Consider the following 246,203-nt stretch of genomic DNA (forward strand, 5'->3'; position numbering starts at 1 on the left):
CAGAGAGATAAATACTCCTCACTTCACAACCGTGCCTTATTTGTGTCATTGCTTTTTGGCAGTATATGCATTTTTGAACAACTATTGTGAAGGATGCAATACAGGAAGAGTAAAATTTCATAAAAAATCTCTAACACTTTGCAAATGCACTAAGAATCACAGCCACTGCCATTGAGCCAGGCTGAGGCATTAGTTTCAAAAAAACAGAGTCAAATATCCCACAACTTTTATGGGTTTGCCCCTTTCTTTCTTATTAATTTAAAAATAAAAATAAAAATAAAAATAAGTTTTGTTACTTTACATTAACTATAAATATATTAACAATATTTTATACTTTATGAAGGCTGCCTCAAAAGTAATTATCCTTGTTTTATTATGTTGGACCACAACATCAAATGTGGATGTTGATAGGATGGCAGTAGAGGTTAAACCTTCCCACCAATATTGGATTACATTTTCTTGTTGTGCAACAGATGGCAGCAGAGCTACCTATGCTGGTAAATCTTCACAAGTATGGAATGTAGGCTCTTATTCATCACTGGCAAAAATGCATAGCTAATGATGGCGGCTGTATGGAAAAGTAGTGTTTTGTAGCTCAGCATTTGCTCTATCAAGCAGTGTTATTGTGCTTTTTGTATCTACTGTAGTTTCCACAGAAATAAATGGGAAGCATTACTTTTGGAGTGGCCTATGAAGCCCAAGACAATTCACAGAACTATAGAATCACAATGTTGGAAAAGACCTGCAAGACCTTCTAGTCCAACCACTCTCCCATTACCATTGCTAACACAAGCTACTAAACCATATCTTGTAACTCCTCTTTCATTCAATGTGGCCAAAGATACCATGACATAGGATAATCCAGCTGTTCGCCAACAACACAGAGCATCTCTCTTTTCCTGCTTTGCACTGCAAATGCCTCTTAGATGTGCTCATGCTCCTCATCTTAAGTGCTAACTTGCTATAAGGATAGGAATCTCAGTTGTTACTTTAGTCTGCTATGGCACCTCGCATCTGCCTTTGCTAAAACATTTGAAATAAGAATGCTTTTGCTTAAGGTTGCATCATCTAATCCCATTCACTTCAGAAGTGAGGGTGAAATCACACTGATTTCCAGCATTCCTCAAATGTGCTATCCCAGACCATTCTTGACAAATTTTTCAGTCTCAGTCATTGCCTATGTGCAATTTTGGTGTCCTGCCTTCTGTGATCCATAGTCTGCAGTGAAGAAAAGTTGGTATTCTGCCTCATTAACTGGAATATTAATATTTGGAATGTTTCTTCAAATCATTTCTGTGCTAGTGTCACAACAAAATTTCTACTTCTGTTTGGTTTACAAGTGGCTGCCCGTTTGTATCATTACACCCTACAGCAATGATGCTGTATGCAAACATATTTCCTTTATAAAGTTATGAGTGGCTGGCCCAAACTGATGAGCTGTTTTCCACTGCATTGCATTTCAACAGAAATTCAAGCAGGATGGACACTTATCTATCTTATTAAGTTAACAAATTAAATTTTTTCATGGCGAAATTAACTCACACTAAAACTAAATTTTCTTTTTAGTTTAAAAGTTGATTAGCAATAAGAAATATTAACTTTTGAGTCTGTTAGTGTTTTTCACTGTACGAATAAACTTTTCTTTCAAATAGAGATCCCCAATCCACTGTTGTCAGCACCTTAATCCGGTACATTCCAGCCTAAGGATGGATAGTATATGGACACACTCTTCATATTTCCATTCAATAAATTAAGAAACCCACAATATTTCTAAATTTTCTGATTCTTGTGTCCAAAAGAAGTTAAAAACAATTCTACTTCCCATAAGGAAATCACCTCAGGATAGCAGGAAAGAAACAGCCATCTGAGAATTATTTTACAGCGCTTTAGTGTATCTTGACATGTTTTTAAAGTAGCCTTAAATGTTTGTAGAAAGCATTGCATGAACAAAGGAAGGAAATGGAAATACAGCAAAAAGATGTTTTCCTTACAAACAGAGAACTGAGTGCAATCTAGTTTTTTAAAAGCTTGAAAAACAACATATCAGAAATGCAAATGTATACAATATGTTTAAAGACAAATATAATGCAATTGGATTGGGTAGTAGCTAAATCAGGAAATTGACTGTAATTATAGTTTATTTTATGAGAATATAATATAATTGTAAGGCTGTTGAAAGAGTAGCTTATATATATCAATATTACTAGATTAAGACATTATGTTCTTTACATGGAATTCTGCTCTCAGGCCCTGAGGCAAAGCGGAAGGGAGGGAGATAATAGTAAAATAGCCCTACAGAGCACAAGAGCAAGCAATACTGCCAGCACAGTTTGGGTCCCGGAAACAGAATGAAGAAACCAGAGTATCATTTCAAAATGGAGTGCCATGACAGTATGGAATAAAGGGGCTGCTTGGGACCCACTACACTTCCTTTCTTTTAACAGGCTGAATAAGAGTGTATACAGACATTCATGTTCATCCTGGGCTGGAAGATGAAGTTACATAAAGATCTCTGAGTATACTTGGAGCTCAGAGAAGCAAAAGTAGGGCTATTTCCTTAGCGCTCATCTATTGCAGAGAATAGGATTAGGCACCATGAATTAACAGAATGCTAATACCAATCCCTGAAAGCAAGAAAAATGATACTTGTAGTCTCACCTGGACATTAAAATGGACTGGATTAGTACACAAGTCCCAAGAATTTCAATTAAATTTGTGGTAAATAAGTAAATAAAGTACATGAGATAAAAATTCTCTCTCAACTAAGAAAACTTGTGAAATACAATGGTGGTGATAAGCTACGGAGTTAGTGTTTTCTTGTATGGCCTACTGAATAGTAGAAGGAAACTATTTTGGATATAGTCCAAGTAGCATGCCAAGCAGAACAAAAAAGATACGAGCTGAAGGAATGTTAGGAGATGAGTGATTGTGGTAGCATCAGTTATAAGATATGTACAGAATGCATGTTGCAAGAAGAGTTAGTGTGATTTCAAGAAGTGGATTAGAACTAGGTCTTGGGAAGATGTAAATGCAGTGGCTGATCTATTCTAATGACAAAAATTCTGTCACTGGATAAAATAAGAATGAGAAATTGGGCCACAGAGATATAAAGTATTCTTGTAACAGAATAGGAATCAAATAGGTTTTATATACATTCTCTTAAATTAGGTTTTCCAAATCAACTAGAGTGTGATTACAGATCTGATATTAATAGACCACTGAAACATTTCTTAGAATGCTAACAAACACTTTGTAAAGGTGGCAGCCCACAGCAGAATTACATTTAAAACATCTGCAGAACCCTCTAAGAAGTACAACCCAGAAGTAAAAAAACAAACAAACAAACAAACAAACAAAACAAATAATTATTGCACAGGTATTTTTGTGGTGCTGTATCCATCCATTTACTTATGTTTAGCTGAACTTTACCACTTCTAGATAACAGATATGCAGGCAAAGGTTCTAGAATACCTTTCCAATTCTGCATTAGACTAAGCCAAGAGATAGCCAGGCATCAACTCTGTGAGTTATCAGACAACTAAAACACTTACTTTTACCAGCAGTTGAAAATGCATTCTCTTTTTCACTTCAGGATTTCTAGCATATTAGAAATTTTTCAATAAATATAAAGTGCACTGTGTGGTATATTTAAGACCTCTGATGTATACATTTTCCTTAAACAACAAAAATGTTGAGTGTTACAGATTCATACATTCTAAAGAGCTGTGTGATCCTTACTCAAACCCTAAATGTTTAGCTTGTCATTTAAGTTATAATATAGCATGGACTATGTAGTCTTGACAAAGATACAGGTGATCAGTTTGCTTGGATTAGCCTTTGTTTTACCCAGTTCTGCCACAGAGACACACGCTGATACTTGCAATAGAAATACAAAGAAAAAACAAAACAAACAAACCCAATTCAATAAGAAAAAGCCTAAAAATTCAGAAGCTTTCAGGCAACACCTCCATAAGTAACCATTTTTGCCTACCTAGCAAGGTGCGTAGATGCTCATTCTACAGTATGGAGGAAACAAGCCAGCTGGTAGGAATGTGCTCGGCCTTCACAGGTGTAATTATTACTGAGTAAAAACCTAATCTCTGCCCTGTTCTCTGTCTTCCCTCTCTCCAGCTGGCAGCATAAGCTTTTGTCTTCACAGTAAACAGTCATACCAACAGTTTCTCAAACTATCTTACAAATACTTTATTTTACAGCCTTAACCTAAATATAAACCATTATGAATATTTTAATATTTAATTATTTCATGTAATTACCAAGTCCTTATGGCTCTCCTTTTTGTGATGTGATCATTGCATTCACTCATTTGCTTATTTATGTTGAAATGATGGCAGAAATGAACAGCAGTACTCATTGTTCTGTAATCTCATCACCTCATACAAACTAATTCAGGTCAGGCTGCAACACGTTTGTATGCTCTTTCAAAACACAAAGAGGGGCTGCTCTAGGTTAAGTTGGTGATGTGCAGCTTGATAATTCATCTAATGTAACTGAACTTCGCACAGACTGGAAGACGTTAGATTGCTACAGAAACTGCTCATGAAATTAAGTGGATTCCACCTCCTGACCAAATTCTACTTCCTCAGAATGTTTTTTTTTTTTTTTTTTTTTTTTTTTTTTTTTTTTTTCCAGGTAATATCATTATCATAGAATGGTCTGGGTTGAAGAGGACCAAAGTGATAATCTAGTTTCAGCCCCCTGCTATGTGCAGGGTTGCCAGCCACCAAACCAGGCTGCCCAGAGCCACATCCAGCCTGGCCTTGATGCCTCCAGGGATGGGGCATCCACAGCCTCCTTGGGCAACCTGTTCCAGTGCATCACCACCCTCTGAGTGAAAAACTTCCCCGTAATATCTAACCTAAACCTCCCCTGTCTTAGTTTAAAACCATTCCCCCTTGTCCTATCACTATCCACCCTCATAAACAGCCATTCACCCTCCTGTTTATATGCTCCCTTCAAGTATTGGAAGGCCACAATGAGGTCTCCCCAGAGCCGCCTTTTCTCAAAGCTAAACAAGCCCAGTTCCCTCAACCTTTCTTCACAGGAGAGGTTCTCCAGCCCTCTGATCACCTTAGTGGTCCTCCTCTGGACCCATTCCATAAACTCCATGTCCTTCCTGTGCTGGGAGCCCCAGGCCTGGATACAGTACTGCAGATGGGGCCTCACAAGAGCTGAATACAGGGGAACAATCTCCCTGCTTGTCACACCTTCTTTTAATGCAGCCCAGAACACAGTTGGCCTTCCTGGCTGTAAGCACACATTGCAGGCTCATGTCCAGCTTCTAGGGCCCCTACATCCTTCTCCACAGGGATGCTCTCACAGAGATCTTCCCCAGTCTGTATGAATACCTGGAATTGCCCTGACCCAAGTGCAGCACCCTGCACTTGGCCTTATTGAACCTCATTAGGTTTTCATGGGCCTTCTCCAGCCTGTCCAGGTCCCTCTGCATGGCCTTAATAAATGTATCAAAACTTGCCACTCCCACAAAGATCCAAAATACCTGTGGAAGTAGGTGCTGTCTGAAATGAGAAAGGGTAGCAGAATGTGTTCCAAAGCCTGAATGAGATCACTCTTTTAACCACATACTCAAAATACTGGCTGGAAGGTGTATAAAACCTCTTAAGGTCTTCAAGTTGCACTTCACTGCAGTCTTAAATACGGAGAACTAGCCCCTCTAGTCTGCTCTGTTAAGGTGGAAGTATGTTCCAGAAGCTAAAAGCAAGGGAGAAGGAAGAACAGGGAGATCCGCTTCTCTCCCAAATCCTCAGCTCAACCATCTATTCCTGTAATGTCTCAAATTTTCTATTCCATTGAAATTTTTGAACTGCTCTAATCTCTGGACCTTTTTCATTTGGTGTTTTCCAGCCTTTCTTTCACTTAGCAATTTTTTTGCCAACTGTTTTTAAATGATCTTAAAAAACAGTTCATTTGTTTGGTTGTTCTAAGAGACAGTTGTTTGTTTTCTAAAGAATAGATTGCAGCCCCCTAGCTGCAGCAGTACTCCATATTCATAAATATGTATGGAATGAACGTGGTGTCACAACTAGGAAGGAGTATGTTTTATAATGGAATTGCAGTCCATCTGTAAGACATGCAGCTCTAGATTGTGGAAACATTGTTGATGAACAGTTTAAAAGAATGTGATTGCTATTAGATATTTTAAGACTATGGCAGAGAACACAATGTAAACTTTTCAGCAATACAAGGACCAGCAAATGAGCTTGGGTGGATGTTATTGTTTATATCCAACCCAAATCTACCCTCTTTGAGCTTGAAACCTCTGCTATATAGCCATGCCAAACAAATGCTACAAGCTGAGGGAAAGTAACACTTAGAAGAGTAAAATCACAGAACACAGTGAAACATATTTGTAGGTGAGAGAAAAATCGGTATTTGGAAGTTGTGAAGATGACTGGAACAATTTTCATGTTCAGAGATTTACTGCAAGATTCAGCACAGCTAGAAACTCCTAGACAGAGAGGGACAAGCCATTAAGGCACACAGGTAGGAACTGCACACTGCAATTCATTGTGAATCTGCAAAACAGAAAAACATGCTGTGTAAGGATTCCTGATATCTAATAAGGGAACCAGGAACAGTAGGAGCACACAGGCAATTAGGTTAGCCTTGTTATAACAGGAATCATAGAACCTACAAGATCAATTAGAAGCAGTAGCCACATTTTAAATTTAGGTGGCTTAAGACAGCTGAGTTCATGTTCCTGAAAGCACATATACAGAAGTACTTTATTTAATTATTCAGCTTATATTTAATAATTTCATAAGCATAGATTCAAGAGGACCTGAGGAGTCTGAGGCTCAGAAAACATGGGACCAGTTCACAGAGGAAGGTAATTTGGAAAGCCAGGCAAATATAAACAAAAAGAGAACATGTATTCACACGTATGCACACATATAAATACATTGTATATATAGACATATATACTAATGCACAAGAAACAGAGGCAAAAAGAAAGTACAAGTTATATGTGCCTTGAAAAAATAACACAAAAGTGCAGTTCATTTTAAAACTGTCCTTATTCCATAGGCTATAGGCGAAACATCATGAATGCTTGCAATAGAGCACAGGATATTCTTTCCAGTTCCGTTTGCTCCTGATTCCATTTGACTCCTGATCCCAAAACCAATGGCAATGAACAATTTTTACTTCTCTAATTTACTTCTCTAAACCCAATTTTGGAGCGAAAAGCTTACAAGTAGAAGCAGACAGCAATGGTTTAGTTGATTTCAATAATACAATTTTGATTTATACCAGCTGAAAGTGTTCATCTTCACGCTTAACTTCTGTTTTGCATAACTTTATATTAACACAAAGCAACTTAGCTCAAGTCTGAAATAGAAATTTTATGGTAATGGTTGTTTTTGAAGTAGTTTCATGTTTGTTCTAAATGACCAGATACTAGCAGTTCCCAAATGTAACTTTGAACATTCAAAGTAAAGAAAGAGCTATTATCTACTGATGCCAGCAGATGTGCAAAACCACAAGTGATTCGCAATGAACATTGACTGGGTTTCATTATCAGCCTATGGGTCAGGGAAAGCTCAGCTTCACAGTAGAACATAATTAAAGAATTGCCAAATAAGGCTGGAAACAATTTTGAGAAGGCTTTTATGCCACCCTTTGTCCAAAGGCAAAATCAACCATATCATTTGTGACACAGATTTGTCAAATATATTATCATTAAAGACCTGCAGTGTGAGAGACTGCACACATTACAGTAAAAAGCATTTCCTAATTTCCCCTTGTTTTTTCCCCTGCTGTTTGAGATCACTCATGTGAAAGACACGGAGAGGAAAAAGATCCGCATCCTCTCTGCAGCAGCCTTCAATATAGGTAAAAATCAGTTCAAGTTAAGGGGGGGAAAAAAAAAAAAAAAGAGCTTGTTTTCTGGTTAAAAATATCCGTTAGAAAAGATTTATCATAAAAAAACAACTGTTGAGTAAACCAATATTTCCCTTACAAAATGTAAGTTTTGTGTAGAAAACCCAGATAGATAAGCTCATAGAAAAATAAACTGCTATTTCATTCAAGAAAAGCAAAACTTCACTTTTTACCTTTTTTCCTCTAATGATTCTCGGTTTTCTCTATCTCATTGAATCAGTGTGCTGTTCCCACTTGCTACATTGCAGGGATGAAAGCGTGTATCCTTAATCATCACTACCTCTGCATCCTCTCATTAATTTTTCAATAGGTAACCAAGACCATTCCAAAAAGGGAGGAAACAATCATCCAGTCTTCATGAGGGGGCTGTATATTAGCCTGATTTCCATCTCTAGTTTATAATTCCTTTGAGAGATCCCATCCACTGATTTTGTTGGCAGCAAAGAAAACAAAGTATTTCTCCTTTTTATATTAATATGCATATACTATCTTTTTAAAGCTCTATTTTAGGACTGTGTTCTATCTCACATCCAGACCCTAAAACTTGAAAGATCAAGTCAGACCTTTTTTTTTAATATATGTTCATAAATTTAATTTTTATTAAAGAATGTTTTGAGATCTTAATTTTTATTAAAGGATGTTTTGAGATCTTAATTAAAATAAAAATCATGTTATATTCATAGTTTACTTTAAATGACTACTACAGGTGTTTCGTAGCACTGACTGTGGTTAGCAGTCTGAAACTTCTCGCTCCTCCTACTTTTGGTCTTTGAAATGCTTATTTTAAGTCATTTTACCACAGGAAATGAAATCTCTTAACTCCCATGCAGATGTCCAGAGCTATATAACTGAAAAAGGTGTTCGTACTTTGAAGATGGCATTCACCTTCTTGCTGTTATTCTTCTTTGAATAGTTTTATCCAGAAGTGATGAGGCATTCAGTCTTTCTGCTTTGCCTTTCATTTCACACTCTAGTACAGTTGTTGACACACCCATCACACATTTGAAGTGAAAAGTTATGATCAGGTAAGTGGTATGCAATTGTGTTTTTGGCACATGAAAAAACAAAAGTAAAGGTGTGTCTCTGTTATCTTTGAGATCTATAAAAGGGAGAAAACCTTGCCATTAGAACTACTGTGCATTCATTCTGGGTCAAACTCTAAGCTAATGTTTCCTTGAGCATACTGACTTCATGCTGCAGCATAGCTGGAGGGCAGCTTGGCACAGCACTTACCTTGCATCTCTTCCTACCCGCACAGAAGTTTCTCTTGTGTGACACTTACTGAAATTTCATGCCATAGATATAATCAGAGGTATTTACTTCTGCTTCAGTTCAGCAGTAATTGCCACCTCTTGTTTCTCCTCCATGAATCTCTGCCAGCTGAAGTGCATCTGGCTTTTCTTATCCTCTCAAATTGCATAACATGAGCCACTGCTATGCAGATAGTCTAAGTATCTGCAAAAACTGGAGTTGGAAACTGGCAGTATTTCTGTCCAGATCAATGCCATTTGGTAAGGGCACTTGGTTCAACACTCCTGGCATGACCAGGCAGCCTGTCCACAATTTCCAGAGGCAGACAACCATATTATATCTGGCTCACCACACCTAGCATCTTCAGGAAGGCTTCTGAGCCTACAGCCCTTGGTTTGTACCTCTCAGCTGGCAGCCAGCCTGGGCTCAGCATGCTGGTGGTTGAGACATTCAGCTGGTGGCTGCTTGATTCAGCAGTCTGAGTAATTTAGGTCAGAAGGGACCTGAAAGCCATGCTCACTTCAAAGTTAGATCAGATTGCTCAGGCTGTTTTCCAACTGAGCACTGAAAATCTCCAAGGATGAGAATGGATGCCACAGCCTGCCTGGGCAATCTGTCCCAGTGCTTATTAAGCTGAAGTAAAAAAAGTTTTTTTCCCTCAGTGCTGGTCATGATGCATTTCCCTTATTTTAACTTGTGACCATCACATCTTGTGCTTCAACCGTACGCTTCTGAGAAGAATATTGTTTTGTTTCTGAAACTCTTTTTTTTCCTGGCCAAGCAAGGTCAGACCATGTGTGCAGGGTTGTGGCCCCTTGCATTCTCTATACTGTGCTCTTCATACTTTTTAGACATTTATGTTGGGTGGTGTGAGGGTTTGAACCTGGGCAGAGTACTCCAAGTGTGGTCTTCTGAATGCTATGTAGTGGGATTACTCACTTCCCTTGATTTTCTGGTTATGTCCTAGGACAGCACTGTTTCATTGCAGCTAGACATCTTTGCTAACATTTACACTGCAAACAGCATGAGAGGAAGACCAGCAGAAGGATGGCTTTTATATCTTGGAACCACTAGAACAGAAAATTTCTAGTCTACTGAAGCTCCAAATGAACTGTTTTCTTTTTTTTCCAAAGACAGTAAGACCAGTCATAGTCATGTGCACACACCTTTCTCAGCTGCAATAAGCAGAGCTCTAGTTTTTACTAACCAATGTTTATCTCTAGAAGACACTCACAGATGGAGTCTTAAAACTGGAACAACTTGCAGCTTAATGCAGCTGCTAAGCAGGTCTTCTCAAGTGATGAGTCAACAAGATTTTCCCATCATTCACAGCTTACAAAATGCCAGACCCCAGCTGTTTCTGAGATAGGTAGCAAGAAACTTCAGCTGGTGCCGCTTGAACATGGTTCCCTCCAAACTGCTCCACAGGGGAGATGACATCTCAGTTGCTTCCCTTGAAATTACTTCCTTTTGCAACCACTGAAATGGGAAAGGAAAGGAAAGGAAAGGAAAGGAAAGGAAAGGAAAGGAAAGGAAAGGAAAGGAAAGGAAAGGAAAGGAAAGGAAAGGAAAGGAAAGGAAAGGAAAGGAAAGGAAAGGAAAGGAAAGGAAAGGAAGAGGAAGGAAGGGAGGTAGGGAGGGAGGGAGGAGATGTGATGTTCTCTACTTATTCATTCTTTTCAATTTAAGCTACAGTTTTAAGGTTTGAGTTCTGAAACTTTCTTCAGAAAGTAGAATCTATTGGAGCCAGCATGTCTGAAGATCTGTTACTTTGTAAATCAATTCTTTTAGTAGTTAACAGACCTTCTATACTAAGGAGATTCTTCATGTATTATTTATCTTAAATAAATAAATAAATAAATCATGGTTTAATTTTTCCACTTGAGATAAATCTATTTGGTGTCAATTCAACACCAGTAGGAAAAGAAAAAAAAAAACAAAAAACAGTTTCAGTAAAGCAGAGTCCCCTTGCTCCTGGAATTAAAGTTTCGGTCTGTACACAGTGTTTCTATGGTGCTCAGTTCTGCTTGTTGTAGTTGAACCATATAGATTTTGTTACCTAAGTGTTGAGGGAGTGTTCTTTTGTTATGTTTTGTTGAAGTTTTACAAATGCATTGTTTCAGTGTTCTTCTGCCATACTTTTCTCATTGCAAATTCTGAAGAATTAATGGACAAATTTTTGGATACCAGACAGTCACATCAAGGAAATTCAGGAGGAATGAATGTAAACAGTCCAAAGAACATCACATTTAGATTCTCTGGATTTTTATTATTTTTATTTATTTTTTAATTAATTTTAGAAATTCTGCACATAACTAATGTAAGTAGTGCATTAACAAGTTTTCCTCTAAGCTTTCCCAGTATGTATTCTGTTGTGTCATAGAAACAAATGCTTGTTGGCAATATTGTTTTTTTACTGATCCCTATCCTGAACGACCTCTCTTTGAGACACAAAATGAAACAATTTTTCCAGTTTCACAACTTCTATAAGCATACAGTTGCACCAAGAGCTCTCTAAATGACTGAACAGTAGAAACTGTTGTTGTTGTTGTTCCTGGTACACATACCAGAGACCTATTTATCCAAGAAAATTAAAGCAATCGTGCACTTCAGGGCTTAGTCAAATCTGAGTGCAAACTACCATCAGCTTGGCTGCTGAGCCTGCAGAATGCTTCTGCACACTGAACATCCTCAAGGGCTCTTAATAACGTTCTCCAGCAACAACAACAAAAAAGGCAGATATTCTGAAACGCATTTTCTTTTCCTAGTATTTTATGGGAAAACTTGCTCCCAGAAAGCCCTTCAGCATAAGCAACAGTATAAGAAACACTTCGGCAGTTAAGTCTATTGAATATAGCTCCTAAGCAATATAAATAGCCATAATCATAATATACTTCTTTGCAGAATTACAAAACTGCAGCTTATACAACTTAGCCCAGGTCATAATAAAACTACAAAGTTGTTATATCACCATTTGACTGAATTTCATGAAGAGAAAGAAAAAAAAACAACCCTACAAATGTGTTAAGGGTACATGCGAGTCAAATCAGTTGTTTCAATTCTTTTATAATATTTGTTTCCTTCATGTGAAAAAATAATGTCAGACAACACAGACTCTGTTTTTCCTGAACGTACATTGTTCTCTATTCTTTTCTGTCATCCAGATCCATCTGCTCTGAAAACAGAACTTTGGAAAATGTTATACTATCACTCATTTCTTTTTGTTTCACCTTTAGAAGTGTGAGAGCTTTCCCTGCATCTTCTGAGTCAAATGAAGGCTCCTCCAAATCCACCTGAGGCCAGAAAGAGATTTTACCATTAATGTTACTGGGTTATAAGTGTTGCCTCTGTGTATAGAGCTTACCCACCTTATCAGCTTATTTACTTCCCTGTCCTCCTTAGCTGCTTTTTTCTCCCTCATCAGTGTAGGCAAATGCAAGGCACTCTACTATGCCCAAAGAATGAGGACACACTAAATAATGAATACTTTAATGTAAAATTTCACTTGTTTACACTGTGTAGGCAGAATACAGAAATATCATTGAATATGTTTTGTTGCAGATAACCCATTTGTTAAAACGTTTAGGGCAAAACAGAGTCCAGCAGAATTATAGTCTCAGCGAACTGCATAGCTTCTCTTTTGATAGCTTTAGAATAAATACCATCCTAACAGTTAGCCTGAACACTATTGATAAGGACCTGTCTTGGCTTGCCTGGTCCATGTAAACCTTTATTATAGGAACAAGTTATAGTAGTATGTTGAAGTAGGGCTCAGCTCTTCATTGAAGCCTGTTAAAAAAACAATTAAATCAGTGCACCCAACTTACTCAGCTGATACTTCTGAAAAGGCATCCCATCCTCCAGAAAGTCCAGAGGTTGAGGATCTTCCAGGTAACTCTGTGCAGTGCTTTACTGCTGATCACATCAGTCAGTGCAGCAGTGATAGACAGCCTTCCCACCAGCTGGTTATGCCACCTCACTATGAATGATTCCTCAGCACAAGAAAGATATGGAAGTACTGGAGCAGGTCCAGAGAAGGGCAACGAGGCTCGTGAAGGGCTTGGAGAATCAGCCCTATGAGGAGAGGCTAAGGAAGCTGGGGCTGTTTAGTCTGCGGAAGAGGAGGCTGAGGGGAGACCTTATTGCCGTCTTCCAGTACCTGAAAGGTTCTTACAGTGAGAGTGGGGCAGGTCTCTTCTCACTAGTGACAAGTGACAGGACAAGGGGAAATGGCCTTAAGTTGCGCCAGGGCAAGTTCAGGTTGGATATTAGGAAGAATTTCTTTACCGAAAGGGTGGTTAGGTACTGGAATAGGCTCCCCAGGGAGGTGGTTGAATCGCCATCCCTGGATGTGTTTAAGAGCCGTTTGGATGTGGTACTCAGGGATATGATTTAGCAGAGGTTTTTTTAGAGATGGGGTACTGGTTAGGCTGCGTTTGGACTTGATGATCTTCATTTTCTTTTCCAACCTGGGTAATTCTATGATTCTATGATTCTATGATTCCATTCATTACCTTGAGTAAATACTTCATTGCTCTGATGTGGCTGCAAACAGATCCTAGGCTTCTCAGTTTCTTGTCATGGACACAAACTGTGCTTCTTCCCTAACACAGTTACGATCCCGCAGCAGGACAGAACAGCTATACACAACATTTCCACTTGAGTCTCAGAACAATGTAATACACAGAGGACTGAAAAGGTTGACAAACAACTATATAGCAATCCTTGAAGAAATTATGGTAGCTGACAGTATCGTTAGGGGACACTTGCTAGGGATTATTCATGACTGTGTGATTTCAGCAGAAACACTGATTTACTCAAGTTTCAGATTGTGCACATCTTTTTAAATCTTTGGATATCTGAGATACCTGAGAGCCAATGGTGGAACAAAGACAACCTGAATCCTAAGGTTAGCGGTAGGTGGGAGCCTCCTGAGAGTCTGCCAAGAGATGGTGAGCTGACACATTTATGTGTTCAAGGACATTTGTAAAGAAGGTTAAAGAAAAAGCTCTGAATAAAAGCCAGGATTTCTGAATAACTGATCATTTTGCCAGCAAGGATGTAAATATAACTTGCCATACACCGGAACTGGCAGTTAAAGGAAAAGGTCACTACAGTAGTGACTTCATACAAATTAGACAAGTGGTGAATTGAACTGCAAGTGAAAGGCTCTTGCTCTGGTGACATTAAATACTGGAACACCATGTGAGTATGTGTGGAAAATCAGAAATGAAAGATCAGGTTTGTTTACAGGAACTTATATTTCACTTCTGTTTACAATTTATCGCTCTGAAAATTATCTTCTTCTCTTGCAACCTCACTCCAGACTACCCTGGGTAACATTCAGTGGTCAAAAAGGTTTCAGATTCCCCCTTGTGTTATGTTCTAACACACCTTCAAAAGAGAGAGAGAAAGATAAAGATAGAAAAGGGAGTCACCACCATTGGATCCAGTGATGTCAAGATAGATCAGTGTTGTTCTTCTGGTGGAGGGCATGCACTCCAACTGGCAGTCCTTTGCCTTTTATGTGCTCACAGCTCTCCTGAAAAGGGAAGCTCACTCCTTCTTTAGAATAATCCAGAAACGAGTCTAGGGCCTTGAGCGGTCCTCAGGCTCCTGCAAACATTGTGACTAAGGTCTGGCCCTACCCCTGCACAAACACAGTTTGAGACTTAGAATATTCTGGAAAAAGTTGATTGGGTCAGAGGGGCTTCAGGGGGTTTCATTCTTTCCCTACCAAAATCTCCACTTAGATGACTCTCCTTGGTGCACAGGCTTAGTTTATGAGATTCTCCCTCCTCCACTAAATCTGCCTGTTGTAATTCAGCAGGTCTGCATAGACTTCACAAGATCAGCCAAGAGGAAAATCTCGCCTTTACAAGGCACTATATCTCATTAAAAGGAGATCACTACAGTAGTCTTCTACCAAGTGTTGGGGACATTAACCCAACACTTGATTTTCCTTCTCAGTCTCTTACATCTTCATCTTATTTTTTATGTGCATCTAGAGGAGATTCTTAAAGCTACTTCATTAAAAATGGCACAGATAGCCTAATGGGGCTACCAAAAGCATTTTGATTCCTAACTGCCATGGGAATGGCAGGACTAGGCTTCAGAAAGCTTGACAAGTAGTTGTCTTCATGATTAGTGTCTAGATGTTTCTCATCCTCAGGTGACACTGATTACTAAGATGTGTTTTCAGAAGTGTCTCATAAAAGGAATTTCAGGCTTTTTTGCCATGTCAGAAGTACTTGAATGTTGTAAAGTTATGAGAGCTGGCAAAGGGAATAGGAGCATCAGTTCTATGCTCAAAAGTGATTAAAATACCTGGACACTCAGGACTTGTTGCCAACAGTGACTAAATGAACAGAAACTCTTTTGCACATTGGAATATAATTTGAATTATTTCCTCTGATCTTAATCACCCAGTTACATACTCCAAATGGCTCATGAGTTTGCCTTTACGTAACTGTAGCAGCACTGTGGGTATGCTAGAAGAGACAGACAGATACCTTTGTGCCTCACTCTCATCTAAATCCCTCTAGGATCTGAACACAAAGCATGCCTGATTCCAGGTGCATACATTTTTAACATCTAGCACATGCAAGGCTGGGCCCCCTGCTGAAGCTCTTAGAGTTTTTGGCCTAGAAATCTGAGGTTTTTAGTCCAAACATCTGCTTGAAAACAGTTGAAGGCAGCTGTCCCACAGCCACCCCAAGTGCCTGGAGAGAGCTCTAGGAGAAGAGCCTGGAGTGCTCTAGGAGAAGAATGCTTCCCTGTGCCTCCTGATAAAGCCACACACAAGACACTGGGCTAAGAGGTGCAACCAGAGGAACGCTGTCATCATCTCTGATCTGTCCTCCCACATCATTTTGCTACTACCAGTAACCAAAACACTACACACTATTGCTTAAGGCTGCAGACAGTAGAATATTTTTCTTATTTCCCTAAATAGCATAACTGAATAGCCCTGTATGTGATCCCAACACCAAATTTCACCAAAAGGGAAAGAACATTTCTTCCATTTTATCTCATCTCATTCAGGGTAGACCCACCTCCATGTATCACAGCTTTGAACTGATCTGGCAGAACTTATGTTACTGCACCAACAGCCCCACTCAGTGAAATATATCAGACCAATGCAGCATGAAACACAGCATGGCTGTGGCTTGACACATCCGAAAGTTCTTTGACATCTGTGATTTTCTTCCCTTTGAACACAAGCACAGTCCATTTTCCATGCTGTTTTATTCTTTGGCCTCCCCTCTGAGTCTGCCGTGAGGTACATTCACAGGGATTAGGGGCATTTGGAAGTAGGGAAATGGAGAGCGAAAGGACAGTAGAATGAGTTCCCCACTTAGATCAAATTTTGTATTTCTTTGTTGGAACTGTTCTGAACCTTATCGAAACTTTGGTTACAATCAGGGATAAATCTCATTCTTTTGATCTAATGTGACCTAAAGCAATTTTAAATATTGAGGAAGAACTTGGAATTTCTGCTTTTTTTCTGCTCTTCTCATTAAAAACTGGATTACTATCCTAGTGTCTGATATAAGCAGTTGCTCCACTTTTATTCTAACCAGTACTTGAGGTCTGTTCCCTATTTTTGTAGGGAACAGATACATAATGCCATTGGCAAGGATGATATTCTAGCTCCATTATACCAACTAACTCTTCCAATCGTAGCTGAATTCCAACAGAAAGAGAGCGCATTTTTATACTACAATATTTGTGAAAAGCTGTTTCTCCATCTTCAGGGTCCTCTGCCTGACTGTTCATCAGGTCAGGACCCCACATGAAGCTGCACATGAAAGAAAACACAAAGAAAGGAAAAAGTCTTGGACTCCGCTGTAACACTGTGTCACTGACAAAAGTAGAGACACAGATTACTCCCCATGTTAGAAATGAAAATAGGAGCTATGACTAGATATGGAATTTGTGTTTCTTTAAAGATAAGGCTCAAAGTTAAAACATACTTTTCTTTCTCCCCATGATTGTTGTGTGATGAGCATCCACACAACGTAGATTAGTCCCATCCTGCAGTTTCAAATATTAACACTTTTCTCAAAGTCATGGGAGGTAGTCCAGAAATGAAAACCCACTGTCTGTTCTATTTGCATCAGACCCACAAATGTCCTTTAAAACTGACACATTTATACTGTGTCTCCCGAGCTACCAGTTTGCCAGGGTGTGCTGACAAAACTCCAAACACCTACGCTATTTTTTAATGTATAAAACCTTTACATATTTGAGAACAGCATCTCATACATTGCTAAACATTCATTCAGTCTTCACTTTGTCTTGAAATTGAATTCAGCTGTCCTCAGTGTATTCTGAAATGTATTATATCCAATACAAAGAAGTAGCACTGATCAAGATCAGACATAATTTCTCTCTCAGTCTGGTTGATACTGTCATTAACTATTGCAATGATGCACTGACTTCAGTTAATGCAATACTGACGTTCATTTGCCTGTAATCATGCCCTGTATTAGTTTGATTAGGCCTACTGAATGTCTGGTTGATGACAAAACCCCACTGATTACACATGGTCTGCTTCTCATTTCCAGTCAAGCTTTCTGCCTTGAGACATGAATAGTTTCATTAATTAGGTGATCCAAGCACGTTGACAAGCATTCAGGATAGTCAGGTTCTGGCATAATACTCCAAGTATTATAGATTCATTCTCCACAGTCAATGAAAATTTGGTTATTCATTTAAATGAAAGCAGAATCAAATTCGCTTGGCATTCCTTATATTTGATTATGGTCCCAGAATATATACAGCATAAATTCCACCTACGCTTAGATGCGGCAGTTAGGCTTCACAAGGAAAGACACCAATTATTTATCTGGAATATGAAGAAATACAGTACGTAAGAAAAATCCCTAAAGAAATCTAAACAATAAGACCAAAACACGACAAGCTAAAAAGGTAGATCTTCCTTCATAAAAAGTTGTGGCTCTACGTCATGATGGTAAGTTGGATTTTCTAATACTTGGAGAAGGACTAAAGTAAATTTTTTAGAACAGTTCCTTCCTATGTTGGCATCGCTCAGCAAGTATCTTATCTTGCATTCCTCCTCTTTCCTGTCAGGCTGTAGAGATCATTTTCAAGTATTTTCACCAAATTAGGGCTGTGGGGCATTTCTGGATGCTACTCTTTGTCCTAAGAGTAAAATCAATGGAAGAGGCCTCCCACCTGTTTTGTAATTCAAAATGGGCAATTTTGTTTTTCTCAATCTAATTCCCAAATCCACAGCGGTGCGTTAAATATGGCAGAGCCTGAGCCAGCAGTAAATGTTCTTCTCAGGAAGCACCAGAAGTGGAGCTGTTCCCCAAGGCAAAAGAAGACAGGAGCTGGGGCTGACTATAGTCTGATGGCAGGGCCAGGGTGATGATGGGCTCTGCCAACAGCCCAGGCCCATCAAAGCAAAACACAGGATCAGGTTTATTATCCAAAAAGTCCAGACAAAAACAGTGTATGGGACTTGAGGCTACCTATAACACAGGTTTCAGGAATCATTTAATAACGTGTATACAGAAATGAAAAAGGAAAAAGATCAATCAGTATCGAGAAAGCACTTGTAGAAGTTAAACCATACCACACATGCATCCCAGAAACTGGCTGCACTGGATGTTATGGAGGCAGTGATAGAACAGAAAAGTATTTTTCACGCCTGTCTACTTTCTTCCAGCCTTCTGAAAATACAGTGCCCTACTGCTCATGAAGGATTCACTTTGTTTAGTTACGAAGATACACTTCAGTGGCCAGCAATGAACCTAGGCTGGACCTGAATTCTCATTTCTAGCAGTTGGATTTCTGTTCTCCTGCAACAGAATCCTGAGAGCAGTCACACCAAAGGTGCTGAAGACTACCAACCCCAGAAACACTTCTTAATTGCTCAAAAATAAAGAGATTAGCAGTGGCTGTAGTATGAATGGTTTTATTGCTGTCTGACATTTTGTAATACATTGTTACCATTCCGGTCCTTAATATGTAGACTAAAAAAATAAACCATAGATCTAAAAGTACACAGTTATTAGTTTAACCCATAATCAACACAGAAGTCGACTCAAAGTCTGCTACATAGGCACTTCACAAAAATGGAAAAGAGTGATTTAAATCCATTTTTCAAGGACATTTAACACTAAATTCTGAAAGTTACTTCCAATAAACTCAACTATAAACAAGATCTGCTACCTGGTCACTGAGAGATTATGTGGACGGATGAACTTAGATACATCAAAGCAGTAATACTCTTCTGTGCTTATCAAGATGTTGCAAACTATGTGTGTGAAAAATTGTTCAATACCCAATGCAAAAGTTAAATCAGTATTTTTCTGTTTGTTTGTTTGTTTTAAATGTAACACAACTATAACCAAAAACATACACTATTTACAGGGTGTTAATAAGGCTGCTTAGTTTTTAAAATCTGAAACATTTTACAAATAGGACAGACACACATTAAAGAATGTTGTAGATATTTCCATGAAAGTTACACGCCAAGTATTTTGCAAAAATGTCCCAGCTACTTTGAACACTCCGTAAGACATTTAAACTCAAGCAGAAGTTACTTCTAAAGCAGTTCCACTCTGGCACAGAGCTATGGTTTCTGGAGAAGAAACAAGCGCTTGATGGCCCACCCCTTGGGCAATCTAAATTTCCCACCAGTGTTAACATCTGTGTGACTTCGCACACTGCGTATTCATTCACACAAACATAACAAGAAAACAAATCCAATTCTTTCAGGAAAAAAAAAAAAAAAAAAAAAAAAAAGGAAATGTTCCTAATAATGCATTTTCTTCAGGAAAACTTAATGATATATACAGTATATATATATATATAAATATATATATATAAACAACAACAAAACACAACTGTCAGTATACAAAAATATGAATTCAGTATCTTATAGCTCAAGCCTAATGATGAAAAATCCCTGTATCCTGAGACAGGTACGTACTGTGCCTCTAACTTACTAATGCCAGTGTACTGCTAGAGTACAGTTAGGAACTACCTGCATTTAACAGCCATTAGAGAGATAAAATACAGAAAGCAACGCATTAGCTTGGGAAACTCTCCTGTTTTCATAACATTAAACAAGAACAGTGCAAAGTATGCGTACAATGCTGGCTGACATAACCATGCAGTAAGGTAAGAAGTATGGAGCAACATGTATATACGCTAAAGTTACCAATTTCACAATTTAAATGGAAATAAATGAAAGATACTTTCCTTTCTTGAGCATCATGCTTAATCATGATGTGTATACTCACATTCAAGCAACTGTCTTAAATACGTTCATACTGCATCCAACAATCAATTAATACAAAAAAAAAAATAATAATCAGTTTGCTCTCTTCCTAAAAGCAGATCAATAAAAACTTTTTTTCCCCCATTAGAGTATTATAACAGATGAAATATGATTACTATAAATCCTCATAAACTTAATTGTTTTTCCTCCAAAGGAGCAGGAAGGAAATTCTGATACCATTGACTGCCTTGAAAACAAACACTCGATACAATCTCAGAACTCAATGCATTTGCTTAAACCCATGAAAGCTGTCTAAAGAGGCACTGAAGGTGGCAGCTTTCTCAGTGGTCACGCTGTTAGATGGCTGCTTCAGCTGGAAGCAGGAGAATTTGTTTTAAAATGGACCCCTGCCAAAAAAATATTGTCATTTTTTTTGTGTTCATTTACTTTTACAAACTGCAGGGACATAACAAGCATTATGAAATAAGTAATTTGGGAAACAAGACTGAATCAATACTCATTTCTCAGAATCAAGATTGTTTCGCATCCTATTATTTAGCAGTAGTGCTCAAAAAAAAAAAAAAAAAAAAAAAAAAAAAAAAAAAAAAAAAAAAAGCCAAAGATCTTCAAGTCTATCTGAAAAGGCAGATTTTCTCCAAGCATGAACCCAAGGAAAGATAACTCTTACTTTGCCCTTAACAATCCTTTCCCAGTTGTTAAATCTCTTAGAGACAACCAGTGACTTACAGCAGTATTTGGTAACCATCTCCACAGATCCTTGAGTTTATTCCCAGAAGGATTACACTTGTCTTGGATGAAAAAGTAAAAACTCCATACCAAATCCTTCCCCTAAGTCAGTACGACACATTATCATAAAAATAGGCTGCATAATCTGCTGCAATAGAAGTAAAGATTTCACAAGCTCTGGGTGTTACAGTTCTTGTAAATCATCATTCTTGGTCATCTCTTCTTGTCATCTGGATGTCTAAAAATTCAGGAGGGGATAAACATTCTGTGTGGAGAATTGAATATTTTTTATTCTGTACACTGCATAAGGAATAGACATATTCTATGCTTTCCAAACAAGAGAAATAGCTTTAGTCATGAACATATGTGCATTTATAATTAAAAGAATGAGCTCCCTGTATGTCCATCGATGTTATTAGAAGTCAGATGTGCCAGCTGTGTGTTCTGAGATCAGAAGGCCAAAACAGTAGTTAGAAACAATGCAAAATACAGACTTTGGGAAGACATTTTGAGACATTAGGCACATACATTCCATAGGCAGTCAATGCTTCACGTGCCTCATCTCCTCTGGAAGTCCCCTCTCTACATGTCGCCTCACCACCCAAGAAAACAGGGCTTAAGTCAGCTAGCACCTCTGCCACACAGGCACATTATTTGCAGTCACCAGGGAAGCTCACAGTGCCAAACAAGTTTTTGAAAACTCCTTCTGGAGAAAAAAACAATGGAATAAGGAATGAAAATTAGATACAGAAGGGAGAGGCCCAATATTTTTGATGCACGCTCCTGAAACAACAGCTGCAGAATTTGGTCCAGGGACTGGCTCATAACTGTTTGTCCCTCAGCATTTGCCAATGTCTATTACCCTTTGCTTTCAAGTGCAAAACAAAGCAGATAATTACCATATTGTACAAGAGACTGTCTGGGCATATTTGCATTCATAACAGAGTCAATGAGAAAAAGGGGATGCAACCAATTACAATGTGCAGCAGAGACTGTCTTTTAGGTTGTGTAATTTGTCCTATTACAAGAACCAGTAGCTCTATTCAGCTAAGAGCTGACTTGCTTTATAGCAAAAAATATATACAATAAAAAACATTAAATATGCACGTGGGTAGATCTCGTTGCAAGATCTGAGCATGGACTGACAGCCCCATTTGGAGCATGCCACCATCACATGGCCTGTGGCACCATCCCAGGCAGGTGTGCACTGTGGCTTCTGTGTACTTCTGGTGTCTGAGCAAGCAGAAACTAAAGCATTTGGGGCACTTTTGCATAGAGCAGAGTTTACCCCAGCCAACACTGCCTCACTGAATAAAACACATCCAAAAGTATGAGATGCTGACTGGAATAGCAATTCTGTAGATCATGACTCATGTACAAGCATGAAGTTGTTTTAGACAAAAAAAAAAAAAAAAAAAGAGTTACTAAAAGTAATACTTCCTTTTTAATCAAGAAGATTAAAGTCACAAACTTCCAACTGGTATTAAAGAGTGAAGACTTCAAAATGCAAAGGATAAATTGTTACTGAAGTGTTTGTTATTGCATGATATCATCACAGTTTAAAGAAAACATCCTACACTGAAGGTTGGACTGGTGATGGATATGACTACTTATACACAGATAGAAACTAAAATATATGTGCAGACATATTTATCTGTGGATATACAAAAATATTTATTTTCTTAGCAAAGTTAAAGTCTGTGTAAGAACAATAAGAAAAAGGTAGGAGTCCTAATTCCTCCTTTGGAGAAAAGTAACAAGTCCCCCATAAATCCTGTGTAAAGAACACTCTTTGCAAGAGTACATCTTTTGAATTCTCACTTCATTATGGATTAATGTATGTTGATTTTTTTTAAGATTTCATAAATAATCAGGTAAAATTTGGTCAAGAAGTGATAACTACAGTGTAACTACAGGCAGCTGCTGCACAAAAAATACACTTTCTTCAAGCACTGTATCAGTATCTGTCTGGCTCTAATAGAATACGCAGCAACTGCTAAACGGAGAACTATTGCAGAATATACTTTTTGCTTTAATATATTCTCAGTCAAAAACTTCATTTAGGGGCATTTTCTCTGAAAATACAATGGCTAAAAGAGCAGCCAAATCCAAATCTATTTTCCCAGGGCCCTCCAAATACTCAGCACAGTCTTCAAAATAAATCTGTCACAACTATAAAGAGTCAACAAGTAAGAACTCAAATGCTATATAAAACAATACTGACAAAACAAGGGAAATGGTGCACAAAACATCAAAACCCAAACCATGCGTTCATGTAAAACACAGACATTTCCAGTTAAACATAACAATACCATCTCACTGTTAATACCTCACTGTCGATTCACTTGTCTAATGCTGTACAAGAATATACACAGCTCTGAAAAACTCTGAAAAGCAGAGGCAAAATAATGTAAAACATCCACTAGACAGAGTCTGAGATCCAGTCTAATTATAATGGCAACAAAAAAATGGGGAAAACATCAATTTCATATGCCATGTAGATATTCCTTCTAAAAGGGTACGGCAATGGGTTACTTAAGATGTGGCAGAGTTTACGGCGGTTACACGGGGATGTTTATAGAAGTAGTCAGTCTGTAGCCATTAAGCACAAGTTCTGAGATGAGTTTTTAATCTTGCTATCTCATTTACATGATATCCTTGAAACACTGATGTCACTGTTTTCAGAAGTTATGATGCTGACAGGAAAAATAAAAAGGGATTATCAGTGCAAAGGGCCAAATATGAGGTGTATGCTCATTACCAGGCCTAGTTTATCTAGGCTTTTATTCCTTCCGCAAGAACACATCCTGGGGAGCGTGAAAGAGAAGCCATTTTCTCTGAACAAGATATTTGTTTTGAATCTGCTGGCTATGCCTACTGTGTGGCTGAACAAAACACATCAAAATGAACCTGATTCCAGTGTAAAATTCCTAAGGAAGACTCCAGTTCTACTGGCATATGGATGGAGGGCACAAATTCCAGAAACGCTTCTAGAAAGTCATTTTTTCAATGCCAATAGAGAATATATATATGGTATTTCTTTCTTTATCCTGAGTAAAGGTTGCTTGTTCTTTATTTATTTATCAAAGGCCCAGGCACATACTGCTATAGTGCAGTTAGCTTTTGTCATACAGTTCCAGTGTCCTAAATGCCACTATTTGATTGTTTTCTTCATTCTTCTCCAACTGGTGGTGGTGGCTGGCACAGCTTGTATAATCTGACAACAACAAGGAAAACAACATCAGCAATTGTTACTATGAGTGCTTAAACATTAATAAAATAGATAAATTTAGATACAAACTAAATCTAAGTCTTGTACCGCAAAACAACAGATACTGAATTCAGTTGAATAACATTGATATAAATCCAGTAAAACTCTATTCATGAGCATGATGCTTAAACTGACCAACCATATTGTTATTCAAATGCACACATCTCTGAGCACTTTTTTAATAAAGACATCTCTGTTTAGTCAAATTTTCATACTTCTGTATCAAAGTTCCCTTTCAGGGCAAAGCGAGTTTCACTAATCCAGTTACCAGCTGTTGCTCTGAATCTCTAAATACTTTTGGAAAAGTTGCTTGGTGATTCCAGTTGCCTCGGTTTTGGTGTCCTGGCATAGAATCTGACCTCACTGTAACAGTTCCCTATAAAACTGAAGCCATTTGGTTTTGACATCCAAGAACCCAAACAGATCAGACCCACAATATATAGGTACAAACTCTTCACCATTTCTACATTTATAAAGGATTCTGAATTTCCATTAATGCCTTTTGTATGGACTTCATAGCACTTGCTAACACTTATTAGCAAGTACTAACGAGTGTTAGAAAAGTTAAGCTTATGTTAGGAATATTGAAAATAAATGGCAGTCATTCTGACCTCAGGCTCATTAAGGGAAACAGATATTTCTTTCTGTAAGCATAACCTGCATCCAGCATCTCCACTAAAACAATAGCAAATAGAAACAGCAATAGACATGATCTCATGTGCAGATGACATATTTTCCTTGGGGAAAGGAATAACTAAGAAAAGAGCCCAAGTATGGTGTGGCAAAGCGAAAAACTGTTAGAAACCAAAATGAAGAGACAATGAAAAGACAATGGCACAGCATGTGCATCAGTACTTAACACAAAGGGTATATGACATTGAAGTACCAAAGCAGAGTAAATAACAACTGGCTTGGTAGGTCAGGATGCAAGAAGGTAATGAATCATACACTGTTTTTGGTACTACAGATCTTTACGATGCTCATAGTATTGGAGTTTTCCAAGACTATTTTGCAAATTTGCTTCTTAAAAATCACGTTCATTTATGTGACCACATTTTAACTGATCAGGAAGTTCAAAATCATACTACAAATCAAGACAGAACACAAAAGTCTGAACATGTGGTTGAGACTCCTCAGTTTGGAGAAAACAAGGCTGAGAGGGGATGTCATCTATGTTTATGAATACATTAAAGAGACAAGTCAGTGAGGATGGACTCTTCAGTGGTGAGCAACAGCAACAATAGACCAAGAGGCAACAGTCATAAACTGGAACATGGGAAGTTCCATACAAACAGAAGGAAGAACCTTCTTATTGTCAGTGACAGCACTGGAGCAGGCGGCCCAGAGAGGTTGTGGAATCTCCTTCTCTGGAGATACTCAAAACCTGCCTGGACCTACCTGTGCAGCCTGCTGTAGGGAACCTGCTTTAGCAGGGGGTTGGGCTGGATGACTTCTAGAGATCTCTTTCAACCCCTACAGTTCTGTGACTCCAGAAGCAATTCCAGATCTACGGGCTACCGCTTTCTTGACATGATGCTTTGCCGCTGATGTTATTTGAGGCACTTTCTGCATGGCTGCTACTGTAAGTACTGCAAGCCTCTACAATATCTGGGCACATCCTGTCAGACAAAGCATCCTGCAAAAGCAGGGCAGGATAGATGCTGTTTCATGACTTCCCTTTCCATACAAGTTAAGATCCATGGGATACCTACACCATATAGTTGTGGTGGGCCAAATAAGAATTTCACTTCAGTGAAAACTAATTGGAAGTAATCAGAAGGCAGCATTGCTTCTGGACAGTAAGAATGAGAAGCACCAGTTCTCCAAGCCAAAGAGCAAAAGCAAACCTGCTCAGACTCAGAAATGTGGTTATTTAAGGTCACATAAGCATTTGCCCAGATGCCAATTAATTTGATAGAAGCTGTATATAAGCCAAAACACATACACCTCCTATTTGTATACCAACAAGACAATGAGATGATCTGATCTTTATAGACACAGGTGTGTGGATATAGATGAAGCAAGACTTCTTTGAGTTACTTGATTCTACTGATGTAATGAAGTAGTAAAACTCAAAGCTAACAAAAGATAGGTAGAATGAATGTCAGAATCTCATCTAAGTCAGTAACTGTAACAGGGTTAGTTCAGGGTAAAGTCTTAGCAAAATCCTATTTCTATGGAACAACGTGCAGAAAAGTTCAGCACAAAAGTTCTACGTATTCTTCAGGTAAAAATGGTCCTTCTTAAGGTTATTTATCTTCAGAGCAGATGAAGTAAAGAAATTCTGAGACAAACTGGCAATGAGGCCCTAAGATGGTATAGATGAGAAATAGGCTGTTCTGAGTCAGTACACACAGAGGAACTGTCTGAGTTGGTTCAAACAGATCAGCTGAGAAATGATGAAACTTTAATGGCCAGCCTTTGGAGTGCCGAAGAACTGAAAACCACATCAAGAATATCACTTATGCTGATGATTTATCTGATATATGTGACTTCTCTCTAACACTACACAACTTCTTTCTAATAGTATACCAAATGCACAAAATCACAAAGCCAATGAGATATTCCTGTGACATATCTGTTGCTGCATATTTGCAAGTGTGTTGGATGTACCTGTTCTGTTCTGGTCAAATTCATACTGCTCAAAAGACTCCAAGCAGCTTGAAATATTATTTTATGCCTTAGGTTCTGTTAATACGAGACAGTTGTTCAGGCAGGCTTGGTCCCAGATTTCCTCTAAGTTAATCACTATTATGAGAAGAGATGCCCTCATGCTCTGGTAAAGTCAGTGACTTCATTGCTGATGGGTTTTCCCTTGAGCCAGTAATTTTGTTGTATCTTATTTAATCTACATGCCTGTAGATTTCGATAGAGAACTTTGTCTTTGGAAGATGCATAGTTGCAAATGCCTTTTTTCAGTAATATGATTGATGCATGACACTATTTCTGAACTTTCTTAATGGCACAAATGGACAAAAAGTGGTGGTACTGCTGCTAAGGTTATTTGCTGGCTCAGCCAAACATTAGTGGTGTTCTTGGTACTTACTAATATTGAGTTTTGGATGCCAGTGTGACTGGTTGGCTTGGTCTACCTTCTTTAGTTTGCACAGAAGCAGAGAATTGCTTCTGTTTGAGTAAGCAACTACAATATTTGGGGGTGATTTTTTTCTAGCCCTAGCTAATTAGTCACCCAAGCACAAGATAACCTGTGCTGCCATTACATGTTTTCATTTTCTCAGCATGGATTATTTATCCTCTTTGAGGATTAAATATAAATTGGACCTATATAGAAGAAGCCTGTAAACAAATAGATAGATCTTGAATACGTAGGTTTTATATTAGAATTAGACTTCTGTCAATGTTTGTTCAATTTTCTACCTAGGAAACAAATATGCAAGGCTCAAACTTCTCAGAAAGCAGCTAAAATGCCAATAAATATTTTCTAGAAGACTACTGAGCCACTCAGTTGCCAGTTCTGTCTCACTGCCATAAGTGGTAGCGGAAGTTGAAGGAATACATCTACTCTATTCTTCACAGAGCAAGCAAGATGCTTGTATATCCCCATCAAAAGCTGCTATGCAGATTCACTCATACGTTATACACTTCAGATTCACACCCCTTCTATCATCAGATTCTGCACAAACGAGGCGCAATGTGCAGTTACTTGTTATAAACAAATTATGTGCAGTAGTCTGATTCCCTACTGAAAGAAACTGGGATATCTTGAGAAAAGGGAACAAATTGCATAGGGAGAAAAAGTTCCTGAGTACTACTGGTCAAAATCCTGTCAGAAGTCCTTCTTTGAGGCTCTGGATAGTATATATGTTCCTTCACGTGGTTATCTCCAACAGATATTATTAATTCATCCTTTCCTTAATTAATTTTCACATTACAATGAGTCTGTTGTTTATTCCATATGTCTGTTTAGTTCATTCAATGTGTTTTGATTAGTTGGCAGTAACAACAAGTTTTGAATTGGTAGAAAGAAAAAGTTTTAATTGGACCTTAATTAATAAAACCACCAAGATAGAATTCAGAAATGTTTTGTTATTTTCATTCGTAAATATCATGCTTGTTAAGAAACATTTCAGGTACCTGCAATCCATCACAGCATTAAAGTGCTCAATAAATATACAACACTCACATTTTTCTTGCTAATGGACATTTCAGAAAGAGACAAAGAGAGACTACATCATCTCTAAAAGTAACAAGATTACAATTTTTCTGAGCTATTGTAGTACAGTATTTCATTAAAATAGGCTAATGGATTTAGTTTGAATATTTCCCCCAAACCACTAAACATCACAAGTGATGAAGGACTTACCCCAGTGCTTTCATATCTAACAAGAACTATATTTCATTTTCCAAGAATGTTGAATGTTCAAACAGGTTTCAAGATGCCACACAGCCTAAACTTCTGCAACTAATTACTTTAATTAAAACGGTACAACTAAGAATGTAATTGACTCTATGCGCATTGAAAACTAAGTCTTACAATTTAGTATGCAGCACAGTCAGTGTTTATTGTTAACTTTTGAGCTACTAGGCAGAATTTGGCACAAAGTAGACAAATCGTGATCTAGGATACAATCAGTTACCTTGGAACAGACTGTGGTGTTCGATCCCTCACTCCCAAGTTCTTGGCTGTATTTTGCACTCTTGCACCCTTTAAAAGAAAAATGAAACAATTTGCTTCATTAACTGTAGCTCACGTGGAAAGATTTCCGGGCTTTCTAGATGAATATAACAATTAACTGTAACTAATCAATGCATATGGTTGATGTCCCAGAAGAACCCTGCTCCCTGTAAGTGAGAAATAAGTTACTTCCTAACATTAATTCTCAACTTAAGGGGCACATGGCTACAGAGCAAGGCAAGCCTATGGCTTTCCCCAGAAATTCCCCCAGAACTTGATCACCAGTTACTTGAAATTCTGTGTGTTCAGCAGAAAGCACGTATTTAATCATTTTCAGTGATTCTCAGCTTTTCTTTCCCATCTCATCTCGAATCCATGAATAACTTTGCATCCGTAACATCCCTGTGGAAGTAAATCCACATCTTATGTACAAGGTTAGCTTATTATGTTCAGTTGTTTTGAACCTGCTGGTTTCACGTGACACCTTTCGTCCTCTACTGGAGGAGACAACAGTCAGCCCCTATTCATCACATAGATGCCACATGTTTTTTAGACCTTTGTCATAACCTCTTTCCCTCATGAAGGTGAACAGTCCCAGATTATTTTGCCTGCCCTTCTGTCCTACCTACAAACTATTCCCTACCTTTGATATTATTATTATTATTATTATTATTATTATTATTATTATTATTATTATTATTATTATTATTATTATTATTTGGCTCTTTCTGGCCCTTTCCCATTACCGTATATCCTTAGGGGTTAGATTCTGTGATCATACAGTCCAAAATGAAGAGTCATTACAACAGGATTCTAAATCCCTGCTTTGTTTCCTATCCTTTCCTAGACCCATTTCATTTCTGCCCAGCTTTATTGACAGCTACAGAGAACAGAGCTGATGGTTTTTATCCTGAGGTCTTAATCAGGAGATGTAAAGGCCAGTTCACAGTCAGTTATTTTGGGTGTGAATTTAATTTAGGGCTTAGATTTTTTCCTCTCTGTGCATTACTGTGTAGTTACAGACACTCATTTACATTTGTCAAGAAGAAGCAAACAAAGTGCTAAGTAAAATATTTTAATGAAAAGAATAAGAAAACTCTGGAACAGCATCCTTGGGAGTCTCTATTATGTGAGATTTAACAACAGATAAGACACGTGTCTGTCCTGAATTATCTAAGAATAACTGATCTGTGTTGGCTAAAAGGTTGCAAATGTAGAATTCAGATCCTCATGACGTTTTCTCAGAAAAATCTGTAACATTTAATTAATGTAAAAGAATACCATGACAGACTGTCAGTGGCTGAGATTGGTATATTATTAATGTAACTGAGAGACATAATATACATATACATAGGAAAACTATCAAAATTAATTACAAGTAAATCCTGAACTTTGGTGCTGTGACTACCTCTGAGAACAAAAAGAGACTATTTTTACTTGCATCAGTCACTAGACAAATTAATTTCAGTATCTTGCTCACATAAAAATAAAATCTGTTGATTTAAAAGAAGACCAGCTTTAAACAAAAGTGTAATTTATAGTTTGGCAGGAGGACAAATCAGAACTTAGAACCACCAGATTCATAATTCTTTTGAAGAAAAGCCTGCAAGAATTTCTGTCAACTTGCTACACGCCATCTCTTAGTATCTATTCAGCACCATTGTTATTTTTTTCTTTTCAAAAAATGATATGATCATTTCTACTTTTCCAGTATTGTTCCTATAACAATGTAGTCCTATAATAATGCAAATATTGGCACTATTTGTCTCATGTACGTGTAACAGATAGCTCAATTTTGCACTTCCAGAATAGTTTTCTCTCTGTACCAGGACTGCCAGTGCACACATGAAAGATGCTGCTAGCTCTGAGGAAACTTCACCATCAATCTGAACACTTTTATAAGAACTAGTATTCTTATTATCATGAGGAACAACGATAGGTTTACTTTCAAGCTACACATTAATATAAGGATGGCAAAATCTAGTCACATAAAGAAAATAGATTTTCTTTATGGCCCCACTCAAAGAGCTCTCTAGATCAGCATCATTCTTAGGAGAATATTCAAAATGTGGTACTATTATTATACTTCTGGAAAGGCATGAGAAAATGATTTATCACTTATAAGACAACAGAAATTCTCTCTTAACCTTTTCTGTTCATCAGCTTCTTAGTTGTCTTTCTTCTTGTAGCCCTGTGCCCTCCTGCATTTTCACCCCTTTTTGGTGCAAGCTTTAGGTCATATTTTGTGGGTACATGTGTTTATGTGAATATACATTTATGAGTAAATAGTTATTAAAAGACAATTGTCATGATTTGTCAATATCCATATTTCTGACATCAATCTAGACCAGATTAGCAATTGAAAAACAGTAGCCACTTAACTAAAATCATCCCAAAGACCCAAGTCCATACCAACTTACAGAAGTTGGTCTATTTCTTTAGGTCTCCCAGAACAGGTGCTTGGGAATACCTAATTACAACTGACAAGAGCAATTACTTTGAAAATTGCTCCAACATTTTTTGCTATTTATGAGTCTTGATAATGACTTCATCTAATTAAGAAGAACATCCTGAGGTCATCCATTCAACTGAGTGTCTCCAGTTACCCAGTACTGTTGCCCCAAACTGGAGAAAAACAAGAAATAATATGCCTGCATGGAAAGCTGATGCTGCCAGGAGCTAACATTTCCAGTTCCTCCAGAATAACAAAGAATAATTGTCCTTCCATTTACTATTCCTTCTGGTTAATCTCTCCTTATTCAACCTCACACTGACGGTGTACGTATGAAAGAGCTTTGTTTTTCTCAAATGAAGGCCTTTAATGCATACATAAATATCAAGGCAGGGAAAAGATACATGTACTGTCCTTACCTAAGTGCCCTGTAACAAATTCCAACAAGCTTTTTTATTCCCTTGCAAGTTTTATGACCTGCATTATGCTCCTGTCAGTTAAATCCTACAAATGCTTGAAGCATTAAATCCAGAAAATGTTTCCAGAAAGCAATATAGAACATTGCTGGAATTAATCCCGAACATTCAGGATTTAATGGAGGGTTATATATCTACAACAAAAATCTGCGACTGATTTAAAGTTAGAACAGAAGATTACTACTCTATCAAATGCCAAAGTGGCTTCTCACAAGAAGAAGAATATGTGAACAAAGTCTGGCTTGATATACTAGCAGACTTTCACAGTGTCTGTGGGTGGTATTGAGATATTGGTATCTTTAACAGCTATTGATCACCTGCTGTTTTACTACAGAGGAGGCAGGCCCACAGCAGGCTTTTTCCTACATCTTTCTGAGCAAGTCCCAGTACAATTACAGCTGATCAGGTCCGTTAGCAAGTTATGTTCTGTCTTCCATTTTCATTTAATGGACTGCAGAAGACCTAAAAATGAATCAGCATCTTTGAAAACTTTCTAGAACTGTGCATGAAAATGTGCTGCTTGACTGAATGAAAGATGGCATACAGGCAGAACAAAATGTCCAGGCTTTTCTATTGTTAAATAAATACCAAAATACAAGTTTATCCTTTTACAGACGTAGATTGCTTTTAATATAAAGTTAAAGCTGTAATTCTAAGCAGATCTTCATGACATGATTCTAGAATCTGGAGGGTATTCATTCACTACAGAAATATAATTTATACATTGAATAAAGTGAAGATCAGATATGAAAAGGAATGATGCTAATTATTCAGATGCATCCTTTTTTTGTCTGCATATCTTACATATCACTGATCAAAATCTATGGCTTGAGAATACTTATATGACCGCTTTAATAGCCCAAAAGTTTGACATAGAATACATGAACTTCTTTGTATATTGACCTAGAAATACAGTGCAGTCACTTACTCATTTCTGTAATTAAACTGTGATTTCTGCACAGAATAAGAAGTGAAACTTATGAAAATAATAAGGTAGATGTATATTAAAAGTCATAAATAATGAATTTTGTCTTATCTGTGATTAATGATTCCAGTATTAAAGTCCCTTTTTTTTTTTTTTAATTTTATTTTTTAAATTCACTTGAAGGCTGAATTTGTCCATCTTGGAATTTTGCATTCTGTTCCTTGTTTACACCTTTGTCAGGAGGTTAAAAGTTACCACACACTGGGATATATGTTCCATATGCACAATAGTGATTAAGTCTCCACTCAGCTTCTCTTTGATCAAATGAATAGGTTGAGCTCTTTAATCTTCACTTCACAAGGCTTGTCTAACAAACTCTGGATATTCATGCTCCTCCTTTGAAGTTCTTCCAAGTCTCCAAACATGCTTTTGAAACCACATATCTGATAAGAGGATATTCTAGAAGTTGTGCCATTACAGGGTAGATTGTATTTCCCATTTTCAGCCAATTCTGCCTTTTAATACAGCAATTTTTTGTCATACATTTGCACCAAGTGTTCATGTTGTGGTGATTATCTATTCACAACAGTCTCTAAATTCTAATATTTTACTATGACAAGATCAAAATACACAGTGTGAAATAAGCACAATCTCCTCAGGAATCTTGCCTGCAAAGTTAAGAATCACAGTGCCATTTCCCACTTCCCTCCTGGGCTTCCACTACACTCAGTGCATGAGTCACTACTTATTAACTATTGTTAATGAACTTAAACTATTTTTATGGATGATAATTATTAGAATAAATTTTTTCAAACTCATTAGACTATGCTTAATTAAGATGATGCCACAGTAGTTTCTATACAGAAACCAATAAGTGAAATAGTAACCCTGTAAAAATGATGACCCCTTTACACACTCACAGATAGTAAGCATCTGGTTAAAAACAGCCCGTCCCACTACTAAAATCAAACAAACAAACAAGAAACAGAAAAGCTTTCAGTCAACATTATAAGAAGATAATTCTAAAAACAACAAAAACACAACAAAACCAAACACCAAACTAAGAAAATTCACAAAGATGTTAACAGGGCAGTCAGATGGGGATTAAAATGTTGGGTCAGGTCTTGCTAGGGAAAAACAAGTTCTTCCCCATAAAGCACCTTACCTGCTTGCGCATGACATCTGTAGCTTGCATGATATAGCGAGGTGGCAGCCCGTGGCTCCGAGCCAGAATGATTGCCTGCTCCAGGGTAACACTCAGGGTGCAGCTGCAAAAGAAGACTGAGGTCATCAATCTGCTAGCAGTGGTTTGCTTTAAGTAAGTCCTGTACACTAACATACTATTTTAAGTTTTTTCTTTTTAACAAAGGTACATGTAGAGTGACTATGTAGGAGATCTGTCTCCTAACACCTCCAAACCATGCAGGTATTAGCTTGGGCACAAAACGTTTCTCAAGTGGAAAGATTTTGAGCATAACCAAAGATACAAGCGCGTGTATGTGCCTTTTATGCTTGTTAAAAATTAACAACAACAACAACAAAACGGTAATCCACAGTGTTGTCTATGGCTTGGTTAGTGCATGAGAAAGTGACTATGTAAAGAGGAGAATGTTTTCTAATTGCAGAAATCTCTTTCCAAGTGACTTCCATGACAGTTATCTCTTGCCCTTCATCACTAATGCAGACCCCAGCTTAGTTTGGGTATTCTACAGTTTCCAAACAAAATTAAGAGATATTACTCATCTTTAAATTAAAGAGAAAAGAAAGAAAGGCATTCCCTCAAATAAACTATCTTTCTTTGCCATCCTTTTCAAGTAAATGTGTGAGGACAAAACTTCTGCAAGTACCATATCTCAGTAAAAAGGTTTTAACTGCTTTGTCAGAGCAACCAGGAAGTCTCTGGAGCCAAAGAACTTGGCTGTAGGAAAACCCATCATCATAGCAGACAAGAAGGACCAGAGAAAGTCATTCTGGACATGCCAACTGACTCATGGTGAGGTCAAGGATGGATAGGTAGCTTCTCATACAATCAAGACCAAAGCTACAGAAGACTTCCAGAAAAGGCAACGAAACTACATAGGAATGGGCGGGTGCATTTTAGACAACACGTGTGAGGGCTGCTATCATCCAAGAGGTGACAGCATCTGCATTCTGCACCACTAATAACCCCCACTGCAATAATGCAATAATCAAATCTCTTCAAACAGAAATATGACGTGCATAGAATGATCCTACCTCAGCAGAACCTGACAAAAACTCTGTATTACAAGTTCAAATAATAAAGCTCAGACACATGGTTAAAATGTACTTTTGAGTAGCCTTTTGGCAAAATCCTGACCAGACGATTCTGCATAGCTTATATTATGCCCACAGAACAGACAGTATGTTTCAATCAAACTTTCATCTAGCTGAGCAGAAGATCTGTAGGAGGAAAAATGTGTCTGCACTTATTTTCTTACTGAAAACAAAAACAAAAAAAAAACAAAAAACAAAAAAAAAAAAAAAAACACAACACCCTGACATGTTTGAAGCACTGCCAAGTAAATTTATGGACTGTAAAAAATTTCACAAGTAGTTAGTGTAAAAGATATTAAATTTGATCCATATCTTTATTAATGGCCCTTTGTTAAAAATGTATAAGCTAAGAGAGTTTCGTTGCTAATGAAACCATTTTTATTCCCCCACTTCTAGCTCACACTGACCTCAGCTAAATTGAACCAAAAGTACATTGATCTTTTGTGTTGTATGTTTGATTCAGGTGAAAAACAGTCAAACATTAGACTAGAAATTCTCAATGCTACATTTTTATCTTGTCTTTGAAAGGTTAACTATCACTCAAAAAAAGTACACGCTCATAATATTTGCCAGCACTAAAATCTAAATTTCTAACCCTCAAGAACAGCCAAAGAAGCTTTGTCCTGTTCAAAACTGGAAAAAGCAGAAGTAGATAACCATAATTTGATAGATGTTTATCTGTAGGTATAATGGATGTTAATTGGTTAAAAGTGCAGCTTTCAACCAACCAGTTGTTAAGCCAGCTTTCCCAAAAATCCCATCTTTTTGGAACCCAAACAACTGAAAGAAATAATATTCTCCATGAGTGAATCAAAGCTGACAAATGAATATTGTAAATGAGGTTCAGCTTGAAGAATTACATGCAAATACTAATTCCTTAATTGGAAAAGACTGTCAGATTTCTCCCTGTCCAAAATCTGATGAAGTGGGCACTGGTGATGGACATTCTGAGCCATTTATATTTTTACAATGCCAAGAACAATTCAGAAATAAGGTTACCAAGGATGTAGACATAATCAAAGTGGGAAAAACACAGACAGGGTAAAATAGCACAATGAAGATTTCTTTAATGAGCTACTACAGAGATACAGAGTCTGTTTATATGTTTCCTGATTATACTGTAGTAATTGCCAAAAATTGAAGAGATCACCTCAAGGCAAAAATTGACTATATTAATTCTAAGGATAATATTATTAAAATGTCCTTGAAAATCAATAGTGAAGACACCCAAGATTTAACAGCCACGACGATGATGTTGACTACGAGTACAGAACTTTGATAAAATACTTTATATTCAAGATTAAGTAATACTGGTTAGATACATCCACTGCTTCTTTTAAAACACGTTCTGACTTTTTAAAGTATGTTAAAAAATGTTAAAACAGGACCAGTGGCATTATTTCATTTCATATTTCATTAGAAGTACAATTATAATATTGCTAGATTTTGTTTCTCTTAAGTCAAGCAAAAGGTCTGATGAATGGCAGTCCTAAAATCAGAATTAAAATAAAAATGATTGCTTGTGGCTTTTGTTGTGTGATTTCTGCTTTTTAAATACAGCAAACAACAACAATGAAAGAACTTCATTTTAGTTGCATCAGTGAACCAATCAGTTAGATGGTATCCTCCTTTAAAACTGATCATAAACCTTTCCAGGAGGGTAGGCTGAACTGACTCACAAGTAGACCTGTATTTACATCCTGGTGCTTTCTCCCAGATTTTTAAGTACAGTTCTGGAATCACTACATATTCACTATTACAGATCAAAATGTTCTGGAAACCAGCTGTAGAAGAAACTAATCCACACACAAAACAGATGGTATTAGAGCTTACAAAGCAATTTAGAAGCAGTTCTGACCAGTCATCCTGGTCATTGGGATGCAATCAGTCCTTCAACCCAAACAAGGAAAATACCAGGGGAAGAAAAGCAACACCTTCTAATGCTGTCACAACATTATGCTATGGGAAGCATAAATTCCAAATCCATACATTTTAATTTTACTCTGTAAACAAATCCAAATCTGTTTTCACTCCCTCTCTCTTCTTCTTATACCTTCTTTTGTGACAGAAAAACAAAAGACCCAAGCTCATCATCTCGGAATTCGTTATCAGCCAGTTAGAATCACAGATTTCTCCCCTTGACAGATTACAGCAGCATTCAGCACAGGCATTTGGCTTTCCCAGCACCACTGGGCTGAGAATTCCTCATCCATTCATTTGGTTTCCAAGGGGGAACAGAAAGGGCTGCACCTGCTCCCATCCCCTGCCTGCTATCTCCTGTCTCCCATCAGTCATGGCAATACTGATAAGAAGACTGTATACAAACTTTTGATTATCTGATGTTTGAGACCATCCTGAATAAAAGAGGCTAAATCATTTTCTGTCACCAGTGTCCCCAGCAGAATTCATTTGTGGTATTTTAGTCTTTTATTTTTTGCTTCTTACTTTTCTTTTGTGTCTGAATATGATATTTACTAAATGTTTGCAAATCTAGCAGACAGACATAAATACACACACTGAAAACCAGATTTGTAACAGAAGAAAAGATTGAAAATTTCTGAGAAACTGATTATTTCACAGCATCTTATTTAATAGCACCAGAAAGGAAAACTAATCTGAGCTGATGTACAGCACAGCACCTACAGAGCTGCACTGAGCAAACTGCATTATCTGTTACCAGAGTTAAAAGAATCTAAATTGTTCAGGTCAGTAGCAGGTTTCAGTCAGGATTCCAGGCATCCTGCATCCAAAAAGGCAACAAAATATCTCCCAGAAAAAATGCCCTGAATAAAAAAGATGAGGTGAAACAAGTTGGTTTAGTAGCTACCATATCAGTTCCCATAGTCAGAGATGTTCAGATGGATTCTGGTTACATGAAGAGAAAAATAAATATGAAAAGGATGTGTGTATGCTTAGGCTAATTAAAATCTAAAGCTGCTACACAAAATGTAATTGAATGCTCTTGTTATACTTTCAACAACTTTTCTCTCTGTACACTGTAAATTATTAGCAAATTTGACCACCTTTTAAGCCAATTACATTATTATTTTCTTGTTTCTGCCGCCATTTAAAGTAATGCAGGTATTACATTGGGGATAATTCTCTGCAATTACTAGTGATGACTGGATAATATATACTGATTTTGATGGAAAACCCAAAGAATAACCCATAATAAACTAAAAATAAGAGAAAATGTTGTTTGGTGCTATAAGAAATAAACACAAAAACTGCACATATGAAATGCTGAAGAGCCTCTTACATTTTCTAAGCTACTGACATTATGGGTATATGGATCCAGGCAGACAAATACTGAAGTTTTTGTTCTCTATGACCGTACACTGAAGCTTTACAGAATAGAATTTTTGTTTTTCTTACAAGGAGAAGGAATTTCAGCCATCCAGCAGGTATTAGAAATAAAATGCAGCTGAGGTTTGTGCAATAAAATTCAATACTGTAATTTACAATTACAATAAAATTCTACTGGAGTTCACAACTTATGTTCAGTCTCTTTAAGGCCTTATATTGAAGCTGAGATGTTCTCAGAGAGGAAATATCACTGCCTCAAAATCAGCCTTGGATTGAACACAAGCAATAAGATTTGTTGTGGTTTACCCCAGCAGGCAGCTGAGCACCCCATGGCTCTTCACTCACTTCCCCTGCAGTGGGATTGGGGAGAGAACTGGAAAACAGTAAAACTCATGGGCTGAGATAATAGGAGTCTAGTAGGACAGAAAAGGAAGGGATAATAATAATAAGAAGAAGAATAAAAGAATAAACAAAACCATTGCTGTACACCTGCTGACACCACACTGCTGTCCAGCCACACAGTGTGCACCCTCTGTAACCCATTCCCCCAGTTTTACACATCTGCATGATGCCATATGTTATGGGACATAACATACATATACTGTAGGTCAGCTGTCCTGGTTCTGCCCCCTCCCAGCTCCCTGTGCATTCCCAGCTCCTCACTGGCAGGGCAGTGTGAGAAGCTGAAATGTCTTTCACCCAGTGTAAGCACTGCTCGGCAACAAGAAAAACATCAGTGTGTCATCAGTATCATTCTCATCCTAAATCCAAAACATAGCACCATAACATCTATTAGAAAGGAAATTAACCCTACCCCAGATGAAATCAAGCCATTTGTCTGATACTTATATTATTGCACAAACATATAGCAAACAATACTCTGTATGTAAAATCTATTTAATTATGGTGACTCAGTAATCATAAACAATGCTTCAAAAAGTGACTGAGAATATTACTACATCACAAAGAAATGGACAGTTTGTAAGCAAGGGCACTTCTGCCTCTTTTAAGATCTATGAAGCATCAGCAAGCACAACGTTTTTTTCACAAGAGGCACCACTGCAAACATGCAATTGGGCAAAACTCAAAACAAATATACCCCCAAATCCCTTAGTGGACACAAATCCCCATCCCACAACAAGATCCAAAGCTGCGCTTTGATACACTGATACCAACAAAGTCACAGAATCATTAAGGTTGGAAAATATCACTAAGATCATCTAAAACCATCAAGCCCAGCCCATCATGCCCACCAACCCATGTCCCTTAATGTCTGATTTGCTGAAATAGAGGACGTGGAAAATCAGTTTTAAGTAGGTAAGGGAATCAGTTTTAAGTAGGTAAGTATACATTCACCACATTTCAGTGCTAACCTTAGCTAGTGAATTTTGTAGTTTAGAAATATTGTTTTAAACAGGTTTATAAAATTCAACGTTAGTTATTTTTGATCCTAAACACGCGGTAAGTAATGATGACTTTTTTTCTGTAGCTTATTAGGAAGTTCATTATTTTCCCATATATTTCTGACAGAACATGAGACTGTTCTATCCTTTTTCAGACAGAGAGCTTTCTGAAGAATAAAGAAAAAAGCACTTATTTTTCAACAAACATATGCCAGTCTTTAAAAGCTGCACAGAACACCTTCTCAGAAATATTCATCCTCAAGATCTTGCCACCTTTAATCAGCAAAAAGTATTGCAAGGGGTCACTTCAACCATACATTATTACTTTCTATTTTATGAAAGAACATTTCCGAAAGATTCAAGATTTGCCTTTTGGTTGCTGTCCTACTTGCAAAAACAAACAAGAAACATCTAAAGGGAAAAAAAGCCAACGTCAGACACTATCTCATCTGTTCTGTACAGAACATCTTTTACACTGAAGGCTTCTTTACTAAGCTGGAAATTAAACCTGTTTGCTGGAAAACTGCAATTTACTTCTTGTCTGCTAAGATCTCAGGTTACGCTTCACCTCAGAATTTAAAGATTTGGAAAAGTTTTTAATGTTAGATTGCTCCTGAGGATTTGCTGTATTTTTGATATAACAGCAGTATTTGTGAGGAAAAATCAGATTCTCCTCAAGACCTGGATTATAGGTAAGACAATACTGCAGCAACTGAAGAGCGAGAAGATATTTCTATAGAGCCAAGCAATTGAATCATCTATCAGCTCTGTTGTCAAGTGTCTATTCTAGTCCGTAATGTTACAATGCATCCACAAAGGAAAAAAAGAGCACACTGAAATTCACGCTGGGAGGAAGTTAGATCCACCCATCTGTCTCACTGCATTTCTCTGCATTTTCAGATTGCATTTTAAACAAAATAGTACCTCAGACTTTAAAATGTGTAAGCAAACTCAATGACCACAGTCCTTCACACATACACAGCTGAAATTAACAAAGCAAAAATGTGTCAGGTTGACAGGGAAAGGCAAATCTTAAAGTAAAATTACCACTGCTGTGGAGATAACTGGTCTGTGTGCAAAGCCTTGTTTGTATTGTCTTAAGACAAATGCCTGCATATTTATAATGTAACTATTTCAAATATTACATCGCACAGAATAAAATACTCCACAACCCAAAATAATTTTAGGAAAACAGAAGTTTTGCTCATGCTTCGGTAGGCTGATAGCACATACAGAGAAACATAATTAAACCACAATTAAAATAGGGAATCTTCACTGAAAGGTGGGGAGTAGCCAGGTTCTCCTGGCATAGTTCCTCAGCTCATGCTGACCTGCCCCCCAAAATTAGTCCCATCAACCCCAGAAATTCATTCTACAATGGAGTTTGTGAGTTACATCTGCAAAATGTTGAGATTTTATTTTTTTGTAGCACAGACTCATTGAGCTCAGAAATAAATTCCTACCAAAAAAAAACACCAAACAAACCAAAGATATTAAAAGGAAGTATTCGTATGTTAGAGCATCAGAAAAATAAAAACCAGGTTCCTGTTTTTCAGCTTGTTTTATCTGATTCACTAAAAGGCAGCTGGCCATGGTGGACAGCTTATGGCATCCCTCTGCTTCACTGTGTGGAAGATGGAGCCGGTTTAGCTGGATTTCAGGAGCTGTGCCAGCTGCAGGAGACAGCATAATCAACCCTTGGCAAAACCTGCCTCATCATTCAGCTTAGTGCTGCCAGCCAGAACCCCACCGGTTGAAGGATGGTACTGCTAAGGAGAGACTTTCTGGAGGGGAAATTAAAACTCAGAAACGAAAATAAGACAGTGACTTTTTTTCTGGGATGCATCAAGATTATAAAAGACTTCTCTCAATCCTCCAGGAAATGCAAAATTTTAAATAAACTTGGGATTTGTTTCGTTTGGATGCTTTAAATGATTCCTTTGAGCTTGTAAGTCTGATGGTCCCTGAATAGGCTTCTGCAGCTGCTGCACCTAATTTCATTTTGGCATGGAAAGAGGCGAGGGCATGTCTGTGCAGCCGAATCTGTTCTTCCCCCTCCAGCAGGAGCTAGCATCATGATTCAATAAAATTTAAAAGTGCCTTTCATCACCTACATTTGTGCAGAGTGATTACAACTTCAAACAGATCGAATACAAGTAAAGAAAGCAGAGCATTGTTTACAGGGTGACAGTAGATTGGCAGGCAGGAATATAATTATGGATGATAGAAAAGGGCGAAATAGAAATACAAATGATCGATTTTTCAGGCTAATTTAGAGATCTGTTCTCAAAGTTGATCAACAAGGCATGTTCACTTAGGATAATCCAAGGGCAGTCTGCACTATTCATATGTCACTGAGGACAGTGAAGGTTAAAGGGACTTATTTTTTCCCATCCTTGTTTTACTTGTGACTGTAATATATTTGGAAAGAACTGCTGCTTGAAGTAGATATAGGATTTCAGGCTCTAATGTAAATTGGTAAACATATTGTCATAATAAAAATCAAAGCAAAGCAATCACCAGCAATTCAAAATCCCAAGTATTATCTCGGATATAGGGATGAAACCATGAACTCTGTCAAGCTGTTTTAGCCTAGTGCAGTGCAAAAAGTAATTTAATATGGATCACAGAGAAGTCAGAAACCAAGACACTGCTGATCCACAGATCAGCAATCACTGTCAAAACAGACCAAGCTGTTCTTGGCTGTTCTGCATTGAGACTGCCATCCAGCACCTCCCTCCAAAGCTATCTGGGATTTGCTTCCCATTAGGAGACAGAAACCTCTAGTGTCAGTGCATGACACCTAAGTCAAGACAACACAGCAAAGACACTCCAATCATTTTAGTAAGACATAATAAGTGGGGGAAGGTTGGGGTTTAAAGTACACTAAATTGACAGATTCATGCTTGGCTAAGATCCCACTCACCAGGAAAAAAAGGAAAGGTGCTGACCAACCAAGAGCACCCTGAACTCTTCCACAGACTAAAAGATTCTCTTTCATTAGAGAACAAGCACTGAAATTAGGCCAAAATGAGGATTTTTTTTGTTTGTTTTTTAAGAAAACACATAAGAAATTTGCTCTCAGTTCATATTCTTCAATAGATAACACCACTTTTCAACTCATTTAGTATACGTATCTTTTGGTCTGGGCCTACAAAATGTGGATTTCTGCAAGCAACTGGTTTCATTCAACAGCTTCACAGTATTTAGTTTCTAAGAATACAGAAGGCCAAACAAATTGCCAAATAAAACCAGGAATGAATATCCTCTCTCTGAAAAATCAGTAACTAACTAACAATTTAAAAAGCATTATTTTGTATGTTTATCTGCACTGATTAAATAATATTCCACCAAACAAGCACAAGAGTACAGCCCTTGGGGCTACAGGGAAGAAGCAAAGTCTTCTTTGTCTATGGGACACGATCACATCCCACCTATTATTCAACTTTCTGTCCTTCTCGCAGGATTTCATGATGCTGCAAGAGTTTCACACTACAAAGCATCAAGAGGACCATGTTCACAAAAAATACAGCAGAATTTAGCAGCAGAAATTTCAGGAACACCCAGTGAGCCTGCCAACTGGAGATGAAACAAGCTTTCCACCCAGACAAAGGCAGTTTCAGAATGCCAAAAAGCAGTGTTTATTTAGTGCAGGACTGGAGAGATCTGGCCTGGGGAGGCCAGAAGGAAAACAGTATGTGATGTTATATGACTTCAAATTCTAAGGACAGACCTCTTCATCCATCCAACTCGTATGCACAAGAGTATCTTCAGGTGACTCTTGCCTCTTGAGAAGAATAAAAAAGCTTCTTAAACTTCTGTCACTTCAAATAATAGCACAGAAATTCCTTGCAATCTCTAAATATATCGGTTTTTATCTGAAGTTTCAGAAATTCAGGACAAAAACTCAGACTACCAATAAAATCTCAAGTAATGCATTCCTCACTCCTGGAGGGGTCTATCTTAAAATGTCTGTGATAATGCCAAGAGTTGATTTTGTTTTTTTCTCTGAACAGATGGTGGCCACAAAGGCAGTATTACTGCGCAACTGAAGTAACACTACCTTGTACAAAAGCTGAAATGGGCTCTTCTGTAAAGCAGAACTAGTCATGCTTTACAGAACTTCAACACAACAAAAGTGTTTTGCGATTTTATATAAAAAGGCCATCTTCAATCCCTTAACATCTAGATGGAAACCCACATGTTAAACGATTAAACTCCATTATACTCCATTACTTGTAACAATATTTTGAAATCCAATGTGTGCTGGCTTTATAGCATTTTGTTTTTTAAATATACTTAACTGGGCATTTAAGAGTTTTTACCTTTGAATTAGTCTTAGTTTTGAGCAGGGATCTCATTAAGAATTCATTTTCATTTAAGAGCAATCGTTTATTTGGGCTATTGAAGTTGCTCTGACTTCATTCTTAACAATAAGAATTTTTGGCACAATATTTGCATATTCAGAACCTGAGTCCTGAAATCATGAAGAAATTCAGAGTTTTATATAAAACAGCAGAATCAAGCCCAAAGTCTCTTCTGATCACATAGGAAATGAAATTTGTCTTATTCAACAAAGAAGTATCTTCAGAAGGGTACTCTGGAATAAAGAATCTGTCCATAAGAGCACAGGGCTTTGAAGAAGTAACTAACAGCAACTAATTGGCATGAGGTCAGTCTGAGAATTATTATATTTTTCACTGTTCTTCAGAGCCAATATCACTTCATTCTGTGGGCCCTACACAAGGCTGATTTCCCACTCCCTATCCTCAGTCTTGTTCGCTCTTTCTCAGAGCAATGTTTATAAGCAAAAATCATTTTAAGAAGTAGGAGCTCTGACACATAAAGAACGTCTCTGTAAGAAAAACTTCTTGTTAAACGATTTTAAATCAAGGGTAGAGACAGCTTTTCTCTGTCTCATCTTCACATTCTTCTGAAATGCCAATCCATGCTATATAGTATTCTCATCTTCTTGTATGGTGACTAATGTTAAATAGTAGTCTTATTTAACAATTATCTAAAACCAAGTACTGTATACAAAGTGACGTTCCCCTGTACCAGCAATGAAGACCAACACAGTCTGTTGCAAACTCTGATAAGAGAAATGGCTGCCACTGTTTTTATGCAACTTAATTGTGTTGGCTATATACAAAGCTTTTCATATTTTTCATACCTAATAACCTGCATTGCAGTTATCATGCATTTTTTTTCCCCTAACCCTCTTTTAAAGAAATGACATTACTTAAAATTAGGATAAAGTAATGCCCATCTTAGTACAATATACTGATAATCAAGCCTGCTTAAAATAAGGCTTTGAATAGGTCATAAAATCACAGAATATCCCACAGGGATCCACAAGGAGCATCAAGTCCAAACCCTAATGAGTGTATTTTTAACATCACTTCCTGTAATCCATAGTTAGGAATTTTTAGAAAGGGAGCAGGTAATTAGTATCACGTTCTTGGCTATAGCTTGGACTTCTGCTCTTGTTCCCCCTTCCTCCCTTCCAATGGCAGTCTCATCTTTTTTGGTATAATAAAGACAAAATTTTAGTCTGCTAATCTGGAATTACAAACACATTGCTGCCTTTGACTATTGCCATCAAATACTAGAGAGCTCAATTATGTCACTGTTGCATTTTTTAATATACATAAATAAATGTGTCTGTATTAAATTTTCAGGCTTAATGACAACAAAGTTCAGCTGGCTATAGTTCATTTTCTGGTATTGTGTTAATACAGACAGAACTTCTAGCTACAATACCATACACCTGCAGAAATGCATCTTGCTTACTACTATTTCACCTTGCTTACTACTATTTCACCAGCATATAAAGCAGATATGAATGTCAGCATTTCCAGCCTGTATAAAGATACAGCGTGTTTTATTCACCTAGGAAACATTTCTTCTGCTTTAGCAATTAAAGTTTCTGTCTTTTCCTGACTTGAATAAGGAACAACCCATAACAACTGCACAGAACAAAACCATACTGCTCATTTCTGTCAATCACTACAAGTACAGTTATACAATTACACCACAGAACTTTAAGGTATATTAGATGCTTAGTCACATACATGGAAACACAGTGTAAGAACTCCATTTAAAAAGAAAATTCTCCAAACTGCAATGTCTGAATGACTGACTGAAACAAAGGGAAGAAAATAAATTGCCATACCGGTGAACTCCACTGTTGCACATAATGATGTGACAAGCTCCAAGCCTGTTACAGAGTTCAGAAGAAACTGATAGCAATCCAACTCCAGAAGCACTGCAAGCAGTGTACGCACAGGCAGCAGTGCGCTTAGATCGGATAAAGGACCCTATGAGTCGGTAAAGCTCATCCAAGCAATTAAGTGGTCTCATCAGCTGAAAAAGAGAAAAAAGAAATGTTAATAGTTCCTACTGAGAGCATGTGAAATGATTCTTTTTGAGTAAGTCTTCACAGATGCATGTTGGAAAAGCAGGGTAAGCTGGGACCAAAGTGAGATTCTGTAATGTATGTAGAGAACATGTAGACTTTTGCTATGTGACTCAGGGCAACGTTTTCTCACTCCCAGAACAGCTTCATAAGCTGATTTTCAGTTCAATAAACTGAACAGATCCATGAGAGCCATTTTCATCAGTGGTATTTTCAGAAACCGGAAACCACAAAGAAGCAACCTATAACCATAAAGCACGCAGAGGAGGGATGCCAAGGCTGGTTAATTGACTCATGGACAAAATCAGATTATAACTAAGCAACACTATCCCCCATTTATGCAAACAGCTGTTTTCTAATCTTGACTAACAATACGGAAAGAGAAAAATGATCAAGAGTGACAAAATACACTGCAAAAACCAGTACTACCATATGGAAAATGGATGATTCCCCTAAGAAAGCACCTTCAAGTGGAAGGCTACCGTCTGAAGAGAAACCCTCAAAAGTAGTCTAGTAATGAAAAGCAGCATCCATTGTTCTTTGTGTACAGAAAAGGTTCACAGCACAGTTTTGTAGATTCCATAATCCAAATTCCAATTCACTTTCAACCAGAAATACTTGAAGACTCTAACAAAATCCTACTACCCAAAGGATGGATGTTTTGAAGGACAGATTAATACCCCAAAGACATCCTTAACTAATTAGAGAAATGTCAGCCTCACTTGCTCATTTATGAAGGTAACCTTACTAAAAAGCATACAGGTCAGGTAAAAAAAAAAAATAAATAAAATTAAAAAAAAAAAAAATTATATCTGGGCAAAAATAGATTTAACTTGGTTTAACTCCTATTGATTTAACTTGCATCCATTTGAAATGATTTTAACTGGTGCCATTTACGAATGCAGAGCTATTGGAGAACAGAAGGCACAGCTACAGCTACAAATCGAGATCATGCATTCACTCTTAGCTTGCTCCAGCTGCAAAATAAATGCATTAGCTTAACTTAGCTTGGTTAGATCTGTATTGTGAGTTGCTTTTATCTCGCCCTTTACCTTTTTACTGAAATAGCAGGTTTGGGGGTAACAAGCACTCCATATGTAGTTAAATTCCTCCTGCTGCGGCTATGACATTTTAAAAAAATTAAGTTCTTGACATCATAGTAGGAGAAGCACAGGTATATGTCCTCCTCCCCTTCCATGTAGCTCAGCACAGACAAGAAACAGGAACAAGAAACAGAGCAGGGTTCTCTTCTCACTGGTGACTGGATGGGAGGAAATGGCCTCAAGTTGCACCAGAGTAAGTTTATGTTGGATATCAGGAAACACTTCTTCACAGAAAGGGTTGTTAAACACTGGAATAGGTTGAGTCATAGTATCATAGTATCATAGTATCGTGCAAGTTGAAAGGGACCTTAGAGATCATCGAGTCCAACTCCCGGGTTTTGAGCCCTCTGTGTAGCGAAGCGGCACTTCTACCCCCTGCGCCACAGGGGGGGATTCGAACCCGGGCCCTTCGGTGCCGCAAGCAGCACTTTATACCACTGCGCCACCGGGGGCACATCGGGAGTCACCATCCCTGGATGTGTTGCTCAGAGATAGGATTTAGTGGAGGGTTGTTAGGGTAGTATGGTTAGGCTGCGTTTGGACTCAATGATCTTTAAGGTCTCTTCCAACCTGAGCAACTCTATGTTTCTAAGATTCTAAATACCAATCTTCTAATGATCATACTTCATGATACAGTCATAAATTTCAGTCTGTCACAAAGCTCAGTGACAATCATTGCATTTCTCAAGACACAGTAATTCAATCACTTTTGTTTTTAATTCAGTACAGACAAGATCCTAGAATTTTATTTTTTTTCCTTATTGAGCTGCAATAAATAGCTATTAACTCTCCAACAATATGGGAGCATTAAATGATTTTTCCTAGCCCCTGGGATCTCTCACTCACAGAGATGTGAAGACAGATGAAAGTATTTGAAGAAAGTCTAAAAGAGCAGGTTCAGAAGGAAGCATAAGGTGCTGAAGTAGCACATAATTTTCAACAGCAATTCCAATTTTCAGAACTAAAGATTTCTGCCTGCATCTACTCCCCCATTACCCAAGCTTGTGCACGCTCCTGGTGGGACTGCATTACTCTGAGAAAACAGTGAAAAGGAAAAGTTACGGTTCTCTTTCTCAGATACATGCATGCCCTCCAGCCTCATCTGCTGATGCAGTGTGTAGCATACAAAGTTTAATTAGGTACTTAGCATTTTTATTTACCTTATCTATGTAAGCTGCTTTAGATGTTGAATTTGGAGGCAGGTTTGACTTGTCCAGGTAGAATGCCCTAAGAAAACAAACAAAATACAGCAAAAACTGTTAACTGTTTGAACTCCTGAACAAAATGCATGAAGTCTATTATGAAACATCATCCTAAGGTTGGATTATTATCTTGTTATTACTACTATCATAACAAGAAAGGACCAAGAATTTACAAAGGTGAACGGGTACTAACACTCTTCCTTTAAAATAATGAGGAATGCTTTTCTTGCTTTGAAGAGAAATCCTCCCTCTGCCCTTTGATGGCTCACTGCAAGATTTTAACCTCTACTTAGAAGAAAAATGGGTTCTGAAAATGATTTTAATCAAAACACATTTTCATCAGTGAAAGGTGTGGGGCAGCTGTCAGATTTTAATAACAACTTTGGGAAACTTGGCATCGTGTCATATGAACAGTGCCTGCATCTTATGCACTGCAAGCTTTGTTTGTATGTTTGTTTGAATATCAGTTATAAATAACTACAATATCAGAACAGAATCGCAAACATAAAAGGCAGTACTGGCTCTGAGGAAAGCATATTCAAGCGGAAAGTCATAAAACACCCACTGGGATTCCCTGACAGATGAGGCCTCCAGTTAGGACCACACAACACCTGCCACTGCAGCAAGGTTAAAAAGGAAAAAGTACCTAAAATACACACAAAATGAAACAAAAAACACAGAGTTATGGGAAGAACTGGGTTTTCAATGGAATTCTTGAGCAATTATACAGCTCCAAGACCTGAGCACAAGCAGCAGGCCTCTACAGAACACGACAACCAAATTTCAGCATATTCTCCCCCAACTTATTTAATACTTTTGTATTTTTAAAACAATTTTATCTTCATGGCTGCAGTTATTCACATGGTTATACATTTGCAGAGCAGAGATGCGGAGTACAGATTTGAATTGTCTTCTATTCTTCAGTCTGGAAACACCATGCTGTTTAACAAATGCAGGCACCTTTCCGTCTAGTGGATTTTTCTGCCCATAGTTTTATAGTTTTGAGAAGCATCTTCTCCCACATTTGAGGTTTGAACTTATAGAGCTCAGCAATGAAAACTGATCTCATTCTGTTATTCCATTAAGCCCTTGTGCGATCCAGAATTTACTCTGTGGTGGAGACTATTGGAAGGAAAAGAGGTTTGCAGAGAAAATTACTCATAAATCACTGTGAGTGGCCACTGCACATAAAAGCTACCTCAGCAGCATCAGGCCAGCCTACCTCTTTGTTAGCAAAGCTAAAGACCAAAGCATCACCCTGCCATCCACCGAATATTATCAGACTAAAAGCCTTTACTGTTTTTTTCCTGCTATGCTACATGAAAATCTGCTTCGTTTTCAGTATGTTCAGCACTCCCATTCTCTTTGTGCTATTATTTCAGTAATTCAACTGCATTAAATGAGAACAGAAACCAAATATAGCATAGTACACACATTAGTGGAGTACATGGAAAATAATCAACTCGGGGTACAAAATGAAGTAACGTGAACACTGGAATGGGATATACAATTATAAGAATTACTATATTAATTCAGTCAGTTATTCATTAACTTAACAAAACAAAACAAAAAATCAACTATACACAACATGAATTTTAAATATCAAAATATCCTGCTGTCACTGAAGCAATTCCCCCTCCACCACAATCAGATAACACTCCCAGATGTTTCTCTAATGCTTTATTTTTATTGCTTTTCATAAAAACTGACTTCAGTATTTTACAGAACATGACAAACTGTGGACAGCATATAAATTTCCAAAGCACTTCGCTTAATTACTAAATGCTTGTTAAGGTCCTTCATCATATTTTATGGGAAAAGTTAATGGCTATCTTGGCACAGTGCCCTGTTCAGACAATATTTTCTAATCAATTTGAAATGAACAAGAATGAAATCATGGTTCTTTGTCTGCAATTGTGATGCTGTTTTTTGCTACTAAAAGCCTTACAATTTCTATAAATTGTTGTAGAAAAGTCTTCCTTTAAAGAGGAAAAAAAAAGGTAGAAAAACCAGTAGATATTAAAAATACAGGAGATGATTGCTATATTCCACCTTTTAAAGACATTACCTGTGTCAAAACATCAGATACCTCAAAGAAAGCCTACTATGGGTTGAAGAAACAAATACATTAGGGTTCAAAAAGAAAAACCTATCACAAAATAAATTTTCCCAGAACTTGTGAATTAGATGCAGAAAAACTGATAAGATTTTGCAGGATACCCTACAATGATTTAGACATTGTAAAAACCTGAAAAAAATGAAACACTGAAAGCTTATAGGAGACAGGCATTTCTGAGAAACACTCTGTAAATGCATGTAGATGCATAACCAAGCTTTTAGATTTTCAAATTGCTGTTCTAGGAAGTCTATATACTTATTCTGGATGTTGACCGTCCATTCTCTGACTGGGCAAAGTGGAAAGATAAGTGGATTAAACAGCATTACATAAAGGCTAACTGGGGGTTCTGCTCTGGAAAGGCTCAACAATGGAAGCCATTTGAACTGACAGTTATTGCAGCAACACAGCACAATTATTACACATTTTATTAGCACTATTTCTATATCTCTATTCATGCTCCAAGTCTAGAAGAAAGAAAACTGTAATTTTCTATCTATTTGGGTACACAAGAAAGGAACAGTTTTCATATAGGCATAATACATTAAGATAACTACCCACTGAAGCCTCAGCATACTGAGTACTTCAGAGAAGTTTACACACATGAGCCATCAGACACACAAGGACTTCCCACCTTGCATCATTTACATGCCTAGAAAAGTACACATTTCAGCAATAAGGGCAATGTGTAGAAGCTCTGTAGTTTCATCATAAAGCAATTATGGACATTAAGGAGATTTCATCCCTAACATCCATGACGGTGATACAGTCCTGTATACAATATTGTTAGAGAAAAGTTTAATTATAACAGGAAAACACCTTCATGACAATTTCACAATTTTATATCCTTAAACAGTTTAGATTGTAATGTTATGACCATTCAGAAGCACTGCTATGCAACTCAAAGCACAGAATAGAAAATCCAAACACTATGTGGCTTTGAACTTACCTTGGATAATTCAAATTTCATGTGTAAGTCCTTCCTGGCTAACTCTAGGCATTGTGACACACCAGCTTTGCCAGTGTTTATTCTAACTGTAACCAAACAGAGCTGTGGAAAATAGTTTGTGGGGATAAGGATGTGAATGTAAGGTGAAATTACCAAATATATACACAGAGAGAAGAGAAGAATCTTTGGATTTAAATATATTCAAGAAATGCCAACCTGCACATCACAGCCTCACTTCTAAACATGTATAAATATGTATAAATGCACAAGCAAGGAGAATCATAGAAACATCAATACAGAAGCGTGAGGACAGAAAGTTCTGGATGGCAGAAAAAAGAAAAAATAATTAAAAAAAAAAAAAAGTATTTGCTCTATGTTCCTCTACGTAACTCTGCTTTTCATATGTTGCATTTTATGCTCTATTTTTCCAGGGATCCAGATGAGATCTTTGTTCCCATGTTCCCAGCATGCTAAGCCTTCAGTCATCTATATTTACTTCCTAGATCATTTGAAATCACCCTGTTTTATTAACTGGAAGGAAAGACCTTGAGCCACAACCACTTCCAGGTGCCTTACTGCTTCCCCTGGTATACCAACAGCCAAATCCACACTGAACCCATTGGTACCAAGAGCTTCCCACTTCCTTATCACAAATAGATTTCCCTTTTTGATTTATAATATTCCAGACATGGAATATCCTGTTAATGTGATAATATGCTGAACAGTCACAGAGTAGCAAGCATTTCTACTGCACCTAGAAGCTGTACAAGCTACAGGCTTAGATTGAATTCATATCAAGTGACCAGAAGTGAAAGAAAAAGTCTCTAATCATTGCAGACTCATTTTCTCTTCATTTTCCAGGTACTAAGAAAACAGAATGAACCAGGTGTCATTTTGAGGTGTTTTGTTTGTTTGTTTGTTTGTTTTTTTAGTGTATTCTATCAAGAAGAATAATTTTCAATTTCTGAACATTCTCTGTAATTAATTCTGATCATACTTTGTCACAAGTCTAAAGAGGGTAAAGAATTTACACTCATAGAGAGTACATAACTGGAAGAGAGAAGAAGAAAAAACAAAAAACACAAAAAATCCTAAATCCAATCCAGATGGAGATATCTTTTAGACCAGCTAGACAATTTAATTTACTTTATCCAGTATCTCTCTATTCACTCTGGTCGTGCTTCACTTTAGATATAATGAATCCCAACTGCTGTTCTACCTAGAATGTTTCTCATTAAGTTTGTCAGGAGACAAATCTGGCAATTATTTCCTTGTTATGTCCTTCAGAGTGTATGCTTAATTCTCAATCTCTCCTTCATAACAATTTTGCATTATAGAGATTTCATCTAGAAGTATCCACTTCATTTGGAACCACATCTTAAAATTCTATAAGGCATCAGATTTCCATTTTTTATAGGCACATAAACTACTTGATAAATTGGTATATGTAGCATTGCAGTTCAGTTTTGCTGCTGTATTTTTAAACACAATGCAATATATCAAATACCTGTCACTAAAAATAGGAAAATAGCTTTTGCCTACTTCATAAATATTCCACTTTAGTGAAAAGAAAAGGTTTTCATAGAATTACCACCCGAAATTTGGAAATCTCCTCAGATTACCATGTTCTGAATTTGATGGCAATAACAAAGACTAGTTAGACATGAAGGAAAGTATGGCCACAGTCACAGGACAAGAGTGGAACAAGAACAAACAGCACAAGCTTCTTAATCTCATGACCAATTTTATTCAGAAAGGCTTTCTACAGGAAACAGTGGGAGAAGAAGTCTGTCAGTTTTAAGATGGGTTTTAATGCATTAATTATGGGATTTGATGTATGATTTTGGCTTTGTGACAATGCAGGTATGGTCTTGAGGACTCATAAGCTTGTTCCAGAGACAAATTCTTTCTTTTATCGTAATGAAATCTAAGTGGATAGATCTTTTATGCTGTTGTGTCATCTTTACCAAAGTAACCATTAGAGAATTTTAGTTCAACCTGAAGCCATGAATGCCATCACATCTATTTTCTGCCTTGACACAGTATAGAAAATCTCAGCCTGCCAAGGAGCCTGCAGCTTGAGAAGCAGATGAGTATGTATACATGTTTGTGTAAATAAAAAGTTGTTATATTACACAGGCATATTTTTGTTCCATGCTTATATAAATTCTAGGGGCAGAAATTCTTTCTTCATAATTCTTTTTTAAAATAAAAAATAAAAAACTATATTAAAATCTCACAAATTATAGCAAGATTAAATTAAATTTGCCAGCATTCTGATGAAGGCTTATTATGTCATCAGACAGATGCAGGAGGCTTTAGAAAGAAAAACAGTTTGAAGTTATATTGTAAATTAAACATTTAAAATGACAAATATTGCATTTAACGTAATCAGATGCTCAGCGTAATGGGGACAGTTAGCTAAATCATTTGTCATTAGATTTACTGATTATAATTGCTTCCTTAGACTAACAGACTTGAATTTACCTCCTAAAATGATATCAAAGAAAGCAGCAACACAGGAGAAATGAAAAGCAAAAAGAAAAATAAAGGCCTTTTCCCTTTAGTGTCAGCTTGCTTCAAAGAATAGATCCAAATCACACAAAACGTGTGTGTGCACAAAGAACATTTTCTTCAGGCCTTCTATGTTGATGCACAGGCAAGTTAATTACTACATAGTAGTAATTAGCATTCACACCACTGGTGGGAATAGATAGCAATCCTCAACTACCTTTCCCACAGCAAGAACTTTGGCGTAAAGAACTAAGTCATCATATTGTCAGGATGTCAGCAGGAATAAAGATAAGTCACTTGGAAGTAGAGCTCTCCTAAGCTCAACTTCATTTACTCCTTTACTTATTCCCCTCTGAATCTTCCCAGTTCAAACTGCCATATAATTGGGAATCAATTTTTAAAGGTGTTTAGATACCTAAATGCAAGGAAAGGTGCTCAAGAGGCATTAAAAATGTTCATTAATCTAACGGCGAATGAGGGCACTGATTTCTCATCAGCTAAAAATTAGTTGCACAGACAATTTCAGAACACAGGTATAGGCAGCTCAATTCCACAAATGTTTATTCTTGGTGTCAACAACATGCAGTTGAGCAAATTGCAGACATCTCACATAAACATAGCCCTGCGTGACACTGTGGTCCTAACATCTTTTCCACCTTTAAGACATTATTCATATGCTCCAGAGAAAATTTCTTAGAAACAGATGGTCCTGGACTTTTTTGATTAAGAAGAGAACAAAGAGCACCCGTGGAAAAGCAGATTTTAATAGAATGTTGAACGAGGGGCCCACTTCCTCCCCAAAAAGATAATTCATATATGAAAAAGGTACAATCAGAACTGCCTGACATATGTCAAAATGTCAAATATTCATGGAGAAATAAAGACTGGAAAAGCAAGCTTCCTTATTACTGCAGACTGGAAGGCCCATTCTATTCCATCAAGCCTAAACCTCTGACAAATCAACACAAGCATTCCCATACTCTTCAAGGTCCATTCTAAAACAATCTTTCTTACTGCAGGAAGCTAACCCAAAACCGGATTCTTTTGAGGGAAAATGTGCTTATATTCAGCTAGAGGTTTTATCTTAAAAGTCACCATTCAGATCAAGGATTGCCTGAGTAATGGCCATTCAGCTGACCTGAATCAGGGTTTTTCTCAGCTTCTAAGTGGCCTGAAAGCATAACCAAACTTTTGGTCTCAGTAATGGCCATACAATTTAATTTTAAGCAATGTAGTAATAAATATCATAATGAATCATATCATGCAGGAAATAAACCTTAAGCAAGTATAAAAATTATAAGACAGAGTTTGTTTTAAAAAAATAACTCTTAAAACATTAACAGTTCAAAAATAATAAAGTTTTCCCTCCTGCTTTTACAATCATGTATGATTCAAGATGTGCAAGAAAAGATTTAACACAACAGTTCAAGTGATCATACTGCATCCATGAATTATCACTATTTCTATCACCATTTGTTGTAGATATGAATTCAAATACCACTGTGCCTTGCTGAAGAAAAACTGACTCACATCTATAAAAGCAAAACAACTGATTCCAGATGGAACAAGGAAATTTGAATAGCAAGAAGTAGCAAAGGAGGAAGACATAGAAAAGTGAGGAGGTAGGAGAATGTAGAATTATTTAATATCAGAATCTGTACAGGTCAGATGCACTGGTCCTCCTGCATGTCAGAAGACAACTGTAGGGATATCAAACACATAGTAACAAATATATTTAAAAACCTCTACTGACCTAATTGTTTTCACTTGGCTATATTACACGTTTCCCCCTAGCAAACCATTTGATTAGGTTAAATTTATGGTGCTGGCAACTTGCACCAGAGCAACTTGCAAATACAATTTCAGAACAGCTCTTTTTTCCTTATACATGTTAGAGAAGCAAATTCTGTAACTAGTTTTCTACTGTCTTTAATGTGATATCCTACAAATGATAATCTTATGATTAATACTCTGTAGTTGAGGTGGCATTTTCAAAAGCCCCAAAGCAAGGACCATGAAAGAGAGGAGCTTTTATGACTGCTCAAATCGATGAGGAGGAGGATTTGGATGGATTATAACCCTTCCGATACAGTGGAAAAGCTGATCATATTGATTAGTAATGAGTGAATGAATTCTGCAATATAAGCAAGGATTCCATTTCTCATGTTACTTGATTGATAATCCACTATAAATTTACTAATATATCTCTTGATTCATCCACGTAAACAATTTGTAAATGAATTCTGTAAGGCACATGCCAGTATCAATCTCCTCTCTCAAAAGACATTGCATTCCTCAAAAGTGTTCTATACATTCATTCTTTAACAGAACTTTACTACAGAAAATTAAGGAGTAGCTGAGCATGTACCAAACATTTTTAATTTTATTTTCCTGCTTGATTTCATCACAATTCCTTTGTAAGTGAGATCATCCACAACTCAAATGGCTCCATTGGGTTTACATTATTAGAACACTATTATTCAAATGTGTCAGGAATCAGAGAAGCTGAACTTGCTTCAAAAGTCCTGTTGCTCTACTTTGCTTTCTGCTGCTGTAGCAATGGAAAAATTTCAAAGTGGTCATCAAATAGTCATTTCAGGAGCAGCAAGTTATTCCTTTTTGTACAAAGAAAGGATGGTTTACTGACTGTCTCGAATGACATTTTATTACTGATTAGGTGGTGCTACACAGAGGATTTCTTCCACATGAAGAGTTTAAGACAGTGTAATTGCATTTGTGTATGTTTCCAGGGACTACTCAATTTCACTTTTATGTTTTCCTTTGGAGCAATTATCCAAATGTTAATAGCTTTTGCTGCTGTTCTTAGTTTACTAGATTCTCCTGTCCAAACACCTACACAGCCTAGCAAAGAGCAGAACAAGAACAAAGCATCTGCTTTTCTTTTTTTCCTCTTCTTTTCACATTGTGTCAGTGAATTCCTCAATCTGTTTGTGCTTCATTTACAAAATGGGTTAAGTTCATCAGAAAACAAATGCATAGATCAATTATTGAATGTCCTCATCGGACTTGAAATGGCTGGGAGAAAAAACCCCACGTAATTTACCTACTCTTCAAACTGGACAGAGCTACCATTGGTAAGTTTTGTTGAATTATAAGTTTTTCACAGCATCTTCTTGCAAAACCAGGCATTGATCGTTAGCAGCCAATCAGATCCATGAATCAAAACACCATAAGAGTGAGTGGTGAGTGGATATATGAGTGGATCTCATATATCTCATGAGATCCAAAGCATGAATGAAGATCCTACCTAGAATGCATGATATAGGCAAGCCCAAGCAACGTTAGACCATTAAGATGGGAAGAACTTGTTTTAAGGATTATTATGTGGGCTAAATCAGATCTATTCATAGAAAATAACATGACAAAAAAAAAAAATTGCTTTGTCCAACTGATAGAAAATGCTTTCCAATAGTAGCTAAGTTTGTCTGAGTTAAATATTGCTATGACCAAAGCTTTCTATAAAACTGAATGGTCAACACTATTTCTTAAATACAAAGGATGAACTTTCTTTTCCTCCTCCAAACAGTGACTTTGGAAAAAAAAAAAAAAAATAAAAAAAACAACAATGTGGAAAACAGAATAAGTAAATAAATACTATACTTGCCACTAGGACAGATTTCTACTGACACAGATGGAACAAAGAAATGACATCTACAGCATTCACAGAGTACAACTGGATTTATAATTGCTTTTGCTGTAATAGCACTTGAATTAAAGCAGAGTTTAGATAATGTACTTCTTTGATAAAATATTTCAGAGATAAGAGATAAGAAAAAAGATGTCCCAACCATGGGAGTGAGTCAGCTGGTGAAATAACTGGCAAAATATTGAGACCTTCACTTATCTACTTCTTCCCATATAAATACTCATGGGATAATCAAACAATCTTCTTTCTCTTTGCTCTTCTCAGCTGTGCTTAATCTCTTTTCTACCTTCTGTTATCTATTGTTTTTTAAAAGCTTCCTAACATGGTACAGCTTCCATCCAATTAAAAGATTTAAAAAGTGAATAGATGTGATTTTACTTCAGTCCTTTGCACTTTTTCGTCTTCAACTCATGTAAATAAGTACATTTAAAAGGTGTTTTCCACAGATACGCTGTGCTGCAAGAGGGGTCTAGGTACATACCTTCACTATTCTATCAATAATATATTAGTACACCAGAAATTCTGTCTTTACACGCAGCTTCCTATTTATCAAAACACATAATCTTTACATACAACGCATACGTGCTGTTATCCATAACTGAAGCTGATGCAAATGCCTAGGGATGTTTTTATTCCCATTAGTAATGGAAAAAAAACAAACAACAAATAGATTTAGCTTTGAGGAAAACAGCATTATCTTTAAGTCCTACCCTACAGAAGTATGATCTGCAAAATCAGACTATGATGTTCAGCAAGTGATACACCAGATCAGCATTTGTGATCAAGCGGATATTTCTTCTTGTATATACATTAGCAAAACAATCATGAGACAACTACAGCTGTAATTTTCATGGGAAAACAATTTAGTAAAAAATATTATTCCACTTCTCTTTAAATGTAAACTTAACTGTGCAGAAATAAGAAAAGTCAGAATCACGAGTCTTAGATCTTTTTCAATCAAGCAACAAAAACAGCTATTACACAACGCACTTTAGTTTAAAGATGTATCATAGAAACTGGGTGAAAAAGCAAAACTTGCATGGCATCATTACCCACCGTAGTTTCTGGTTATACTGCTTGACTTTCTCTAGCGATGCTGCATTAATCTGAGCTTGAAATTCTTCTACTGAAACACTGTCTCTGTAATAGTATCCTTCCATGCTCTCCAATGCTATAAAAAGAGAAAGTACAATGGAGAAGGGAAAAAAATCAGTATTAAATATTTAATATTCACCTTCTTTGTAGCTTTGTTCACAGACTAGTGAATTACTTTCTAACCTTCAGTTGTGACCCCTGTGGATTGCTGAGCTGTTTCTGTATGTCATCAAATTCATACAGATCTCTTTAAGATTTCATTTACAAGAAAAATTATATTTCTGGCCCTGTAGAAAATACATTTCTGTTGCTCTAATTGAAGTACTGCTAACCCTGCATGCAAAAGCACTCTTTTAATTTCTGATATGTCATGGAAAAGCAGTAAAATGAACTGAGGCAGAAGAAAAAAAGGATAAAAGTACCAGCTACTTTCACACAGGGAGACCTAACTTTGTGTGAAGCCTCATTTGGGGAAATGTGGAGTTCTTGAACCTGTAGATATTTACACTGAAAATCTGAAAGCCTTCTTCTGCAACAAGTAAAATAAACTTCTTTGGATCTTTAAAAATGTCACATAAGCTATATAAGCTCCTTTTTAGGTATTAGGTACATCTCTGTGTTCAAATACTCCACTTTACAAACACAAGGTCAAATATTGCTACAAGAATTCGGGAACTAAACAAAGACTTCCAGTAAAAGACACTGTCCTCATATGGTCATCAAAGAGAAATCAGAAGGAAGGGAAAAAAAAAAAAAGTGAATGAATGAAAAAAACAACCTACCAATCCTTACATTTAAATACTCAGGGATGCTCACTCTTTTCTTTGACTAAGCTACATTAAATGTTCAAGTGTTTGAAGCATCTCAAGCAAATATAGTCCAAAAAAATCAAGATCTTTACTTAGTGAGAAGTTGTTAAGAGATTAACCTCTTTATAACATAAAACACAGGCTCTTGGCAAAACAGGCTTTTTAGGGAGGAACATTAAAGATTTTACAGTTAAGAACATTGCTACTTTAGTAATCCATGCACACTAAAGGAATTCATCACCCTATCAGAAAATGCATGCAGTAGCAGAGTTCTGACGGAAACATGCTGCACTCTTTACAGCTTCAGCTGTACACAGAATATTAATTCTGTATTAAGCAGTAATTGTACTGCTTATTATGACCAGTTAATGAATAATTCATTCAGTGTGAAAGAACATGCAAATTGCACTCCCCTTTGGTGCTTTCAAAGTTTGCAGTTCTGCTTCTGTGCAAAAAATATTAGACTTCAACATTTAGGTTTGCCTCTTACTTGGTTCAAGATCACACCAGAAAGCCCATACAGAAATATCCACAGAACTGAATTTATTATACGAGGTTAGTAGAAACATAGAGCTGATTAACTGTACTTCTTGTTTCATTGGCATAAAGTTGGTTTTACTCTGGTTATATCACCCACCAGGAAACTCAGTCACCTGTCAGGACTGATTGGGGCACACAGTTCTGTTTCTACGGGCACCATGGGGGTCATTCTCATGGTTGCTAGCTGGGAATCCAATACTGTATGCTTTGTCTCCCTTCTTAATTTGTAGAATTTAATATATTTCTACCTAGTATACTGGAAAACTCCTTTGTAAGGCCAGCTTTCCTTACACACTGAAACATATCTTCCATGGTACTCTTCCGTCAATATTAGAACATTATGACCTGGACACATAGACAACAGGAAATAAATGGAATGGGTGCATGAGGGGGAGCTTAAAGGATATTTGCTATTGGAACATTGTCTACATCTAGAGGCTCATTACAAGCAGAATACTACAGAGATCAACATTGTTCAAAATCTGACCCAGAGGAGGTGATGCTTCCTGACAAGTTTGCAGCTGCAACCAAACTGTGGAAATCACTGTATACACTTAGGCACAGGGCCACCTAGAGGGGAACCTGGACAGGCTGGAGGAATTGGGCAGCAGGAACAATGTGACGCTGAACAAGTCAAATGTCAAGTCCTGCACCTGGGAAGATGGAGTCTGGGGAACAGCTGCGCTGGGAAGAACCTGAAAACTCCACAAAGCAAAACTCCCAGCAAAAAGAAAAAAAAAAAAAAAGGTGGTCAACAACATTCTAAATGGTGCTAACAGGAGCGTAGCTCCTAGATTGACAGCAATACTAGTCCTTACTTTCTTTAGTATTCATTAGATCGCTTCTGGAAGCCGTGCCCATTTTTTGTCCCCGTGGTATCAGAAAGCTGTTGATCAACTCAAGACAAGTGTAGTAGAGGGCCACCAAGATGGTCACAGCCTGAAGTCCCATGCCTGTACGGCCTGTACTTGATGGCATTTGGGGGCATCTACTAGTCACCTGCCATTAGCTAACAGAAGGTCAAGTAGATGTCAGAGCCAAGCTCTTTACAATGACACAGGGGGACAGAACAAGAGGCAACAGACGTGAACCTGGAAAAGAGAGGTTGCAACTGGATGTAAAGAAAACACTTTTCCATAATAAAAGCAGTAAAACAAAGGAATAGGCCATCCAAGAGGTTGCTTGGCTTCTTTTCACATTTCTTGTTCTTGCTCAAGATCCTACTTGAAAAATCTTAGAACAATCTGGCTTGATCTCATAGCTGACTACTACTCCAGGACTTCATGACCTCATGAGGTCCCTTCCAATCTGAATTATTCTATTCTTCTATGAAAAACTAAAACATAGAAAAGAGCGCCTAATTAAGACTAAAGAGCAATTTTAATTTGAATTTTAGAGATCATATATTTTAATTAAGTATATTAATTGCTGAGAAATCTGAATACCAAGAGTATCTCAACATTCTTAAACCTCAATACTGCAAATCAAGATATTTTGAACGTATAAACTTAAGCATATGTTCTTAAACTTAAGCAATTGTTCAAACAAGAGGAAAAATACATAATCAAGACTCGATATATGTTCTAAAACTACCAAAAAAAAAGTTCACAATCCTAATCCTGCAAATATAGAGACATCTAAACTTAGGAATGGAGCTATGCAACACAGATAGAACAATATGGAGATAAGTAAACTGATATATTCTGACTTGTTCCTTTGAAAAGCTATTGCATAAGTATGATTTTCTGAATGTTTAACTGGAAAACATTAGAAACCACTGTATTTTCTGGCAGGAAAAAGCCTAGCTGTGTTAAGGTTAGAAAGCAAGAAGTAACTTCACAAAGGAACTCACAGAAGATTTATACATTCCTAGCTACTCAATTTCAATTAAAGACGGGGATCTACTGAGTTAGTTTGATTGCAGTTCATTCAAATCTCACGGTAAAAAGGTAAAAAATAGAATCTCAGTACACTCTTTAATGAGAGGAAAAAAAAAAAAAAAAGGAATAATTCAAAAACCAGTATGTAATTTCTTATTTCTTGGAGTCTAATATAATATTTTGAAGAACTCTCAGAAATTAAAGAAATTCTGTATGCAAAATGTAGGAGAAAACTTGTAAATTACTGGAAATTAATGAAGAGATGTGATTTTTCAATGAATCCTAACCCTTTTGTTTCAGCTCATTACAAAGACACTATTATAAAGATTCAAAATATTTGGGGCCTCTGAAACAGCAAGGGGAAAATTTCTGCAAAATAAATTCTGCAGCACACTGAATCCTTGCCCCCCTTCTCTGAATCTAAGTGAACAGGTATTTCCAAGATTTCATCTGAATGAAGGCAATTTTCCATTCTCTTTCATGTGCTTTTTTGTCTGCTCTACTGAAATGTGTCTGACACTCATTGTTCTCCTTTCTCCATATGACTGAACTCAATCTATTAAAAGAAATCCACTGAAGTCTATTCTCTTTAGCTTATTTAAAAATCAGACTCCAGGGATCTTACTTAAGAAAAAATCATATTTTATATGTACAGTAAATTCTTCTATCTCTTCAGGTATCTTACTGTTCATTATTTCCTTTTAAATTCTTCTTACCAGAAACCAAACCCTCCATGAAATCCTCATTTGTGTATCTGACTTCTTCCTGTTCTACACAGACCCTGGAAGCCTTTCCAAGGTAATGCCAGCTCCTTCTGAAATGAAAAGGCAGCTCAAGGCAATCAGCACCTTGCATTTACCATTTCACTGAATCAAATTCCATGCTCCTGATGACTGCAATGACACTGCAGCTAATGCAGGCTGCCTGCAATTTATGAACAGCATGAGCATCAGTGCCTCCGTTCATCACTTCAGTAATGTCTGCAGTGTCATAAATACAAAAGCCTGAAAAGGTTATTTAAGTCTTCATAACATTTTAAATAGAGAGAATTTTCAGAGGATAATAATTTAGTCCTTGTATATGAAGTAATATGAAAAGCCTACTGTAACATTTGGAATGCAAAACACTGAACAGCAAGTTTCATGATCTACCATCCACTAACATCCACATAGAACGAAACAATATTGAAGAAAGAACATTCATGTTTGGTGTTGGAATAATATTAGAATTATAAGATTAGAAACTCATATTTACACATTTATTTTTCACCACAAATTTCAGCAGTTCTTAAATGCACATTTTAATTCTTTACATAAAAGATTTAAGCACAAGAACTATGCCCTTACAGTTACAAAAGATTTACGTTATGGTAAATAGGGTTTTAAAGAGACCTAAGTATTATTTGTAAGAGTTGGAAAAAAAGCAACAAATCAAGTTACCTTGTGAAAAAAGTACCGGGTGGATTTTAAATCCTCCTCCATTCTTCAGTCTTTGAGGAAGCTGTTCAAAATGGTAACTATCAAGGTAGAAGTAAACCTTCAAAGTTTGGCGGCTTCCTTCTGCTTGGTATGTGATTGGGACATCTGAAAATACAGTCAGTGTCAGTGCTTCATTGAAAACAATCACACATCCTTTTCCAGAAACTTTTGCACCCCCAATTCACATGGTAAGATCAAAATCACTACAGACAAAATGAGTATGCACAGTATTTTACATCAAACTTAATTCTGCTCTGGTCACTTTTGGCCCATCCATTTTCAGAAAGTAGAAAAACAGCATAAGTCCATCTTTGCTCTGCAGCCAAAGGCAGCAGAAATACTAAGCAAATACAGATGGCAGCAGTCTACATTGAATTCTCTGAAAATCGGATGAAATGTGTATGTACAGCACATGGTTTGAAACCACTAGAAGGATAGTTTGATTTGTTTGAGCCATATTTCATGCGCACAGTGAATAAATATTCACTATTTTTGGTAATAAAATACATTTTTATTGATCATATAGAATTGTAGTAGAAAAAAAAATCGTCATTGAAAGTTCCTTGTTTTCTGAAACCACAGTAAATTGTGGTTTTGATTGTGGTGGCAGCACTAAAGCTAAAAGGAAATACAGTTCGTTACACTCCTAGAGCACATGTACTTTGTGTTCCTCTGTATTTTAGTGCAGACACTTTAGTCAGAAGACACAGCAAAAGAAGGTTATCAGGAGTAATCAGCATCAATTCACCAAGGGGAAAATCGTGCTTGATCAATCTGGTAGCCTTCTGTGATATTATGACTGGCTGGGAAGATAAAAGGAGAGCAGTGGATGTTATCTACCCTGCCTTCAGCAAGGCTTTTAAACTGTCTCCTATAACATCCTCATAGGTAAGCTTATGAAGTGTAGGACAGATGAGCAGTCAGTGAAGTGAAGTGAGAACCAACTGACTGGTAGAGCCCAGAGGGTTGTGATCAGTCCAACTGTGGGCCTGCAGAGTCAGTGCTAGGTCTGGTCCTGTTTAACATATACATCAATGACCTAGATGGAGGGATAGAATGCACCTCAGCAAATTTGCCGAAGATAAAAAACTGCAAAGCATTGGGTGGAAAAGAATCTTATGAGGTTCAACAGTGCCAAGTGTAGAGTCCTACACCCAGGAAGGAATAACTGCATGCATCAGTACAGATTAGAGGCTGACCTGCTGGAAAGAAACTCTGTAGAGAAGGACCTAGGTGTTCTGGTAGACAACAGGTTGGTTGTGAGCCAGGAATTTGCCCTTGAGGCCAAGAAGGCCAATGGAATCCTGGGGTTCACTAAAAAGAGCGTAGCCAGCAGGTTGAGGGAGGTGATCCTGCCCCTCTACTCTGCCCTGGTCAGACCACATCTGAAGTACTCTGTCAAGTTCTGTGGTCCTCAATTCAAAAAGGACAGCTAATTTCTACCAAGAGACCAGTGGAGGGCCACAAAGTTGATGAGGGTCCTGGAGCATCTCCCTTCTGATGAAATACTGAAAGACCTGAGACTGCTTAGCATGCAGAAGAGACAACTGGGAGTTGTCTTATCAACACTTATAATTATCTAATGGGTGAGTGTCAAGTGGATGGGGTCATGCTATCTTCAGTGGAATGCAACAACACAACAAGGAGGAATGGGCACAAACTGGAACACAGGAAATTACATCTGAACAGGAAGAACTCCTTTTCTTTCAGGGGGACAGAAACACTGGAATAGACTTCCCAGAGTGGTTGCAAAGTCTCCTCTGGAGATACTGAAAACCAGCCTGGATGCTTTCCTGCGTGACCGATTGTAGGTAACCTGCTTCAGCAGAGGGTTTGGACTAGATCTCCTGAGGTACCTTATAACCCCTGCAATTCAGTAACTCTGTGAACAGTTTATGGTTAACTCCCCATCAGAAAGCCCTCTCAAAACACCAGTTCCATGTTGTTATCCAACTTGGCAAGGCTTTGTTTAAAAACAAACAAACATCAACAACAACAAAAAAACACAAAACAAACAAACAAACAAACAAAACACAAAAAAGCAACCACCAAAAAATCTCTAAGCAGGACCCTTACTTGACTTACAGAGAGGTAAAAATGGTCTTATGTTATCCAGCTCCTACCTGGCCACTAGAGTTGCAACTCATAGGTATGGGTGTATTTAGGAAATCATCAAAGCACAGGATCCTCTCACCAGTTTTGTGGAGGAGCTCTGTTTCTTCTGGTTTTGTATATTGCAGAAGATCTCTTATGTGTGGTCTCAATCCAGTAAGGGAAATGTTTCAGAAAAGTTTGAAGTTAGGCAGACATTCTTTCCTCCCTTCCCAGGGGAGTTTGTTTTTTTGTTGTGTTACTGTTTTTTTAACTCACTACATAAAATTCACTGTAGAAAAATCTCTACTTACTGGAAAAATAAAAAGTAGTGGCTGAAAATGAGTGAAGGGTATAATAAGAACAGCAGTCTCTGAAGACAGTTCCTTCCAACTAGTTGAGTGAGTATTGGAAGGAAGAGTCCAAGTATCTGACTGTCTCCATCATGTGGTCTCAGAGGAAGCTTCTTGTAAGATTTAAAGCTACTCTGACAGTATTTGTTGTCTCTTAAGGAACTCTTTCTTCTGAGATCCATCCACTTTGTCTATCAGAGGAGCTGAGTGACATTAAAATGAAATGCTTTTAATGCTTCTCCATCTTATCTTAATTGCATTTGTTTATTAAGGCCTTCAAGTTTCTTTTAAACACAACTCCTGAAAAACATTATTTTTTTTTTTATTATTTTTCCAGGGACTTTCCTTATGTGGTTATATGCTCCCAATGGAAACTTCAATTAAACAGATACTTCCTCCCTCCAGGTTACTGATATTACCATTTAATGATTCTCTGTCATGATTGATGCTAGCTGCATTTCAGGAATTCTTGGACTATTAGGAGGGCTAATTGTCTATAACTCCAAGTTATACAACAGTTTCTATGGGAGAGAATGCTCTAGAAGATAAAAATATTAGAAATACAGATAATATTTCTGAATAGCAATACCCAGATATTAATTATAATTACTCACTTGCAACTAGTGGTTCTGGCTCTGACTGCCTGAAGTAAAATGTAACTTTTTCCAAGTCAAAGAGTGCAACCAGTGTATCCTCCAGCATGGCTTGTTCATCAGCCTAAAAAGGCAAAAGAATGGTCAGTTTGGACAGATGCTTTCTCTACCAGAAATAGAATGAGAGCAACAGATAAGAATATAAAAAAGGCTACAGAATGTTGCACAACATTTTACTCAACATTTTACTGATGCAGTGTATGAAGTAATTAACTCCTAGATAATGTAAACATAGCTGCCTCTACTGGCATTTTCCCTTTCATTACTAGTCCATAATTAATAAAATATCACTATCATTTCACAATAGTAAATTAATAGGCAATTTACAGCTACCATTAGTCCTTATGGCATTTAATCAAACATTATTATAATTATTCTTCGTGTAAGACTTCAGCATCTTGTCCGTGATATGAAGCCCATCTTGTAAACCAGTACAGAGCAAATCTGACAAACAAATTCCACTTTTTTGGCAATTTGCTTTTAACATTGCCCTTACTTCAGTATGTCATTTATGAAAACTAGACAGCAGTTCGTTGTCTCCACTCTAGCAACCAATATTTGAACCAATAGCTCCAAATGAGTACAGCTCAGTGATCTGCACCTACACCTACAAAAACCTAGATGCAAATCAAGTAAAAAGGTGCATCGGTGTTGTGTTTTGCACAACACTGAAATATCCAGCCTCACTTACCAAAAAGCTTTAGGAAATAAATTACTAACTTCTCAGAACAGCTTGTTGTATCTTTAAAAATAGAAACAGTCACCTGCAAGTATGGCTACCTTGAGTTAAATATGCAGAACAATTATTGCAGGAATCAATAATCACTTAAAGTAACCCTCTCCTAGCACATTGAGCTCCAAGAGCTAAATATAAATCAGAGAAGTTAAATTAGATGCCTACAAGAACAGAAACTGTAGGAAGACAAAGAATAATCAACTAGCTGCCTGAAAAAAAACAACAAAAGCTTGCAGAATTGTAGAAAGAAAAAACATATATATATTTCCCCTTGTATTTATGAAAATGCATCTCTGCTCAAAATATTTTGTTTCTTGGTTCAATTTATGAAGTCACTGTGGAGAAAGCAATGTTTTATCAACATAATAGTCCAAAAAACACTCAGTGACTTGGGAAATCTCTGCACAACTGTTCAGTCTTTACTGAACTCTGGCCATAACAAGAGTAATTTCCTTCAAATACCATTGTTTAAAATAACATGGAACATTTGCAAGCAAAACAGTTTTGAGAAAGTATTGAAAATATTGCCTATAGATTTCCCTTAATTAAGAACAGTTATAACTGAAATTCAGAATTTCTATGCAAATGCTTACACAGAAGAGATTAAATGTAGGCTTGGGTTTTGTTTTTTTTCTAATTCAGCAATGGATATTGCTGGTATCACACTACACTTAAAGAGCTAAGGAGCATAACTTCATTACAAAAGAAGTTTCTACTTCTTCTTGAATGAAAAAACAGAAGCATTCAGGGATACAAAGACAAAAGCTATTTACTGAAGACACAACCAAGCACATGTTAAATCATAAGCATCAGATGAATTTACTCTTGTACACTGAGGACATAAGCACCAGGACAGTCTGGTGCTGAATGGTGCTAAGAAAGCATCCAAGAGTAGACATAAAAAGGAAATCCCCTGACCATGCTTTCTTCACATACTTCTCATGTACAGAACTGCCCTTCTGTTTTTTTCATAGGCAATGATACAGCTGTTTTTAAGCCAGAACAACTCATCCTAACACCCTGTCCCAAATAAGAATATGCATGTAGCTTGACTGCCTGCAAGAATGTTGCTTATACTAGCTCAGGTCAGTCCTCTTCATCAATACCACAGATTTCATGATTGTAATTTAGAAATATCTTTATTTTTATACAAGGGCTGCTCTGGCTATACTTTATTATTTTGTCCTACAACATCAAAGGTGGGATGTTGTTGGTAGTATGGCTGTAGAAACTGAACCTTCCCACCAATATCCCAATACATGTTGTTGCCATGTGACAGATGTGGCAGAGGGGCAGTCTGACAAAATGGCATCTGACATGGAAGTATGTAGGATGCAAAGGGATGGAACTGAATTCCTCCATACCCAGAAAAAGGCACCCACTGACATTCTTCCACATTTGCTGAACATTTATGTTATGCTTTGGTACCAGTGGACGTGAACACAGTGAAGAGGGATGGTGCGTTTCAGTAGTGGCAACAGCGGATCACCTCTGCTGGCACAGACTTTTTCAAGTGTGGCATGCAGGCTCTTGTTCATTGCTAGTGAAAATGCACAGCTAAGAAGGACAGGGATGAAAAGAGTGTTTTGTAGCTGAGAATTTGCTCTATCAAATAGTGTCACTGTGCTCTTGTATCTGTTACAGTGTCCATGGAAATAGACAGGAGGCATTACTTTTGGAGTAACCTAAGTAAAACTCCTCTGTTTTGAAAATTTATAGGCATATCTCATTAGCAACTTGATGCTGAGACAGAGAAGGAAAAATAACTTTTGATTACAAACATTGTTTGCCATTTTTGTGGACTTCTATGCAGTAAGATGTTGCAAATCTGAAACTGGTTTGTGAAGTTTGATCCCACATCCAATGTTGGTCAATTAATGAAATGTTGATGGTCACATTACTAACAGATCTTAAAACTTAACAGTAAGAATAAACACTAGCACAAGAAAATCACGTGACAACTACAAAAAAAAAAGCAGTTTATTTTATGGAGTTAAACAAGAGTTTGAGAAGATGGATACAGACAAGATTCTGCAAACTGCTTTAGAGTTCCTGAGGTTAGCAGGAACAAGTCTAGTGTGAGAGTTAGCTTAAACAGCTGAAGAAGCACTTTGTTTAGCTGGGGATTACAGAACTGTAAAGCTCTGTCCTTTTTAAAATTGTGTTGTAAGCCATGGCTCTTTGCCAAGCCTGTGAAGAAATAGCAGACTTTCAGTTATCCCAAGAGGCTAAGAGAATCTGCCCCGTGCCAGGGGCAACACAGACTAGCATATCCATTCAAAGGTATCCAAAAGAAGTATTTCATTTCTGCTGCATTGCTACTTATTGCAAGCTCAGATTCTGGTTATCACCTAATACTGCATTCACTGCTAAGGAACAGTGATGACAGCAGTGGGGAATCGTGGGTACATTCACTATCCGCTTAATTAAAACAAACGTAACACTGTCTTTATGAATAACATATTTCCCATATCACAAACAAACATTTCCCATATCTGCAATTATCTGAATCACAAGCTTCCCCAATAGCACCTAATTTAGTGACAAGCAAATCACAAAGGACACAGGGAAACACAGTTATAACAAAGAGTGCTTAAGTGCTTGGGGAACAAACATCGGCTGTTTGCAAGTACTTTCTGTGAGGGTTCTTACCAGATTAGGTGACAGCAGTGACTGGAAATGAAGGAGAACACCCGCACTAGCTATCTGTTCCAACCACCTTCTGCTGGCCTCCAGTGTCTCCATTTCATATTCTTTGTTGTTGTCAAACATCTGATTTAAGGCCACCATGAGCTGCTCCGAAAAAGCACAGACTGTGGCCACTAGACTCTGACAGAAGACCATGTCTCGCCTGAGTTGAATCTCACTGTCTGTAACGGATAAAAGACAAAAGAGGAAAAGCAAAGCAGAGATGGAGCAGAAGATTAATTAATAGGAAAGTAACTGGACTTTTTTTCTTTAAAATAACTTGTTTTTTAGTCCAAGATAATGACAACTTTACAGCCTAATGTTATTCAAACAAGTTGTACTTCATGACCAGTACTATCATCTTCCACTTCAGATTTCCACGTATTTCCATCAATTTCATGCACTTTAAAAGTTAGTAGGTGATGGATGTGAGTCACATCTCTTAGCTGCTGTGGGAGAGCCAGCAGGACACAAAAACATTTACTTGATACAGGAAAGTAAAAACAGGCAGAAACTCTTAACACAACTCTATCATCTCATCAACTTTATAGCATCCAGCTGTGTGGGGCAGGTGAAGCCTGTCTGCCATAATTAGCAGACAAGGGGTATAGAAGTAATGCTAGCAGGACACAATCATATGAATATGAAATCTGTAAAGGAAGCACAAAGCAGCATCATGTATCTAGGGAGCAGTAGAGATTTATGCAGTCAGGAAAGTCCGTCTAAGACAGGTCCCTAGGTAGAGGTCTACAGAATCCTTAGCAGCAGATTTAAAATAGGGTCTAGCTAATCTATCAATTTATTCTGGAGGGCACAGACATCAGGTTAGCTAGAGGTGAAAACAGTTAGAAAAAGAAACACGTTCTCAATAAAGCACAAAATCCTGTTGTTAAATATTCAGTACTTCCTCCTTATTCAAATTCCTCAAAATCTTTAAGTACTTTTATCATTCTAAGCTGCTAGGCAAACCTCAATCACAGAAGGTACAGATAGACTTCATGTTTCTCATAGGAAGAGAGGAAGATTGGATGACAGAGGTCTTTCCAAAGCCTAAGACCTTTCCCCACTATTTAGGTTCCTCTGACTCTAAGAGATTTACCTCTTCCAGATTTCTTCGGGGCTGGCAATTTATTTGCATAAGTCACAAAATCAATTTTGACCTTAAAAATACACTTTTCTTGGACTCCATGTATTTCTGAAAGTTATTCTGTCCCTTTTTCTACCTTTCAATTTTGATTATTAAAATATAACTCTATCATCTGTCTCTCAAGTTGTGCAGAATCCAGTGCAAACAGACTTTTCACCTTTAAAACCTCTACTCTCCTCCAGCTTCACAAATCCCACTGGCTTCTACATAATCTAAACCTTTCCAATGTCATCACAGTGCTTAGGGATTTGGGGCCAAAGCGCATTCTCTCACCTTGCCTCACTCAGTGTTATCACTATTTGTCTAACAGCAGCTGACTTTCAGGGCCTTCCTCCATACTGTCTCCTTCTGAAGCAGCCCTCTTGTTCCTCTGACACCTCATTTACAAATCTTATCTAATGCTACTTGAATATAGATTCTGCATACAAGAGCCCTTCGGGATTTTTATAAAAAAAAAAAAAAAAAAAAACAGATACAAAATAAATTACAGAATTTAGGAACTTCAGTAATCATGTAAATAGGAAAAACAGCTTATGGGGGGGGGGGGAGGAAATCAAGCTTGGGGGATTTTTCAGGTCACTTCTTATTTTAACTGAGCTAAAAAATATTTTAAACCTCTTATGCAATCTGGAAGAAATATGAAAAAGGAATATTATATTCTCCTTTATAAAATCAAACGTCATGAAATCATGAAATACTAACACATTCACATGATGCTGATGTTACAACCATCAGCTTTCTACACTGACTGCTTTTTAGTCACTTATGCACCTACAAATCACACACAGAATCTTCTGTTGTAAGTATTATTTTCTAAACACTAATTTAGTTCATGTATTTTTGCAGACAAATATACATACTCTGTGCACTTGAACCTGTATGAGTTGAAGTTACAGTAAATCACAGAATTCTGAGATCCCTTCCAGAAAGCAAGGATATTAAAACAAACAAAAAAAAAAAAAACAAAAAACAAAAAACAAACACAACTGAACAACTATTCTGCACTCCATTATGGTGTCTCAGGTACACAGTATGAGAATGACAGAAGGAAAGGCACAGTTTGTAATAGCAAGGCAAGTCTGGAAAGAGTTGGGAATGAAGTGGGGGAAAAAATGATGGTAAAAAGGGAAGAGCACAAAAGAAGGAAGATAGCAAAAGTACTTTGCACAAGCTTAGTAATTTGGCAGCTATTTCATCTATCAACTGTATAGGCAGAGAATATGTTCTGCTTAAACACTGGATGTTCAGTGTTTTTGACAGGATGATCTTGGGAATTGTATCCTTCAGGAATCTTTACTGTACACACAGGAGTAATACTGGTTACTATCAGGTTATCATATGTTATATTCTACCCCTTTCTCTATTCTGATAAAACAAACACACACATAAAAATAGTCAATGTCACTCCCCAAAAATCAGTAAAATTACCTGTATACTCAAGAAGTGCCAAGAGTATCCGTGCCTTCACCTCTTAAAAGAAAAAAAGAGAAAGGAAATATATTGAAATCATTACATTTAAAAGGATTTTCACCAACATAATTATGCATTTGAAGTTCTTCCATATAAAAGTAGCTTCTAGGTTCTCGTGTATGCCATCCTATCCTATACCTCCATAGCAGTATTAAGTTTCAATTTCACTAAGTTTACCTTTGACTTGATAAAACCAATAAGCATCAAAAGCACCGACAAAGAGAAAAAAAACACACAAAGAAGCAACTCCTGCCTTAGAGCACATATGTACCAGCTGGCCAATGAAAGTCCACATATGAAGAATTTCTGTCTTACGACTTTGAAAAACAAGACCTGTTTTCATTAACTCCCACACTACTCTGGTTTTCCCCCTTGCTCTCTGGTTACATACTTCAACATGAGGATAACTTGACATTTTCATCTATATCAAAGTATCCAGGAAAAATTAGAAACCACATTTTCACTTAATTCTCAGTCTTCAAGATTTGGTTTTGCTTGACGATTTATGAATCAAAAGGTACAAATTTAACAAACATCATACTGACAAAAACTTTTTATAGATTATTTATACTGTCCTAATGAAAGGAAAAAATCCAGTATATGGAAAGCAAAATAACCCTTTTCTTTCCCATTTTATTTTTGATTTGTCAAAGTTTTCATTTTGAAGGAAGTGATTCCTCCCATCTATCTGGTACCACAGTTACCATAACCTCAGAGAGTGTCAAACTTCCAACACATGGGTTTTTCTGCAGTAACTGCCTGAGGAACACGTCATTATTTCACATACTTTCTTTCACATCTTGCCAGTCTTTCTTTCACATGCCAATTTCCTATGCAGTTCTATTCCAAGAATAGGAATGCAAACAGTTGTTATGGGGTATACTTATATCTCAAGTGATGGAATTGACAGTATCAACAGCACAGTCTGGATTCTGTGTCTGACCATACCTATTCAAAGCTCGAATCTTCCCTAAAGGTGGCACTTAATATTTGGTGACTAAGCTTAAAAATACCAAAACCTTTCAAGCCTCATCTTCAGCCATACTGTACACGCACTAAGGAACTAACAATGCCTATGCTTCCAAAATGCCTGCCCACAGAATCTCAAATACAAGAATCAACATTAATGAATAGTCTTGAAAATTGCATGGTGAAAAATCTTTGCCTTTGCTTTCTGTCAAGTGAGAAATAATTATAGAAACTAATAACTTCAAATCACAGGCGGCTGAGGTGTTCTCCACTGAACATTTAGCTTAGTAACTGAAAATACAATACAGGAAAAAGTATTTTCTTTCTGAAGAATTTAGACACATTGAAGCTATTATTTGCTGCTTGTTTTATATGAGAGTTGTTAAATCCCCAAATTCAAAAGCATTTGAGGTATCTACAAATAATTTCTTCCTTACAGGAAAACTACAAGACACATCAACTTGCCTTTATCATTGCTAGAAGTCTTCTCCATTTCAAAATATACCCTCAAGCAAGAGAGTATTTTTAGATTATTTGTTTAAGTGGAGACTTACCTGGGGTTTAGAAGAGAACCTTGGATGTCTGTCAGTCATCTGTTTTTCAATAAATTCCAAATGCTACAGAAGTTTTCAGCCCTTCTTTCTATGTGGCATGTGGAAAAGAATAACTTTCCAGCAATTTCTCTTTAGATTGTGTGTTACACAATAAAAGATGCTTTCTACTTTCTTTTCCCCCATCAGGCTATTTTGGTATTTTGCTAGAAAATCTTTTGTCTCAAAGGCTAGATTTCAGTTTCATTTAGTTTCTCACATATTAAGATATTTTTGAAGTAACACACAGACTTGTACTTCATGTTTTGTTATTTCATTTGAAATATATTTTTATGATTTCAGTGACTACAAGGCTCCTTCACTCCATGTTAAAATATATGTGACCCTTCTCAAAAGAACAGTATTCCCTACTTAACCTTAAAATTAATTAGTTAGCAAAAAACTTGCACTTTCTCATCAGGCTGCCTAGAAATTAGACTTCCTCTAGAACATCACTTTTAAATATGCTATTTTTATTTAGCAGGGTGGAAAGAGGGAGAGCAAAGGGAAGCATTTACAAAAGCTTGAAAGTTCCCTTTCTTCTCATCCATCAGGCTGATTTTCCTGGTTCCTACTCTACTCATCCCTCATTTTGTTTTTCCTGTGCTCCGTGATTTCCATGTCACATATCTCATGTACTTTCAAAATCTCGTACCTATGTTATTTTCTCGCTATTCATCAGTGACTGAATTCCTGCTGAGACTACTGCTCACTCCTGCACAAATAAAAATGAAGTACTCCATCTTCCAAGATCTGCCTCAGCCAAGAATTTGTCTTCACCTTCTTTGGTATAACAATTTAGTAGGCCCAGTCACTCTAGGTGAGAACTTTCATTATTCCTTAAGTTACTTACCTGCAGATAAATCCTCCTAGAATCTGTATGCTATTTAATCACAAGACTCTTCAAGTCGAGCACCTTGATTAGCCTTCCAAGGGCCCACTTCTACTGCAACCATAGTAAACTCTCCTTCTCTAATTATATGATAGTACAGCTGACAAGAGAGAAAGCAATCCCCAAGAGTTTTAAAGTTACTCTGAAGAAAGGTTTACTTGTTTTTGTTTTTGTTTTGTTGGGGTTTTTTTGTTTTGTTTTTGTTTTTTGTCTTTTTTTGTGTGTGTGTTCCAGAACTAATAAAAAGAAAATTAACAGGTCAAAACAATCATTCCCTCATTCTCAAGGTATTCTTACATTTTCCCATTTCTTCATACATATTAAGCAAATTAAATGAGTCATTTAATACCTAGATCTTGGGACTCTTTTTCATAAGGATCCCATGTTTCCTTCTGCATTAATTTACTAATCGGTCTAATCTAATTCAACATGTTCTACAAGGCAACAGAAAAGTAAAAATATATATAACACAATAGTAGGTGACATATTTCTGAAAATAAAAATGAGTTGGTTACCAGTACGGGGATGTATTTATTGAATGCATACATCTTTGCTTTACTTTAATACTCATCAGTAGTGATTAAGCTCATTATTTACAACTATTTTTCCCCATGGTTTTCTATCTGTGATTTCCTCTGCTTACTTTCGCTAGAACCTGATATAAGAGACAAATACATCTTTTTGATTATTGAAATATCACCCTTTTCTTAGGAACAAACATGACAATACTTCAGACAGCTTTGAATATCCTAAGACTTTGTTCAACTTGCTCAAAAGAGGCTTAAGCCCAATCAAGCAGTCAAATAAGGCACATACTTTGTTTCTTCTGAGATAAGAGGGAAGAAGGAAAAAAAGGCAAATAAGAGAGGAAAAAAGAAAGTGAATTGTTGTACCATGTGTTAAGCTTCCAGCCAGAAACAGCTCAGAGCAGAAATCTTCTGAGTATCCTAAACCTATGTGAGCATGAAACATAATGGCAAAAGTAGAAAGAAGAAAAATGCAGATATGAGGGGGAAATTTAGCTGCTATAGCATTTTTAACCTTGCTTTCTGCTCATCTGATTTTAGTTAGATGAAGCCATTGGTTTTGTCTCACATTTAATTTATACAAGCCTAAACCTGTCTAAATGACAGCAGCCTCCAAAACTGCCTGAGGGCCACGTTTCTGCTCTGAATCTTTTCAGCACTGAATTAAATATACCTGTCCAGTCATGCCTTGTAAACTAAGCAATTATTCACTTCCACTCTCCTATTTCTCCTTCACACTATTTGTGCCAGGGAACCCACAGGAAACTTTTGCTTTCAGGTATCCTTCTCATTACTTGAAGGCCTTGGTCCCACAGATAGATCAAAATGATGATGAAGATTTGGATAACATTCCTCTAGATTCTCAGGACCGAGTATGAGTGCATAAGCAGGGGGAGGAATAAGAATTAACTTAGAAAAAACAACACAATACAGCAGAAAGCTTTGAAGATTATTAATGGTGAATGAACAGCTTCAGATGATAACTTATACATAAAACAACTTATTTAGTTAAAAAAGATGGCACAGAACTGGTGTTACAAATCTCTGACAAATGCCTAGGTGACATGGATGAAACGGAAGAGCCAAGAATATTTAAAATTGGCAGATAACTTCCAAGACACGGTGATGAGTAAAGATAAAGCAGATTGCATGCTGTCCTTGAACACCAGAAGAATAATGCCTTTTCATGTTCTGATCTCTGAGCCATGCTCCATTTACAAGCACAACAATTGCAATAAAGTTACCTACTATAAATTATTAACAGAGAAAATCTATTTTTCATCCTAGTTTCTGAAACACAAGAAAAATGTTCAGTACATTTCAAGACACTTTCCGATAAATGTCTCTATTACATTATAGTAGCATTTGAAAAAAAAGAAAATCCTGTATAATGGAGAGGTGGTGATTCATTTGGACCCTGCTGAACCCCTCCCCCTCCCCCCCATTCTGTACTAGGCTTAAAACCAAATTCATTTGAATAATCTCTGATCAATATTAAGGGTACAACACCAATGTTGAAATTGGTTATTAATGCTATTAACCAGCAAACAATGTATAAAAAAGATTGTCAGACTTCAGAAAATCTTTAGAAGCTGGGCAGTGAAAGACTGTTAAAGATATTTCCTTTACTCCCAAACTCTGAAAGAAACCACAATTAATATTTGATTATGCTCTGATAGAAACTAGAAACAGTTCAGAAAAAAAAAGTACCAAAATTACTTATTCATTTTTCACTCTGTGGCAACCATAATTAAATTAAAATAAGTATTCTTAGTATCAGACAGTCAGCCCATTGTAATTGACCCTATGAACAGGAGACATTCTTGTAGTTCTTCTTATAATTTTTTATCCCACAATCTGAAAATATGATTGTTTCTGATCTGAGAAAAAAAAGAAAAAATTGGATGAGGAGGAATTCGTTTTGGTGGGTTGGTTTCTGGAGGTTTATCTTAGTAAAACTTATCAGAAAGTTCTTTTCCAGTGATCCAACTTTTCACTGTTTCTTAATGGGGCACCATGGAAATTAGCCAAGAAAATGAAAGACAAATGATTTGTGCGTATGTTTAAAGTTAGACCTGACACAATTCTTTGTTCCCATATAGACTAGTAGTGCAAATAGTTCAATAAAGATCATTTGGCTCATTATTTGTGTTTCACTGTCAAACATTACAAGAAATAAAGGAAAAGCTACAGGTAAGATTTTTTGGTGAGATAATCCATGTTTCTTTGTTATGAAGCCAGGAGACTGTAGGAAACTACAGATCACATTGTCAGTTAGTGGCAAGGAAGAGCAGAGCACTAAATAACTATTAGACAGCGGTGGGAGGGTGGTAAAGGAAGAACAATAATGGTACCGGACATGATCAACTGAGCAAGTGATAATGATTCCAGAACAAAGACAGATATCAGGAAGAAACAGGCCAAAAGTTATTCTGCAGAGTCTTCATCTTTCCATTTAAGACGGGAAAAAAAAAAAAAAAAAAAAAAAAAAAGGATTATAATTTCAAGGAAAGCACCATCTGTCCCATGAAGATGACAAATCAGCCTAATTCCCTGTACTTATCTGAAAGCTCTCTTCCTTCCAGTATCCAGTATCAGTAGGGTAAGCATCAGACAACTGAGATGTACTCCACTAATCTTGTTAATATAAGCACAAAAAAAGTCCTCAACCTCAGATGTTTAAACAAGCAATTGTATCTTTCCCCTTCCCTTTTCCAGATATATATCATAAAGTGAGTGTTCATTTATGGCCATGCTCTTCCTACTGACCTTCAACAAATTTTCTGATACTCTGGGCAAGACTCCGGACACTGCTGGGAAGGTTCCAAGGGTCTTGCTTGATGTGAAGTCGTAGCCTCTTTGGACAGCTAAGCTTCGGTTCCATTTCCTGCTGGAACTCTATGCAAAAATAAAAACAATATTTTTCTCTGTATAAATCTCTTGACAAAATCACAGGAAGGCATTATTTCTTCCTAAATGCTTTCACAGCACATGAAGGGGTCTTCTTATTTAACTCTTGTTACAGTCAGACTGACAACTGTCTAACAGTTGACTAACAATTGTCTAAGCTCCCCACTTAGTCAAAGGAGAAAGAAAGCAGCAATCAAAAAAAAAGACTCCTGTGAACCAGGTACTTAAGACATAAAATGACTGTCTTCATGGAGCAAGAGAGAGCCTGGATCTTTAGGAGGCAAGTATAAGCAAAATTAATCCAATCAGAAAATTAAATTTTAATTAAGACAAAGTTACTTATTCTTCGACCTAGTCTCTTAAATCATACAAGTGTCCCTTGTACTGTTCCAGAAGTTCACGGATAACAAGAATAAAACATTCAGCTTGTCCATACCTTGTGACTAATTGAACATTTATTATATCACTGAAAGGTTAATGTTTTGTTAGTCTGTCACATGCTTAGGCTGAAGCACTGAGAAACTTAAGTAAGAACAAATGCACTAGGTTCACTCTCATAGTCTTGGTCCCAGAATTGGAAATGGAAAAAGAGAAGGTAAGTAAGAGGAAGATTTTATTTGACTTCCAAACAAACTCACTGAGTACTTGAGGTTCCAAAAGACCCAGTAATTGGTAATTATGTTCTGCTGACTTCAGTGGGAGTTTGGTGATATACAGAAGTCAGAGATCTGCTCTCTGGCCATTTACAATTAGCTTTCTTTGTGAAAAGACATATGGCAGGGCCAAACCAAACCTACAGCACAGTTATACACTGCAATGCAACATTCTGCCTCCCAATGAACTTTCTTTTTAGTTACTCTTTGCTAAAAAAAGTCCATAGTGTTTTTCATCATAATCTTATGGCTATCACCACTTGCCTACTAACACATTCAGGCTTAGCAATTATGTAAGAAGTATAAATGGTATAGATGTTATGGTGATTATAAATTTACATTTGCAAATTGTACGTCAACTTCATCAATAAAATTTGCACAAAAGTGCCTACAAAACAGATTAAAATAGATAAAAAACTGCTTCAAAAGTTGAGACAAGTAAATAATAAAGACACCTGCAAGACACAAAATCAACCTCTTACTTCAAAAAACTCCAATTTTATAGTCAGTTCAGAATCTACAATTTAAAGGTGAGCTTCCAAAACTGATGAAATATGTTGTGCAACAGAAGTGTTAGAAACAGGTTTTCCACTAAGTATGAATTTTCCAAAATCAATTATCAATGAATATGGCAAGAATAAGCAAAACTGTTTTTTAGCATCCTGCTCAAGGAGTACATAGCCACATCCATATACTTTTCAATCTGCCTTTTGATTCAGATAGACAGAATTGTTACCTTGTAGGCCTCGGCCAGGTGTAAAGTGTTTTGTCTGTTCAAAGGCCCTCATCACAGCTGGTCCTTTCAGAAGACTGACAATTGAATCAACCTGTTGCGAACAAAGTTCTGTGAGACAGGTGTTATCTATAGCACAGATGTGAAATTCTCTATTTGAGAAACAGACTAGTAGAAAACAGCTTTGGAGGCTTTCTTACCTAATTGCTGTAGTTAAAGCTCAGGGCTAGAGAATGTTACTAAATACAAGGGCCTGTTTAATCTGCAGTTTTGAACTATTTTCAGAAAAACAGAAGGAGAAGGAGTAAATACATACCATCCCATAAACAGTGGAAAGCAAAAGTAAAATAAATAAATAAATAAATAATAGCTAAAGACATTTTAGCTCAAATATGGATGTTATTATTAAAGCCAAAAAAAATAATCTCATACTTGACCAAAAAGATGTTCCAAACAGCTATGGAGTTTGTCTTGTTTATCATGAGAGATTCGAACACTTATGGGAAGTTCATCACCTGAAAAAATATTTTAAAATTTAAAATTGTTTAGAAGGTTTAGCATATTTTCCAAAATATTTATAGCCTGAGTAATCTTTGCACATATACTGATACACAGGCCTTCAGGACTATACCTACTATAGTTCTAGGCAGTGAAACACAGTGCATTACTCAGAATCACGGGATGGAATTATTGAATCACCAAGGTTAGAGAAAAGACCTCCATGATCATCCAATCCACCTACCACCACCATTTCCCCACTAAACCATGTTCCTCAGTACATCTACAAGTTACTTGAACACAATCCCACAGCATGCAATTGTTTTCCCCACATAATTTGGATTAGGAACACAGATTAATATAAAAATAGCACTTAGAGAAAGGATCATATTTAAAATCCAAATGGACATGGATTTAGGCAATGTGGTCTAGATGACTGCTTGAACAGGAGATTAGACTGGATGATCTTAAGAAGTCCCTTCCAACCCCAGTGATCCTATGATCAGAACACAAGATTCTTCTGTGCTGGACAACACAGACCCAGCAAAGTAGTGGGAACCCATAATAGAGCAGACCACAGAGTCACCAAAAATCATGACATTTTTATAGGGACTGACTCTTCGCAATCTTAAAGTTCTTACTATTGAAATCATAGAAGCATAGAGTGGCCTGGGTTGAAAAGGACCATAGTGATCATCTAGTTTCAACCTCCCTGCCATATGCAGGTTCTTATAGTTTGGCACTTAAACAACAATACAGTAACCAAACCCTGCATTTGATACAAAGCTTTTAGTGGTATGCAGGAAATTGTTTTCTAAGACAACGCAAAGGAGGAGTCTCCTAGGTCACTGCCCTCAGTCACTTGCACTCTCAGAAGGCAGGTGATGCAAGCCGAACTCTTTCAAAAACCATGAAAAATTGAGCTACAACTGGTTTTCCCCCTTGCTGTTATAGTGACAGGTAACAAGTAGCCACTTGATAATTTATAATCCAAATTTATTCATGGTCAATCTAGTCTCATTTTTCTTATGTCAGTGAAACACTTAAACAGCAGTTTTGTCTCCTTGAATTTCTTTTCAGCTCTTTTAGATGTCCTTATAGCCAGCAACCTTTCACAAGATTTTATTTGTAACAAATGGAGCACCGTGCCAAAGAACTCCAATCTGAAGTAAGGCATGCTAGCTTTGGAAGTAAAAGAAAGTTAAGTCACTCAGAGTGAGAGTTCACTGAGTGGCAGTACCTACCATCATTAACACTGTATCTGCACTTGACACCTATACTTTCAGGTAGCTAAAAGCAGTACCTCAGAGTGTTGCTTCACTAGGTCATATCAGTTTGTCAGTATACTAGGTTGAAGATAAAGACCCTGCATTTTCTTCATCCCTTTTCTCTGTATCTGATCTCCACTCTTCAAATTTCTTGAAAGTAGCTGACTAGAATGACATTATTCATAAGGTATCTCAAATACCTTGCATAATGTCATAATACTTTCCTAAAAAAAAAAACAAAAAAAAAAACACCTCTCCTGAGATGACCAGCACTAAAGTTTTCTTTCCTTATGGCCAAGTCTCAGCGTTGGCTCACATTCAACTAATGTGCCCAGTTCTTTCTGTTTCTAAATCACTCCCAAATGATAAACTAACAGCTTAGAGCAAATATTTTTATTATTAGTCCCTGAGTATATGACCTTGTACTCCATGCAGTTAAATCCCATCTCATTCCTATTAGCAGCTGAATTTATTTAAATTCAATTTGTCATGGCATAAACAAAAATGTTCTCCTATGTGGTCTCACATTCCTTCCTACAAACATACACAGCCATATCCTGCATTCTGGATGCTGACACAAGCTGGGCAAGCATTCTGTACTCACCTAAAATGATCCTTTTTCTGTGTAACAAACCTCCCTGACAAGGACAGGGAATGAAAGCGGTTAAAAGTAGTCACTCTAAGAGCTCTAATTAATTCTATCTACAGAGGTGCTGGAATGCAGTCTCCCTTTCACAGAAGGACTATTTAAGTGCATTTCTAGCTAGGTAGAAACAAAACAACACACTTCTATTACCATGGAGGAGGGAATTTTTATAATGGCAACAAAACTGCCGGGTAAATGAAAAGAATAAACCTGAGTAAAAGGAACCAACGACAGATTCTTAGCTGACTTTTTTAAACATACCTGAATCCATTTCATCACTGTGAAAGTAAGAACTGCATTGACTGCTACAAATGCTGGTGAATGATGCAATGGAGTTTCTGTTGCTGTTGCAATCGCTTGGAAAATAAAACAAAGCAGAATTAAATAAAGCCATGTCCTTTTATACCGTCATTATATCAAAGTTACGGATATTTTTTCCCTTTTCTGCTTTTGATCTTAATGATGAGACAGTCCTTAAAATTTTTTATGAACAGCAAAGATCTCTGTACTTAGGCTATCATAATTTACAGTCATGGTACAATGCAGACAACTAGATTCTCTAACTCAGTGATACCATTTTCACTCTTCACTTTGCATTGCAAGCATTTGCAGAGTTAAAATGTATACTTTCAACACGAAACAACTAAATTTTCTTACATGAGTGACAGTGTTTCAATCTATTTCCTCAAACAATTCAGTAACTCTGCATTTAAATTCTGTGCTCAGTCCATAACTATTACAATATTATCAAGTACTCTGGTTTATGGCTTCCAAACTAGAACTCATATTGGGCTTAAAACAGATTTAATCCATTTCACTAGCAAAGAAATTCAAATTACAAACTACTTAACTCTACCAGGCTGTCTTAGTTTCAAGCTGGGACAGAACTGCTTTCTTCAGAGTGTCTGGTATGACGCTACATTTTGATTCCAGAAGACCAGTGTTGATAACACACTGATGTTTATAGCTGCTGCTAAGCAGTGTTGTACAGAGCCAAGGCCATTTACAGCAAATGGCCCAAGGAGCTGGGAGGTGACAGTATCAAGACAGCTGACTTAAACTGTCCAAAGGGATATTTCATGCTATACGACATTATGCAGATGGAGTTTTTGAAGGGGGTTCATCTCATCTATTCCACTCACTAAAAAGGTGACTAGTTGGGCATTGGTCAGGGGTGGTGAGCAATTGCTTGTGCATCACTTGTTATATTCATTCACATATACATTTTTTTTTCACAGCTATTATCATTTTTCTTTTAGTAAACAGTTTTGTACCAGCACAAGAGATCTGCTTTGTTTATTTTCAATTATTTCCCTCATCCCACCAGGATGTGGTCTGGGGGGGGGTGAGCAAAGGGCTGTGTGGTGTTAAACCACAACACAGACAAAATATATCTTATTAGCCCATCTTTTCCAAATGTTCATATATATTGACATATATAACTTCAGTGCAAATTTTTATGCATAAAAATTTTAACCCATATTGGTCTAGTAAGGAGATTTGATGATTCCAATTTGAGCGTTTTTTTTCCGCTGTTTTCTCTGCCCTAGATACTACACTCATTCACCTCATCCTTTCTCTCAATAATAAATTATTCCATACTGAAAATAGACACAGAACAGATCTACTTTTGCAGCGTAGAGTAAAACTTGACCTTTTGTACTGAAAAAACTATGAAGAAAAAATTGAATTCTAAGCCTTCAACACTAAATGATTTATTCGCTTCAAGACGATAGTCCAGATTCAGGAAACAATCAAGTAATTATCCAGTAGAGGGAGTCTTAAAAGCCCCAGAGAATACAAGATAAAGTACAAATGTACCTAAAGCACACTTAAATGTAAGGAATTAGGTCTGGTTCCATGAATTGGGTGTACCATAAATCAAGACATAAATAGATATATTTTACATATTTTGCTACAATTACTCATTCATTCATAAGCTTCCTATTTGTTTTGTTTGTTTTTGTAAAAATAGAAGTTACCGTTAATATTTTTGGCATGGTATCTTACCTACCCAGCTACAAGCGAGCAGGGAAAATGTTAAATTGAACCAATGTGGAATAATTACAATCAAATCTACTAAATAGTATAGACATCAGTAACATGTCCCTACAGTGGATGAACAGACCAAGGAGTATTAAGAATTTCTGGCCGGATATTAAGAATGTTTTCTAACTCATTTTGTTCACATACAAAAGTCCCCAAAGGGAAGATGAAGGTTATTTAAAACAGGATTGTGCTAAGTATGAGAAAATGAAACATGGGAAAATGAGAAACAGATTACACATAACAACTATATGCCATACCAGTCTGCATTTATTTATTTTTTTGAGTGTGTGTGTTAGAAAGAGGCTCTACAACATAAAATTAGGGCACTCTAACAGTTGAAATTAGCATACTAATTATAATAATGTCACAATGGGGTCTGAAAATTTCATGTTTTGCCTAATGTAATTATTTAAGCAAACTAAAAAAAAAAAAGTCTAAAAAGGGAAAAAAAAAAGGATTCTACTTTCTAGTTACAATAATGAACCATGATAATGAACATACATAGCCATGGAAATAAACAGGAGGCATTAGTTTCAGATTAATCTATGTGTGTTCAGTATCACGGTTCACTGCTCTGAAAGTAATGCCTTCCATTTATTTCCACAGAAACTAGAACTGATACAAAGAACACAGTAACACCAGATGATAAAGTAAAAACTCAGCGACAGAACACTATTTTCCAACACAGTCACCACCATTTGCTATGCATATTCACCAGAAATGAAGAAAAGCCTGCATGCCATGCTCTTAAAAATCTGCACCAGGAAAGGTGACCCACTGTTGCTGTTACCACTGCTGAAGCGCACCACTCACTACCTCACTGAGTTCCCTTTCACACTGATGAACATCAGTGCTGTTTTTTCCCATAAGGAGGAATTTAGTGACACACTTTTGCTTCATACACACCATTTTTGTCAGACTGCCCCTCTGCTGCCGTCTGTCACACGGCAACAAAATGTAACAGAATACTGGTGGTAAGGTTCAACCTCTAGTCTGTCATACCACCAACATCCACCTTGTTGTGGGCAAACATAATAAATTATGCATTAAATTAAATTAAGCATTTCTTTTGGAGAAAATGTTGTATAATAAAGCCTTATTTCACTTCTGCTAAAATTTAATTTAGATTTTACATCAAGTGTAATTAATCAATTCTTTCTAAGCATCAGACCTTTATAAAGACCTGTGCTTGCTATAATTACTTCTTCCTTTTCAAATTTCTTTGCATTTTCATTCCCAGTAATGGTGGTGCATTATGAATTCTAGATGTACAATGCTGCTACAATATTGACTGGAAAAAGAAACAGAATATGTCTTGAAAATCAGACTTTTTTTCTCCCTGAGATCAGCAATAATGGTAGCTGTGGCTTTTGCTTTCCATGGTAAAGATTCAGATTTTTCTGGGGAGCATCATAATGTAAACTTTCTATTGCTTACGAGTAATCTATAGAAAAGCCTTGTAGCTCTGTCTGTAATATCCTATTAAGTTTAAGGATACTGAAGATCTAATAGCTAATCTACAAGCAAACAAGTTTATTTTACATGTCTTGTAACGTATTTTGATGCCAGTCATTCTAGAAATGTCAGAATCACTTATATTTATATTCTTCTTGATTTTATACAAACATAGAGGCTTGATTCATTTGACAGACAAATAAAAATATTATTAGTAAAAGTACCTGTAAGAATCTCTATTGCTGATAGTATCATGACCAGAATCTTCTTGTTCATCACCTGTCACACTGAAGCAGACTTTCTTTCCATTCCTTTCCCCCTTTTCATTGTCACTGTCTGCTGGTATTAAAGGCTCAGGTGTTTTACGTTCTGATTTTGGGGAATATGTTATTGAAGAAAGAAGGCTGAGAGACAAAAAATAAAAATAAAGATTTTCAATGATTTCAAAAACAATCCACCAACAGACATTTGTCATCAACATCTTCCAGATATTATCATATAATATGTCATGAGGTTACCTTAATTCAGTCCATGTCTGTTTGAAACAAAAGATAAAAGTGGTATATTCTCCTATTAAAAAGTGTTACAGTTGACTTGATGATGTTTTAATCAATGAAACTAATTAACTACTCAATCCTCTATGAAAGCAAGATTCCATTTGGGGATGAAATACAGCCTATTCTTGGAGACATTCTATATTAATGGAACTACCTTTAGGCATGAATCAGGTGCTTCTCAGCACAAAACAAGGCAACAAATGAAACGAACTATTTCTCTGTGAGAAACATTTATTTTCTCAAGTACTACTGTAGCAGATATAGCAGCCTGCATCACAAACTCTTTCAAAACATTTTAAGAATTCTTATTAACATGCCTGTGTTATTTCCTCACATTCCAAGTGCCTAAGTCACTATCACTAGTAAAACTGATGATTAATCTACAAGCTTCTGTGAAGAGCACAAAATGACATCCAGTCAAGAACAGAGAACAGTACAAACTGCTGTATTTGGAAATTGCACAGATATTGGAAGCAAAAAGAATGATATTCCTGAGTGATTAATTCATATTGAGAATGAGATGTTCTCATTTACTTTCAAGATCAGAACAGATAATACAGACTACTCTTTTTTAATTTCTTTTTTTCAAATACTCAAATACTCAAATTAATTAAAACGATGTTATCAAACTTGTGTTTGGATTTGAAAGGCAGCATTTTTCTTGCAAAAATTTCTTTCTAAATTGTAATTTTTCACTTACATCAGATGACATTGAGTTCTTAAGAAACGAAGAAATGGGACTCTTCAGAAATGCAATAGCATAAACTATCCCCACAATGCTGTTTGCTTACTGTAAAGTAGTGAACACAAAGCTCAAACAATGGCTCTGTCTTACTGAAATCAGAACCTGACTGATGTTAACACAGGGTTTGACATTAACTTGAAGAAAGCAATGAATGTAAACAAAGCTTTTTAACAATTTATTTTACCATTTCTGCATGGGTTTCTCCTACTAAAAACTAATGAGACAGACTGACAAATCTATGTATCAGATATGTGCATCCTGCATACAGGAAAAGGTACTGATCCTAACTGCAACTGAAATGTAGATAAATTATGTATACAAAAAAATTCTACTGGATCTTAAACTCATTCATCCTCTAGAAAGACATAAGTGGGCTACACGATGTCTTAATGCTATCAGTGTTAAATCATCACTCAATTCTTTCCTATCACTTAAGCAATCTCCTAGCAGGATTTCACAAAGATGGGAAGGAAGATGGAGAGTGCACTTTACAGAGGTGTTCAGTTTGATCTGTCTCCTCCTTTTGTGTTATGAAAACGTAAATATTAAAAAATCAGTTCTTTGTATCTGTAAGACTGCTAAGTACAGAATGCTCTGAACATCAAAATACAAAAAAGGAATTAGACAAACACGTCGCAGGTGATTCTAACTTTTCCAGAAAGATCAATTTCAAGAAGACCCAATAGCACTGTCCACTGGAAGATGAGGTAAATAATAATTAATATATACTTCTCTTATTTTCTTGTGCTCCCATTATCATCTCCTTTCAGGATAAAAAAAGAAAAGGCCTTTGGACAGATACATTCTGGTAATTTCTTGTGGATTTTGTTCTTGCAAGAAAGTAATCGAGAGTAAGAAACAAACAAGCATAATGAATTGCTATTTCAGCTCCTGAAAATATCTTCCCCTGAGTAATTATTTGTCAAGAAACAGACAGACTATTATATCCTGTTCTTTTATGCGACTGTTTAGTCACTGTTGCCAAGATCTTGGAAAAAGACTGATGAAGGTAGCTGGAGCTTTTCCTAAGGGAGCTTTTCGTTTTCTCCCAGCATGCAGGCTCTTTTTCTAAGGAATTTTTTTGTTTTTTGCTGAACTACTGTGAACGAAAGCTGGAACCCTGGATAACAGAGCTCTGGAGATGGAGCTCCTGAGGTCACTGAAGTGCTTTTAGAAACCCAATTCAGGGAGTCTAAAACACACAAAACCAGACCTGGACTCAGAAAAACACATCAATCGTGTTTAAACAGACTTATTTTCTCAAGTGTTACTTCTTTTTAAATATAGTACATGCACACTGTATTTTCTTTGGAGATGGTCTACCACAAACAAAACTGTATTAGACATCCATCTGTCACAGGAGAAATATGTGTATGAATAGTAACTAATAGCCAGAAAGTCCCTTTAACTGCAGAAAAGGAAATAAATAAATAAATAAATAAATAAATAAATGAAATCCAATAAACAGAAATTTAAAACTTGACCAAAATCCTCATGGATGGAACTAATCTGATATGGAACCCAAATAAGCACAATTCTGTAAGTATGTCAGAAGCAAAAGATGTAATGGTCAGTCAGAGCATTAAGAATGGATAGCCAGTCCCTTTCCTCTAGAAAGAAAAAAGAAAAGGAAAAAAAAACAACAAAAAACACCACCAATGCAACTTGTAAGTTGCTCTGACTTTTCCTCAACCCATTCAGAACAGGAAGTGTTCAAGCCCCCCAACAGATATCTTTCAAAAAACACCTGGGATCATGGGAGCATGTTGATTGCATGTGAAACAAGAATATAAAGTCACTGTGTAAGAAAACAACTGGAGGCACTTACTCTTGTGTTAATGCTGGGCAACTGGCAACAGTACTAAAGAAATACTGTGATACTATTAAAACTACTTGAACAAGGAGTCAATGGTGCTTTGAGAGGCTGTGGGAAGGGAATAAATGCCTTTTTGTTTGTACCTTTCTTTTCCCATTCATACTTCCTATTGAGGAGCCATAATGAAAGTTATTATGGAGATAATGCTAGGAATATACAATCTTCTCTTACTCATCCCCTACCCATAATTCACAAGTTCTTTCAGGTGAAACACAGATCTTTTTCAGTTCTCTTTCATTCACTAACAGGAGAGGTTGGGCAGATATCACTGCCTCTGGATTTTGAGGTCAGGGACAAAGATCTTAGCACAGAGCAGAGAGATCTGTAACACAACAGAGCAACAGCTTTTCAATGCCACTATTACAAAGGGTATCAAACAGTTATTTCATAGCCCAAACAGTAGCTTTTAGATTTAAAACTGTGCTACTGTGGTTGTACTTTCTTTTCTGATAGAATCATAGTAATGAGGGTCAGGTTTTTCTTATACAGAAAAAGTTAATTCAATAAATAAAGTCATGAATGTTATTGTTGCTCATGTCAAAATGAAAAAGCATCCTGTACAGACTTTGTAAAGTTCAAGGATCTACATGTTTAAGTATGTTTGAGCTGTTTGAATATTCTATCTCATTATTCTTTTTCTTAGTAATCCTAATATTACCTCAGGAGGTAGTTAGCTGTAACTGAGTTCTGATGCAGTACAGTATGTGATCCTCAACTGCTCTTATCCACCCTCTTTCCTATTCAGCACTTCTAAGCAGGTCCCTTGCATATCCCATTTCCTGTATGGAACTGCTTTGCTCTACAATAATTAATATATACTCTGTCTGTTGGGAACAAAGAAGGAAAAAGCTGAGTTTTACAAATAGTAAAAGATGTATTACCCTTGTGTTTACTTCCACAACTGTGGGACTCTAAATTAATACAGGCAGATATGTGATATACACATACAAACAATGTATGTATCTGCAGATACATGTGTCTGTAAATATGCACTTGTATGAACAAAAGGCTCAGAAGTTGCTGCACTCTTACATCACAGAATCACAGAGCCATCATGAGGGTGGAAAGAAAAGGTGTGATATTCTGGTAATTGGAGCTTCCTGAAATATTGACTGAACTTCCACATATGATTTCCTGACTTCCTTGTGCATCATTTACAATACAGGCACCACAGATAGTCATTTTTTTTAGCATATCCAAGCACTGAAATAATATTAAATTTAAATTCCTTCATCATGATAATTAGTAGAACAACTTAAAGACAATGAAAATTCTTTCTTAAAAAATAAAAAAATTTAAAAAAAAAAAAGATAAATCAGTCTATACCTACGTTCATTCCTATGCATTACAGTACATTACAATTACTTTTTTACTGTGTAACTATTACTTTTCCACCCCAACAACACAAAAAGATTCCTACTCAGAAACAACTATGACAGGATAAAGCATTTTTTTAGTCTACAAAATATCAGAAGGATGTACCACCTTTCTAAACTGAAAGGAATCACTTTTAATTTGATTTGAATTAACATATCTTTTAAATTAAAATAATTATGTAATTTGTATTTTCAAAAAGAATCATTCATATCACACATGGAATCTCTCAGAACAGAATCACCTATCATTCTTCACCCTCAACTCAAACAGTCAGCTCACTTACCTTGCAACTGGAAAAGTACATTTTAAATCCTCATCCTAAATTAGGACAGACTCTGATGTGACACTGAGCTTCCCACATTCTAATCAAGTGTCCTAATCACTCAAGCACAGCTCTAAACCTAGAATCCTTCATTAAGGCTAATTTGTTTTTTAAAAATGTCTAATAAGCTAATAATCTTCCTATCAGTAAAAAATACCAGTATTTTATATCAGTAAATAAATATCAGTAAAAAAATTCATCTTCAGGACTATTTGGCCATCACTGATGAGTTATAAAGAAGCTAATTATGTAGCTCTGTCTCTTGCTTCTGATCCTAGTGAAAGCCTTGTCGACATATGTATTTCGTATTTCTCTCACCTCAAAATTATTGTTCCATACCACAAAAAAGCTACAAACAAATGGGTAAAAAATAGGTACAGAGAAAAAATGGAAAGAAAAATTCTGCAATTCTTACAACTTCATCTGCAGTCAATATTGATTTATTGATTCCACTATACATATGGTCAGATTCATTAATACTGTCAATTGAAAAATTTAAAGCAAATCTAGACAGCAGCATTCACTTACTCATCTATCTGGCAGACACATGTTTCCATCTCTTTCAATGCAGTTTGTAATTTGAACAGCAATTTCTGGTAGACATCTTGTGTTTCTAAATCTTCTTCTTTTAAGAGGTACCTCAGACCATGACCCTCTTGGTGGCTGAGAGACTGTCCTGAAGGAGCAGCCATAGTAGTAATGCTATGTTGAACATAAATCATAGGATTCAGTTTACCTAGGAAAAATGCAAAGCAGTTAGACTTATACATGCTAATATAAATTTTTGAGTAAGTAAAATAAGTAATAAAGTTTGAAATATTTACCCACTTGAAGCTTCATGTAATTATTTAATTTTGCATGTTATTTTCCACATGCAAGCCTAAATACTTAAGTAAAAAGTTGGCACGAAACTACAATTAGCTTTTATTATGTTTTAAAGCAAATGAATATTGAAAACAGAGGATTTCAGAAAGGTTTGATTTAACATCTTATGATTCTGTAACAGAACTGCTGGACTTAGTTTCTTTGCACTCTACTGGCCTACCTTGGTCAGTGTTTTTATTTCCTTTTTCATGTGAAGAATGCTTTCTGCTGTCTAACTGCACACCAAAAGCACTTCCAACAGAAGTTGAGGTTTTAGGGTAAGAGACTTCCATTACATTGATATGGCAATTGGTTGGACAGAAATCGCTGCTGTGAAGAGGTGATATCTTTGATTTGGCTTGCTTGAAGGTAGGCCAAGCTCTGTTTTTTAATACTCTTGAAAACTAGAAGTGGGGAAAAAAACCAAAATTTTGATTAGCAGCTTTTGTTGTAACAGCAGTCATCTGACAAACCTTAACTACAAGACTAGAAAACAAAAGCTATAATACTGGCTATACTTCAATTCTTAAATCCCATTTTTCTGAAAAAAGCAAAGTTGTTTTATATATATATATTTTTTTTTTTTTTATTATTTTTTTTTTTAAATAAATGATACTTTTAATGAATATAAAAAGCTTTGTACCAAGAAGACAATTTATTTTCCTTGGAATACATAAAATACTAAACAGTGTTCCAGGAGAGGAAGTCTAAACGTACACTCTATGATCCAGTGCTGTATTTCACATGACATTTATAACATTTCCTGACACAAACACAGTTCAATGAATTTCTAAAAAGAAAAATTCTAAAATTCTAGTTTGACAAAGAATATAGAAAATAAAGAATTTGCAACTATAAATTATGAATTTCATAGAGAGAAATGGCTCTCCCTAGTGGTAAGCATGGGTGCACTAGTACTACTGACAGCAGGTTGGTGAATGGGATTGTTCCCTTCTGCTCAGAACTGGTGAGGTTGCACTTCGAGTGCTGTGCCCAGTTCTGGTCTCCCTGGTACAAGAGAGACCTGGACAAACTGGAAAGTGTCTAACAAAGGGCCACAAAGATGATGAAGGAACTGGAGAACCCGTGAAGACAGTCTCAGTCAGTTGGGCCCTGCCTACAGAAAGATAAGGGAATCTTATCAACATGAGCAAATAGTCAAAGGGAAGTTGCACAGACTGTAGAGCCAGGCTCTTTTCGGTTGTATCCAAAGAAAGATAATATTGCACAGACCTTCAATAATAAGTCACTTAAGGAATATAACTCAAGCATAAGAATATTTTGAAGTCAGTACCAATTCAATCAATTAGGTTTTGACTAGCACTTTAGCTGCACCAAGATATATCCCCTCTGACAAGCAGCAGCTTTTTTGTGCTGGTATTTAAATTTCTGTTTATTTTGGTGAGATTTTACTTCAGCTTAGTAAACTCTTGATTGATAAATCATATTTAAATCTTCATATTAGAACATGATCTGGAAGGTTAGAAGAAATCCAATTATGGAATTGTTCAAAGGCGAAAAATGTACAAATAGTTAAGAAGGGCACTAAGGACATTCAATGATGAAAATGTTTCTGCAAGCAGTACATATTTCTCATCTCAGTCTCCCACACATCATTCTCCAGAGAGACCAAATGCCTGGCTAAGATTTAATCAGGTCATAAGTCAGGCCTGAAATTATTTTCATGTATGTGTTGAGAAACATCTGGGACTCATGGTACTAGATTCCAAGTTTATAATGAGCAAAATGTTCTGATAAAAATAATAATAGTAGGAACTGCAGAAGTCTATGGGGTTTCTATTTATAGAATTCGAACTTTCACAGTGAAACCAGGAGCCAAGCCAAGCTCAGGCATTCTGAAAGTCTTCTGTAACTATGGTTACCTTTACCTTGCCAAGAAAACGACCTATCTGTTCCTGAAATTCACTGCATTATTAATTGTTATTAAAAGCTCTAACTGTGAAACTAACAATCTTTCAATGGATGAGCTTTAAAGTGCAGTTGGTATCAAGTATATTTTTCTAGACACTACAAGCATGATGAAAACCTCCCCATGGCTTATTCACATCCAGCATAATACAATAGAATTTCACTTATTGTCTTGGCCTCCTACAAAGAAACTGTACATCATTCTCTCTCTCTTTCTCTCTCTCTCTCTCTCTCTCTATATATATATATATATATAGTTTTACTAGAGGAAAGGTATAAAATATCTCATGCTACTCAAACTCTACATATGCTATTATTAATATTACAACTAAGACATTTGCTTTCAAAAGAATATATTGATTTTAAATTGTTTTTAGAAACATGGAAATCTGTAGTCCAGGCAAACAGCTGAGAGCCTGGATGTTAAATAATGCAGTATCAGTACCACTTTAATCTCTCCTTCTGGGATTCAGCTCCTGAGTTTATTCCATTTTTTGTCTGAGACTACCCTATCCAAGTCTTTGGAAGCCATTTTTTTGGGTCTTTATCCCACACTGAACTATCCTTACAAGTTTCACTCCTCTTCCTTTAGAAAACATGCAACTTATTGAACAGTATAAAGTGTCTACACTAAACCTCTCACTCTCTATCAGCATATAAAGTATCAGAACAGACAAATTTTTAAGTGTCACAACTGAGATTGCTTAAAACTAGTCCCTAATTCCTAATAAGCAGGATGTTTTGTAAAAGTCATACTAATTTGAAGGGCATAAGAGATTAATTAAAAAATAACAATTTGATATTTAAAATTAAGACGTACTAGAAGGAAAAACAATTCTGCTGTTATCACTTCATCTTTGGTTAAAATCTGCCAGTTCAAAATATTGATCAAGAACAATAGCCCTTTTGTAGGAAATATGTAGCTGATTCTATTTGCAGCTGAACACAGCAAACAAGAAAGGATATGAACTACCCAGTGTCTAAAAAAGGGATGATAAAGAGCACAGCTTAAAAACTATTCTTTTAATAACTCAGTTTAGGCATTCAAGGCTAATCTTTCAGCCATATTTTTTTCACCATAAGAAACATTCAGAAGAATTATTCAAATGATACAATTTTGCTTGTTTGTTTTCCCTTAAAAGACAATTATCACAAAACTTAAGACATGCAGGCCATACCTTTTTATAACTAGAAATTCTTCGGTAGATATGTTCAATTTTCTCACTGCAAATAACACTGAATTTACTTTGAAGCTCAGTAGAGATTACTTCACTTAAGGAACTGAGACTGTTGCAGTTCTGCACAAACTGCTCATCACTTTTAGCCAACGCTTCCAGAATCTGAGAGATTAAAAACAAGATCATCACATTATGAAATAACATGACTAAAAGAACCCTTTACTTATCATCTCCTATAGTCTAGGCTGAAAAAGCCAGATACTCAGTTGCCTTCTAACATTATAGGCGTTAAATTCACAGAACTAAATCACAAGCAACAATGGAAATCTGGAAAGCAAGAAAGGTTTCTCTAAATTTGTCACTGTCACTGTCATAAATTATACCTGTAACAAGTAGTTTCACTTGCCTTCTCATAATGGAGTTCTCATAATGGATTTACTACTAATTTCCTACTAATGCAACCAACATGGCTCACCTGAAATTCAGCATTTGCTGTAATTACTTTAGCAGCACATATTACAAAGAGCTTATAAACCAATTCATTAGTTGTAGCAAACATACACCTGCCCAAGTAATGAATATTTTCTAAAAAATAAACAAGCATATAATAAATCTGAGTGATTTCATTTTTTTCATTCTTTGCGTAGAAAACATGAAATAGTGAACAGAGTAAGCTATACTGGGCAGAAAAAACTGAAGTCTTGCTATGATGAAAATAGTCCCAGCAAGCGATGATAGAAAACTGAAAGAAAGGAACCTTAAGCAGTTGAAGGTAGTATACAGCCCTTTTTTGAGTAAAATATTTATTTCAGGTACTGAAATTCACTGCATGATGGAGCATGAAAGATGCCTATTGCAGCTGCATCCAAACTCTGACAAATGTGTTTGAAAAGCACACATTTAAAGCTTAACAAAGGTCTAATAAATGTACCCCAAATCCAGATTAACACATATAAACAGAAGTGGCTTGAATTGTCCCTAGGAGGATAGAGGAAAAACTAACTCTTTTGCAAAAATGAGTACTTACTGCATTAAAATATTCCAATAATTTTGGTTACGCTTGCAATTTTTTGGTTTAATTAGTAATATTATTTCAATAATTTAATGGACAGATGAAAAAATGTCTTAACTGCATTAAAATTAAGTAGCTTTTGCAATACAACTTTGGTTACTTGTCACCAAAACACAGTAAAACTTTGTATAGGATCAGAAAGCAATCCAGGATTACTTCACTATACTATATATGATGCAGAATAGAGATGTTTACAAATGCAAAGCAACAACAAATACATGGCAAGATGACAGAGAAGGAAATGAAGAGAAGCATAATACCTAACTGTAAGTGCAGAGTTTACATACAGAGCACCAAGAACCATTTGCAGACAACTGTGATAGTTAAATGCTGCTACAGCTATTATTATTGCCACTGAGAAGAGACGTATGCTCATTTTGTCATTGTTTTTAAATCACTGGACATCTTCTGATCACTATCACTTTTCTAACAGTCATATTATTAAAAAACAATATTTAAGTGTAATTTTTGAATAATTAGCCAGCCTAAATAATAAGGGTTATGACACAGCATTAATTATGGCCAGAATCAGAGTACTGAAAGTCCTGAATGCAACAGTGGAAAAGTATTTCTTAAGCAGTTAGTAATTATTACCTCATTTCATATGTTGTTATGAATATAGGAAGAACTAACAATTTTCAGGCCAGTGACTTTTAGCATTAACTAGACCATTTCCAGTCTATGGGGCTGGACAACATGCACCCCAGGGTCTTGAAGGAATGTACCAGTGTGACTGTCAAACCTAAGCTAGTGGGTGGCAACCCTGACTACAGTAGGAGAGCTGGAACTAGACGACCTTTAAAGGTCTCTTTCAACTCCAGCCATTCTATGAACTATCAACAAAAAATCTTCACAATCCCTTTCATTACCTGCATGTTTTAATATCTGGAAATATTCACTGAGAAAAAACTTCAGTGTAAACTCTTAAGTTGCACTTGTTTTGCATTTTGCCATTGCTAGTCCCCACTATACACACAGCTTTATTTTATTTTAAAACATAAAAAGACAGATGCTGTGCTACTTCTATTACTGAAACAAATTTAAATTGTATATGCTATTTTATTTCATCAAAACCATATTTGGAAACTACTGCCTATCTTCACAAAGTTTTGATGTTTCACTGAACCTTCAACTTTATTTGAAGTTTTATTTGATAATTAAGAAGATAGGAAAAGACGTAGGAAGAATGGAAGACTGAAACTCTCATGTTTGTTCTATTTAGAGGCTCAATTTATAACCACATCATAACTTATTTTATTTCCTGAGTACACAATCATCCTTCTAAATGTAACAGGAACAAAGGTTACAAGATATTAAATAAAAAGCATACAACCCTAAGCAGAAAAGAAAACATATTGCTGCACTGGTATTAAGCTTAGCAATAATAAACACATAGAAAAATTGCTTCATACCTTTGCAGTCAAACTGAAAAATCCCTTTGGTTCAATCATTTTTTCTAACACATGGCACTTGATTCCAGCTGTGCTGTCATACTCGTAAACGACTCCATACTCCAGATGAACATTATCAACAGTCAGGCTTACGTGATCTTTCTTCCCATCTATTATTGCCATAGTATTAAACTTGTCAATTACCTCTAGAATAAAGAAACGCAAATCAGCAGAGGAGCACTGGCCATTGAAAAATGTATAATAAAAAGGACAGAGGAAAACCTTCTAGGAATAGGTATGGTTCGATGATTCTACTTGGAAATGTACTAATATCCCAACTAGGAGATGAGTGATTTAAAAATCAGAATGCCAAGAGGTTTATAAATGTTAAAATACTGCTACTGCACGAACAGACATGTCACTACAGACTCTTCACTGAAAGAGTCATTGCTGAAGGGGACTAATTCAATTTCACTTAAAATTTAGAGCTATACAATGCACCAAAAATAAATCGGAAATCTGAATAACTCTAAATAAGCCACAGTAAAATGTCCAGAAATGAAACCACTATGTCAGCATTTAGTCAGACAATACAAAATTCTCCTTAGCCACCTCTTTAATTATCATCCTTATACATGCATATGAATCCAGACTTATCTAAATGTCAATTGCCTGAAAATAATCTGAAGGAAAGCTGATTTGTTATTTCTCACACAGTAGTCACTAACTCATCTAATTTAACCTTCAGTGATTACTAGTGGTGACAATTCAGATAATTCCCAGCATTACAAATGAAAATTGAACAGCTTTTTCCTAAAGTGTTCACAGAAACCTTTTTTTTTTTTTTAATGAGACATAACAATTTTCAAAGAACAGCATGTTAAATTTACCTTTTTAGAATACAGAAAAAAGCAAACCCTTATGTAAAGCACATCCTACTGTCTGACTGTTTCATCTCTGAAAAAAAAAATAAATGAACTACTGCCTGTATTTTCCTTGCTACTTACACCAACATTCTGAGCAAAAACAAAATCAAGCCAGTACCATATACCTTCCACTTTGCAGTCAAAGGCATCTCCTCCATCATCACCAGGGGGTTTGGCATTTGTTTTCTGAAGATCTTCCTGTGCACTTTCAATGCTGTTGTAAATCCATTGTATAGAGTCTTGCTAAAAAAGCAAACAAACAAACAAAAAAGCTTTTACAATTGTAATTGGTAACAAATTGTCTAACTGCTCTCAAAGATGGAATAGTTGATTTACTGCCCTGATTATTATAATCTCTACTACCTTCTGAACACAGTTAAAAATAGAACTTTGAAAATACAGAGAATTTTGGCTTTGGTTAAAGCATTTCAATTCACTTAATTATTTCAAAATATACTGTCATGAAGCAGTAGCAAATCTGTGACAGTTTCATGTCTCTGCCAAAAATAATCTAAGACATTTCAAATCCAACTGCAGATTGAGAAATATTTGAGATAAGAAATAGTAAAAATAAAGAGAAAAATTTTTTGCTTTGCAAAATCTGCAGTTCCTCCACAAGACTGACAAAGATTATAAAAGGCCAACCAAACATACTGCACGTCCACCTAATCTATCACCCATGTATTGCTGGCAAGAAGATTACACACAACAGCTTTCATTCTTTTTTTCCTTTTTGACAGTTACTCTGTTAGATGTTTTACTTTACCACCCAGTTATCAAAACAGTAAAAGGACAGAATCTCAGGCTCCAGAAGTTCATCATCTTATGTAATCGAGGTGCATGTGAACACAAGAACAATGGCTTGGTCACACAGCCTATGAAAGCCATCTGCAAGCCTTTTATCTTGTTTTCTCCCCTCTCTTGTGTAGACACATGCCCACCACATCCATATGGATGGGCCTATCAAACATGGCATCTACAGAATGATTCCCTTACACTTCAAAAGAAATTTGACTGTCAGTTAATCATTGCATCTAAACAGCTACAGCAGAATAAGCGACACAATTATGACTAATCTGAATTCACTGAATTTAAAAAGAAGTTTGAGTCAAGAATTCAACGTTAAGCCTGAACTGAAAGTTGAATGTTGAAATGTTCAGGCAAAATGCAAAATACATCAGATTATGGGTTGATAATATACAATATTCTGCCACTGTCTTTAACCCATTAGTCCCAGACAACAACATTTCCACACAATGAAGGTACCCTCTCTGTATAGGTTCTATAGATTCATTCATGCCTTACTTCTCACTGAAAGGCACTAAAATATTTTAATAAGGGCCCCTGACTTTCAGAGCCCTCTGAGAGTTTTTGGAAGATACCTATGCATAAGATGAACAACATAAATGGTTTTGAAGCCCATTCGTCTTTGTAGGTACACCTGGAAGTTTGATAAGCATCTAAGTGAAGACTAAAAGGTTTCCTTGGCTCAAACACATGGGCATCACTAAGACTGACGTGCCAATATCTAACAAGTGATGTACATTGTGCCTAAGATTTCCTTTATTTCAGAATAACCTACTTCAATAGGAAGTCAACCCTTCAAAAGCTAACACAAGATACATTATTATATAATTTGGAAACGTGTTCTATAAATGCAGCACAGGGGTAATAAATCAGGCATAAATCTGTCACAACATGATTAGTATCACTGCAAATAATTGTTTGGAATTTCAAAAAGCAAAGTCAGTATTCTTTCTCTAGGCAAGACCAATAATATAAACACTGTCCAACAGAAGTTACAGTTATTCACACGGCAGTGATCTGAAATGAAGCTTCATGAACAAGGCAGCTTGGAAAACTCCTCACACTGAGAAGTGGAATATTCAGAACACAGAAAAAGATTCATTTTCAATTATGATACTGCCAACCACAGGAGAGAGTTCAATATTCATGTTAATTAAATGATAGAGTAATTACTTACAAAATAGGACAAATCCATAGTCATCTTCCAAATAATTAAAAATCCACATTTCTGATTAGTAAATTATAGTTTAGCTGTCTTGGTACCAGTAGGAATACTGCCGTCTAGACATTTGATAGCAGCAAATTCTAAACAACGATTTTCTTACAGATTCTCATGAATCTGGGGGATTTTAGTTATTAGTGATTTGCTAAAGATACATTTTTTTAGATTGAAATAAATACTCTCAATAGAAAAAATAGGTATGTATTCCAACATATTACACAAGTGGATGAAAAAAATAAAACAGCAGTGACATTGCATATAAATTCATTCCAGCCAACAGTAATTACTCCTTTTTCAATGTCATTAACTTCTGGAGGAACTCCACAGATAGACAAGAGAGAAAATGCACCTGGTACAAAAAAAGTAAAAACCTTTAATCATAGCCAGCTTTACTATCTGTGCAGATGGGCTCTTTACCATAGCCCGTATTCCCTTGAAGAATAGGTGAACTCTATATTGCTACGTGTTCAACAACTTCAATTTTATACTGCAGTTAAAAAAGCACAAACATTCAGACATTTTCATGAAGACAGTATTTTCATGACACAGTTCCAATTCTTACTTAGAATTCTTATCTCATTTCTATGCAGTAGGTTTGAGAGAAGGATTTCACTCCTGATTTTAATTGGATTTTTCTTCCCAGTTACCATGCTCTGAAAGAATCTGTGACGTTAATTAATGATACCAGCTCACAGTTTATGAAAAATTTGCAGGAACTTGGAAAGATTACATTATACAATCAGAGTGGTTTTGATTTTCCTCCCTACAATTTGTATCTTGGAAGGCAGGTTTTCTCCTACATTTATGTGAAAAAGATAACAATACAATGTGTATATTTAAAAAAGGGAACTTCTGTGCCCTTGAACTTCCATTTATTTCCTGTATTGGACTGCAGTGGGACCACAAAGGGACCTTCATAGACAAAATGTGGGCTCACTGCTCTCTATTTGGTGAAGCGTTTCAAAATTTTAGAAGATCAGCTTTCTGCATTACATTCTCGGGCTGATGAACAGGCACCTAACTGCATAAATCTCTCTTCATAATGATAGAAGTATACCTCCTACTGCTTTCAAGAAAAACCTGAAGCAAGCCTTTTAAAATCCAGTATTAAAAGTTAGTTGTAAGTTTGTATTTTTCAATGCAGAGATTAATCACATCTTGAACATATGTAATATACTGAGCAGTCTTCAGCTTTCATAATTCATCCGGCTTCCTTCCATTTCTATTTACCACTCCTTTCCCTTCATCATACTCAAACACAATAGATGCATGGATAGAGAACCACACCACGCTGTTTACTTTGGTTGCAGGGATTATTTCGGGAGAAAAAACAAGTAGAAAATTTGCAAGATTAACAAGTGCAATGTACCTGCATTGGACGCCGATACTTCCTGCATGCTGTGACATGAGCAATAACACTTGCATGAGTCTCCTTGCTGACATTAATTCCATTCACCTTTATTATGCATTGGCCAGGGTGGAGACCTGCTGCAGCTGCCACTGTTCCTATTAAAAAACAACAACAACACAAAACATGTAGTTGACAGACTTCCTTTCCTAAACATCTCTTTTAAAGCATTTAAAACATTTCCTTTACATTCCAAAAGCCCCTGACTTCAGAGTACTTCTGAAATCAGCTGGACTTAAACAAAACAGAATTCCACTGACATTTCCAAGGATCCTGTCTGTGTTTTTGTCTTTTTACCAATTCATTTATAATAGTCCTTACAATTTTAAGCAAAACACAAAAAGACAGCAGAAAAGAAGTTCTAAGAAACATCAGTAACTTCCAACAAATTCTATTTGTTTGAGCAATGCAAAATACATAGTTCAGCAATAATATGCTGGATTATGATGCTGGATTATGACCACCCACCCATTTACTTCCTTATGTTAGTAATATTGCTATTACTAGAAAGGTGTAAGTAAAGTCAAAACCTATTGGCTAGAGAATGCAAAACGGAACTGAATTTGCATGGCTGACAAGTAGAAAACCACATTACAATCTGTCAGTTAAGCATATCCAACAAAAAATAATAGAAACAATACATCTGTATTTCTATTATTTTTAGGTATTATGTGGTCATGGCACTGACCAGAAAAAATAAAAGCTGCAGGAATAGATAATAGTTGCATTTTAAATCTAATATCAATTAAAGTCTTTGGAAAGAATATTATTCCTAGCTATTGTAATCTACAAAAGTCTTGTAAATAAATTATTAAATGTCTCTCAAAAAGCAGATATTTTGTTCTTCAAAACAGACAACAACAACAAATACTATGATCCCAATTCAGCAAAGCACTTAAACATATGCTCAAAGTCTTCCAGGCTTAGCAAACCACACAAGCAAGACCTAGGTACAATTGAGGCTAATTGGAATAATGTACGTGCTTAATGAATAAGGACAGGCAGTTGAATTGAGTACCAGGTGCAGATATAATTACCACATCAACTCAACAGTCTGTAGTTTATTACTTTCTCTCAAAAATCTAATTTCTGGCACCACAGCCTAGGAAAAATAGAAAAAGAAGTCATCGAGCTCTGTTCAAATCTGGATGCTTTGCTGATCAATTCATTTTAAATTCCTCAACTGCAAAGGTAGTAGGAGGTGAAAGGACACAACTGCCCAATAATAGCTGAAAATACAGAGGTAGCTGGCTTCACCATTAACTATGTGCAATAGCAACAACAACAAAAATGCTTTACTTCTTTTATTACCAAGGCACCAATCCAAAATTTATCAAGTTACGGACAGCATTCACAGGATAATGAGTTTTTGGATTTGTCAGCTATTCATCAATCTGTAAGGAAATCACAACCTTAATATACCTCACCCTAATTACTCGGTGGATCTTATTTTGATTCATCTCATCCAGACCAGTTACATATAAAATGTATAATTATTTTTTGTACTGACAGCTCTTATAACTTACCTCTCCCAACAGCGTGGACGACTGAAGGGCCAAAGCCTCGGATTTGGAACCCAAGTCCATCTGCAGAGTCAGGAATCTTCACTGTCCTGATACATGCAAAAATCCAATATGAATATAGTAAAAGGTAGCATTTTGTTAATTAACATAAAAGTGGACAGCAATAAGTAGGATGTTTTTAACACCAGGGTGTAAAATCCATGCTTTCAGTCAGTTCACAGTTTCAGATTCAATATCATTCATTTTCTTGATCACTTGCATCACTCACATCAGAACTAAGAGCAAGCAGATACTGATACCAACCAGAGGAAGGCAATATTATTTCACGCAGAATTTCAGTATGCCAATTAAGACCAAAGCAGCCTGCAGATTTAAAATTCCTCCCAAAGGACCGCAATTTGAGTAAGTTGTCATAAAACAGCAAAATTGAAAGCCCTGGGAAGGCAAGCAATCTATCAGCCAACAGCACAGAGCCTGGAGACCTCAGATCATGGCAGGCCTCATCAGACGAGCTGCAGAGGACTATGGAGACTATGTTTGTGTCAGAACTTGTTAATTTTTATTGAAAAAAAAAAAATAATTAAATTCTTCCCACAGCCTTTCTATATGAAGCACTGAGCTTTTTGAAATAAGAGTTGCCTGCTACTGTTAATGTGTATACACATTGTGTTACACTCTTGCTTAGTGTATGTGCAGCAGCAATAAAAAAATCTTAGAATTATAACCAACAAAACAGGTTAGTTCTGAGAATTAAAATTCACATCTACTCCTTAAAATGAAACCCGAATTCACCCAAAGAAAGCTGATGTGATATTAGCTCAGATTCCATAAAAAGCAACACAGCTGCTTTAGCCCTTATCTGAGCTCGTTAGGTCACACATAACACTGCACTGATCCAACTCTGCAGTCTTTACTTCCAGAGCTAGCTCTGTTAATATTTAAGGGGTCTTTGCCCTGGACTCCATTTGCCAGTGCAAAAGAAAACTGATGGTGATGAGTGAATGTAAAATGCATATGAACTATAGGAATTCTGATATTCAAATAGATTTGAATAATATCATTGCATTATTTCTTGTTCTTTTGGGTTTTTTTTCTGGTATATATAACATCTGGTGTTTGGAGCCTATTACAAGCAGACACGAGATCCAAATCCCATTGCAGCCCACAAATTTGTACAAAATATTTGTTCAAAAATACACTTTGTGAACGTATTAATGAATAAACTAAGAAAGAACATTGCTAGAAGTTTCAGCTAAGAATTTGTCAGAGAATCATCTCTCTTGCCAACACAGTTGTGCTAGAAGCAGCCTCTGACAAATGCAGGCAGTACAGGAAATAAATTCTTAAACTCATCCGAACTCCTTATTCACCAGATCGTCTCTGTCAGCCCTGAAATTCACTCACATTTTCACTGTGTCAGAAATTGACCCAAGATCAGCATTAAAGAAACGCTAACATAAGCTTTTTATGTTTGCCATAGAACATTCATCTACAGTGCTGTTGTTGTTGCTGCTGCTTGGTTGCTGTTGTTTTTGTACTATCAGTCCAAATTATTGACTTCATGCCATGTTTCTTTCTTTGCTCTTTTTCCTGTTCTGGTTACCACTGTATTTCTCAAGACATCTTTCTTATTAACAGAAGAAACACATCTAAATTCTGCTGCTCAAATCGAGCTATTTTCAAGGCTCACTATGTGTTCTCTGACAACAGAACATGACTTCCTCTTTACTTTGCAGAAGCTGATGGGAACTTCTCCCAAATGCTGTTTCTTACTCTCCTATTTCACTATTCTTATTTATTGCTATTAGGTAGAAACCACTAACAACTGCATTAACCTTACTAGCAGGTCTATGCTCGTTTACATACCAAATGAAGCCAGGCATTAGGCCTCACTTAGAATTTCTTCTACATAACAAATTCCACTCAGGTAGGAAGGTTCAAAAAACTTTGTATAAAACTTCATCTGTCGCAGGAAGATTGGAATTTGTTTACTTGCCAAGGTTGCTTACACAACCAGCACACATACCAAAGAGGCCCATCAGATCAGAAAGTCCAGCTTCTGGCAAACTAGGAACTAATCCTCAGACAGAGGAACTTGTTTAATAAACATAGTAAGAGACAGGCGATTGAAACTGCCCGTGTATTCCAAACTTTATTCATACACTTGTGGTTTCTGCATACACATAGAGTGCCAGACCTGATGAGGTAAGCTCATTTCTCTTGTCTTTGCTGATGACAAACATAATAAAACAAAGTCAAAGCAGATCAAATTGCTTGGCTTTATGAAGTTAAGATTACTAATAACTTTAGAGTGGTGCTTTTTGAAGTTCTTCTTGCCTTTTAAAATTTGCTTCATTTGTAATTTCTAAAAATCTCCCCAAAGGAATGACAACTTACTCCCGTGGTTTAGTGCTCACAAGAACCCGCAGGGGCTTTCTGCTGTTTAAACACATTTTCAGGAAGCAATCCACTTCACTGAAGGGTCGCAGAAAAACCAGGTCACCATTAATGGCAAAGATTTTTTTTCCAACTTCCAAGCCTGCCATCTAGAAAACAATAACAGTTGTGTACACATTTCCCTTTTACAACCAACAACGCTGTATTTTCTTCTGCTTGCATGCAACCCCCAAATAAATAATGACCACATATTTAAAGAAAATTACTTATGCCCCCTTCATAAAGTACACAAGACATCAAAAGACACCCAAAGTGTTCGGGGACTGGTCACAGTAACCTATAAAGGGATCTAAAGACAAGCCCTAGTCTCATTCAGGAGGTTATGAAAGCATTACTACACTAGTTAATATTGGTAAATTAACAAAACCATCATCACTAATCCAGTTGGTTTCAATGTTGTGTGGTTTTGTTTTTTGTTTTTGTTTTTTTTTTTTGTGGTGATGTCACCTAGTCTGTCTTTCTCAAAAGGAATTAAAGCTGCTTTTGTAAAGATAAACACATACTAAGATTCAAAATAAAATGTATCCTTAGAACTTTTATGGCCATACCTTTGAGCAACAAATTTATGTACAAGCTTTAGATTGTGGTTTAACAAGAAAGAAACCATTCCTTCACATATCCCTATGGCTATTAGTGATCTGCTGCATCTATTTCTACTAAAAAAAAAAAAAAAAATTCTACTAAAACTCCAGTTCCACAATGAGATGTAGAAGGGCTTGAAATTCAGGTCTGAACGTTTCTTCCCATGTAAGTCTTGTTCTGTATATTTATACGTAAGACTCCCATGCTGTTCACTAGATAATATCAAATTACTCAAATTGCAACTAAAGCAATACTAACAAACTGAAAGGCTGTAATTTATTCATTCAGATATCTGAATTCTAGACTTTGCTTAACATATCCTTTGTTATGAAATACATCAAATGCAAGCTACAGACCACATTCTACATTCATTTAATATGCTATTGAAGGATACTTACTCCACTCATGAGCAAAGTCATAACTGAATATTTTAATAAGCATAAAAATAAATCTATTATTTTTGTAACAGAACTCGTCCTATGTAGAAAACAAGTGTTGGTAATCCTCACAGTTCTATTTTGTTTCAAACTAAACAAAGCAAGATTCATAACCACAGATTTCTCAGAATATTCTCACATACTGCATTATCATCTACTACACATTTTCTTAAGTGATGTAAAATAAAACAGGGAAGTTAATTTATAATATTTAATACCTCAGCATTTGATGCTTTCTCCACCACCTTAATAATTGGCACCTTATTTTTATCTTCTAAACTGAAACCATAGGTACCTTCATTAGATTTAATCTGAAAAATACAATTGTTCAATACATTGTTCAGAAAGGCATTTAGTAAAGTATAGCTCAACTGATAAATGAACACACAGTGCTCATTTATTGTCACTACAACCAATTTATGTTCTCATCCAAGTATATAATCGTTTGGTTTAACTCACCAATAACGACTTTGCTATGACATTTTCCACTACTTTCAAATCATGTTTCATCAACCTGTGTTTCATATTTGACCCTTCCATTTCTTCATCCGCATAAAAACGGAACAGCAGTGGTTCATCTTTAAATTCACTTTTCTCCAGCACTGTAAGAAACAGAAACACGGACATGAGTACTTGTACTACTGAACATCAGAGTTAAGCACTAGCTAATTATTTTGTGTGTGAACCTAGTGAAATCTTAATTTTTATTCTAACAAAAACTTTTTTTTTTTTTTTTTTCCCCTGGATCCATTATATATACGTAACACTGTGTTCCTTTTCAGCTACAGAATCTGAATTTCACCAAGCTTAGGAATACACATTAGCCTGAAAAGCTTTTAGTGAAAATGCACTGCACAAAATTTCTTCTTAAAATAAATTTAAATATACAGTTTTCAAAAGTTCTGCTGGACAACTGACGGAAATGTTCACAACCAAGACCTGGCAATCTCCAAATGGTGAAGTATGCCAGGTTCAGTATTAGAAATGGGTTTGCTGGGACTATAGAAGCAACTAAAACAGCAGGCAGATACAGTCTGCATGTTCAAAGACCAAAGGGCAAAAGAATGAACAGCGTCTGAAAGGACATTAATCCTCCATCCTTATCTATACCAGCTGATGAGAAAATCATTTCCTCCTCATTTTATTTCAGAGAATGACCCATTGCTTCACTTGTTTCACTGAAATTTTCCCTCTGATGATATTAAATGCAACCTCATTCACCTCATTTTTGGCTTTCTCTTCTTTGTTCTCTGCTATCATTAGCATTTTCCTTTTTTTTATTTTTTTTTTAATTTTTTATCTCTACAGTCCACATTCTACATCTGCCACCACTTCACATTTTTGGAAGTCAATCTCCTCCACTCATTTCATTCCTCCAAAAATGCTTCCTTCCTTTCCAACATATTACCTCAATTACCATCTTCAGTCTCATCTGGGTAAACAAGTATTACCTACTTAAGAATATTCTGTCAAAGTACAAAACCCTCAGTATATGCTTTGACTGAAAACAATTTTCAGAGTATAAAATGGCTTGTTTTTTTCTTCCTGAGGATTATAGCAGTGGAATAATGAACCACCTTGCAATTCCTTCTTTAAATCTTCGAGAGCCCCAGCATTTCCCTTTGACTATGTAGATGGCATTAGAACAAGCATAGCTTGTAGAGAATGCATTTACTTACCATGGTGCATAAAGCCATTATCGCAAAGAGCTACACCAAAGATCATAGCTTCTTCCCTGGTCCGGCAATCTCCCTGTTAAACCATAACATGTATTTATTAACATCCCTTAAAATATCAGAAAAATGCTTTCTTTTTGCAATGGCATAATCTCACAGGGCCAGCAATGGCTGTAGATTTCATTTACCATCATTACCTTCCGATCTTCACAGTGAGCATATGAAATATTATATAACATCAATATTATACCTCGTTATAGTTAAAAATGGAAATACTTTAAATAACAGTGCATTCTCAATTAAAACTGGACATAATCTAAAAATATCAGCACTTTTCACTTTTATTTTATGAAGCTGGTACATGTTGACTGAGTGAACAGGTTATCCCATTCCTGGTTTGCATAAAATAAAATGGAACCATTACAGCAAATTGATGCTCACTTTTATCCTCCCCCTAGTTAATAATTTAGTTTTCATAGCCTATCCATTTCATTTTAAGCCTCAAACAATGTTACATGCTGAATCACAAAGCTAAGTCTCATTAAAACATTTAAAGTTCAATTGCAAATAAGGAAGATAAGTACTAAAGGAATGAATAGTATAGCTACTGGCAGCTGATTTCTGCTATTAAGAGGATTACACTTACACACACACACTGTTCTAATAACCCTCACAGTGTTTGGATGTTATTTTACTTATTCCATCACAACCTTTCAAATCAGAGATGAAATACAATATTTAGACAAGTACATAAATCCAAAGGTATAAACTTGCCTGTGCAATCAACCAGTCTATGAGTTTGTTAGCCATGACAACAGATTTGTAGGTACGGAGATGATAATCTTTATCCCTGCTCAAAATAAAATAAATACATATGTCAACCAAAACATCAAAAGAGTCTAAAATCAAAGACAAACAAGCAAACAAAAAAAACCCAACCCTTTTTCTTTCTACACAAGGTAATACAAGCATGAATTGAGCATTTTGTAATGGTTCAGAAATAGAGTTTCTAAAGTTGCCTATGGAGTAAAGCAAGTCTAACCTTTCAGTACAGACAGAAAGGAGGAGGCTGAACAAATCTTATACATATCATTGCCAATTACGTCACTGAAGTGGAAAGACAGGTACCTTGTTATAGCTGGGACTCTACAAATGAAGTAATGGAGAGTTAGTAAAGAAACGAGTATATTAATAAATACAGTAAGCATCTAAGCATATATATCTGGATCTAGAAAGAGCTTAAAGTCTGGAGAAAAAAGTGGTCATCCTGAACATTGTTTGTAGCCATTTTATGCAGTAATACTTTTTTATCTTCATAGTCCCTCCATCTTTTTTACTTCTCCCAAGAGACCAATCTTAAGGTATGGATTAGGTTTCCTACGTTTAAACACAAGATTTTCATCTTCAGAATATACATACTTCTTTTGAATAAATCTAGGGATTTTGCATTTGGACTCACCTAATTACTGGGGTAAAGAGACTGTGAAGGCGACAGTACAGTCGTACACCCTGTTAAAGAGAAAGATGAGTTTAGTTACTCATTCACACCCCAGAGAACATAAGGGGAATGGACACAGAAAGTTCCAATGCACTTCATTTAGCTAACAAAACAAAGCTATTCAGATGCCTATACGTGACAGAAGTTAAAAATTCCAGATAACAATATTGATGATTAAATAATGAGAAATAAAATATTTCAAACCAAGCTTCACTGACATACATGTAAAAAAAAAAAATATATCCTTAAGGCAGCATTAACATTCTTCTAAAACACAGTATTTGGAAAAAAAAACAAAACACAAAATCGGAATGAGAAAGCAATGTTCCTGCATATTAAGGTTTCCCCAATCACTGCTCACTGTTCTACACACAAAGCAAAGAAAGTTAAATATATATATATACATATATACTTATATTGAAATTGCAAATAACTAGGAAACTTAAAAAATAAACCAACTCAGATATGTGAAATGTTCTCAATATTTCAATTGAAATAAATAAATAAATAGAACATTTGCAGGAACTTAAAATACTACCACCAGAAAATAGCACTGAAAAAAAACCAAAACCAAGCCACCACATAAGTAATCCTTTGTAAATTATTAAAAAAATAATAATAAAAAAATAAAAAAAAAATCATGTTTATAACATGCAAGGTGAAACTTGAATAACAATAAGAAAATTGTGCCAAAGTAGACCTCATCCTACACTGTTGTTTCTGGGAGCTCATTACTGAAGATTACTATAGATACAGCTAGCATTAACAAATGCCAGCAGAAAAGTTGTAATGAAAAAAGCAGAAATGTTGCAACGAAGTGCCCAAGGATGCTGCCATTTTCTACAACCTCAAAATTATGGGAATGTTAAATATTAATAAATTTGGAGGCAAATTTGTTGCGCCCACTATTGCAGATGGACGGTACTACCCAATTCCTCACATACTACCTTGATAAGGGACAAATAAAAGACGCTCAGACATAAGTTATATATGCACAGTTTCATATCTATTAAAATGAATTTAAAAATACAATGTTAAAAAAAAAAAAAAGCAAAAAATCTTTCCTTACAAATGGAAAACAAAATCCAGTTCACATGAATATAGAGACAGGCAAGTGTGAGGGGATGTTGTGTATTCTTGCATAATGTTTTACTTCATTCCTCAAGTAGAATCTCCATCTTGAATGCATTTTTCTTAGTAATAGCAACTACTTCATTTTTTACCTTAGAAATCACTTCCTGCATCTCACTCCTTGGATAGTATGTTCCGTCATCGTATCTGAATCTGTACAGCATGTGTTCAGGTTTGAACTGATGCTTATCAGTGACTAAATTAAAAAACAAAAAACAAAACAAAAACAAAAAAAAAAGTACACTGTCAGGTTATACTTTCTACAGGACAGTAAAGAAGAAGGACAAAGTCATTGACTCTAATAACAACCCATTACAAAATAGATTTCTGACACAGGGAAATGAGTAGATCATCTGCCACAACTTGCTCTATGACAGTGACAGTATTTTTCAAAACATTCAAGTAACCCACAGGAAACTAATGAATTTTAAGTAACGGGGTAAAGAATATGGTAAAAAAACAGCTTGGGAACAATCTAGAAAATCAGGCTCTTGCATGTGTTGTAGTCTCCAGCACTTTTGCAAAGTTTAACAATCAAATAGTCAAGAATACAGCTTCTTTTTCCAATCGTCAATCTATTTCTCCACAGTATCCTCTATTCTAATTCTTGCTGAAGCCCATCTCAGATGAGTCAATAAAGAATCCTCCAGAAATACCTGACCAGTCCTGCACTGGGGAGGGTAGAGGGCATGTCTTCTACTATACAGAGCCAGCTGAAGGTCTTCGGTGCAAGAGACTTGCAATTCTTACAAGGCTCTTGAATGGCCTGGGTTGGAAGGGACCTCATGGATCATGAATCCCCAACCACAGTCAGAGCCACCAGCTTCCACATTTAATACTAGACCAGGCTGCCCAGGGCCCCATCCAACCCGGCCTAGAACACCTCCAGGGATGGGGCACCCACAACCTCTCTGAGCAGACTGTTCCAGCACCTTACCACTCTCATAGTAAAGAACTTACTCCTGGCATCCAACCTAAATCTTCTCCTCCTTCAACTTAAAACCATTTCTACTTGTCCTGCTGTTATCTACCCTTTCAAAGAGTTGAATCCCTTCCTGTTTATATGCTCCCTTTAGGTACGGAAAAGCTACAATTAGGCCACTCCTCAGCCTTTGTTCTCCAGTCTGAACAAGCCCAGCTCCTTCAGTATGTCTTTGTAGGGGACGTGCTCCAGCCTTCTGATCATCTTTGTGGCCCTTCTCTGGACCCTCTCCAACATCACTCTGTCCTTCTTGCACTGGGGGCTCCAGACCTGAACACAGATGGGGTATCACACACACTGACTGGAGAGGGACAATCACCTCCCTGTCCCTTTTGGCCACCCCTCTTCTGATGGAGCCAAGGATACCGTGTGCTTTCTGAGCTGCAAGAGCACACTGCTGGCTTATATTAAGTTTTTCATCCACCAAGACTCCCAGGTCCTTCTCTGCCAGGCTACTCTCAAGAACTGCTCCTCCCAGTCTGTATAGATGTCTGTGATTCCTCTGGCCCAAATACAAAACCTTGCACTTTGCTGTGTTGAATGTCATTAGATTCACCCAGGTCCACCTTTCAAGTCTGTTGAGGTCCCTCTGAATGGCATCCCTTCCTTCCACTGTGGAAGTTAATATAAACCATTAATTTTGCCAAAGATCCACAAAAAGGGATCTTATCAGGTGGATTTCCATTCAGCAGAGTTTCACGAGATTTTGAGAACAAAACCTCACAACATCAAATGTTCTGTCAAAACATTTTCATGCTGTCAAGCTCCTCAGTATCTCCACACATCATCAAATTTGTGGACTCAGCATTTGAACATGATATATACAGTGGTTTCACCGATGTCATATGCAAAGGAAAATAACTTTTCTACCCGCATTTGACATATCTACAGATAGCAAAGTTCAAGACATTATTCTGATTGTCTTGAACTACAAAGTTCCTTACTGCCTTGAGAGGAAGATTCCACCTATAATCATCAGTAATTGACTGGACAAAATATCTCACTACAACAATGAATAAACATATTTTATCTTTTGCAAAACTTGAAAAAAAAAAAAAAAAAAAAAAAAAAAAAAGAGCTTAGCTTCTAAGAGTTCACATACAAGGAAGCAAAACAGTGTCCATCACAACATGGGTCTGGCATGGCTGGAATCAAGCATATGCTAGAAAATGTTAGGTCTAACAAAGCCCCCTACAACATTTGTAATGTGAATAACAGCCAAACTCCCTTGCTCCCTCTGTGAAAACAGATGGTTCATTCAACTTTATTTTAAGAGTTCTATTTTCACTGAACTACAGCTGTATCCACTATTCAAAGTAACATGTCTGGCTCAGATTTCAGTACTGTAATATAATTACCCATTTATCTCATGAAATTATACAATATTCATTTAATTCTCTATTGAGAAAGTCTGTCAGTGTATTTGGGATATAAATTACAAGATCAAGTACCAGTATCTAAAGGGGAGCTATAGGAAAGAAAGGAATAGACTCTTTAGCAGAGTCTGTTGTGATTGGACATGGGAAAAAGGTTAAAAACTAAAAGAGAGGAGATTTAGATTAAAGGAAAAACTTTTCTTACAATAAATGTGGTGAGGAACTGAAACAGTCTGCCCAGAGAGGTGATGGATGTCCCATTTCTGGTGACATTCAAGGTAAGGTCAGGCTGGATAGAGCTCTGAGCAACCTGATCTAGCTGTAGGTGTCCCTGTTCACTGCAGGGGAGTCAGACTAGATGACTTTTAATGGTCCCTTCCAACTCAAACAATTCCATGATTCTAAGAGAAGAATCTTTAGCAAAAGAGTCATTCAGTTGGAAACAATCATGCACTTAGGAAACAATAGCATCTGACATCTGAATTATAATGGAAGAAAATAACATAGACTGACATTAAAGAATTTAATACTACATTACTACTGATGAATAACTTCAGTGTTTTTCCTCGTACTCTGTGTATGTCTAAAATGCATACAGCTAAGTATACTCTGTTGCTCCCACATTCCAGCCAACCATGTGAAAACATGGTGGCAAAGTATTAAATTAATTAGTGGTTGAAGTATTTAAACATTACAATGAAAATTAAAAAAAAAAATAATTCCACCTAAATTTATGCCTTGAATCTACACTAGAACAGTATCTCACTTCACAGCTCTTTCACTAACTGCTTTTTATTTTTTTAAAGTGACTGCAATTACTGTAAGCCAGATATGTCCTCAAAAGCAGAAGTTTCACTGGTTTGCTTATTTGGTCCTGCTGGATCATACCTTCTAAAAGCAACAGAGACAAGGACCAGCTCTGATAAGAATGTTTGACAGGTAGAATGTTGCCAGTGGAAATTATCCTGAAGAAATCAAACCTTATCAGCTCAAAAAGGAACCATTTCAGGGATACATCTCTTCAGAATGAACTTACTACAGATAGTTGACTGAAAACTCCAAAATAAAAATATGAATTTTAGTAACTCTACAACCTAGTGAAAACAGGGCCTTAAAATTCAGAACTTTAAACTTTTGGGTTCTTGGCTGGACTTAGCAACTAAACTTACAATTCCCAGAAGAGGATCAGGTATTTTTACCAGCTGTGACAGTTTTTGCCCTCTCCTAACTAACAACTCTCAGTCCAATGCATGTGCCTGAAAAGCCTCACCTACATTCAAGGCTTAAATCCTTAAAAGCAGTCTCTCCTTCTGTCTTATTCCAAGAGTTATTTTTTCATGGAACAGAACAACAATGTTTCTATAGGTCCCGTTCGCAATGTTGTAACAGTACAGGTCTAATCTAATAAAACCAGGGGAAGATCTCCATTTCTGTGCGTGGGCAACGATCTCATAGGCCCCGACAAAGACATAATGAAGATGCAACATACAACCATCTTTTTGTTAAACAAAATTAAGTCCACTCCAATTACAATGACAACCTTGAAAACAAGCAAGTTAAAAGTAATTATATTTACCATGGTGGATAATGCCATTCTCTAATAAAGCTTGGCCAAGATGAACACCTTCTTCAGATCTGTGTATCTCTCCAATTTCTAACAACCAGGACACAAATTCACTGAAGGAAAACAGATATTAAAAAAAAAATGTCATGCCACCATACCTACTGTATTTTCTTCTCCGTTACAAGCCTAGCAAGATTCTTATTAACTTAGTAGGAACTTCTTAAATCAAATAACCACTAGAATGCCATATCACCTTCAGAAAAATAATTTCTGCTTGTTGTTATTTAGATATAATACATAGGTCGTTCCAAAAGTAATGCCTCCTATTTATGACACTGCACTTCAAAATCTGTATGGCCATCCAGAACACAGCTTATCTTTGACATCGCTGACATTACTGCTGAAATGCACCACTCACTGCCCCTCTGGTGTGGAATGTCAGTGGGTGCCATTTTTTCATGCATTTTTTCAAGACTGCCCCTTTGTTGCCATCTGTCAAACAAAACAAAATACCACAAATATCTGCCTCTGATGTCATAGGCCAACAAAAAAAAGTAGGAGGCACTATTTTCTGATGAGCCCTACTACATGAACGTTTCCCTTGATATGCCTTGCTCATATGCTTCACCTTGTAACATGGTGAATATTTTCCTTCTTTTCCATATATATATATATATATATATATAGGGAAATATATATATTTTCCATATATATATATATATATATATATATATATATATAATTTATTTAAAGTAAAATAGGGAAAACTGATCCGGCTCTCCAATTCAAGGAAATCCCCAGAGTACTACTGCACCTGCACTGGGTGGATATGACATGAGGGTAGGATGTAATGGCAGTATGATAGGTCTGTTATTTCTGAGGCATTCTGAACACAAAAAGAAAGTATATGGAGCACAATGAGGAAATACTCTGGTTATGTCACCATAAATCTGATGCAGTCCAGAGATAGCAATCTTACGGCACATCAGATATTTGCACATCTGTTACAAATCAAAATGTTGCACAGAATGGCAGTGCAATATTCATGCGTTTTAACTGGTGACCCAGAGAACAGCATACTTCAAAAGGGTCAATTTCAAAGATAGAACAGAAAAGCCACCTTTCATTTAAAGGTTAAAATGTTTTACACAACTCTATATGACAAATGTATTCTTCACCTTCTTCCAGCAGTCCCTCTGAGGAAATGATTCACAACTCAATAATTAATCTTAATTCCAGTTTCAACTCTAACCAGCTACAAGATATTGGATAGTACCTGAAAATCTCCTATTTCATTTCCTCTTTTGAACACAGTGGTGAGAATCTTCACCAGAACACACAGTTATATAAAACAGTGACTATACTTTTATAAAAACATATTCCATATTCATCTGTCTTATGGTCAGATGAAATAAGGATAAGCTCTCTGCCTACAGAAATGTTTTTGTTTTTTTGTTTTTTTTTTTTTGTAATAAACAGTACCTATTGCTTTCTCTTCCTCATGCATGCATGAGTATAATGGCATTCTAAACATCATCCACAAAATAGGGGTAAATTTTTAAGTATGTATGCTGCCTTTAGTAATTCCATATCTGACATTCAGGTAAGAGGAGAAGGGAAATAGTTTTAGAGAAATATTTGTTTTAGGTGGATTAAAGCAAATTTGACATTCTAAACTAGGTATTTTGGAAACAAAAATGCATTAAACAAGTAGGAAATTATTTCTCAAAAGAAATTGTATTATTGGATGCATTTTCATAGTTTCAGCCTTTGCAGCCTTGGCCCTTTAAAAGCTACACATCCAGATTCAGGCAGGCCATTTTACATTTTGACTAAATTCTGAGAGACAAATAGTTCTAACAGACAATGTGTGGTTTTCATAAAATCCCAAAGGTTTAAAATGTGTTTTTAGAGAGTTAAAATTCATGGTCTTGAATGTATATAATACCTTCCAAGAAAGCATTTGGGGAACGTGGTTAATTTCCTCTTCCTGTCTTTGATGAGACTCCCTTGCTTGCACATCATTTTGTACAGCCTTTCTCCTTGCTCAGAGATCATCACCCAAGTGTCTTGTTCCATGCCCAATTTTAAACCTGTTAAAAATACAACAAAGTTTTATGAAACACCATTGCCTTTACATTTCAAAATCTTCACCAAAATGGAGAAGCGATATCAATATTTTACATATTAACAAGCAAAAGGAATTGGTTTTCATTTTACTCCAAATCAAGACTTATCTATGAACAACTAATCTCCACAAAGCATAATCAAACAAGAGTTACAAATTACAGTGAAGTCAAATTGTTACTGAAAACATACACCTTTACCAACAACACCATTGATATTGCAATAATATTAATCCTGTAATTTTCATAGACACCAGTATTTGAACATTTACAAGGGAAACTAAAAAAAATGACTTTGTTCATACTCTAACCATATTACGAGAAAAGTATTTTTACATGTTCTTTTTTTTTTTTTTTTTCAGATTTCCAAGGAACAGTCACTAATTATCTGTTATAAACTTGTTAATTGCATAAACAGTCTTTTCTACAGAAGCACTTCTAAAACTAGATTTTTATTTGTTTCAGTATTTTCCCAAAAGCCAAAAGCTTTCAAGGAGTTTAATTCAACATTCATTATTTCCATATTTCCCCTCTTGAGAAAGTCACTACATTTTCAGAATTACAGATGATCAAAACCAGTTCTTGTTGAATTATGCATCACATTGGCCATTGACAGAAGTTTGCCCTCCCAAGGAGTAACGCAGACCTTTAAACATGGTATTTTCTCTACAGCAGTTCTTAATTCAGAATAAACCACACAATTCTGGAATATCTTCTTCATGTTTTCTGTTTCTCTTTCCAAATTTGCACATTTTTAGAAATTATAACTGTACATGCTCGACATGAGAAGTACTCTGCCACTTCCTTAATTCAGAAAAATAGACACAAAAATTATAAGAAAAAGCTAACAAATGTGTTGGTCACAGATACAGAAGTGTCTCTTATTCCCAAACCAGCTAGCAGACAGTGCCACACAGTCATAAAACTTGACTTACTCAGAGAAAAAGAACAACTAACCAGTATACTGCTTTAGGAGCTTATTTATTTGTATTGACTGCTTGAAACAGGTCACCACAGCACCATCAGCCTTAAAACTGATGACCATTCAAATAGATTTCTAACTTTCAGAATGCCTAAGATGGTTGCACAGAAATCTAATATCTCACAGAAGTATTTCCAAACAAAAGTTTCCAATTCAGCTTTATTTTTCCTAGAAAGAAAGTACATCTAAAAATGTAGTCCTAGCTCTGAGTGAATCCAATAACCACTGAAAACTCTGCTGAACTATTTCACTTGGGACATTCTCTCCCCTTTGTTCAGCCTCTGCCATATGGACTGAAAATAACAGTGTAGGCTGAGCTTCTCTTGGTACACTGAATCCCCAAGTCTCCCCCATTCAATGGTCTAGAAAGCCCCAAGACATGGCATACCAAGTTGCATTTCCATGTTCCACATTCTGTATCTACCTATTTTAGAGATCACTGCAATCTAAGGATTTGTGTGAGATGAGGGGTACACAGCATCACTAAGAAGGAATGTATGGGCAAGCTCTGCCAAACAGTGTAGTAAAGGAGGCAGTTAATCCATGTGAGCTTCACTCGCAGCTCAGGAGATTTACTAAGTGCGCTTATTTAATTTAGTTGGTATCTGCCTCACAAAGGAGACAAAACACTGTTCTCACATGTGCAGTCACACTTCAGTGTAACTGTACATAAATATATAATGCATGAACAGGCTCTACATATTATTAAGTAAATACACAATTAAAGCAAAGAGTGTGAAACTGGAAAAAACTGGAAAAGTGTTTATAGCCATGTTTAGATAATATTTGAATTCTAAAAACATTTCTGAGTGATTTGAGAACCTTTTAGCAATTAAGTTGATGTATCCTGCTTTTTAATAGGAAAGTATATAGATATTTTGGAAAAAATAAAAATAAAACAAACCTGTGCTGGAGGGGATGGATACATTGGATGAAATAAATGAGACATTCAAGAAATACTTGTGAAGATTCTGTGTTACAAACTGAGTGTGTACCAAATCCTCTCATGCTCTAGCCTCTTGTTCCTTTCATTTTTCTCAGTGGCAAAAGCCTTATGACCTCCAGAAGCTGAGTAATTCCCTAAATAATATGATGCTAAAATCCTTTTCTGACTTTGAGAAGGCAACTTTTGACCTCAGGACCTGGAAGGTTTACATCAAACCCAACTCTAATAGCAGTATAATGTGAAATAATAAGAATACAAGAACACAAAATCCTCCTATTTTGTGTTCCTTAGCTAAAAGTACCAAGCATCTAGAGAAACCAGAAAAATAAATAAATAAAAAAATAGCAAAAGTGAAGTGGGATTTGTTAGAAATCTGTTTTAGCCAGATTCAGACAAGGTCCTTTGCTTTTTTGTTGTATTTGACGTCATCTCTACCACACTGTTTTTCATTCAATATTCTAAAGTGCTGAGGGTTTTAGAACTCTAAGGCACCCTTTTAGCTCTTTCACTATTAGTTCTCAATAGCACTACTAATTAGTCAGTTCTCAGACACTCTAGTTGAAATTCTAATCCTATGGCAGATGTTATACAAACATCCAGTATTGAGATAGGACCAAAGAACTACTGTTATTCTCCCTTTAGAGTGAAGTCACAAAACAGCTACTTTAACCTCCCACAGGAAATCCAGGCAGACCAGAAACAGAAACACAGATCTAACTACAGGGTCATACTTTCTTTCAATACCAAGGCTCCATACATCCTTACTTATTAAGAATTTCAGCTTGCAAATGAAATTAGCTGCAGAAGATGATGATGCATCATCTTTCCCTGTTTCTATTTTGTGCTGGATTTCAACTTTAATACACAAGGTTATTCACAGTCACATTAGAAAACAGGATCAAATTTAAGACACTAAGGATCAAATTTAAGACACTAAGATTCCACCTTTATTTTCGGCATTCAAAAAAGATAATTCTTTGGCAATGCTGATTTTTTATTTCCTTTGATTAAGGAGAATGGGTCGCACATGGGGTTGTGGGTATATTCTCTACCATTTATTGTTGGATCATCTGCATAAAGAAACTTAGAAAACCTGCTCATTTCAGTGATTCAAATTTCAATTCACAAAATGTTTACAGATCCCAAAAGGCATTTAGAGTATACCTTCATATGTCACAGACCATTCTCAGGCCTTAATGAAATTATGACAGCATACTCTGGTCAAGGATAAGCTGCAGATAAAATCATCTCCCCATTTCCAAAATCACAGAATCACCAAGGTTGGAAAAGACCTACAAGATCATCCAGTCCAACCATCCACCCATTCACAAATAGTTCTCATTAAACCATGTCCCTCAACACAACGTCCAAACATTCCTTGAACACCTCTAGGGTCAGTGACTCCACCACCTCCCTGGGCAGCCCATTCCACTGCTTGACCACTCTTTCAGATTAGTATCTCCTAACATCCAGCCTGAACCCCCCTCGGCACAGCTTGAAGCCATTCCCTCTAGTCCTATCACAATAACATTCACTACCAAAATATATGATACAAGTTATTACATCCTTCTCAGTACAATTTTATTTTTTTCCAAGCTGGTATTCATAAACCATCAGCTGAACCTGACAGCAGAAATTTGCTTAGCAGCTGGTTTTGTTTTATAACTCAACATATAAATACAGTATGGCTTTCTGGAAAATCAACACAAGTTTATTAACCTACCTTTTCGTCTCTCTCGCTCTTTCAAAATAGCTTCCAGCCATTCTTGCTTCTCTTCAGGAGTTTTTGCCATGCATACAAACCATTTGTTCTTTGCTGTGTTGTGGATCTTCCAACCATTAATGACAATGTGGCCACTACTGTGGTAGTCAGCTGGGAATAGATAAAATGGCTTAATGACCAAGAACACTTACAAAATAAATACTCATAATCCCTAAGAACTCCTAGCATGAAACATAAAAATTATGAAATAAGGAAAACAAAACAAAGTAAAGCAGAGCAAATAAAAAGAATGTAAAGTTAACTTTGCCATTTCTGAACTAGTATACCTTAGTGAGTGGTACTTTTAACTTTTAGTCACCTCAACATGTTTTTTATCACATGACAGAATTGCCTGGCATACGGAAGAAGACATACTCAGTACTAAAACAAGTAGTGTCCTCTTAAAAGAACAGATTGCTGTACTTAGAGTACTTTTGTTTGTGTTAAATGGCCATAAATAGATCCATAAAAAGCAGCATTGTAGTTTCATCCATTATTTGTCTCAGAACTGTTCTGCTGGTTAAACAATTTACTATTATGAAAGTACTAAGGTCATAGGGAGGAAAATACAATTTTGTTTTGAAGAATAAGCAAATACTTATATTTAATATACTTTTACTGGTATTTGATGTAAATACATAAGCAAAAAACTTATTATCTGAATAAATTAATACATATACAATTTGTTTATACAAACTACAATGTAATAAAAATCCATTATAAGCAAATGCACAGTTTTTGCAATACGTTCCTAACCACCCCATTTTCCATGTGCACGTAATGGGAGAGAGGTTACAACTTTTGCTAATGTTCATAAATATCCTGAGTTATGCCTCTTACCGTGTAAAATGCTCTCCTACAAGAAGTATATAACTTACCTCTTACTGCCCTTTCTTAACTTACATGACATTTCATGTTAGCATGGTAGTCCATAAATCTTACTCAGAAAGTTGCTATACAGATCTTCTCTGAAACTAACAACCTTGTAAAGCCTGACTATCCTTGAATAGGATTAGATACATCTCCTGAAGCAAGGTTTGTTAGGCATAAATGGCTTCTGATAGCAAACACTTTTTTGAATAAAATACAGATTAAAACTTGAAGTAGTAACTACTATACAAATTATTACAAAAATCAAAGGTCAGCATTTTCTCACCATAAACTTTCATTAAGAAGCAAGAAAGCCCTGGGGCCAGCCCTGAACTACTCTAACAAATACAGACCTCTTTACTTTGTAAATACTTTTTCATAATTCCGCCCTGTTTTACGTAATGAGATGGGATTTTCTGAAACTGAAACTCTTGCTGAAATGCTTGCTACAATTTATCATAAATCTCAGCAGACATGCTAGTATCCTTTCAATAACTCTGCATTTTAATTAGATGGAAAGCAGCCAAGCTGTCTACAGTGGGCTGGGAAATGTCAGGAACTACTAGAACATTATGAGACTGATGGCTGATTTCTAACTCAACCTAATTTTCTATTACCCAAAACAGCAGGAAAAAGTGCAGGCAAGTGTTTGATGGAAAAGAAACTGAATTTATTCTTACTACATAGTATTTCATTCTGCTAACCTACATGCCACGTTTTTATTCACATAACCTATGCTTAAAATCCTTTGAGTCTTTAAAAACATCGATTCTTTAAAACTAACCACCATGTCACTTATGCACCCTCAGAGTGTAAAGTCAGAGAAAATAAAGTCTCAGACAGAAGCTATCAGTTGAGTTGCTGCAGCCTTCTGGAGATAAGAGTTTGGAGGGCTACTAGAGTAAGGAAACTACACAAGCCCCTGTATTATTTTTGAATGGACTTAAAAATCTAGCATTTAAGCATCAGTTGCACTTTTTTGTTTATTCGCTTTTAATTTGCAGGATAAAAATAAAGGATATAAAACTACAGGGTAATATTTTTCCTGTGGTCTTTTCTTTTCATGCATCTGTCATCCCAACACTCCTGTTTGGTGGGGAAATATGATCCTAATGTAGCAATTTAAATTGTATGTAAAAATTAAAAAAAAAAAAAATTAAAAAAAAAACCAAACAAAAAACAGTCAAAACCACAGATTTAGATACCTGTATTTCAATGTGAGCTGAATTTTGATGTTAATTTGAGAGTTTAATTCACAAAATTTGGCTCGTCCAGCTGCCAGTGTACAAACTGGCATTTGATATTTGCCGTTTGCACTGCCTCTGAGTTTCTGTAACTGCAGGACCCTGAGTTCTGCCAGTTTGACAACATATCTATCTCATCCCTTTAAAAATCACAGAACTCTCTGAAAAGTGCAAACACCTAGCTTGGTGCTAAGACTACCTGATGTTAGTTGGTGGTGAGTTCAGGTGGATAAAAACTGGTAGCTCTCACCAAATTTGGCAATAATAACCCACTGCTATGATGTCCAGCTCGACTTTGATCTCTGCCTTTAACTGTTGACACCCCTTTACTCTTTTAGTCCATGAGCTCCCCATGACTATAAGTCCCCAAGCTGTACGGCCTCCCCAGTACACCTATCATAGTCATTTTAATGGCATTTCAGCATTCTACTACCATTCCATGCAAAATTTTTGATGATTTTGGACAGCCTGTTGGACAAAATCTGATTGAGAGCTTCACACTTGCTGTGTGGCTGGTCAGACAGGAGGTATGCATGCTCTGATGGCCCAGCTGCAGAGTAAAGTAATCATATCTGCCACTCAGGCTAAGCAAAGGGTTTGCAAGTCTGACATCCTGATCAGAGCAGAGAGAATTTCAGTAGACTTAAAGATGATCTTTGCTGTCTAAAGAAGTGTACTTAACAGTCGTTAAACTTCTATCTTCACAAGAAAAGGTGAGGAAACACAACATGATCTAATGAGACACAGCAATACATTAGAAGCTTGCAATTTGAATGGTAACAAATTTTGTACAAAATTCAACACTCAAACCTTTGAGAGATGCATATCAAGCAATTTGTTAGTGCCATATATAATAGACTTCTTTTCTAAATAAATAAATAATCTATACTGAAGGACATCCGTTTCACAGTGTTCAGACTCTCGGGAGCACCAGTGCTCAGAAACACCAAACACACAGTTGCTGCAGAGCTTTAGTTCCTTGCCTCTTCCTTAAACACATTTTCAGCAATCCCTGGTTACTATAATAAGAGTGACTTTTCTGTTTCATGCTTTATTTCAAGACAGAACTAACATAATAAACCATAAATCTGGTATTTCCTAAGCATCAAGTGCTTGTATTCGTAAACCAAATAGCACTCTTTTCATGACGGGTGAAAGCCTTTAAAAATGTACTTTCCTCTGAATTCTAAAAACTGAATAAACAGTACAGAGTGCTTCACGATGTTGATAAGTAAGGAAGAAGAGGAAGAGAGAAGGAAGGGAGAGAAAGCTTCCACCAACTGTACTGCTCAGTCAAGAAAAACCTTTGTTAATTTTTGCAGGCATGTAATTAGCATGACAATTAACTACACCAGGAATCTGTTTTCCTAAATCTATTCATCTGTTTATCAACAGTAAAGACTACACTCCTACATTTATCAGTGCTGAAAGCAAACACACACAGTTATCCAGTTCCCTGGAGCACTGTGGTTGTTTGTATCAAGAGAACAGATGATCCCAAAATCTGCAGTAAAGATCTGTGAAAGTAAGATCTAGACTCAAAAATCTTTAATGTTTACAAAAGCCCTATGAAATATACATGAGAAAGAGTCATGTACAGCTACGAAAATAAAATCACTATGCCCCTAAGAGCTTGTACTCTGAAATTAGAATTGAGGAGAATGATGGATAACAAATTATTAAGGAAAATAAAATAATATAACAAACATTCACTTGCAAAGCTTCTATGAACAAGGCTCAAAAGAACATATTGCTACACTTGAGAATGAGATAAGGCAAAAAGAATGCAATAAAATATTGCAGGGTTGAAGTTCAAATGCAGATGACTACAGGGGATGAGAAACAAGACATCTGGGTGCAAGAAATGAGAACAGTACAGAAAATAAGACAGCAGAAGGTTAAAGAAGAGCATCGTGATAGGATTGACAGAAGTACCAGCATAAGGAGGACTTCTGACTACAAGGAAGAAAACAAGCTTATTATATATATAATATATAATTATTATTATTTATATAATAAATAATTATAATTATAATAATTACATAAATTTATTATTATATATTTATTATATTGTTATTATTGTATATTTATTTTTATATTATTAATAAATAATTATTATATATATATATATGTATAAAAGAAAGAAAGAAAAAAGTGATAGGAAGCAAGAAAAGGAAGGAAAGCTGCCGCAGGCCAGGGAAATGGCAGATATTTCCATATTTCAAAGAGAATCATAGAAAGATGAAGAAGAATAATTACAAGAAAATATTGTTCTAGGATACTGGACAAATAAAAATGAAGAAGGGTGGAGGATGGGGATAAAAAAAGGTGAGAATAATACACAAAATAAAATAATCAAACTATTAACTCATCGTTTCTGAAAGTGAGGAAAGGAGGACAGGATTTAGAAATGCTGCATATATCAAAGCAACAAGATCTGAAATTGCTCAGGAGAGGAAGTGAGAAGGAAGGAAGATGGCCTTCAGTATTGTATGCAAGGCTTTAGGAAATGGGTAAGGTAGCCAGATTTCCTACTGATGGAGGTAATTAGACTACTGGTGTCCGGAACAGAGAGGGGGATAACTTGTGCTTGAAAATCCTCTGAGGAAAAGGACAGTGTAAACAAGATATAGTATGGAATAGCTAGAACAAGCCAATTAAGAAAGCAATGACAGCCTTGAGAAATACATATGATGAACACAGAGAAAGGAAGAGAACTTCACTAAAGACAGTAGAAGAAATATTTGCTTAAAGCATGGCCATACACGGAATTGGGAACAATGACATGATGTGTCACAAAGTTCTTAGAATATTCATGGTGGATATAATCTTCTCTGGTTCCAGCAATGCCAAGAGTTATAATTAAAGTAATGTCAACTAATAAAGGGAGAGTTAATTGGTTTTCTCCGGAAGAGAACTTTCAAAGTCAGAGAAAACTGCAAAGAAAAGTAGAAAACTAGAAATCCAGTATGAGTCATTCAATCATTAGAAATATAAAGTAATGCTTCCTGTTTTATTATGTCCTAAGAGTATTATAAAAAAAAAAAAAAACAAAAAACTTTTTTCTTTTACTCAAACACCTTACAGATCCAGTATTTGCTACTGCAAATACATCAGCTGCCTAGGGATAATATTTAGTAGAGCTGTAATGTTGTAAAGTTAAACATATGATTCCAGTTGAGCAATAAATGTTACTCTGTTTTATTACTCTATTCATGCTAGCATAAAAGTTATTAGTTCAGTAGTCATAATTAAGTATGAAAGAAATAATATGTCACAGAAGTAGAGTTTTGATAAGAGCAGATTGCTCTTTTGAAGTGTCTTCCTATTCTCTTTTTTTTCAAAGAAATTATGAAGCTTCATTTGATTTCAGCACCAGGATAAGACTATTCTGTATATTAGCACCACAAATATACTCACCTGTTCCATCATCTACATTTTCTACTTCCATCACTTCTGTGTTTATTCTGCCCCGAAAAAGGTAACGATGGCCATCTGTAGATGCTTTGCTGTTCTTCAATCGCCTGATCAAAGAGGAGCAGATAAGCAGTCACCCATAATCTTGTGCTTTGTTTCCACAATGCTATTTGTACATGTAGCATTTAAGGACAACTGAAAGCGTTACAGCCCACTTACACCTGTGCAGCTGAACCTTGGTAACCATTCCTGAATAGGACTCTCCTGACCTTAAAGCAAAATGCTACCTCTGACAAGAACTAGATACAATCTACTAGATGACAAGAGGTTCTGTAAACAAAGTTTCATACTAAATGTTCCACTGCCTTGATACTTACATGCCACTTTGTCATTAAAGACAAAATACAGCATGGGAGAATGTTTCCTCCTGGCTTAACCTCCTTATACTTGTCAAGAAATTCATAACAAGAGTAGCATGACTGAGAAAATAAAATAACACCTTTAGATATAAATCATGCACTATACACATTAGCCTAATTTATGGTGTTTATGCATGGAAGAACAATAAAGTCATTTTTTCTCACATAAGAGTTAATCATAAATTACAGTTAAGAACTGCTGATATTTTGTGCAGGCATGGGTATAACTCCATATCTACTGAAGGTTTTTTGAGACATCCCAGTCCCATGCAGCTTTTCCTATGTAAGATATACCAGAGGTGATCTTCTACTAATTGAGAAAGGACAGTTTCAAACACCGCCCACTCCCCCCTCCTCCCCACCTCCCAGACTCCCTAGGTTACCCAATATCTCCTTCAGTAATAAGCCACAGCAAGAAACAGCATTTCCAGTTCAGTCTGAATAATGCCCTTGCAGAACAAGATCAGCAACTTTACAATTTAGAGAGCTCCTCATAGGATATTTCTGACCAAAAGGGCCAGTGGATACTTCGCACTACTATCTTCTGCTTTGCCAACTGCGTACTGATGAGAACACCTTTCCCATGAATTAATTCAGCAAGAATCTGTACAGCTCCTACATCTAACCAACAGACTATAATCAGCACGCAAGGAGAAAAAAGGGATATTCATCCGTTAGCCACATGCCCTTATGCTATATGAGCATAAAATATTTGGTAAAGAAGTATAAAGTATTATGAATATGATTACAAAATTATTGCCATGATAAGTTCATATGTTTAATGCAAAAATTAATGTGAAGAATACATATATAAACTAAACTCTATATAAGATGACAAAAGTTGTTAGTGAAATTGTAAAGTATCACTTCAATATTGGTTTTAGATTCATACACTTTATGTACAAATTTCCACTGACTAGTTGTATATATATACACTATATTTTGTTTTGAAGCATTCTCAGGTCACTGCTGTAGTACTCAACACATGAATACTGTGGTGCCCACACTGGAGTTCTGGTCTCTATTATCAGTGGCAAAGAATTGTATTTGGCTGCAGTATTAGAGAAAATTTCCAAGGTCTATCTTGTATCCTAAGGACCCACAAAGGATCTGTTTAGAAAATTGCTTACACTTCCTACAAGAGAGTGGGACCATCACATAGAACCCACTGTGGAAGTCTGATGAAACAGATTCCTTCTCTCTGTACATCACCATTTGGCTTCTGCAATCCTGCAAAACTTTCTCAGTGTTTGAATTAAATACAACTCTCCCAGATAATAGGTCTTCTCTGAAAATGCTGAAGTATAGACTGCAATTAATCACAGTAACTATTTTGGAGCTGTTCAAATATTCAGAAAAAAAAGCACAGAAAGAACTAGCGCTAGCATGAGAAAAACACAAATGATTTTTCAAAGTATAAGAGAATTCTTTACCTGTGCTTTTTTTTGCAGTACACCAAAAGGTTATCAAAGAGAAAAAATATCCGCTCTTGGATATTTCCTGCTGAAATTTTCAGAAGTAGTCCACTTCGCAGCATCTCTGTGCATGTATCAGTGATGTTGGACCCCTAAGGACAATGGGAAAGAGATCAATTTTGGGGTGAATTCCACAGCAAAAAAGGACAATATCTCTTATACATACAAAGGTAACTATTCTCCAAAACATCAAGATTAATACACACAGTAATTTATTACCTTGTAACTAATATTTTGTAAAAATTTACTTCATGATGTTTAACATTAACTTTGTGTTCATCTAGTAACTGGAGTAATGGTTTGTTCCTTTTTTGAACATTTACATTTGAAATCAGGCCAACGCGTCTCAGTAATTTTAATATTGATTAAGAAATATGTGAAAGTGTGGCCTTGAAACACACAGTGCATGCCAAGATGAACTGGAAAGTGAAGGTAACTTTGAACTTAAGCATCACTAAGAATACATATATACTTCCACACTAAACTGAGCTAGAGATAGAATCAAAATAAAAATCAGTATCAGTTAAAATTCAAGCAACATTAACCACAGCATATACTATTAAGACTTTCTAGCATACTACATAACACACACTGAAGATGAAAGAATTTTGCTAATCTTTGTACACGTGGGATGAAATTTCCCGTGCCTCATTTTGCTTCGGGCAGATCATTCTGCTATTTGAAAAGAAGGCGGGCGTTTTCAAAAAAGTTAATAAAAAAAGAAGCAACTTTAACAAGGAATAACATTTTTCCACAAATAGTTCTATGAAAAATTCCTATCATTTCAATGCCTTATAATGGCAAACTAACCTTCTGAGGAAGCCTGCCTTCAATTAAAGTTGTTCTTTGTTATTCTGAAAATCATAGACTCAGACAATCATTTAGGTTGGAAAAGACCATTAATGTCACCAAATCCAAATATCAACCCAGCACTAATGAGTCCACCACTACATCACATACACACTTTTCAAACTATCTCCAGAAACTGAGACTCCACCACTTTCCTGTGCGATCAGTTCCAATGACTGTTCCAATGGTTTCTTCACCTTTTCAATGTAGTTCTTCCTCATATCTGGTCTAATCACCTCCCCTGGCAAAACCTGAGGTCATTTTCTCAGGCCCTCTCACTTGTCAGCAGAGAAAAGAGACTGAACTCCACCATTGTAAAATAGCCTTTCAAGTTCCTGTAGAGAGCAGTGGTGTCTCCACCTCCTTTTCTTCTGATTAAATAAGTGCACTTCCTTCAGCCAGTCCTCATTATGTCTTCCTCTCTATTCTCTTTATAAGCTTCACTGCTCTTCTCTGAGCACATGACAGCAACTCAACATTCTTCTTGTAGTGAGAAGCCCAAAACTGCTTGAAGTGTGGTGTCTCCCCTGCCATGCACAGCGGGACAATCACTTCTTCAGTCCTGCTGGCCACACTGTTTGTGACACAGACCAGGATTCCACTGGCCTTCTTGGCCACCTGGCCACACTCTTCCCAAAATCTGTGCAGCTTCATGGTGGTGGTGTGGCTCAAGAGCAGGACAGAATATGCTTTCTTATTGTCTGACACACAAATCCGTGTTCCTGAGGGACAGAGCTCCCATCCCTGTGCTACATTAGTCCATGCCATCCCATCAAAAATTGCACATCTGGCTGCACCTAAACATACAGCTCTCGCCTAATTTTAAGCAGACAACATTCAACTTGGAAAATCTGCAAAATCCAGGATTTTCCTTTTGTCTGCACATGTTCTGAATGATTTCTACTTGCAGTAGCTCTAGTTACTTCCTCTTCTTGATCTAATCACAGCAGCCCACAAAAAAAATGCACTCAATTAAGAACCAGGAAGCAATCATGGGTTCACTCTCAGCTCTTCATCCATTCATCCTTTGAACATCACAGCTCCGAATATTGAGCAATAGCTCAGACTCCGGTCTAAGGGGAAAACAAACTGTTTACAGAGATAAGAGAGATTGCACAATTATAACCACAATTCAACTCTAGAAATCAAGAAAGTTCAGCATCAGTGCTAAGTAACTACTCTTGTTTCTATTTAGGATAAAATGAGGCAAAATGAATGTCATACGTAGCCGCTAGGCCATACTTCCTTTCTTAAGAGAGAATCAAGCACCAGAAGCTAGCACATTAATTTTACAGTCTTATTAGAACCCAAACACTGAAGCACCTTAAAATCACATTCAATAATGTAAATTAGCAAAAATTAGGACTGTACTGCTAACAACTACAGAAAAGTAGGTTACTACCATTCTATTTCATTGCATCTGTATATTAATAAGAGTAACCAACAGTTTATACTGCTTGTAAAATTTGTTGGAATTTGACTTTAAAGGTCTGGGTTTTATGTTGCCTTGTTTTAACAGAAAATTCTGTCTTTGCTGGAAAATAATCATTTTTACCTGGGCACCAAAAAAAATAATTGTAAGGTTTCAAAACTGTATCAGTAGTTTCAGTTTTCTACAAATTGGTGTATTCTTCACAGAGAAGACATTTAATTAAGTCATTTCATCACTTTATATTGAAAGACACATTTTCACTGCAGAAAAATTTAACCTTTTCCCAGTGACCCAAACGAGTTCTGCTACTATGCCAGAATCATGACTTAAAATGCCATATTTTATACACATGCTATATCTATATGTTTCAGGTTACCCCAGTTTGCAAAATTTACCACATTTACGATTCAAGTTTAATGCTGCAACATGACAGTATTATCTGTATCACATTACTATTATTTACTATTATTTTCCTCTTCACTTTCCTCTTCTAATACAAATTACTGGATAATGAAAACATTCTAGTGGTACTTCTTTCCCTTAGAGACCTCCCTTCCAAATACTGAACAATGTTAACTTCACTTATCCTATGCCTTTTGACAAGATCACAACCCATGCTGCTGTGGCTTCAGGTCAGTGAATTTTGTTATTACTGTTGCATTTCCTGAAGTCCAAGGGAATAAGATAACAGGATCAGAAGTCACATCTGGCTCTCCTACTTAACACTGTTAGTGCTGAAATATCCCTCCTTCTGCTCCCTCTGCCATGCCTTATGTGTTCAACACATAAGGAATTTGGATGGGAAAGGAGCTGAGCGGAGCTTCCTCCAGAAGAGGAATGGTGTATTATGTGAAAGTAGGGGTGATTCTACATCTGAGGTAAGCACTCCTCTCCACAGCACCCCCAAGAGACAAAAAAGGACACGATGGGCTGCACAAAGAACAAGCACATTTATCACACAGTACAAAGGAGGAACGAAAACTATAGAAACCTTTTCATGAAGGATTCATCTACACTTTAAACAAGGGTTTACATCAGGAATTCTTAAACTGTAGTTCATACCCAGGCGATTAGGATAATGTAATTATCCAGATCTGAGCAGTCCCTCTCATGGGGCAAGTTCAAGGCTAAAAGTAAGAAGACACCCTTGTCCCATAAGCAGGAGAGGTTGCTGACTCCACAACTAAGACTAAACAAACTTTTGGAACAAAAATTACCAAGTTCTTCTGAGACAAACATGCTCCCATTAAATATTTGAACCCAAACTACCAAGGAAATCTTAAATGTGAGCAATTAGAAAGTGAGAAGTAATTTGCTTTATTAAAATTTTCTGGAAAACATTTATTTATATTCACTCCTTGCTAGTGAAGATCATACTGTTGCTCAGTGTAGCACTGCTCCTATGTTACAACTCATTTATTGATATAAAGTACAAGCATCCTTAAGTCATTAAATACATATCTTTGATAGTAAAAAATACTCCTATGAATTCAAAAGCAGTATTTGTTGGTTTCAGCTTTTTCAAAAGTTACTTATCCACATATTCTGAGAAAATTTCATTCAAATATGAACATCTGACTGTGCTGATTCAGTAGTCATCATTCTATCAGTGATAAAGGTCAAAAAATAATACTTTACATTTCAGTACTTGCATATATGCATAGGAAATAGAAGTAAACCAGGAAAATGGGTTAAAACATCTGGATTTTAAAACAGAAATCTCTATTAAAGTCCTGTTTGATTATACAACAAAACAGAATATCCCATGCTATTGTTACTAAGTTGGCCTGTGAGTCACACTGGGTTGTTCTGGTTCCAGCTTAGAACAAATGCAACAGTTTTATTTCTTCTTCCGTCACTGAAACATCCACGCAAATTTTACTGGCTCCTTCAGCTGCTGAGCCATTCTCCAGCTGAGACAGCCACCTACACAAGTTCTGGAATCAGGCAAATAAATTCAACCACTTCGAAAATTTTGAGTATAATGACTTTCTCATTTAATTTCCTTTCTTGAAGCAGATGTTCCATTTTTCCATGAATCTGTATTTTTGTTATAATAAATACAAGCTTCGTTTTATGACACTTATGTATAGGAATTCAAGCCATGCTTTGATCAGATTCTAAAAATAGTCATTTTCCCCCCCCTTTCCTTCTAGTCGGGGCCAGGCAATGTGCTAAGCATTTCCCTCTGGAAGGAAATCTCCAACAAGTTTCCTCTTTATTTTTAGGCTACGCAGAAAACCAGATGTTTATTTAATTAAATCCACCCTCATACATCACATTCAGAGAGTTTTCATAGTTGTTGTTTGGATCCATTCAAAACATTGTTAGTTCTTACAAATGCTCTGGAATTCTTACCATTTCAAGGACTAAACATATTTCATGCTTGCAAAAGGCGTGCATATTAAGACCAGGGCAGTTTTGCCAGATTGGGCAACCTGTGGCTGCCATATGATAACATCAAACCTGATCAGCTCAACTACAGTAAATACCACATAACTGCTCTGAAAACAGACTATCTTAAGACAACGGCACTCTTTCAGAGTTCAAACATAACTGAAATTCTCAAATTAAATCTAGGGGAAGAAAATCAATGTTGGAAGGAAATTACTATGTTACAGTTCACAGAACACATTCTGAGCAGAAAAAGACTATGTCTGTTTCACATGCTTCTGTCCATATTGCTACCTTTTCTCATTAATATATTTCCAACAGCAAACGTATTTACCACTATAAGTTTTCTTAAAGAGTGAAAAAAAGCTTAATGCAGGAAAGTGGACTTGCTTTTCAGGGTTAGATGTTTGAACAGAGTTCTTAACTTTCATAACTAATAATGCACTGAATTAATCATATGGTAACTTTATACTTGAGTATGCTCATTAGGATGCATTTGACATATACATAACACTTGAGGCACCAAAAGCAAGTAGAAGAACTTAATCACTGCAGTAAAAGACCTAAGTGAAAATCTGATAATAGAAGGAATAAAATCAGTGATAGGCAATAAGAACTTAGCAAGTTTACTGTACCTTAAAATATTAGTAACATAAGCACTTAACTTGCCATTTAGCTTGTTGTTGTCTCTTCCATGATGTTATCGCAAAAGTAACATGCATTTTAATGTTTACACATAATCTTTTTAAGATACAGCTGATGGCTGCATGGTCAAGCTAATTACAAAGAAGAAACTTATTTTTATGATGTCTAAACAAGCAGCTGTTAAGACATTTACTACTTTCACATAAGATATACCCCTGAATAACAATACTTAAAGCTTTGTTTTGTTTAGATCCTTCTTAAAAATCCTGTGAACAATATCCTGGCATGAGTACATGTTCCATATCATTTATCATTCATCTTTAATGGATTGTTTTGTTTACAGACTGAGTGTTATAACTAAATGCAGCTACACAGAAAGGTTTGACTGAATAGAGGCCAAAAAATTACAGAGCTTTTGTACTTGCTAGGATCCCTTTGCTCACAGCATAGTGAATTTTCACGGGATTGTGTTACAGTGCCAGTCTCAAGCAAGACTATAATGCCCTAAGGTCTGACATGAAAAGACATTTCTCCCTCAAATTATACCTACCTTAATTATAGCAATGGAAGGGCTACCTTTAAAAACATTGCCAAACATGAAAAGGAAAGTTTCATATCCTACAGTTTACTGAAGATACAGGAAGAACTGTGACTCAAGTAAAATCTGTTGTTGAATCCATGCTTAGAATCAATACAATCTTTCCATACTACTGAAAAACAAATGAAAGTTTTGCCTCCGTAGATCAGCAGGTTTCACATGGAGCAGACAGGAAATAATTTTAGAGTATTGTAGACACAGAATCACAGAATTGTAGGGGTTGGAAGGGACCTCTAGAGATCATTGAGTCCAACCCCCCTGCCAAAGCAGGCTCCTTACACCACGTTGCACAGGTAGGCGTCCAGGCGGGTCTTGAATATCTCCAGAGAAGGAGACTCCACCACCTCCCTGGGCAGCCTGTTCCAGTGCTCCGTCACCCTCACTGTAAAGAAGTTCTTGCGCACATTTGTGCGGAACTTCCTATGCTGAAGTTTCAGCCCATTGCCCCTAGTCCTGTCCCCATGCACTACTGAAAAGAGACCAGCCTCGCCACTATGGCTCCCACACTTCAGGTATTTATAAACATGGATCATTACCCCTCTCAGCCTTCTTTTCTCAAGGCTAAACAGACCCAGTTCCCTAAGTCTCTCCTCATAGGGGAGATGCTCCAGGCCCTTCACCATCTTTGTGGAACTCTGCTGGACTCTTTCCAAGAGATCCCTGTCTTTTTTGTACTGGGGAGCCCATTTATGGTTTTCTTCATTCACAGTACTTTTTGTCCTTTTAAGTAATGCTTTTTCTCCTGAACCTTTCTGGAAAGTAGGGTAACATTTAATCCTCTGCTGGAGAAGCAGAGGGCATCCTTATAAAAAACAAGCTCAAAAAACATGACTTTTTTTTTTACTTCTTGTAAACTGATGTACAACAGAAAATAGAGCACAATGACATGGTACAGGGGGAAAAGTAGGAAATTTTAGAGCAGGGGTGAGCTCTAAGGTACTATACAAAATTTGCTGAAACTGAAAAAACACTGTAAAGCATCGCAGACATAGTCTTAGCAACAGCTAACATCAGGGAGAAAACAATGCTACATATTAGACTATTTTTCCTCTCTACCATTTTTCTTATTAGTATGAATGTTTACTTGAAAGCTGAGTATTCTTGTCAATGTTTTTGTTGTCACACTTCCTGTGGAACTCTGTCAGTTAAAGCTTTCTCTAATTCAAGGTCTGGTCCATGCCTCTAGCCCTTCCTTTTCTCTGTTCTGTATAAAGGCCATTTCCCACTTCACAGCCAAAAGATTAGATCTCAGTCTATCAGGCTAACATTCAAAGAATACATTTTTCCTTCTATCTTCTCCAGACAGCAAACCTTACACAGAGCAAATAAGTACTGCCTATACAAATCAGTATTAGCACAAGATTTGAGGCTACGACTTTGGAGATAGCGCTCACGACCACTTTACAGTGAGGAAGGAGTACATGAACCTCTTGCTATTAAGCTTTGTCAGCTTTCAAACTGGTCACCCATCTTGCCAGCAGTCAAGCTGTTGAATCTTGGCAAGTAGCCAAAGTGGGTGGTTAACTGAAGGTCAATTATCAGACTGGACAGAGGTACAGAAGCATTAATTAGGATGAGAAGTTAACTCACTGGACTAAATGCAGACACCAGTCAGCGAGGTTCTACATAGCAGTGCTCGATCATGGACAAAACAATTTGCAGTACAGAGCCTAAATAGAAGCTGTCATTTAACAGAAGTGGGGAGCTCACCTCAGGATTATAAAACCTGTGCAATACATACTTGTTGAAAACTGATACATTTCCCTCAGTGCAAAGCAACACATTTTGAGACATTACCTCCCATCCTTCAACATGAGACTGCCATTCTTCCAAAAACTCTAATTTCTCCATTTGTCTCTTGGCTTCGTTTATGTTGGAACAGACACCTTTCATGGCCTGGAGGGCTTCCATTAATGCTGCATAGTCACTGTGTTTCCTTGGAGTCCTCTTCAGTAACTCCTGTTAAGACATTAAAAGAAGAAAAAATAACTTGTCTTTGATCTCTAAGTGAACATTGCAGTAGGCTTAAATTGACCAGGATGTAAAATCAAATCACAGACAGACTTCTTTCACTAGGTGCAAAACTAATAAGACCTCCAGCATTTTGCCCTACTAGGAAACCAAAACACAGAGAAATAAATCATAAAAATAAATCACTTGTTAGGAAAAAGCTTCTATTTCTGCTACTTTTCTCACCTCAAAGTTTCTGCATGTTGACATTTGCTGTTGTTTGTTTGTTTTTTTTAATACTGTGGGATGGCATTGTTCAACAACAAAGATAACAATTCTGCATTAAAATGGTAGTTTACTGACATTAAAATTAACACCTGCAACTCAGGACAAAAGAAAAAAAAACAAAACAAAAAAAAAAAAAAAAAAAACCCACCAGCTTCTTTATCTTCATTCTATTGTTTAATCTACTGTAACACAAGGGAGCAGTGAACAATAGTTTAGGTGACTCACCGATTTTATATGGTTATTGGCAATAGTAGCCATACTGAAAAAGAAAAGTGGAGTTGCCTGTATTCATTGGAGACTTCCTATCTCAAACTACCAACTCCCCTTTTACAGCTCAGCAAAGTGTAGCCTTCAGTGCACATCTTGACAGGGAGTTGGGTACATTCTTTCAGAAGCCTTAGCAAGTAGCCTTAACACTGCCACCAGCACACCATCTCTAGATTTAGTTTACATAAATATATTCATTTCAATGTGCATCTAGTGTGATTCATTAGTCAACTTCCCTGTTTTTTCTGTAGATCCTTCACTGAAAAAATAAAATACAATTTTAAAATAAGCCAAGGGAACTGCAAAACCACAGTTATCTGAGATGGCAGAAACTGCACGGCAATTGTATTAACTTTTTTTAATGAATAAATAAATAAATAAATAAATAAATCTTTATTTTAGTATGTTTACTTTTAATCTTTTATGTTAGAGCAATGAAAGGCATATGCCTCCTAAGTGGCAATGTTTCAGATCTAAACTCATATGCACTGAAAAAATATAGCCTAATAATCACAGCTAAAGCAGAATCTGCTCTTGCTTTCTCTCATAGTTTGAAATAATAAATGTTAACCTCAAACTTGTTAAGCATAAATGTGTTTCAAATATTAACTTTCCTAAAGATCTTATTTTCTAGCACTAGAAAACCGCAATAGCTCAGAGACTTAAATGTCTAATGCTTATCAGCGCATTTAACAGCTTTCTTTAAGTTTTAAGCCGTAACAGCAAGGTAAGCATACACATGCAAACACATTAAAAATACATCACACAACATCTTACTGTTATTCTGAACTGTTTCCTTAAAATCATTTTCATATACATTTTTAATTTACCATTTTATGATGGTAAATTAGATTCAGCAGAGTATGTTGGCAACAAACTTCACTACCCCAAGCATTTTAAGCAAAGATATGGTCAAACCCAGCTGAAGTCAGTCTCATTAAATTCACTTGAATGCTCCACTTCCATTCAACAATGAAGATCCAAATTCACTACTACACATACAGGAAAGCTAATAATCTTCATTGAGCCAGACTCCTTCATCCTTTTAATACTGATATCAGAAGCCTTGCCATTAGCTTTAATGAACACAAGTCTGGGTGCAATATCTAACAGAGATTATTCACTCTGAAGGGAGTTTCCACTGTTTCACTGAAATACACTTGGCAACCAGTTTTATATGGAGAGTATGAAATCCAGGATAAAAAAAAAAAACCTCAGAAGTACCTTCAAAAGAAGAGGATACTTGCATATTCTCTGTATTGGTGTTACAAGATATCCCTCCAATGGCACATCTGTGTTCTTACGTCCTCCAAGGAGCATGCAATTCTAGAGTGTAAACAGTTTCACAAATTAAAAAATCCTGACAACATTACAGTTTCTCAAAGCATCAGTTACACTACAGTTCAAGAGATGAGTCTGCAATAGGTTTTAATCTCTCTTAGACATCAAGTGTCTACAACATAAGTAGTTACTGTTAAAATTTACAAAACCAAAGATAGAAGCATATGCACACAGGAATAACTAACCTATATATAAATTAAGTATGTGGTGAGAGGGATTTGCAAGACTATCACAAGAACAGAATTGAACACATGCACAGGCAGGTATGTAGACTACCATCCATGACAAGGAAGCTGCAGTGGTGTCATGCAGTAACCATTATGCAGGTAACCCTCATTACGTTCTTCAACTAATTCAATTAAGAGTGGCAATTTATGTAAACACAATAAGAGGCAATAAATAAAATGCTACAAATTTCCTTGCACATGTCAATAACAACAACACAGAATTCAGAGTGATTATTATAGATGTTGCTTGAGACAGAAAGTAGTATGAAAAATGGTTTGATGGATTTCAACATGGCCATCCTGATAAAATAAAGGCCTTATGTTTAGATGTTTTTATACTTAAACATGATGGGCACTGAATAAAATATCTGTAGTCATGGGCTAAAGAAGCTATGACTTTCGACAGCTTCCAACCATGGAAGCAAAGAATACTTGAAATACTAGATGAAAGCACCCATGAAAAAGCAGCTGAGAGAGAGAAAAGCATAAGGGCAATCTGAGACAACCAAGTATACAAGGGACATCACAGTAAATATTTGAAATAGCTGTAATCAAACTGCAAGTGCATAAAGATATACAGTAATAATGAAAATTATTTTATCAAGATATGTCAATTCCGTCTGTTGAGATCAACTATGGCTTCAAAGAGCAAGATGTCGAACCCAAAAACACTTAAACACCCTTAAAACCCAGGTGACATTTTGATACAGGCTGCAAATCTGGAAGCAGATCCAGATTAACAGAGGTTACACAACTGGGTGACTGCTCCACTCAGTGTCTAACTCACAACACATGCCCAACAACCAGTACTGCTATGGGGATTGGTATATCTACCCTTAGGGTTCTGGTCACCCATTTTCTGCCTTATCCTAAAGGTTACTTTATCCTAAAGTACCTGACTTAACCCACCAAACAAAAAGCTTAACTAAAAAAGGATTGACCACCCTGTACAAGATAATGTGAACTGCAGGCTTATCTAATGTAATAGTTAAAGGCATAAAATTCTGCTTTTAACTCCAAGTTATTTATAGATAATCACACCTCTAGGGACCTGCACTGTTCTATCTGGCTAGTAGAATACAATTTCATTTTTAAATTGAATAGTAAGAGATCCTGTTTTTTGCCTTAGATTGCCATTGCCTATTCTACAGGCACACCCCAAATCTAGGAAGAATGATAAACTGATGTAGAAGCCACGTGCATGCCCCCAGGAATGTATGACACTAACACATGAACGGCCACAACTTCACACTTGGCTTTTTGCAAGCTCTTCTCAATCTTTCTCAGATTATTTTGCTTTTCATCTCTTTAGTCAGCATTTACTCCCTCTTCTTAAGTTATGCCATGCTGCCCCCCAAAAAAGAATCATATGTGTGCAGCTCCCCAAGTCAAGGAATACTGTGTCAGTCTCTGAAGAAACAGAACAATTATGATGCTGTTTGTTGCTGCTGTTTTTTACCATGAATGGAACACTATAGAATAAGAGACGGCAGAAAAGGCAGATGATGCTTCTAGATACCCTATGCATCCTTAGAATAACAAAATTGCCTATCTGTAAGTTAATGCAGATAGGAGAGGAGTCAGACCCACTACCTTTTCCAAATTTACTTATTTGCTCTAGGACAACTTCATCAGGAACTCTGACAAGAAACAGCAGCAGTGAAAGCCTACGGTGTACTAAAAATTAATTAATAAATATTCTGTTGTTTTAAACCACATCTGTGAAGCTTTGTTGATAGTGACATTTGTTTAGGTTCACCCGTCCCAAAATAATGAGGTCTGTCACACTCACCATTTTAAAACTCCTCCTTCATTGTCTTGTGAAGTGGAAGACTAAGTGTGTAGCAGGTTAGGTGTTGGGGTTTTTTTGTTGCTGTTTATGTCTTGTTTTTTTACCTCAGCATGACTACTCTATGAACCATAAGAAAACATTTTGCTCTTCAGCACAGCCTTGGCTACAGTACCAGAATACGGACCTTATCATCAAAATTTCTGCCTAGACTTTCAGCTTCTTTCTCTAATTTCATTTCTTTAACCTCCCTACCCTTCCTCACACAACTTGATCTATTCTTTTCCTTTTCTACAATACAGCTGGATTTACACCCTTTTCTTTCTTGGTCAGCAAGATCAAGGCATAAAGCTTAATGCTACATTATGTATGGATCCAAGGGCAGCTGATGTATACATTCCTCTTTTCTGAAAACAACACCCCCAGCTGAAACTACACTTGGAGGTGTTAGATAATTTTTACATGGTGGAGACAAAACAAAACAAAACAAAAAACTAGCAATTCATTGCCAAATAAAAGAAAATACTGTTAGAACATCAATTCAAAGTTTATTTACCAGAAGAAATGTCCGCACTGTTCTTATTTTGTTGAGGTCAAGCAGAACTTTCTGTGCCTTCTCATGGTTACTGCAGTATTCATCATAGATACGAAATTTCTCTTTCTACAGAAACAAAGAAATTTTTCTTCAATTGCCATCTTGATCATTTTTAATAAATAAATTGTGAAAATCATAGTTTTGAAAGCTGGTTAACTAATACAATCTTTGTTTTGGAAGGTTATCCATTTCTCCTACATTTACTATTTGAGCTCCAGCCCTTATCCTTTTTATTTCTGCTTTTAGATAGAATAATGGAAGCATCTCTTGGGAATTCCCTGAAAAAATTCAAAATTCAGACTATCAGCAAAATACAGGATAAAAAGAATCCAACACACCATGACCACCAACAGAGAAACACCAAAGAAAATACACAATTAGTATCTTATTTGTTGGCATCATTACCTATTCTGACTGCAAACATCTATTTGCAAATATCAGCCATGCTTCCATCAAGTCAAAAACTGATGTTACTCAATTTCCATAAAATGCTTCCACTAACCATTAATAATTTTCTCCTCTCACAGTGGATAAACAAAGATTTAGCAAATAAATGGGACTCTAAGCAAAGATAATAATGCCATCTACACTTCTTGTTAGGTCTGGAATGGAAAGTAAACTAATTTGCTTTAATTTTACATAACTCTGCAACATTGACATCCTTGTTTTACACCAACAAGAAAAATAATATGCAAAGAAAACTACTACTGAAGGACTTAAAACATGCTTGCAGAGGTACCAGAGTTATAAGAAATAAAATATCTTCATAGCTAAGAACTATGGAAATATTTACCCAGCATAAGCAATTCTTCTTTAATTATTCACATTTTTTTAGAATCTAAGGGCAGTGTAAGTATTATTTCATCTTTTTCATATTTCTCTTTTCCTGGTACCTCCATCGCACATGCTGGCATTTGTAAGCCACCCCCACATTGCAGGACTTGGTGCATCAGTTTGGGCTGAGGTCCCTTTCAAAAAACCCATCACCCCATGTGAATTTGTACCATACAAGGAACTGGTGAAAGAGACAGCCCTTGACATCCATAGGTGCCATTGGTTCCCCACCCTATAACCAGTTACAGTGCCATAGGACAAAGCAGCGGTCCTGCAGCTCATGAGTGCCACAGCACAGTGCTCTTTCTCCCACAGCCCCACATGTCACTGCTCCAGCCACCACTCTACTCTTGGGCAGTCTCTCATCCAGCAGGCCACAGGCAAATACTAGACCCCTGACATTATGTTTACTATGAAAAAGCAGTTGTAAGTTTCTGTTAGGCAAAAAACTTAAAGCCACGCTCAGTTTTAAAACATACTTTTGGCTCCTCAATCTCAAGGGCCCTGCAGATGAGTTCATGTGAAAACTCAGGCAACAGATACAAACACAGACATTTGCTTGGTACAGTTTAACATTTACTTCTTTCAGCTGATTTTTTCTCTTCATTTACAAGATGGGGAAAAAGAAAAAAAAAAAAAAAAGAAAAAAAAAAAAGAAAAAAAATGTAATTAAAAAAAAATCCCCTACCTTAATTCATAGCTACAAAATTAGGCATTAGTGCTACCTTGTTGAATATAAAAAACGAACAAACAAAGACTTGACCATTTTATATTCTCCCTTCATTTCTCCATCCCTTCTCCTTTTCTAAGGGATGACAGTAAGCAAGAGATGACCTCAAAGTACTCAACATTATGCAATCAGGTCATATATTTTCCTCATCGATACATTAATTAATAAAGATGGTCAGAAAAGGAAAAAAAGTGAAACAAAGTTGTAATAGAAGACAGCGTACGTAATGAAGAAAGCAAGTTCCAACTTCATGGTGTGCGCTAGGTTCTGGCTGCAAACACTCCTCCACGAGGGACAGGAAGTTCTTGTGAACTGCAAGAATATCTTCAATGTTTGAAAACAACATCTGTAAAAGAATAAAACACAGATAAATAAAACAACCGATACAGAATAAAACTCTGCAATTAGGAGACTGACCTTAACTGTCTCTTCTGTGACATTTTTATCCACTTTGGCCGCAGCACATTGGATCATCCGGTGAAGGAATGCCTGCATGAAATAAGACAAATAAGGAAGCCTTTATTTCAGGAATACTCAAATAACATTTGGCATTTTATGCTTAAAAATCCTTTCCTAAATTTCTCACATTTTGGATATAGAATTACATTAGAGTATTATTCTGAATCTAAAGTAAGTATTTTATTTATAAAACATTTTGGAGCTCTGTTATCATAAACATGATGTAAAGGCCCATCTAAACAGAGTATAAAAAGAGTTAAACAGCGAGATATTAATGAAGCTGAGAAACAGAATGTTCTCTGAAGTACAACTTCCACCCTGCATTCATGTAACAATCAAGCAAGAGTAAAATGAGTCATTTTCAAAATCTAGCTCTAGCACTTCAGAGATTTACTACAGGAAAAGCCAAAACGAGCCTTTAGTTTCTAAATTAAGATTAATTTGGAGATACTATTACGAAGTGCAACATTTACCATAGTAACCACAAGTAAGAATTCTGCTGTATTAATAATCAAACCTATTGTAAAGTCAATTGGTTTAAACAATACAGTCAGCCGCACCTGGTTTTGCTTATTGAAAACATACACTTCCTCCTTCCCAAGAATATCGTCACTGGGGATCAAGTAAGCAGTAAATAATATCGCTAACAAAATAACAAAAGAGTAATTCCTATTTCACATTCAAGAACTGGAAACAAAAAGAGATTCACAGAATAAATAAATCACATTTCAGATACAAAGGCTGTTATTTTATACAAATTCCTTCTATTACGAAGACTTTGGTATATTCTGAAAGTATCTGCACACTGTAGACTGAGGTCTTACACTGATAATCCTTCACAGAGACACGCATATTCTTTACCCATTAAAAACTGGCACCACAAAAGCACAAATGTCATGTCTTTCATAACCGTTTAGCTCCAAGCCACTGTGCATTGTACACTGTACGCGAACTCATCTAAATTCTGGCATGGTGCAAATTCCATAAAAGAGGCAATAAATAACCCCTGTGTGGAAGGGTAGCAGTCACAGCATCCCTTCTTTTCCTGTCCACTGGAACTTAAACATTTTCATGCGCAGTGATCTTTTCTCTGCCGAGGACTGCGCAACTCTGAACATTTTTATTACTGATGAGACAAAACTAGTTACCTAAGACATACGCAAAATTAAGTTTGGACTATTGCCAGTATATTATCTTTCATACCACTTTCAACACTGATGTAGATTTTCAGCTTTTTAAAATTTCTCTTTTCCCTGAGTACTTGCACCCTCCTCTTAGTGTTATTGATATTTTAAAAAGCCATTAATTCGTTTGCAACACTGTTGGTGGACAACAGCCCTTTATATCCTTCCATCCTATGAATATCTGCAGGGGTTATGGCACACTTGTGTGCATTGACTATACAGTGCAGAACCATTCCCACGCATACTGAAAGCCCGTTAAGCTGTATGACTTGAAATTCACTTTTGAAAGCATTCACAAAACCAGTCAACAGTATTAACTATGCTTTCAAATTGAAAGGAAAAAAAAAAAAAAAAAAATCATGAGAACCATCCCTAAAACTGAAATCTTTTTCTGTTCACATTATTTCCCTATAGACCATGCATACTGCTCATCAGCATTTTTTTTTTTTTATCCCATAAGATCTTCATTTCCCACGAGTATGAAGGAAGGTGAGTATTCAGCTGACTGAGGGTGAAACTGAGAAACTGATTTGGAAGCTGGGGCATTAGTTTTTACTGAGTGATTCAAGATACCAGCTGAGAGTCGTGAGGTCAGCAAGAGTATACATCAACTGCAATAAACAGATTCCCCACTTATCCAAGCAGAACTGTCCCAGACCTCTTATCTGCAGAGGTTATCACAAAATGCGTCCAGGAAAATCCCAGCTCTCAGGAGCCCAGACAGAGATCACTGAGGAAGGGAAGCCTGGGGTGACTTTAGCCCTTTCCAGCAACTTGGCACAAATTCATATGTTATGTCACTGTTCTCATCCAGCAGGAGTGGTTCAGCCACAAGGCTAGTTTTTCCTAAATACCTGCCAGCTCTTGTTCCCATCAGTGCAGATCTGCTTCCTAATAAACTTTTAACACTATGTCCCACAAAGCACTGAATCCTTCCAAGCATGAAGTACCACGCATATCGCAAAGCAAATTGAACAACTGCACTCCCTCTAGAACTGTGGTGAGAGAGAATTCAGGGCACTGCGGGTAGGGAGACCTGCATTGGTCTTCACCCACATTACCAAGAAATCCTGAAATCTCTGGGTTTTCACAATGTTTCCCTGATGCCCAGTGCCCTTACCAACAGCACTACTGCAATGTGGAAACACCACTGGCTCCATACACACGTCATCTCCGCCCAGGGCCTTTGCTAGGAGAACAGACAGCTGTCATCAGGCTGGAGGATGGAGAAGTTACTGCTTTTGTTGCAGTGTTAAATAACCTTAAGCCCTCACAGTGACTGTGGAAAAATAAATGTCTCTGAACTCATATGAACACGCAGTGGGTCTGAGAGAGGAATGACTATTCAAAAGACTCTGGCGTTATTTGAAAATCAAGTGAGAACAGCCAAGAACAACTCTTCAAAAAACAGTAAACAAAGAAAAAGCAGACCATTTGTAGAGAGCTTGAAGGAGAAACCCAGCACAGAAATAACAGACATGAAAAGGAAAATATACAATGATACCCATAAACTACTAAGGAGTTGACAGCTGCTGAGCTGGCAGGAAAAAAAAGTTGGGAAGGTTTTGAAAGTTTTTATGTATTAACAACCACTGAAAAGAGCACACCTAGAAAAAAATAAATAAATAAAAATGAAAGAATGAAATGGAAATCTCACCCAATTTATGACTTGCTAAAGAAGAATCAATCAAAGTCAGAAACTCCAGTGAAATAGCACAAAACTTTCTGCCATAACTCCAAGTCTGGTGCTCAATATCCGGACTCAGTACTGAACACCACATTACATGAAGGAGTGAAGGAGCAGAAAATAATATGAGTCACAAGGACACAGTTAAGTTGTCTTCACTCCTGGACTGACTGGAGCAACTGGAATACATGATTCCCATGCTCATAAAAAAAAATAAAATAAAATAAGCAAAAAATCAGCTCAAACAATATAATTTCATTTACCATGCACACTTGTCATTAAATCATGACTCATCTTGGTTTCCTGGAGCATATTACACATCTTGCTAAGGTCAAATCAAGACTCATCAACACATCTGTGTAGGTCTGAGCCCAACATCAAACACAGAAAATAAATCCCTGGCATAGAAATCCTGGTTCCACGATTCCAGACCTTTGTTACCTTACCTTTCCCAACACTTTCCAAGTGGATTCCAGAGTCTCCCTTAATTTACCTTCAATTTCTAGTTTTCTCAAGAAGCGGTAAAGCAACATAGTTGACACAACACCATATTCCAAAGTTTCATCTTATGCTACCAGTGTGCCAGGTAACAGCTTACTGCTATCTGCTATAGTATCTGGATTCAGCCTTGCAGCACTGCAAATTGAGAATGCTGACCCATGCCCTATTCACCAGCCAGACTCTCAATGATTTTCTGAATTCAAAGATGAAAGAAAAAAGGTCCCTATGATCTCATAAGCACTCCAAATTTTAGAGCTGTCTATGGAAAACTAGTATCCTGAAAATTATTTTGACATATTTCTGGACTAGTTACTACACTTTCACCCTTTGTATGACACTGCTGTAAGACACTATAGAAAACTATTTGAAAATCCAAGCAAAGACTGAAAATCCAAATCCAAAGAATTAAAGAAGAATCTGTTAATTATGCCAAACAAGCACTAATGGCTTCGCCTTTCTGTTGATCTGCTGCCCTTTTGCGAAGCAGCATGTCTCACACAGAACACACAATGAGTTCCTGTTATGGGGTTCTTCCTTCTCTTCATATCAAAATAAGAATAGGGTTGTTGGGTTGTTGTTGTTTCTTTTTTGTTTTCTTTTCCCCTCCATAGTTGCTTTGTGTGCTGTTCAAAAAACAAAAAACACCATTGCTGCAGTTTGTGCAAGAAGCTGCCAACAGCGCAAATGACTTCCCTGACATCTGGAATGAAATCAGGGAAGACAAAGACGTCTGCCTGCAGAAGATTCCCAGGGCATGAAGAGTTTTTGTCTTTTTGACAGATAAGAAATGAAGTCCTGCAATTATGTCAGAGCACCTGGATCACAAAATATATACCCATTTTTCTAAGAGCAATCATTTTTTTGTCAGTCTGGGAAGAAACATTCTTTTTCACTTGGAGGAAGGATTAAAGCAAAAGTCACTTATTCTTTTCCTCTTCAAATCTCTTTTAATATTGTTACAACTCCTAAATTTATACTGCCATAAAAAGCAAAACAGACTACAAAAGGCATTTCTTCAATAAGGTCATTTCCTGTATACTTCCCCTTCAGGACAATGGAAGCACCCAATCTACCACCTTGAAGCCTACTGAATACAGCTTGCAAGATCTTTTGTACACTGAAGCTGAATAAAACTGTATTTTCAATAATGTCAAAGAAACTCTTAAAAGAAACCCACAAAAAGGAAACTGCTCATATGTTATAATTTATCATAGACAAGGCTAGTTGGCTTCTACACTTTTAATGTAGCTGGAGGCACACAGGATGGTGGAAAGTATTTTGCTCTTTTCACAACATTTAGAATGATCCTAGGCAAGGGATGGAGCTCTACATTTGGGACAAGAAGTGCTAAGGATTATAGCTGACTGGCAAAATTCATTTTCTTATCATGACTAATTTAGTTCTAAAACATCAAGGTAGTAGTTTCCCCACCAGTTCAAGGTTTTGCATACAATAATTAATTTATGTCAGGTTCCTGGTCCTATAAGCTCACCATAATGTTTTTGCTGAAGTACTTTCATGCGATTTTACCACAATAAATAAATAAACAAACAAATAAATAATATTTAAAAAAAAAAAAAAAATCAATAGAGAAAACTCCAGCAGCAGTAGCAGCTGTGGTAAATGCATTTCCACTCCTCTTCCCATCAACCTGTGCCAGCAGCAGTGGCAACAGCTAATCAGGCTGGCTTCTGCTGCCGAACAAAAGACTCTTCTCTCTCAGTAATTCACCAGCTGAGGCACCACCTGTTTCTCCTGACTTGCCTGCAGAACTGGATGAATTGCAGGCAGCACAGGGAGCATCAGCCAGGGTTGGAGAAATTGTTTCTCCATTCAGCACCTACAGCTACTTTCAACGCTGACTTCAGATGCTGCTGTCTGTTAAAGATGTGGGAATAAATGGACTTCCCACCCTAGCACTCATTTCCTTTCTAAAACCAACCAAACTATTCCCTTCTCAATTCATACAGAGATGCCCCAAATGGGAATGAATTTGCCTGAGTGAGTAGCCCAGTCCTTTTCTATTTCACCAAGCATGACCCTTAGAAATATAAACATACACACGTGCAAATCATGTGATCATGTTGAGGAAGAATGGATCTTCATAGCTTGTTCATATACAAACATGCAGCCACACATTGGAGTAACCTATCTCTCATATAATTGTTACTCTTCTGCTCAAGTTCTCTAATATCAGAAAATTTTTCCAAGAGCAAGAAAACTTTCCTCACCTTGTCCTGTACCTTTATCACTTTCCCCACCTTTCCCTACTAACTGTCAACATTTTTCAACTCCTCCTCATTGAGCACCTTTTTCATCCTTTCCTGAGCACAGTCTCCTAACCCATCTCCCTCTTTCAACAAGGAAATGCCCCTTTAACTGACCTCTCTCACCTTTAAAACCACCTTGAAGTTCAAAACATTCCTGAACTGTAGACCAGAGGCTGGATGTCAGGCTAGTTCATATGTACTACTACAAAAGTAAGCCACATAAAGAAAGCTGCTTAAATGGAACTTTAGAGAAAGGCTGTACACTGGCATGCAGGATAAACAATGATCTGCAAGCTGAGCATAAGATAAGAGTCTAATCTTTTTTGCAAATGTTGTATATAGCACATGCATTTGGTAACTGGGCCTTTATCCCAGCAAAAAACAAACAGCTTAAATTCCAGTCTCAGCATCACCAACAGACTGTTGGTCTGTTGCAAATGATAGATAAACAAGAGGGGTCCATATGGGTAAAGACTTCACAGTTTGGCCTCGTCATTTAAAGAGACTTTTATGAAGAAATAATGAGACAACAGGAAAAGAAAAAAAAAAAAAAAAGTTTCCAGAATATCATTGAAGTACAAGATTAATCTACAGTATTTTGAAGATCTCTTGATGAAGAGAGATTGAAAATGTTCACGTGTGAGGATAATAGATCATATGGTCCTGCTGGTACATTTCACAAAAGGAATCATATATTGCTAATCACACAGCTGAACTTGTGTTACTCAAGTGAGAATGGAAAAGATGTCTACAAAGTTTACCTCTCATAAATGTTTTCGGTTTCCTGAATTTAAAGAAAATGAGATCTTCACTGGCAGATCTCCATGACTTCAGTGTTCATTATGATCAAGTCAAAAAAAAAGCTAGAAACCTTCAGAGCAATTTTTGGTCTCAAAGTAACAGTATGTTCCCATTAAATTGCCATCATAATTAGAAAAGCATCGATACGTTTGAAACATTTACAGTTCATACATCTGTTTTCTGCTCCTTCTATGCAGTCCTATCTGCTTGTTCTACTCAATAAAAATCAAAAATTTCAGTTAAGTTTTAATCCCAAATTTATTTATTTGTTTATTTACTCTGTAGGAGAGCATCTCTTCAAAATAATTTAACATTTTGAAAATAATTCTGGAGACAACTGTTATGTTGTTAAGTTCTGGACATCAAATTCTATTTCTTTTAACTTAAAGCAACTTAAAGAAACACAATTGTCACAAATGACCCACTTTAAACAATTTTCAAGATTTTCTGATTCAACCGTTAGAAAGTGCTACAAGACACGAAAGCCATTTTCTGCTTATCTTCTCCATTCTCAATCTTTCCAAAGTTCATAAAGAACTTTGAAAACAAGTTTGAGCCTTCTGACACAAACATAACCACCTGGATTGACAGTCATAATCTTTACCACAAATTATGAGAACAAAATCAGATGAAAAACATTTTACCTTTCAGAATTAATTAAAATTTAAAGCTTCATTCTGAATCTTCAGAAAGAGGGAGAAGAACTGACTTGACAACAACAAAAATGAGCCATTATGTCTTTAATGAGTAAGGCAAGCAACTAATTAAAAAAGCAACTTTTTAATCTATAAAGTGAGAGAACTACTGAAACTACTGACAGGCAATCATTATAGAAGCCCACTAAAACATCATTACATGCTTTTCTTTCAGTGCATAACACTTCTTCCAATATGAGCTTGCCGAGTCCTTAATTTTGAGATTACTTCTGCTTAATGCAGCTAGATTCTAATTAGGAATTAGAGTGTGCGAGAATTCTACAACTTTGATTGTCAGCACTGTATAAATAAAGTTTACTTCTCAATATCCAGTGTAGAGTCTGGCTGCAAGTCTGTATTTGCACACTTAGGTTAAGCAAACCATGTAGCGTGAAGAGTATAAAAAGCAGTTTTCTACCTTAATTTCAGTCCTTCATGAAGCCTACAGCAAGGCTGTAGTATAATATTTAGAAAAAGCACCTTCCTGACTACTGGGAAAAAAAAAAAAGAGCAGGTACAATCCAATTAAGTTCTTTCTCCTAACAAGTGGAAATCAGAACATTTCCAGGCATAATGAAGCCTGTCTTACATATGGGTAATTTCTATCACTTGTCATTCTAATACATGCTGGCGTGATCAAATGATACAAAGTTCAAAAGATCATATGCAACTGTGCCTCATTTCATGCAAACACCTTTGCATGAATTGCAATGCTTGAATTGTAGCATTTCCAAGCCTCAGCAGGACTACAGCCTTATTTTTTAAAAACACCTGACTACAGTAGGCCTCTCTTTAAAATATACCACACCTAGGACACATATAATCACAAGACATCCAGGTCCGCATTAACTATAACAAGGTCATTAATTAAATGCATTGTGAAACCACTTTTATTTTTGAAGCAAAATAAAGTTTTAAGAAAACAGTATTTAAACTACTTATCACACAGATAATTTAGATGCTTTGCCTTTGATCATTTTAATTTCAGCCAATAGTTCAGCAATATACACAGGAAGGCAGATCTATAAAACAGTAGAAAATGTAAATCACAAAAGGTCTTTGAAAACATTATGAATGATTCCAAACCAGAAGCAAGGCTTCAGTGAGAGATAGTGAAAACAAGAAAGCTTCATTGAGAGCGAGCTCCCAAGAAATATGAAGAAAATCAATGTCCGCACTTCTACAAACTCTGCTCAGTAATGACAATATATGCAAGTAATAATGGTGCTATTTAAAAATACTAACATTTGCATTTCTGGATTTATTCAGAATGATTTCACTAGAGATATTCAAGTCTCCTGACTTCACTCATGCTATAATCTCCTGCAAATCATGAAAAGTCTTACAATTACACGTACAATGAACAACTCCAAGAAACATTAACTTGCAAACTCTTCACTGACTTAAGAAGTATGGCATTAACTGTAGATCATTCCAATTTCACTTTTGAAGCAGTGATACATCAGAATAGCCAAAGCAGCCAGAACAGTCAGTACAGCAGGGTTCAGTAATAGCTCCTATGAGCAAAGTTGCTGAAGCACCTTCCTTGAATGTGATCCTCATTTTGAAATCCTAGATTATATACTCTACTCAAGGTTATATACCTCCTGGGAGAAGAAATATTCAGTCTTAACAGCAATCCTTCTTTTATACAGACAGATAGAGCAGTTAATTTGTGATAGGACATACTCAAATTCAGGTAAATAAAAAACACAGAAATCCTATACACCCACTCAGGTAAAATTACAGATTTGTCACCTTTAAATTTGTTTTCCCATTCCATTTGTAAGATTAAGTTCTTAAAAATTCAGTGGAAAAACTGGATATTTTTCACAAGAGAATTTAAACACACAGCATGCTCTCTTTGTAACTAAGTCAGAAAGCAGTTTCAGCTGTTCCTCAATCCTGCAATAAAGTGAGTGACAGATTACTTTCGAAGATACTAATAGTGACAGTGTGAAGGGGTTGGTTTTTTGTTTTTGTTTTGAAAAAACAGAAACGTGTGCTTACTGATACACAAAAGGAAAGCATTTAAAGAGAGAATGATACCAATTTTTGTGGTACCATCACTGTCGTGGTTTTAGGATTTTTGGTTATTGGTAGTCCCCACCATAACATCATGTAGAACGCTGGCAGTTAAAGAGTTAATGCTCCAGTTCGGGTACCTGTCCCAGAAGAGAAGAACTACATGCCCCAGAGGACTTCACGTTCAGAGAAGAGAGAAAATCCCTGGCAAAGTCATGGGACCTGGCCCTCCTCCCTTCTGCTTATCCCAACTGTACGTCTTCCCTCAGCATTAGTGTAAGACCTTCAATTTTTGGACACATTTTATTTGATTTATGAGCTCCAATTCTAACCACATAGTATTATATTGTATTCTAGTGTGTTATCTTGCATTCTGATATCCCACTTATTTACTAAGATCATTGCTGCTGTTTTGTTTTAGGCCCATCTTTCCATTCCCCTCCCTTATCCTTTATCCCTTTTCCGGGACACAGATCCACAGGTCCCTCCACCCCGCTAATCATGGAACCAGACCAAATCAGCCTATAAACCACTGACAATCACATAGTAGGAAATGTCATCATTGGACTAATACAGTCCTATTGTATACAATAAAACCAAGTCCATATTTTCAGTATTTGTTTAAACTCCACACTACTTTTATAGCTCCTACTTTTAACACTTCAGAATTTTAAATGAAATAGAATACTGTCATAAGAATGCCCCTCTATCCCAACTCAAGAAATACCCAGTCTACAAAAACCAAGCTGGAGTATCTGCTTCCAGCAGCAGCTTATGCAGCACCTGCACTTTTACCATTTTTGTGAGATGAGAAACCCTTTCAGTTGGTTTCACTTCCAGCAGCAGCCGTGGAATCTCTTTGTCTATTAGTACATGAACTCTTTCCACAGCAGCACAGAACACTGAATTCATAGTATCTTGTAAACAAGGCAGAGCAGAACGATTATTTCCAGCTAGGCTAACCAAAGCAATTGCTTCCTTATGGTAATTACTTAAGACAAGAAAGCTTGAAAAAAAGGAATTTAAAAGGCTGAAACATTACTTTGCTTTTCTTCTTTGACTATTTCCCTCACTTTCAAGTTCTTTTTCTTGATCATGAGTGGACAGATAGAACAACTAGACTACTCTGAAAAATGTAAATGGTTTGCGACAGTAAACTGAGTTTCTTTTAATTTCTGTATATCAACAGAGATCCAGCTCTGATTTACTGCCAGATCCCCAGCACTTTTGATCCAGGGTCCCACTGGGATCAATGACAGGACTTTCTTCAACTGGATCTGACTAGGTTGTTAAAAGATTAAATTAAAACCAGCATTCACTCTCCATCAAATATATACAGATGACAAGAAACAGTCTTACAATTCACCTTGAAAAATGAGAAGCATTTTAACTGAAGTACATTTACTGGAAAAAAAAAAAAAAAAAAAAAAAAAAAAAAAGATATTTAATAAACACAACAGTGGTACACAGATACTTACGTGATTTGCGACTTTAAACTCCGATTTCTGAACAAATATTTTGAAGTGTTTAAATAAACTAATCCTTGTGGCATTCAAGGAAAAAAATAATTAAAAAAAAAAAAAAGAACAAAAACACAATTATAGCCATGCAAGTCTTGCAACCTGGCTTGAAAAACATATTTTTTACTTCAGAATGGAACTTAGAAAATAGAATTAGTAAATGAGGAAACTTCTGAAGGTTATATGTCCAAGTTACTTGTCCAAACTCCATTCCAACACAAGTACAACCATACCAAAATTTAAACTACTTTTATTTTACATCCAGCTTCAAACAAACAAAAGATTGTTACATGCCCCTATTGCCTTCATGAACTGGCTTCATGAATTTTCATCTGCTTACACAGTTATGAGCCAATTTCCATGGAAATGCAATCATTAATATTTTCCTGGCTTTTATTTGATTCATTATTTGCTTGAACTGTGCAAATGCAAACAATATGTCATCCTTTATTTCTTTATTGCCTTGATAACTATCAGAAAGAGTATTATTAGCTCCCTGACCACTTCTCTTTATGCCACTATCTAATCACCTGCTAAATATTAATTATATCAGGGAATATTTACATGGTGATCTCATTTATATTCACTGAAGATTTCATTAATTCAAGGCTACAATGATCACCACAATCTTACAACAAAAGGAGCACACTCACATCCAGAATAGAGCTGAAGGAATAAAGCCATTCCATTTGAATGGCTAGATTGCCATACAGTCAAATAAACTACTAATTTAACAAAATACAACACAGAGTGGAAAGAAAAAAGACCCTCCCCAGTTCCAGACTTTCTTCTCTCACTGCTCCCTTTTTTTTTCCTATCTCCTTTCCCTGTTCGAGCATAGACCCTTTTTTGTAGGTCATACATAGGCCTATGGCCAGTCAACAGTTTTGACAAGTTCCCAGCATAACTGCACAATTTCACTTTGTCTGTGGAGGATGTGCCCTACAGGAACACAAAGAATGCATGGGTCTGTTGCTTTGGTTCTTTATTTTCTTTTCCTTTTTTCTTTTTTCTTATCTTAATTAAAAAGAACAAAAGCCTAAGTACAGTATAATTTTACTCATCATCTTAATGCATCTTAATTTTTTGTTTGAATGCTGGGACCTCCATAAAAGAGACCCAATTATTACCTTTTCCTGATATAGAGCCTCTTTCTTTTAGGCTGTAATTCTAAGTATTCAAGCATCTTCCATTCATATCAAGTAGGATTCTGAGATTTTTTTTTAGACACTAAGTCCATAAAAAGCAGCATAAATAAAACTGTCACACCCAATCAATGCTCAGGGACAGTTTGCAAGACTGCTACTTAACTTAAGAAAGACATCAACCTCACCACATTACCAAAGTACCTGCACTGTAGCTGCAGACGAGCACAGGCAGAGCACGCTAGTGGCAGCTGCCATCTGTTAATACTCACCCTGCATTTGACAGCACTGCATACTGCTCGTACCAGGAAATATTGCTGCTTACCAAAACACCCACATTGATTACACAAACAGGCTGAGGCCTCACAGAGTCTTTCCGCTTAAGGTTACACAAGGATATGGAATGCTATTTTAGGATTTCTTTTTTTTTTTTTTATTTCATTCATGAGTTTGAATGGAGGAAGGTACTTTTAATGCCCAGTCTCTAGAAGAAAAAAAATAAGGATGTAAAACATTCAAAACTCCAGACATCAGACTTCTAGGAACGACACAAAGGAACAATGATGTTGGACCAGGAAATCAGAAAACTGTAAATAAAGTATTGTTTTCCAGCATCTTCAATAGTTTTGAATCCTGCATTCCTTCCTCTGAGGGGAGGAAATGACGCCACTTGGAGTCTTCCTCATATCCACAAAAGAACAGTATAGTTTGCTTTACTCTAGCCTTAAGGCCTTGAAAGTCCAGCCAGTGAGCAACAGAAGCCTGTCCTTAGCAAGAAAGGTTCTGCAATCATGCACACACACATCTCCTTACTTGTGCAAGGTAGCACTTTTACACTACTGATTGTTCCCATTTAAGGAACATAGTAAGGCTGCCTCAGAATGAGCTGGCAGGGGCAGTTTTGAACATACAGGCAAGGTACCTTTGTGAGCTTGGCTAGGGAGCCTTAGCTAGAGAGAAGCTTTAGGAGAGACCTGACCCCAAGATCAAGTCTGACCACCTCCAGTTCTACACATCACCCTCTCAGAAAACAAACTTTTTTCCATCTTCCCTCAGATCTTGCTGGGAGGACAGACCATTGGCTGGCAGGCCAGAGAGGCAACGAGGCCAGGGCTGGATGTTCTCTACTCATTGGGTGTGCAGTGTTCCCAGATTACCAAAAGCAAAGGGAAAAAGAAACAAAACATCTCAGAAAACAGGTTCACTCTCAATCAGAAAGCACAAGCACAAAGGAAGAATTAATACTGCACACATAAATGAAGCGGACACTACCCTAACAAGCTGAGATCCTGTCAGAGGGAAGCAGAAATAAAAGTAGATTGCTTGGTCTTACAACCTTAATCTTGCTTTCCCAAAGCTGCCCATTAAAAAGTTACTAATTGCAAGAGTGAATTTTCCAGGGGCATGTGAAAAATACTGGGAGTACAGAGGAAAAGTTGCCAAATCCTCAGAGTTAGAAGCTTTTCACAGTTTGAGGGAGTAGGTTGTTTTCTTGTTTTTGTTTATTTGAAGTGCTGGAGATTCATTTCAAGACATTTTTCTGGTCTCTTCTGCCGCAAAGACTGCAATGCAATGATTTACAGAATGGATGCTATCACTACATACAAAAAAAAACCATCACTCCCAAAAGATTTGACCTTCACCTTCTATCCTAAAATAGTATGGCCAATTACATAGCAACGGCAGCCCACATCCTTAAAATATTTTTTGACTGAATTAATGGCACTACGTGCTAGTCTAGACTTCTTGAGTCTGTTAGAGACTTCAACTAGGAAAATATACCACTAAAATAAACAGTATTTGTTAGAAAAGAAATTCCAGCAAATAAATGGTAATTCAGTACTCTTTAAAGTTGAATTTGATATTCTTGTTAAAGAGTAGAGCTCAAAAGTGCACAGACTGTCTTATCATTGTTAGATCAACTTGAAAGTAAAGCTTCCAGGAAGTTTATCATCCTGTTTGCTGACTATAATCTGTCCTGTTGTGTTTTGATACCATGTTCCTTTTCCTTCTACTTATGTCCTACCGACAGGGCAGGCTCTGATGTTTTGCTGCCCATACACCGAAACTTACCCAAACCCCTGTACTTTCTCACACCAGAGAGAGCAAGGTGCTTTCGGGCAGAAATATCTTTATGTTGTGTCTCAAATTTGATAGAAAGGGCACAACTGTGGCACTTTGGCTAGAGAAAGGTGTAACAAAAAAGCACTCTAAATATACATGTTTTCTGACAAAGTAGAATGCAAATATCTAGGTAACAGGATGTCCTGCTATTCCTTTGAGCAAATAACTGCAGGTCTCAGAGATAAAAAGATTTAAAGGTTACAATTAGGGTTCTATTTGATCAACGTCATATTTAAATCCTATTTTAACACTTTTTTGGAATGCCCTTTGTAATAACGCAGCATGTTTCCACAATTACCATCAGCAAATCATCAGCAGATGAAAATTACAAATCCACCACATGGACTCAGCTCTAATATTGGTGCTATCATTTTAATTCATTATTTATTTATTATAAATTATGTATTATTTATATTATTTATTATTACTGTTTAACTTATGTCACGAGGTAACTCTTCGATGAGATAGTACTTACTTCATAACTTGCATTTCCCTATTTTTTAAATGGTTTTCTGCAAATTCTGTGCTAACTCTGGAATAATGGTCTTTACCACACAAGCTAAAGAATAATTTAAATCCTTATCGGTGACTCTATAAGCTCTCTCTCAATTAATAACTGAAAAGCAGAAACTTTTAAAATGCAATATTCATAGAAAACCTGTGTTCTCTTATTAAGAAGATAAATCAGCTGAAAAACACGAGTTCAGAACTAGTATGAGAGAAAAAGTAATCTCGCAATAGGGATCATTTCTGTATCTCCCGCATAGCCTCAGCTAGTATCTACAAAGCACAAGAAGTGCACATCACAGCTTACTCTGGAGAAACTTGGCATCTAGGACTAAAACTGAACAGAAATAAAATTTCAGCAACACAGCAAACATTTGCAAGCTTTCCTTCTGAACCCTGGCTGGACGGATACTGATAGTTAAAAAAAAAAAAAAGTAAAATCAGAGAAATGCAACATCAATTATAACCAACAACACTATCAGAGATACCTCCATTTTGTACTAAAGACAATACAGCAAGGTTTAGTGTGCAAAACTGTCACACACGAGGATGGAAATTTCCAGATGCAGTGAGAGTGGGGTGTTCATTTGAAACAGAATTCCTTCTGGAAACACCAAAAGGCTTGTCTCAGTTTCCAGAGGGATGGGTGACATCCAGATATTGTTTTCTCAACTGTCCTTTTAGACAGCAAGCACACATCTTTTTCCTTGTCATCCAAAGAAATGGAGCAGAGGAAAAGAGCATAATTTCCTGCCTATTTTGAAAAATCAGAGTTCATTTAAGGAACAAAGGAGGGTGGAGGCCTCACCACTACAGAATCGTTCAGAACCGGACTAAGTGCTTAGAAGTAGACAGCAGTCTTAACGGGGTGAGCAACCAGATCACAGTCATTAAACAAGCTTACCTGACAAATTCAGTTGTAAGAAAGATAGAAAGAAAGACAGAAAGAAAAAAAGATGCTTTCCCATGCCAAAAAAGGTAGGTCAACTAAAGTCAAAGCTCCAGCAAATGCAAAGTTGCTCTTGTTTGAGCTCAAGCAACAAAATTACATAAACACAACTTACAAAGCAAAGGCACAAAGATTTAACAGTCAATGTAATTTGCCTGGTCATATGATATCAGCTATCAGATTGGACTGTGCATTTGAGACAGGAAGGGACTGTAGCCACTAGCCTTTTCTCAGGGACTGACAGGGAAACAAAAAAGATCAGCAGCTAGGTCTGAGTGGAAAGCCAAGCAAATGCGCAGAGCCTCCTGACACATAACTGGGATGGGCACAGGCATTAGTGACTAGCTCTGCTTCACAAAACATCTACCTCTATGACTATATATGGGAAACAACACAGTGTAAAGTCACGCTGTAAATACCAATATTCTGTATTTTTATTTTCTCTTCCAAAGCCAGACGCTGATTTGAAAAGTCCTCGCAACATGCTCCCATTCATCAAATGGGGAAGACTATCATAATAACACAGTCAGGATGAATTAATTTTCAACCACGGGAAATATTCCATAGGTTTACTGCTCGTTTCTGAGCGGATCGAGTGTAAAGCTGAAATAACTTTGATAGGAAGGAGAAACTTCATCAATTTTTGCCTCACTTTCATGAATCAAGACTTGATTTTCAAAAAGTACTATATGCCTACATCACTGATTTCAGGGAAAAAAAAAAAAAAAAAAGGAAAAAAAAAAAAGACTTTGAAAAGATTAAAATCTTGCCACCTATTCTCAGTACTTATCCTAAATTAACTGCTTTTTTCTTTTAATTGCCCTCTTTATGAGTAACTAGGATCAGATTTTGCTGAAAGATAACTTTTCAAGATGCTTCAGATAGCCTTTTATGATGACATAACCAGGTGGATAGATGATGGTAAAGTGGTGGATGTGGTCTATTTTGATTTTAATACAGCATTCAACAACATCCCCCACAGCTTCCTCATAGCTAAACTAAGGAAATGCGGTCTGGACAATCAGGCAGTGAGGTGGACTGTGAACAGGCTGAAGGAAAGGAGACAGACAGTTGAGGTCAGTAAAACAGAGTCTAGCTGGAGGCCTATATCTAGTAGAATTCCTCAAGGGTTGGTACTGGGACCAGTACTATTCAATATATTCTTTAACAACTTAGATGAGGGAATAGAGCATACTGTCAGCAAGTTTGGTGGTGACACAAAACTGAGAGGAGTGGCTGACACACCAGAAGGCTGTGCTGCCATTCAGTAAAACCCACACAGGTTGAAGAGCTGGGCAAGGAGAAATTTAATGAAATACAAGGGCAAGCATAGACCCTTGCATTTGGGCAAGAACAACCCCAAGTACCAGTATAGGTTGGGGACTGACTTGTTGGAGAGAAGCATAGGTGAAAGGGACCTGGGGGTCCTGGTGGGCAGTAGGATGACCATGAGCCAGCACTGTACCCTTGTGGCCAAGGCACCGAATGGTATCCTGAGGTAGATTAGAAAAGGTGTGGTTAGTAGGTTGAGAGAGGTTCTCCTCTCCCTCTGCTTGTGAGATCACATCTGGAATACTGTATCCAGATCTGGGCCCTTCAGTTCAAAAAGGACAAGGAACTGCTCGAGAGAGTCCAACACAGAGCCACAAAGATAATTAAGGGAGTAAAGCCTCTGCCTTACAAGGAAAGGCTGAGGGAGCTGAGTCTTCTTAGTTTGGTGGAGACTGAGGGGTGACCTCATTAATGTTTATAAATAAGTAAAAGGTGAGTGTCATGAGGATGGAGCCAGGCTCTTCTCAGTGATATCCAATGATAGAACAAGGGGCAATGGGTGCAAGCTGGAACATAGGAGGTTCCACATAAAAACACATAAAAAACTTCTTCACAGTAAAGGGTAACGGAACACTGGAAAAAGTTGCCCAGAGAGGTCATGGGGTCTTCTTCTCTGGAGATATTCAAAACCCAAATGGACATGTTCCTGTGTGACATAATCTAGGTGCTCCTGCTCTGGTGGGGGGACTAGACAAGAGGATCTTGCAAGGTCCCTCCCAATCCCTGACATTCTTTGATTCTGTAACTTCTCACTGGCAAAGCCACCTCACATGGAAGCTAGACTAAAACATCAAAGCAGATCAATGCACTGCCTGACATGAGCAGACTCAACCAGTGCAACCAAACAGGACATGCTAAAAGCAACTTGTAATTGAAAGGATAGCCTGTTTCAGATTTGTTTGCTGGTTTTTGTTTGTTTTTGCTTTTGTTGTGTTGCTGATGCTGCAGATACAAGTTGGTTTTTTCCCCCTGTACGGCATTGCTAATGAATGACGTATTCTACCTGTGTAGTTCTATAGGTCTCATGCTATAAACACTGGGGAAAATTCAGGCATGTGTTCTCCATAAACATGTCACATTACCCACTTAAAGTATGCTGTTTGTTTGATGCAAACCTAGGTTATTCTAGGCAAAAAAATGAAGTCAGTGCTGGACTTTGTCAAGATATTGTTACTTGCAGTACTCCACATCATGCATGAACAGAATGGCAATTTTTATTTTTTTATAATGTGATTTAGATGGCTACAGAAATTTTACAGCATGCTTGAAAATCTCACTAGATTCTAAGTACTTGGCCAGGCATATACTGGGTTAGAATTTCAGGATCAAGCAATTTTGCTAACTGGGGATAATATTTTTCAGAACAATAGACATTCTCTAACCAAGATCATTCAGTCACATAATATGCAAGACAAAATCCAGCAGTAATATTTTAGTCATTTTTTGCTTATGATATTGTAGGCTGAACCCAAGAGACTGAACTCTCAAAAGTTTGAAGTGTGCTGGTTGGAAAAAAGCGTTTCTTGAAAACAAGCAAAATAAAAGCAAAGGAACAACAGCAACAAAGAAAAAACACATATCAAACTTGCAACAACTGGCAGGTTCCTGACAGTTTATTTCACACCACAACTTAGGTTGCAGGAATTTACAACCATTACTTTCTTGAGAACTCCATCCATAGAGCCCATTACTCTATAAAAACAAAGACTCAAGAAGTCTTTCACTTAATTTCCTTCAGAAGAAAAAAATAATAAAAAAAAATAACAACAACAACAAAGAATAAAAAAGCAAGAGAAGTCAGGCAAAACAGTAAGGATGTGCTGATACAAACAGGAGCTCTAACTTTCCCTTGTACTTTAGAGGAACACCCTCACAAAGAGGCATGAGGTCAGAAAACACAATGGTAAGCTAAGGACAGTGTCTCCTCATCGCACTAGAGCACAGTCAATGCCAGTGTTGCAGCATCAGGACACTAGAGCTCCTATCAACTTTCATGGACTAGTCAATTGCAGTTTGCAGAAATGTAGAATTGTGGACTGTCTTACAAAATGTGTGTTCATAGAATCATAGAATCACAAGGTTGGAAAGGACCTATAAGATCATCTAGTCCAACTGTCCTCCTTTTACCATACCTACAGAAAACTCCTAAACTATATCTCCTAGCTCCCTATCCAGATGCTTCTTGAACACTGCCAGTGATAGTGACTCCACCACCTCCCTGGGCAGGCTATTCAAGTGCCTGACCACACTCTGAGAAAAAAAGTTCCTTCGTATGTCCAGTCTAAACCTCTTCTGATATAACTTGTGGCCATTTCCTTGGGTCCAGTTTGTTGCCTGGCAGAAGAGGCCAAGCTTCTCCTCATCACAACCTCCCTTCAGGAAGTTGTAAAGTGCAATGAGGTCTCCCCTGAGCCCCCCTTCTCCAGACTTAACAATCCCAGCTCCCTGAGCCACTCCTCATAAGACTTGTGCTCCAGACCCCTCACCAGTTTTGTTGCCCTTCTCTGTACACGTTCCAGGGCCTCAATGTCTTTCTTGTAGTGAGGAGCCCAAAACTGAAAACAGTACTCAAGATGCAGCCTCACCAGAGCTGAGTACAGAGGGATGATCACCTCTCTGCTCCTGCTGGCCACACTATTTCTTATACAGACCAAGATGCTGTTGACCTTCTTGACCACCTGATGTGTTACATCTTAAAAGAAAATAGCAACTGTGGGGAAAAAAATAACAACAACAACAAAAAAAAAAAAAACTTAAATCACATAGCACTTACAAGCAGAGCTTTCAGGGGCATGCTGATAGCCTCAGGAAACTAAGCCCAAGTCTTTCCTTGCAGAAAGAAAAGATTCACTGTGCTTACATCCACTGTTTAGTCTTTGTAAATGTTCACCAAGAGTTGATGAATGTCAATGGGTGCAATTTTTTTCACATGGAGGAATCCAATGACACACCTTTGCTTTATCCATACTTCCATTTCTGACACCATTTCATCAGACTGCCACTCTGCTGCAACAGTACGTAACAAAATACTGGTGGGAAGATTCAGTCCCTACTGCTGTACTACCAGCATCTGCCTCTGATGTCACGGGCTAACATAATAAAGCAGGAGGCATCACTTATGGAGAGTCCCTTATATATTCACACATCATACTTTTCATGTGTTTATCAAAGGCTTTTTTCCCCTTCTTCCTTCTCCCTTCCACATCCTATTAAAAATAACTAAAGATTATTGACAAAAACAGCTTCTCAATATTTGGAGAACAATAATTTCACTTCTCTTCTGAGACAGATTCATCTTCTGGTATGAAAGCACTTCACTAGCAGCACACTAAGCTTCCACAACACATTTGCAACATTAAGTAATTTCTTCTGTCCACTGTAACTGTAGAAACTAAAGGAGAAAAGGGATGCTAACACACGTTTGCAGCAAAGCACAACTTGAATATACATGATCAACTTGCATTCTTTGCCAAGAAAAATGAGTTCTAAAGATACCATTTAAAAGGTTTTGTTTACATAAAGGATAATTGGAGTTGAGGGAAATAAACTCACGTAATTCATTAAATCTACTAATGTTCAACTGGAATAGTTATTAAGGCCAGTATTCCCATAACAGATATACATAACTGTGAATGGACCCCGACAGGAAGTCTTCAGTGCCTAGTAACTCCAGCTGGTGCAGAACACAGGGACAATTCTGTAAAATAAACCAGAAACATCACACCTATCCATGCTCTCCATGTAATATTAATATGGCTTCAAGGAAGTACAGATCAGAACCTAACTGCATAACAGATCAACAATCTTTGGTATAATGGTTACAATGGTCACTTGTACTCCTTTGGTATCATTTGGCTCTCTGTAAATAAGAGTCTAATTAATTTATATGAAAAAAAAAAAAAAAAAAAGAATCTCAGAGCATAGGCAGCGGCTGTACAAGAAGCATTTCCTGATGTTTCTAGAGGAAATAAAGCACGTCAGTGTCTCAGTCACCTTCCGCTTCAAGTGCGGAACACATTCCTCCAATTTTGTCTTCCCTTAAAAACAGCAACTAAAACACTGAAACAAGAAAATCATAACCATCCTCCTGAAACAAAATGCTGCACGTGCTTTTTCCCCTGCAGAAAAGATGAAAGAGCACAGACCATATGACAGATCACTTAGCACAGAAATGAAAGATACTCATCACAATGTGAACAATATAAGAATTTATATAGGGCAAAATACTTGAGAGCACTTAGTATCCCCTGACAGATACTTTTACAAAATGCATTTTACTACAGATGTGCACATTGAACTTCTACTGGTGTCCATTGAAGGTTTCTTTTAAAACTTTTATTTAAATTAAAAATATTAAAAGCCGGAAGAAGCTTGTTTTGGACATCTCTCAGTTCTTGCATCAGAATTGTTTGCAGTTACCTGTTCTTATCAAACTGTGGAAGCTGTGCAGAGTGGTGGGCCCTTCACATACCTATAGATCATAGTCCACTGTGAACAATGTGTAACATGTGGATATAAAGAAATAAACACTAACGGAAAATAACATGGATAATCATCTTTTCTCCCATATGTAGCATATTTTTTGTAAACAAATTCCCTTTTCCTCATTTTTTTCAGTACTATAGGGTTGTGTAATACACCTATGTAGAAACAGCATCTTTAAACAAGCATTTCTAAGACCTCTGCCTGATTTCTACATATCCAAGAAAACACAGACTACTTCAAGAGCATATAAAACTTAAGCGTGAAGTGGTTCCCCCCTTCTTCCTTCTTAAGGAAGCCAAACACTTTAAATGTGAGTTAAAATTTCAATAAAAATTAAGCACACCCAGCCAAATAAATAACAAGTACAAATGTGTGGGAAATAGTTGCCTTAACAGCAGGTAGGTGCAAGCTTATCTGGCACAGCTCCCTCATAGCACTGGGCGCAAAGCATGAAAGCCAGTCATCAGATCAGCCCCACTCTATGTGATGGTCAGGGGAACTCTGCAGTGCAGTTTCTTGATTCTCCGTTGAAACACCACTGTGCATGAAACTGGATATATTCAAAGGTACGGACACGCATTCGACAACCTTCACCTCACCTGTACAAAGCTGCATTTCCAAGACTGATATCAAATGACCATCATCTGAATTATAACGGGTCAGCGTTTGAGAAGTCTGTCTCTATGTGCCTCTCAAACATAAGATTTCTAACCCTCATAAACCAGTCAGCAGGAATTAAAGACCTGGCTAAAGCAGTGGTAAATTTACAGCAGATGATCCAAAGCTAACCGCAGTTGCTCCAGGTTTTGCCAAAATCAGTAGAGACAGCGTTATCAAGTACAAACAGTTCCAGATTTCTTTGAAAAATAATGTTACCTTTTGCTAAATGACACGATCTCACATACTCCTCTATGATACAGCCTACTGGCTGACAGCAGTCAACACTGTCAACTCCACTGTGAAGGGACCATGATCTCTGCCTGCTACATGTTTTAGTAGAACCATGAAATCCTTAGAGTTGGAACAGACCTTTAGAGGCCATCTAGTCCAACTCCCCTGCAATGAACAGGCATAACCAGAGCTAGATCAGGTTGCCCAAGGCCTGATCCATCCTCACCTTGAAAGTATCCAGTGACAGTGCATCCACCACCTCAGGGCAACCTGTTCCAGTGCCTCACCACTCTCACTGTAAAAGACTTTTTCGTATATCTAATTCTAATCTACCTTCTTTTAGCTTGAAACCATTTCCCCTTGTTCTATCTTAACAAACTTTTCTAAAGCATCTGTCCCCTTCTTTCCTGTGCATTTCCTTTAGATACAGAAAGGCCACTATCAGGTCACCTCACAGCCTTTTCTTCTCCAGGCTGAACAACCCCAGCTCTCTCAGACTGTCCTCATAGGAGGGGTGTTCCATTCTGTGAATCATTTTTGTGGCCAGTCTCTGGATGCACTCCAACAGGTCCATGTCTCTCCTGCTCTGAGGACTCCACATCTAGAGGCAGGACTCCAGGTGAGGCCACACCAGTGCAGAGCAGAAGGGCAGGATCACCTCCCTCAACCTGCTGGCCATGCTTATTTGGATGCAGCCCCAGATACAGTTGGATTTCTGGGCTGCGAGGGCAAGCAGGGATATTGCTATAAAACAGGACCTGAGAAGAGATTACAGCTGCTTGCTTCTTTACAGTAAGAAATTTTCATTGCTTTTCTTTGAATCCTATCATCTGCATACTACCTTGAAAGCTAAAGGAACATCATAAGTAGTTATCACCTCAGAGCCGAGGGAATTTGCAAGAGCATATTGATAAAAACGTTACTTCAAAAATATCTACTAGGTAAACATTTTGATTCCTAGTATTATCAACATTTGCACTGTCTACAGTTAATTGTTTATGAATGTCAAACTGTTAGCATGCACACATAAACCAATAAATTTCAGAGCTAAAAGCATACTGCATCTGCCTAGAACAGTAATGAATCTCTGAAGGACATATGTGGTGAACTGACCCACTGAACCATGTATTTAAAAGCAATTTAATCACAAACAAAAAGATGTAAGAAAAGTTACAGAAAGATTAAGACAGGAAATAAATAGTTGCAAATGTTAGTATTCTGCCTACGGAACAAATTCCGAAGATTATTAAGTTTAACCATAAATTTGGATTTCCCTACCATACCACGAGCTGCTAAGCAGAATAAAAAAACAAGTTCCTTTCTCTGAGGTCTTCTACAATTAACTGAGTTCATTGGAATATTTTATTTCAGAAATAGTTTTTCCTGTGTGCATTCCTTTAAATGGTGAGAATTTAAAAACTCAAAACTTTTCACAGTTTTTACCTCTGACTAAAGTGTCATTTAACTCAAAGAACAGTGATGCAACATCATAAATGACATTTTAATTTCTGTTAATTTAATTCCTATTAATAAAAATATATGCTATTAATATTATTACAAGTATCAACCTTTTTCTTTTAGAGCAACTTAAAGTAGAAAGAATGCTTGAGTTATGGTCATCCCATCCTCATACTGGACAATAAAGGTTAACGGTAAGTTCATCTAGATATCATGACTATATCTTATTACAGACTTCTACCAGTGAACGACATCTTAGTATAACCTAAACATAACATCTGAAGTACAATGCTCGTGTGATGCTTTTTTAAAACTCACCACAGAAGCAAAATGAATTTTCAGTGTTTAACTATTATAGTATTCTTAGCTCCTCCATTTTCCTGGGTATTTATGGTATAGTGGAGTAGGTTTACATAGAAACAGTAGGTGCCTTTTGGTGTTTTGGTTTGCCTGGAAGAAACATTACCACGAAACCTGTATTTCAGAACACTGAGTTTGGAGGTAGTAAAGAACGTGAAGGTCAGGAGCAGGCTGCCTGCCTAATTGCATCAACTCTTATAAGTATGGGATGTCTGCACTGCAGTCAACTGTTAACAACTTTGTTTAGAATGCACACAAATGATTGAAAGACTTCCTTTTAGGAATGTCAGACACCTAATTGGATCTAATCTCTAATTCACATTAAGTTTCAATGGGACACTGTCCTCAGACTCATGACTATCTTTGAAAAAAATCAGGCTTCACATAGAAGCACTGAAATGACATTTTGTGGACTACAGTATTCATTTCACAAAACAAAAAATACAGAATCGTTCCCAAGAATAAGCAGTATATTCTGCTCCTCAAATTCTTAGGTGCTCTACTGAATAAATATTTTAGAGGTTGAAAATACAAATAATAAAAACAGATTAGTTTGTTGTGAATACATACATAAAAGGCCAGGTATTTTGTGCAGAACTGTAAGAATGAGTTCTTATCTTAATGGAGCATCAGTAGAAAAAGAAAAAAAAAAAAATCCACAAATAATTCTGGTTTTATAGAGTACAGATTTTTGAAAGTACAAATAATGATGACAATTGCTTGCTGGATTTCAAGGAAATAAATCATAGAATAGCTTGGATTAGAAGAGATCTTAAAAACAACTACTTCCAACATCCCTGACGCAGGCAGGGTTGCCAGTCACAAATCAGGCCTTTTGTGCTTCCAGGGATGGGGCACCCACAACCTCTCTGGGCAGCCTATCCCCAGTTACACAAATATTTCAATTATGCAATACTGAATGCCCCTGGCTTTACCACCCTCTGAGCAAAAAACTTCCTCCAAACATCTAATCTAAATCTCCTCTCTTTTAGATTAAAACCATTTCCCCTGTCCTACCACTATCAAGACTATAAAAGGTCTAGATCCCTCCTCCATATTAGCTCCCTTCAAGAACTGGAAAGCTGTAATGAGGTCTCCCCAGTGCCTCCTCCAGGATGAACAAGCCCAACTCCTTCAACCTTTCTTCACAGGAGAGGTGCTCCAGCCCTCTGGTAATCTATGTGGCACTCGTCTGGACTCACTCCAACTTCATGTCTTTCTTCCACTGGGGCTCATGATCTGAACACAGTGCTCCAGATAACGAATTCAAGCAGTTTTACTAACACACTGAGCTTCATAAGACAATGTATATCACTGTTGAAGACTCTAACCTCCAACTCAAGATACACGGAATGTGAGGTATAATGTGTGTTGCATTTCAAATATATTAATGGAAACATCATTAATATGTTATATTTGAAAGACTAAAATTCCCATCCCATTTATATCCTAAGCTTCAAGGAAATGAACAGGAAATCATTGCAGCCCAAACTGTCTCTCAGAAAGGAAAACAAAAGAGCATAATTATTTTTAATTGGGTTCCACTAACAATGAGAACGCTTTTTAGCGCTGAAAAAATAAGACAGAAATATTAGTCTAATCATCATCCAGGACAGTTACAGACACTGTTGTTGTTTTTCTTCCATGCATATTTTGTAGTGCTTTTTTTCCCAAATAACTTTCCAACTGGATGCAAATAATTTAAATACCATCTTCTCAATTGTGCTTCAGCACAGTTGCCTGTGTTTAAGGTCTAAACAACAGAGTTACACAAATATTTCAATTATGAAGACTTCCATTTTTAACCATCATAAGAAAATGCAGACAGCTTAGCGCAGTAGAGGGGAAGAAGAATGTCCTCAGATGGCAATAATAAACAAACGTCCTTTTATTCTAGCCAGACTAGTAACGATTGGGCACCACAGTACTTAACTCATCCTATGAATTTAGATCACTAAGATCTTTTATTCTGATTCATCGTCTTTAATTCCTTGAACTTTTTTTTTCCCCCTCATGCACTGAACCCATAACTGTATCACTACTTGAATGTTTCTGACCCTGTTTCTTGGAAGAATTTCTAGGATCTTTTCTTACAAGCCAAGAGGACAGAAATCCCCTGCAAAATTTAGTTCAGACTTATTTCATACACCAAAACAGGAAAAAAAATCTAGTTTCTTTCACTTTACATAACAGCTAAGACCTAAACTGACCCAAAGCCTGACTGTATTCATCACACTGCCCATGCCAAGCAAGCCACAAAACTAGAAAAAGACAATGTCTCTAAAGAATGCCCGTTACTCAGGCATTTGAGAAACAATAAGGAAAAATTCTGCTTGCATTTATAGCGTTGCAAACCTATTCAACCTTAACCAAACTGTTAAAAGTACCATAGAAGATAATTTGCTCCACATATTTCAAGATCCTACAGACTACTTTCATCTTCAGAGCCTTAGCTGTTAATAAGTGGCAATGATTCTTTTATTTTTTAAACTACCCACAGCACTCTTTGTCTTTACAGGAAGCAGTTTGGTGTTCCAATTAACAGTTTTCATTCATTAGTATAACACGAAAAAAGAAAAACACCACAAACTAAAAATTATACAATTCTAATTAGAGGTATACAAAACCATTACATGTGAAAACAGGTATGGGCAGTTTTCAAGGTTAAAACAACAAGAGTTGATTACAATCAAAGCAGTAATTACAGCTTTATTCTAAATTCTCCATGGAGTCTTTCTTTACAAAAAACAACAATAACAACACAAGCATCACTGCCCATCCTCCAAGCTGAAATCCCTTTAATTAGCCAGGCAGCAAAGTTTCAAAGCATACCAAATGCTTACTAGAGCTCGCTCTGCCATTCTGCCTAACTTTGAAACCAAGCCATGATTAGGGAAATCTACATGGTAAGCATACTTCAGCTACAGAAAAAAAAAAAAAAAAAGAGTTTAATCTGCCTAGAAATTGGCAACTGCTAGATGTGTTTTCTATACTTTATGTTATGTTTCGCTGCTCACTGGAACGAATTGGCTGCTATGAATGAAAAGAAACTTTTGCATCTCATCGGTGGCATGAATTTAGACTGAAAGCTGCTGTGCAGGACTTCTATGAAGAGTCTGGGCCCTGTGCCACCCTTGTGCTTGTGAATGAAGCGGCATGAGCCGCATGCCCTGCTCCACAGGCCCTCCATCCACCCCACCAGGCCCTCAGTGCTCTCTCTGCACCAGAGCTGGGGAAAATCGGCCGCTCACTTGTGGAAGAACCGTGACCCAGAAAGGCATTCAGCACAATCAATGCACTCGCTTGAGAAATCTCAGCTGTGCTTTCTATCCTGCTGCTTTTTCTCCTGTTTTCCAAATCAACTTGTGAACCAGCGGCAAGGCAGCCCTTATGGCTCGTTCATTTGATAAATGGGCCCCAAACTAAACTCTGACCTTGCCGCATACTTTTCCTAAGTTACTGTTGACCCCAGAGACTCTGTACCCTGCAGCCTTGTACAGGTTTTGCTTTGTTTTGTATGAGGATGTACTGATCGAGAGGGAAAAAAAAAACAACCAACCAAAGCAAAAAAAATTTATCACCATACAATTACTTAAACAGCAGAGCCATTATTTTTCTGTTCACCTGCATCAACTACCACGTTTCTGATTAAAACACTAAAGCCATCTGAGTTTGCAGATGATACAAAATACCAAATCTATTTAGGCTAATGGAATTTACATTTGTTTCCAAACTAGTGATAGATACCCTACCTAATCAAATAAGTCCTTTAAAGCTACATTTTACATCTGCTGGATATAGATCAAGAATCAGCTGCTGCCAAGTAATTATTTTAATTAACTTAAGAGCAAGATGCTATTAAAAATTCCAGAGAGCAACCAATGTCTGTTTCACATACATATTGGTTTAGCTCTACTGTTGTCTTTAACTATGTTCAAATACTCCTTCTCAGAACAACTTCAATATCGGACTCATTAAAACAATTTTAAACAATCTAGATACTTAGGACAACCAAAAAATACCTTCATGTTCCTCAAAATACCACATTATTTTGTCTCATTTCAAATGTGAATTTACTAAACTTCCTAGCATGCAATTCAATTTTCTCACTTAGTTTTCAAAAACTGCTCATTGTAACATCTATATTTCCCTGGTCCAGGAGAAAGTGGGTTCTATACACCTATCCAAACGCAGATATATTTTAATTTAATAGCCCCAACCCCTTTGGGCTTTTGTCTTTTTCATTAAATCACACTTCTACTTTGCTTAAGTACTCAAAAACATCCTAGTTTCCTACAAAACTTCACTCTTATGGAACTCAAGTAACCACACCTACATTAACTTAACAGAAATATAAGAACACTACAGCAGATCAAAATGAACACATTGAAAAAGTTCTGACTTCTAGTGCCAGAAACCTTTTCCAAGCACAAGACCAAGATAACTCCAGAGGCAGCTCCCTTAGCTGTAACTCTCCATTCAGCCCATAGCATCTCTTCATCTCACAGACAAAGATGGGATAGCAAAACTGCAGAGCAGCATGAGGTGCTTTGTCAAAAGTTGAAAAACAGGACTCAAAGCTGTCTTTAGAGGAACATTTCATATCAGAAGTTGCTCTGTAAATGCAATGGACTTCTATTGTGATCTCTCCCATTCCTGTCGCATGGCAGGTCCTCAGTATACCAGATATTTCCTAGTTGATGCAAAAACTGGGATTTGGCAAGCAAAGAAATGACCATTGCAAGGAGATTTTATACAAGCAGTGATGTATCCTATCCTCCAGTAATTGTGCTAATATCCAATATTATTATCTTTTTTAGAACTAATATTAATATTGTTTTTAGAACTCAGAAACACACATTCTGACACAAAAAATAATATACACTTCTACATAAGTCATTGGCATTCACAGTCAGTGCAGGCCATGCCAATGGACTAACAGGTTACCACAGATGAAGCAATTCTCAGTTTAAGAGAGCAAGAAGTTACTTCTGCCTGGTGTTTCACAACTACTTCCAAATAGCCAAGGAACAAGCACTAAGACTTGGGAACCCAGAATTTAAGTCCAAGTTCTCATCAAGCAGAGTGCACTCAGGCGTTCTTAAGTATTGATTTCTGCTTGCAATCTATGGGCTTTTCTTATGTTTTTCCTCCTGCCTACAACTCACCACTTCCACTCTTGCCATGCATCCCTAGCTCACAGTTCTGATTTCTGCTCTTACACTTCTTCCTGACCCTACATTTATCGCTACACACTCCAGTCAGTCTGTTGTAAATCACACATCTGCTTTATGCTGTTTATTCCTTCTGACATCACTTCATCCAAGCAGTTAATCACTCTCTGAGCCAGCACAATGCCTCCTTTTCCTCTGCCTCACATTCTGATATGAAGGAGGAGAGGCACTGAAAGAAAAGGACAAATCTTTCTCAATCCGGTTTACAGTTTGGTACCAGAGGGATCCAGGCTATCAGAGATAGCTGGGAAAACCCCACTCAGGCCAGTGGCTTTGGGCTGGAATAGGCTCATCTGCTGTACAGAGATGGCAGATGAACAGTAGCATCAGTGCAGTGGTGTGCAGGGTGCCAAGAACACTGAGTGCAAACCGAGTCAATGGGAAGCTACGGTACAGGCTTCCACTGAGCCTCCACCCAGTGCTTCTAAGCTTTTCAGTCCGTGAAGCTGACTGCATTTGCACCCAACCAATAGAGCCAGTTCTCTGACATGAGCAAAATAGCCCCAACAAATCCTTCCCCTTGGAACCCTCTCTGTCACATTTAATAAAGTTCTTTGATATGAAGGTGCCAGTTTCCTGATGGAACACATGAAAATCTATACTTGCTTCAAATCTGTTTATTATATATGTGCTTCAGCAAGGTGACTGTAAAACAATGCAGACAACCTTTTCACTTATGCTGAGTGCTTAAAAACATGCAGAATACATTAAAATGATAATTATTTCAGATATAATAAGTATATTAATATATACATTTATCTATTGCATTAAAATATCAAAGATTTCCATTTCTTTTTTCACCTAAAGAATTGTAAATACTATGTCAGGGAGATAAAAAATGATGAGGTTACTTTTTTTTTTAAATCAAAATTAATGAAGCACTATCCAGCTACCTTTTGCTAACACAGAGTACGCAGCACACGTCACTGAAAGGCACCAGTTTGTATTTAAACTATCAACACCAGAAACATTGTGTTTTCTATTATCCCATTGCTATGTTTTCTCTACAGTGTCTTCAAATTAACCTACCCACTCCTTTTTCTATTGCTAACACTAACTCCCAGCCAGGTTTTCAGTACCTACTGCTTGTTCTCCATTTAGGCTCACTCATACCAGTGATCCTGCTCAATTGGAAAAGCTTATCTTCTGTCCTGTTAATGTTTTCTTGCACTACAGTAGGTTAACCTACCTCAGACAGAGGTAGCCACAGATTCAGTATTGGAGACACATCAGCAGGAGGCAGGTAAATTCACCCTTCATGCTCTTTCCCTAATCAAATTAAAGACATTGGAGAAAGCTTCCAGAGTCAATAGGTATACCTTCAAACTTAAAGCTAACCATAATTATTAAAATACTTGAAGAAAACAAAATTCTAGATGTTCAAGTTGCAAGAATCATTACTGGCATGGCCAGCAGTTGCCACAGTTTTCAGCAGCCTCTTTGTTTCTTCCTATGTTTCATACAGCAACCATTTCACATGCCAGCCATCAGAAGAGCTAGCTGCCTAGAGCAAAGAATGGCACCATGAACAGGAACGACAAGGTTTGAACTCCTGTTGTTTCCAATGATCAGAACTGGAATGTGACAGGAGTAAGATGCAAATCTCATAATAGGTGGTATTCTTAGAACACATCCTCTGTGTTATGCAGCACTATTATCAGAATACACAACCTACAATACAAACTAGCGAGAAAAAAAAAAAAAAAAAAAAAAAAAAAAAAAAAAGATTGCTAATGTAAATTTGAACTTTCAAAGTAAATATTTATTTATTCAATTTATTTAAGACAAAGCACTTCTACTATGATAGCAAACTTACAGGATACCGTTAACATTCTAGTGCTTTTTCATACTGGAAGTACAATAATCTTTGGAACAGACATTAAATATTCTTCTGGAGTCTTAAATATATTACTTGTGGTCACTTAATTCTTTTTGTTGTCACCAAAGAGAAGTGATAAAAACTGTCATCTCTAATCCATACTAGGAACTGAAAGAGAAGGAAAAAATGAAATATCAATAGAAGAAGGTCTTCAGCATAAGAAGTTTGCTATGGAAATGAAACATTACACACAAATCCAATGGAAACCTTGGGTGCTGAAGTAACATCACTAGAGAAAAAAAATGGATCACACAAATGAAAAACCTACTGGTCAGCATTAGAAAGAGTATTTAACTTAGAATCATAACAGATAGAAGTTACAGAAAGCCTCCTGACAAAGGTGCTTTGAATTTGAGGCACTTCCTCTTCACCTATTAGCTACCTAGGTGAACAGCTCCTAAAAGAGGGCCCTCTCATAGATGCCTTGAGTTAGGACAACCACATGCATTTGAATATATACATATAGACAAACATTAATCTAAACGAATATACAAACATAATTATTTTACTATTCTGATTTGACATTGCCTGCCAGCCTTTATCTAAAAGGTTCTGTAGATACCTTGACAGGCTTGAGCAGTGGGCCCAGGCAAACTCCATGAAGTTCAACAAATCCAAGAGCAAGGTCTTGCACCTGGGTCATGGCAACCCCCACTATCAGTACAAGCTGGGGATGAACGAATGAAGCACAGCACTGCTGGAAAGGACCTGGGGATACTGGTGGATGGCAAACTGGACATGAGCCAGTAACGAGCCCTCACAGCCCAGAAAGCCAACTGTATCCTGTCTCAAGACAGGCTGAGAGAGCTGGGGCTGTTGAGCCTGGAGAAGACAAGACTCCAGGGAGACCTGAGAGTGTCCTTTCAGTATCTAAAGGGGGCCTACAAGATAGAAGGGAACAGGCTCTTTAGCAGGGTCTGTGATGATTTAAAATAAATAAATAAGGGGTGGGAAGGGGAGAAATTTTTTAGATTTTTGTTTTGTTTTTTTTTCCCACAGTAAGGGTGGTGAGGCCCAGAGAAGTGGTAGACGCCCCTCCCTTAGGGACATCCAGGATCAGGCTGGAAATAACTCTGATCAACCTGATCTAGCAATAGCTACAGGTGTTCTTGTTTGTAGCAGGGGAGTTGGACTAGCTGATCTGTAATGGTCTCTCACAACTCACACCATTCTATGATTCACACTATATTTATCGCCACCTAGAAACAGCAAATAAATAGTTATTTTCAGTACCCTAGAAAAAGCATGTGCAAGTTACAATATTCAGGCAGGCCAGTGGTACACGAACTAGCAGCCCCAGGCTTATGCTTAGCTGGGGGCTTTTCCACTCATCAGGAGCTACAGGTTGGGGATTTCACAACAATTCTGTAACCTCTGGGGAACTACAGACTTGCCATCCTAACCTCAGTGCCTGGAAAGGTTATGGATCTTATGTGATACCACACAGCATGTGCACGAGAGCTGGGGGATCAGGCCCAGCCAGCATAGGTTCATGAAAGGCAGGTCCTGCTTGACCAACCTGATCTCCTTCTATGACCCACTTGGTAGCTGAGGTTGACACAGACTACTTAGACTTCAGCAAAGCCCTTGACACTGTCTGTCACTATAGTTGCTTGGAAAAGCTGGCAACTCATGGCTTGAAAAGGTACACACTCTGCTGGGTAAAAAACTGGCTAGAGGGATTGGCCCAGAGAGACATGGTGATTGGAGTTAACTCCAGATGGTGACCAGTAATGAGTGGCATTCCCAGAGGTCAGTACTGAGGTCCATCCTGTTTAACATTTTTATTGATGGCCTGGACCAGGGGATTAATTGCACCCTCATTAAGTCTGAAGATGACACCTAGCTAGGTGGAGCTATCAGTCTGGCTGTGGGTAGGATGATCCTACAGAGGGATCTGGACAGGCTGGATTGATGGGTTGAGGCTAATGGGATAAATGTCAGGTCCTGCTCTTTGGCCACAACAAACCCAGTAACTCTACAGGCTTCGGGCAGAGTGGCTGGAAGACTGTGTGGAAGAAATGGACCTAGAAGTATTAGTTGATACTTAACAGAACACAAGCTAACAATGTGCCCAAATGGCCAAGAAGGTTAATGGCATCCTGGCTTGTATCAGAAACAGTGCTGCCAGCAAGAGCAAGGAAGCAATTGTCCCCTGGTATTCAGCTCTGGTGGGGTCACATCCTGAGTACAGTGCTCAGTTTTGGACCCCTCACTAAAAGAAAGATTTTGAGGCCCTGACATTCCCTTCAAGTACTGGAAGGCCGCAATGAGGTATCCCCAGAGCCTTCTCTTCTCCAGACTGAACAAAAATGGCTTTCTCAGTCTGTCTTTGTGGGAGAGGTGCTCAGGCCCTCTGTACATCTTCATGGGCCTCCTGTAGACATGCTCCAACAGCTCTACATCCTTCTTGTGCTGGGGGGTCCCAGGTCTGGGCTCAGTACTGCAGATTGGGTGTCACAAGGACAGAATACATGTGGACAGCCATCTCCCACACCCTGCTGGACACCTCTCCTTTGACAAAGCTCCAAATACTGTTTGCCTTTCAGGCTGCAAGCACATGCTGATGCTGATGTCCTCATCAGGACATCCATATCCTTCTCCACAGGGCTACTCTCAATGAGTTCTTCTCACAGTTTACATACGTATCTGGGATTGCTCTGAATCACCTTGCACTTGGTCTTGTTGAATCTCATTAGTTTCTTGTGGGTCCAACTTCAAGCCTGTCCAGATCTTTCCAGATGTAATCCCTTCCTTCTTCCATGGTGTCAACTACACCAGTCAGCTTAGCATCATCTGAAAATCTGATGAGGATGCACTCAATCCTATCATCCCTGGGGGATACTATTTGTAACTTCTACCTAGATATAAAGCTATTGACAACAATCCTCTGGTTGCAACCATCCAATCAATTATTTATCCATCAAATACTCCATCCTTCAAAGACATCTTTCTCCATCCAGTTGTCTACTAAGAACACAGTCACCTCCTTTAAAAAGAGGGGAAAAAATAAAAATAAAAATCACAATTTGGATAAATGGGGGAAAGAAGAGTCAATAACCGGAAGTGCTGTAATACACTGATAAATTCCTTTCGGACATCTGGGGGATAGCTACCAGCAAATGCTTCCTTCCATTACTTGTAGCCAGCACACGAGAAATGTTTACTCTTAAAATTAAAAGGTTTTGAATTCAATGGGTTAGTCAAAGGCTGATGCACTGCATTAGCCCAGAGCTATTTGGTGGCTGCGAAGGAACAGGAAAGAGAATGGAATAGACATTATGGCCTTTATTGTGCAGAAAGAAAAATGTGCAATACAGTACACAAAGAACAGAAAAATAATTAACCCAGTATATTTCCAGCTCACATTTTTTGATAAGATGCCTAAATCTCATTTTACATGATACAGCAGTTGCCAGCAGAAAAAAAACAGCACTAGCTTACACATCCCATACAGTAAACTACATAAAACAAGCTTAAATGTCAGCAGAAGGAAAAATCAAGTATTTTATCTAACACTGACATTGATATCTATAGTAAAAAAAAAAAAAAAAAAAAAATTGCTTTTGTGTATAAAATTGAGAAATAGGAGACACTTCAGAAGATAAACAATTCCTTGTTATTGATTCAGCTGAAATTTTTGACTTAGGCCCAAGAAAATGTCTGAAAGGGTACCACTACCAGAACCATTTCTCAAAGCAAAAGTGGCCTACAAAGAAATTTGGACAACCTACATTACCCTGGACTATAAGTATCTTTATTTGACAACTGCACTAGAAGATCTAAGTTAACTACTTACAGAGATCAAGTACAAACAAGAAATTACTGATTTAAAAATTGATACTGTATCAGATTATTGAAACTTCTATAGTTATAGTAATTTAAGTAAACTTTTTCAACTACATATTAAGTTTCTTCACTTATTCTACTGAAGGAAATAATGAAATGTTAAATCATTACAGATCCTTTTAAGCTTTTCTTTTATGTGTTTCAACTAGAAATGAAAATCTTTAACCATGGGTGAAGGTCATCTCTACCAACTCACATTACTGAAACTTAAGTTTGTATCTGCTGTGTCACCTACTCACTAGCTTTTGTCATGACATAGTAGATTAAATAAATAAATAAATAAATAGTGTGGTTCAAATCTTTATTATCCTGAAAAGATTCCAAGCCTGCATCCTCCTCCGCTTCCCTTTTGAGGGAGTCAGTGATACCCACAGCAGTCACAAAAACATGATTATTATTTAATATATTGTTTCATCAACCACCCAAAAGCATTCTAAACACAGCACAACAGATTTGAGCATTTATGAAGATGGAACTTTCAGCTTTCCCTTCTGAAGTTTACAATTAGAAATTCAGGGAATCATAGAATGGTTCAGGTTGGAAGTGACCATTAAGATGATCTAGTTCCAACTCCCTGCTATAGTCAGGGACACCTCCCTCTAGACCAGGTTGCTCAAATCCCCACCTTACCTGGCCTCAAATGTTTCCAGGGAGGAAGCATCCACAACCTCTCTGGGCAACCTCTTCCAGTGTCTCACCACCCTCACAGTAGAGAATTTCTTCCTAACATCTAGTCTAAATCTACCTTCTTCCAGTTTAAAGCCATTTCCCCTCATTCTGATTCGACATGCCTTCATAAATGAAAAAAAAAAAAAAAAAAAATCCTCCCCCCAGCTACTCTGTAGGCCCTCTTAGGGTACTGGAAGGTCACTATAAAGTCCCCTTCTGCAGAATGAAAAGCCCCAACTCTCTCAGCCTGTCCTCACAGGGGAGCTGCTCCAGTCCTCTGATCATCCCCATATTATTCCTCAGGAATCTTTCCAACAGCTCCATGTCTTTCTTCTGTTAGGGGCCCAAGAAGTGGATATAGTATTCCAGGTGGGGTCTCATGGGAGGCAGGGAGGGGAGGGCATAGAGGAACAGAATCACCTTCCTCAACCTGCTAGTCACACACCTTGATGCAACCTAGGGTACAGTTGGCCTTCTGGGCTGCAAGCACACACTGCTGGCTCATGTTGAGTCTTTTGGCAACTGACACCCCCAAATCCTCCTCAAGTCTGTTCTCAAACCATTCTCTGCCCGGCCTGCAGCTATGTTTCAGATTGCCCTGACCCAGGTGCAGGGCCTTGTACTTTATGAGCTTGGCATGGGCCCAACCTTCAAGCCTGTTCAGGTCCCTCTGTATGGCATTCTTTCCCTCTGGCATGTCAGCTGCACCACGCAGCTCCGTGTCATCATAATCATGAAAATTAAAAATATCAACCTGCAAATACTGAAATATAAATAAGGCAGGTAGAATGGACAGTAAATAGCCTGTAAAACGTTTAAGAAAATGAATCACTGCTACCGCTAAACAGTAGCTTCATACACTATCAAAAATCAGTTCTTTCTGTACTCACAGTTGGAACAAAGAAAGATTTACCTCCTTTGCAACTGAAGGACTCTTCAATATCTGCGCAGTCACAAAACAGGAAACTTTCTTTCCCATTGTTTCTGTCCACTCTGAATACTAAAACAGTTCAGCATAACTAAACATGGGAAAAAGTCCCCTTGTTTCCTGTGAGGGCAACCTCACAGCATATGGGAAGAAATTAACACACTCATACAGAATATAACTGCCAACTTCCAGGCATTATTCTTAATAAACAGGATCTCGCACAGTGAGAAAGAGATAAATGGATGAGGAGGAACCTTAAAGTAAACAAAACTTCAAGTTATTACTATCAGGACTTCACTTTCCTAACCCTGGCTACATAAAGGGGCTGGTATGTTACAAGTATATGACAATATATTAAGACAGAGTAATCACATCCAATTCAACCTGCAATTTCCATTCATTAATTTCAATATTACTGTTGGTGGTAGTTAACTGTAGTATTGTGCAATTGAAATCAACAACTTAATGGAAAAAAAAAAAAAAAAAAAAAAAAAAAAAAAAAAAAAAAAAAAAGTCTTCCTACTTAAAGAAAACAGATACAGTCTTTCCATGGATACTTCTCAGTACCTCTACTCTACCGAAAATATCACAGCATTATAAAGGAATAGACAAACTGTCACCAAACTGTTACATTAGTTATATCATGCTAAAAACATTTTTCACTTGTAAACTTGAGATAATCTAAAGACAGCTCATATTTTGCCTCCTTTGATTACAAAAACCTCAATTCTCCCTTGGTAATCATTGCAACCTCACTTCAAATCCCATTATTACTAGCACACTCACTTGAACATTCCAACTACACTATTACAGAACCATGAGTGGCACCTCATTTAACACTGCAAAAGCCAGTGCTAACTAACATAAATACTGCATTACAGGTAATCTCAACATGTAATTGACTTGTTTTGAAGGTGCCCTCTTTTGTTTTAGGGTTTTTTTTCCCCCTCATTTGTTACTATCATTGACTGCTTCTGTCCTTCACTGAGCCCGTTTACACCTTTTCCCCCCACACACACATTCACACTGCAGAACAGAATGCTGAAAAGGAGTAAACAGACAGTTACAACTCCTACCTCAAGCATCTTCCCCAACTTTAAGAATATTGCTTTTGATCCTTTAATGAAAAGAAAAGCAGGGCTTAAAAGGTGCTAACTACACACATTTGTGTGCAATTTTATTTTTACCCCTTGAAAACTACATTGTGGGAATCACATTCAGAAGGTAGTGATGTCAAAAAACTACAGACCACACACAAAAAAGTAGCCAAACTCATATATTACTTAGTTCACATCCAGACCTTCCATCCAAACTCTAGTACAAACAGACCTAAAAATGCTGATGTCCAAGGATAGGAAGAATGTGATTTCATAAGATAATGCTACTCATCAATATTGTTTAAAAACAAACAAACAAACAAAAAAAAAAAAACCACTACTGTGACAAACCTACCATTAAACATACCACAGCAATTCACGAGTTCCCTCTAATACTTCATTTTAGGTCTCCATCTTACACTGCAAGATCATTTTTAAGTGAATTTTATAGGGTTTCAAGAACAAAAATTTAGGTTGGCTGTTTTTACAGAGACATTTCATGAAACAGGATGCTATCATCTTCTTGCTTTATATGGCTTTTGCAAAATGTATCACCGCCCAGACCACAGAAGAATAAATAGGCAGTAATTAGTAACAAACATTTTACAAAACATCAACTCCGCAGGAATGTGCCACTACTTCCCCTCTATCATGTAAGGATTTGACATCTTTATAAGGAAAGCGCTGCTTATACAATGTAGAGCTCCAGTTGCTTCCTTATCTCAGTCACAAACGCCTCCGACTTTTTAAGTCAAGCCCCTTTACCACACTCACACTACAAAATCCAAGGACATCTCAAAGCATTATATTGCCTGCTATTTCAGCTAGGCATCTGGATACACCATATGCTTAAATTCCTTGGGTAAGGTAACAGCACATACTAAGCAATAAAATGAAGTGATTTTCCAGTCTTGTTACACAAATTTATAGCATCCCAGAGATCAATCACTTGGTTACACAGTATATCATTTCAACTTTATAGCTTTGTGCTTTTAGCACCTGATTTTTTCCAAAATGTTACATTTGGGATTAAGAAGTAAAAACACAGCCAATTAAATTCATGGAAGAACCTGAGAACATCCTGAAAGCATATTAAAGGGTAGGGAAGAGAAATCTTACTTTCCATTCTTCAGCTTTGCATCTATTACTTTCCATCTTTTTTCAATACTGTAATGCAGAAAGTTGCTGTATCCTATGGTATCATTTCTGAAGAACATACAGACAAATCAGTTTCAAGGGTTACTCCACTTTCATAGTGTTACTTTGTAATCAGTATCTAACTTCACTGCCAATCTGGAATTTCTAGCTGTATAACAGTATAAAACCAGCTTGTTTTACACTGTTGTGATTTGGGGAACAAAGAGCAGTGAGGGTACAAAAATACAGGTATCTCATCTACTTAACCAATTTGTGCTTGTGTTGACAAGGTGTTCTGAAGCAGACACTTGGCTTCCAACTTCACCTTTTGGTGCTTGCCAGCAAATTGTTCTTAACCAAGCCCCAATATAAAAACTGCTGCAGGCTTTCTATAAGTACAACTCCAAGTCAGTAAGGCAAAGAATTAGGCTTTTCAAAGAGCTGGGCATTTTCAACAAATACAACAATTACAAGTCTAACCCAACTTAAACTACACTCCAACAGTTTAGACTTTTTGAGTTACAGTTCCTGAAATACACACCAGCCATTTCACCTCAGGACACAGTGGTCATAACCACATGTATATTCCAAGTGTCACCTTCTGAGCTGTTTCTCAGACTGCACAATATATGACACTAGCTATTGTCCTTCAGACAGCAACTCATGACCAGACTTTAAGCTCTGAATAGCTGCTACCCAATTATATCTTCTTGATTGTTTGGGGGGTTGATTTTTTTGTTTGTTTGTTTACACAAATCAAAGTGTCTTTAGTATCTCTCAAGTCTCAAATACTGAGAATTTTCTATGGTACAGCTCATGAGAAAATCAAGCGTTAATTTTGAATATCTCAGTTCTGTCCCTAGAATGTGATAACTTGAGCTGTGAACAGACTATGAAAGAACTGCAGGAGCCGTAAAGCTTGCATGAAATGAAACTGACTTTCAGGAGTTATCCTTGAAGTTTCTCAGATGTTTCAAGCAGATATCCATTCTTCTAGCATCAATTACATATAAAGGGAAAGGACAATTATGCTGTTGGAGTACTGAACTGGGAATCAAGACATCAGATTATATTTCTGGCTCAGACACAAACTTCCTCTGGGACACAAAATCAAGTTCCATCTCTAAGTTTACCATTTGTAGAACTACTCAGATTTGATTTATTAATGACAGAAATGCACTGAGAGATCTCTGAACACACAAAAATATATATATATTTCAGAACTGCCAGATTATCTGTTCCCTGAACAAAGGTAATACAGTGGAAAAATTATGTCTGTTTCCTCTACTACCTCAAATACTTGTTTGCTGAATAGTGTAGCCTGTCCAATTGCACTGCAATCTCAGGGGACAGAGGAAACCAAAAGGAAGTACAACTCTACAAAATTTTGCTCCCCTGAAGAGCTCAAACTTTGAGACAGATGGTCTTTTTCCCTGTCATACCAATAAACTACTACACTGACAAGTCATGTAGGTAGGAAGGGACCTCCAGAGTTCATCCAGTCCAATCACTTCATCAAAGAGCCATCAGCTAGGACAGGTTGCTCAGTCTTGCCCAGATGCGTTTTGAACAAAACACAGATATTCTACAGCCTAAAAGCAACCTGTTCCAGTGATAGATCACCCTCACAGTAAAGAGTATTTTGCACCTCATTTTGAGTTGGAATTTCCCATTTTCCATTGCATCTCCTTTGTCTACAGTGCATACCTTGAGAGGAATATGGTTCCATCTTCTCCGTATATCCATCAGGGATCAATTACAGCAAAAACAATTCACTGAGATTTCGCTTCTTAAGGTAGAAGAAACCTTATTCTTTCAGTCTCTCTTCACAGGTAGTATGCCTTAGATTCCTCATCATCTCCCCAGCCCTACTTTTACGTGCTCCAGTAAGCAAATTTCTTTCTTTAAAGAAGAAAGCCAAAGCTTGGCTCACAAAATTCTCATAGCAGCAAAAGACAGGTGAAAGAATCACTCCCCTCAATCTACTGGCAATACCCTGGCTAAAACAGCCCAAAACGCTGGCTGCCTTCTGTACTGTAGAGAGGGGTACTCCTGTTCAAATTCTTATGCACAATCACTCAGCCCTTTCTTTTAAGCTGCTGCTTAGCACCCCCCAAACTACACTGGTAGCACAGGGTCATTCCAGGCCTGGGGCAGCAGTTCTACTGCTTTCACTGAACTTCATGAAGCTCCTGTCAGTACACTGCTACAGCCTGTTGACATCCCAATGGCTGTTTTTTGGTCACTATTTTTTCTTTCAATAGCATGGAGGCTGTTTTGAATAAGACTGACTACATAATCTCCCTAAGGACTGTGTTGAGGCTGATGAACTTATACTTCCCCATATTCTCTTCCTTGACCTTCCTGAAGCTGGGTTGGAGACTTATATTTTCAGTCTTTTGGAACTTACCACAATCTCGACAGCCACTCAAAGATGAAAGAAAGACCTCACAACGACATCAGTCAGCTCTCTCAGATGCATCCCATTAAGTCTCAGACTTTTGTATATCCACTTGCTTTACACGCTTTGTAACTGTGCTTTTTTCTGCTGAAGGAAATAACACATACCCACAGAATCTACAAATGGGCTTGAACAAGACTATCGGAAATCCTTTTCTGTGAAAACTCCAGAATAGAAAGTATGTATGAAGTACCTGAGAATTTCCTACATTCCTCCTCACAAGGCCTTCCCAGATGAGGGACAGGCACACATTTCCTTTAGCCCCGTTTTCCTAACAACATATTTTTGAAAGCCCTTTCTACCAGCCTTCACAGCTATCATTTCAATACCAGCTGAGCTTAGACTTCGCTATCTCTATTTTTATAAGACTTCATATTCCTCCTCCTCAGTAGCCTGTCCCTAAGCAAACTCTTGAGTCCCACACCTATGCACACAGTCTACTCACCAAAGAAAGGGACAGTTCTGCTCAGATGAGAGCAGAATCATAGAATGGCCCAGGTTGAAGAGGACCACAGTGATCATCTACTTTCAGCCCTCCTGCTATAAGCAGTGTCACCAGCTACCACGCCAGGCTTCCCAGAGCCACGTCCAGCCTGGCCTTGAATGCCTTCAGGGATGGGGCATCCATAGCCTCCTTGGGCAACCTGTTCCAGTGCGTCACCACCCTCTGTGTGGAAAAACTTCTTCCTAATATCTAACCCTAACCTCCCCGTCTTAATTTAAAACCATTCCCCCTTGTCCTATCACTATCCACCCTTGTAAAAAGTCATTTACAGAAATCAGGACAAGTGTGTGAAGTCTAGATTTAAAGCAAAAAAAGAAAAAGAATTAAAAACCATGAAAATGGATATCCACGAGTACAGATGAATGAGAACCTGTTCAACATAATACCTGTAATATATATAATAATATAGAAAACCTGTTCAATAAGTTATAAGCCTAAATAATTTAAATTATCCTCCTCAGCTCTATATTTCATTCACGAACAGCCTAATTCCTTTCCAGAGATGGACACTTAACATACAGACATATACCTAATAGCTCTATACAGACTGGCAAGTTGCCCCAACCTGTATCTTACGTCACCTTAGCCAGGTAGGATTTGTTTATTTTGGCCAAAATACATTTCCTTTCTATTTCCAATGTGAAGAATTTCATCAATTCCTCCTATACAATAATACTGTTACTAACTTGGATTTCCCTTGTTTTGACAAACTTGTTCTTCATGCTAAAAAAAACCCACTAACCTCAGAATGCATAGTTTCAAACCACTTGCTGTTCTAAAATGGTGGCAAAAATTGCTCCTGAAGAGATTTGAAAAATATATCTCCATAAATACCTGAAACCACCTCAAACAGGATACCATTCAACAGCGTTACGCTGCACAGAGTAACTTAGTCTGGATTTATGAATGGATGGTCCCTCCAAATAGTCACTTCTCAAACAGCAGCTCACTTCACAGTCTTGTGAAACACATGAGCCAGAAGAGCTGGGGCTGAGCTGTAAGGCCAACCGAAGGAAAAACTGAAAGACTACAAGGACGATGATATTTATGAATACGGATAAATCAAATCATGCAAGATCCTAAGCATACTGTCCTCTTCAGTATGCTACTACATCTTAGCCTATAACAAGTCTTATGAAAAGTTTATTATATGCTATTAAGAAGAAAAGAAAAGATTTCTTTTCAGTATTTTAAACGTTTTCCTGAATGTATTAAAAAAAAAAACAAAACAAAACACATTTTTCTTAAAAAGCAGCTTTTTGAAATAGAATAAGTACATCTGAGAGCAGTAAGGGAAAATCTACTGAAACGTATCAAATATTTATCAGTAGTGCTGTATAATTAACTGTGCTTTCAAACAAGATAAGATAGATGCATGCTTGAAAATACTTTTGAAAAAGCTAGTTTTTTGCCATTGCCATACCTTCTGCAAACTGTGCAAGGTTCTGTGCTCAGCTAGCAGAGATGTGAGTAATCTTTTCCTGCTAATTCACGCTACAAAGCGAGCTTTCAGTGTTGAGGATGGGAGTTACAGAGAAACAAACAGCTTTTAAGCAGTTACCCCTACTCTGACAAAGACCACAGGTGGTGTAATTGATATAGCCAACCAAGCCAAATAAGAATAGAATACCATATTCAGTATTTTGTAATGCATAGACATGTCAGAAACAGCAGAAATTGGAAGTGAATGGAAAAGATATTGACTTTCTATGGTAATTGTGCTTGCACTTCCTTTTGACTTTTTATGATGAAGTAGCCATAGAATGCTGCTTTTCTTTTCCTAAAGAGAAAGGAAATCACATAAGCTTATCAAAAAATGCAGCCAGCTAAAACCCTTCCCTTTCCATTCATTTAAATCCCTTTTATTAAACGTAATTGCGCAAACAATTATGAAGTTACTAATCATTACAGTAATTGAGATATATACATATATATAACAAAACGTGTGTAACATAGATATTCAAACATACAAAAAAAAAAAAAAAACCAAAGCCATAAAAGATCATCTTAAAATGGCTCTTCTGTCAAAGGTCCAACACTGAATTGCATCATCTAGCATAACCATTGGGGAGTCCCAATCCATGACACAACATACACTGCCAATCTGGAGTGGTGGTGCTGAATTTGGCTAACACTTACGCAGAGTCTCAATTACTATTAAACACCTATCCAGCTAATTAGTCAGATAAACAATCAGAGAAATACCTACTGAGGCAGGAGAAAGGAAAGGCACAGTGTAGAAAGAAAGGCAGGGAGATACAGATCCCAAGGAGTCACACAGATACTATAATGGCTGGGCAATAAACCTTATGAAAAAAATCTCTTTATGCCCACTGAAAAGCAAAGATACTGCTTTTCCCCTAACAGAGCACATATTCACAGAAAACTAGTCCTTTTTCACTTCATTGTTAGAAGAAGGGAGACAAGATAGTAGAGTAGAATCTAATGGAATTAACCTCAAATTTGAGAATTAACTGTCAAAGAAGTACATGAAGAAATTCTGTAAGCCATGCTGTATTCTACATAACTGCCTTTTTCTTCCATTCTTCCAGCTGCCTCAGGATCTAACAAGTTGCCCAGGTTTACACCATGGGGTTTTGGAATACATACACAACGGCTAACATCTGCTTCTATTCCTATCAAGGTCAAATTTGTCAGAACACAGAACTGCATCAGAAAAACAATCCTTATCGTGTATAAACAAACTCTACTTCCACAGCTTCCCCCAGAAGTACCAAATGTAGTATATCTACTGCACGTCCAATTTCTATTCTTAAACTGAATCTCTTTCCCTAAGTATATTTTAACAAATTGTATTTTGCCTATATCCTTGCAATATACTTTGGTTTGCCTTTATTGACTGAATATCAGCAAGAAATAAGAATATAAACAAGTTACAAAGTGACAAATTAAACCAGCCACTATTCAGCACCTCTCCATTATCAAATGATTTTTAAACTCTCAGCAACTTCTAGTTCTAGTTTTACAGGTCTCTTCACTACTGGTACATTGAGATTTCAGATGCATACCCCATTCTATGTGGAAAATGAAACTTGGCAAGAAAGCATAAAGCTAATTACAAAAAAAACTGTTTTAATAATTCATTAAAACGACAAGCATATTCCTCAGCATAAAATACTGGATCGACGATACTCTTGGAAAAGTTTATTTAGCAGTACTGAACTATTCATGCTACTTCAGAAGGAGAACATGAAACTTTCACTGTGTTTACACAGAGAGCACTGAATACGTATTTCTTCATTTTCTGGAAGGAATGAAATAGATGAGGTATAAATCCCCTCCAGAAAGAACCTGGTGGGAAAACAAATAAACAAATGGCCCTCTATTCTTCTCTATTCAGGTACTGCTTCTATTTCATTGGAAAACAGAGCTTTCTTTCTTAGAAGATGACATTATCATCAGAGAAGTACAACCCAGCATCAGAAAAATCCCAACTGTTATTTTAGCCAGTGAAATATTAATAGTTTGTGATAGAAACCTCATTTTACAGGTCATAATAAACCCCACCTGTAGATATAATTTTCAAAAATGCTTCAGTGCCTCAGCTAAGTTCTTCTATCAGTAGATATGACTACTTCAAGAAACACTGAATGCTAACAAGAACAAAAACTCAGGTACTGAAATGACATTCCAATTATTCTAATGAGATGTTTGAAGGAAAAGTTTAAGCTTTTCTTCCTGATTTCCTGTGTCTATCTACACCCTCTTATATTACTGTGGCTACTGAGGGACTTAAGCTTTATCTACCTCATGTACAACTACAGACCTCACTCAGGTGGACCTAAAATCATTACTGTTCAGTATTATTAATATATCAACACACCATGCTAACATAGTTTATTTCTGGAAGATTCAGAAGACTTGAAAGAGCAGTATTAATACCAAGAAGAGGGTAATGATCTCACATGGGAACGATTCAGCTCCATCTATCTAGCCAAATAACGAACCTATTAAATCTACTTTGCAATTGATAGACTTGTAGACTTCTGACAGAATACACAAATCAACTGGAGAATAGACCATCAAAATGGAACAGGACAACAAAAGCATTTTAAATAACCAATAAGAAACTTGTCTTTGGTGAGATGTTTTTTAATTCCAATATAAATTGGGGCATCTAAATAATTTTAACAAATAATAGACATACCCCAGGAAAACAATCAAAGTATTTCTCATGTAGACATACACCACTAAAGCTACTCCCTCCTTAAAATCTCCTCATTCTCCAGCCAGCCGCTGGCTGTAGCAGGTAGAACATCATTCCCCATCATGATTATCAGCAACACGGGTCTCCTCTTCCCACTGTACAGTTAAATCAGGCTTACGCTTACCTTCCACATCTGCTTACATTACATACTGCTCACTGCAACTGCATATTTTTGCCTCAGCCAAAGGATAGTATACATTATCAATTCCCTTCAAAAGATGCACAAAGTACTCAAGAACAAGAGTTAGGTATTGTATGACATCATACTTCCTCACAAATCCCATACACATACTGTCCCTGAACAACAGATGGAAGAAAAACAAGCTTTTCTCTTAATATAACTTCTTTCTTAACTGGGTATGTACACAAAGTGACAATTTCAGTCCAAATGGGTGAAAGGGTAGCTCTCTTGTCCACTGCTACAACTCCACTGGAACCATACGCGTCACAAAATGTTAAATTCTGTATGCCTGCAAAAGAAATAAGCCCTAATCCTGACTCCACACTTATGGTGGTTTGGTTTTTTTTGTTTCCCTCATTTATCTATTATTGTGTGCCCCGGTGGTGCAGCGGTAGAATTGCTGCTTGCAACACTGGAGGCCCAGGTTCAAATCCCCCCTGTGGTGCAAGTGGTAGAACTGCCACTCTGCTACACCGAGGGCTCGAATCCCGGGAGTTGGACTCGATGATCTCTAAGGTCCCTTCCAACTCGCACGATACTGTGATACTATGATCTATGTGAATACTCCAGTTTCTATTAACTTCATGCAAACTGTAAAAGAAAGACTATAAATGGCTTTAGCTTTTCATTCATAAAGGAAACCAAACTTCTAGCACAGTGAGATCCACTGACATTGTTGAGACCTGGAAGCCAAGCTCTCATCTTTCATTGGAACTTCAACATCTTGAGCTGTCTCTAGTTTAACAAGGTGCCTACAAAATAGGATAGGATTTGGACAGAAAAACAGTCAGCACTGAGATCCCACACTGTTGTGTGGGGGAATCACTTCAGTCTGGTTCCAGCTCACACCCATCAACACCCTACATGCTCAAAGAGAAAACCTTTCATCTTCATCCAAAAGGAACCCAGCATGTATGCTGTAAGACAACTTCATGATGAGAAGATCTAGCCTCTAGACCAAGAAGCAGCTAAGTAACAAGCACGGTGATGACATGATGGGATTCGTCTCCATTCTGGAGATTACTCCAGAATGACTCTCCTCTAAAAATCCACCACCATGCTCAACAGCAGTCACAGCAGACATGCCAAGGGATAGTTCAGAAGGCATTTCCTCAAACCAAGGCTAAGGTACAATTAAAGAGCACGGCATCTCCCTGTGAAGGATTTAGATCTCTGAACCATCACTTGAGTTCTGTTCACAAACATTAATGAATATAAAAGAACAGGACAGAACTAAACATAACTCCATTGTTCATCCTTTTCTCCATGATTTCTTTTTTCTTTTACAAAAGGTAAAATCTGATTGTTAAAAGGAAACAAAATAAAACACAATTGCACACCTTCTCAAATACGCATGTTAAATGTTAAGAAGTAAAATGAAATAGAAAACATACTGGACCGTTTACCATTTTTCATGGTTCTGCTGAGGATAAACATATGGAGAAAATAAGCTACTCTATAGATCTTATTTCACTCCTGTGCCTGTGCTTTTATTCTCCCTGTCACAGCCAAGTCGAGAATTTCCTCTTTCATGATAATAAGCTGAAAGTTCACAGATCTCAGAGCAGCAAAGCAGGAAATTTGCAGTATGAAGGATTTCCCTTCTTCAATAGGACAGGGGAGGAGAGGAAAGTACATGGGGCTACTGTGAAAGATCTGTGGAGTGAACAAGATGAGTACTGAGGGATGCAGTTTATCGGCACAATGGTGGTAAGGGGTTGTCGATTGAACTTGGAAATCTCAGTGGTCTTCTCCAATCTTAATGATTCCATTGAGTTGGACATACTCATCTCAGGAGGTCCTGAGGTGACGCTCTGACACTTTGTGCAAAGGAAATGCCACATGCATCTGTTAAGTCACCATCGTTCTTCTGTTTTTCTCAGTAGGTGAAAACTTCTGCCTTCCCAGCTGGGGACAACCTGGCACAACACTAACCCATAGCGGCAGCGGGCTGCAGGGGACGCAAGCGCTGCTGCAGCCCGGCTCTGCCCACAGCTTGCTACCTTCCAGCTGACCCCGCATCACAAGACAGGAACGCGGCCACATGTGGCTTTAATGCCAAGCAGCTGCTCCACACCAGCACCCCTCCGTCCCCGCCTGACCCCGCCCCGATGCCTTTCGGGGACTATTGCAAAGAGCACAACGGACACAAGCCCGGCAGGCGGGACAGACCCGAACGAAGCACGCTGCCCCTCAGCCCCGTGCCCGGAGAAGTGAGGTCAATCGGGCAGGCTCCCGAGGAGGGCAGCCGGAGTGCCGTCTCGAAGCGCCTCAGCCCCGCTCTCCCCTCAGCGCAGCTTGGCGGCGGCGAAGGGCCCTGCCACCTCCCCGCGGACTGAAGCGAGCTGAGCCCCCCGCGCTGCTCACCGACACCAGGAACTCCAGCGTGCCCACGTAGTCTCGCTCCGTCTTGAGCAGCTCATTGAGGACGCACACGCGCAGGCGAAGCTGCTTCTCCAAGTCCTTCCCGCTCTCTCCCTTGCCTTCCCCTTTGCTTTCCTCCGTCATGGTGCGGCTGGGAGTAGCGGGGCTCGCAGCCGGGCTGCCGGCTAGAACAACAAAAGAGCCCGCCGAGCTACGCGGCCGGGCCCGGCCCCCGCGGGTGCCCAAGCACAGAGCAGCCCCAACCCAGCCTTGGCTTCTGGAGCCGCCCGAGCTCCGCAGGCGAGTAGCCTCCCCGGTGCGCGCTCCTTTCCCGTCAGGAAGGGGACGCAGCCGGGAGGAAACGAGCGGTCACTGGTTCCCAGCTCGCCCCGTTAGCTGAGAGGCTGGAAAGGCTCCGCCGCAGCCCAGACTTGGACATTAATCAAAAGCTCTGTATCCATGTGACTCCAACCCCTTCCCCCCCTTCGCTAAATCTCAGGAAAAAGGAAAGGAAACAACTTCGGGGAAGATTGCGTGCCAGCAGCTGCCTGTTTCGCACACAAGCTGCGAGCTCCGGTTGGAGGCTAATTGGAGATCTCCAGCAACACAGCACAAGAATTATAAAAATGTCCCAGCAAACTGGCTGGCCAGGGAACCGGCAGTTGTTTGTGGTTTGTTCCAATCCTCAGCGAAAGAGCCGTTTTCTACTTCCCTTCCCACACCTTCCCACGAGGCAAATAGTGCAAATATACTCACGTGTGACTGCGTGTTGCACTCTGCCTCTAAACAGATACAAAGGTGAGAATGCATATGTGCTAAATGAGTACAGACAGCATATTCTACAGTAGGTACAGAAAAGTTCTTGGGACATGCTTCTTGTTTGTTGGCAAGTTCTATAAAACCCTCAGGTTACAAAATTATCTCGTCTATACTGGAAGTTCAGATTTTCATAATACGTTATAAGAGGAAAAGAGATGCAATAACTTTTTCAGTCATTTAGTAACAACTATATTACTACCCCATACAAGAGGAAATGTGTGGGGCACTGAGGGATGTGGTCCTGTGGGCACAGCGGTGATGGGTTGATGGTTGGATTAGTTGGTCTTAATGATCATGGGATCATTAAGGTTGGAAATTACCTTTCATTTCTCAAAATGTCAGGATGCTGTAGTGTGAATTTTGAGCTCTTTGGTGAAAAGCTGCGGGTTTCTTTGGCTAGCTCTTCAGTCTCAAACTGGAAAGAAAACCCACAAGTTCAAGATTCCATATCCAAGTGCCTAAACCTGCAGCTTCCTAAAAGGAAGGAAGAAGAGAGAAACAGTGTAAAACTCTTCTACAGCCACAGTGCAAACTGAGAATGCAAGACGAGTCTTTAGTGGGACAGTGTAGGGAAAGACATATGTACTCTGATAATGAAAAATCATCTAGCTGTCAGCCTCAAACTTCCATTGGGAAATAGCAAATACAGTTCTCAGAAGATATTCCTCTACAAGCTGAAATGAAAACGCAGGGAATCTGTACACACTGAAAGAAAAGCATTTCATACCCTTTCCTAAAGGCAACATGCACCCTCCCACTAGGCAAGCTTGCATACTAGCTTGCATGCTTGCCTACTGAGTTCATCCTTCAGTGAAGTTTGGGACTCCTATTCCAAAAACCAGACAGTGATGTTCATGAAAATCAGAACTTAACGTTTTTTTGAAGAGCTTACTCACCTGCCAAATATGGTTCAAAAGGATTCATGGGTTCAAAACAGACTGAGACAGAGGAGCCAATATAGTACAATCACTGAAGCTTTTTACCTTAGGAAACCTGCCTGAAATAAACTGGTGGTTGGCTGGAGACTTTCCTCACCCTCACAAGCGGGTTCCACACACAGAGGCACAGATCCAAAGTTCCAAATATGCTTTAGACCTGAGGAGAAGATTAAGTGCTTCACACTTGCTTGTGCTAGTTACCACACCAGGAGGGACAATGCTATGGTGGCAAGGAAGAAAAAAAATAAAATAAAAAGTACAGAATCGAACCAGTTTTCTCAAGTGGTAACTACCAAAGAGATCCAAAACAACTGGAGAAGAACACTAAGCCACAACTTCTCTCACTCCTAAAAACATGCAGGTGCCCTTGCCCTTTCTCAGCCAGTTCTAGCCAGATACCTCAAACTAGTTACATCTCCCAGCAGCAAGCAACATCTCTTCCCCTTGGGAGTGCAGGTTCTGAGTTTGGACATTTCCTTTTGCTCTTGCCTTTAGCCAGTGTGCCATTACTTTTCTCAGCCTGCATGCATTCTCACAGACCTAGATGAAGGCTAGAGGGGTCAGAAGCAGCAGTGTAGTGTTGTTTTCTCATCATCTAGAGCAATAAGAATTCCTTTCCTTCAAATATTTATCGTCTTATTTGCAGGATCTCTTTACGTTTACATAATCCTGTCTCTGTCTACATTCCTGTGATCCTCACACATCTGACTCTTCCTTCTTAATTCAAGTGTTCTCCATCTATTTGGGCCAGCAAAAGCAATACTGACAATATAGAAGAAAGATTTATGACTGAATACAAAGCCCACAGGAGATACACAGTGACAGGGACAGTTTTTAAGTACCAGGCACAGTCTATGGAAAACATACAAACATACAAGCTTCATCAGTTTCCCTGATAACTTGCCTGAAGTACTAAAAACAAATTACTCTTTTCCCCCTAGTCTCAAGGAAGAGCTGAATTGCTCCAACTGTTGTTTTCACCCCAACAAAGCTGGAAAGAAAGAAAAAAAAAAAAAAATGAAAGGTAGGACATGCACACAAGATAAAAATTCAGCTCAAACAAAGCATGAGCAATGGAAAACCAGGTTTTGTCCTGAAATCTATCAGGGAACCTGAATAATAGATAGCACCACCTGTAGGCTGGAATCACAAAAAAGCAAATTCTTCCCATTGATCAGTGTTACACCACCATCTCTTCTGAATGCAACAAGAGTTATTCTGGTCCAAAGGTACTTGAGGGCCAAGACTGAATTCTATTTAAAGAGTCACATTGAAAAAATAAATAAATGTACACACACATATATGGCACCACACAGCTTTTGACCTGCCTATGAAATCACAGTCATTGAGTATGAATAGGACATCTCAAGACCCTCTAGTCCACCCCCATGCTCAGGCAGCATCACCTACAGCAGGCTGCCCAGGACAGCAAGACAGGGCAGGTTTTGAGCATCTCCACAGATGGGGACTCCTCCCTCTGGACAACTCGTGTCATTGTGTGACCAGTGGTGTACAGCATCTCCTCTCACGTTCAGTGAGAATTTAACGTGCTTGTTACCTGTTTTTCTTTCAGTAAGCACTTATGAGAATGATCTGACTCCTGTACTCTTGCATATTTCAAAACATTGATAAGACTGCTTATAAGCTTTTCTCCAAGCCAAATGGTATCATCTCTCTCAGTCTCCTCATATTAAGATGCTCCAGACCGTTACTTATCTTTGTGGTCTTATCAGCTAACTTGGAACAAGCTTCCCTTCCAGATATTAAGCACCTCACGCATTAGAGACTTGTAATTAAAGGTCAGTGATGTGCCACAATACTTGCTTGCTCTATGGGAAAACTACACGGATTTCTTCTTTCTACTGAACAATGGCTACCAGTCCAAGACTTCCAGGATCCCAGGTAAAAGCAACCAGACATTCTGCAGGGTATCCTGTCATGTGTCACAGCATTGTGAAGGAGTCTTCAGTCTAGATGGGAACTTTAAATTGCCTCCAGAGAAAGCCAAAATAGATTTCGGAAGCTATATTAATAGATGGGATTGCTTACTTTGTAGTCCTCTCACTAACACAGAAAACTCTCTCTAAGCTTAGTTTTTCCAGAAGGGCAGAAAAGCCAGTCTAGCAGAAGCAAGTCATTTCTGCTGTCCTTGTAGAAGACACTATGTGGGGGCTCCTTTTCTCCAGGTAATCTTGCAAATGTAGCAGTTTCTCCCAGTCTAACCTCCCTAAACTGTCCATGCAATGCAGAAATTACTATCAAAGCTAAAACTTGGTATTTCCCCAAAGTACTACCAGAATTAAAAATACACACAAGTGTTTAAGAGACCCATCCAAGAACTGTGATTAAGAAGCAACATTCCAAAGTTCGTCTGAATAAAACCATTCTGTTTACAGGTTCCTCTAGTACTGTATTAAACAATGAAAAGGTTACTATCTAAAAGACTAGCTGTAAACTGTTATGAGCTAACCTTGACACACTGCAGCGTATCATTCACCACAAAGTTTACACTAAATGATCTTTGTGGCCACAGATTTAAAAAAACAAGTCATTATTTGTACATATTGAACCAAAGTACTCAGTTTTGTAATCTTCCTTTATGTCATTTCTTAAGGAAAATGATGATACCCTGACCACAAAAACATTTAAATGGCCCCAACCTCTATAAGATTGCTTACAGTGAGCTCATATAATCAAAAGACTTCTCCAAGTACTCTGAATACCAACTAGCTCCCCACCAAAAAGAAAATACCATAGACTGCTATTAGTGCTATTACTATCCAAGTTTGAATACGCTGGACTTCGCCACACAGATTTTCCACAAACAGCTAGTAATGGTACACGTTTGTATGAAAGGCTTTCAATTATTTGATTCCATCCAGCATAGGGGATGCAACAAACAAACCTGACATCCAGTTTCCCTTTGCAAGAACTGCTGCACAATACAAATCTGATTTATTCAAAAGCTTAGATTATAACTTCATGCTACCAAAGGAATGGTTTTTGATATTAGAATCAATCGTACATTTAAGAAACACTGCAGCAAGAAGCCATACATGTGTCAAAATGGCAAACGATCACTACAGATGGTTGGTTTTTTAGAAGAACATTTAATGTAAGCCATCACAGCTCCAGAACCTCATGCCAGTAGTGATGCTCGCTCACACACTTTGAACTTATAAAATAAAATTAAATTTAAAAAAAAAAAAAGGGGGAGGGTCAGAAAAAAAAAAAAGGGGGGGAGGGGGGGAGGTAGACACATGAAATAACATGGCAAGATCATCTCAGGAAACTATTATTTTAGGAAAAAAGAGACCTTACATGAAGCTAGTAAAAATGCTGTCCACTAGGTTCAACACAGGCTTAGTGTTCCTTGATGAAAGCCATTTGAACAAATCTCATCATATTTCATATCTACACAGAAGGATAGAATGGACAGCTGGGGGCAGTTAACTCCACCTCCGTTTCAAGAGGACATGATTGATTACAGCCTCTTCAAACTAGATATTTAACAACCTCTTTTAAAACCGGTATGAAATTAAAAGAAAATTAATTATAAACCATGCAAGTTGAAATAAACTGAATGCAGTTTATCCAAGTAATTTTATATAACCTTACATCTTAGTGAGAATTAAAACAAATAAACATAAGAATATGCAAGGTCTTGCATGTTGCTGGTCAGATTTATATCACTCTGCACTCTTCATGGGAAAGAAGCCATAACTGACTGATTAAAGCACCTTTTTGATCTGCTATGACTTGGAAGCACTGCAGAAACAGGCTGAGGAACGAGGCATTACATGGAAACTGACAAAAATAACTCAATCACTTTTTTGGCTTTTTGAAAAAGAGCAGAAAAGCAAAAATAAATATGAAGAAAAGCATAATGAGTTTCCATTTAATGTAACTCAAGGTATAAACAATTTTTTAAAAAATCTAATAATAAAAAGCTAATTAAGAGCAAAACATTACAATAGACATCTTAAACTCCTTGGATAGCTCACACTAGGAATACAGACTTTTACTATTGGTTACATAAATAGTGCTTAAAAGCTTACAACCAGAAATCTAAGTGGGAGTGGAGCTCATGGGCTAGCAAGTTCTCCAAAGATGGTATCATGTTTATAGTCAAGTAGAGGACAGGAATAAGTTTCCAGCACTAGGAGTCAAACCATTATATAAATATGCCCAACCATTCTGCAACATTTAGAAGATGGAAAGAACATTGGATTCATCAGCTGGTAAAGATGATGGTGAGGCATGGGCACAGGCTACCCAGGGAGGTGGTGGAGTCATCATCCCTGAAGTTGTTCAAGAAATGTGGAGATGCGGCACTGATGGACATGGGTTAGTGTGAATGGTGGGAATAGGCTGATGGTTGGACTAGGTGATCTTAGTGTTTTCCAACATTAATGACTTTAGGATACACACTACAAGACAGATGTATCTGACTTCCTTAGTCTTCCTTTGACCAGTACATGACTTCAGGCCCACCTGAAGGCCTTCTTCCACTCAGCTTAAAATATTCTTGATACAAAACACCCTCGAGACAGTTTCCTTGTAATTTTATTAATCGGAGAAACTTCTGTCCCACAAAGTGCAAAAGACTTGCTACTGTTGTTCAGGAGTTGATGTGCTAAGCGTTCTATTCAACAAAATCTTTTTCTTGCTGTCTAGAAAGTTGGGTTTTTCCTCAGTATTTTTCTTACTCTCATAAAATGACTTTGATTACTTTTTCAGCTTTTTCTAATGCATAAAACTGATTACTAATCTCTCTAGTCATACCAAGCACAGTGTAAGGCACTGTCAGTATTTGCTGAAAGTATTCATACTAGAATAAGAAAGGCTGCTATTCAGTATAAAATGCTTATATCTTGTTTTGATTTCCAGGTGAAGTGCAATTCTTCATCATAATACTCAAATATCATCAGTTGAAAGACCAATACAAAAAAATCCCTCCCTTTGTCAGAAATTATTTTGTGCAGGCACTTGCTTGTTTCAGGTGGGGGGTGGGAAGACAAGGAGCAGTAACATAAAGCAGATGTTGAAGAACAAGCTATACATACATGTAAGCAGAATACGAGTCACATTGGTCACATTAGCACAAACAAACAGCATTTGACAAGTGCCATGATTTCCATTTTGGTTTAACTAACTGATACTTGCGCTGTATCTCTTTGCTTCTGCCAAAGCAAGAGTAAATACAGACTGTTCAAATTATGATGTGCTACAAGGTACATGGCAGCAAAGCTTTTTTTCTTCGTAGTTTCTTTTGTCATGCAACAACTTCTGCAGATAATAAAAAACAGCTGAGATGCTAAGTTCACTAGTTAAAGTACAGAACAAACTGCCTTTATACACTAGAGATTTAATGCTGATGATACCTAAAGCAGATATTTTCTATTTCCAACCCTCTGGAGAGTATAAGCATGAAGTAAGGAGTAGTTTGAAAGCATTCCCAGTTACAGGTTCTAGCAAAACCAATAAATCAAGAAAAGATGAACTTCACATTACACTGAAAAATTAATTCTTATTTTATTATGATGGGCCCATTTTCTTTATCAAGGAGCTGAAAGAATGACATCTACCGTGGAGAAGCCTAAATAAATGTTCTGTTCCTTTAGTAGGGTTGTTACTATTACAAGATGAAGAGTCTGCAAAAACTAATCCTTCAAAAAAAATTTTTTTTCATTAAAATTAATTAGCAGAAAAACAGTAGGACTGGGCATGCCCAGAAAGACCAAGTACAAATGATAACCACCAAGACTGATATAACATTTTTCTATGAAGAAGTGAAACCATCCCATTTATAAAAGCAGGATTCTCATGAAATTTAAAAAGTTTACCAAAGCAGCAACTTACTTTATAGCAAGTTATCTTACAGACTGTGATTTGTATATTCTGATATTCTCTGTCCATTTACTCAGAGAATCAAAAATCCCACAGCCAAAACCACAAAACAACACAAAGTTAGATCAATGGCCAACATAAATCATCATAACTCCATTAATTTTGCTCACCGTTAAAGACTCAAATGAAATATGGACTAGCAATCTAATCCTACTTGAACTATTACCCATTTATTTTACCTATTTAAGTATAAAAAGAACAATCATTACCAGGGATTTGCAGTAGTTATTTGGTGGCAGAAAAGTTGTGGTTTTACAGCACATTCCTAATATACATTCTTCTTGGGGAAGGAAGAAAAACAGACTAAAAACATTAAAAACAAAATAGAAAAACCACTATTAAAAGTTCTATACACTAAACAACAACAGTTCTTCATAGATGTAGTTAGCTCTTCAATTATGACAGTATTATACAATAAATGTTTGCAAAATTCCTTTAATAAAGCATGATAATTTACTCTGAATTTCTTGTTAACTTTCCCTTCCACTCCTACCTATCATAATAGCTAATAGATAGGAATAATATAGATAGGAATTTATCAATCTATTCATATCATTTGCCTCAAAAAGGCCACCACATTACAACTTTACCTGTACATAACTCTTTTTGTGCATCACCTTTTAAAATGACCATTTGCTTGGAAAAGAAGAACATTTCAGCTGGGAACTTGTTTAATATACTAGAAAGTTAATTTAGTATAGCACTTAATTTCTTCCTCAGTTTAACCAAAACATCTTGGTCTTACACCACACACCTCTGAAAAGATTCTGATTCCACAGACACCTTCCCTCTTAGGGAGCTGCTGAGAAGAGCACCAGCTCCTCCTCTGCCTTTTGTTCTAAAGGCTGAACCCCAGATGGTTCTTTCAGCTCCTCCTCTGATATCATGCACTCCAGCCCTATAAGCTCTCCTGCTGGCCTTCTGGTGGGATCATACCAATCCATCAATGTCTCTCTAGTATCAGGAAGCCCAAAACTGAGCACAGTGCTTGGGCAACAGTCCCTGAAGCGCCAGACACAGAAAAAGAATCACTTCCCTCAACTTGCTGGCTGCGCTCTTGTTCTTATACTCAATCCAGTCTATTTGTCACTAAGTTACTTCTCCATCTAGAGAAGAAAGGTAGGACATGCTGGCTATGCTGTTTTAAAAACACTGCAGTTCTGCCAAGAAGAAACACAACCTGAAACAGAGCCAAGTGGTGCCTCAGCATTGATCTCTTCTGGGTTATTAGTAAAGGCTAATATCATCCTGTGTCTAACAAAGTGTTACAGGTCAGCAGCAGTATAATGCTGCGTACAATGTGAGACCAAGGTCACTAGCTGCAGGATGTAAAAGTGACTGCAAGTGACAGCACACTGACTTACGACTGCTGTAAAATATGCAATTTGAATAAAAATTATATCAGAAACAGAAATTATTCATTGGCATCCTCGAGGACCACAAAGCAATAAGTGTGGCAAGACAGCCTTGGGAATAGAGGACTGGGAATTTCCTGGGGAAGTAGCTTCCTCCCCCCACACAGTAAGAATTCCCACTCAGCCACCCTGACATTGTTTGGAATCAAGAAACTTTCCTGTACAGGTGTTCTTTGAATGCTGGAAGGAACTGCAGAAATGTTTGTGTCTAAACAGTGCCCAAACACACTCTGTCAACAACATGAAGCAACAACTGCAAAAGCAAACATTTCAGTGCGCCGATGCAGGAGTTTGGATCATTGACTAGGAAACAGTAAATTAAGAATTGAATCTGGAGTTTACCAGTGATTTGTCCTCTAAATACCACTGAGTCATTCCGTGATACTCACCCTGGTTTGCTATAAGCTAGTAACTCCAGTTACACACTTCAACTACCACTAACCCACAAATTCATATTGGTTTTTGTTCAGCAGCTGTTATGCTTTCATAGGTATTCATAACTCACACTTCCTTGCTCGCATAATGTAAAAATACATGCAGGGGGGACCACCTGCCACCAAAAAGTGACACATTTGCTGCTGAAGGACCACTCTCTAACAGGAATTTCACCACAGGAAACTAAATGCATCCACCAAAATCAGCAGAAGTTCTATCTGTTAGCCTTTCTCCTCCTCAGACAACAGAACTTGTTCTGGCAGACTATAATAACATTGCCTCAATATTAATCCTTTCCGCTATTTTTCAAAGTATTGCAGTACATAATATACTGCTTTTTAAAGAGGCTTAAACACAACTGTAGCACAGCTGTAATATCTGCTGTCCCACTTCCAATATGCAGCTTCAAAAACCACTGCTTGCACTCCTTTTGGTAGAAAACACTTCTTGTTGTGTCATTTGTTGATACAGGAATTTCATCTGTTATCATTACAACAGATAAATATATGAGACTGTTTAGCCTAGACTGGAACTGTTTAGCCTAGAGAAGAGAAAGCTCAGGAGGGATCTTATCAACGTATATAAATATCTGAAGAGAAGGAGCAAGGAAGACAGAAGCAAGTTCTGTTCAGTGCCCATTAACAGAATGAGAGGCCATGGGCACAAATCAGTGCACAGGAGGTTCTATCCTAACACCAAGAAGCACTTTGTGCTGTGCAAGTGCCAGAGCACTGACAGAGGTTGCCCACAGAGGTCGTGGAATCTCCATTCCTGGAGATCTTCAAGATCCATCTGGACAAGGTTCTGGGTGATCAGCTCCAGGTGTCTGAGCAGGGGAACTGAACCAGATGGTATCCTGAATAGCTTTACATCAGTTCTGCAATGCTCTGAGTCCATATCCAGATTTGAAGTGAATTAGCAGACTGTCTTGTCAAAGACTCTTTCAGGTAAAGGCATGTTTCTCTTTTGTGACACTGCATAAAGTATTTATAAATCAGCAGCAGCTTACACTGATAATTTTACTCTCTGTAGTATTGAAGATCATCAATTTTACAGCACAGCTTGCAGAAGGAAAAGTAAGTAGGTTCACCTTTCCTTCACTAAAACTCATCATCAATTCTACTGCTGTCCAAACAGAGCACACAACAATCCGTTGAGTTGCTGGAATAAAATTCTGCACCATTCATAAAAAGACGCTACTGTTAAAATATTTCTGTTCTATTTTCATCTTACTCTTCTGAAATGTCTTGTGTATTTATTTCATAATGCATGTAATAGTAGTTCAGCAGTACACTAATGTGTTTTATAAATAATCGTGCATATACTGGTTTTATAGTCAAAATCTCGTTACTGAGAGGTGTATGATCAAAAAGGTTTAGAGACTGCTTTTTCAGCCTATTACAAGCCCCCTCCTTCATCCCCTTTTCCGAAGCAACCTTGAATGCAAGTTATCTTTTCACAGCTCTTCTGTGGGTAACTTTTTGATAAAGAAACAGCTAACAAACAAATATCACAAGCCACAAGCATGAAATGCACTGGAGCTCAAATGTCTGTGCATGCAATGGCATGTTTTTTCACTGCTACACGCATATATTTTAAAGCTTTCAATAATCAAAGTAAAAATTAAATCCACAGATATTCCTATGTGATCATCTTTAAGAATGCTTACTATCCTATCTCATAACGGAATTCAATGACCAAATCTACCTCTGAAGCTGGAAGTGCCCAAGTGCAAGCAAGACTGAGGATGCAGAGACTAAGAGAAAGGCTTTTCCCTCTGACTACTTATGTAGTCTATGCAGTAGATCCTACACTCTTTGAATGTACTGTGCAGTGCATCATAGTACATCAAATACAGATGGAGAACAGAACCTCCAGAGCTCACAAAAAAATAACTGATTGACAGAAAATAAACATATGGAAATATATCTAAATCTCTGTATGAATCCATAATGATAATACAACTACCCTATTTTCATGGTACCTATGTTAAGATACAGGAAGTGAACCAACACACCCATAAAGAATCAGTACTCACTGCAGCTCTGGGGAAGTTACAGTCTTTCTTCAACAGTTTTCAGCACTATCTCCTGCAGCTGTCGGTATTAAAAAGAAAATCTCAGGGTAGCCCACAGGAGAAATTACAGAGGGCTGAGTGTTTGCTGCCCATGTCCCAGGAAGTCATCTTGCTTTGTAGCAGGATTCTTTGCTTAATAATTCCACTATAATATGATGCAATTGTAAGACAACACAAGTAATTTCCATCTTAAGAATTAGATAGACAGATAGACAGATAAGATAAACTGAAAGAGATAGTGTTTTTGTTGTGATTGACCTGTAAGCAAGAGAGCTACATGCACAGGAATTTCTGATTTCTCCACTACCCCATAGCAGGAACTGCAGCACATCAAGGCAGGGCTCCCACCCAGGGATTAACTTAGATGAATATACATGCGTTAAGAAGTAAACAAGTCTGTGTTCCTTCCCATCAAACAGCACATACAGATCTAACACAAGATTTCATTAGACTCAGTACCACAGTTAACATTGTGTCTGCCAACGTAACTATTTTAATGTTCCTGGAAAAATACAAGTTTCAAATTAAAATAAATAAATAAATAAAAATAAATGGTATCAGAAGTACTATTACTCCACCTAACAGAAGCTTCAACTTCTTGAAGATTAGTTGATGATTAGCAATATGTTCCCTAACCGGAATCTTGCCCATGACAGTTCCCAACCCAACAGATGCAAAGCACATTATGAGTTCAGATAGCAAGGATGGGGCACCTCACTCCTCAGCCACTCAACTCATAATCCATATCATGGCCACTGCCTTCTGCCAGCACAGCACCATTCCAAAAGACCCCGACTCCCATTCAACTCTAATCACAAAGACACTGGGCACTCCCAAAACCAAACACCACCCTCTGAGACGCTGAAGCCTTGACCTCAATATCACAGCTCACGTCTCACACACTTGCAGCACCTACCCAGTCTTAAGGCATTTAACCTGTGGTTCCTCAAAAAATAAATTCAACACAAATTCTGTGTGGTTTACCAGTATGCCACCCAACAGAATGATTCCCTAGCATAAAACCACTAGTGAATAAACTTTCTCTGATGCAACTTAACTGTGAAATCAGTCATCAGCCATTAGAATGAAGTACAGTGCCTGGCACCTTCCCCAGTAAAATTAGACATGCATAGAATAAGTAGATGTACTGAGGATTTAAAGAACAAAAAAAAAACAAAAAACAAAAAAATGTGGTGTTCGACCTACTCCTATTTAAACAGGATACGAGAAAAAAGTCTTGCTTTGTTTTTTACAATAAGGGTGGTGAAACACTGGCACAGGTTGCCCAGAGATGTGGTGGAAGTCTCATCCTTGGAGACATGCAAGGTCAGGCTGAGCATAGCTCTGAGCAACCTGATTTAGCTGTAGGCGTCCTTGTTCATTGGAGGGGATCTGGAGCAAATAACATTTAAAGGTCCCTTCTAATTCAAACAATACTATGATTCTATGATTCTGTGATTCTTTTCCCCAGAATCACAACAAATTTACATGCACATAACAGTGTACAGATTATTAGTTTCCTGCTAATCCTAGCCTCCGCTTGTTTCTGTCACAACCCTGCCTGCCCATGAATGAATTTGAACTCAACCTGCAGATGACTCACTTGTAGCCGTGAATCTAGGCCACAGTCTCCAGTGCTTCTCCCTCATGCAGGTACTATGATGGCCCTCAGCTGGAGATGCTCATGCTCTACCAGTCATGTCACCTCCTCAATGGCACCCCTGAAGAACAGCCACACGGCTCCCTGCCATGCCTCATGCGCTGGAAGTCCAAAGGAAAATTTCTGTCTCATTGCCTATAGCTCTAGGGCCTCAATACACATCCACTTCCTAACAGGCTGATTCTCCACCATACACCATATTCTTGATGTTGTACTATTAAAACATAACTGATGCTGCCACTACAGTGTGTGCAGGTTTTGTTGTTTTTTTTGTTTTTTTTTTGTTTTTGTTTTTTTTTCATTTCTTTTTATCCTCTAATTGACCTGCATACGTTTAACAGCATTAGTCCCAATCACAGCAATGAAACTAGAAACAGTTTAGAAGCTTTAGGTGGGAAAGACTGCTCAAGATGAAAAGTTCACCCTCCAGAGTTTTTCTGCTTCATGAATGAGAATGTTTTTTTCTTGATCACCTTTCTCCCAGCCTAACTTAACTTCAAGACTCAATTTTGCTAATAGCCAACTTTCAGCTTCCAAAACACAGGTATTTTCACTTCATAATCATCATCTCACCTCCTATTCATAAAAAAGTCACAAGGCCCAATCCCCCTACTCAAGCAGAGCTACCTAAAGGACATTGCCCAGGAAAAATTTCCAGATAGCTTCCAAATATCTCCATCTCTGGAGAATCCACAACCCCAGTGGATAGCCTGTGCTAGTGCTCCATCACCCTCACAGCAAATAAATACTCACGTATAGTGAAAAACATGAGAATTATTTTCCCTGAATACCATTCAATTATGTGACTTTTTTTCTATTTACCAGCTAACCAAGAAATTGTACTTCCAATAATAAAATTATTTTAATGCTTACTGAAAGATTATGTGCAGAAAGATGTCTAGAAGAAAGCAGGAGCTCCGAGATCCTCATGTGGAACCAGAGTGAGAAAAGAGTAGCTCTGAAACAGTTGTCATGATCACTACCACAGTTCACAAAACTAAAAATACCAACGTTCATGAGGAACATTTGAGTAAACTACAGAAGTTGAGTCATTTTGTGGAACACAACTGAAAGAACAAGAGCTCATTGATATGTCACTGGAAAATATGTCTTAATAGGAGAGTATCCACTGCCAATATTGTAATCTTGTTGTAGCAACTGCAATTAGGAGAGAACAACATTTAAGAATATTTGAAGTACTGAAGCGTTGAAGTGGCAATGGTGCCCCTCTCTGATCAGCATCATCTGTGTATCAGATGCTGTTCAGTCACACTTCTTATAACTTCTAGAATGATTCACACTACGCAGGAATTTGACCCACAACATTTTAGATATCAATCAAAGCTTATCAAAATGTATTTTAGCATTATTTGATTTCCTGGTAGAAGAACAGGTACATTAATTGTATTTACATATCCTCCACAGCTATCTGCCTGTAAAAAGAACCATCTTTTTTTAAAAGAAATAATGTATTTGTGTTGGTTGCATTTCCAAACTTATGGGTAAATAATTTTAAATACCTAAACAAAAAATAGGCTTATTTTTCCCCACTTTCTCACAGAAAAATCCTCTCCAACATGTGTAAGAACATAAATTGTTAGCAGCTGAAGCTGAAGAAGTAAAAATAGACATGCAGATAAGAAATTAAAGCTGCTCAAATATCATTTGCTGTATTCACTATGGAACATCAATTGCTGTTTGTAATCTCAAAATGACTCTCTACATTCACACTCTTCATTGCAAATAGCAGTAATGTTTTCAACATAAATTCAAAGTATGAACTTTTATCTGCTTCTTTTCTTTTTAAATAGATCAGCTATATAGCCCTTATTAAGCTTGGAAAATACAAGAGGCAGACTGTTCAGATCCACCAACTTTTACAAGTATCCTTGTCTAGCTGGGATGGAGTTCACAGCAACCCATACGCTTCTGTATTTTAGATTTACCAATATTTGCAAAGCATCAAGACTTTCTCAATTTCTCATTCTTGCCTTCAACAAACAGGTTGGGGATGGGCAAGAGGCCAACTCAAACTCAGCAAAGAAATCATAGAATCACCGAGGTTGGAAAAGACCTCCAAGATCTCCTCCAAGGATAGCCCAACCATCAGTTTTCCATACCAGTGTCATGCTCAGCAATAAATTCTGGAGTAACATTTTCCAAAACAACCTTTGCTTGAGTCTGATTGGGCAATCTGCAAGCGTTAAGCGATTGCTCTTGCATCACGTTTCTACATTTTTTTTCCTCCTTCACTTACAAACAGGCTTTTATCTCAAACCAGGAGTTTTTTTGTCACCTATTCTATATTTTGATTCTTCTTCCCACCTTGATGCAGGAGAAAGCAAGTGAGTGGTTGGAAGCTTAAGTGCCAGCTGAGGCCAGTCCACCAAAAGTTTCACAGTATCTCATTTTGTTGTTTTTTTATTGCTCGGGGTATCCACTGATGAAAAAAAATATCATATTATACATTATTATGGTAAAGGGGCATTCATAAGTTTAAAAAAAAAAAAAACAGAAACTCACAAATTTCATCAGCTATTAAGTTCTTCCATCTTTCTATCTCTTCAGATATTATTATATCATGCAACACTGTCTTCTGAAGTGCACTTTCAATCTGAACTTCTTTTTCTATGGTTTTAAAATACCCTGTATTGTAATGAATTCAAACACCGAGAGATCGATGCTGTACCTTTAGGCATCTATACAGAGTTTTAACTCTACCTCAACAGTAACACCACTAATCATAAAACTACTCATATTAATAATGTTAAGCAAGTACATAAAAAAATAACAGAAAAGGAAATACATTAAGACAAGTAATTTGCAGTAGATTTCTCTGACTGTACAAGATCAAGCATCAAATTGTGCTCTCACACAAAGAAAAAACACATCACTAATTCTAAAAAGAAAAAAAAAAAAAAACAAGAAAAACATACAAAAATATTTTTAGATATATTTTCTAGTGCAGCATCTCCAGGAAAACAAAATAAATAAATAAATATGTCTCTAGTGGGAAATCTAACAAAATTAGAAGTGAAAGGTTGACAAGAATACGATTCTGCATCACTAATTAAGAACAGGATTATGCCTTTCTCCAGTAGTTCTGATTGCCTTCTATTTTTTATTTTTTTTTTTAAGTATTTGATCAGTTAGGTTTTTTGTTTGTTTGTTCTTGCTTGACATTTCAAATAAGAGAAAATAACACTAAGCTTTGTAAATACATTCTTTCTAAAGGCATTCTTTTGATAAAGTAACTCATCAAGAAAAGAAAGATAATTCCACAAAGGGAAAACCAACCAGTGAAAGCAGGAAAAGCTAAAAACATCAAACCTCAGTTTCACTAATTGTGGGTGTTCGCTACATTTAATACATCTTAGTCATCTTTTTCAACAGTTGCCTTAACATGATTTGATCTGAACCAAGGACAGAAAGAACACGATAGGTGAATTCAGTTTTGTGTATGTTGAAGTTAAATTCCTCACTCTTACAATTGTTTAAAATACATATGTAATATTATGTAATAACATATATATTAAATTAGGATTCCTTCAACAATGATGACACTCTACTGTCTGTTTGATCGTAAGTTTAACTTCTTTTTCATATGAACTACTTCTATTAGTACTTAGAAATGAAGTCCTCTCAGTATATAAAGGGAGGTTTTAAGAAAGAAGAGAACACTCTTTAGCAGGATCTGTTGTGACAAGAGAAGATGGCTCCAAACTAAAAGTGGGATCATGAGGCTGCAGACTTCTCCATCTCTACAAAAACAGTATCTGCTTTGGTTTATTCTATTATTCTGCACTTTTGTCTTGCACAATATGGCTCTTCCACATACAGAAACCATTACAAAAACAACAATGCCATCTCATTTCGTTCATCCCCACATACTAATGTCTCTACTTGGTTCAAACAAGAATGACTCAGAAAAAAACTATTTATTCGGGAGCATTTTCCATCTGTTCTACTGGTGATGCCAACACTGATTAGAAGAATGATATTTATGAGTGGTCTGTAGCTTAAACTACACCTACCAAAACTAATTTTTTTTTTCCCCACTTCACATTTTATATGATTATCATATTAATGTATTTCTCATTTAATGATAAATACATCCCTTCTTTAATGTCACTTGCATAGTTATTGAAGAAAAGGAAAAAGCTTGTGTCTTACATAATTTATAATTTCTTTTCATTAATCATCTTCTGTTGGCAGAACCACTCATCTTTCCTGTAAAAAGCCTGAGTTCATTGGATAGCTCTAGTGAACTGACACCACAGTAAAGTTGCTGTTATTCATACACAGATTAAACTGAATTAAAACTGCAAACTTGAAGCATCAGGAAAATATAAAACAACCAAGAATTCATAATACAAAATCCTTTTAAGAATTATGAAAGACAAATTCTCAGCTACAAGCCTAAAAAACATTAAAGAAAATCAATTTTTCCCTTTTATTAATATGACCATTCATTCAGTTTCATTCAATTCTGCAAAAGATTTCAGAAAACCTTGCTGTCATTAAATTAGACTACTTCGGGGGGAAAACTGCAAAAACGGTTGTCAGGCTCATTTCACAGTTTCAGGCTGACCTCAAACCCCTCAGTAGGTCTTTCATGGCTAAAAAAGGCAATGTGAATCTAAACAATTCCTTCTTAGCTCTAAGATCCGTAATGTCTACATCTTCAGTTCTATGTCACCAATTAGGAGGGGGAGGGGGAAAGATAATGAACCCAGTATTGTGGAGTAATATCATTCTCTAATGATCTAAAGTATTCTCCAAGAAGTCAAGCCTTGCCTTTTTCAACTCAGCACTAAGTTCTCACACTCATTTCACTAGAGGTGAGAATTTCATTCAGAAAATCCAGATAATACACAGCCAGCCTGTCATCTGACAAATCATTTTGCATCAGGAGATTCTGGTCTCTTACAGTCCAAGTAAGAAAGGCACTCAGATTCTGGAAGGTATAACAAAATGCCATTTGTTAGAGCTTTTGCTTTCAGGAGAAAAAAATAAATAAATAAATAAATAAAAATAAAAATAAAAAAAATTAAAAAATGACAATAATCTTAGATCCCTTTAGATGCTGGGAACTCTGAGTAGCATAGAATTAGATGATGCTTCAACCTAGCAAGTCTCAGACCTCATCCATAGAGATTCCATTGTGCTCATTTGAGTTATTGAAGGATTTTCTTACAACTCTATTCATCATTTTTACTCTCTGAAAGGATGCTGGGAGGAAAACTTCTAGAGAAGGACAGCTTACTTCCAAAAGTGACTTACATTTTGGCCCACGAGTAGAAGATTCCCCACCTCAAGGCTGCCTCTCCCAGAACGGCTATCCTACTGCAGAGAGCTCAGGTGTAGAATTTACATATGAATAACTAAAATTCTGCTTCTACTACCCTTCCTCCTTTCCTGTAACTTTGTAGTACATACAATGTGCATAAATTAGCAGTGGGTAAATTTATTTGCATGAACACAACTACTCTTCCCCCACCTCCTTTTTCAGTTGAATTCAGCACTTCCTGATTTATATATATTTTCACTCATTTTTAGCTTGTCTAATCCTTTCTCAAACAACACACGCTTTATTTCTACTAGTCACTCCCAGTTGTATTCATCTCTATTCATCCTAGCAATGCAAATATATGATTCTGCATGCTTGCACACCTCATACACTCACAGCCCTTCCATCTGACTACCCATCTTTCCTCCCTTCCACATACAAGAAAAAATGCACAGAGGGCACACTGCATTGTATGAATGTGTATGTTTGTCTGCATGTGGTTTTGTGTGTGTTTATCCACAAGCACACACACACAACCACTTTCAGCTGGATCCTGGAGCGGAAAAGTATATAGACAAGCTCAAAAGCACACAAAAACAGCAGGGAGTGGAAGAAGCACTGTTGTTTCTCCATCCTTGAGACATAGAGAATTCCAGGGAGACCCCACTACAGCTTTCCAGTTCTTGAAGGGTGCTTATAAAGCAGGAGAGGGACTGGCTTTTTATGTAGTCTGATAGTGATAAGGAGTGGTTTTAAACTAAATAAAGGGAGATTTAGGTTAGATGATGGGAAGAAATTATTTACTCAAAGCATAGTGAGGCACTGACACTGGTTACCCAGAGAAGCTGTGGTGCTCTATCTATGGAGGTGTTCACAGCTGGGTTGGATGGGGCCCTGGGCTGCCTGAGCCAGGAGGTGGCAGCCCTGTCCATGACAGCAGGGTTGGGACTAGATGATCTTTGAGATCCTTTTCAAGCTAAACCACATTACAATTGTATGAATCTTCATCACTGTGGTACAGGGGACTGAGTAGAGAATGCAAGGGTCAAGTACAAGGTCAAGCTAAACCTTCTAACAGCACAGGCAAAGACTGGGAACAAAGACAGGTGAAGTCCTGCACCCAAACTCCCTGTTCCATGCTGCAGGGAGATTTTTATCTAATGCACTCCCCATGTGATTCACTGTCTTGTACTAATAGTGAAATCAGAGTGCTCCAGAAGCATCCACAGTGCATAAATACTGCTTGACTCTGTTCAGAGCACATATGGACAACCACAGCCACACTGCAGCTTGCCCCACACTGGACACTTCAGACAGTCATGGTGACTATTGTGGCACTCGCACACAGAAGACAGCCATGCCTTAATCAGACTGTAACTAGAAGTTGTCTAAAAGGCTAAATTCAGAACCTCTGAAATCTACAGCAGCATTTCTCTATGCCCTGTCAGCAATGCAATGGAAAAAGCAGCAATGACGGCAGAACAGCAAGTGAGGATTTGCTCAAATGCAGCAGCCATGAGCAGAGAAATAAAGAAGCTGCTTACCTCCAGAAGGCCTCAGCCATGCAGAGATCCTCAGCAACACACCTTTGCCACCTCTGACCACCCTTCAATGAGGTCTGGGAGGGGGTGGATCCTGGCTCCACCCCTTCTGGTCACTCAGCTGCATTGCGTGCACCTGAGCTCCCCTGGGTTGGCCCTGCCTTCCCACCAGGTTCTCAGTCACTGCTTCAAGCCATGACTTAGCATTTCCACTACATTGTCATGGAAGGTTAACAAGTGAGGTTTTGCATCTTCTACAACACAAAAGTAAGAGGGGCATACAAAATTCATGTTATGTCCATAAAATGCTTTAAAGATCCTTATCCCATTTTGGTTTAGATCTTTGTTTAGTTTCATTAGCTCACTGACTAATTAATATTCAGAAAGCCACCTTCTATGAGAGAAGAACATCAAATATTTAGGTCTTAACTCACAGAAAAGAAAATCTATTAACACTCAGAATTAAAACAATTCAACCACACAGGCATGCTGAATTTTTTGAACACCAGATGCACCCTTTTCATTATCACTACATTACAAAGCCAATGTGTTACTGTCACAAGCATGGGTGATTTAATTTCTAATTAATGAAATGCTACGTTCAGAAACATAGCATGCCGAACTGTTGGGCCTAAGTGAGAAATTCCAATTGCATTTAAACAGTTCAGTTGTTCCAGTGATTGCAACAGTCTCTGAATTCATGTTTTTTAATAAGATAAAACGATCTGACTATGAACAAAACCATACACACTGTAGCAACTTCTCAGTTGTCTAATTATCTGTGCTATATCAAGCCTTGAAATAGCTGTCAAATGTGTTGTTACAATTCATTACCATTAATTTTCACAATTTTTATTTCACTATATATTTTTTTCCATTATATCCCCAGCACCTTTACTATCATGATAATTGTTTTTAAACCCAGCTTGCTTCCATCCTCCTTTCAGTAAATACACAGCCCTTGCAGATGTAAAAACAGGAGCAAAAGGAGAGTGGCAGATCCCAACGTCAGAGACAAAGTTCATCTAAAATTACAGTATCTATCACTTTTTTTTTTTTTTTTTTTAAATTTTCCAGACCGGGCTCGAGATGGTTTTAACGCTCTGTAAGCGATGACCAGCTTCGTTCCCCGTTTGCTAGGTGCTGCCTGAGCTGCCTGCAATGAGGCACTGCCTGAACCCTTGCTGTATGCTGCCCTCTCGTGGGCTTGTGTAGACAAGTATAATACACACCCAGGTAGATGGTTTTTCGAGGCCATGTAAAAGCAAGCTTGAATTCAATGCCAACAGCAGGTCCGTCAGAATTCATGCTTTGGCATACAGTTAAGCATTTACAGAACCGATCTGTAACTAAGAAGGGATAAATATTTTCATATTTTAACAAAACTTTGCACTGTGCCCTTCATATCAGTGTTTCTTACTCATACTTTTTACATTAAAATGTCTCATAGATTGGAACTTGGTAGTTTCAGCTACTGAACTTTCTCTTCTATATCCATTTTATTTGGAATAATAATGATAATAATAATAATTAATGAAGGTCTTAAGCTGCTTCAGAAACAAGCAAAGTATTTTAAAATGGAACCAGAGTCAGCAGAGATTTTAATAGGCATTTATGAGTAAAAATCCTTTCAGACTGAGCCAAGGTGGGGGGTTAAAATCCTTCAGGCTGGAAGGGGCTCTAAGCAATCCGATGTAGCTGTAGATGGACCTTCTCATTGCAGGGGAGTTGGTTTAGATAACCCTCAAAGATCCCTTCCAACTCAAACAGTTCTATGATCAATACCATTGTTGACTCCATCTCAAAATATGAGTTTCTCTACAGCTTGAGCTAATCCCAAAAATCACAAACTTTTGTGTTTTTGGTGGGTTTGTTTTGTTTTGTTTTTAATTATCTACATAATTTAAGGTAGATAAGTAGTTTATGCCTGAATTTGAACTTGGTTAAACTTCAGGGTAAAATAGGATGTCCTCAAATGGTTGCCCCGGGAAGGCTACTCCAATATCTAAAATGCATGACTAATAGGATCTGTCAATAACCACATTCACTGCAGTCCAAAAGAACACATCCACCTCCTTCACCACTTAATTGATTTGCAACTAACTCACAGTCATAAGGAAAAGATCAAAAGCTCTTAATTAGCATGGCTTCTTCAAGTAGAAGAAAATAAGTCCCATCACTGATCAACAAATACAGTACATACATTGTTTCCCAGCATCTTTTAAATTAGGATTTCAGAACAGAGTAAACTATCTTCATTTCTTCCCGTTAAAAAATAATAATAATAATAATATCTTACCATGCTCTCTCACAATCAAATCCTCACGGTCTAAGATTTTAATTCATGCAGTCAAATCTGGCACCAGTGAAATTAAGAAATTTTGGCAAACAACTTCAATGGGAGTAAAATCAAGCCTGTATTGGAGATGAACCATTACACTGCGTGGCTATCTCCAGACACGATGAGGAATAATAGTGCTGTAGTGAAAACGAAGATTCAACCCAGAGTCTAGATTCACTGCCAATGTCTAAAGATCAAGGGTATCAATTGCCTCATGCCAGCAGCATATCCTTCTTTACAAGAGGTGATAACATCAGGACTGCAGAAGGTTCCAGTAGAGCTCTCCTGCCTCCCATCTGAGTTTGTGCTTGTTGTTTCTGACTCCCAGCAATGCACAGCGTTCTTCATTCAGGGTTTAGCTTTTGTGGCGTTGCCACCGATTTTTAAACACACATAAGGGAACAGATGGATAGGATGACAATTTTGTGTGTCAGTGTAATACAGTTCTTTATGGAGCATGCTGCCAGATTGTAGTATTTTTGTTTTACAAGAATGACTTTATACCTTTCATCAGCATCAGACACTGATGCTCAAATCTAACTTTCAGAAGCAGCTAGAAGTAAGTAACTACAAAGTTTAGAATGAGTAGAAAAGGAACACACTTCAGAAAACTCCATATTCAATAGAAGTGTATCTGAACTTTCAGCTCTTTTCTCCAGGTATCTGGTAAAGCCAACTAGGAACACTACAGAATGAGCATGTGAAAGTGCTCCCCAGTAACCCAATCAGAATGAGTAGGTCAACTATGTCTATTTTCTAGCGCAAGAGGACCAAGGCTCAAGAAAAAACGGTCTTTTGTTCAATCTCACAGGAGTAAAATTAGAGGGGAAGAAAAACAAAAGAAAACAAACAGGATTTGGTGGAAGGAAGGCTTTAGAGACTTCTGGATTCCACGGATTTCCATGTCAGTAAAAGAACACAAGATTGGATTTACTCTATTCCCTTCTATGTTGCATTGCTTTATTCCTCTGGTAGATGGCACTAGCAGAACCTGTCATCAAGCATACAGAGCGCTTCCCAGCTAAAACGCTGAGTTTAGTTGTTTACAGCTTTGTCAAGCACCAGTAGTTTGCCCTAATATTTTGTTTTCAGGCCAAGGATCATGTCAGCTCTAAATCTGAGGAGAGGCAATAGAAGGCAAGGAACAGATTTCAATAACAGTTTAGCTGGGTAGTCTGAACTGACTGGGGAGGGAATGCGAGATTGCCTGTGTTAAAAAGGAAGAAAATAAATAAATAAATAAATACATACATAAAAAACCCACACAATGATAACTGACTAATCTGTTGTTATTATTAAAGTTCTAGCAATTTGTTCTCTGAAGCAGGGACCTAAGTATCAGGTGGGGAGGAGGGAGCTGTCAGGATTGGGAAAAACCTTGAGTCAAAAGTGCAAAAGAAGCAGGAGATGATGGGATGATCTACTGTGAGCAAGATTAAAAACTTGAATTTACAGACCCCAAGAGGTATGAATTCTGGATTTAAGTAAGTATAGGTGCTAAAAAGAGTGGTTCATATGCAAATCTCAGGACATTCAAACAACCTTTGCTCAGCATTAGCGCTACAAAAATAATTCTAAACTCACCAAAATGTTTGCTGCTGACCATGGGCATATCACTGGATAAATAAAGCCTCCATACAAAAGACCAACATGAAGGGCGAGGTAAGAATATGTTCAGGAGAGACTAATAGGAACAGGATGAGATTGCCAACTCAAAGTTCACTATCTTAGTTTCTGTTCTTAGTTTCACTGTTCTTAGTTTCCCACTCTCTGGTATGATGCTATCTTTTGATTCTAGGAGAAAAACAATGCTGATAACACACTGGTGTTTATAGTTGACTGTTAAGCAGCATCTTTTTAAGGGCAGCTAAGTCTGGTTTTCATTATCACTCATGTGTAGCACTTTCCTGTTCACAGTCAAGAAACCTTCCATGTCAAAGAAAGGAGGGCCTAGGAGGTTGTTCCCACTATGTCCATAGGCAAATATCAAAGTACAGCACAAGCAAGAAGAACAGCATTTGACATTCTATTTGGAAGCTACATAAGACAAATTAGTAACATCTGTTAAGTCTAACATGGTGTCAAGGTGGCATGCTCCATGGTTGGAATCAGCTCTTAATTTCAGTCAGACAGCTGAAAAACATCAGCCCCTATTTCCAAGTATATGCTACTCAGCCATACTGCTCACACTGATTTTAAGAGGACTCTAATTCTTGGAAGCAGCTTTTTGAATGCCACAATCAGTATAATTGCCTCCAGTTCTTCCCTTGCTGTTCCTTGGCATTACTAACTCACTGAAAGGACAGCAGTAAAGCATTCTAACCCTGTCTTTTGCACTTCTTTCAGAACAGCAGGAAGCACTAATTACATTCACTGACTAACATTTTATATATCAAGAAGAATCCTATTACACATGCATGCCTTCTCACATATGACTTGATTAGACTGCATATCTTAGAGGGGACAATTACTAGTATATTATTTATGACATGGAAAGCTAGGAACATCTTCAGTGGATATTATAATAATCATGAACATCTAACACAAGATCCTTTATTCCATTAAAAACGTATGTCGTATTATGTGTTACCAACATATAGAAATTAATAATATCTCCTTTTTAAAGAGCTGTTGCTCTTTTACTGTACAGGTGACCAAGCCCACACATTTGTCTAGCAATAATAGGCAGAGCAATGAGATTTGCAGCTTTGCAAGGAAGTAATAAGTCCCACTGAGATGAAAATACAGCATAGTAAAAATAACTACACAAGTGCCAGTAAATCAGCACCTATAAACGATAACCTGAAAAGTGAAATGTATTCAGAGGGGATATTTCACACAGGTGATGGAACAGTTGTAAAAATAACATGTAATGTTCCCAGGAGTTTTGAAAAGAGTGGGCTGAGACAAAAAAGAGAACTTTTCTTAGATAAGAGCTCCAAGCAATTTGGAAAGCAACAACCAAAATATGAGAAACAGTGACTAAGCTATTTGCTCTGAAGATAAAACAAACAAGTGCATCAGAAAATAAATAAATAAATAAATTCTACCAATTTACTGAGAGTCCATGCTCTGTTGACACTGAGATCTCAGCTTCAAAAAGCCAACTAGAAAGCTCTTTAGAACTATCAGCAAACAGTTCATACCAATGGCTATGAAAGTTGGGTAAGCAATCTAAAAGTACTGCTGATGGCTTCACAGAATCATAGGAGTGTTGAGGTTGGGAAGAACCCTCTGAGTCCATCTGGTCCAACCCCTGCTCAAGCAGAGACACTCAGAGCAGGGTGCCCAAGTCTAGGCCTAGGTGGTTTATGGAGATAACCTCTCTGGGTAACCTGTACCAGTGCTCAGTCACCCTCATTGTGAAAAAGTGTTTCCCAGTGTTCAGACAAAACCTCCTCTGTTCAGTTTGCATCCATTGCCATGAATCTGACTCACAGTTGCCATTCAGTTTCTGCCCCGCTCTCTCCATTGCCTTTCTGTTTTTTCTCTCTCCAAGGACAAGGACAGGAACAGAGTGTGGCAGCAATATCCTCTCTGAGACCTGACACCAGCCCTAGGTCAATACCTCTTGGTGCAGGAAAGCCTTACATATCTCAGATTGCTGCTATAGTTTTGCAGTGGGGCAGCCTTTAACTCCACCCAAGCCCATTTTACATTATTACCCCAAACCCAACTCGGTTATAGTGGTTCACATCCCAGAAGTACTGAGGGAATGACAGCTACCCTCTTATACCATATTGCAGATTCACAGAAGCAGAATGGTTGAGGTTGCTGAGTACAGAAAGACAGTTGACACTATTTTGTTCCTACTGTTAGTTTCACCCATAAATCTCAGAAATAAGGAAATAAAAAGCAACAAGCAAAGGAACAGCATAAAATTACAGCTTTGTAGCTCAGCTTCATTTGAGAATTAGGATGAAAATGTAATATTAGATATTCATGTGTGTTTTTTTTAAATTGATTTGGAGCAGCATGCACAAACAGAACCAAGATAAGCCAGTAAGAAGGAACTCAAAGGAAAAAAAGAGCATGATGTACATTTGTACATATTCTGTGCAGATTTAGGTCTTGTGCAACCAGAGATATCAGTAATTCAGTACACAGTGTGAATTAAATGGAGAAGTTTGCTCAAAATGTATAAATATTTTTCTTCCTTGGGAGGAATACTGCAATTTAGCACATACCACACTTATATTGTATGCTCCAGGCGTTTAAGTCTACAAGGTCAATGATTCAGCTACACTGTCAGAAATCTCCCTTGTGACAAGTCACCTAGTTCCCAGATGGTTATGAAACAAGATCATTGACACTGTCAGGAATCTGCTGTTTGTTTTTTTCCCCTCTCTCAATGTTTAGTCAAGTTAGCACAGAAGAGTGTGCGAATGACAGCTGTGGTGACTGTATTCCATTGTGAATTCACAAAGAAGTTCAGCTTGAGCAGAACTGGCACCAACCTTTCCACACTGTCTCATCAAAACCCATCAGCTCTGGCCTACAGTGACCTCCTCCAGCACTGAATTCCTTTTAAACCCAATTTAGGCAGCAGTTTCTATAATGGCAAAGGCTTGCAAAGCTGGCAGATCTGCTACCATGTCCAGCTGGTTCAAGATCACACACCCATTCCGCGTTGTTGTCTCAGCAGTAGATAGATTGAAACTGCTGATTTTTATGTCTCTAAAGACTGTTTTGGTCATCTAGTTCAGCACACTTTTTAAATCAGCTCACGGAGCTATTCCTAACAAGATGTTCAAGTATTTATATAAGTAAATAAATAATTCCAAAAATCAATTACAACTCTGCAAATAGCAGGAAGAAATCCAGCAGGACTGCCTAAAGCACTGAAACTTCTCATTCAGAAGTCACTAAGAAGTACCCCCAGGGGAAGTTCAACAAAAGGACTGATGTTAGTCACCCTTCATCTCCCTCTAGAAGAGTTCCAGTATAAGCTTAGGGCTATTTGTTTTACAAGGCTTCAGTTAAAAGGATGTAAAAGTTTGTTTAAGAAGAACTTTGTACTTCAAGGAAGTACAACAGGGACACCGAGTTTTCCTTTTAGTTGAGTTTTTACTTTCCTTCTAGATACTCAAAAATATTCCCTCATTCTGCACATCCATGCAATTTTAATTCCCAATGACTAACTGTCAACTTATAGGAGAAATTTGTAGGGAGAGATTTTAATTTGTATTGAGTATATGGCAGGGTATGATGTCCCTGTGACTTCCTCTGTCACTGGGTCATTTCTCTAGGCCTACCTGAAAGCTTCTGTCATTTCAGTTTGACAGCCCAACACATACGCAGGGAGAACAAAAACAACAAAAGTTATTGATGAGACCACCTATTTTGATATAACTACCATGTAAATAAATACATATATCTGGGAATTGGCATTTGAGGTACATAACTTGGTAAACAGAAGTTTTGGATGTACAACAACAACAAAAGAGAAAGGAAGAACATTACCTACCTTCATTTACCTGTCATGACAACTTCTTTCACAACTGTGCTGCAGGCACTGTTAGGTTTTCCCTACTGCAGAGAACATGAGAACATCCAGCCAGCTTTTATTATTTTCCTACAATAAAATTCCACCAACATCACTTATGTACAAACTCCTACTTACTTTGGAAGAGAAGTTTGGAAATTACCAGTTTGAAATGCAATTAAAGCAATGGTGTGATCTATAAAAAGCTTATTAATAAAATGCTTTACACTGCTGAAGTGAATGTGATAATTAAACTTCTCAGCAGTCTTTGCATATGTAGATATAAACATTATTAATGATACCATAGTTATGGTAAATACCAGAGATACATTCCCAAGCCTTAGGCTGATTTGTTGATATTATAAAACCACATTTCCTTGCACAAGCATTTATAGATAATTAAGTAGCTTGCAGAAAACCAAATGGATATACTGATTTTGAAACACAGATAGATCTGATACATAATTGCCAGAATTGGATGGAAACATGTATAATATAGTGGCTAAATACTGATTAAAAGTCCTTTTCCAGATCAAAAGAACAGTCCTGCCAGGTAACATTCCATGCCTTCCATTTCAGCTTTCTAGACACCTGTCTAGCTACAGTGAAATGGAGATTTGTAGTATCATCATCCCCCAGTGTTCTCCACAGCGTTACCTGAATGAAAAGCAAATAGCACACCTTGGACAACTCTTCCTCATTTGGGTTCTGTCATGGTTTTATGATCATCAGTATTCCACATCACCACATCATATAGTGTACTGGGGACTAAAGTGTTAATGCCCCAGGTCCACACAGAAAAGAGAAGAAACTACGTTCCCCAGAAGACTGTTCGCTGTGCTGATATCATCGTTGCCGCTGTTTCTTTTTCCTAAGTATTTCAGGGTCACCTGTTTCCCTTCTCTGGAGGTGTGGGTTTTATGAAATCCCTCAGCCCCACTAGTCACTGAACCAGGCCAAACCAATCCATAAACCGGTAACAGGTTCCTATTCATCCACTATGGACAACAAAGGGATTCCTAAACAGAATGGAAAATGGCCACAAGTTGTACCAGAGGAGGTTTAGATTAGACATAAGATTTTTTTTTTCTCTTATAGAGTGGTCAGGCACTGGAATGGCTGCCCAGGGTGGTGGTGGTTTCACCGACCCTGGCAGAGTTCAAGAGGTGTCTGGATGAAGAGCTAAGAGATATGGTTTAGTGGCTTGTGGTAGCAGTGTTGATGGGAGGACGGTTGGACTAGATGATCTTGTAGGTCCTTTCCAACCATGTGGTTCTATAAGTCTAAGAATTCTCACATACAACAACCCAGTTCTTCTGACAAGCACTCAGTCTGTGATAATATCTAGCTGTTTGGGAGCTTGTTCTCTTTGCTAGATGCTCTGAACTGATTGAACAGCTTAGCAAATGAATTCTTTACCACATTTAAAGCTGAAACCTACTTCATCATGTTCTACCAAAGAAGATAAGATTACAGAAGTGTCATCACTTATGTGCTCTCTGAACATCCCTTACCTTTCTCTGTCACTCAGCATCTCTGCATATACTTGAACTACAGTTGTAGTACCATTTATTTTGCAAAAAGCCTACATGCAAATAATTATAAAGTCTAAACCTGTACTAAGAAATGCTGTAGTGTTAGACTATGAAGAAACAGTTGTTTTCAAACCATAGCAGGAGCTGGGTGCCACTCCAGTACCACCAGTATTCCTTAATTCACAATATCAAGGTCCATAGATCACGTAAAAATCCAACAAGTCCAGTCCAATCTTTAGAAACCCAAATACCCTGTTCAGAAACTGCATAATTATATTCAATGATAAATTAACGTCAAACTGCCTACGATATGCTGGACTGCATCAAAAGAGGAGCAGCCAGCAGGGCCAGAGAGGTGATCCTGCCCCTCTGCTGAACACCACACAGCAGCTCAGCACCATGCCACCACTCCCTCACTCCTCCCTCAAGTGAGAAGATGAGGGAGAGAACTGGAAACAAAACAGAACTCATGAGCCAAAATAAAAACTAAGACAGAAAAGGAAGATAGAATCTTATCTCCAGCTCCTTTCCTGCAGTGAGAGAAAGCTGAACTCAGAGTCAGAACTACTCAGCGACACCTAAAGCACTGTTGTATTATCAACAACACTTTCCTCTGAAATCCAAAGCACAGAATCATACCAGCGCCCCCTGTGGCGCAACTGTTTTTAATCTCTACACATTCTACTTTCATAATTACTCTAAAAAATCCCCCTGGTGGAAACTGAGCAAAGGAGCTGCCTGTGGGTTTAAAGCAGAGCAACAGATCAGGAATACCATATTCAGTTGTGATCTTGTTTTTCCTTCATCGCTGCTCCCAGGCTGTCTGTATAGACAGCCTTGAGAAGAGATTAACATGAACTACATTGTCCAATAGCAGCCTGAAAAGCAGGCTGTGGTTTGGTCTAGCCACAAAACTCCTAGTTTTCTCTCACTAAAGAATAATTTGTGAGTGAACTTCATCCATTATATAGCATTTCTGTGACAAGTGCTAGGAAGATCCATGTCTCTATTCATTCTCTAATTTCCTTCCCACGTAGCTTCCTTGACATGAAAGTATATTGACATCTACTTACTAATCACAAGAGCTTTACTGACTGGCGTAAGTACTAAAATGTAGTCTTAATTGATGTATATCTGAATTTCTGTGTATAAATCTGAAAAGTTAGAGGGAAGATAATTTAAAAGGGAAATGAAAAAGTATTTGCCAAATAGCCAGGTTTAGTAGATACCACCTGTGTATTAATATTCTGTTTATGGGAGTCTGTCAAAACTTTGCCCCATGACCACAGTATAACATCTAGCACCAAAACTGAACCATATTCTTCAGTTCAGCATCATCAGCTCTGAACCCCTTGAGTTCAAATCCAAAACAGTGGAAGTGTGATGGAAATGTCAATCCAAAGCCTAGACAGCACACAAGGACAGGCTGAGCTACTACTCAATTAGAAGTGATAGCTGTATATCATTGCCCAGTGGTCTGAATCATAGAATCATAGAATGACTCGGGTTGGAAGGGACCTCAAGGATCATGTAGTTCCAACCCCCCTGCCTAGCAGGGCCACCAAACATACACCTTTACTAGATCAGGTTGCCCAGGGCCCCATCCAACCTGGCCTTGAACACCTCCAAGGATGGGGCATCCACAACCTCCCTGGGCAGCCTGTTCCAGGACCTCACCACTCTACTAGTAAAGAACTTCCCCCTAACATCCAACCTAAATCTTCCCTCCTTCAACTTGGATCCATTTTCCCTAGTCCTGCTATTGTCAGCTCTTTCAAAGAGTTTATTCCCCTCCTGGGCATAGGTTCCCTTCAGGTATTGAAAGGCTGCAATGAGGTCACCCCGCAACCTTCTCTTCTCCAGGCTGAACAAGCCTAACTCCTAACTCCTTCAGCCTGTCAAGAAGAGAATGAAGAGACTGGCTTTCTTTTTTCCTTGGGAATTTCATTCATTTTAGAACAACATTCACAACATAGATGCTGGCTCAGGATATGAGAAAATCTCTAATCAAGCACAGAGCCTAATTGTTCCACCTCATTCATGTCTTATGACAAGTTACTCCACCAATGAATTTCTGGATCTTCCTGAAGAAATCTGACATAAATGCTGCTGATTTTAGTATTACCCACATGACAGGAAGATTTGTCTTGATCACTACCTGAGACTGAGGCACTATCCTTCAATAATAGAAGTGAAGGCTACTTTTGTTAAACAGTTAACAGGATGCATTTTGCATTAGCTTTTAATATAATAATGTGATACGTCATTAATGTTTACTTGGTACAATAGCATCTATACATCTTGTTAAATGCAGTTGTTTTTGTAGGTATGCACACACCTTGCTTTCCATTACAAATGCAACAGGTGAGCAGATCTGAGTTAACAAAACAACAAAACCACCAGCGCACCTGAGAAATAAGTAGAGTTACTCAGCTTACACTGTGATCTCCACAATAAATGTCACACTTCCTGCTTTTAAAATGTCCTAACTTAGTGCCCCTGTATCAGTGATTACCAGCAGTCCAACTGCATTGCTCCTTTATCGAAAGAGGGGATTTCTGTTGATTTGAAAGGTCCATACATAAACAGAAGTGTCTGCACAAGAAGCTAATTAGCTGAGGGGAAGGAATGGGATTCAAAAATATTACTTCTGAATGGGAAACAACATCAAGAAAAAAAAAAAAATGAATCATTTTCCCTACTCTTACCTTCCCCAGAACTCCCTTATTTTAAAATCTGTTCACACAGTTGCTAGTACAACTAGTACTGATACTCTTTGGGATCAGCAATGCAAATACTGCATTACTTACAGAGAAGAAAGTAAGATAGAACAATAAATTTCACAAGGATTTGAAAGTTGCATTCATAAAGTTGCTGAAAAGCAAGTTGTCAAGGGACAGAACTATTACCACTATAACTGGGGTTTGACTTAGCATTTTGTCTTCAAACCTTACTCCTTCAGAACTGCCTTCCTACTGCCATCTGTCATGGTTTTGCATCTTACAGACTTTAGCTAGAATGTGGTTGCTACACAGATTAGCTGATTTATGCTATTGATGGTGTATCTGTGCAACACTAAAATCTCAACTGCTATCACTGTAGTTACACCTGTGATTACAAGTTTGTACCCCTAGATAATGAAGCTGATACTGGACATTAAATATAACAGCAAAAAGTTAATATTGGGCTAATAAGATGACTGTTCTCTGCATACACTACATAAACTAGGCCCTGGGAAGACCTGATAACAGCCTTTCACTATCTAAAAGGAAGCTACAGGAAAGAAATGGAAAGATTCTTTAGTAGACTGTTGTGATAAGACAAGAGGATATGGTTTCAAACTAAAAGAGGGAAGACTTAGATTGGATATAAGAGTTACTTTTTAAAAAACAATAAGAGTAGTGAAGCACTAGAACAGGTTGCACATAGATCACATAGATGCAGTGAATCACTTGTCCTTGGAGACATTCAAGGTCAGGCCAGACAGGAATCTGAGCATCCCAATATAGCTGTGGGTGTCCCTGTTCATTGCAGGGGGGTGGATTAGATGAGCCTTAAAGGTACCTTCCTACTCAAAAGTCTGTGATTCTACACATCTGCCTTCTCTTCAGAGTACTGCATAGAATCATAGGAAACTCAGACTGGAAGGGATTCCAGGAGGATTCTAACCCAACCTTCTTCTTGAAGAGACTTAACTGTGAAATTGGAACAGATTGCTCAGGACTTCATCCAGGTCTAGAAAGCTGAGGAGCAGGTGAGAAAAAGCATGACAAGTATGAGAGGATTTAATGGGAGAAAAAAAGGTAGTGATTGTGATCACGTGAGGATGAAAGTTCAAGAGAAAACTGGAAAAGGTAGCTAGGCTAAGAAGTAAGCAAGTTGGAGAGAGTCTGCAGAGGAAGTGCTACAAAGAGGATGGAAGAAAGAAAAGAAGATGCAGTCATCTGTTACTGTGAGACCTGGAAACTAATGAACAGGTAGAGTGAAGAAACAGATTGATAAAGGATGTAAAATGTAACAGCATTCACCTCACTACAAAGTGAGCTTGAATTAATCTCCATAAAGTTCTGGTCATACCAGCATGCCTTGGGAAGGACCCACCTGTCTTGCTTTCTTTATAGCTCTCACTGAGAGATACAGGCTGCTGGCAGCTGGTGCAGAAAGCTTCCACAAGCTTCATCTGGGCTGCTGCAACAACAGAGTACCTCAAGACATCTCCTACACCACAAAGAGGATAATAGCATGCTATACCAATTGCTGGTTACTGTATTTCATGTTACCCCCAAAGCCATATGTATAAATACACATACTTGCTTGATCATACAGAGTTTTCCTAAGCCATGCTATACTCATTTACACCTTGCTTCAAGACCAAACATTTCAAAAGGGTTTAGTGCTTACATAGGAATCAATAAGTATAGGAAAAAATCTTCCATATTTTTAACCTATATTTTATTATGCTAAACACTGACTAAAACAACTCCACTATCATGCACAATTTAAAGTTGCATAAACTAGTCAGCTACCAGACGTGCTTTATTTCTGACGCTAGATGGCAGAAGACAGAAGTAAATTCTTCTAAAAACAAAAATCAGCAGTTTCATAAACTGGATAGTAAAATCAAAGTGAAGGATACAGCAAAGATTCTGAAATAAAGTAGAACAGATTTTAGTGTTTTTAAAATGAAGATATTCCTTGGAGAATCTGTCTGTTTGAATACTCCAATACACGCTCAGTAATTAGGTGGAGATCAGCTTGGGAACAGATTCTACACATTCCAAACCCCAGAAAAGCATTTCCAGATTTGATTAGAAGACCCCAGTGTATTTAAGAACTAATTACTTGGAAGAAAGTTACAAAATATCAGACCTCAATGTCTGTTACAATGAGAAGTCAAGATGAAAACTATGAGTTCTCCACATCAAGGATGCTCCTTTCTTCTGCTGAAATGCTGCCAGGCACAGCTAAAGGACTAGAGGGATGGAGACTCTGGTTAGCACCTCAAGCAGATTCATACCACCCACTTCCCTCCCCTTTCTAAAAGGTTATCTTTAAGAACTGTGGCTTAAATCTATGTTAGTTTTGGAAAGGAATCATATGAGCAGTTTCCTCAGTGTTACTAGTGCAAAGGGGCTTCTTACTACAGTTGTTACAAATATCCCTCATTATTTCTCATGTAGTATCATGCTTAGTGAGATAACTAGAAGTACTATAGCATTTTCCCACAGAACTGACAGGTTCTCTGGTCTGAAGGTAGCTGCTTGTCCCTTAGAGCAGCTCTTGGTTTTAGCACTGGACTTGCAAATTAGGCAGTGTCTCCTCCAGCTCTACAAGCCTGTGAGGCTGAAGTCCTGCAGGAAAATTGAATTATCAGGTAATAAAGAGAACAAAACCTTAAATTGTGGCTTTATTAACAAATACATGTTTATCTTTATAGGATTGGCTTTGTTTTCAGACCTTCCAGTGGTCTTGCTGACACTAGCAATCAAATCACAGGAGAAGCAGGAGAACTGCTTATCCACAAGTTTAATATGAAGGAGAAAATAAAAAAGGGAACGTGGCATTTGATTTGGAACACCATCTCAGTGTTCAAAATAAGCAGTCCCAGATCAAGTGCCAAAAGAAGACACAGAAGTTTGATCTGCAATTACCTACCTCATTCCACAAATGATCTGCACCAGCTAGAAAAACAGAATGTGTCTGCAGCTACTTGGGGCTCCTCTGCCAAAACAGTACAGTAAGTTCCAGTAATATATCATCCTTCCAGTTTCTTGGTTTTTAGACTTTTGTCACTGAATTATTGGAAGTATTTCAGGACTCCAAAAGATATCTTCACTTTCCACTCATTAAGTGATTTGTCCTACTGCTTCTTCATTAGAGACACTTCTTAGAGGAGCTACTAGCTATTTCCACCACATGGGGCAGTTGTTAAGACAATACAGACCTATTAGGACCAGCTAGCACAAGCAGTAAGGTCCAGTCAAAAAGACCTCTACTCTCTCCCAACAGCACAGTAAGTTCATTGTTTCATTTGCCCCACAGTATCTTTTGCTTCCATATTGATATTTGACACATAGCAGGTGATCAGTCCAACTTCCCACTGGTAATGGCAACTGGCCTATTTGATGTTTTTCAGCAAACCACCTCATCTTATGGTCCCATCTACATATAGCATAAATCCTATAGAAAACAAGATACTTTTTTAAGGTGTTACAAAATATTCACCTACCAACAGACAAATCAGGTCATACTAAACTTAAGGTTTCGCTAGCACCTGGGCAAGTATGGGGTTTGGATTATAATTGTGCACGGCAACAGCCATCAAAAAGACTTTTTGCAATTCAGCATAATAATAATTGCTCTTTCACTTGTTGCATTGGAGGAATTTGCTTTATAAGCACACGTATTCCAGTAATGACTTTATACTTACTTTCAAATCACAGATAAAGTACTGAAACTTAATACTTCCATTATTATATTATAACATTGCCATACGTGCTGTCTGTAATGTAATGGAAAGACACCAGCAGAGCAGCAAGGCCCTAAACTTCAGCAAGGGAGGATTTGCTCAAACACAGCAGCCATAGTCACAGAAATAAAGGAAAGAAGCTGCTTACCTTCAGAGTGCTTCAGCTATGCAGAGATCTCCAGTAAAACACCCATGTGCACATTGGAAATAATACAAGTATAACGTACAGTTGGAATAGTACACATATGGTTGGAAATAAATAGCCAGTAGGAAACTAAGGAAAAGGACTCACAAACTCTGAGACCTTCAAGGTAAGTGCTTGCTGACATCAAAGCCGACCTCAAGAGCTCCACAAAGGAGCAATCTCCAGCAAGAAATTCTACCTTAGAGATAGTCAGCCCTTAAATGGGATCTGGGAGAGGTGGAGTCAAGCTCCACCCCTTCCAGGAGCACAGCTGAATTACCTTCACCTGTGCGCCTGCAGCTGACTCATCGCTTGGTTGGTTAATCAGAGGTTCAGGCTGTGATCAACCATTTTCTTTACACTATGTCTCCACTGCCAACCCTGGTCTGGGAGAGGGTAGATCCTGTCTCCATCCCTTTAAGATACTCAGGTGCAAGTGATGCACCTGAGCTCCCCTGGGTTGGCCCTGCCATCCCACCAGGTGTTTAATCACTGCTTCAAGCTGTGACTTAGCATTTCCACTATGCTCAGTAATCTCTACTTCCTATATTTCTCTCTCAGATGATTCTTCAGTTGTGTATTCACACTTTTTTAATATTCTATAGAGTTACTTTGGGTTTGTGCTCAACAGAATATGATGGTATGTGAAATCATGTCATGTGCTCCTTGAAAATCTGAATATATTTCACCTGTATGGATATCTTTACCCAGCCAACTCAAAGAGGAACAGCTTATGCTTTGTAAACCGATGTCAAGAGTACTCAATTCAAGTTTTCTGAGGTAGCTTTTTGCACAAACTGTACTAACTAGCACTGCTTCCACTTCAATCCTCAGACTTTTTTTTCGAATTGCACCTTAAATAAACACTTTCTCTGATTCCCTAGAACTCGTCTCGGACCAAAAACTTCATGCTTACCTGAAGCAGCCATCTTCACTTTATAATACCTGATATGGAACAGTATTTTATTATTCCAGAAACTCCTCAAAAATCCGTAATTTTCTTATAAGAAACAAGACACAGCTTCTCTAGTGATACGAGGATATAATATAGCTTCTTTCCAGGCACACAGTAGATTCTCCTAGTGAACACTTCTGCTATTCCTGCATTGTTACTAATGATTTCTTTGTCAAGCAGTGGCTCTTTGCCACTGCTAGGATTTACACCATACCCGATGTATTTAAATCTCTTTTGTTCCTATGTTTGCTAGCCATGAATTTCTCTCTGATGACTCAATGTTCCCTCATAATTCATAATCTATGAAGTGTAGAAATGTTTTATATTTATGCTTTTTAATTGTTATATATTGCCTTTTTGTTATTTAATAGGCTATTTCACTGCTGAACCAGAATGGGCTTTAAGCCAGAGCTGTCCTAGCTCCTGGGAAACAGAAACTGTTGCACAGTGCCTTCAGTCCATTAGATAACCTCTTCTCAAAGCACATTCAATTCAGTATAGTTTTATATTTCCATATATTAGAGTGATGTTTAGGTATTAACTTTTCTTTTTGGCTTAGTCTATTGCAACCCCCAACCTATGCTCTTCCTGGGCTTTGTTAACATGTTGATCCATAAGCACTCAAGATCCCACAGCTCTATCTTAATTAATTTTCAGAGTAACCATGCATTTAATGTGAAAGACCTTACCGTTGCATGCTTTTCAGTCTCTTTGTCCTTCATACATCAATTAAAAGCAGTTCCCCTACTACAGAGTAACCGGCCTTTCTGAGGTGTTACATAGGAGGATTATCACACAGAGATGTCACCATATTTCTGTATTTCTGAGAGGTTACTGACAATACTGACAGAATGTGCAACTGACTCCAAATCACCCAATGTCATTTTGAATACCAAAGGCACATGGAATGGAAGGAAACATCATGGCACTTCTCATGCTCGAGAGGGTAGGAAAATATTCCAACAGCAGAATGGTACAGCTTAGGATAGCTGGATTGCAACTTTCTCTTAAATGTTGACCTTCACAGCTGTTAGAGGATGCTCTAGATAGTCTGAATCCTTGGGTCTAATCCAGGGAGAACTGTCTCTGAGCTAAGAGATTTTCACTATGGAAACTGTTTCCATGGTGCATGAAAAGTCTAATTCTGGCTATCAGATATATCAACCAATTTGACAAAATTTAACCAAAGAACATGCAGATATATTTTCCATTTTCCCAGAAACAACAGGATTCTGAGCTGCATTCACTTTTTTTCCCCCAGCAATAAACTGCATTGGAGGAAGCAAAATGAAATTCTGCTGAAACACTTATGTAATAACAAAGAAATTACTGGGACAGATGACCCATATCCACATGGATCTTCACAGCTTTGCACTGAGAGAGGGCAGCAAACAGTATCTCATTCCCAGGAAAAGACACCATAGCCTTGGTGTTTTAGAGTAAGGAGAGTTTTCTCAGCAGGGAGCCCTGTTTCAAAAATGTTCACGGTTTGTCTGGTATACTTGGCTCATGTTGTGGACAGGAAAGCAAGACACCAGATGTGCTGGAGAAACACAATTGTCTTTTAAAGCTTAGCAAGGGAGTTGAATTCATATTTGAGTAATTGAACTAATAATTGATTCTGAATTGAGTTTTTTTCAACTTCTTTACTAAGCTCTACATATGCCTTGTTGAATTGTTCTTATAAGACATTATCCAACTTGCAGAGTTACACAGAGAATGAAGGACAGTATGTGAAAAGAATGCTTATTGTGAAACAGCAGAGAAAGGCATCTCTTACAGACCTAACAAGCTGTCAACTACTGACACTACTCAGAAAGGGAAAGAGGGTGAGAAGTAGAGGCATCTTCTAGTCTGCTTAGCTATTATTGCTCACTGTTTTCATATGGTTGTGTCCTTGGACAGTAACATAGCAGCTGAAAGTGTTTGTTTTAAATGTATTGCTTCCAGATTATTTTCTTGTTCCTCAAACAGTGAAATGGCCTACCAAAGGCAAGTGGAGGAGCATTTTTACATTTGGAGGATGTTTTCTTGTCACTTGCTAACACTGCTTAATAGACACAAGGAAAAATGAGCAAAAAACTGTTTTACTCCCATGCCCCAGAAGCCTAATGTCATGCCTAAAATCACTGTGTTTAGGAGAGCAATAATGACAAAGTCTGCCCATTATCTAAGATACCAGACACTAGGTACCTAACTATGAAGGAAAAGAGATCACAGAATCATAGGATCTTTTGAATTGAAAGAGACTCCCAATTCAACAGAGAACAGAGACAACTACAGCTAGATCAGGCTGCTTGGAGCACTGTCCAGCCTGACCTTGAAGGTCTCAAGGAATGGGGCATCCACTGCTTCTCTGAAAAGTGCCTCACCACCCTCACTGTAAAAAAACTTTTTCCTTATATCCAATCTAAATCTCCTCTCTTTTCATTTGAAACCATTTCTTCTCATCCTATAACAACAGACCTTGCTGAAGAGTCTGTCCCCTTCCTTCTTATAGCCTCCCTTTAGATACCGAGAGGCCACTATCAGTCACCTTCTCTTCTCCAGGTTGAACAGCCCCAACTCTCTCAGGCTGTCCTCACAGGGATATTCTGTCCCTTGGATCATTTTCCTCACTCTCCTCTGGCAAAACTCCAGCTGGTCTACATCTCTCCTGTACTCCACGTCTGGATGCAGTACTCCAGAGCAGGTCTCACCTATGCACAGTAGAGGGGCAGGATCACCTCCCTCAGCTTGCTGGCCACACTTCTTTTGTTGTAGCCCAGATAACTCTCAAACCACCAGCAGCAAAGAAAAAAAGCTAAATCATGATCTAAAATGCTTTTCTTTAGCTGTATTGTGTATCCTTCCTACAGCGTAACACAAAGTGAAATAGTATTACCAACAAGGATGCCAGATGAAAACTTGCTTGTAGGGCAGGTTGGTCTGCTCTAAAGGAAAATAGTGAGCACCTTCAGAATTTTTTTCATGTTTTCTGCAAATATTTTCTCAATGTCCTCTCTTAGAAAAAGTTAGAGTTTTATAGGTTGACTTTTAATCATTTTTTTCTTTATGGAATGAGTGTTTAGTAGTTAATTGTAAAGGAGCAGATTCACATCAGTAGATTCCTCCAGGTAACTTCTTAAACACATTTTAATCTCTCAGTGTACGTTTCTAGATCCCACAGCCTCCATCAGACTGAAAATCTTCCTCAAATCAAAATTATGTTGTCACAGCTCTCCTTAAATCAGTAGAATATTTTTCAAATGATCTCAATGGGGGTTTCAGTTCAGATTATTTTTTCAGCATGATGTTATCACACTTATGACAATATTGCAACTTTCAGTGCCCAGAAGCTTCGACTTTTTTTATTTGACTCACCCCCAGTTTGAACTGGGAGAGTGTGAGCATGTTCACTGCTTCACCTACAAGATGGAGAAGGTAAATATAAAATTCACACCAAGGAGCAGCAAAGGCTGTTGATTCCCTGCAAACCATGGCTGAATTCAGTGGGGCCCATCAGGGCCTCAGGCAGGGCCTGGAAGTCTGTCCCATCCCACCACCCCAGCCAGGAGCAGGGTGGCTAGGGAACATGGGGGCAGCCCCAGCCCTGGGATACATAATCATGGAGTCACAGAATTGTGGGGGCTGGAAGGAACCTCTAGAGATCACCAAGTCCAACCCTCCTGCAAAGAAGGCTCCTTACAGCAAACTGCACAGGTAGGTGTCCACATGGGTCTTGAATACCTCCAAAGAAGGAGAATCCACAACCTCCCTGGGCAGCCTGTTCTAGTGCTCCGTCACCCTTACTGTGAAGAAGTTCCTTTGCATGCTTCTTATGTTCCAGTTTATGGCCAATTCCCCCCTGTCCTATCTCCAGACTGCTGAAAAGATGTTGGCCATGACACTGTGACTCCCACACTTAAGATATTTATAAACATTAATAAGATCATCTCTCAGTTTTCTTTTCTCAAGGCTGAACAAACCCAGATAGCTCAGCCTTTCTCATAAGAGAGATGCTCCAGGCCCTTTATCATCAGACATCTGCCTGGAGTCAGGGACAGACAAAGGCCAGGCTGAGTTGTTGGTCCATGGGTGAGTCTGGCTGGGCAGAGCCCAAGGTGGGACAGAGCTGGGCTTGTGGGCAGCTAGGGACCAGCCCTGCTGTAGCCTCACTTGGATTAGGAACTAGGCCTGCTTGTAAAACACAAGGCTGTGTTCATTAAATGTAAGCCAGGCAGTCCTCTTGCTTTACTTCTGTTCCCCATTCTGACATATTTTGCTGGATGTAGACTTTATTCCCTGCCTCCTTAACACTTCAAAACTAGAATTACAGGATCCTGCAATACCACTATTTTTCACTATTCACATTTATCAGTCTTTTCAATATTTTTCAGTATCCAGGCTGTATAAAGCTCTGAAGTATGTGGTACCTAATTATATACACTTTCAAGCAATTGAGGCATCCAAATTTGAAGGAGGACAGTCCAAATATCATTCTAAGCACAGATGGTAAATTGACCTAATAATTACCAGGCAATGTTAAGGGTGAGAAAGGGAGGAGGAGGAAAGATACTTTTCATGCCAGTACAGCTGAGAGATTAATTAACATCTAAGTAGTTTCTGTTTCACCTCTACTCAGGATGGTATTTTATGTAATGTTTCTTTTCCTCTTAAAACCATTCAATTGATGATATAATGATAGTCCACTGCAGAACCTCTACAACTGTAAGTTGTTTGGGAAATCTCATGTCACACTACTTCACTGAACTTCTTTTAAAAGTACCTTTTGCTTCTAAATATTTTCATGCGCACATATGGTACATAGTATTTGACATAAATAAAAGCCCAGTTCCTGTCACCTTTTTGTGCCCAGTAGCTGCTATCAAACATTTATAAGCATTGCTCAGAAGTTACTTAGATTTATCAGGGTTTCAAAATAAACATGGTCATTATTCTTTGTTTCTTCTTAACGTCATAAGAAATTGTTAGTGGGTATCCAGTAATTGCAAATATCATGTTCAAACTAGATACCAAATATGATCTTTCCTTGTGAATACTCTTCTGCCTTTGGAGTAAAAGAATTGAAATTGTACCTATGCCTGAGTGTGCTTAGACAAATTTAGGACCCTTGGAATTCATATGTTTGCCTTCTAGATTAAAATTACAATTTAATACAAACTTACTAATGGCAAACATTCCAGTGGTAACTGTCAGAAGACCCAAATTCTAGACTTGCAGTTGTCAAAGATATGCTCTTTCATCTGGGGTAAATCATACAGCTTCTCCACACCCTAACATTCCCAACACCAAAACAGACCCAGTCCTACAAGAAGTTAGAGAAAGGCTAATATATTTAATGACTGCAAGGTACAGAAATTGGAGGATTGTGAAATAAATTTTCAACATGTTACTAGACATTAGTCATTTGTACAGAAAGTAAATGCACACAATTCATGTAGGAGGTGCAAGATATATATATTTTTTAATTCCTTTATTCTTTAAAATGTTCATCAATAGAAAAATACTGGAGAAACAGCTTACCTACACGAAGGGCTGATTTTTCACTCAAATGAAAATGCCTTAGTTTCATATATAGGAAATCAGAGAATCATAGAATGCTTTAGGTTGGAAGAGACCTTTGAGACGATCTCATTCCAACCCCCTGCTATAGGCAGGAACACCTCCCTCTAGACCAGGCTGCTCAAAGCCACATACAGCCCGGCCTTGAGTGCTTTAAGATATGTCTCTCTTCCAAGAGTAAAGAGACATTGATACAAAGTCTACATACAGTCACACTGCAATTTGTTTATCCAGTTACACACATCGCTCTCCCTCCCTTGTTTTTAAAATTGTTTTAAGATTGTTTTTAAAAGGAATTTCATAGTTGTGAATAAAGCTATGAATACAAGCATACCCAGGGAGGTTGTGGATGCCCCATCCCTGGAGGCATACAAGGCCAGGCTGGATGTGGCTCTGGGCAGCCTGGTCTGGTGGTTGGTGACCCTGCACATAGCAGGGGGTTTAAAACTGGATGATCATTGTGGTCCTTTCCAACCCAGAGCATTCTATGATTCTATGAGTGAATTTGTGATTGTTTCCAAGACTAAAACATGCTGATAACTCCTCAGGTTATGCAATACTGTCATCAAATATTACCTACCGGAATTGTTTCTAAAGACTCCCATGGGCACTGATATCTTGATGATTTGCATGTTATGCATCTGATTTGCTTTATTTTTTCTAAAGTGTACCCAGATTTAAATGCCTTTCATTTCCACAAAATGGAAAAGAATAGCTAAATTGTGCCTCCATCCTTCTGTAAAACAACAGAATAACAGCAAAAGAAAAGGTGGAAATATTTCAAATGAAAAAGTTTGTTTTTTTCAGTGCCTTTCACACAAATGAAAGGACTTGGTTACAATAATGCTGCATCCTCATGTAAGCTGCAGTGTCAAGAATCTTAACTGCAAAATTAATCTGTTTTAAGGACACTTGTAATTCTTTTTAGAAAGCTAATTACATTTGAATACACTCCAAGGCAATGCTCAGCACTGTTCCATTATTATAAAACCAGCTGATCATTCCTTCCTTTCTGTGCCACCATGTCTTAGACCACAGCAATGGCAAAGTGATGGTGGCACCTTCCCCAGCACCAGCTGTCAGCAGACCTATGAAGAACACAAATCTGTGTTAGGCTGAACAGGAGGTTGAAGGAACTTAAGGAAGAGAACACCTTAGGTATCTTGCCACTGTGGTGCCTAGAAGCCCAACTAAATTTACGCTGGCTCAGGTAGCAGCGCCACCTGTTCCTGACAGTACAAAGCTCAGCACAACCTGGATAACCAGCCCTAAGCAGTGCTACCTTCTTAGGCTTTCAGCTACAGTAACAATCTTGACTACACAAAGTTAACTCAACCATGGCTTTCATGTATATATTCTGTTGCTTTCATGTTCTTTCAGACTCCAAAACCAACCTAGCTCAGAATCAGAAGAGCCATTCTCACTTTTCTTCAGGCCTCAAAGTCTCAGTGTGAGTTAAAGGAAACAGAGACCAGTTCATGAAGAGGACATTGCACTCCATCAACTTCAATTTTTTAAAACTTGTTATAGCAGTGCAGAACCCAGCGTGAACACACTTATTCCAGTATAGTATTAACCGGTGTGATTTGAATGAGAATGACATAAGCCTTGTTTAACCTCCTGTTTCTGTACCATTATGGCTCTAACAGACAAAGCAAGGATCATTTATTCTGGCAATATGAACCTTCTCATAGAGGTGAGACTTGGAAGGACCCAAAGGTATGAACACCGTTTGTAAGAAGCTGTTTCCCTTTTTCAGTTATTTTGTTGCAATTATATTCTTCTCAATAAAAGGCATGTTCTCAAGCTCAAGTACCAAGGGTAGGCTGCCTGCGCACTCTCTCTTTGTGAAGCTTTCCTTGTTTTCACACCACAGAATTATAGAATGGCTTGGGTTGGAAAGGATCTCAAAGATCATCTAGTTCCAAACTTCTTGCATAGGAAGAGTTGACACCCACTAAATCAGGCACTAGATCAGGTTCCCCAAACTGACCTTGAACACCACCAGGGGTGGGACTTCCACAGCTTCTCTGGGCAGCCTGTTCCTCTTCTTCACCACCCCCTGTAGGATTCCATTGCTTCTGCTTCTGCAGCCTGTGCTCTGTAAGGTATGAGATGCTCTGCTAAATCCCACCTTTTGATTCATTAAGAGGGAAACTACGTCCCAGTCTTTCTCCAGCTACCTTCTCAAGCTCTCAACACCTTCAAGTCAAAGCTGCACACCATTAATCTGATGATGGCAATTCCTCTTTCCACCTCTGACTTTCTTCCTCCAAAATTCTTTGCTTAACTGGGTTGAAGTTTTATAGCCCCATCTTTCCAGATGTGTTACCAAATGCATAACTTCCAGGCTTGTCTGGAGCATTTCAGTCCTTTCCTAGCTGCCAGTTCTATGGAGTTCCAACTCTTCCTGCAGCCCGCTCAGTCACCCACTATGATTTAAACTGATGGACCAAAGTGGGACCAAGGGATCTGTGTACCCCTCACTATTCCAGTCTCTGTTAAAGCTATTTCTGATTGTCTCTCCAGCTTCTCTGCAATCCTAAAGATGTAATTTAAAATTCATTTTAAACAGACAGAAGAATTGCATGTTCAGGAAGATAGCAATGCCTTCTTTTGAGTGTTATTCCACATGCTGCTATTTGTCTTTACTATTCAGTTTTGGTGCTTGAACTCTCTCATATTTTCCTGCATTTTACTGCTAGGGAATGTTGCAGAAAGGTAAGATTTAAGTCTAGAGCCACAGAATCCCATATTAAAATTATTCTTAACTCCAGTGAAGCCAGGATTCCATCTTAAAAGCAAACATTTTAGAATAGCCAAGCCATTTTGCAAACAGAAGCCAAAAGTAAAATTCTCTCTAGCTCAAATGAAGCCAAATTTTCATCCCTAAAGCAAATACTTTAGAACAACAGCCAAACTGCATTTTAATAAATCAACACATTACCTGATGCACTTCAGGTGTAGCAAAGATGCATAATGAGAAAAGTAACCAGGAATAACAAGTGGAAAATAAAGTAGTATTTTTGGCTTTAGTATCACACACTTATATCCCTTATTCAAACACAATGACAGCTGACTAGGCTTCTGAAGTCACATCTGAACATGGGATTGTATATTAAATACATGTCCATAAAGTTAGAACTGAACTTCCAGGACTGAAGATTTGCAGAAGAGTGTTGATTTATTTTATATTTTTATATTTTTCCCCATAGGAAATGGAAAGCCATGCTACATCCCTTGCTGATCACACATCTGTGACCTGGCAAATTCACCTCCATTCCATCAGAAACAAAGTTGAGATTTTAAGATGAGTTCAGGGGAGAAAGCTCTATTAACCAAGCAGAATGGGGTGGTCGTGTCCTGGACCAGGTCTTTTCCATCTCCAGACCCCATCATACAGTTTGCATCAGATTTGGTGCTACATGGAGAGAAACAAAGGAAAATGTTCATTCATTTTTCAGCCACAGAGCACAAAGTGTGTGTGGTTTAATACAGACCTTTCCAAACAGCTCCCTGTGCCTGAAGCATTAACAAGGATTTACGGGAGTTCTCACACATGTTCGAATGTCAGCTGCTTTCATTTGTCTGCAGCCCACTCTCTGTTTCTTAGAGGCAAAGGATCAGTTGGTTCTGAAGCACATTTGAAGTGCAAAGTCAACAGCGAAGTACTAAAGGAGCTATCAGTGCATTCCACATTGGCACTACATCTTCATCTTCTTTTTATTTTAACAACTGATCCACGTGAATTCTATAAACCACATTTATTTGCAATACAACTCTCCCCATTTTCTTTGCTATTCCCGGTGCTCTAGTAACCCGGTGTCGGGTGGGTCTTTCACTCTCAGCAGTACAGAAAAGAAAGAGCAAAACCACAGTCATCAAAATAAAAAGAAGAAGAAAGAAGAATATGAGAAGGAAAAAAGAAGAAGAATATGAGGAAGCACAGGTCGCCCAGTGAGGTTGTGTATGTCCCCTCCTGGAAGCATTCAGGCTGAACGGGGCTTTGAGCAACTTGGTCTAGAGGGAGATGTCCCTGCCTTTAGCAGGGGGCTGTAACTACATGATCTTGAATGTCCCTTCCAACCCAAACCATTCTATGAGTCAATGAAATAAAAACAAAAGGGTTTTATTTGACCCCAACAGTCTCTCTTCTTTCCCACTGCTCGAGCCTAAGGCTCTCGGCAGTGCGGTCATTGGACATCCCACCTTCTCCCCGCTTCGCGGTGCCTAAGGCTCCTCCACCACCCATGCTAACTCCCGTCACGCTCTTTCCCCCGACGCCCAACTCACGGGGAGTCCCCGAGGCACAGCGGGGCTCCTCGCCGCGCACCTGTAGCCGCCGCTTCCCCCCTCCGCAGCACCCCGGCACAGTCGTGCCACCCGCTCCCCCCTACCCCCCACCCTGTCCCCCTGCCCCACCGTCGTCCTCCCCCGGCTGCCGACCGGCGGCGACACCTCCGCCCGCCCCGCTCCGCTCCTCCCCGGCCCCCGCCTCCGCGCCGGCTTTGTGCGCGCGGAACGGCGGCCGCCGGGCAGGGAGGGCGCGCTGCCCGCACCATGCCGCTCAGCCCGCGCCCCGCCGCGCTCCTGCCCCTTTGTCTGCTCTGCCTCCAGGCTGCGCTGCCGTCCCGCCGCCCCCGCTACGCCGGGTAAGTGTCCCGCTTCCCTCCGCACCTCACCGTCCGGCTCCGCCGACCCCGCGCGCACCCCGCGGACGAGGGTTCGCCCTCCAGCTGGCCGCTCCTCGGTGCCGTCGAGCGCGGCGTGCACCGGTGATGGGTGCTGTGAGGCATCCGTGTGAGGATGCTGCGCCGAAAGACGGGCAGAAAAAGTTTCTGTCCTGGCAGAAAGTGCCGTTCTTTAGGGGGGGAAGAAAAATCGGCGTTCTCAGGAGCGAATGGAGGTTTGTATTTGTTTTTGGGGAACACGCTTAGTGGGACTTAAAATTGTGTTTTGAAGAAGCGGAACTTCTTAAAACGTGCTCAGGTTTGACCCATAAAAAGCCCAGGCAGCACAGGAATTTGGTTAACTTTCCTGCGATTCCGTCATGTACTTCAAAGGAGGCTTATTTTTGTCATTTAAAATCCAGGTTTGTGTTAGAGAGATGGAACTTAGAAGTACAATGAAAACTGTTACAGCGTTGCTCGGCTTTGGTGTGTCCAAAGTGTACGTGTTTCCCACCTGGTTTAGAGACTTTCCTTTTAGCAAGTATTTAATGAAATTGTGTCTGCAGTGATTTATGATGGAAATAAAAGAGCAGCCACACTGAGGACCATGAGAAGCCAATGGCATCTCTTCACATACGGTATAAAACTCCTCCAAACTGATGGGTACATTCCTTGGGATAAGCACACATCGCTGTGAAGGAGGAGCTGTATTCTTTTTAGTTAATTAAAGGTGTGTGGATTCCACCACTAAAACAAAGTTTGATGCAAACAAACAGACAAATTACCTGAGCTTCATGGACTTGCTAATGCCACATTAAACCATTCCCCCCAGATTCCTATTTCACACAGCAGTGGTTGAGCCACCAACAGCTGTCACCATCTCCATTTGGTTCCCCAGTGCTAGTATGTACCTCTATATGGAATCAAACCAGGCACCGCAGCCAGGATCCCACCTAGCAGAGCAGGAAAGGAACAGGACACAAAATGAAACACTTCTCCAAAGCCAAGGTCCTGTCAGAAAACCTGTGCAGCAACATCTATGTTCTTATCTATGGAGCCCATTAAGGGGTCATGGGCTCAATAAGACACTTATTTTTTTCCCCTTTTCTTTGAAGGTTGTGTTCATTTCTTTTGCAGATTACGCTGAGATGAGTAACAAATTCCCAGTCCTGGACATAAGTTTTTCTGGATATTAGTTACTTGTTGATTACTTTGGATAGTGATAAGACAAGAGGGAATGGCTTTAAACTGAGACAGGGGAGGCTTAGGTTGGATATTAAGAGGAAGTTTTTCACACAGAGGATGGTGACACACTGGAACAGGTTGCCCAAGGAGGTTGTGGATGCTCCATCCCTGGAGGCATTCAAGGCCAGGCTGAATGTGGCTCTGGGCAGCCTGGTCTGTTGGCTGGTGACCCTGCACATAGCAGGGGGGTTGAAACTGGATGATCATTGTGGTTGTTTTCAACCCAGGCCATTCTATGTTCCTATGATTTCTATTCTGTTCTATGATTCAATGATCTCCATTTCTGTAGCCTTCACAAAGAGTCTTGCAGAGAAAAATGAAACTTCCCATCAGTTTGCAGGATGTGGAGCAGCACAACAAAAATCAATCCTGGAAATAAAAGACCAGAATTCATTATAAAAACTCTTGATCAATAGGCAGTTATAGTAGGCAGCTGAGATGTATTTACAAGTCTTGTTGATTACGTGTTCCTGTTTGTGATTAGAACACATGTTAAAAAAAAATTGGAAAAAATAGCCTGATAGAACTTTACTGAACTTCTCAATTTCTACCATTTTGGAATTCTCTGTGTCAATAAAAATGAAGAAAAATCAGTATGAAGCAGGATGAGCATTAATGTAGAATTTCAGATATCTTGCCCTTCATCAGCTCGGGGTCTTGGGCAGAATTGTTTCACTTCTTCTGTGTGTGCAACAGTGCAGTTTCCTCCATGACTGTAAACAGTTGAACAACAACCTCAACAGTTGCATGACTGTTAACAGCCATTGCTACTGAGCCTGGTCATTACCCAAAAGGAAAAATAGATTAATACGTTCATTTCTAGAACGGGAATCAGGAGATAAACATAGTTGTCTAATGTTCATCATTAGAGTGTCCCAACCCTCTGAATTCTTTCTGTGCTAAGGAGTTTTGTGTATGAAGCTGTACCATAAAGGAGGAGGTCATAACTATAATTAGGGCAAAAGTATGGAAGAAAAGAACAAAAACATTAGTGGAAAACACTTCTCATAAACTCAGAGCAGCACTAGGAGGCACAGAGCATTGTAGTTCTTTAGATGAGAACTCTGACCTTAAGACGATTGATATTCCACGTGTTTCTCCAGCCAACTCCTCCAAACTCTGTTCAGAGCAAGCCAGATATGCCATATGGACACATCTTTGAGCAAATACATTCCAGATAGCTTTGGGAAGCCAACAAATAGTTGAGAAGTCTCAGAAAAAAAGCAGCAAGTGAGGCAGCAGCTCTCATGCCCACTGAGTTCTTGCAAAGCCTGAAGCACAAATGTATTTGCCTTCCTAAAGGCAAATGCATGTTTGCTGAGTAAACCCAGACACGCTGGTCTCTGAAAGAAACAATTTAGGGAGTGGGAGATGCCTACAAGCATTGAGTCAGTTGAAGGTGATGAATAGAGATCAGTGTTTAGTGGTTCCCTGTGTCTTTAAGTTACAAGAAGTCAGAGGCATAAAATGAATATAGTAAGAATCAGGTTGAAAAGAAGTTTCTTTACCCTACTAGGGTGAGAGTTTCACAACTGCTGAAGGATGTGAAATGATTACAAGGATTTAAGGGAGCTTGACAGATCCATGGAAGAAAAATCTACTGAGAGTTATGCAGGGTACCTCTGAAATGACATCCAGGGCAGGAGATCAATGAGTGTACACTGGAAGAGTACTTACTGGTAATATCGTACACTTCTGCTTTGTTGCTGCTCTTCTTTGGGCCTTCTAACAATTAAGAAGAGCAGGTTACTGAAGCAGACAGATTTTTATTTATTCATTTCTTTAGTACCAAGTGCAACAATCTTCCACCTCTTAAGTATTCTATGGAAGAGATGGTTTTCCACAAAAAAAGTCAAGATTTTTTAGGGGAAAAGGCACCTTTCTCATTTGTTTTTAGAACTCACTACTACATTCCTTTTACTCCAGCTCGTCTCCCATCACCCAATAGGTGGTGGCTGGGCATATGCCCCTTGTTTCTGCTTAATCAGAAGCACTCCCAATAACAGAATGCAGGTAAAGGCTGGAAAAAAAAATAAAAATTGGCCAATTCCTCTCTTAGGTTTTGAATGGAGATTTTGGGGTTATTTTAAATATCGTGTTGAGATGTTAACTCCTCCAAAATGTTAGGCTTATGTGTGTTGCAATGCAGGAGATAATACCAGTTCGTTTGGTCAGGTAAAGGCTATGTATGATTCATTCCTATTGTTTAACAACTGTGAAAGAAAACCTGGAAGTGAGTTTGGGGTGGATAATAAACAGAAAAGAATAACAATATGTTCCATAAGCCAATATGTAGCATACTGCAACTACTGGAACATCACATCCCAAAACCTTCATAAACCAACTGGTCATGCAGATAATGCTCTCAGATTTGGTATCTGTGCTTCAGCAAATTTCAGATATTTTAATGCCCATTAACATCCCAGCATACCATAGCTAAGTGTCTCTGATCCCACATTACCTTACACACAATAGCTAGCAATTGTTCTGTCTCATGGAAAAAACACGTGGGAATGTGATGAAAACTAGCTGCTGAGGGAATTGAGAAGTGGAAAGGAGCTCCTCCTGTGCTGTTCCCTCCTGCAGATTTTTTCCAAATATTAAAAAAAAAAATAAAGGTTCTGCTTTGCTGTATAATAAATGTTCTTTCCTTCTTCTACTTCAGTCCTTCTTCTACTTCGGTCTCCTTTCCTACTTCCAAGTCAAAGTAAAATGTCATACACGCAACTGGCAAAAAAAGCATTTGGAAAGCACACCAGCAGCATTGTATTGTAGTTAACCATATTCTTTGGGATGAAAATCACACGTACTTCTTCTCCAGATGATATCAGGGACCTTCTATAAGGTGAAAAACTACGAACACTCCAGTATCATGCACAAATTTAAGTTTCCTGTTATCAGATAACTATTGATTTGGTAATGAAAGCACTAGCAATTGCCAAAAAGAGCTCAGATCAGTGAAATCCATGAAAACTCAGGCACCTCTATATCCATTCTTGCCCCAAGACCTCAACTTATGTTTTTCTTTTTTCTCATCACCTGATATTCCCCCAGTACATCTTCATTTATGTTCTCCTAAAGGAAAAAGAGAATACTGCCAAGGTTTTATTCCTTTTTTTTCCTATAAGACCAGGCATTTTAAATCTACCTTTTATAGCCTCCCTACCCTCCTTATTATAAACAAGAAACGTGAAGTGTTTCAGTTGCTTCTGGTATGAGTTTCAATGAACCTCAGTTCTCCCACTTGTATACCATACTCACTCCCATTTGCTGCTGCCGTGTGTTCACTCTTCTGGAGGCACTCGTGGGGTTCTCAAAATGATTCTTAGCCTGGAATGTTCAATACAAGACTATCAAAAGCACTTAGCCAGGCACTGATGCAACAAAAATAATGTACAAACTATTTTATTTTATTTTATTTTATTTTATTTTATTTTATTTTATTTTATTTTATTTTATTTTATTTTATTTTATTTTATTTTATTTTATTTTATTTTATTTTTTATTAAAAAATGGAGTCCAAGGTAAGTGAACCACCTACATGAAAGATGGTGAAATTAACTTGCACTCCTAGAAGGAAAATCAAGGTTCTGGAAGGAAGAAATATGAGAAAGTGAAGCTAAGAAGCTAGAATATAAGAATACATTGCTAACACTTTGCAAGGAACTCCAGTTTAGTATGTTATATAGGACTGTTTCCCACACTGCACAATAAACAGGAGCTCAAGGTCTCCTGAAATTCTATAATGTGTAAAAGTGTGATCCGTACATCTGAAACAACCTTACATGGTCAGAACACCATAGGAAACGTTTATTGTTCTATGCAGTTGAAGAGGAATGGCCATCATTAATCATTTCTCACTATCTCCAGGAGGTAAACTATCATCTCTGTTTCACAGAACTGTCATTCACTTATCTTTTCCCCTTAATTTTACCTCTGAATGCATAAAAGGAATTGTACTTCATCTTCCATTGTAAAACATACTATTTGAGGAGATGCACTGTGTATATAACATTCACTAGAGTCAAGAAAGAAGTTGAGATTGAGACCGTATAGTGGGAGTCTGTTCAGCAGTCTGTAAGCAAACCCTGCTGTGAGTATTCATACAGCAGCAGAAATGAAAAACAGTCAATGTAGTTCACCATTCAGTATTTTTACTGTTCAGGCAGCATGAACAGTAGGAGATATGATGAATTTCCCTGCCGTTTGACCCTCTACATCAAAAGAAATAAAACAAACTGTAGTGCTACTGTCCCCTACCCAACTAGCTTACATATTTATGCTATCAGTATTGTTTTTCATGCCGAAATTTTTCAGTGAATCCTGTGCTCTCTCTTCCATTTACAGTGATAAGCAGGTCTGGTTGCAAAATGAGAACTGATAATTATAGCTATACACCAGACTCTTTCCAAACACCCCACTGCAGAAAAAATCTCATAGAATTTAATGGGACTTTTGCTGGTCTTGGATACGCAGAACAGGTCTATAGGCAACGAATTTCCAGAGACAATCCCAGTCCTGTATTTTTTATCAGTCTATTTTGATTCTGATTTATGAAATTTATGTTCACACTATTGAGTAAAAAGATGTGATTCTAGTTTGATATTGGTGTTAGACCAAAACCTGCATTGATTTTGCTTTCTGATTTGTATTCAGCATATCAGGTCAGAATGATAAAGAGATACAGACTGTAAAGAAGGAATCAGCAGTGCAAACTCTGGAACAGCCTTCTGTGCCAGGCACCTGAGGGTAGGTGAGCCAAAGTACTCCGAATTAAAATTCAGAGCAACAAACAGATGAAGACAATATACTCCTTTCTTTCTAAGAATTTCTAAGACTGCCAATTGAAGAGGAGGGCCAAGGACCTCATTTCTTTCTTTTGGAACAGAAAGGCACTGTGCATGACTAAAGAGGAGCAGGGCTGCCCAGTTGCTGGGTGCTGCTCCCTGGGGCCGGCAGAAAGCACAGAGCTGCTCCATCTGCCCTCAGCTGTGCTGCCAGGCTGAGTGCACTGGGATGCAAGTCCTAGCAGGGCACTCTTCCCCAGGGAACAGCAAGACTCCTGAGTTCATGTATTGAAGTACACACATTACAGTTACCAGGCGGTGAGCACAGCTGCAATTGCTGAGGAGGAGATGCTCTAGACTGCTTAGAAATAGCCATGGCATTGCTAGCTGGTTGAGAGTTGGGACTGTCCCCCTCTATGCTGTCCTAAAGCAGCTTCACCTGGACCACTGGGTACAGGTTTGGGCACTCCAGTACAAAAAAAGACATAACTATTGGAGAGCATATGAAGGAGGGCTGCAGAGGTGGGGAAGAATCTGGAGGGCAATGTATATGAGGAACAGCTGAGAATTCTTGGTGTGTTCAGCCCAGAGTAGAAGCTGAAAAAGTCACTTATTGTACTGTATTGTATTTATTGTATTGTATTGTATTTTAATGTTGCATTCGTATAGTAATTTGTGATTACAGTATCCTACAGGTCTGAAAGGCTCAGGTAAGCAGCAGAAAGGCGTTACATTTTAAGTACAAGGCAACATAACACACTTTCTATTTGCATTTGCTTTGACAGACAGGTGGCACACATGATAAAACTATAGAAGTATTTTGGTCATTTCCTTCTTTTACTTCCAAGGCATTGAAAGTGTTAACTTTACTGAAATAAATGAACAGATTAATTCCTTGAAGTCAGATGTTTGATTAGAAAAGTCAAGTATGGGATGGAACCTTGAAAGAAAGACAGGTCTTGAGGACAGCTGGGAGAAATGAATTTATCAGGCCTGATGAAAAACTGGTGCCCTTTGATTTATGCGACTGTGCTCCTACTGAGATTATCACCAGATGCTACTCTAAGGCTGCATGGTGAAGACACAGCCAAGCCTCTGCACCCACTAAGGGTAGGATGCTGCCGGAATAGCCAGCTATGTTTCTGTTGTTCCAGATGTGCAGCCTGAGTCTCTGTTCTAGCACTGGCACTCCTCTGCCAATAGCGACCAAATTCCAGGAGCAAAAAGACCAAAAAATGAATTTTTTCTCCATTTTATTTTATTTTATTTTATTTTATTTTATTTTATTTTATTTTATTTTATTTTATTTTATTTTATTTTATTTTATTTTATTTTTTACCTGGACTAGCTCTCAGCTTGTAAGTCTGTGATCTGGCTGCTGTTGAGCTACTGAGGTTTTAGCACTGGCCCAAAGGAGTGGCAACTGGTGTTTTTTCTGTTCCCAGCTGGGTTAGGGGGTTCAGACTCCCTGTGAACATATGCACAGGAGAAGGTCCTCTGAACCCAGCTAATTCAAGGTGTGGACTCCAAGAACTGCATGGTTTTAAGATAGTATAATATGGCTTCCAGAACGATTCCAAAAGTGATTTTACTCTTTGCTGATGTCTGTGGAACAGTCCCAAGTGAGTGTTTAAGGTTCATGGAGAGTACAATGGGATGCTTATTTTCAAATAAGCTTCTTCTTAAAAGTGCAAAAACTAAATAAAACATTAAGCTTTGTACTCGCCATAGTCACAAACGATATTTTGAACCAAAGGGGCTTCATCATTCCTCCCTAATCTCTAAGTCCTTTATGTCACAGTCAAGTCTGACATAATAGTGTCCATGGAAAAATAACCT

At 37.7% G+C, this 246,203-nt stretch overlaps 1 protein-coding gene across 2 annotated transcripts; it reads right to left on the reverse strand.

Moving 5' to 3' along the window:
* Positions 1–22,827: 22,827 nt before the first annotated feature.
* PREX2 (phosphatidylinositol-3,4,5-trisphosphate dependent Rac exchange factor 2) lies at positions 22,828–191,457 on the reverse strand. 2 transcript variants are annotated; one of them, XM_072329302.1, is made up of 40 exons: positions 191,047–191,457; positions 142,536–142,607; positions 142,342–142,464; positions 140,516–140,620; positions 137,827–137,928; positions 135,895–136,056; positions 128,138–128,271; positions 126,289–126,392; positions 120,716–120,865; positions 116,887–117,031; positions 114,951–115,051; positions 111,109–111,212; positions 109,847–109,896; positions 109,162–109,237; positions 108,391–108,463; positions 107,171–107,313; positions 106,930–107,022; positions 105,633–105,781; positions 103,239–103,324; positions 101,674–101,810; positions 98,401–98,518; positions 97,371–97,555; positions 94,887–95,048; positions 91,961–92,183; positions 91,444–91,651; positions 86,263–86,442; positions 82,796–82,890; positions 80,555–80,637; positions 80,126–80,216; positions 78,596–78,724; positions 72,807–72,848; positions 70,196–70,413; positions 66,769–66,871; positions 63,672–63,815; positions 58,965–59,079; positions 48,621–48,687; positions 46,115–46,305; positions 34,101–34,203; positions 29,045–29,112; positions 22,828–24,392 (listed from the first exon to the last, which is right to left on the reverse strand). In XM_072329302.1, the coding sequence occupies exons 1-40, from the start codon at positions 191,185–191,187 to the stop codon at positions 24,347–24,349; spliced, it is 4,821 nt and encodes a 1,606-aa protein (XP_072185403.1). In that variant the 5' UTR covers positions 191,188–191,457; the 3' UTR covers positions 22,828–24,346. The 2 variants fall into 2 exon arrangements, with proteins under 2 accessions (XP_072185403.1, XP_072185404.1); XM_072329303.1 differs by lacking the exons at positions 22,828–24,392; positions 29,045–29,112 and adding an exon at positions 33,479–33,603.
* Positions 191,458–246,203: the final 54,746 nt, after the last annotated feature.

The sequence above is a fragment of the Excalfactoria chinensis genome, chromosome 2, assembly GCF_039878825.1.
Source record: "Excalfactoria chinensis isolate bCotChi1 chromosome 2, bCotChi1.hap2, whole genome shotgun sequence".
Classification (NCBI taxonomy): Eukaryota; Metazoa; Chordata; class Aves; order Galliformes; family Phasianidae; genus Excalfactoria; species Excalfactoria chinensis.

Coding starts and splice junctions, on each gene's coding strand:
- PREX2 (XM_072329302.1), bottom strand. CDS start 191,187: ATGACGGAGGAAAGCAAAGGGGAAGGCAAGGGAGAGAGCGGGAAGGAC. Junction 103,325..105,632: donor GTGAGCACTAAACCACGGGA/GTAAGTTGTCAT, acceptor TGCATGTATCAG/GACAGTGAAGATTCCTGACT. Junction 98,519..101,673: donor AGTATCGGCGTCCAATGCAG/GTACATTGCACT, acceptor TTGCTTTTTTAG/CAAGACTCTATACAATGGAT.